Here is a 226285-nt window from a genome sequence, read left to right as displayed (position 1 = left end):
TAATTGCACATACTCTTAACCCTCCCTCCATGTGAAACGAGTCAAAGTGCCCCACTTCCAACCGTGCTTTTCCGGGAGCTCTCACCCACCTCACGGCAGACCTCTGCCATGCCTCCACCTCAACTAATCATCGAGTGGGAAAAAGCAGCTCAGGCTCTGCAGCCGCTGAACCTGGGAACCAGATAAGAGCGTCTGCGAGGAGCGCAGATAGGAGGGACCGTGCCGTGTCTCGCTTTCCCGCTGGCCTTTCCCAAAGCAAATGAGCAATACGCTGGCACCCAGTGCTGCTAATTGCAAAGGGAAATTCTGACACTCCGATGAGTTCTTTCCACAGCAGAGAAAGGAAAATACACACTTGGGTCTCTTGTTCCATCTTGGCCTTTCTCACCCCAAGCCAAGCTCTATAGAAACAGCTGAAAATGATTTGTTTGTTATTCTCCCGTGGATAAGTTCCTGCATTTTTGAATGCTAAGAGGATGTGGTGATCCGAGCACAATACTGAGGCAATTCTAAGGCAAAGAGAGGACGGCACTGAGCTGCCCGGCTCTGCACAACGCTGCAGGACTGGAGGGTTTTCTCCTCTTTCGCAGCCCCACGTTGGTGGGTACCTCCCGGGGAGCGAGTGGAGGGTAGGGGCAGGACACGGGATTCAGCTGAAGCCGGTCTCTGTCTCGAGGGGGTGGGCACATCCACAGTTCAGATGATCTCCCCAGCTGGGAGGATGTTAGGGAAGCTGATAACGTCTTTTAGAAACTGTGTGCTCTGTCTCCACGCCTGACTGTGGCTGAAAATAGACCCGAGGAGAAAGCCTATCCTGTCTGATACAGAAATTGGCCCGCAGAAGGGAAAGGCTGCAGCTCCTCACTCCTCTTCCTCTTCCACCCAAGAGCCTGTTCAGCTCTAAAATGTGAGAAATTTGTATTATTTTGCCTAGCCTTTGATCAGCAACCTAGCAAAAACATTGAAGACATTTCCTAAACAGGAAGGCTCAATGCTGCTTTGTTATTTCCCTCCTTCCCCAGCCCTTGCCTGGGACTCTGAAACAATAGGGCTCTTTGGGCGGCTGTTTCGGTCCAAAAATTGGAGGGACTTGCCATGCAATTCAGATCCTAAATTTAGCTTTCTTTAAATGCCATTTGCAAGAATTGCTAAAAATACCTTCATTTAATTTAATCTCATTAAGTTAAGAAACAAGAAATAAGCCTCTCCATTTTCTGGGTGTTGGTGTTGGGGCCCAAAGCAGTGGTGAAGTGGGAGGTGAAGGGCTGACACCCAGCCCAGCGCTGTTTGTCACTTGTTGTTGCTTCTGCTCAGCTTTGCACAGCCCGGATAAGCCACCAAAACACAAAGGGTGAACGTGCAACACTACCAGCAGTATCATCAGCATAGCTGAGATGGAGAATTAGTCAGTTTGGTTGGTTCAATGGCTGTTTGTTTGAAAATTTTGCAGAAACATTTTTTAGAGATGAAGGGATTGGACTTATGGAGTGCAATATGTAAAGAGAGTGCCCGCCACGTTCCCTCCCCCTGCCAGATTAAACTCGCTAAATCCGAGGTGGACCGTGACTGTATGCTCCTCATCCTCGTCGGTGAAAAAGGTCAGTTGAACTAATTCTTTTGGCTGTCGTTGATACCGCTGGATAATGACCTTGACGTGGGCAATGGAAGAGGGGACTGTTTGTGGGGAGAGGCTGTGGAACCAAACCCTCGGTTACATTCTGGAGGAGACTTCTCTCTGCAACTACTGCTCTTCCTTCTGGGGTCTTGCTAGATCCACGGAGGCACGGCACTCCAGAGCAGTGACAGGGCTCACGGCTCCGTGTTCAGCAATGGCCAGGCTATTCAATGCTGGCATTAGCTGCAGCACGAGCTTCTGTGTAATGTGCCTCTCCTGTTCTAAACCTTGCAGATCCTGCTACAGATATGCTCCAGGAATCTCACTGGGAAAAGGTAAATTCCTTAAGCAAATTCAGCTGGGAAAAATGGATGGTCTGAGTGGCTGGAGAAAGGAGATTTTTAGATGGTCAGCTGAGGCTGGGGCAGACGGCTGAGACCTGAACCCGCCTCTGCCTCGGAGGCATTTGTTGAGCATTGGCACGTGAGATGGTTGGAGCCAAGCACCAGACGTGCAGCGAGGCAGCATCGTAAGAGCGCTAATAAAACCACTGAAGGCAGAAACGCTTGAAATAGTTACTGTAAAATTCTGTAGTGTTTTCTTAAAAAAGGACTAGATCCCAGCAGTAACTCTTAGGATGTAATTGGCACTCTGCTTCTTCAAAGCACCACACTGACATTAATTAATTCCTCCTCTCAACACACCAGTGAGGCTGCCATTGGCTTGGAAAGCTGAGCTCCAGGTCCCTATATAAATGGCAGCCAAGAGAGCTGCAGCAGCAGTGCACAGCGATCTTTCAGCCGCGCAGATGCACGCTCTAAATCTCAGGGCCCAAGCACTCTTGTCCAAGGGCGAAAATTTCCCTGTGCCACAGAAGACGCTAGGATGGAAATGAGAGCATGAGGATGTGGGAGCTCACAGGGCAAGTGCAAAGCTCAGGCGCTTGGGTAGCAAAGCCCGGCTTTGTTTACGCAGCGTTTAACGAGGAGGTGAGGAGCAGCATTGTTTTAAGCCTGGTGCCTGTTCAGCAGATGCACATGTTTCCTGTTTGTCAGGCTCACGGCTCTCTTTGGTGTTTTTTTTTCCAGTTTGGAATAAAATCCCTTAAACGGGGGAGCGTGAGGAACCACCAGGACTTTTCTCAGAAGACCCTGATCGCCTTGGTCACATCTGGACTCATGCTGGCGTTCCTGGGCCTGGCTGGATATTTCCTGATGAAGCGGCGGAGCTGGAGCCCGGCGGGAGAGAGGCTGGTTAGTGCTTATAGATGGCAGAACAGCCGGTAGAGAGGAGCCCGGAGCGGCGGGGGGGTGCCTGGGTGGGAGAGGAGGGGGCTGCCCCGCACCCTGCGGCTCGGTACCCCCAGCCTGCGTGTGTGTCCCCAGGTCGACGGGATGGCTCGGCCGGCACGCGGGGCATTGTGACCCGGGGCTGGGTCAGCCTGGCCGAGGCGAAGGGCAGGAGCAGGGAGGCCAGACCGTACGGGGTGAAGGGAAACCTCTCTTGCCTTCTAAAATTAACTCTTAGCTGATTGCTCCCGTGGGAGAACCGCCCCTATCGTGCTCGTACTTCCAGGTCTAACACTTATCTTTGCTCAGCAGTAAGAACTCATCCAGCAAGACCCCTCCAGAGACACCGAAACCTTATGAATTTGTCATTAACAGTGACACACTTTAACTTCCCATTCGCTGCGTTTGAGTTATGTGTCTGTCTTGTACCAATGCTGTAATAAAGGCTGTTTCTCCCCTCGCTTAACAAGCGATGATAATAAAATATATAAAGAAAGAGAAAGACATTTCCTATTTCCATTTTCCCCTTTCCAGGCAGGCTGACCACTGAGGACTCTTCCCTACCAGTGACTTTCGGGGACGTGAGCCCTCTGTAAAGTGAGGACTGGCCATGCTATTCCCCCATCGCTGCTTGTGGGCAGGTGAACAGTTGTGTCCTGGCAAGCCGTTAGGTTATTTCATTGCCAGAAAGGATGCTCTCAAAACATGCAGATGGGAAGTCAAGTGCATGTGTCGGAGGCAGGGACATCGCCGCTTGGGCTCTCGAGCCCACTGCCTCTGGGTACCGTCTCCTGGATGCTGGTGGCAAGTGAAAGGCAATGTAACGCGTGGCTGGGAGCTGCCCATGTAAATGCACAGCAGTGTCAATCCAGTTTCTAGGGGAGGTGTGTCCAGCACACCCATCTCGCTGCCACGGACAAGGGGGTCAGCACAGGGGCCGAGCAAAATGATGGGGCGGGCGGGAAGCTTGGCAGCCTGCCGTGTATGCTGGATGCCGCCAAGCAAAGAAGGAGCGGGGCTACCTGCTCTCAGCTGGCAATCACCACCCGCAGCCCGGGACCACCAGCTCCCACTGCATCGCTATCCGACCTGCCACGGTCCAACACGTGGGGAGTTATTGTGGTGGGGGACGGAGGCAGCTCTGCTATTGCTCTGGGTCCTCCAGAGGCATCTGCTCCTCACAGCAATAGCCATGCAACGTCTCTTTGCGTTTCCAGCCCCATACAGCTCTCCAGGCTGATGTTGCTGGAGCGCAGTCCTGCACTTCTGCTCCCACCTTGCTGCGAGCTGTGTATCTATTTACAGGCTGAAAGAAAGAAGGGCGGGGAAGGAAAAAGAGGCAATTTCCATAGCTTCCATTCAGTGGTGCTTCTTACTTGGCCAAAATGGAAAGCAGAGGTGGTCCGTCACGGGGTAGCTTTGCAAACCCAAGGCAGGGTCAGCTCCAAAACCTGGTTATAAGAAAACAACAAAACCCGACAGCTTCTCTTTTCAGGTCCGGGAGAAAAGAATGCAGTTCTTGGCTGTTTTTTTTGCTTCGTCTTGCCACGGCATGGTTCAGGCCTTCTGTTCCCCTTCTCGTCAGCGAGGGCAGGTTCCCATGCCTGCAGTTGTTTGTACCTCCCGTCCGGGAAGCGCAGGCAGCCAGCCAAGCCGCTGCCTGCAATCAAAGCCGGTTGCTGTCAGCCCTTTCCCTTCCCTAACTCTGCCTTTGTTATTTATGTACCTGTTTAGGCTGAAGACCCATATTACACGGAAAACGGTAGCCAGGGAAACACGATGTTGATGATGTCCCCCCAAGAGCAACCCGAGCTGCAGGAGAAGCCAAACCTCAACGGCGGGACTCAGGAGAACGGGACTGGCCAAGCGTCCTCCAAAAACGGCCACTCAGCCAGGCAGCACAGCCCCGCCGACACCGAAATGTGAACCGGGCGGAGGAGTGCATCCTTACCGCGATCGAGGAGGGGAGCGGCGAGACAAGGAAGGGCAAGAGTTTTCTATGGACAGTTAGGGAATTGCAGACCTTTTTTTTTTTATTATTATTATTTCTGTGAAGAACTTCAAAATCAGCCTAAAGCACATTAAGCGTCAGAGCTGCCAAAGACCTGCTTCTCTGCCTCCTACTTCTCCCATTGACACACAAGACACTTTGTCGCAGCTGTTCTCTGCTTTTGTTGTTAGAAGAACATAATGAGAAATGCAAGTGCCCTTAGCCCTGAACAGCTTTTAAGCAGAAGCAGGCTGAAGCTACAGAAGCCTTGAGCCAGACTCCAAACAGCCAAAATTTTTGGTGGCAGTGTGTTAGGCTGATTAAAATAGTTAAATTGGGATTTCAGTGACAAAAACCTCTCAGGTTTCAGATAATTTTGGTTGACAGAGTTGGTTTTTATCTCATCTTTATGTTTAAGTGCAGGATTTCTTCCTCTTTTAAGAACATCAGGCATTTACTCCCCCTTCTTGTGCTTTAGGTCTTCTTTAGTATTTCCTACTCCAGCAGAATTTGCTGAAGCTCTGTGTAAAGCTTTCCACATGGAATTGAAGGCTGAAATGTGAATAGAACTCAGACTTGTTTCTTTTTCAATCCTACCAGTACGCAGGCAGTTGGTTTAGAGCAAAAATCTTCCCCAGTCTCTTCATGTCAGGGACTGGAGACGGCGTGTGACGGGGCAGAGCCGGCAATCAATCACTTGAGTGAGATGGAGAACATTCGATACGGCTGTAGACGGCTCTACAGACGCGTGGGGCCGGCAGTGCCACCACCCTCCCTCCCGACACACCAGGGCTGGTCCCGGGGGGTCTGGAGCACAAGTCTGATGAGGAGCGGCTGAGGGAGCTGGGGTTGTTCCGTCTGGAGAAGAGGAGGCTGAGGGGAGACCTCATCACTCCCTACAGTTACCTGAAAGGGGGTTGTGGGGAGGTGGGTGTTGGTCTCTTCTCCCAAGTGACGAGTGACAGGACAAGAGGAAATGACCTCAAGTTGCGCCAGGGGAGGTTCAGGCTGGATATTAGGAAAAATGTCTTTACTGAGAGAGTGGTGAAGCACTGGAATAAGCTGCCCAGGGAGGTGGTGGAGTCACCGTCACTGGAGGTGTTCAAGGAACATGTGGCCGTGGCATTGCGGGACATGGTTTAGTGGGCATGGTGGGGTTGGGTTGATGGTTGGACTTGATGATCTCACAGGTCTTTTCCAACCTTAATGTTTCTGTGATTCTGTGACTTTGGGAATAAAAGACGCCACAGGGCTCCCAATGGAACGAGTGCTAGAGAGAAGCCTGCCTCTGCTACGGGTGTTTCTCCCTCTGCATCAGTAGTGGGTACATGAACAAAAAGAAGTATTTTTGCTTTGGTAAGTGAAGGCCAACACCAAAATCCCAACAGCAGGAGCAGGTCCTACCTAGCTCTGCACTGATCCTGCTCTCGAGGCAAGCAGTGCTGCGAGCCACATCACCGAGGCTGAGCTATGTGCTCTCACCGAGAGCCAGGGACCAGGGGCAGGTTTGTGCTCAGTCCCGAGTCAGTGCAGCTCATTTTTAGGGAGCCAAAGCTGTTGTCGTGCAAGCCGGGTGTTGATGGTGCAAGACCACGAGAGGCTGCACTTCAGCAGACGTTGCTCATACCACAATCTCTGCTGGCACCAGCAGCAACCTCCACATCCGAAATAAGGACAAAAATGGCCCTTGAAGCTGATCTACCCTCTCTCTAGTGAATTTATTACAACCTTTTCTCAGTGCTGAACACCTGAGGGGAAGGCTTTTTTTTTTGGTACAGTGCTTAAAGGAATGACAGCAACGTCCATCATTATCTGGGGCTGTTTTCATCGGTGCAAGAGTCATTTAAACACAGTTTAAAATATTTCAGGTTTTGTTTGTTTTGGTGTGAATTGCTTCTCCCAAATCTCATTGTAAATAATCCCAGTTGAAAAAAAAATGAGTATTAAAAATCAGCTTCTCCATTGTGTCCTTGGAACAACAGTGTGTTTATCCCACCGGGACGCGTGGCTCTGGCTGCGCCGTGTGCCAGCGCGATGAGAGGACAACGCCTGCGGAGAGGTTGTTTCCCAGCAGAAATACTATGACTAAAGGCTGTGGCTTGTTCTGTGCACATTTTCCCTGTCTTTCAACAAACACGTTTGCAGGACAATTGACGTACAACGCATTATTAAACCTCGTTTGTTTGATTTGCTGATGTTGAAGATGCCCAGCTAATTCCTGGATAAATAAATGACTCCAGTCTCATGGAGTGATCTGCGGGGCTGGGGTCTGACCTGACATTGGGGGGGGGGTGTGGGGTGTGTGCATGTGTGTGTGTGTGCATGAAGATGAAGATGAAGATGGAGATGAAGGCTTCCTCACTCTGCACTGTGCAATAACCAGCAATGGTTCCTGCCTCAAAGAATTTGCAGGGCGATGCGTGGCAGTCCTTTAGTGCCTGTTCTTGCGGAGAAGCTCGAGCTCTACTGAAAGCGGGAGGTTTGGGGCTGGGTATCTTTACTGACCCGGCCCCCTCCTCTCTGGGATGCCCGGCCTTTCCTAGTGCTTGTTCCCTGGACAGAGGCACACTGGGTACTTCTTGGGGGGTACTGAATACTGGGGGGCTAGAGACTGCCGCTGCCAGTTTGGTTGTAGTTCGGGGTAATCTGACCTCCGAAAGACTGGCTGCAAGGGGAACAGATTCAGGAAAACGAAATTACTTTCTCTCCCAAGAGCTGCAGCTGCTGCGGAGTGCAGGGGAAGCTCTCCCGGAGGCTCGATTTGCACTGCGGGGCAGGATAGGGAACTGGGGTTGGCTTTTGTTTTTTCTTTGGCAATTGTTTATCTAATCAGCATCACTGGCTGTATCAAAAGTAGGAGATCTAATCAAATTTCAGGTGCATTTTTCACAGCTTAGGGTATGTCCTATAGCCAAGCAGAGACAATAAAGTTACAGTCAATTGCTTTGGCAAAACAAAAGCTTTCTCTACAACAACCAGATGGAGGGAAATGCCGAGAGCGGCGGTGGCCGAGCGGGGATGGTGCCGAGCCAGCGGAAAAGGCTGCGCTTCCAGCTCAGGAAGTTTTTTGCCTATGTGTAAACACAGGCAGGCTCAGCTCTGGCCCAGCCGAAAAGGTTGTTATTATTCTTTCCTTATCAAACCCCTTGCATTCCTTCCTTGCCGGCCCCACCGTCTGCCAGGCAGCCGCCTCCTCTCGCCGTCCCGTGCTGCCTGCGGGCTCACAGCTGCTTTTGGGCTACTTTGGGGGGCTTTTGGGGGAGGCTAAAGTCATCTCAGCTTCCAACAGTGACCTGCTTTCCCATAAACATGGTTCAAGGTTGATGCAAGTGCTCTTGCCTGGTTCATGATCTCGTGTCCTGCTCATATACAGCGCATATATAGTCTGTCTAGCTGGTGGGGATCCTTACATTGGCGTGAAATGCCCTGATGAAAATAATTGGCATGAAAGCATCCTCTGGGGAAGAATGGTGGCAAATACGTATACGAGGTGTTAAATATAAATGTAAATGTGACACAGCCATTAAATGACATGTCCATGTCCCAGACTGAAGCAGAAGCAGGAGCTCTGACACCCATCCAGGCGGCCCCCGAATCCTTTTGCAGACTGAAATCAAAGACTTTTTCTGAAATGAAGGAATACTTTTCCTATCTGAACTGCCATAAAATGCTACTGAGAGTTTAAGGTGGCTTGCTCTGTGTATTGGTGAAACCAATCAGATTTATCAGAGCAAACAAGTTTTAATTAAGTCTTATTAACTATGTCCCTCAGTGGATCTTCCATCCCTTTCACAATAAGATCAGCACAACCCTCCCAGCTGAGAGAACTCCTGCCCTGCAATATCACAAGCCCTTCACAGCAAACCAGCACGTCCCAGGTCAGCGAGGGGCAGCTCCTTTCTCTGTTTGCTGGTTGTTAATTTCTTTTTCCTTGATTCCTTGATTCAGCACTGGGAAGAGCTGCCCCGATGCCCGAGATCCCGCAGCAGCAGGATCAGTCTTGCACCACCAGCAAGACGCCCAATTCCTACTCGCAGCCCTTCGCAGTCGCCAGCGTTTTGCCTTGTCCTGTGCCTTGCAGCTCCCCAGAAAAAGATGAGCTCTCCTGGTGCTCCATGCTCCAGATCTGCCGGGATGGATTTACTTGAGCATTGTGCTAAAATTGCAGTTTAAGGGTAGATGCCTCGCATGCCTTGTCACTCTGTGAAATTCTCACCCCCCTGTAAAATTTTGTTCTATGCAATTTAGCTTAGAGGCTACAGAAATACTACTTCTTTTTCATTCCAACAGGTGATTTTTAGCTCTGCAGCACAGGCTGCAGCCCAGCTGAGCAGGAGCTCCGTGCCCGGCGTACCCACCGCCTCGCTGCACAGAAATGGGGGGGTCGTGGCCGCAGACTTAAATGCACCGAGGTTTCTGCATGACTTTGAAACCGCAGCAGAAATAGTCTAGGGTATATTCTATATAGCAATGCTGCTATCTGCTGGCTGTGCTTTGCTAAAACATTTAACACCTTGCTCCAGAGGGAAGCTGGTACTCGGGTAACGGTGCCCAGTGAGAAGCAGCACCCGAAGAAGAGTCCCGCTCCACCACAATCCCCGGCTGCGCCCCGGGGTGCCGGCGATACAGCCAAGAGGCTAACGTATTAATATTACCAAATTACGAAAGAAGTAATAGGTACAGTGGGCTTTGAAGCTCATATTCTAGGAACGGGGAACATCTAAAATGAAATTTATAAAATGAATTTCCCATCAATCCACTTCCCATCTGCTTGTTCGATGCCTGATCCTGCAAAACTCGTGTGGGAGTTCTACAATATTTGCTGCACCATCTGCTGCCAGGCCACGCAGGCTTTGCGAGCCAAGCACAGGGAACGCAGAAACACAGGCAGGCTTTGAGAGCGGCCGGTGTCACGCTTCCGGCGGCTGATGGAGAAGAAGCTGGCGAAGCAGCGTTGGCAGAGCCAGGGCACATCCCTGCGACCGGAGCCTGGGCGCTGGCAGTGCCCTCGGCTCCCTCCAGCCAGTCCCGCGGAATTCCTGTGTTGTACCAGTTTTGAGTCAGCCAAACGCTCGGTCGTCATCAGATGGCCGTAAAGACATCTCCCAGCGTTGGTAAAGGGTGATGTTCAAGCTCCTTTCCTTTTCTCTCCTTTTCTAACCGCAGAAAAGAAACCGGCGTCACGTAGTGCCCGTGTATATAATGTCTGCACCGATGTGGTATTTCTGCCTTTGCTTCCAAGGTAAAGGGAACAGCCTCTGTGTAGGGCTTCTCCATCCCCCAGAAGAAAAGGTATTTACAACTATTTGCATTACAGGCACTTCACAGGTGTTTTAATTCTAAGTCTTTAATCTTAGCCTTCAGATCCATTTAATTTGCTGGTGTTTTGATTTGTAGCAACAGACGTAAATGAGATTATCTATCCCCTGAGATAAACTGTCAAAGGCAAATGCTGAAGAATTGGGCTCTAAAAACATTTTAACATGCTCGTGTTGCAAACCCTGAGATGGAGCCAGAGACGAACGTAGATTAGAGTGAGCTGGGACTCAGGTCTCAAACATGACACGTCGTGTGAGAAGGACCTTTGGGCTGATGCACAGAGCTGCTCCCGTGCTCGCAGGCTCACCTCCGCTTTTCATTTCTTAAGGACCCACGAGGGCAGGAGGAAACACCTTCACAGCGTGCAAAGAAAGTGTGCTAAGTGCTGTGAGGCTTCCAGTTTTTCTTTTTTAACCTTAAAAGACCAGGCGAGAGAAGAACGGGTAAGCCTGGGATGCTGTTTCTGGGGACAAGGGCTGGTTCCGAGGGGACCGCTCTGGAGTCGGATGCGGGAATTGCATTGGGTTAAGATTGTCCTATTGAAAATGGTTCGCGTTTTTCTTCTGGAGAGAAAAAACCCCACCAGTTTTGAACAGTTTTTCTGTTAGTTGCAATGGAAAGTTATTTTGTAGGGGGAAAAGGAGACTCGTTCCAGTTTCTCACTCTAAGTGTAGAAAAAAAGGTCTGAAAAGAGTTATGTCTCTTTTTGTCTTGCATAAGACGCAGAAGATGTCCCAAGGGCCTCTACCTAGGAAATTTATTTTCAAGTTACGTATTTTTTTTATTCCTATAAATTAAACAATACATTACTCTACTGACCCTTGGTTATTTATTTGCTATTTCTGGTTCTTGTGGGGTTTTTTCCCTTCGTTTTTTTAATCTTCGTGTTTGCATCTTCCTCCTTTTCTTATCTTCTGCCTGCCCCAGAGGCTTACTGCTGCTTTGGCAACATGCTAACGTGTTTAGGAACGATAAGACCTCTAATTAATAGTTTAATCAGCAGTACAAGGTCTTAATAGCTTATTAAAGGAAATACATTCAGAAAATTCTTTTCCTTTTCTTGCGTTGGTACAATATAATTGACCAGCAAATGATAAAACAGTTTTGAACGGTGTTCAGACTTCTAGTAAGGGAAGTGGTGCCGGATTCGTGATTTCACGGGGGATTTTGCACCACTAATACTTTTTTTGTTGTTTAAAAACAATTTAACAGATTAACAAAAGCAATTGCGAAGGAACACTGTCACTGTGGTGTGGCAGGCAGGAGCCTGGAAGCGGAATTAAGTCAAACTGCTTCTGCGTATAAACAGATCCTGGGGGAAGGTAAACTCGCTCTTTAAGAGGCTCTGGCTGAAATGTCAGGTCGTGCTCCAAGCTGGGGCAGCTCAGCCGCTCGCAGGCTGCCATCCGCCCCTCCTTTTTCACCAGTATTTGTTAAAACTGATTATTTTTATGTAAAGGCATCCTTGGCTTATGAACTCCAGCAGAGTAAGGACCTATCAACCCTCTGGATCCCTCCTGCTTTTACCAGTAAGAAACTCGGCGTCAAGCCCTGCTTCGCAGGCAGGGAGCAGAGGGAAATCAAGCCGAGCCGCGCCGCTTCGCTGCAGCTCAGATTCCCCAGGCCGCCGTGTTTTTCCTCTGACCCACACAAAGATTTCTTTCTAAATTTATCACGGCGTTCATCGGCAGTCCCACTTAGTGGCAGATTACCAGGCTGGGCAGGGAGCGCCCATTCAAACAAGGGCAGGGGAGCCTGAAAAAACACGTGGGGGATGACGCAGGCGGCGAGGCGAGGGCATGGAGGGCGAAGGGGCAGGTGCACCCCAGCACGGCTCCCACCGGCCTCTCTGCTCCGGATTATCCCTCCCAGGAGCCCAGGAGGCTCGCTGCGGTGGGAATGCTGTGCCGAGATGGCAGCGGCCCAGCTCCTGGCTGGGCCCAGGGAGGTTTGCCGGTCCCCGGAGGCCCCGGCACTGGCGTCGCTGGGGAATTTCCACTGGGCTGCGGAAGGAGCTGCAGCCTCTGCACGGGGCGCAACAGCGAAGCAGCATGTGGCTGCAGTGGTGTGCGCTGGAGCGGGTGTCCACACAGCACCCTGGTGCCGCTGAGCATCCCTCTGGCTCCCGAGAGCTCTCGTGTCTCCCCGGTTCATACCTGCACGTCCTGGGCTCCTGCCCGCCGGGATCCGGCAGCCTTTGCCCCCCCGGCTGGTCCCTGTCTGTGGGACCAGAGCTGCTGCTCTGTGCCCTGCGGACCCCCACGCCGAGGACACGGACCGGTGTAACCCGTCCTGCCGTGAACGCGTGGTCACCGGTGGATGCTGGCTGCATGCTTTGCAGGGATGAAGCCCTGCACGGGGAGTGTGTGCCGTGTTTGGAATCACACAGGGAAATCGTGCAGTTGCAAGGATGGCATAATTGGGAGAATGCTCGACTAGCGCAATTTTCTTACGTGCCTGTCAGCAAATCACTTAATCTCTGCTGTGCCAAGTTTTCCATCCGTTAAATGGGGAATGATTATCCCCTTACTTCCAAAGAGGGAGTGAGAATAATACCCACTAAGGATTGTGGAGGTACCGGGAGGTGGCCACGGAGATGCGCAGTGACACTCGTAGTGGCTGCAGACCTGGAAGGACCACGTCGCCCTTTAAAACCAACCTTTAGAAATTAATTTCTCCTCCTGCTGCTTTTTTACTGAAGAAAATCCCGCAATAGATTTCTCTCTCCCGGGCAGGATTTTAAAAGATTCCTCTGCCGCTCCCTGGGCCGGGACCCCCCGGGTTGGGACACCCCGGGTTGGGACCCCCCGGGTTGGGACACCCCCGGTCGGGACACCCCGGGCTGGGACACCCCCGGTCGGGACACCCCGGGTTGGGACACCCCCGGTCGGGACACCCCGGCCGAGGGGAAGGGAGACGCGGATGCCGCGGCGTGCGGGGGAAGACACCCCGGGGGAGCTCGGCGCGCACCCCTCGCCCCGCAGCCGCCCTCCCGGCCCCCCCCTCGGGGGGACACGCTGTCGCCAGCGCGGGGTGACCTTGGCTCCGCGGGTGCGCGGCGCTGCGCCGGGCGGGGGGGGGCGGCCGCCCGCTGCCGGGCAGCCCCGGGGGGGCCCCGCCGCCTCCCCGCCCCCGCTGCCGCTCCGCCCCAGCCAATGGCAGCCCGGGCAGCCGCTGCGGCCCCCCCCGGGCCCGGGCCGCGCCGGGAGCCGCGGGGACGCTGCGCGCCGGGCAGGTACCGCGGCGGGGCCGGGGGGGGGGAGCGGGGCCGCGGGGCCAGCGGGGCCGGGGCCGCGCGCATCCCGGGCAGCATCCCCCGCGCAGCCCGTCTGCACCCCGGGCGCTTCCCCCGCGCTGCCCACGCACACCCCACACGTACCCCCGCGCCCCCCCCCCCGCACGCCCGGACCCCATCCCCGCCCGCCCCGCGGGGGGACGCGGCTGAGCCCCGCCGGGCGCCCCGCGCGCCCCCCCGCAGCCGGGCCCGGGCGCTGGCTGGGGCCTGCGGCCGCGGGGGGGGGGCAGCCGGGCGCCAGAGCCGCCCCTGGCAGAGGCAGCCGGGGCTGGGCCGGCCCGCGGGGGGCGGACGCGAACGGGGGGGGCTGGACGTGCCGGCACGGCCCCCCCGCGCCCGGGCCGGTCTGCTCCCCCGGCCTGCTGAGGGTGCCCTAAAATAATAACAATAATAGCAGCAATAGTAATAATAATAGCAATAGTAGTAATAATGATGATAATAATAATAATATTATAATAATGATAATGATAATGATGATGATAGTAATAATAATAACAACAACAATAATAATATACAATGATACACAATGATATACAATGATATACAATAATCATATTATGCAATAACAATAACAACAATAATAATAGTGATGATGATGACGATGATGACGATGATGACAATGAGAAGCAGCAGCAGCTAATTCTGTTACACTTCAGCAAAGGGATCCACAGGGATAAAACCTCGGGCAACTCTGCCCAGGCTCACTCCTTCACAGTGGGTGACGGGAACGACTGGCCTCGGCCAAACGGGCCCCGCGGGTGCAATTTAAGGCGTCCCTCACTTGGGTCTGTTTTCACGCAAGGCCGCGGGGGTTGAGAGTTGCCGCTTTACAGCTTCGAGTTTTCTCTGCTTTTCTCTTTGGGGATAATTGCTCCATGTAGCTTTGCAACTTCCATGCGATGGATTGTTATGTTCCTGCTCCTTTTTTTTTTCTCTCGCAGAATAGATGATGCGGTTTCTGTTTGTAGACTGTTTTAATAGCAAGGTGGCTGAGACAAAGTTCACTCAATAAACTTGCCTTTCCCCTTGAGTAGCTTTAGCTTAGATAAACGGGCTTTAAAGTCCCGCTTTAGCGTGGGACTAGGACTGTTTGCCATTCATCATTGTTAGTTAATTGCTCTTTGATTAAATAGTTAGTTTGGATTATTTTATGCCCTTTTCTTAAAAAACAATAAATAAAGGTGTGTTTAGTAATGTGGCAAAAGGCTTTCTAGAAGGCTTTTTAAAGATACTCTGCAGCAGGGAAGCTCCATAAAGTTACTGTCTATATTTTCTGTGAAAATTTTCTTACTTTTGTAGTTTGCTGTGGTGGTGCTTGTAATTAGCCAACCCAGTTAGGGTTGGCCATCCCAATTAGGGATAGGCAACTGTTTTCTGGGGTGACTGCAGACTTCTTGTCCTCATTACCAGTTTCATTTCTCGGTGCCCTCTCCAAAGGTCTGTGTTTCGTAGGGCCTTTTTTGGTACGATGCTGCAAACTCCCGTGTTCGGCGGCAGCAGTGACCCGGTCGTTATGTAACGAGGGTTTGATTTTGGAACTGTCATATTTAAGAGGCTGAAGTTTCTTTCACTCAGACACGTTCTCATACACTGCCCGTTTGACAAAATACTTCTTACCTCCATTCTCGGTGGCTAACCCCGTGTCCTGCGGCTGTGTTCATGGTCCGTTTGAGTGAATAGTTGTACTCAGGATGATTCCCTTTCGTAGTATCACGCTGTCAGACTGGAGCAGGCTTGTGTAAGACGGCATCGCCATGGCTGGCCCTTCTGAGTTCTCACCCTGGCTAGCCTCTGAGATGAACAGGGAAGACAAGCAACACAAAAGGGCGTGTGGATGCTAAGAGCAGCAAAGGCCAGCACGGGTAGTTACCTACAATAATACCACTGTTACAAACCAAGGCCCTTTGGAATCCAGACGCAGGGATCCATCCTGAGATGGGACCTCTGCTAGATGTGACTTGCATACCTCGTGTACCAGCTCCTGCACGGAGAGAGGCTGGAGCAGCGCCTCTCCTGCTGTCTTCTGCAGAGAGTTTGCCCTTAGCTTTTTTCTGCAGCCAGTCACCATTCCGCACATACTCGGTTCAGTGATGGTAACACGGGTATCTCCTTGGAGGGGACAGAAGCTCAACTCGCCACTGGCTGTCAAAGGCAGAGACGTGGTTTCTCATCGACTGTCCTGCTGTAGGTGTGCTACCAGCGCTGCAGCCTTGGCTGCTCTGTTCCAAAGCCGTCAAAGTTAGAGGAAGAGGAAACAAACTGCATTAAAAGTGCTTCGGAGGAAGGAGTTACCATGGAGATGGAAAGCTGGCTGGTTTTTTTTTTTTTTTTCCATGCTGTTAGAAGGCAGTAGGTCCTTCTCAAACAAACTTGCATGGTCTTGATAACGTGACTTCTGTCTCTCTCTTTGCAACGGTCCAAAGTTGTAAGGCATCTGCGTGTTGGTTTTAGTGGTTTCCATCACTGCCTTTCTTTCCAGTCACTGGATTACTAAATTTGCAGCATCGACGCTCACTGGTACATTAACCCTGGGCTGATCAGAGTGGGTCCCTTCCAACGCCAGTTACCCAAGCGTGGTGATTTCCCCAGCTCGTGGGCTCTGTGAAATGGATTTACAGAAGGAAGCTTCTGTTCTTTGTGCTGTAGGAATTACATTAGCACTCTGGAAAAGAAATGTCTGCCTTTAAAGTATGATATGGCATTTCTGTTACAGACCTATACTTTCCTACCCGGGTCCACTTCCATGCGGTGGCCCTTCCACAGCATACCAGTCAGCTGGGCATTTTCATAAAGCGCTGGTGGATGGAATAAGGCTTGGCACCCATTAAAAATGTTTTAATTAATTGTCCAGTTTTCAGTGCTGGCTATACTGGGCTGTGAAATGAGTAGGAACTGTGGTTAGATACAGTATAAAACTTCTCTCCAGTGTGTTGATCTGGCATCCTACAGTTTCACAGCACTCTGTGACTGTGGACCGTCACGCTGCCTGCTCCGTACAGTTTGTCACTTAAATGGAATGATGCAAATATAAGAATTAACCCTGCCCTGCTGGGACTGCACCGGAGGGAACACCCCGGGAAGGGGCATACGGGCAGGGCAGGCGGCTGCACTCCTCCCTGCATCCTGCAGCCAGCTCTCCGTGAACTTCTGCCTAACACCACATCCCTTACTTGAATATGTTCAGTTGCAGGTTTGGTTTGTTTTTTTTTTAACCTATCACTTGAACCTTCAAATTCTGAATTTAATCAGATAATTTTTTCCCCAGCCACTGCACATCATGACATCCTTCCTTTACGCCGCACTGTTTTACCATGGATGCGCCTCACTGATTTTGTATTGTCTCCAGACATTGCCAGCTCACTACGTACTCATTTTCCAGAACGTTTGCGAACACATTGAATGCTCGAGAAACTCCCAGTATCCTGGTCTGCGTGTTTATGTACATTTGAGCACCGACACTTCAGTTTTCACCTGTACTCAAAGTTTGGTGCAGGCAGTGAATCGTCCTCCCGAGGCAGCTCTCACCTTGGACAACCTCATTTTAACCTCAGTGTTTCGAGGCAGCAATGCCTTCACATGACCCAGGTTTCATCCCCGGGGGTGGCAGGTTTGGTGTCGAGGCTGTGTAGAACCAAATGCACGAGTAGGGGCACCGTGGACTCTCCTGCGGTGGCCTCGTCCACGTTTCGCCTTCAGCTGCAGTGGGGGGGTGAAGAAATGCTCCATCTCCAGCAAAGGAGCTGCAGATCTCCGGAACGACGTTACAGAGAGCGTCTGTCACATCTCGCAGAGGGAAACGCTAACGAGAGAGGCCAAAAAGCAAAACCCCTGGGATGCCGGAGCTCCCGGGAGGTAGCCCCGATGAAAGAGCATGTGTCAGCGGGAAGCCTGGGATGTAGGTCTCAGTCATTCTTGGGTCATTGATGCGCACATGACGGCCTTATTTTCACCTGTCATAGTCCTGTGCTCCCCTTGAGCACCTCTGTCCTCCCCCTGTCAATGACTGAAATGGGGTACCCTAAATGCCAGGAGACCCTTTCCTGCACAAGCTCCCGTTTCACAGACTCCTGAATTCTAATGTATGCCCTGGACCTTCTACCCTGCCATAGATGTACCTCTTCGAAAGCTGACCATCCTACAGGTGTGGGCAGAAACACCAGAGAGCATTTCCAAAAGGAGAAAAGCTCTCTTACTGGGTCATGGTTGGTTGGGGACTGTAGGAAAGCTGATCAACCCAGAGCAGCAAGGTTAATGCATGTGCTGCTGTTGGAGGCACAGCTTCCCTTCCCACCCCTGACCATGCAGCAATTCTTTGTGTCTTTGGCTGGGGAAGCAGAATTGCCGCCATCCGCCAAGATCTCGCTTTCTTGTTCCTCGCTCACACACACTCTTCCCCCGTGCTCTGCTTTGGCTGCTGGTCCCTGGCAGTTCACAGCCCGGCCCTGGGTGCCCATCGCAGCTCCTGGGCAACTCTGTTCACATGTGGATAGTCCCTGGTAGCTCATTTACACCAGCCTTTACTTTTCTATGCAATTCTTTGCCTCAGAGATGAAACTAAACCCTTTAGTACTATTGTGCAATACCAGAGTGAGCGTGGAAACCATGTTTGTATGTTTACAAGGGAATACAGATGTGTTTTCTGTCCTCCTTATGTGAGGAGAGACGCTCAGTGAAAAGATTAATTGGAATTAAAGTCTTGGTGCTGTCGTTTAACCAGGGTTCTCATAGCTACAGTGCAGGACTGCCAGCTCAGCAGTCACTGACTGCTTAGAAATTACTTTTTTTCTAATATTACTACTAAGTTAGAATCCATTCAATAATAATTTTAAAATCCATGTCTTTTTCATTATTTAAGTTATATGCATCTCTTCCCCTTATCTTGGTTTTAAAGACTTCGTAAGAATCTGTTGAATCTCTCTGGTTTTGATTTAACTCTTCAGCTTCTCAGTGCTGATAATTTAGCGTACAAGTGCAACGAAGGCTTGTAAAAAAGACAGTGAAATCTTGTAAAACCTTTCTAATGATTTAGGTTTCAGAAAATTTCAAAGCCTATTCCTCTTCTGAGAAATAATAGTTGTTCTGGTCAAGGAGAGGGACAGTGCCTCCTGAAGAGTGGCCACCAGTCTCAATGGGTGACGTGTTTAGAATCCTGGAATGGTTTGGGTTGGAGGGGACCTTTAAAGATCATCTAGTCCCCCCAAATTTGTTCTCTCCTTTCATGGCACCAGACATCTTCCCTCTCCGTATGAGAAGATTCCCACATAGGCAGAGGGTCAGTACAGGCAACTTTCTTTCTCTTGAACATGGTTAAACTGAATGCTGTTGTATGAAAAATATTTTACACAAATGGACAGCAAAGGACCTCATGCTGCTGTGTAACGCACTCAGAGGGAGGCTGTTTCCAGCTCTTATGTTATTCTCTCTTTTTAAGTGCTCCATGGCAGAATTAGATGAGCCGTGTTAGTGGTGACGCTCCTCTCTCCTGGAGCTGCTGCTGGAGCCGGCGTTTGTGTCCCATCCGCCCGGACACACCTTCCCCCTGTTGCCAAGGAGCTGATCCTATTGCTGAGAGCCAGGACTGTGCCTGACCGGCTCCGGCACTCCCGCTCTTCCCCGGCCTTCTCCCCACCTCCCACTCGGCCTCCGCCAGAGCTGCACGAGAAGCGGCGCTCCTGCAAACACCACCTCGCTTTTGGGGGGGGTTTGCAGTTTCAGGCACCTGGGAGGTGCACACGGGCAATCCCAGCGGTGGGACGGTAGGTTCGGCTGTGACAAGCAGGGTGTTACTACCGTGGGGTGACAGGCACCTCCGCAAGATAACTCAGGTTGCCATGGTTACAGATGGAAAATAGGGCTACGGGTTAACTCGGGCCAGTGTCGCATGAAGCACAACATCCCACGTCATCTTCTGCACACCTGAGACAGCGAAAGCCGGAGCGGCGGCCACCACAAATCCCCGGGTCCCCACCCAGCCCCGAGTTTGTAGGTTAAACTTCCCGAAACTTCCCGAAGAGAAATCACTGCGAGCGACAGCCTCCGGGGTGGAACTGGGGTCGGGGCAAAGCAGCCTCCTGCGAGACGCCGTGGAAGGAGCCCCTCTCCGCCCTGCGACCTGGTACTTGCTACATATTGGTGCGCCCCATGTTTTAAGGCCTTATGTAAGCTCTGATTTTTCACAGAATCACAGAATCACTAAGGTTGGAAAAGACCTGTAAGATCATCAAGTCCAACCATCAACCAAAAAAACACCCCCATGCCCACTAAACCATGTCCCACAATGCCTCGTCCACATGTTCCTTGAACACCTCCAGGGATGGTGACTCCACCACCTCCCTGGGCAGTTTATTCCAGTGTCTCACCACTCTCTCAGTAAAGACATTTTTCCTAATATCCAGCCTGAACCTCCCCTGGTGCAACTTGAGGCCATTTCCTCTTGTCCTGTCACTTGTCACTTGGGAGAAGAGACCAACACCCCCCTCACCACAACCCCCTTTCAGGTAACTGTAGGGAGTGATGAGGTCTCCCCTCAGCCTCCTCTTCTCCAGACTGAACGACCCCAGCTCCCTCAGCCACTCCTCATCAGACTTGTGCTCCAGAGCTTTCACACTCTGAGCTTTCACGCTTTGAATATGTAAGAGCAGCTCCCAGAGTCAGGCACGCACCGCACCTCTAGACTGTGGTTGCATCCTGGAGACAAAGCAGGGACCTTCAGCTGAACCCGAGGGATACAGGCTGATACAGGCTCTGATGGACCGGCCAGCGATGCAACATTTCTGAGTATCCCCAGAGCACGATCATCTTCAGGACTTGGTGAAATCCTCCTGGGCGAACAAAGGGACAAATGAAGCCTGGAGTGAAAAAAAAAAAGAAAAAAACAAAGTTTCTTCCGCGTGCAGAGCTGTTACTCACAGGTGGTTTTGGAAGTGCCATGATATCGCTTTGGGAGGCTGCTGTTTCTCTCTCACAGTAACCCGCGGCACCGGGCGGCCGTGCTAAACCAGAGGAGGACGGTCCCACCAGGATGATTTCCGCGTGTTCCCGTGCACAAGCTCTTACTGTCTCCCCAAGAGAGAAGCTGCACCTGCACAGGCAGCAGCAAAGAGGAGGTAAAGGGCCTCCTGGAAACGCCGCTCGTGGCTTTTGAAGTATCACATCCCCCGTTCTGGTGGTCCAGCCCTAAGGAACGAAAAGTGACCTTGTGGGAACGGATCTAAAGAGCAGAGGCTCATGTCCAGTGCAGTCAACGGGCAAATAAATTGCATTCACACTATTAAACCCTTCATAATACGGCTGATGTTTGGTGTGCTCTTCAAAATACGTATTTAGAGAAGTCTTAACAGTTTGCACCTTCATCACAATATATTCGTCTTGCCATTTTTTGGGGGGGAGGAATAGTATTAGAAGCGGCTTAGAGGCTTAAAACCAGTGCTTGCCATTTCTTAGGTGCTGGCCCTTCCCGCAGGCTGAGAGCTAATCCTCAGCTCTCCTTTCCCCTTTAAAGGAGGAAAACGATATAGTCAGGAACGGGCAGAGAAGGAGCTGGTTTGTGTGGTTTGGTTTTTTTTAAAAAAAGGAAAATAGTTGGCAGGAACATGAGCAAAGCTGAAAGTATTTTCATCTGTTTTGTTTTGTAATGTTTAATGTTTTGTTTTCTACTTTACGAATTATACAAAGGAATCACTTAAAACAAAGGTCTCCCATTCTGGAAAGAGAAAAAATAATCTACAGTGGGACTAATGTGACTAATCAGAATTGGCCGAGTAAGAAAAAAACCAAAATCTCTTGAAAAATTACAATACCTATTTTTTCTTAGGGGAAAAAAAATAAAAGCTCAACCTCTAATTGAGATTTGTTTGCAAAAGAATTCCACGCTGGGAAGAGTAATCCACTCGTGCATAAAAATGTTTTTTGAGATTAATTTTTATTTTGTTAATCGCTTGGGGTTTAGAACTGCCTAGTGGGTTTCAAATGATTATTGCTATGTAAGGAAGTGCAAAACGCCTGTCCTAACTTTTAAACTGCCGTGTACCCTTGGTTTATGAAAGGCTGCAGAAGAGAATTGACCAAAAAGACACAGTTTAAAAAAAAATAATCTTGGTAGTTTGAGGAGAAAACAGCTGGGAAAGGAGTCTCTTCTTGCTCCCTCTTTTTTACAAGTATTTTTAAAAGATAATAGCTTACAATTATTTATTTTTAGAAGCGTCTAGAAGCCTCAGCTGAGACCCAGAGGCCAGTGTGTCTCAGTGCTGTACAAGCAAAGACAGTTTAGCCCTGGCCAAAATAATTTATGATCCCAGTTTCAAGGCCGAGACAAGAGGCAGAGCCAAACCTCAGCCAGCACCAAACCCAGCACCGCCAGCACCAAACCCAGCACTGCCAGCAGAATGCCGCGGCTGGTGCTGGTTTCTTCAGCTGAGCTGATGAAACCGCTCTGAACGTGATAATTTTCAGTAATAAAAATAAAAATTTCAGGAATTTTTTCGGATAAGGACAAATAATTTGTGGTATCCAGTTTTAGGTGCTCTGGGAGTGTCTTGGCAGCCGATGCTTACCGAGGAGCCGCGGGCCGGCGCGGCGCTCACTCTGTGTGCGTCTGGCAGCTCCCGGGCACTCGTGGGTGCTGCGCTGGGGGTGGGAGCGGGGTCTGACGCGAGCCGTGTGAATCACAGCAGATTTCCCAATCTCTCGCTGTGCTTATAAAAGCAGTCACTCCAGGCAGGGGCTGGCAGACACGGGCACGCAGTGAGATGTGCCCTCGTATCCATAGGTGCTTCTAAGTCACGGACGAGCCTCTCTGCACGCGGCAGCATCACCTTTCTGTAGGTGCATCCCATAAAGCAGTGGGCAGAAGGAGGAGGTCTGCTCTCGGACGCGGTCTGCTGGTGGCACAGTGATGCTGAGCAAGCTGCTTAGGAATGGCTGATCCATTTTTTCCTGTTTACTCATTTCCCAATTGGAAGATACTGCTTTGTCATAATAAGGTTGGTGAAACTTTTAATGGGAGATTTTCTTGTACCCAGGGTGTAACTCCAGGGAGTCGGGAGGTGACGGCAGGACTGACAACCGGGACTGCGTGACAGCCACAAACTCTTCTACAAACTCAGCTGGGATACAGGAGGCTGGAGCCGCGAGACTGTCTTCAGTGGAGATCAAAGCAGGGATGTGCAGGGGAATTTCTGTCAGCCCAGGTGAGCACCCATCAGCCCAAATGGGGCCGTTCTGCCGTGCATCTTTCTCATTTAATTAACAATACAAAAAGCAAGCCCCAAATCCTGGATCGGTGTTTCAGTGCAGAGGGCAAATGAATCTCAAAAATGTAAAATGAAATCTTTTCTGATGAGCTGGAAGTAAAAATGACTATTTACTGAAGTGACGGTCCTGCTCAAAACCAACACGGTATTTTCCAGACAGACCCCCTCTTCCTAACCCTCCTTTCCTCCCAGAGCCGCACAGCCAGGCCGTACGCAGCCGTCTTCCCGGGGGGAGGCAGCCGACCAGCACCGTGCCTGTGCCACCCAGCGCCTCCCAAACCTTGCCAGCACGCAGTACAACCTGCCCGCTGACAGCCCTGGCGCTGTCAGCATTCCAGATCCTGCCCTTCGTGATGGCTGGGTCCTAAAATTCATCGGGACTTCACAGAATCACAGAATCCCTAAGGTTGGAAAAGACCTGTAAGATTATCAGGTCCAACCACCAACCCAACCCCACCATGCCCACTAAACCATGTCCCGCAGTGCCACGTCCATGCGTTCCTTGAACACCTCCACTTGTTTTATTTTTTTTCTAAAATATCCGAACAGGCTCAGTTGGACACTTTAAATGAAATTCATGCTGTTCCCCCTGTACTTGCAGGAGAGTTGTTCCTCAGTTAGGTAAATCCAAGATACTGAAGGACTGTTGGGTGAATTTCCCTTTGGTTTACCAGCTAGGCGGCCTTCCAGCTGTTTTTCACAGCAGCAGCGATGTGTGCAGACCGAGATCCATCTCGCGCTCACCTACTGATCACTGCTACAGAAACCGGAAGAAAAACCATAGCATTAACTCCTGGTTTCTGATAAAACAAAACGAAGTTATTGTAGCTGAAGCGATACATTTTCTGGCTAAATACTTAAATTGGTAATTAATATGCATCCTTTAGGGTGGGAAAACAGTTGTTTTCCATGGTTTGATAGGCTTTACAGGAGAAATAAACTACCGCAGGTTGGAAAGCCGAGGCTTAAATATGTTTATTTCATACTAAACATTTTGTAATTCTGCTTATGAGATCGTAAGTAAGTCAGCGCTCTGTGTGAATGTTGTCCAGGAGGAAATGAAACCAATCGGGATTTACGGCAGTTCCTATGGGATGTACTGGGCACGGCACCGCTCCGGGGGGTTTAACCAGGTTGGGCAGCTCTGGCGCAGGACCGAGCTCCACCGGGGCTGCCGGCGGTTCGGGGAGCTGGTAGGAAGGTGGAGATGTTCAAATCTTTAACCAGCAAAGCACACATTACCTGAAACCCTGTTTTCCCGTGGTTTAGCCTGGTTTTGCTAACTGGGGAGAGCCGATTTCCAGGGCCGGGCGCTGAGCTAAGCCTGTGCCGATCGGCTGGAGCCAGGCAGCTGAAGGCCGGCGAGGCGGGACGCTGCCGTCACTCCCGTCGCTCCCGTCGCTCCCATCGCTCCCGTCACTCCCGTCGCTCCCGCCGGAGGACGGCGTGTTCCTGGGGTTACGCAATAACGGGCGACGGGCGACCCCCCAGCCCCTCTGCTGCCGCGGTGGGCACCGATCCCCCTCTCCATTCACCGCCTCTGCGTCCCCGCGTGAAACGGGAAACCTTGAAAAAGCAGAAGTGTGGCTGTAATTAGGATTAATCTATTTTTAGCAAGCTGTCTGCTGCCCTGTCCGTGCTCCAGCTGAGGCATTTAATTCTACCGAGCTCGACTCTTTCTGCAGTTGCACCCAGGATTGATACAGAAATTTTCTTTTAAACCTTGAATTTGTTGGGGTTTTGTTTATGTTTTGGTTGGGTATGTTGGTTTTTACAAAAAACCATTTTCTTCCCCCATGTACAATAGCTGGAAAATCCAGCACTAAAGTAATACAAAGGTTGCTGTATAAAAAAGGTTGTACAACTTTTACTATCATTATTATTCATTTTACTGTGTAGTTTGGAAACGTAGTCATCCATCAGGAATGTGTTGTACCCTGGGCTGCACAAACAGCACGGAAGGAAAATCGCCTCTTCAAAGCTATACTGAATAAAACCATGTAGTGATACCAAGAGAATCTTTGCTAAATAGCATCAGAACGAGATGTTAAAGATGTCGATGAACAGCCAGCTGAGCACCTCCTCATTTACTGACCCCATAGTTAAGTATCTGCTGTTCATAATGTTTAACCTTCTATAATGTATTTGTAAAGGGAACTTCAAGTAAGATTAGCAGTTAGTTAGGGAAACCCCGTGAAACACAGTTGGCTCCACAGCAATAAATCCCCCCCCCCGCCCCCCCCAGTAATGTTTGGCTTTTGCAAATACTCATGCCCCATGTGAGCCTGGCTGGAGGGCCGGCCGCGGGCGGAGCGAGGAAGGACAGACGGACAGAGCCTCCCCAGGGCTGCCTCCCTCCCCAGGGATCAGTACCTTTAAGCAGCGTGCGGGCATCAGGTCTGTTTGAATTCTCCCTTGCAACAGCCGCGCTCTCGGATGGGTGGGAGGCGTGAGGGTGGTCCACTGCCTCGTGCCTGGGAAGATGCTCTCCTCAGGAAAAAACAGGATTCTCAGCAAAACGCTGTTCTCTCCCAGAAAATACAGCAACCAGCCCCAGGGCATGTTCTGCTTTACATGTAGGGGCAGGGTGTCTTTTCCTCTACACCCAACCTGTGCCCCCCCCGCCCCGTGTATTTTGGTGACTCATGAAGCTCCAAAGTGCTGAGCGTGGAGAACGGCTATTTCTGTGCTTCCGCTGCCATCCCTGCTACCTCCGACTGCGCTGTCAGTGCACCTCAGCCATGCACAGCACCCCCGCCGGCTCTATTCTTAGCAGCTAATAGCTGAAATAATTACTTTTGTCTCAGCGCTGTTGGCTCCTTAGATTTGGAACGGAGCAAAACCTGCAGCTCGGGGAGTCTGGCTGCCCCCGGTCCCTCTCCCACGGCGGGCAGAGCAGCCGGGGGTCCGGGGGACCCTCCATGCCGACCTCCGGGCAGCATTCCATCGTTGCGCTGGCCAGGAACGCTGTGAGACAGCAAACAAAGTGAGCAGAGCTGTCAGCTGAGGATGCTAAATACCTCGGACCCAGCTTCAACAGAGGGCATAAGGTCTGCTTTGAAGCAGCTTCTATGTCAATGTGGTGCCACCTCTTTGAAAAGGATCTCGGCAATTCCAGCTGGGATTTTCTTAGACTTCACAGGGTAAATTCCAGCTTTTCAAAGGGAGGGCCAGGTTTTCACCTGCAGGTTTCCATTTCGGTGCCTGCTGTACTGCGTGGGCTAGGTTTGCAGGGAGAACGCAAGCGTTTTATGCAAATGTGACTACCCAATGCCAACACATCCCCGACGGTCTTGGGAACGAGCCCACACCTCTGGCTTTGCAGTCTTTTGATCTCAACACCAGCTGTTGCATCCAATTCCCTTGAACCGCCCCCCCAAAGAGGACTATCAAAAAACCCCACCCCGATCTTTGTGCACAGACAGTTGTGCGCACCCAAGCAGGCACACGGAGTCAACTTCCAAACTGTTTCAGAAGGGGTTTTTAATGGTTATTTACACGCCTGCCTGCTCTTCCTCCTGTTGGTTGGGCCCCCAGCGTGTGTACGCAGTGGGCTGGCAAAGAATTGGACGTGCTGGCCACTTCTCTGGCATTCCCTAATGAAACTTGTCTGGAAGACAACAAACCTTTTGGAAAAAAATCTAAACCTAAATGTTTGTCGTGACTCTAATGTTTCTATTGTCACCGTGGAACAAAACCTGATGCGTGGTACACCCTGTAGAATATCCCTTCATGGACTTTGGTAGCTGTGTTAGCAAATATTCCTATTTTGGAGTTGCAAGTCTCCAGTTTCCTGGAAAACTGCACGTCCTGGTGACTGTTCGGACAGCACTGTAAAACCACGGATTGTCCGCTGCTGTCCATGTACATGTGAAAATAGAAGGAAGACTTCAAAGTCTTATTTCTGCTTAGCTTTGAAAACTGAAAGAAAGTACCTCCTCGAAATAATTTCCCATCAATTCCTCTAAAAGCTACACCGTTCCGGCAGCTTCTGGTTCAGATGACAGTTATGTCTCACTAATTGACTGGGGGCCTTCTGTGCAATAAGGACTATAATTAAGCAAGAGGCACAACTTGAGTAAAATCTGGGAGCAAGGAACTCCCGAATTTCCATATCAGCATTGACCCTGATTCCACATACAATGTGGGTCAAATTATTTAACCTTTATGTAACTCGTCTTTCCCATATGCAAAATTGTATTAATTTTAAATAAGCAAACATTAAAAACTTCACAGTTCCCATAGGCAACAACTAACATTACTTCTTTATTTGCAGTCCATGTAGACAATTGTTTTACTATAGCAAATAATTAAGTAGGATTTTTTAAAATTATCATTTCACTAGTACAACATCCAGATTAAGAGAAAATTTTAAACATCAATCACCCTCTGATTGGTGAGGGTTAGGGGAAACAGTCCTGGCAGATGGGCTGTGGTGTTACTCTTTCTGCTGATATTCCTTGAATGGAGCTGGCTGGGAATTCTGTGCTGAAATCAGTTTTTGTTGGGAAACATCATTTCGCTGAGGTTGTGAGCGTTTTGTGAGGAAGAGGCAGCACTGACAAATTTCACATTTTGAAAAAGAGCTATCCCACGTCAGCATTTGAAAAATGGGCTATTTTGCATTTTAAAGGAACTTTCAGGATTTTTGGGTGGTAAACTGAAGAACATTGTGCTAAGCATTATTATTGTTAACTTTTACATTCCCCTGGCCACCTCTGCCTGATTCTTTGCTCCTTCCGTTTATGACCAACTGCTCCCGGAGGTGATGTGCGCCAAGATGTCGTTTACATGGATATTGAGGTCGAGGGGTTATGGATTTACAGCTGCACAGACTTGCTACGTCTTGGGCAGGAATTTGTTCGGCAAAGTCGGGGCCTTTGGATTATTTGATCTCAGCCTTTTAGTTAAAGAGGAACATGCCCTGATTTTAACAATCGCAGTTTCCTGCTGTCGGAGGAAGGTGTGGCCGATGGCATTTAAACCGAAACCTGAGCCAAGGCTTCACCCGCAGGAAGCTGAAAGAGCGGGTGGTACCACGAGGGTTTCGTTCGTCATTAAAAAGACCAAGGACCTTCCTCAGTGGATGGCTGAGGTTATTTAATCACCCACAAATACCAATAATGACGTGCATGAGGGTTAGATTTTTGTAACGTCAGGCTTCATGTGTTACTGCTATTAAGGTCATTGTAGCATGAGCAGAAAATAGCATGGGAGATGCCAGAGAACCGAGGAGGCACCTTTACGTACAGTTTGGCATATGAGCAGCGGCAAGCCCACGCTTCCTCTGCTCACTGATGAATTGCTCCCCGATCCTTCCATGGTGCTGAGGGAAACCCAACTGACGGCAGACTTGGTAGTGACGGCTGGGGGTTCAATCCCTCCCACCCTCCTGAAGAAATTTGTTTTTTCCCCTAACATCCAGCCTGAACTGGTCCAGTTGTGAGTCGTGATATCTTGTTACATTGTCTAGCACTATAAAAACTTTTTTTTTTTTTTTTTTTTTAAAAATCAACACTGTAAACACCCATGGCACGGTTGTAGTCAGCCAATAGGTCACCCCTCGCTTTGGAATGGATACTTACACTACCATTTGCATGGTGAGACTGATCTCCCCTGCCTCCGACCACAGCCGCGCATTATTCCATTTACCAAGCTTGCTTTCTAGCCCGGGACTTTGCTTCCTCATAGTCAGTTCTTACAAAACCAAAGTTCTGCCTCCTGCTTTTGGACAGAGTTTGGAGAGAAAAAAAAGAGGCAAAAAAGCACCCCAAAACAGTAACAGAACATGTACATGGGCTCCACTTAAAACAGAAAAGCAGCCTAGATTTCTACCATGGAATCATGGCCTCTGTTTCCTTACTTCAGCTCACAGAAAAAGCCGAATCCTGACCAACAGTGTGAGAAGATGACTTTACTTTTTTGGGGCCTCATTATTCAGTTCTGAGTGCTGAAGCTTTCCATTACGCCATGTTTTCTTAGTTATGCACTTGAGTGTTTCCCTGTGCAGTGCGACTTTGAGTCTTCTTGGGAGCCTGAGTCCCACCATAAAGTAAATACTTACAGTCAGGTAAAGGTAGAAATGTTCCGTGGCTGGTGATTTTCAAATGAAAGCAAACCATAAAATAAATGCCACCTTTCCCCTGAAAGCAACCAAAAAGATATAATTTGAATAAATCAAAGCTCCCTTTTACTTTCTTAATACACCACAAGACTGACAAAATCACTGTGAGCTAAAGGCACCAGTCAACGATCCCATTTCTGAGCCTCTGAGTCTTTTATCTTTCTCCAGTGCCGTCCGCAATCATGTTCAGAGCTTTGCTGGGTCTCGCAGGTCCAGCAAGATGGCCTCTGCCTCATCTGCACATTACTGCTGTGCTGTAAATCAGCCGTACGCTGATGGGGAAAACGGGGAATGCAGAAAATCCGCCCTGAACCTCAGCGTTGGTGGAGCTTCTGCGATAACTCAGGGGTAACTGAAACCAGCACAGGCAGCTTAACATCATATAAAACACTGGCCTACTTTAGCGAGTATCACTGCTGGGTGACTCATTTAAGTAGCCGTAGCGCTCTTACAATTTTACCGTCATTAACTGAAGTAGTTAATGCTTGCAGCTTTGGCCACAAAGCTTATATGTAAGGCTTGAAGTCCCGTGGGTTTGATTGCATAAGAAACCATGTCTTGTGGCATTTAGTTGATCGAGCACTACTTCTCCTGGTCACATGGAGGTTTGATTTCCCCTTGCATCAGCTACAACAGACCTTTTACGTTTTTTGTACTGCTGTCTGACTGTTCAAGTGGCAAGGGTCATCCCCTTCACCCCACACTGAGAGCCTGCGCTGCTCTCCCAGTCCCTAGCTCAGAGGCTCGTTCTCTTTTTTCTGCAGAATCATATCTGAGAAACCGGGAGCTTGCAATTCTTCTCATTTGTGTCTATGCGTAACAGGTGTCATTTTCAGTGTAGTACAGACAAATCCCAAAATAGCTCAGGCTCTTCAGACGCTGCGAAGAGAAAAAATAGTGGTTACTTCAGCTTCGGTTGTAGTGAAAAACCCGAAGCTCGCAGCCAGCTCTGAAGTCCGGAATTAAAATGGCAGATGTAGCTTTGTAGTAGTGATCTCTCACTTGATTCCGTGTTTTTCAAATGGACTGCTGGCTCTCTCGCTCGCTCTTTTGTATATGCAGACTGACGCAAGGACTCCCTCATACAGTGCTGGCTCTCCATTAGCTTCTCTTTAATTCCCAGATGCTGTATCTACCACTGATCCTCCTCCACATTTTCCAGTTTTGAGGTTACAAGACGGGAGAGCACTGCTTCCCCTACCCGGTGCTGAAGTTGACTGAAGGCACCGGAGTTAATGCAAAGGGGTAGCGGCAAAGAGAGAGTGTCCGTTGGCAAAATTTTTCCTGCCTGGTGAAGCCTGCTGTGCTGAAATACACAGCTGTCTGTGGACTTTCTTTGACAGAGATTATTGGATTCTGGTGACTCTGGGAACGCAGTTATTAGTTCCCCTGCCTATGCTGAGCATTTTGAATCTCTGTGTGTGGTAACACTTATTAATACTTTTCAGATTAAGAAGAGCCGATAGCTTTCTAGCACTTTCAGTACCCTATCTTACACCACACATCTGTCCAGTGGCTGAACGACATTCAGATCAATGTCTTGCGGCCAGCATAGCAGGGTCTTGGGGGGCCAGCAGTAGCCTCATGCTTTTATGCCCAGAAGACCTGTGTTCGTTCACAGGAGCAGTTCCTTTTAAGTTGCCTTGTGCTTCAGGGTAACTGCCTGCTGAGTATTAGCAAGACGTAGGCCTAAAATATTTTATTTTAGGAAGTCAAGTAGGGGTTCCTGTCACCGAAACAGTTAATCAAAAAGCACTAACTCGCTACTGGAACGTGTGTGTGTGCGTGTGTGTGTGTGTGCGCGCGCGTGTGTTTTTGTTTTTTAGAGCCAAGAAGATTTGCTTTGGTTTTTTTAAAGCAGAAACCACCACAAAGTTGGCTGTGGTTTCAGCTGCGCTTGTTCAAGATTTGTATTGCTGACTACCAATCCTAAAAGAGTTAACCTAGTAAGTATGACTCAGAAGCAGAGAAGGAGATGCGAGGCTGAGAGCCTCGGAGGAAGCACAGAAACGGAGGTGAGGAACATAATAATTACCAAAAAAAGGTGCAGAGTCCAGGAGCGACGTTCCCCTCGGTTTGCCTGGCCCTGGCACCGCTGGCACGGGCTCCCTGGAAAACTGCAGTTCCGCTCTTATAACACAGGGAGCAGGCTGGAGAATTTAGAGCTGCGTCACAGAGCTCAGCGAGAGAGTGAGAGAGCAAGCTCCGTCGATAGGTCTACCAGCAACAGCCCTGCTGCAGCAAGAGGGGAGAGAGGCAGCAAGAGAGGCAGAGAGGGCTCCAGAAAGAGAAGTGACACCAACACCAGGGACTGGGCTCCTGCCACCATCCAGTGTCATTTAAAGATCGTATCTGGGCTCGGTTGGCGTAGGAGGCTTCGCCCGTTGACGATGCTGGAGACCTGGCGCGCTTAATCCCGCGGGGAGGGAGAGTGGGCAGACACCGAAAGGGTTAACGGAAAGGAAATTTCTGGAACCTTCTATTCTGCGGCGCTACACAGCGAGCGGAGGGCTGAGGACTGCGCAGATGGTGCACGGGCAGAGCTCTTCGGTCCAGTTCGTCTTTCCCACGTACGTACCCTTTGATCAGGATGGGGCTTGAGCTGCATCTACGTATTTTAATTATTGCAGGGCGTCCCTTTCCCCCAGCGTCCCTAAGTTCAGATCCCAAAGTGCCTTTATTATTTTGGCTGGGTATGATTGCTCTGTTCTGCGTCAGAGCTGTTTTCTCAATGGAACGACGGCACAGGTTGTACTAATGTCACTCTTGCCGGCATTGCTGTACTGCAGAGGAGGGTAGTAGTCGTGGGGGAGAGATGACAACTTTGCAAAGACTGCTGTTTTCATGTTTTGTTTGGGCTTTTTATTCCCCCCCGTCTCTCTGAAGGCTGGCACGTTGGCGAGGGTTTGGTGGAGGGGTTAACAGGCGCTCTGCGTTTCAGAGCTTGGAGGTTTGTCACTGCGTAGTTCGGAAAGTGGTAAACGGTGACGCAGTGATCATTGCAGGGCATGTCGTCCAGTTTTTAAAAGCACTGGGGACAGGTAGACGGTGCCTTCCAGACGCTTCCACACCAGCTGAAAGGGGTTAAGGATGAGTCGAGACGGGAAGCTAGCATTTAGGGATTAAATGTCATCATTTTGGCGTTGGAAAGTTGTTTACCTTGCTCTCTCCGTGTCTCCATGTTGGCAGCCTTCCAGCTCCCATGTGATAGTCTTCCCTGTACTGCTGCATCATTAACTAAGTGGCAGAGCTGGCTCCCCATTGGCCGGGGAGGGCTCTCAGCCCAAAGGCGCCGTCCGATTGGCGGAGGAGGTGATGGCAGGTGAAAAGCCCTCCCGGATTGGTCGAGGACTGGGTGTCAAATCTCAACGTTGATTTCACTTGCTTCAAAGTGCCGGCAGCTCCCTGCCCGCTCCCTGCCCGCTCCTGGGCTCCCGGGGCCGCGGGCTGCCCCTCGGGCAGGGGCAGCAGGCAGGAGAGCAGGCAGGAAAGGAGCAGTTAACTCCTCGGTGCGGCGGGCGCCAGACCCCGCACCCGTGGGCGCCCCGCACGGGCGCCGGGGAGGTTTCGTTTCGCCGTGCGGTTGTGACGATGACGTGTCAGAGCAGCAAACCACGGGGAAGGGGAAGGTACTGGGGTTTGGAGCTTTTCTCCTCGCTTGCTTTCCTCCTCCTCCCTTATAAGGTGGTTAAGCGTTAGCAGGACTGTAAACGGCTCGGGGCAGGGACTGCACCTGGAGATTATGTCGTGGGAATAATTAAAGAGGTGAAAAACACTCTTGCCCAAACTCCGCTTTTGTTTGCATAAGTGTGAGTTTGCCACAGGCTGGGTAACATCAGGGAGAGCTGAAGACAGCCCTAAGTGCCGGGCCTGTAAAGGTTTGCAAAAGAAATAACAGCGTCAGAAAGCAGGGACTGCAGGAGGATTGGGAAGGACTGGGTAAGGATGAATGGGAGTCTGAGGGCAGAGAGCAGCTCCAGAGAGAGGATAAGGACATAAAGGGGAGAACATTTTTCTCTCTTAACCATTTACTATACTATTTTTTCACCTCTCTTCTTAAAGCGACCAGCAATGAAGATGGCAGCTCTGCCTGGAAGTGCTGAGGACACAACCAGCTTTGAGCTTGGTCCTTCTGGCCGAGGAAGTCTCCCGATTATGCAGTGGAGTGGTAACTTTGCTTTCTCATATGACAGGGAACATTATTCCATAGCCTTTCATCATACCGAGGCTTAAACAAGTTTAAGGATATGGTAGCATAAGCATTTAATCTATATTACTCACTCGCTGACATCTCAAGCGTCAGGTCCGGTTGTTTAGCAACAACCACTGGGTTCAGAACCGGCTCCGCCGTCTCCAGTGCTTCAGCAGCAGCCTGTCCTCTGAACGGCAGTCTGAGAGAGAGGGAGAGAGAGAAAGGCTGTATTTACACACATACACCCACCCCGACCGAATTTTGGTTGTTTGGTTACAAAGGCCATACGCGCTGCGGTTTTATCCCCAACTCCATTCCTTTGCGCAGTACCGTAGAGGGGAGGATGCCATTTCCAACAGCAGTGCGGTGGTAGGAACGGGGAGGGAAGAAGAAAACAGACAGTAGGTGCCACTCCCCACTTTTTTTCCTCTTTCCCATCTCCACCTTTTTTGCCTCCCCTCCTTTTCTGCCAGATTCCATAGGGAATTTCAGACTCTTACTGCAGTCGTCACAACCCCTCCTGACTCACTGAGCCTTCGCTGGCTGTAGCTGGCTCCCTTGGAGCATCCTTGCCTCCTGCAGCGCCAGTTCCGCAGAGCAGGGGAACAACAGGAATAGCAGCAACAACGGTGGTCCCTGCAGCGAGACGGACAGGCATAAATACACACACATATAGGGACAGTACAAGGCAGCCGCGGAGATAATTCTGTAAAGCCAGGAGCTGGACTAAGAAATGGTGTTCAGTTGCGTGGAAGGCGGGTGGGTTGAGTCTGTTTTACTGAGTGCTGTCTGAACGGACAACCCTTTGCATTTTCCCCCATCACAGTTGTGGGGCAGAGGACCCCATTAATTCACAAAGCTAGTGCTTCTTCATGGCATTTCTTGGTCCTTTGGAAGGAGGTGCAAGTGGCAGCCAGTATACTTGCTCAGGCATATGCGTACTTTTTGAGGATCTGCGTTCAGTGTAGGGATGCATTTGTTTTTATTCCTTTCGCTACCATCTTTTTGCCACAGTGATAGTTTAATTGTGACTAAATGCAGGGAGGGTAAGGAGACAGAGATAAAAGAAGAGTTATTTCAATGTTAAACTTCGGCTGTAAATCTCATTACTTAGGAATTGAGGTTACTGTCAGCAGGTAAATCTGTGGGACTGGCAAGAAACAAGGCTAAGAAGGGGACACGGCATATTTCTGTAGGACGACAGCGATTTTGCGCATAGGGGTGGTATTGTTACTGTATATTAGCTGTACGTGGCTAACTGTTCCATAATGGTTTTCTGCGTATTGCCGCAAAAGGACTTAGGAAAGCTGTGATTTCTTCCTCCCTCTGACACTTGTGTGTGTGACATTGTGTAAGCTGATTCATTTTTCTGTATTTTGGTTTCTTTCCTTTGTAAAGTGGGGTTCATTATATCTCTCAGCCTTGGTGCAGCATTATTGACGCAGTGTTTGTTAGTGCGTTGGGTCTGTTGGTAAAATACATGCAATCTTCTTGGGCGTTTTGACTGTTCAAGGATCGCAAAATTTGGTAAAGGAAGTTAAGGATTGCAAATGCTCACAACATAAATTTAAAAGCATTACCATCTTATTCTTCTTTGATATCGAAGGAAGGCTCTCTGAATGATGAGACAGCCATGATCTCCTTCTGCACTTGTTTTGCCGATGGTCATGTTACATCTGTGACGCAGTCCGATTTTGCTCTTGGTTCCTGTCTGTGCCTTACGGAGTTGAGCTGATGAGGGCACAAGCTTGAAAACAGTTAGAAACATTAATTTAATACTGATGTTAAAGTTCACAACCATACCTGAAGTAGCAGAGATATCGGCATCCACCTATTCCACCACCCACAATCGGTGAAGGAATTCGAATGAACGCGACAGCACCCCTAGCCATTTTGTTGCTCGCAGAGTAGGCTCTGAGCCTGCAGCGCTGCTGCTGCTGCTGCTGTTAATTTCCATGTCATACAAATACAGCATTGGGCTCTGTGTCAGGAGCTTTCCTGATGCTGTGAGAAGCTTAAAGTCTACAAGAAAATGTTTTTCTTTTTTTATTTGGGAAAAATTCATTAAAAGGTCCAAATGCCAATTATTCTACCCTCACTCCCAGACCTATCCAGAAAATGTTGTGTATTTTTTCTAAAACTTGTTCACAATGTTTTCTTACAGTTTAATAGGGGTGTGGCTGGGGGGGAAGGGTAAGGTTTAAGTCGGTTAAGTATCTGTATCGCTGATGCTAAGGGACAGAGATGTAGGCAAGAGATATGAGTTGCCCATATCCTCTATATATCTGTATATAGATATAGATATAGATAGTCCCAAGCCTAGGTTGCAAAGATGCCCTTGTTACGGAACGAGAAGGGAGTACTCTCTTCTGTTCTCATCCACCCAAAAGTTTTGGTGCAAAGGCGGACGTAGAAATGGCCAACACGGGAATCTCACAAAATGGTTTCAACAGCATTCAGAGATGCCAGTGACGTTTATACTGGCATGGCTCCGAGAGAGGTACCGTGAGCTGCCTGCTGCAAGGTCATTCCCTGGACTCATTGTCAGCGACCAGTTGGTTCAGGAACTCCCAATCCACATTTCTTGCAAGACCGGCAGTGCTTGAGTCCTGAACCTGGAGGTGAGGCTTGAAGATTAATGCTACTGCAGTAGTGGGCCACTGAGTCCAAAAGTGTAGATCCAAAAAATTCTGCATCTCAGAAGCGTTTTAAAATCCCCATCTATAATTTGTTTCTCAAACTAACTACAAAAACTTTGCACTAGTTCCTGCATCGCCTTTGCCCCCAAGACTTCCTCTGGACTGCTGGGAATCAGGAGCGGCATGTATTTAATGACTAGGCATCAACTTACACTGTGTTCTAGGAAAAAAAAGGAACAAGTGTCTGCATATATTTGCATTTCTGTTCCTGTAGTCGTTATCAGGTGGACTCTGCAGGCTGCTCTAAGTTCACCAGTGTCTGTGGAGCTAGTGTTGTCTCTCATGAGCTTTCAGTTTCAGATACCTCAGAGCTCAATAGCTGCCTTGTCCCCTCCCAGGTTTCCACATTTTTCTCCAGTGTTCCTATTTGTCCATGTCACTTGTATTTTCAGTTGACTCAGGGCACCATCAATGATGGATACATTAGGGCTGGCTCTAGTCTTCTCAGCTTCATAGGCAGCAGTGGAATGGTTAATGCCTCAAGGATCTTGAGCAAAATAACTTATTTTGTCCCCATCATTGCAGTAACAAAGTTCTACTTGGGGGCATATTATCTGGCTCCGTTTGAACAGAGATGAACATGGGGACCAGTGCAGGCCAAGCACGGACGTGAGTGGATCCTTCCTGCTAGCCTACCTACCAGTTTTGCTAGCCGACCTCTCCAAGCCTCCAGCCCTGGGCAGCTTCCTGCCCTGACTGTGCTTAAAATCAGCCTTAGCCTTCAGTATCATTATTCTCTACTTTTCAAAGGGAAAGAACCTGGCTGCTAATCCTGATGCCAGTGACGACTCTTCGCCTACAGGGAGGCATATGTGATAGCTTGTCTGCTAAAAACTGAGCCAACACAGTGTGATTCAGACCTTAAGCTTTCCAAGGAAGAGAGCTATTTCTGAGTTAAGCACATCTCTTCAGCTCCCCACACAAACACTCTTTATCCAATGCAAACGGTGCATAGTAGGTGTCCATCAGCAGCCACTGGGTTTGTATTTGGATATACAGCTCAAATGCTTCTTAAACATTGACGATGGCTCTCAAACATATAGTGAAGTTTCAGTGATAGGCAGAATGATGGAAATCCTGGGAACAGGCACAAACCAAACAGCTCATGCGCTCAGGGGAGTCAGCCAGGAGTTCGGTCAATGCTTTTCTCCAGCTTTTTTGCCAGGTCCTTCTACTGCGGATAGTGTTGAGGTATGGCAGGGTATTGAAGGCATGTTTTCCAATGTCTGGTTTTAGGGCAGGTTATACTTCAGTGAACATCTGGCAATATTTGTCTCCTTATGCTTTTCACTGGCAGAGAACATTCTTTTGTCTCTTCAACAACACAAAGAAAAATATGACTTCCCTTGACATTACCTAAAGTAGCTGGAATGGTAGTGTTAGGGGAACACCACGTTCCTGAACTGACTACACAAATCACAACAATAATCTCCCTGTGACTGCTTTCAAAACCTGCAATCAATACTTTATATTTTAAGGTGATGCTTAGGTGCAGAAGTTATGAACAGAAAATTACTTTTCTGGTTTCAGCTACTTTGGTGGATAATTTTTTTTAGTGTAGTTAGTTTTTGTAATGTGCTGTTCAGTCACTGCGTATGGCTGAATTTGATGAGTTTTCACTGCTGCACCTTCCTACTGCTCTTCCATGACCTAGCTCATGTAAGCGAGATGCTTTTCTTCCCCTGTGTAAGTTTGCCTGGTTTCACCTCATTGTTCCTTGTGAAATCTGAAATCCTCCATAGGATTCAGTGGTTCAGTAGTTCCTGGGCCCTCCAAAGAGGCTGTGCTTTTGCTTAGGAACTCTCACGAAAGCAAAGGTGGAAGAAAACTGTATGAGTCCAGACAAGTCAAAGCTATTTCAGATGAGCAGACGGGAATCACGATATTAGAAACTGTAGCCCTACTATCCAGCACTCTTAGAATGGTCACCATGCTAAAACCGCTCCCTTCAGTTCAGAATAGCTTTGAGGCAAGCTATAGCAAACAGCAAGTGTTAAGATTTTACTTAGCAGTCTGAAACAAAATTCTGGGATTCAAAAAAACAGGTCCAGTGAATAAATCCTAATTATTTTAGTGATGTTGTGCTGTTACGAAGTATCTCCAAGTTTCTCCAAAAGATCTGTAATCTGCAAATTAAAGGTCTCTTGCACTTTTTTTTAGCCTCCTTTGTTAGACCCAAGCACCACAGAAAATGTGGATCAGTATGGCAGAACCATCAAATGAAGGCTGCTATGGCCCATCGCATCACCCGGTGTGCCTGGGGCAGTGCTAGTGTTGAGCTATTTTGCCCTCAAAATGAGGTTCGCTGCGTCCGAACCACCACCACCACCTGTTTGCCAACGCTGCCTGCCAGACCGTGGCTCAGTGCTGTTCAGGTTGGCATCAAACCCATGCTGGGAATGAGCTCTATCAAAACTCACTCAAAGCAGCAAGAGTTAACCACACGCTAGCATGCCTTCAGTGAGGCCACCATGCAAAGAGAAAAGGCCAAGATGCCTCTCTCTGACCTCGTCACCAGCCAAATTTCAGCCGTCACTGACACTGCCTATCACCTGGCCTGCCCTGAAGTATCTCAAAAAGAGCTGCTTCTCCCTACATTAAACAAACGAGCAAACAGAAACCTGGCCTTCCCCTCACCCCCAAATCCTTGAACAATTCGACCATTTAAAAAAATGGGTTAGAATGACAGGCAGCTTGGTGACAGTTCAGCGCAGTTAGACAAATGCTACTGAGTGCTCTGACAGATTACCCTGAATAGGAATTGAAATTAGTGACTCAAATGCCAAGCAGGCCTGACTGTCCCATTCCTCAAACAGAGCTAAATGGGACAAAAGGCTCTACAGGCTTTTACGCGCAGCGTGCCACAGGCCAGTGTTCAGGCTACCTTTGGGCTTTGGTGGGGGGCAGGCAGCACAAGGTTTGCAGACCCAGAGTGCCTGGCTTTTAACTTCACTATTTCTACTGCAATTGTAAGGCTACAATAGTAGGACTAATGGAATCGACTATGTTCACTCAGGAATGCGATCTGGAGTTTTTATTCTGGTCCTAATCAAGGAAAAAAAAAAAGTCTCCATTATGCTTTAAACTCATGAGGGAAGTATGTGTTCTTGCTGCCCGTAATAGCAGGAGCACCTCCAGAGCCATCTTCTAGTCACAATCATCAACTCCACTAAGCAATGCAGCATTTACCCTACCTTTACGGAGCCTAGGTCAGTGCTACTGCTGACACAGAAAGCGTTACACACTAACGACCAGCTCAGGATGCAAGTTAGGGCACATTTGTCCATTCCTGACCCACACAACACCACACAGTAACAGAACTGCACAACAAACAGATGCAGTTACACGCTCCCCCGGGCTGAGGAAGCTTTTTTTGAAACCTTAGAAGTTCACTCATTTCAATTCCCCTTACAGGTCACCACTTGTACTGTCACACCCCTCTGTCCTGCACCTGGCCCTGGTCTGACTCATTCCTTGACTGTGGGAATGATGCACCAAGCTCAGATTTTCTGCATGTAAAACGGGAATATTTTCTCCAGGGGAGACCAGAGTCTGAAGAACTATGAGTTTCACTCCATGATTTGAAAATGGAGGAAAAAAATTTATGATGCACACGGGGTCATGCAGAGATCTGTTCTGCTTACTGTGGAAGGCCCAGAAATGCCTTAATTTATAAGCTGTAGGTTGTGAAAAATCAAGTCTGTGACATCCAGGCTTGCCTTGTTCCTGAAGCCTAGATTAAAGCAAGGTCTTAGGCTAGGGAGGAAGTTCCCTTTCATGGGGGAGGCAGGGATTTCTTCCCTTTTTGCCTTTGTCTCATGTAGAAGTTGTAAAGCAGTGTGAAGTCCGTGAAAGGCTTTGAGATGTTCCTCTGAAAGAAGCTACAGAACAGTACTACTACTAAAACTTGTCTGAAAAAGGAGGAAAAAGCCAGAATGATAATACTGTACTTTTTCTGCTATTATTTATCAAAAACTCCAGAACACTTTGACAAAGCCAACTATAGCTGATAGTATTTGCTTGTCTCCACACATATGCGTGTGTGTCTCCAAATGTACACATTCAACGCACACCCAGCAAATGTTTGAGACAAGCACTGGTTCATTTTTCTGCATGTGTGCATATTAATAGTTGAGTGCTGTGTATCACAGCGTCTTGAACTGCTCTCTTCTTTTCTCCTCCCCTCTGCATGCTGCCTGCCCAAGCATGCTATCAGGTTTGGAAAGAACAGCATACGCTGTCACAGACGTATCCTTTATAAAAGGTGTACCTGCAGTTTGGCAGAAAGGGGTGGCACCTTCTGGCTGCCTGGAGGGCCGGGGAGCTTGTTAAGGCGTAGGACAATGCTCAGGTAGCCTGGAGGAGGGGCAGCAGCATCTTAATTATGCTGAAATGAAACCTGGTTTTATCAAACTATAAATAATGAATGAGCCCTTGGTCTTCAGCTGCTGCATGATATTTCTGGAAAGGTTAGTCTGCTCTGGAGAGGGGAGGGGAAGGTGTTCAGACCCAGTTCAGACCCTGGAAGTCTCATACCTCTACAGAAGCTCTCATTTTCAGCAGCACAAACATAAGCGACATTTCCACCAACTGTTTTTGAAAACCCTAACAAAGATTTCTTTTTACTGTTAAGGCACATGCTTACTACTGAGACAAGAAAACAAACAAAGCAACCCTCACTTTGAGCCTGTTTCTGGAAGATGCTGCTGTAGTACTTGATCTGTACTGCAGCTGACCTCTAGTCAGCGGGAACTCTTGGTCCAGCTTTTCAGTAGTGAATCTTCACGCTGATAATGCAGGGTGCCTCATAAGTAACTGTGCCAGCAAGACAGACACTGGGGAGGGAACCTGCTTTCCACTCGTCTTTCACCCTGTTGCCCCAGTTAATGGATTTAGAAACCAGTAAATATCCAGACACAGTAATCTAGTACAGTTCTTTCCCCTTCCTCCATCCCCCTTTCTTGGAAGGACATGCTCCTTTTCTCTGAGCTTTTCCTCTGCTGTCTGTGGGTGTGCATTAGGACGTAGGCACTGAAGCAGATTCTTGGATCTGGTTTCAAAACTAACGCAGAGTTGCCAAAAACCCAGGGCATCAATAAGCGAAACTCCCAACTCCACTTCTGCTGCACTTTATGCCATTTTACATTTCTGTAAAAATTTTACATTTTACCATTTCTGCATCAGCACAGGTTAGACACAGTGGCCAGGGTTTGATAGTTCCTGAATTACACATGTGTGTAGTCATTCACAGGCTGCAAGACACCCCATCTATTCCTGCTGTACTGAGACTCGTATGCTGCAGGTAACTACCACGGCTGTGCTGCACTACAGCACTGCTCAGACCTATTCCAGTTCCAATAACCGTCAGCCACTCATTTTCACACTCTCCTACTTCCTCGACAACTTTTGTCAAACCATTTACAGTTAGATTTGCAAACGCTCCCTTTTTAGGTTTCGTTCTGACCCACACTCAAAGTAGCTTCCTTGCAATTTATTTTCATTGTCCGTACAGAATTTAAAACTTGTCTCACAAAAATCTGCAACTCCTTGCTTATGAAAAGCATGCTATTTACAGGGCGTGCAATACAGCTGACAAAGGAAGTTCCATCATGACAGTCACATTTCCTTTCCCTGTCACAAAAAGCACCTATCTGTCCTCTCTGATGATGCTGAGATCAGTAAGCGATGGAAAGTCAGAACACTCTCTACCTTAGACAGAATGAGGTTTATAGCCTGGTTCTATCTGCAATGGCATGAAAAAAGTGTTCCTGTACAACACAAACTCCCCCCCCATCACTATCATACTCTGCACTACAGAGAAGTCAAACCTTTTTCATTACCTGCTGGTAACAGCTTCAGTATATTACACTTGGCTATGAAAGGAAATTCCAGTCATTGCTAGTGGTGGGTTTCTTCATCACATTATTTCATTTCTCCTACATCAGCCTCAACTACTCACCAAAAAAAAAAGTGTGTGTCAATAAAATAACTAACCCGAAGTTCACTGTCTTACTTTCTAATAAAATTAAATAAATGAATTTTTCTCTAGGTGTGGTGGAGATGAAGGATTTTCTCTCTCAGCCTGCAGCCATGCACGAGATGTGTCTTCCTCTGGAAGCTGGTTTCACATGGTGGCTTAGATTTTCCCACTTTGTATCTAGCACCATTTGAAATCAGTGTTCTAGGAGCAAGAATTACAGCGTGGGAGGAGATCAAGCAGCTGCTAACTTCACCGATGGCCTCTACTCCTTAAAACAGCACTTTTTCCAATGGTTTTTTTTTTTGCCAGCTATCCACTTTGTAACATCATCTGATTTCTAGACACTTATCCAACCACTGTATGCACCCTCTCAAGCTAGGGCCACAACAGGAACAGCTTCCTTCAAATGTATTTCTACTTAATAAACAATGGATATTGAGTTAAAGTTGTCCAGAGTAAAGTGATCCAGAAGTTGCATGAAAACCAACATAGTACTTCTTGCATCTTGACTGGCAGAGTACGTTTCCTTTATTATACGATCACTAGGACCCTAGCATTTAATTTACTAACTTAGAGCAAATGTATTTCCACTCTGTGCTTGGGGACTCTATCACCACAGAATTATCATTCCGTAGCTCCCAGAGACTTGCTCTGCAAACACAGAAATTCCCTCCAACAATTTGATCTCGGCAGCTAAACAGAGAAGTGCCTTCAGCAATCATGATGATGTCACACTGGTGCACACAGAATCCACTCCATTTTCTGTAATTATTTTTTAAAGTTTATTGCTGTTAATTTCTAGTAATGTTTCAGCAGACTTCTATACCCTTGCATCCAAACAACTAGAAGCTAAACTCTTTCTGCTTGACCTCACTATTGTCAAACACGTTATTATACACAGAAAAGGTGATCGCTGTGTGGATGAAGCATTTGATCAGACCACTGAATAGTCATCTTTAAAGAATGCGTAGCTGTCATCTACAAGAGGATTCTTCTCTGAGCCAGGAAAATGTCTCTTACACAGGCTGACCGATTTCTCTTGGTGTTCAGAGTCTCAGTTTTTGTCTAGCACCATTTGAAATCGGTTATGATGTAGGGGGAAAAGCAACAGTAATGGAAAACTTCATTCCCCCGCCCCCCAAAGTCCTTATAAACAAACACCATCAAAAGCATGATCTTGCTTCACAAACACGTACGGTATGCTCTTCTGTTCTCTGATCTGAAGTTACGCCTACAGGCCGAACATCCCGCACAAAAGGAGGACAGTCAGCATCACGTCCAGCTAGGAGGGATGCTTACAGAGAAAGCGAAGCATCTGTTCAAACACCTAACTGAGATTCTTCAACTCAAGCAAGCCAGGGCCCATGTGTGAGAGCACAGCCACCTAACGTTCTGACCAGTTAATATTCCATGTGCTATTTGTTTGCCTTAACCTGTTATTTACTCAGATTTTTTTTTTTCCTTTTAAATAAAATTGTGTGCTACTTGGTATTGGGCTCTGTCTCAGGTAGACAGATTACATGTTTCCCTGCTGGACAGTATCGAATTGCTGCAAGTCTCATCATTTCACTCCCCTGCTCCATTTTCACCACCCCATATGAACCACACTCAAAAGAGAGCATTTACCCTGATTTTAAGTGTACCACTGGGAAGCCTACCAACCACTGGCACTTCACGCTACTTAACATACCATTGAACTAGGTAATGCTGTACCTACGTTTTGTCACTCCCACTGGGAGAACATAGCTTCTTTTACCAGTAGATGGCAACAACACATTTTTATTACATCCAGCTTTTTTCTTAGCACAAAGTTCATATGTTCGTGACTCTTAATTATCAGTTCCAGATTCTAAAATGAAGTAATTCATGTGGGACTGAGTTTTAGAAAAATGGTGCAGAATTCATGACAATTAGGACACATGAATTTGTAGCGTTTAAGTCAAATTGCCTAGTAGCTGCCCAACCCATCAATGCTCACTGAAATCCCAAAACTTCATAGATTGTAAAGCCATGTAGTCTACATACTGTCATCGTTTGCGGTCCACACCAACTGATTTTGAGTATCGCAACCACAAATTAAAAAAAAAGGCATATTAGTTATTTTTCTATTCCACCCCCAGAAAGGCTTCATTCTATAAGGCAGCTGACTCCACACGTTTCTTCACAAAGAAAATTAAGTACATTTTGAGTGTGAACCTCATACAATTAAAAATAATCACATTCTACTTAACATTTTACTTAAAAACGCCTAAGCTATGTTCCCTAAGGATGATATCTGCCACACACTGGACAAAAGTGTCAGAACACTCTCTGGGCTTTGCTCTTGACTTGGTGTTACATCAGAACAGCCACATGATAATCTGCCTCTTCTCCATCAAGTTCTTACCAAGTTTTTCAGGAGTGAACACTGTAAAGTTTTGGAGGTTCTGGGAAATTCTCTGCACTTCCAAAAGAAAACCAAAAGGCTATGAGACTGCTCAGCAAATTAAAACACATTCTCTGCACTACCATGAAGTAATTCTGTGCACAAACTGCAAACTTCGATCTCAACAGTTACCGCCTAATGCAAGTTTGGTACATGAAAAATCACCTTAGGAAGAATGGGAAAATAGCTGCTTACCACATGACAAATGAAAGACAAACACTTACTGCTAAATAATGTAACATTTTTATTTGTAATATTACAAGTCATCACTAGTCTGTACATCTGGAAAAAAGTGTAAAAATAAGGCCATTTTTACAGTTATTTCACTTTAGCATTAAGTGCATTTCAGCATATTTTAAAACATTGAAGATGCTGTAAATAATCAAGCTAGCCAGTAACCAGCACACTCAATTCCCAGTATAATATCATAGTGTTTACAAACAATTATCAAACTAGGTATCAGCGAAGCAATGAACAGCAAGTCATTCTGTGTAGCCAAAACCCCTTTTTAAAAACCACAGACTATTATGAACCCTGACAATACAACTGCTGGGATTGTCCCAAAAAGCCCTATAAAGCCCTAAATAGTTCATGTTATTCAAGCAATCTGTTCACGACAGTGGAGAGCAGTGCCAATCTACCACAGACAAGCAAGAGTAGTTTAAATGCTGCCTCAGCCATCTGAAATGAGGCAATTTGGTTTTTCTGGGAAAACTGGTTCTTAGAAGCTGCCTGTATGTTGATAGCAAACTCAGAGATTCACAAAGCCAAAACCTGTCCTAATTAAGCTTTTGGTTTTAGGAAGGAATTCAAAGTAGCAAGTATGCATTTAAAGTAACAGCTATCAAGGCACATCCGAGTCTCAATTCGTGGCAAATGCTGTGATGGGAGCTCCTAGAGTCACAGTTCTTGACTAAAACACTTCATGAAGCAAGCAGCTATCTAAGGAGAGACCACATCTACCGCTACTGCCAGCATATCCGTTCCTTCACTCCCGCAACCAAGCTGGTTTGGTCTTCAACGTGAAAAGAGAAGGGAGTCAGACACGGAAAGGCTTCCGTTTCTCAAAAGATATCTGATGCTTAATCTAGCATTGCAGAGCTAGATTTAGCATCGTAGTCTGTATACAGAGATTTGAAATGCTCTATGTGGAATATAGGATTTCAAGTAAAAAAAGCGAGGAAGCTAGATCCATACAGCACCCTTTACTATCCTGAGAAGCAATAACATTATCTCTGAATCAAGGCTCAAGAAAAATCAAGCATCCTGAGAAACTTATTCTGTGCTCCTGATAGGAGATGGCCACCACTGATCTCTCAGCAGTTCCTTTAATTAGGTACCTTCTGTCAATAGGCCAACAAATTCAAAGACAGGGGATACCTTTGATGTAGAAACCTTTAGTTTCCCATTCCAACAAATCCACTGTAGTCTTTCTGGGACTGTATCAAAGAGCCAGAAACACGTATGGCTTTTTTTCCTTCTTAAAGGGAATGGAAAAAGCTATAAAACTCCAATTTAAAGGCACATTTTAATTAGTCAGATATACAGACACCAACTTTGGCAAACAAAGATGTGTATAAGATCTAAACTGTGATAGTTTCAAAAAGACATAGCCTTAAATGGCACCAATCTCTTAAGGAAATTAATAATAAAACATTTCAGAATACAAGAGACAACATAAGCATTTATACCGCCTCAACCGCAAAAATGAACGAGAAGCACATTCAGATTTTAGTAAGCAGAACTAATATTGGATAGTCTTCTGTAAGAAAAGAGGTAGCACTGAAGGCAGCAGGCAGCAGCAGCTGGTACTACGACAGTGATACATCCAGTACTCCCGCCGACACAGACAATCTTGCATGCTACATGTATCTGCCTTTAAGACTACTTCACATACACAGAAAAGACAGTAAGAGGGGCCCATAAGGAAAAGCAGAGAGATATATATATATATTCTTTTTGCCCTATTAATGAACTCCTACTATAGTTAATCAGTAGTATAAGACATAGTACAAGATATTCATCTACAGAAACTCAATGCAAGTGCAATCATTTTCCATTTCTGATAGGTATATTCAACTGCAGATTCCCTCCCACCCCCAAATAAGGTCATTCATGCTTTACAGATCTTATATTCGGCAGTACATGGAGTGCTGTCACGTTTCCTACAAACAAAAAAACAAGTCAAATCAGAGATTTTACATTTAAATAGTTTTTACATTTATTCTGAAAGCACATCCTTAGTTTTATCATTAAATCAACAGGTAAAGTCATGAAACTAAATCATTATTTGTCCTCCTCTTACTAAGCAACTGCTAGACTGAGGACATTTTTGCTTCATTTCATCCCCTAGACTGTTAAGAATGACCCACAGAATAGAAGAGCGTTTGATCCAAATGGATCATTTCAAGTGATGAACAGACCGGACTGTGCCTGAGTACTATCAGAAACTGAACACAGACAGAACAGTTACAGGATTCCTAACTAATTTGGAGACTACATTAGGGAGCATCCCTTATAGTTTATTTTAAATACAGTATATTGTTTAATACATATTTTATAACCAGAAGCTGAATATTAGTTTGTGAGAATTTTGATTTTGTAGTCCTCTAACAGCAAATTTACAATACAAACATATGAGGATTAAAATTCATAGTTACATCCATATGTATGTGTTTTCAAGTTCTTGAATAACTCCTGTTTTGCTTTACAGAAAAAAAAAAGCCATACCAAACCTCTGCACTGTTGCTCTAGGTCTCTAAGGAGTTCTAAGATACCATAAGAAAAATGTAGGGGTTAATACTGTGTACACATACGAGACCATAAATTTCTCTTATCATTGTCATATGCAAAAGGTAAGACTGGAAATAAGAAATCTTGATTCCTTTTTTTTTCCTCCTCTCTCCAAAAATAAGCCCAAGTAACCCAGAAAACTAATCCTATCTCAATCAGAAACATCTTACTTCAAAGCTAAAGATGATATACCTTAATCCATACATTATTTTGGAAGAAACGCCAAGCTTAATTTTCACATATGCCATCTCAAACTCATTAAAAAATACTGAGAAGCCACTTGTTCTTTAGAAGTAAATAAAATCAAGACTATGCATTTTAAAAGACCTTTGCATTAAGTTAGAGACATAACATTTCAACCATTACCTTCTCAGAAATTGTGCAATGGAGAAAAGTGACACAAATGAAGATACTAGTTTACAAAAGTATTTGTAGTGCAAATTCTGTCAAGGCAGTAATGACAAAATACTGACAAGGAACAGTCAAACTAAGCTGTCCTGACTTAAATCTGTTCTGCTGTAACAAGAGTCGTCAGGTTTTCAAAACAGCTAATTTGACCCTACACAAGTGCAGGAGCAATCGTAACTATCATCCAATGCATCCGACTACTAGACTAAGCACTAGTTTAAAATACAGCAGAGGAAATCTGTTCCAAAAAATCAACTACATTTTGACCCTTTTTAGGGCTACAGAACTCTGAATTTGAAAAAGAAATCACCTTTTTATGAAAAGGTTTAAAGAGAAGATCTTGTTTGCACCTTCGTTTATTTATTTTATTTTTCCTCTAGAAAGCTGAAAACGCAGATGAATCAGTAATTCTGAGACATGTAATCTGGATTTCTCTGAAGGGATGCATGTTACCTTTACAAATCTAGTGTCTGTGTAATGCAGCAAAGGTGGTTTCCAGCTCCAGTCTTCTAATTATAGGGCATTACACTATTAGCTAACAAAAGTAACACACCACTGGAATCCATTTCACACTACTGAAACAGGTGCAACATTCTACTGAGTATGTATGTAGTTTCTGTCTTACAGAAAAATATGTTACTCATTCTTTAAAGACAGCCCAAAACTAAGATATGTGATAGGCAATCTGGAAGCTATGATTTATGACACTGAGTGATCATTCTTTATGTAATATATCCTATTCTCCCAAAATGAATGAACTGTTATTATAGTCATTCCTATAGGAAACTGAGGTTCACAGCTAGCTAGATTCTACACTTCTCCTGAAATTCTAAGTAAACCATAATAAAAAAGACACTTAAGCTTCATTGCAAAAGTCCAAATTAAGTGGAAAGTGTATACCTTTTTAAGATTCAATTAATTCATTTGTGCAGTTTCTTCCATCTCAGCTGGTACATTAGTTTTTAAAATACATGTTTCCTTGCAACTCTCATCAACTGTATACGAGCTGAACAGCAGAAGGGGAAAAAGGTCTAATTGAATGTCCTATAAAACCGGCAGATTAAACACAAAAGAAAGAGAGGGCGAGACAAGATTTTTGCTGTAATTTGAAGACTACAACCCAGCAAGTATGAGGTACTGGAAGCACAACAATTCAGAAAGACTCAGCTACATCAGGAACCCAGAAAACTAAGTAGGTTGGTCTAGGCCTTAATAAAAGGAGATTAGATCAGTGTTTTCAGACAAGAAAGAGGTTTAATAGCCAGATGTTCACAGCGAGGAATCTTAAGGAAAGCATTGGGCACGATAAGACTTTTCCTGTAAAATTTTCAGCAATAAAACATTCTTTAATTTTTGGTGATGTTGCTTTAGATCCCTCCTCCTTTCTACATCCTGAGAAGTCTCTCCACAGTTGAGAGCAGGAAGTGCTGCCCTAATACTACTAACTCCCACGTACTCTTATTTGGACCATCCAGATTGCAGATTATCCAAGTCATGGATGAAAAGCAATTGCTCAAAAGCACTGAATTACTTAGCAGCACACAGGCACGCAGCCACTCTGCTCACAGGGCCACTCTGGCCCTTGTAAAGATACTGTACTGCCTATGTGGAAGACACTAAGGCGAAAACCTCACTGGATGTAAGCTAGCTTCAGGGTTCTCCCAAGCAGTACTGCATGTGTTTCATTACGAATATGAACTGCATGAATATTTCCTCTGGTTTGCTTTATTTATAGCATCCCTTCCTTTGCTTCACATACCCCAGATACCTTTTAAGAAAATCTGTTGGAATTTAAGTTAGTTTTGATAAGATGCTTATCATAACATTCTATGTGTACCACCTAACTTGCTCTGAATTTTCAGTATTTTGCATGTTACAAACTGTATCTCCAACAAAACAGGCTTTTTTCAAGAAGATAAAAGACATGACTGCAAGAAGCAATGCACAAAGAAGCATTTAAATCTCCTGCCACCCCTCCATGAAAAAGCATACATAACAATCAGTTATTTTGAAGATAAAGTTCAAAAGCCATTAAAAACAGAAGAACACTGCTACTCATGCATCTAGTATTTCACATTGATTGATTTTGCAAGTCTTTAACATAGGGACACCAATCATTGCTGCTGCAGGAGAAAAAAAATGAAGCGGATCCACACATTAAACGTTCTAGTAGCAAAACTGACTATTTGCTTTTTCAAACAGCATAGGAGCACTGGTTTAGGCCAAATTTTTTTTCACATTTTCCTTATAACTAAGCCCGTATTATTTTATTCAAGGTGCTTATGGTCCAAAACACAAAACACAGTGGTTCTCCAGTTACCCTCCACTACCATTGGTACATCCTATGTAGAAGAGAGGAAGCTCCTTAGTTCACAGAAATCACTCTGGCTCTTAAAGCCTGTGAGACCTAGTGATGCCAGAGGGTATTCCAAGCCATATAGTAACACAAGCCCACACAAGCCAATACTACCACTAGTTTTAAGATGCAAACTGGTATGTTTTAGAGCAGATGCGAACAGTACTTTCCTCTGCAAGTGTACCTATGCGAAATACAAGCTTAAGAACAGGGGTTTTCCTTCCTTGAAATTAGTGCAAGTGTTAATTAGCAGCTTATCTGAATAGCAGATACAAAAACAAAGTCAAATATATTGTTAGGCACTTTAGCTTCCCATCAGCTGCTGTGATAAGCTCACATACAATTATCAGGCATTTGAAAAGGAAAGGGCAGATAAAGCTCAAGAAACTTACACACGTTAGCACTGCTTTTGCTCAGTCATTTAGAAATTTGCAATAATAATAATAATAATAATAATAATAATAATAATAATAATGTAGGCTTACTCACCCATTTTGTGAGAAGAATTTCTTATAGACCCAGAAGGCTGCCAGGAACACCACAAGTGCCACAATCGCTTTAGGAAGAATTAAAAAAAGCCTTAGAATGATAAAGATAATCTCTAGCTCACAAAAAAGCCTCAAAAATTTTTAGCAGAACTAGCACTGCCTTCATCCACAGTCCTATACAACCCCGCACCGCCCCCCCACCACAAAAAAAAAAAAAAACACCCTTAAAATTTTCATGGCTTATTTCACAAATATGTATTATCTCTTCAAGATAGTTCAGCTCAAGAACAGTGACCGCCAAGATGGCAAAATCCCACCAGCCCAGTAAAACAGATCTGTCAACATCCTAACATTACTTTTTACAACAAGTTTCTAGGAAAGTGGCAGGATTACAAAAGTGGGTAACAAATGCAAGGACAGAAGATGGACTAAGCACTTTTGTTCTCTGGCACAGTTATTAACTCACATTTCCAGTAACCCCAAGCTCTGAAGAGTTTATGAAAGTGACTAAGTTGTGGAAGACTGCCTTTGAAATCTGATGCCTCACACGCATGAAAAAATACACCTCTTACACAAAATTACTCTATAATTGCTAAGTAATCTTAACTTTTCTTGAAGTATGCAGCTTTAGGAGTAGACAAGCATTTTTAAAATAACCAAAACTCCAAAATCATGTTATGTTACTGCAGTCACAGGTGATGACCAGAATAACAATTCCACATAAAAAATACAACCCACACCGTATCTTGTTCAGTTTTTGTAAGATACTTACCACAGATGATGGCCGTAATATACGCACCTAAAAACAGAGTGAATCAGTGTCACGAGGGGAACATGTATGCTTCTTATTCGAACATTATTATAAAAATATTCACAAAGTTATTTGAAATAGATCAAGCACTTCTGTCAACGCAATCCTTGCAGCAGGACAGTTTATATCGTAACAGTTATTTAACTTAAAATATTCCTATTTTTACATGGATTTTAGCAAAAACTATTTTCCTTATGTCAAAATAAAGAAGGAAGTTTGCATTAAATGATTTCTCCTGAATACAAAAGAATGTCCCCAAGAAGTAAAGCTTCTGTTATGCATATTGTCATTCTAGTGGAAATTCTTGCAGTTCATACTTACTTAACTGGCAAGTTGGCACTCCAGGAATCCATTGGTTTTCTCCAATATACTGAATACGAGCTTCACCATGTAACGTGTAGCCTGCATAGCATTCAATCGTAATAAAATCCCCAACAGAATATGAAGGTTTTTGTCCATCAATTACTCTACCATAATTTATGTTTGGAGTGAAACCAGAACTTTCAAGCACACCTGCAGAGAGAGGGGGAGGGGAAAAAAAACCCAAAAAAAGGAAAGGAAATGAACAGAGCTGGTACATGAAGCAGATTCAAGAAGCTGCAATCAAAAAGTCCCTACATTTGTGTAAGTATCAGAAGCTCAGTCAATCCTTCAGATACTTTATATGCAAAGGCTACCTGCTTCCTAGAGGCTGCAGATACTTCTGCTGATGGACATGCTTCAGACGCATTAACAGAAATACACATCCCAGCTTCATTAGGACAAACAGTTGCATCAAACTAATGACTACCTCTGTTTATATTGTAACAAGCGATCACATGATGCAAGGTGAGGTGAGAATGAAATCACGAGAACAAACACCACGGTGCTATTACGATGCAGAAGCATCGCAGTGTGTCCACACCACAACTTCTATACATGTGTCCGTAACTCAACTCACTCTCATCCGAACTCTTTGAAGTTAAGAGTCACTCAAACACCTAAAATGGTTGCCCACAGGGCATGTTAGCTGCATGTCAGCTTCCTTAGCTTCTGATTTCCAGCTACATTGTTGTGATCTTAAATTTTAGCTAAGATAGACTTACAACATTCTCAACACACAAGAGAAGTTGGCTTCTTATTTAAAGGCTTACTTTCACAAGTTGGTTTTGGAGGAGACCAGGTGTTATTTTCTCCACAGGTTATTACCTCCGATCCAATCATGAAATAGCCTGGATCACACTCAAACATGACTGAGTCCTTATACTTATAGGAAGGTCCAAATCCAGTTTTTTTTTTTCCATTTTCAACTTTCGGGTTATCACATTTGATCACTGAAATAGGCAAAAGAAAAACAGCTCTGAAACATTCGTTAACAATACATTTGCAACAGATACAGCACCCTTTTACTACTTTTAAGTTTCCTTATCTAATTCCTCAAAGCGTGTTGGAGGGTCTTTGTAAAAAAGTTATTCTCTTGAAGGTGGAGAAGGTCCTTGTTTTAAGCTATTGAGTTGTAACAGTACACGGTCAAATAAGAAATTGTAATAATTGATATAATCATGTTCCTCTTCCAAAAGACATACTCCTGCAAAGTCACAGAATTTCAGAAAACAAAGTGATATTGATTAGGGTTCAAACGACAGCATGCAAGCATCTGGTATTTCTCCCTGTGTCCACAAAGCAAGACTTTCTGCTTGCTAGGCTTTACATTTATTTCCGCACTTGCACAGTAGCTGTGTAGAAAAAGAGAGTTCTTCCTTACCTTTTCACTATTCATAATCTAGCTTCCACATTCTTGCTCTTTACACAATTTTTCTTCAGCTACCCAGGCTTTATAGTCTCTCAGTTCCTTCACTTCGTCCTTGTCACTTCTACCAACAGCATGCTCATACACGTATTTTTAAAGTTTTAACTTGAATTTTAGTCATATTCTGTGTTATAATCAATCAATATCCATAATGCAGTTGGATATGATCTCCACTGGAACTATATCATATTTAGTACCAGAGGATCTGTTTCTTCTTTTCTATAGGGAAATCCATTCCCCCCCGCCACCCCTTCCAAAACAGGGACAGATATTGACGTTTTGGAGTCACATAGGCTATAATAAAGAAGTATATTACAAATCCCAACAACCTCTACATTGCGGAGGTGGTTCACTCCAAACTCCATTTGAGTGTGCATCATACGTGCAGAAAATAGTAGCTGGGCCAATCAATGAGAAGGGATCAGCGCCTTTTGGTACATCATCACACGTATAGGTTACTGGTGTTTGATAAACATAGTTTGCAGCTTCAGTGTAGCGCCCGTTGGCTATGCTTGGAGGTGGTGCACAAGGAATTCCTAGAAATCAATCACACAAATTAGTCGACAGAATTTTGCTGTTACCTTGTTCATCTCAGAAACACCAAACCTTGATTTTCAAGTAACTTCACTTAAAATCCGACATCTAGCTATTTCTAAGACAAGCTACAGTTATAACTGAGAGTTACTAATGGTCATTTATTATAGAGGGTCTTAATTTCAAGAAGAGGTTGACTTTAACTAATATGAGCTAATTACCACAATAACTGATATTCTTCAGTGGTCATTCCTCATGCACTTCCCAAGTAGTGCCAAAAAAATAAAAATAAAATCAGTCCTATTTTACCATCATTCCTTATACTGGTAAGTTTATGGCACAGCTGTTTTTAAATGAACTACCACCATCTGAATATAAACTTAAACACGGTAGTAATTTACTTACTTTCACAGAAAGGAAGATCTCTATTCCAGTCAACACCTTTATTCTTAATTACACAGGAAATTTCATCAGTTCCACGTAATCTGAATCTAGACAGGTAAAAATTTTTGAAGAGGTAAAACTTAAGAAATCTCTCATTTCTCCAACAAGCACCTAGAAACTGTTTATATACATCTGTCTGTGATTATAGGGACATAACATACCAAGTTTTTGTTGTAATGAGAATGGTTTCTTAATATTTTATTTTTTATTTTGCTAACAGACTCAACTTGGAAAACAAAAGAGAAGCAATGAGACATCACTAAAGAAACTGGTGGAAGTCTCGCCATTTTAAGATGTGTACCCTCTAATACTAATGCCCTAAGTTACTAATACTAAAGAAATAAGCTGTTAAAAGGAAAGGGAGGAAGAAACCTTGCGAGAGGTTAGTGCTTTTGACTTAATTTGCTATACACAGACAAGTGGGCCATTATTCAATATAATAATGAAGGGTGATGAATATATATATTTATTCCCTCTGCCACAGGAGCATTAAAAGAAGTCATTAGAGGTAACACACTGATTTTCACTCTGCAGAATCACACTAAAAAGCTTAAGCCTTTGTTGATGCAAACAGCAAGTAAAAACAGGAAATCAAATAAAATTTAACTGTAATTTCATTTGGTCCAGATAGAATTCAGGAGACATTTAAAGTCAGAACTGGAATGGAAACTGCATAAGAAAATTTGGGTTTGGTTCAAATCTAGTCTGAACAGAAAAAAAGAAAAAGGATTCATTAACTTCACCAAAATACTTACCCTCCTTCACAAGAAAAAGTAGCTGTTGAACCAAACGTAAGATCTGTCACATTAATGAAACCATGTTCTAATTGTCCCGGATGGTTACATTTTCTCTCTAGGGGGAGTAGGAAAGAAAAGAAAAAAAAAAAAAATTTACGTCTTTGTAGTTACATACAAAGACTAAGTCTTTGGCATATACTGCTCTTACCATCATTAGCATTTTCCAAGCTGCATCTAAAATATTACAGAACACTAATTCGCACTTGAGAAGCGAATAAAATTGTTAAATATCAAGGGGAAAAAGCAAAAAAGCTCATGCACACATTACCTGTGCAGAACTGCTCTGTGGGTGACCACTGTAAGTCTTCACCACACGTACGAGTTAATGATTTTCCGGGGATTCCTATATACCCTGGCCGGCAGACGTACGACACCGTGGTTCCAACAGGAAAGCTCTTCATTGTGCTGAAACTTTCCTTGAGCTCTGCATTTTGCAGCCTATCTGGAGGCATGCACGTGTCTGTCAGAGTGTCTGTCAGAGTAAGAGGAAGGAAAAAGCAATACACAATCCTGTCAACAAGAAGAGATACAAGTTGAGGCACAACGGCATAGAAGCTAGGCTAATTCAGTAGGTTTTAAGGACTCATCGGTAAATCAAAGAGGTGACATTCTTAAGAGCCAGAGCCATCTGTATATTTAACTAGGTTTCAATTTTTTAATTTATATTTTAATTGCATTCAATGCCCAGCTCTACACTAGTACAGGTTACTTATTGTTTTCTCAAGTTTTTCTTCAGCAGTCTACCCAGACAATGCATTTCCTTCCAGTTCGTACTTTTTGTCTGTTCGCCTTATTCTTGTAGTTAAACACATGACCACTCACCCTATACCCCCCTGCAGTAAAAAGCCTACTGAGCTTGCTGCAGGAGAAACAGACCAACCAACCACACCCGCCCAGTTAACGTCCCTTCCTAAGACAAAAGGCCGGGTAGATCATGAAGGGGACTTTAAAACCAGCTACACGATCCAACCGAGACCTCCAGACCCAGGGGCATTTTGAGGTGCGGTTAATGCTGAAGACGTAAGACTCCTCCATACTAGAGGACCCAGAAAAACACATTCAAGACCTTGCAACCCACGTACAAACGTCAAATCCGCCCAGTCTTTGCAAGACTCACACACAACAGAGGCCATCACCTCTTTGACGATACCTATTCATTACCTTTCCAATGTATTTATATTATTTCCAATGTATATTATATATTCCGATATATATTATAATAAATATAATATATATTTATATATTTCCAATGTATATTATATTATGTTTAGAGATTTACCAAACCATAGTTTAAACCCCAGACTCGGGGTCAGAACCAGCGCCTACCAGCACCGCAGGCAGCGCGCCTGTTTGTGCACCACCACCTTTCTCTCACCTTTTCGCCCCAAACCCCGCGGAAGCCGCCCGGAAAGCTCGCCGTTTCCGCACCGCCTAAAGCCGTTTCCTTCTCCCTCCCCACCACCTCCCCCAGAGGCCCAGCAGGCCGCGGGAGCCCCCCCCCCAGCCCAGCAGCACGCTCGGGGCCAGGGGAGGGGAGGACGAGCTCTCTCCCGCCTCGCGGCTGCTCTCCGGGCCGGGAGGCCGCGGGGGCTCGGCGTCTTCGCCAGCCCCTCAGCTCGACACCCCCCCGGCCACTCCCCCGCCACGGCGGGCCGGGGGAGGAGCGAGCGCCCGTTCCTCACCCTTAGCCCGCGTTCCACTGAGCCACGACAGCAGCAGCAGCAGGCCCGGGCCGCGGGCGCGCGGGCGGCGCGGCGGCCCCATGACGGCGGCGGCCCCAGCGGAAGCGGCCGCTCCGCGCCCCTCACTAAGGCGACAGCGGAGACGCAGCCTGGGGCTGGGGCGCATGCGCGCTGCACGGCCCGCCCCTTCCCTCAGCGGCGGCCGCCGCCATGGCGGGGCCTTTGCGCCCCGCAGGAAGGGTGGGGCGGCGGCGAGCGCGGCCCGTTGCAAGGCGGCGGGGGGGGCCGCCGCCTGTGCCAGCAACCGCCGGCCTGAGCCGGGGCTTGCCTCTCCCCGGCCTGAGGAGACGGGGCGAGGGGAGAGGCCCCGGCCTGAGGAGACCGGGCCCTTTCCTGGGCAGGGTCCCCAGAGAGCCGCCCGCGTCTCCGGCGAAGGGGAGAAGCTTCAAAGCGAGTTTAGTTGCTGCGCTTTGAACGACAACAAAGGCTAATGAACAATAAAGGTGTCCGTGTGGCGGCCAGGACGAGCAGCCCGGTGCAGGGCTGCTTCTCTTTTTAAAGCCAAAGCGCCTGTGTTGCAGAGCAGTATTAAAAAAAAAGACATAAAACTCCAGGTGGTTGCAAAAGGAGAGACAAAACCTAAAGCAATTACTGCCCCACGTTCAGCTTTTATTAGGTTAAGCGTTTGTAGAGGAACACTATAAATCAGCGTTCCTGGAAGAAAATAGCAGCGTCTGGTGATGGTGCAGTCGAGAATACAGTTGCTGTTAAAACAATCTTTGGTTTAACAAATTGTGACTTCCACACATGCCGGGAATGCTTTTGTGGATCTTGCTTATCGCAGGGTTTGCAAACAGAGATGGGAAACGTTCTGCAGCAGCAGCAGCATACAGAAGTCCCTCTGAATCAGCACCTGTACTGTGCGTGGTTTGGACTGGGTCAGATCCTACAGTAATTTAATTAAGGGGAGCAGAAGGAGCTTTAGCTGATTCTACAGTAAAGTGCCTTTTTCGCCACAGAATTTCAGTCCCAACGTCAGCCACGCTTCCATGCGACCCACAGCCGCTCTCTGTGCGGAGAAGGAGCCCAGTGCCGGGTTAGCAGCAGCACGGGTGCCCAGCCTAGGAAAAAGATGACATACTGGTGTTAAAATTAGACTTTTCCTGTTTTAACACTGATGTCTAGAGATTACATCATAACTCAGGAGGGGAGGAAAGAATTTCTGGGAAATGTGTTGTTTCAAAGGGGGAATTATCTCAAACTAGCCTTTAAAAAATAATAAAAGAGCTAATGTCTACAGGTGCCATTTTGTAGTCAAAGCTGATTATGTTCAGAGTGCTGCTAATGGTGAAAATGAATCGTTACCTGCAATAGATTCAGCGTAGAAAGTAGATCCACCTGTAAGTAAAAGTGGCATTGCAGTAAGTGTAAAAGCAAGCAAAAACCCCAAAGGCCCAGTTCAGTGTCCTGTCCTTATGCTAGTGCTGATAAGGCAGTTTTTTAGAGAGCAAGCTGTCTGTAATTATGGGTAATCGTTACAAACAAAAGCAAGCTTATGTCAGAAGTAAGGCATAGCCTGAAAGTCTGACCTCTGAATGTCGTCTATTCAGATTATGGAAAGGGAAACACACTTGTCAAGGGTGGTGTCAGAAAGAAAAATAGGATGTTTAAAAAAAACAGTATGTTTAAAACAGTCTCTTTTATTCAGCAAAAGAAAGCATCTTACCAGAAGACTGAAGGGAAAGAGTTTTCTACTTGAATTACTATATTGGAACCACTCAAGTTTGCAGCTATAACTGATATTTTATGTTGAGGAATGGAAGTCCATACCTTCTATGGAAGACACGAACATTTCTGTTCAGTTACCCGGCTCAGAGGGGTTTGGTGGCTGTAGTTTTCATATGTACGATAATAGCTAATTGAAAAAGAAGACAACAGTGAACTGTATTGGTTCGTAAAAGAACACTCAGGTTGGTTTCCTCTAAGGAAGAGAGTCTTGAAATAAAACAACAGAACCACACCATTGATTCCAGGTTGCTGTGCCTTGTACAGTTTCGCAAGCGTGAGCTGAAGATACAAAATTACAAGATCCAGGCACACTCAGGCAAATATTTCAAGTGTATAAAGAGTATACAACTTGGGACTTGGCACCAAAAGACAGGAATGAACATCCAGAAGACCGCCTTACCCTTCCTTCTGCTTTGAAATAATTTTCCAGACAATGCCTGCCCCCAGGAGAAGCAGGACTCCTGCAGCTGCGACTCCTGAGAGAGAAGAGCACGTATTATTCTCACTGTATGTTTTAAAGCATATCAGCACAAAAGACATAACAAGGCACATCTTCAAAGTAAGCAGAGGGAAGCAGTGCCACCAAGGCCACGGCGTAAAGCTAAAGATCTGGCCACAAAAATGTTTCGAAGCGGCTTACCTAGGCCTACGGAACCAGACTTGTGTGATGCTGAAGGGAAGAGAAAAAGAAAAATCGGCAAACTAGTCTAACAAAATACAGTGTTTCTCTACTGTAGTTAGTCACTTTATCAATAAAGCTTTTACTGCTAAGGCCTACAGCACAGGATTTCTTAGAAAACACACCATTATATACTTGTTTTTTAATACAGAAAGACATTTGCATGTTTAAAATGCATTTGCATGTTTCTGTTTGATCTTTGCTTCATTTACATTTCACTCACTCAGTTTACAGGCTGGTACAGGAGGGTCCCAGCTGAAGTCCTCTCGGCACTGAATCTGACTGGTGCCTTCCAAAGTGTAACCATCATCACATTCAAGAGTGATGTTAGTCCCAGAGCGATAAGTATTTGCTTTGATGGCTTCCTTAACACCTTGAACTTCTGGGAGTACACATCTGATCTCTGAAATTCGAAGTAACAGAAAAAGGACATTTGATGAGAAGAAACATAAAATATGGGAAATACAGCTATGGGTTATGTAAGACATGGATGGTTCTTGAATTCTTTCTGAATGTAGCCAGGAATTAATTCTTATTCCACAGGGTAATTCCTTTCTTTGTGGCTGCAGAAAAGGGTAGGTGTCTCACTCCCACATGTGAATCTTTGTTCGGATCGGCTACTCTATGCTGATACGGCAGGTGGAAAGTCATGTGTAGTAGGGGTACCTTGGGAGAAGCCTGCCAGAGAAACAGATTTTTTCTGATACTGGGCTACTGAAACACTTGGAGAAGAAAGGTGTAGCAGGGAAGAATTCTGTGGGAGCTTTAGAGCCAACTGCCTATAACCCACTTCTAGTCTGTAGAAGTCCCTTGCCCTTAAAAGATGTCACCAGCCATGTTATTTATCAATAATTATTTTATTAATTAGGTCAGCCATCTAAGCTGTTTATACCACTGATTTCAATGAAGTGAGTTAGTTGCTTCAATTTAAGTGTCTAATTACCTTTGACAGTCCAAGCCCAAGAACTCTGGAGGAGAAGGTTCTCCGTGGAGACCCAAGGGGTAACATCAACATGTAATGTTTAACCTTTGTTTCACGTCTTTTTTTAATATATTTATTTTTACTTTCACACGTAATAGTTACGAAGGACACTTCAAAACCACAAGAATGTGGAATGGCAGGGAGAACTTTTCTGTGAGACTGCTTTCTTTAAAGAGCCTCTGACTTATTTACAAAAGCACTTGGTACGTTATTTCCTTTCATTGTTACCCAAGCACGTTTCAACTCTTGAGTCACTGGGGTGGGTGCAGCTCCACCAAGGAAGCACCCTGTGTGGGTAATGAATTTATTCCGGTGAATGTCCAATTTTCTGTGCAGGAACACCCACACTAGGGATCTTGTGACATTCATGAAATTGCCTTTAGCCAAGTTTGCCCAGTGACTGACCTTCACAGTGAGCTACACAGAAGTGCCAAGTCACAGATACAGAGGCATTTTCCGAGAAGGGAATAGTCAGGCTGACGTGTAATCTGCAGACTGTCCATCAGAGACAAATTCTCTGATATAATCACTTCCTTTTTTTCCTGTTAGTGATAACTGGGGAATGAGAGACACAGAAAGGGAAGGGAAAAAGTTTCTACTCTTTTACTAATAGTAAAAAGGTTTTAATGGAGGGAAGTAACCATACAAGTCATTCATAGCAACAACAGCAGAGATGGAAAACATGCAAGAATTAAAATTGCCTTCCAGAATTCGTGGTTCTGCCACCAGGAATTCCAAACAACATGAGCAAACTAAGCACTAACACACCTTTGCACTGGGGAGGAGGCTGGCTCCAGGTTCCTGACACCGTGCAGTTGATGAAAGCATTCCCAACGAGTGAATAACCAGGACTGCAGCTGTAGGATACAGATGCTCCATAGGAAAAAGTATCAGAGATGTTGCCTTTGAGCTTCCCGTTGGCGATGGTTGGAGGATGGAGACACTTCACAACTGGAAAGTCAGGGAGAGACAAATGACAGTGTTGACATGAGGATCCTGATAGACTGCCAGAGAGTAGCTAAGGCACTGTACCTTCGCAGCCTTGATTGTTCCCTTTTAATTTCCTCACCTAGGCTCAACAACTAATTTTGTAACCCTGTAACTCTGTCAGGCTTTGGAAATGGGTATAAACTTGATCTTGTTCTTATCACCCATTCTGTAGTAAAGGACTCAGATTTAGTCCTCATACAAACCTTTCCCTAAGGCAAGTCATGTTAAATATCCTTTCTTCTTAGCTCTCTGCAACAAAAACACACCTTGACAGACTGGAGGAGGATGGCTCCAGGCTCCAGATTGTGTGCAATAAATGGATGCTGTCCCAATGAGAGAGAAGCCAGGCTCACAGATGTAGCGTACAGATGTTCCAGGAGTGAAAAATGCTTTTGCTGGGTCACTGAGAGACCCGTGGGTGATATCTGCTGGCTTGGAACAGTGCAGCACTAAAAAGGGAGAAATGCAGATCAAAACAGAGCTCATACAGGCAAGAGGGGAAACTTTTGAGCACTTGTGGACGGCTGTACGCTCACTCCCATGCATTGAATCCAATGCATGGAGCCAGCCCTGCCCAGCTCTCTGCCCTCACTTCACCCCAAATCGTCTGTAAAGCATATGGCATCACACACATTTCTCCTCACACAAAGGAACACTGCCCAGCATTATCTTCCCTGGTATATCAGATAAGAAGAGTGATTAGTTCATATATATAATGGGAATTCCACACTTGTAAGACCCTCTTATTACAACATCCATACAGGTTCCTTATGGCTAGCAAAGCTGGCCTAAGCTCATATTTAAGGCGTTCATACTGAGAAACTGAGGCACCAGATACTGCAGTAATGAGAAGGGGAAAAATTAGGATGGATGGATCTTCAGATCTGAATACTAGACTCCGGATTCCTCTCGCCTCCTAAACATGTTACAACACGCTACCAAGAGTGAGAAAGTCAAAAAAGGATAGCCATCCAAGGACAGATAACATGTGCTTCCCTCTTTCACAGATGGGGAGTGCAGGATCCCCTGTGCCCCCCCAGGCTGGCACTGGGACTTGTGGAGGTCTTTTGGGACATTAGCAGTGTTGTATTAGATTGTAATGATGTCTCCAGGCCTCCAGGCACTCCAATAGGATTGCTTTTCCATTCCCAACTCACACAGCCAGCTGTGGACAGCGAAGGTATAGAGAACCCTTTAGACTGTGAAACTTGCACAGGTTAGAGACCACAGAGTCCACAGAGACCTCATTCTTGGTCCCAGAGGCCTCATTCTTTCTTTAGTGGTGGAGTTTGTTGAAGCAACAGCTCGTTTCAGGAGTCCTTAGGCAAATATCACTACATGTTTAACTCATTTAGGAAGTTGAGATGATTCAGTGAAAAGACCACAAACACACCTTCACACCGAGGAAGGGGAAGGCTCCAGACTCCGTATGTTGTACAACGAATGGACTTATTCCCAATGAGGGAGAAGCCATGTTTGCAGCGGTAGTGCACAAGTGCTCCTACATCAAAAGTGTCTGAGAAATTACTGCTGTGTTCCGCATTAGCAATGCTTGGAGGAGGCAGACACTTCACTGCTGAAGGAGGAGAGGGAGAGGGTGAGAAGGTGATGTTCAATTGTAAAAAAGGTGATAACAAGAGAGTAAAAAAATGCAATTACCCCTCTTCCCTGCAAAAAGCAGGACAGGTTGGGAGGAGGAGTTAGTGTTTAGTAAATCTTGCCTCTTCTTATAATAGACCTACCTGGCTTCGTTATGGTATCAGGATGGCGATAGTGTTCTGCAACTCCATCTAGATGCAGCATTAAGAGTTTAAAATACACATTTGGTTGAGCAAATACAATGCACAAATTTACCTTTATTTTCCATCATCCTGCCTTTATATTTCCAGCAAAAATTTCACTCCTCTCTGATAGTGAGTGTCCTGCCATGAAGCTACCAAATTTCTCGCTTTCAGGAAATGAATAGAATGTGGATTATGGATTGCAACAAGCAGGGTGAGAAAAGTGCAAATCACGCTTATACTTACAGCATTACCCAAAACCAGGCTCATCTCCTGTGTGTGAAGAGAGGCATAAATAAAAGGAACAATTTCTGGTTTCTCCTTAAAGTAGTTGGAGCAAATAGGAAAAATAAATAAAGCCAACTTTGGCTTCAGTGAGTGGGTAGGAACAGTCGGGGAGGAATCTGCAACGCTAACAAGCCAGAGTGCTGACACCCTCCTCACAGACTGGTACGGGTGGATCCCATGGTTTATCAGCTTGGCACTGGGCTGTGCGATGGCCTCGCAAGGTGAAACCTTTATAGCACTTAAAGCTAGCGGTGTCTTTGTATGTGTAGCGACATTTAACAACAGATACTCTCCTATTCAGGATCTGTGGGACTGGACATAGCACCTCTGAAAAATAAATTCATTATCTTAAAGAGGGAGCCATATGTATGCTGTAATTGATCCATATATAAAGTCCATCCTTAACATGCCATTGCTCAGAGGAGCTTCACAGGTAGTACTTGGAGACTCGGAGAAGAATAATTTCAAGAACTGAGGACTTTTTAGTTCCTTTAGGTACCCTAGGTTTACGCATTATTGTATATATAAACATAGTTTTGTGCCTATAAGCAGAATAATGCAAATACAGAATCACAGAATCACAGAATCACTAAGGTTGGAAAAGACCTGTAAGATCATCAAGTCCAACCTTAAAAAAAAAAAAAAAAGAAAAAGAAAAAAAAACACAAAAAACAAACCACAACACACCAAAAACCAACCCACCCAACACCACACAGCACCATGCCCATCAAGCCACATCCCACAATGCCACATCCACACGCACATATACATTCCAAGTAAATGTATTAAATGGTGTAGAAATTCATAAGCGCTGTTAGTCATTCTCATGACTGCTGTACTATACCAAGCTCATGCCTTCCAAAGCAATTCCATCTGAGGGAAAGACTAATTGCAATGATCAACCCCTGCAAAACAGCCTTGTGGTTTGGATAACAATACAGGATTTGGAAGATCCCAGTTCAATTTCACTCAATATCCCACTCTTCTACTGCAAGACACATTTATTCCTTAATTTATTATTTATGTTTGTGAAACAAAAGGGACAAATCCCTGCAGGCATCTCACAACTCTTCATTCTACGTAACTCTGAAAGGTCAAAAGCTAGCATCTGGAAGATTTTGAGAAGAAACCAAACTAGCAAGCAAAACAAAACAATCCTAGAGGAATATAATGCTTAAAAAGTCTTCTTCCTCAAGTTTCTATTTATTTTAAGGAAATGCCACTTTTTAATTTTAAGGACTTAATTTGGCAGTTCTTGGCCAGATCTCGTGATCTACTTACTCTGACAAATGGGAAGAACACCACTCCATGCAACATCTGCTCCAAAAATCTCACATCGCCTATGAGACTGTCCAACCAGTCGGTACCTGGAGTTACACAGAAAGAAATATCACTTGATACCAAGTCATTCAGCTTGGATTTTGCACTCCCACTCTGACACTACCCCCAGAGATTTTCTTCTGCAGCCTCCTGATTCTGGCTGGTCACCAAGATGTTTCTGTTGGTTTGACGCATGGGAATGACGGACACTGAGTTCCTCCTTCCCAGATCCAAGAGGAAGAGCAATGATCCCAAATTACTGTGGATCAGATTGGTCAGGTGCTAAACCAGGACTCAGACCCAAGTGGTTTCCAAACCGCTGGAACCTCCTTGCAGCAGGTGCTCGCTTGCCCTCTCAGCTCCTGCTGGGTGGCCGTCTGAGAAGGCAGACTGAAACTGAAGTTTGTGAAGTAATCTGTTGAGCACAGGCAGGGAAAAATAAGAGACGCCTCTCCCTTTCCTGTGCAGGCAACTGTGGCATAACTGGAAGCAAAATACACATTCTGGCTTGCTGTGGGAGAACGGCCTGCACAGAGGAGTGGGGTCTGAGCCTTACTGTAAGTTGCCCAAAATTGAGCTCAGAAACAGAGTCAGCAAAGGCAGTGTGGGACTCACCCTTCGTCACATGTGTGGCTCACGGTTGACCCAAAAAGGAGGTCTGTCAGAACAACAACTCTGCCATTCTTTGGTGTTTCTGGGTATTTACATTGCTTCCCTGGGAAAGAACAAGGCTGAGTTTAAACTCCTCTCTTGCACTTTTGTAATGCACTATGAGAAGGTATCTTAAGGATCTGTCCACATTCAGACACCAATAAAGACGTGATTTTTAACAGACCAATGGCTGCCCAAACTATGTGACTAGTGAAGCCATGTATGAATCATTTTTTAAAGAATTGCTTTAAGAAACCCACAAATGTAACTTAGACAATTTCCAACAACCAACACCAAATTGATTGAGCTATTCACTTTTACAGAACGCTAGCGCTTCAGACCACGTGTGGTTTTTGAGGCATGTCAGAGTTGGGGGTACTGTGGGGTGTCTCAAGTATCCCGGCTGGCAGCTGTATTGCACGGTGTCCCCAACAGGAAACTCCGTCAGATTTTTGTATTCCTCAGTTAGCTCGGCAAAGGTTAAGTTTGGAGGTGCTCCACAGCCACCTATCAGGAAGGAGAACACAGGGAGAAATAGAGTTATCAGCTACGCATGGTGGTTTTAAAATGTATATTGAGTACGCATAGATGAAAGTTTACAAGCCAAACTGAAAACAGAGGGGAAGGATGAAGGATTCAATTTTGTGGAAAGAGTGAGGGAAAGGATGAGTCCTGCAGGCTTTCAATGGCAGTTGAATGGATAGTTCCCAGACTATCCATAACTCCCATCTTGGAACCACAGTGTACCTGCACACTGAGGAAGAGGGAGGCTCCAGTTTCCAGAGTCGGTGCAGTAAATCGATGCCTCTCCCAGGAGGCTGTAGCCAGGATCACAGCTGTAATTTACCACCATCCCAGTAGTGAAAACGTCCAAGTCCTGGCTGTTGTGATTTCCTTTGTCAATATTTGGAGGTGAAGGACATTGTAGCACTAGAAAGAGGGGACAAAACAAAATGAAAAAAGGGCATGGACAGGTTAACATGCAGGAAAGATGCATGCACAAAGCTACCGAAGTGAACACAGCTCCTGCATGTGCTGGAAGCACGCTTAGACCCCTGGCTGTCACTGGACGTGCAGTTCCCCCGCTCCCCACGCCGATTCTGCAGGTTGGCAGGTTTGCCAGCTCCAGGATCAGCCGAGCACGGGACGGATGCTCAGCCAGCCACGGGCGCACGGGGAGCCGCGGCAGCAGCCGGCCCCACCTGTGCAGCGTGGGTACGGGAGGCTCCAGTTCCCCGAGGCTGTGCACAAGACGGAGGGGTCTCCGAGGAGGGAGAAGCCGGGCTGGCAGCTGTAGCTCACGGACATGCCGCTGGTGAAGTTTGCCCCGAGCTCCGCGCTGTGCGTGGCGTGGGCGATGACGGGAGGTGGAGGACAAGGCAGCGCTAACAGGGCAGGAGCAGAGAATGGTGTTTTAGAGGTTTTGCCCGATGTAGGAGCACATGTAACGCAACAAGAGACTGTCACACCTGAAGCGATCGAGTGAGGCAGAGAGCCGGAGCTCAGGGCCCCTCCAGCACAAGGATGGCCCTAAGCATCCTCCTCCTAAACCTCCACGTGCCCCACTCACCTGGCTCGCAGGCGGGGACAGCAGGCGCCCAGTGGCCATCGGGCTGGCACTTGGCTTCACGGGTGCCCCACAGCACATAGCCCGGGTGGCACTGGAAGGTGACATTGGCCCCGGGATGGTACACAGCGCTCTGTCCTTCAGCCACTTCTCCATTCTGGATGTTGGGGCTTGTGCAGGTGATGACTGGAAGTGAAAAGAAGCGGAGCGTGGGCTGGGGAAGCGGCTGCCGGAGCTGGGGGTTCCCCCATTGTTTTTGTGAGGTCAAAATTCAGGGAAGGCCGTGCGACCACAATGGTCTCCCTTTTCACTATGAATAACAGCGTTCACAGCTCACCTTCACACCGGGGATGAGGAATGCTCCAGGTTCCATTGACTGTACAGTATAGCCTTGTTTTTCCCATAAGAGAATAGCCAGGGTCACAGCTGTAATTTACAGAGTTTCCGGGGACGAACACTTTCATATCCTTGCCATCATGCTGGCCGTGGTCAATCGCTGACGGGGAGGGACACAGCCGCCCTACAAGGAAGGAGATCTTCACTGAGAACAGGGCGGGCCTTGGGTTTTTCTGTTCTGTTTTCCCGCTTAGCACTAGAGAACTGAGCCTAAGTACAAGTATGTGGATTTTCACTTTTCTCCCCTTCTTTCCTCCCATAATCCCTTTATATCACTGGCACATCCACAAGTGAAAAAGGCAAGTGAATCACCTTCACACCAAGGGGCAGGGACGCTCCAAGCTCCAGAAGAAGTACAATTAAGCTGTGCCTCTCCAACAAGAATGTAGCCAGGATCGCAGGCGTAGCTCACGGACATGCCGCTGATGAAGACTGCCGTGGCTTGGCCAGTGTGCTTTCCATTGGCAACGGCTGGAGGGGGAGAGCACTGCGACACTGGGGGAAGAGGGCAAAACCACGCTTATGTTAGTAGTGAGAAAAAGGAGGGGTATGGAAAAATGAGAGAGTTGGTGCACACGAACATTGCAGCTGAGCTGCCAGCCTGTAAGAGACAGGGGTGTCTCGGACAGGTATCTCTTGGCTGCTGCTCATTGCCGGGGTCCATCCAGATACTTCAGCCTTCTGGACTGCTTAGCACGTATTTGTTTGTGCTCATCCCCGGTGAGTGCCAAACGGCTCCTGCAGCAGAGGTGGTGCGGGCACTAACACATCCTGGCTCCCCATCCTCCCCAGACCCTCCTGTCTTGGGAACAGCCACTGCTCCACAGCTCATCCCTGTGTGTCCCCTGCCCTGCCCGCAGCCTCGCCGGCAGGGACAAACATCTGCACACCACAGAGCCCTACCTCCACATCGCGGCGGTGGTCCGCTCCACACGCCATGCTCGCCGTCCACCGTCGTGCAGAAGATGGAGGGCTCTCCAGCCAGTGGGTGGCCCAGGTCACAGGTATAGATGACCACGTCCGCATAGGAGAAGGTGTCCTTTAAGTGCCCGCTGTGTCTCCCGTGGGGGATGTCTGGAGGTGGATCGCAAACGATACCTGTGGGCATGTACAAGGTGGCTTTTAGCATCAGTGCTGCAGCAGCGCCTGGGGTCTGCAGGACACACGCTTTCCACGAAGGGAACCAATGGGGATGAACCCATCGCAGTGGTGATGCTCTCTGTCTTTGCCTTGGAAGATCTTTCCCAAGGAAAGCACTGATCTGAACCTCTTTGTGCTGTGTTTGGTTTCTCATCAGTCTCTGCTCAGCTCCTGCCGCAGCGTACTTACTCTGGCAGACGGGAACATCACCACTCCACTTCACTCGCATCCCAGAGCTCGAAATCACACAGTGCCGCTGGGACGCTCCAACCAGCCTGTGCCTGGGGTCAAACAAAGTTGCTCTTGTCACTACAGGACTGTCTTTGGAGGTCGCATCTCCCACAGCCACCACGTATTGCCTTAGGTGCCGTCTAATACTGCGATTTTAAAGCTATGAACCTTAGCTCATGTAGGGACCTCCCCCCAGGTCCCCTCAGTCAACACAGGCAGTACATCTCTGGGGGCTCAGGGAGCTGCCGTGCCCTCTCCTCTTCCTTCTGTCCTCTAGAAAAATCCACTTTAACAACTTCTGGTTTAAGCCAAAGCTTCCAAAATGAAACCCCCTTTTCCCCTCATCGGCGCCACACAACCAGACTCAGGCAGTCATGCCCTCTAATGGGCACTTAAAAATTTAAAAATAAATCCCCTTCTCCAATTTCTGTTGCCATTTGGACTACAAATTAGACTAGAAATAGGCCGTTGCAAAGACCAGAATTGCCTTAGTGCCAAAACTTTTAAACCACTCAAAGGATTCTGAGGTTTTCCCTGAACATTTGGATGGTTCTGTTTTCTCTCAGCACCTGAGCACTCCAGTTTCTCCTCCAGCATCGCCTTGTGCAGGCAACACTGGGGTGCCCTGCGCTCAGAGCCACAAGCACTGGTCTCTTGTGGGAAGACACGCGGTGCCTACGAGTTGCAGGGAGAGCAGGAGCGTTGCTGATTTTACCTCAGCGAGGCGAAGGAGCTTGGCTGGGACTCACCCTTCATTGCAGGTGTAATTCACTGTTGACCCGAAGAAGAGATCTGTTGTAACGATAATTCTGCCATTCTCTGGTTCTCCTGGGTGATCACACTTTCTCCCTGGGCAGAAGACGACCTGATTTTAAACTTCTTTAACTCAATGCCATAGGAAAAGGGACACTACTTCTAGGATTCTGCCCAAACCCCCCGGAGAAGGGAATGGGAAAGGAGAAATTAGAAGGCTTCACTTGTCACACTGCAATTTAAACAAACTAGAAGCATCTGCAAAACATACGTTTGCAAAACTCGTGGGCTTCAGACCACGTCTGGTTTTCAAGACACGTAATAGTTGGTGATATTTGTGGATATTTTGCGTATCCAGGCCGACAAGTGTACTTCACAGTCTTCCCAACAGGAAACTCAGTCTGATTTTTATACTCCTTGCTTAGCTCAGCAAACAATAACGTTGTTGGTGTCCCACAGCCAGCTGCCAAGAAAGAAAATGCACAGGAGAAATACGTCCTGGCTGTGAAATGCAGCTGAAGAGAAACAATTGCATTGGTAGGCACTGTTACAAACCCCAAGGTATTAGTATCTCTTCTATGTGTTCTGACATTTGTCTACATAAATTAGCACTTACTTAGCATGTAAGGACACATGCACCTAATGTATATGCTCTTAAAAAAACCCCCAAACTAAAAGAACCCCCCAAAAAAAAAAAGTTTAGGGAGTTTGTTGTTTCCACACTGTGCACATCCTACACTGCAGTGCTGCCACCATACAGCGTGTTGTCTTTGGGCTGTAAAGTGCAGGAATCTGCAATTTCAGAAATCAGAACACCCAAGACTGTCTCCTTGTGGGAAACCACAGGCTTTAGCAATGCCACCAGGTTATTCCCAGTGCCACCAAAGCGAACACAGCTCCTGCATGTGCTGGAAGCACACTTAGACCCCTGGCTGTCACTGGACGTGCAGTTCCCCCGCTCCCCACGCCGATTCTGCAGGTTGGCAGGTTTGCCAGCTCCAGGATCAGCCGAGCACGGGACGGATGCTCAGCCAGCCACGGGCGCACGGGGAGCCGCGGCAGCAGCCGGCCCCACCTGTGCAGCGTGGGTACGGGAGGCTCCAGTTCCCCGAGGCCGTGCACAAGACGGAGGGGTCTCCGAGGAGGGAGAAGCCGGGCTGGCAGCTGTAGCTCACGGACATGCCGCTGGTGAAGTTTGCCCCGAGCTCCGCGCTGTGCGTGGCGTGGGCGATGACGGGAGGTGGAGGACAAGGCAGCGCTAACAGGGCAGGAGCAGAGAATGGTGTTTTAGAGGTTTTGCCCGATGTAGGAGCGCATGTAACGCAACAAGAGACTGTCACACCTGAAGCGATCGAGTGAGGCAGAGAGCCGGAGCTCAGGGCCCCTCCAGCACAAGGATGGCCCTAAGCATCCTCCTCCTAAACCTCCACGTGCCCCACTCACCTGGCTCGCAGGCGGGGACAGCAGGCGCCCAGCGGCCATCGGGCTGGCACTTGGCTTCACGGGTGCCCCACAGCACATAGCCCGGGTGGCACTGGAAGGTGACATTGGCCCCGGGATGGTACACAGCACTCTGTCCTTCAGCCACTTCTCCATTCTGGATGTTGGGGCTTGTGCAGGTGATGACTGGAAGTGAAAAGAAGCGGAGCGTGGGCTGGGGAAGCGGCTGCCGGAGCTGGGGGTTCCCCCATTGTTTTTGCGAGGTCAAAATTCAGGGAAGGCCGTGCGACCACAATGGTCTCCCTTTTCACTATGAATAACAGCGTTCACAGCTCACCTTCACACAGGGGATAAGGAATGCTCCAGGTTCCAGATGTCAAACAAGAAACTGTTGTTTTCCCAGTGAGGACATACCCTGGGTCACAGTAGTACTTCACTGATATTCCAGGGATGAACACTTTCACACCCTTGCTCTCATGCTGGCCATTTTTGATATTTGGAGGGGAAGGACACTGTAGCACTACAAGGAGGGGAAAAAAGTCGTAACTGGTGAAGAACAGGTAACAGAAACAGCCACTGTAGGGTAAGGCAGCCGTTTCTCTTCTTTCTTTCCCATTAACTTTTCCCAAATAGCTAGGGATGTCAACATATGAATTATGTTTCCATCCTACCCTCACCTATCTTCCAGCCTTCCTGTTTTTTGAGCTTATTGACATCAAGAATGATCTTTTATCACTATTTAGGCATTTAGAGTGATTAGTTTCCATCTGTGGCCCTAACAGCTTGCTCTGGCCTTTCCATGGTTGTGAACAAGATCAGACACCAGCCTGGCTCCCTCTCTTTGTGGATTCATTTAAGGAGATGAAAGCCCTACGTAACAAGGGTCTGAATGGGGATTAGGAAGATGTGAGGACAAATATTTGCATGTTTTTCCTTTCCAGTCCTGGAGAGTGTCCCCTTTACCTCCAACGTGAGGCGGTTGCACCCTGCCAGGTGCACTCACACAATGGTTCAGAAGAAATCAGCTACCACCCACCACCTCACTGACACTCACTCTTTTCACAGATGGGGACAGGAGGGTCCCACGTGCCCCCAAACTGGCACTGAGACTCTTGAGAGCCCTTCAAGGCGTAACCAAAATTGCATTCGAAAATAACGATGTCCGCAAGTCTGTACATGGTCTCCAGCCCAGTCGTTCTTCCATTCTCGATCTCTGGTCTTCTGCAGCCGGTTGCTGGAAGTGAAGAGCACGAGGCTTCACTGGGGATGTGAAGCCCATCCTGGGTGCGGAGGGGCACTGACCGGGGCAGCACCTGCTGCCGGACCTTGCCAGCACTGTCATGGGCACGTCAACATTATTGACTCTTACACAAAATATCATTTTTCAACTGCACTTGTAGTCTGTCCTTAGTGGGGGACAGAAAGGGAAATCCACAGAGGCAGGTGGAGCTCCTCCTGCCTGTGGGACCTTTGGCCTCTGCCTCTCACTGGAGATGCGGTCTGCAGGAATTAGACCAAAAGCCAAGAAGGAAGAAAGGACCCGGGGAAATATAAAAGAAGCCAACACAAACACACCTTCGCATCGGGGCCGGGGCCGGGTCCACGTTCCCCCGGTGGTACAGCTAATGGAGGCGTTCCCGATGAGGGAGTAGCCGTCCCTGCAGGTGTACTGCACAGCCGAGCCTGGAAGGTGGGTGTCCGAGAGCTGGCCGCTGTGCTTCCCGTTGGCGATGCCTGGAGGCGGAGGACACTTCACCTCTGTGAAGGAGAAGGAAAGGCAGATAAGAAATACGAACAGGGCAAGAAAAAAAAAATTAAAAATCCAACCTTCAAAAACCAAAGGAGGAAGACAATTAATTCCATTAACTCCTTTGAATAAATATCTGTCATGTTAGCTGTCTTCCTGTCAGTGGATGCAGCCTTCACCGCAGCCACGGTCATTCCTTCTGCCGCTCACAACCAGCTCTCGCTGGAGGGGACGGACGCCCGTGCACCGCAGAGCCCTACCTCCACACCACAGTGGCACGTACAAGGCGGCTTTTAGCATCAGCGCTGCAGCAGCACCCGGGGTCTGCAGGATACACACACTTCCCAGGAAGGGAACTGATGGGGATGAACCCCTCTCAGCGGTGATGCTCTCTGGATACAATGACCCAAATTATCCAGAGACAAATCTTGTATGGAAAAAAAATCACATGTGGGAAGGAAAACCTGCACCCTCCTGTGAGTCACTTCCTTGCTGCCCATGTCTGGAGGTGCTGGAACAATTCTTACCTCCCTTTCCATAACCATTGGTGGCACGTGGAGAGAGAGACTGGCCACACCATTCCTACACATGACCAGTGAGAAATACTTACCCCGGTAACAGGGAGTTTAAAATATAAATGGTTTTCTCAGTTTGGACAAGGATAAATAAAAAGAGCTTTGGAAACACTTTCAGAAACATCCAAAACAAAACACAATGAGAAGAAAAATGAAAGATTTTACATATACAGTGACTTGAGAAATCTTTTGCAATAAAATCTTTGTCTTGAAAGATGCGCCACTGTCTCTTGCAGAGCCATCTCCAAGGGCCTTTTGTTGTGGCCTACTTACGCTGGCAGACAGGAGCGTCTCCACTCCACGAGACACGCGTGCCAGAGACCTCGCATGTTCTCTGAGAGCCTCCTACCAACTTGTACCTGGAGTCACACAGAAGGATTTATTAATTTACGTTAGGAGACTTGAGATTTCTTTACAACCCTTGTAAGTGGCAGCCAAGACTTCTGACCTGAGAACTGCGTTCCTTCATGTGAAGCTAAAAATCTGCTTTACTCTCACTTGGCAGCTGAATTCAGCTGGTGGCAAGACTCACCCTTCATCACAAGTGTAATTCACTTTGGACCCGAAGAGGAGGTCCGTCAGGACAACAGCTCTGCCATTCTCCGGATCCCCTGGGTTAGCACATTGTTTCCCTGGAAGGGAACACCAGCCACTATTAGCCCTCAGCTGCTCACTCACATCCCACCCAGGGATGCTGAGACAGAGAACAGACCACATAAAGTAAAGAAACCCATAAAGCCAGAAAAACATGGAAATCCAGCCAAGCCCGATGCTTTAGTTTTTTCAGCACTTGCAGGACATACTTCTACAGAACTCCAGCGCTGCAGACCACGTCCGATTCCTGAGGCATGTGATGGCTGGCGGCATCCCCAGGTGCTGGGCGTACCCAGGCCGGCAGACGTATTCCACTGTCCTCCCCACGGGAAAGACGGTCTGGTTGCTGTACGGCTCCTTCAGCTCAGCAAATGCCAGTCTGGTAGGTGCATTGCAGCCAGCTACCAAGAAAGATAAGCCAGCCCAGATGTTAAAGGAGTCAAGAAAGAGCAGATTTGGGAGAGCAGGGGGAAGGTTAACATTCAGAGCACTGTTTGAACACTTGCCCTGCTCGCAGACTGGCACGGGGGGCTCCCAGGTGTTATTTAGTTGGCATTGTACCACTCTGTGGCCGCGTAGAACATAGCCTGGGTCACACTCAAAGGCAATGGTGTCCTTATGTGTGTAGGCAGTCCTAGGAGACACTATTCTCCCATTCTGGACTTGCGGGACATGACATCTTGCCTCTGGAAAAGAAGTGCAGGTCCTCAAAACAGGCACTTACGCAGTGTGCAGAGCTGTGCAGCTGTAAAGCCACTTAAGAGTTGCAATCCTTTTTAAGACACAAGTCTGAAAATAATTTTTCCATAGATAATGTACTGCCTGCATCCAGCGATGTCAAACATTGAGGGAGAGACCCAAACCAAAAGGTGAGGCTGGCGATGCTGGAGGCAGCGGGGTGGTCCTCCAGCCTCCTCCCTCTGCCTGGCCTCAGCTGCAAATCAGCCCATGCAAATCCTGCCCTAGCAGGCACTTGGGCAAGAAGTGCAATTGTCTGGAGGCTTCCTAGGCTTTCTGAATACGAAGCAGTAGGGCCGGAAGGATTGCACCCGAGTATTAGGACATGCACACACAACCCTACCTCCGCACTGCGGGGGGGGCCCGCTCCACACGCCGTTTTTCCCGTCCTGGGTGGTGCAGTAGATGGAGGGCTCTCCGTGGAGCGGGTACCCAGGGTTGCAGGTGTATGTTACAGATGTGCCAAAGTGGAATTCATCCAGCAGCCTGCCCGTGTGCTTCCCATTGGGAATGTCCGGAGGCGGCTCACAAGGGATACCTGCAGAGGTGGAGAACAAGGCTTCTAAATTCAACAGCAGCACCAAAGTACTTTAAATCCCTCAGTCTTTGGGGTGTAAAGACTTCTAGAGATGGAGTAACTGCAATGAAGTGACCTTCTAATTGAGGCATTGTAGGCACCTGGATCCTATCTCCCTGATCAGCTATTTCTATGACGGTTAGAAAGCAGACCAGTAAGACAAACCTCTATAGAGGAAACACCTACAGGCTTTATCTTTTCTACTGTTTAAGAAATAAAAAAGCAAATATTTCTTTTGTATCACGTGTGTAAAATCCAGATTTTTCAGCTGCACACAGTGCAAAGGCACAGACAAGCAGAAATTTGTATGTCACTTTAGGTTAATATGTACCTGGAGAATCTGTAAAATGCTTTAAAATCCCAGAACGTGCCAGTAAGTGTTTCTTATATGAAGCTGTCGCCTAATCAGCAACAGTACTTAATCAGCAGAGAAACACCCAGGTGTAATTGCTGAGGTGCGGCACGGCAGCTCTTTGGGTACACATCAGTTATCCGTGCTCGTAGTGAGAGAGAGAGCCCACGGTTTGGGACTTTGGGATTCCACCTCTGGCCCTCCCACAGCGCTCTGCCTCTCCTTAGGGTTGTGCCTTGGTCTCTCTGTGTGTAACAATAACAACCCTTAAGCTGAAGATAATATTTTCCCTTCATTTCTTGTAATGGGCTTGTGATGTTAGTCAGAGAGAGGTTACCTAAGAACTGCTGAAAAAGCTCCAGCTGAGATGTTGCTTTCTATAATCCATTACGCTTTGAGATCTTGTACCTTTTCCTAGAATATTTTCTTATGACATTTAAACCTTCTGATATTTTTCATGCCCACAGAGCAGAGAAACTCCTTGTGAAAGCCTTGATTGGAAAGATTTGTCGGTCTCTGCTGGAAAATATTTACCGGATCCACGCAAACCCCGCGGCGCTGTAAGCTACTTACGCTGACAAGTGGGAATGTCGCCGCTCCATGCAACACGTCCACCAGAAACCTCACATCGTCTGCTGGATTGTCCAATTAACCTGTGCCTGGTGTTAAAAGGATTGAACATTCATCCCTGGTCAATTCAGTGTAAGTCACTACCTCCTCCTCGCCGCCCCGGAAGGCATGATCAGCCCTGCTGACAGCGAACCTGTGGCCCTGAAGGAGAAGATCCCTTCCTTGCTCAGCACCACCTTACCAATTTCACAGTATATACATATATACGTCAGATAGGGAACACCTTATGTTTCATATAGGTGCACAACTCTATAGAGTGGCTTCTGTATATAATCCATTTATTGGGAATGAATGACTAGGAGGAAAAAAGGGAGACTTACCAAAGGCATCTCTCCTTGCTGTTTTAAGCAGTAGCCAAAAGCAGGACTTACCCTTCTTCACAGCTGTAGCGCACTGTTGACCCAAACAGGAGATCTGTTAGGAAAATAATTTTCCCATTCACAGGTTCACCAGGATGATTGCATTGTTTCCCTGGGGGAGAAAAAAACCTCATTTTAGGCTTCTCTCTGTCTATACTACAGTACAACAGACGCAACTATTACTCCAGTAAACTGTCCACATTTCCAGTTACCCCCAAAATGGGTTTCGAATAGCATAAAGTTACATGGCTTTACTAGTCACATACTATTTGAACACCAAAATAAGGTTAAGGTTTTTGCAGCGTGGACAGAACCTAGCACCTATTCCTTCTTGAACAATGGACACCAAATCAAGGAGCTATTCACTTTTACAGAACTCTAGTGCTTCTGACCACACTCCGCTCTCAAGGCATGTAATAGTAGGTGACATTCCTGGGTGTTTAGCATATCCAGGTCGGCAAGTGTATTGCACAGTCTTCCCAACAGAAAAATCAATCTCATTTTTATGCTCCTCATTTAGCTCAGCAAAGCGTAACCTTGTAGGAGCACCACAACCACCTATTGAGAAAGAAAACAGACATGAGAATCAGGCAGGACAGGCATGCTGGGTGCAAGCACAGAAAGAACACTGTTACGAGGAAAGGTGTTTGGTTTGCATTGCGAAATTGTTTATTTTTATTAATATAGCCATTATTAAACAAACATAACATATTTTCCTAAAGGATTCCAGAGGATCAGGTTCTTATTGCCAGGATATACTTAAATCTTCCACTTACAGGGTTTAACCACATTTTTTAAATGGGGTTAGGGGACATAAAATAGTAGTGTACCCCAAGGCAGCTGTGTCATGATTTACCTGGAAGTTCAGGCCTGTATGAGAATTCCTGGTAATGGTAGAGTCCATCGCAAACGGGAGCGGGAGGGTGCCAGCTGCCATCCTCCTGGCAGAAGATTTTAGCACTGCCTTGCAGGCTGTAACCATCGTGACACTGAAATGTCACCATTTGCCCAGGTGCGGAGATAAACCCTTGACCATCAACTTGCCTTCCATTCTCTATATCTGGGTTTATGCAGACAGTCACTGGAAATGATGACGTACAGAAGCGATGTGCAAAAGGAGTCGGAACAAAAAACAAAAAACCCACAGGCTGTTAATAGTGCAGCAACAAAACCTGTATGACATCTACATAAACCTCCCCAGCCCCACCTTCACAATAGAAGGGCTTGAAATCAGTTTATACCGTGCAACACTTCACATGCGATTAACCTTCTCTGAGGATCTGGTTGCAATAGTCAGGGTCTCCCTGTGCTCAGAGCCACCCTATGAGCTTCTCCCCAGAGGAACAGAGCACAGACGCACCTTCACAGCGAGGGCCGGGCTGGCTCCAGTTCCCTGATGCTCTGCAAAACGCAATGGCATTTCCAACCAGGTAGTAGCCAGGATTGCAGGTGTACGTTACAGACATTCCCATGGTAAAAAATGCTTTGTCCTGGCCATTGTGATTTCCGTTGCGGACCCCTGAAGGCATGGGGCATGGTCGTACTGCAAGGGGGAGACAGAACGTCTTAAGTCAGCGAGAGAAGAGCATGCAAGGAGAAGGGAGTCAGCCTGTTGCTGTGTTGATGAGTTAAAGCCCATCGCAGGAACGGCTCAGCCTGCACACGCTGTTCACCTGCAAGGAGCACCCGCCGGGCCCGGCTGCCGTGGGGGAAGCAGCAGGCACCCGCACTCACCCCTCTCGCAGCTGAGCACCGGCGGGTCCCAGGTGCCCCCAGGCTGGCACTGAGTCTCGTAGGTGTCCTCTGCGGCATAACCGGCATCGCAGTCAAAGTGAAGAGTCTCTCCAGCTTTGTAGGTGCTCTGCGGGTCGTAGACCTTCCCGTTCTGCACCTCGGGTATCTCGCAGCCGATTGCTGTGGGGAACATGGACGGCATCCTTTAAACTTCAGTGCCTGGGCCAGATCCTGCACGCACAGCCCCCTCCCTTCTCGTCACTGCCCTAAGCCTGTCTGCACTGTTCCTACAACCAGGACATCCAGCAGCCTCTCTGCTGACCCCTCACACCTAGCAATGAAGCATCCACCCACCTTCGCAGCGGGGCAGGGGCCAGCTCCACAGCCTGGCCTCCGTGCAGTTGATGGACGCGTTCCCGACCAGCTCGTAGCCATCCTTGCAGCTGTAGTACACGGTCACTCCTCGGGAAAACTTGTCCAAGGACTGTCCGCTGTGCAGCCCATTGGCAATGTTTGGTGGCTGAGGACACGTCACCTCTGGAGAGGGAGGGGAAAAGCCCATGAGAGTGTCTGGGGGAAGCGATGCCTGAGAGACAGCTCAACTCAAACCTGCACATCAGACATGGGGGAAGGCGAAGGGGGAGAGCAGAGGGCTCCCACCCCAGGTACTGCCGGCTCTGTCCTGACAGCCAGCCCTTGGGTGCCCCGTCTCTCCTCTGACTTTTCTGGACAAAAAGATTGAATTGATTCATAAAAATCCATCTGTTCTTGCCCCGAAGGCTGTGTCATGCGCCATGCCCATGCCTGGTCCGCAGCACCGTCGCCAGCCGGCTCTCTGTGGGCATGCTGCAACCGGAGAACCGGGAGGAGGGTGCTGACTCTGGAGACCCCTTTGCACTTGGTGTCACATTAAGCGATGTGCCACTTCCTGGACATACACTGCGGGGTCACCAGCACCCAGCCCCAGCACGAGAGGCATGGCCCGTGTAGCCACAGTTATAGAAATACCCAGCTCCAGATTCATAGATGTAAGCTTATTCTTTACACAGTATAAAACTGTGTGCTTCATTAAAGGGGAATTGAATCCTTCACTGAAGGTCTCAGTGACAACAGTCAGGGTCTCCCCTATGCTCAGAGCCATGCTGTGAGTTTCTCTCCAGAGGGACAGAGCACAGACGCACCTTCACAGCGAGGGCCGGGCTGGCTCCAGTTCCCTGATGCTCTGCAAAACGCAATAGCATTTCCAACCAGGTAGTAGCCAGGATTGCAGGTGTACGTTACAGACATTCCCATGGTAAAAAATGCTTTGCCCTGGCCATTGTGATTTCCGTTGGTGATCTCTGGAGGCACAGGGCATGGTCGTACTGCAAGAGGGAGACAGAACGTCTTAAGTCAGTGAGAGAAGAGCATGCAAGCGGAAGGGAATCGGCGTGTTGCTGCGTTGATGAGTTAAAGCCCATCGCAGGAATGGCTCAGCCTGCACACGCTGTTCACCTGCAAGGAGCACCCGACGGGCCCGGCTGCCGTGGGGGAAGCAGCAGGCACCCGCACTCACCCCTCTCGCAGCTGAGCACCGGCGGGTCCCAGGTGCCCCCAGGCTGGCACTGAGTCTCGTAGGTGTCCTCTGCGGCATAACCGGCATCGCAGTCAAAGTGAAGAGTCTCTCCAGCTTTGTAGGTGCTCTGCGGGTCGTAGACCTTCCCGTTCTGCACCTCGGGTATCTCGCAGCCGATTGCTGTGGGGAACATGGACGGTATCCTTTAAACTTCAATGCCTGGGCCAGATCCTGCACGCACAGCCCCCTCCCTTCTCGTCACTGCCCTAAGCCTGTCTGCACTGTTCCTACAACCAGGACATCCAGCAGCCTCTCTGCTGACCCCTCACACCTAGCAATGAAGCATCCACCCACCTTCGCAGCGGGGCAGGGGCCAGCTCCACAGCCTGGCCTCCGTGCAGTTGATGGACGCGTTCCCGACCAGCTTGTAGCCATCCTTGCAGCTGTAGTATGTGGTCATTCCCAGGGGAAACTTGTCCAAGGACTGTCCACTGTGCAGCCCATTGGCAATATTTGGTGGCCGAGGACACATCACCCCTGGAGAGGGAAAAGAAATTGCCCTGTGGGTCAGCTGTTTGCCATTTTGTGTGCTACTAGGACTGTTTGGGTAATATCAGGGTAATATCCTGAATTCTGCTCAGTCTTTGTTCCATTTGCTGGACCAAAGTGTTAGTTAACAAAAGGTACAGCAGCACCAAGATTACAATCACATTTCAGCTGGAGGAAATTACTAATAATGAGGACAATCTCGACAGGAGAACTCACAGGCACATCATGGGATTTGGCAGAAGATGCACATGGACATGGAAGCAGCAAGAGCAGCGAGAAGTTGTGATTACTTCCCATTCCAGGAGGAAGATGAAAACATCCCACATCTGACCAGAAGCAGAGTCACAGAAATCCCCCTGGGACAGCAGATACTGCCATCCCCGCAGCTCGCCTGCGGCTCCTGGGCGTGCTGGGGAGGTTACAGCCTCCTGCTGCACAGCAGCTCAGCCCCAGGGTTAACTTCTCCCCATCCCTCCTGGAGCCCAAGACAGGGCAGGCTGCAGCCAGCCCCTCTCCCACCCCAGCTCCTTTCTTCTGAGCTGTTTCCGTCTCTCTGAGAGCCAAGCTGGCAGCACTTTGGTTTGAGAAGAGAAGCGAGGAGGACAGATGCATCCGGGCTTTGCTTTCCCACCAAATTTGAGAGGACACAAGAAGGAGCTTTCCCCCGCGGCTGTCACCGCTCGCAGCGCGCGCTGGGACACTTGCCTTTTTTGCACACTGGCAGAGGTGGGCTCCATCTGAAGTCAGGTTGGCACGTGCTTGTGCGGGAGCCCTGCAAGGTATACCCTGTGTTGCACGCAAAGCTTACGGTGTCCCCGGCCTTGTAGAAATAGCGAGCAACAGATACTCTCCTCCCATACTGGATGCGTGGGAACGGGCATCGGGTAGCTGGAAAAGGGAGAGAAATAGTATGTTGTTTACCTGCGCAGCTCTCAAGCTGTTCCTGCCTGTGATGGTTGCCGTGTTGATGGTGTCCATGCTGCCTGTTGATCCCTGAGTGATGGGACACAGCGGAGGCTGCAGCCGCGGTGAGTGCCCCCGGGGCTGCGGGGCTCCTCCCTGCGCTGCTGGGGGACCCCGCTGCTTCCTCAGCTGGCAAGAACTGGGTGTCCAGGATTTCACGTCAGTCACCTGGTGAGGTCAAAGCCTCTCATGGCCTTTCTGCATCCTTCTAACCCACGGGCTGGGAAGCACATCCCCTGGGTCCGATCCGACCCGGGAAGTGCTGGCAGGACCATCCAGGACTGACCGAACAGCACTCCGGCAGCTGTGCAAGAGAGCTGGGCAGGGGGTGCACAGCGTGGGCTAGGGGTGCTGTGCCATGCTGCCCACGTGGCAGCGGACTCGCAGCAGCGAGGGCAAAACCTCTCCTGCACCTTACAAGGGACCTGCCCGTGAACCTGCTGGTGTGCTTCCAGGGGTGCCTGGGGGTTGTTTGCATTGAACCCCTGGAGAGAGAAAGACGGAGCGGCAGACATGCAGAGAGGTGGGCAGGCAGGCAGACATTGAAAACCACAGGGCAGGAGCTTTTTGTTCACTAGGCAAATATTTGCACTAAATATGGGAATGTAGAAAGAAGGTAAAAGAAACGCCTCTCACTGGTAATATCCTTTAGGTTATGAGTAAAGAGCCACAGCTCCGTCCCTCTAAGCTGTCAGGCGCAGCCCATCTCCACTGCGCCTGTCGCACCCCTTCACGCTCCTCTGAGGTTGGCTTTGCTGGAGAACCACAGCTCTCCGGCATCAAGGAGCACATGTGAGCAAGGACAGTTACTTCCACAAGGCTGGCAAACCAAATGCACTTACATCCACTGAAAATACAGAAAACCAAGTGTAACAGAAGGAAATACGACTTAACCTTTTTACGAAGCGTTAATGTAGTGATAATTTTTTTTTTTTTTAAAAAAAACATAACCCAACCCTTTGCAGCCGCTGATGCTTGACTCCCAGCCTGCCACCGAGCCACCGCAGCCAGCTAAGGCAGGAGGGTCAGCCTTTCGTCTCTCAAGGTGCCAGTGAATAACTAACATGACTGAGGATATAGGTGGAAGTCTTCTCCTTACAGTACCAAAACACTTCTCAAACCTTGCTGGGGCAGCCAGGTCACAGCACCTACACTTACAAGACGGGAGAACCATACTGCAGTGAAGGAGCTGAGTTTCTATAGGTTTTGGCTATCCTGTCCCAAACAAGAGGGCACCTCGGTCTACCTGCCAGGCTTCCGCACCCTGCGGGCTTTCAGACTGAACGTGCCAAACAGCACAGTCTCGTTTGCCATTTTACTCTCCGGCCTCATCCCAATGCACTTCTGTTTATCACAGCAAGTTTCAACTTGACAGAGCTCAAACACAGTCTATTGTTGGAAGAAGCTCCTTGTCTCACTGCTGTAAGATGCTGTATCCATAACCAGCTTTACTTTGGCAGTTTAAACACGTAGGTCAAACACCTTGTTACGAGAATCTGGGCAGGTTGTGAAAGACTCTCCATAGCCTTCCGTAGTGAGGTTATAACTCTGCTTCCCCCAACCGCTGAAGGGCACAGGGTGGCCCCGGTGCTATCCCAGAGGGTCTCTCTCGTTAGTGGAGGAGCTCAGAGGCTCCCTGATGCTCGGGGTCTGGTGTGCCGAGGTCCACCTGGGATCAGCACAGGGCTCCTATCTGCCTCCGCAGGGAAAAGCGAAAGGATCAGCGGGGAGAGGAGCAGTGATGAGGAAGAGGAGGGCCATGGGAGGAAGGCCCCAGAGGCACAGACCTGCCAGTCTCCCTTACCTCGAGTCCCAGCCGCGGTGGCCAGGAGCAAAGCAGAGCTGCCCAAGAGACGGAGGGCGAAGGCGAGCACCATGCTCCGTTCCCCGGCGCAGACTGCGGCTCCCGGGGGGCTGCGGGAAGATATGGGCACCCCAGTTCCCCCCACCGCCCCCCACATGCGGAAGGAGCCGCAGCTGCGGGGCTTCCCAGGGCTGCGGGACAGGAACCCGTGGGCTCCCCAGCACAGGGCGGGCACAGCCACCACCCCCGGGGAGGCTGCAGGTCCCACACGCTGCTTCTGGTGCTAATTTTGGCAGGGCAGGATGGGCCCCTGGGACCTGCTCCGTGGCCCACAGGCATCTGTGAAAGAGGGGTGGGTGCAGGCACAGAGATGCTGTTAGCCAAACTGTGCCCTCGGTGGAGAGCATCCTCAGTTAGGGGAAGTGGCCCGGGCTCTGCCCCGAGTCCCCGGGCGGTGACAGCAGCCCTTCCCAGGAACCAGCTGAAGGGGCACGGCTCGCCTGCCCGGGTGCGGGAAGGGCAGAGCGGGACATTCCCTCCTCCCACGCACGCGGGACCAGGGGCAGCTGGGGACACGTCTGTCCCTCGGGGCAGTGGGTGCTCGGGCCAGGAGGTGCAGCATGCAGCCCAGCCCCACGCAGCACCCTGCAGCTGCGGACCCGAATCCTCCCGACCCGACCCTGGCTGCTCTAGGACTCATCCAAGCTGGTGCCATCCCTCGCCGCTGGCTGGAAGAATAAAAATCCACAGACAGGACTTTTTGATGTAGGAGCAGCCACAGCAACCTCCAGCTCCCCACCTCACATAGTGGAGGATGCTTTCTGAGCTTAAAACGAGCAGCAAGGCATGCACTACTCAAGTCTTTTTATCCCTTTTATTGACAGAGAGCTTCCAGTATTTATATATCCGACATGTATACTTCAGAATCGCACTTGATTTGTTATGTTCAGACTATAAAGTAAAACTATGTACAACTCGATTACAAAGAGAGTAGATAAGCCCTCTTCAATAGTAAATTTTGGTGATCACAGCCATAAGCTATGTCTCAGCATTCACAGTTCCTTCTATTTGGCTGCAGGGAGATCATTTCAAGCTGATCCAGAAATCAGGTATTAAGTCATTTGGAAAAACCACTCTGGACTATGCGGTAGGAACAATTGTGCTGGGATTGAAATAACAAAACAGAACACGACACTAAGCTACGAGGCTTTACGTTTGTGTTTTCTTCATCTAGTCACTCACATGGCTTATGGTAAGAGATACATAAAAATAACCAACAATCTGCAAGCGCTTGTTCTGCAAGACTGGCTTCCGAAAACAGTATCTCGTGGTGCCCCAGTGACAGCTGAGCAGGATAGTGCTCTGCTGGGAAGGGAGAACTTTGCGGGTCTATTTGGAACAAGAATAACGTGTTGATGGAAATGGCTATTTGTGGTTTTCCCTCTGATTAGATACATGTCCCTGTTATCAGGAAAGCACTGGCAAAAATGCAGAAACAAAAACTATGTAATAGGCACATTTTGAATACTTCCCGTTCCCAACTGCGCGTCATCAGCAGCTCACAGATGGGTCATTTACCTCTGCAGCAGACAAAACCCTGAACCTCAAAATCTTGCTTTACCAGCAGCCAGAAGTCCTACTGTCTCAAGCTGGATTCAGGCAATAGCTGAATACAAGTTTAAATCCCATCACAGTTTTGTTTCCCTTATAAATAGGATTCCCAGGAAGCCTTCAATTCTTTACTTCATTTTACGAGATGCTACATACCTCTTTAGCTTGTTAAATGATCATTTAGCGAGGCTGAATTAAAACCAGGAAAGGACACCAACACCCCAATGTGGGCTTTCTATCAGCCAAAAAAAAAATAAAAATCAAGGGGACTTTTGCCTGTGTCTTTGGTTTAGACAAGGTGAGTGAGGTCCCCTCATCTGAGCTGTCCTCGTGGCACCGCCAAAGCCCAACTCCAGTGGGGGACGGGACGCTGCCTCTATCCCCCCTCGCAAACCTCTCCTCAACACAACAATCAACTCGGTCAGGTTAGACAGGATGAAAACAAAGTGCACCAAAGATGTGTGGTTTGCGTCCTGTTCCCCACGGAGGAGTAAATTAACGCTTTGGCTTGATGCACATCTACTTTGGGTGCAGCGTCACAGCAACAGTCGCCCTGTGCGGCCGCCCACCAGCCCTGCTGCCAGCAGAGCAAGAGGCCAAAAACCTGCTTTTCCTCCCCAGCATCACAGCAGCCCCGAGGCGTCCTGGGGCTGAGCCGGGTTCGGGCTGCACAGCACCACCTGAAAAAGCCTTAAGTGCAAACTCAGACAGTGATTCGCTGCATGGGAGTCGCCCCAGGCAGGTGGCATCTGAGCAGAAAGTGAAAAGGTTCACACGCAGCAACTGTCTGAGGTTTGGTGGCATCTGCCAAGACACCTGCAAGTTCTGCATTCAGCCCGGACACCACCAGCCTGTGGATGAGCTCCGCTGCGCCCGAGTGCCCGCCCGGCTGGGTTCCTCCTGGGACTTTCAGCCCACAGAAAGCTTCACCGCTTCGAGAGAAGCCTGAGTCACTGCAGGGACAGGAAGGGTGTTTCCGCAAGGTACTCTGAGAAAAGTCTTGATGCGATACAAAGAGAGTGCCAGCGCAGAGACCTTCAGCTGAAGTTTAAAACTAATTTCAGTACATACAGGAAGAGTCAGAATAGTAGTTCTTTGTAATAAGGCATTTCATTTTTTTTCTCTCTGCTAAATTACTGATCTGTAAGGATTGCTATTTGCACAACGGTTCAGACTTGCCTTGAAGTAATGGCTACAACTGCGCTTTTATATGAACCCTTTCAATGCTTTCGGTACCCACAGATAATACTCGACTTATGCCTCCTATTTGTATCAAACCTAATTCTTTCAAGTGTACATTACTCACATGAAGACATTCACCATTAATCCTCTCAGCAGCGGCAGCGCTTTCCATCTCAAGATACTTAAGAAAATCCTGATCAGGAGCTGGCACAACATGACCTTAGTGGGGCTGAGAAACAAAACACGTGAGGAACCCAGAGTGCAGGGTTTTCTTGAGCCTACTCTATTGCAGCGCGACGGTCTTTGGCATCACTGCGACTTAACGTGGGGATAACCGCACTTGATTTCTGAACAGCATCCTCAGCTGGGTGGCAGAGAGCCTCCCACCCCATTCCAGCCCCGCACACGAGCTGCTGTGTCCGTCGCAACGCACAGCTGCCGCAGCCAAAAGCGCGACTGTTTCCCGGGTAGCGGCAGGGAGCCTCTGGGCTTTGTCATCCAAGGGCAGTTGGTTGTAGATTCAAGGCCAATTTCACAGGAGGGAAAAGTCGAGCATGGGGATCAGCGTGATCAAGTGCAACATGTCTACAGGTGCCTCCCCGCTGTGCCCGTTGCCTAATCTAGACGTTCATAACCAGCATTGCCAGGAGGAGGTGGAAGATTCCTACAAGAGAGACAAATAAGAAGCTTCAGTCTTCACTCCAAACGTATTCAACTATCTTTCCCCTGGTCCCCTTTACCTTCCCCCCACTTTTCACAGCATGATCTTAAAGCAACAATAATACAAATCTGACAACAGACTGTAGTGGAAGGCTTTTAAGCTTATTTAAAGCAGAACACACAGGAGACAATAACATAAAGATAGGCAAGAGTGCGGTACAGGGGTTCAGGAATATGTGTTACTTACTTACCAGCAATGATCATGTTTGCCCCACCTGGAAAGGAAGCGAGCCAAAATGTGAAACTCGGCACCCATTCAGCACGGTAATTCATCAAACTACCCAACACGCAGTATCTCAAATCAGAGCCAATGCACGTGGATGACAATTCAAGCAACACACAGAACAGGACCCCTGCACAGCCCAGCTCCACAGATGTTTATCTGTTAAAACCCAGATGTATTTACCAAGATACATTTCCACTAGCCTTTGAGCCCATGCCACAACCTAATCATGCTCTTTTGGCACTAGATTTTAACTGAAGCTGTTTCAGGAAGCATCGAAGGCTTACTCCTTAGCAGAATTATCTGATTTGAGGATTCACAGAGAAAGGAAAAATATAGGTATTTTGAAGACAGAACCAGGAGGTAGTTACCCCTGCATTCAGGAGCAGGCTTGTTCCAGACTCCCTGGTATTGATCTCCTGCCGTACAGCGAAGAAAGGCCGCTCCAGCAAGGGTGAAGCCATCCTTGCATTTATAAACCACAACGGAGCCATGGACAAAGTCTGTGCCCTTCGTGCCATTGTGCATCCCATGGTCAATCGTGGGGGGCTCTTCACAGAGAGCATCAGGGAGCTGTCCTACGGGAGCAACATCAAAAAGAGTGTCCGAGTGCTTCTCCTAACTGAAAAGGTGAAGAGGTGTAGGGGGAGAGAGAAGGAGGTACAGCCAAATGCCATGCTTCTAGCAGCAACTGAAAATACTTTGAGATTTCTAGCTTGGCACTGGACCTCAGTTACTGCCCATTAGCCACAGCTCCAGAATCTCAGCCCATGAAATAAGCCACTGAAGTCCCTAATGAGGCTAGAAGAAATGTTTCAGCCATTTCTAGCTTCACATAACACTATACACTGAGTTCACAACACCCGATTTCAGCATTATACCAAACTGAGTGCACAAAGCTCTAACATCCAATTCTCTTCATCTTTCCCTGGTAACTAGAGAAAGAAAACCTCCCTCCTGTGACTGTTTTTTTTTTTTTCTGCTCTCCCCTTGCTCCTTCCACTTTGTCAGCATAATTTCTGAATTGTACAAGAATATCGCACCCAAGGCCTCACAGCAGGAGTTAGTACTGAAGTCCTGAATTTTACAGGTGACTGAATTAAGAAGCACAAGTAAGGGCAGCCCAAGCCCACCAGCAAGGCAGCTACACCAGTGCAGTCCCAACTATTATCTTAATCACTCTGTGCAGGGTTTTTTCCCTCTTACTTTCACAGTATGGAGATGCTGTATCCCAATCAACTCCATTTCCTGATACCACACATTTGGCAGAAGTTGACTCCTTTAATTCATACCTAAAGAAAGAGAAGTTTAGTACGTTCCAGAAGACAACCCAGAAAGGGTCTTCCCCCGCCTCCCCACCACTGCATGCAGGAAAGTTATTAACCAGAATAATTCGGTTAAATTTTATAACATTATAATATAACGTTACCTCTGCTCTGAAATGGAATCTGGCCACATCAAAGCCACTAAAAGGCACTAACAAGAGCCGAACCGAAGCAGTTCACTGCCATTACCAAGCACATGCGTGTTGCCACATGCTCATCTCACTGAAGACGTAATACATGGTTTCACTGGAGATTTGCACTGGGAAACCCGGGGAGGGGGGGTGGTGGGTGTTACTGCCTGTGCTGCCTGTCTTCTGGCCCCTGAGTCGGTCCCTTTTAAGCAGTGATCCACTCACCCAGGATGACAGGTGAATGTCACAACCGTCCCAAACAGAAAATTGTCCGCGATCACATCCCCGTTCTCTATCGTGGGAGGGGTACACTGCTGTCCTAGAGGAAAAGAAAGCAGCGCAGGAATTACTTCAAACCCAGACATGGGCATGACCCAAATTCCAGAGTACGTAACATCTCCAGTGTGTACAGATCACTTGTACAGTCAGTCAAGACAGGAGAAGAACAGAGATACTCACGTATACAGAAGTCTGGGTCCGCAGACCAAGTTCTATCACTCAGACACGTGACAACAGAGGACTTTCCGCTTGCTGCAGTATAACCCGGTTTACACCGATACCTCAGCTTCGTTCCAGCAAGAGAGCTGTCACCCACAGCCCCTTCACCCTCAGCAAAAGGGAATTGTGGAGCAGGACCACAGTAGACTAAGATTTGGAGACAAAAGAAAGGTTAGCTACAGAAGAGTACCCAAAGGGTCCGCAATAACAATAGTGAACCGCGCGTTTTGGAGCACACAACATTTTAACCCGTCTGAATGTCAGTGTCTGGGATACAGTTTGGATCCAACCCATTTAGCAAACAGCAGCACATATCATGGTTCGCTTAAGCGGAGAAAGAGTGGAGACTGGGTAGCATCTCTGCCTCAGAGCTGCTCCCTCGCTGACCGCCAACCCAACCTGCAGGACCAGCTGGGCTCAGAAGGCAAACATCCCCCACAGGTCTGGAAGCTGGTGAAGCAAGCCTGTCAGGTGTAGAAGGCAGTTTTGTCTCTTCTTTCAGCGCACTTTTGGATCATTTGCAGCTCACAAATAGCTTCAGGTCTAAACATATAACTGGCCTGGGCTGCCACGCCGAGGACCCAAGCCAGCATGCTCTGCAAGGGTAGGGCTACAAGTGCATGAGGTTTGGAAGCCGATCTGCTCAACAGCTCTTAGACCTACTTCAGTGCCATTGCTCAAGGAAATAAATTTGGTTGGACTCACCTGGGTCACACGTTGGCAGAGGTGGCTTCCAGGTATTGTCTGCTTCACAAGTAACTACACTGCTACCATTCAATAAATGGCCAGGATTACACTCAAAGATCACTGTATTTTTATATGTGTGCTCAGTGCCAAAGCCAGATAACCTTCTCCCATTTTTCACTTGTGGATTTTCACATCTGACCACTGGAAGTGAAGACAATAAGGATATTTATTACAAGAAGGAAAAGCCCTGCAGCGATACCAGAGGCATTACAAGAGAAGCTTACTAAGAGAACTGCCGTCCTTTCACTTTGGGAGAGGCAGGTCCCCAGTGGGGTAGGAGTACTCCGTGAACAGAGATTTCATTAAGAGACTGCACACGCGAGAGCATCATTTTTCATTCGCAGGAAGCCCTGGGCATGGGCAGGAAGAGGGAGGCTTTCTGTGGGCTGAAGAATCCATTAAACCAAGCCCTGCCTCTGACCATGACTTGGGAGACCACTGCATTAAGCTTTCTGGGAATCCTTTCAGACTCAAATCAACCTTCTCATGTTTGGCAGCCCATCGGGAAAGTACAGATCGGGAGAGGGATGAGAAACAAAGTCCAAAGAATAAGGAGAGAAAGAAAGCATTTACCTTTGCATTCAGGGGCTGGACCACTCCATATTCCCTCGAGGTTATCATCCATCTTACAGTGAATCGTGGCATCTCCGATAAGAGCAAAACCTTTGTCACATCTGTAGGTGACAGCCATGCCAAAGGTGAAGTCTGTGTCCCCGCTCACGAGCTGCCCGTTCTCAATCGCAGGAGGTGATGAACAGGGAATACCTGCATGGGAAAGCAACAGCAAAAAAATGCTAGAACATTTCCATCGAATATGAAACTGAGGTCTAGCTACTAAAAGCCAAAACAACCACCCAAACAAAAAAGATAAGAAAAGCCAAAAGAAAAAACTGGGAAGCAGCCCCAAAGCAGTCATCGCAACCTAAAGCCTTGAATGCGCCTTTAAATTCTGAATGTTTTCCAGGGTTTTTAAAATGGATAAATGTTAAAATGGCAAAACAGCATCTATCGACCAAGAGGAGGCACTACAGAAGAGGCCTCTGGAGGCAATAAACACGGTCTCACCAAGCAGTTTGGGACCCTCCCCTCTGGTGATGGCATTCCCTGCCTCCGTGGTGTTAACGAGGGCAAGGCCAGAATATCTGTAACAGCAGCAAAGCATCTAATTTGTCAGCAGCTGCTGGTCAGGCCCATCCCACAGGATGCTAAAAAAGCCCAAATAGCACCAACAAAACTCTTAGCATTTATTTCCCCTTTGAAAGTTGAGATTTTGGATGTGCAATGATGTCTGAAGGCATCCCAGTCCCGGTCAAGCACAGCTCTTGATAAACAATTCAGCAGCGGTTGCCTGACGGAAAACACAACACGAGCGACGCAGTGTCCGCACCAGCCTGGCAGAAAGCTTCCTGCGTGCCCGGCTTGGGCAATACCAACAACCTGCCTCGGGAGCTGCTTTTCTCACAGAGCTGCTGCCAACATCCACAGATCCTCCTCAGTGTTTAATTTTCATTCCCAGCTCCACTGAGAGAGTTTGTCTGGGGGAGAGGTAAGGAGGCAGTCCCATTAAAGGCTAATGTAATTTGCATTAAGTGCCAAGAAGAGAGTATCCACCTGCCCTTCCCCAGACTACCAGATATATTGCAATAGCTTCGAGGATGAGATGTACACAAAACATTTAAGATCTGCTTACTGGCACAGTATGGAACGTTATCCCAAGAAACTTCATTGTCTTTAACAACACATTGCGCAGATGGCTTCCCAACTAATCGGTACCTAAGAAAAGGTTGAATGTCTTTGAAAAAAGTGAAAAAAATTCAGGAAGTTGTACAGTTTCTAATTGCATTCTCTGGAGGAGCTGAACCCTAGGGGAAAATCAGCTAGCCCTCCTATAAAATACAATTTTCTCAATACCTAAAGAAATGCAACATATCACGCAGCTAGAGGAGACAATACTTGCAGCGGGTGGGTGGATACAAGCTCACAGGAGCGCGAGCGAGACGGCATCCGCACCCTGAGTCTGTCCAGCCCCATGCTGTGCAGTGGTAGATCCAAATAGCGCCTTATTTTCTGGGCAGAGCTAGGTGCCACTGACGTACCTCGACCGCTCTCTTTCCCTCCCGCCCCGCTCCCGGCATCCCGGGGACAACGCAGCCCTCTTTGCCTGAGGCCCCTTCGCTAAGATGTGGACAGCCAGACCCACTGCACAACAGCAAATGCTGAATTACTAATGAGCACCAACAGGAAAGGAACAAAATTCTTGGCAAAGCAGCCGAAAACCAATCTGCAAAGACCGCGCTCCCATGCCCCAAAGGTAATCTGTTTTGACAGCACGAGCAGGAGAGAGCCTGACCCCATGGCTGCCCGCTCTGAACACCTCCCGCCGTGCCTGTGCTTGCCAAGGAAACAGCCCCCAGACATTAAAAACCTCCGAGTCTCCCACGGGCGATGCCTCGCAGCCTCGGCTCCGTCGACTCACCAGGAGCCTGGGCCAGCGCTTACCCGACGTTACAGCTGTAGGTTATTGTCACCCCGAACAGGAGGTTGCTCGTGTAGTTAAAGTTGCCATTCGGGATGTCCGGTGGATTGCACGGCTTTGCTGGAAAGGCAAGTGATCGGCATTAGCTTTGTTTTATAGCGTGATAGTGAAATGCAGGCGACAGTGCTGTTCAGCGTCGTTACAGACTAATCGAACGTTTGTTTATCAGGCACTTAACTTCCCTTATGAGCAAGTACCAGTGCTTTCAGAAAAGATACATGATCCACATTAACTTCTGAGGAACTCTAAGTTAAAACACAAATAAAAAGCAAATACAAGCACAAATAAAGCTAAGGAGAAATAAGAAAAGCCAAGGTTTATACGCTTACTGAGAAAGGAAACTGATAAAGACCCCAGCGGGCTCAGGCAGAGGTCTGGGTCCATAGGGAAAGGAAAGAGTGCGAAGGGGAAGGGGCCGGGGAGGGACCCGCTGACGGCCCGAGGGCCCGTACAGGGGCCTTACCACGGGAACAACAGACTCCCACAGCCTTTGCCCCACTGCACCTTGCTGCTGTGCAAATATATCATAGCATTTACACTATATCACCAGATGGTAAAGTAATTAAAGAGGGCAGAGACCATCTCCCAGAGAGTAACGATTCTAAGCAGAAAGGGCAACCCCAGGCAGGCACGCAGGGTGAGCACTCATTCCCAACCGGCCTAAAAACAGTCCCCCGGGGAGCACCCTTCCCAACCGTGCTGAGCCGAGCGGGGTCTGGGGTGCAGCAGGGGACACACGCCCCCCATCCCCGGAGCCCACGACGGGGGGAACCCACCGGTGCAGAAGTCGGGGTTCGACGACCAGAGGGAGCTGGAGAGGCAGGTGACCATGGGGGACTCGCCCCTGGCCAGCGTGTACCCCGGGCGGCACTTGTATCTCAGCACGGTCCCCACGGCGTAGGACTCCTGCAGGGGCGCGGGGGGCTCCGCAAAGGCAAACCTCGGCGGCTGCGGGCACTGACCTGCGGACGGGGGGGATGATGGCGGGGGGCTCGCCTCCGCCCTTCCCCACGCAGCCACAGCCCCATCCCCACGCTGCCCAGACCCCCTTTCCCATGCGGGTCTTGTCCCGCAGAGTCCCAGCCCCACGGAGCCCATCCCCAGCCCCATCCCCACACAGCCCCAGCCCCATCCCCAGCCCCGCGCAGCCCCATCCCCACACAGCCCCAGCCCCACGGAGCCCCATCCCCACAGAGCCCCAGCCCCAGCCCCATCCCCGCGCAGCCCCAGCCCCACACAGCCCCAGCCCCACGGAGCCCATCCCCTGCCCCATCCCCACACAGCCCCATCCCCACGGAGCCCCAGCCCCATCCTCATCCCCGCGCAGCTCCAGCCCCATCCCCATCCCCACGCAGCCCCATAGCCCCGCGCAGCCCCAGCCCCAGGGAGCCCCAGCCCCAGCCCCGTGCAGCCCCATCCCCACGGAGCCCATCCCCAGCCCCATCCCCACGGAGCCCCATCCCCACGGAGCCCCAGCCCGAGCCCCATCCTCATCCCCACGGAGCCCCAGCCCCATAGCCCCGCGCAGCCCCTCTCCCCCGCGGCCCGCTCACCCCAGGCGCCGGGCAGCGCCAGCAGCACAGCGCAGAACCAGCGCAGCGCCATGACCGCTTCCGGGCCGACCTGGCGGGGCAGCGCAGGCGCGCAGGGACGGCCCCCTGCGGGGCGGGCGGGCAGCGGGCGCTCCGCGGGCTCAGCCGCGGCGCGGCGCGGGGGGTTCTCCCGGCTGCTGAGGGGCTCCGGCTCCGCGGGGGCTCCCGCTTCCTCCTCTGTCGGGTGCGAGGTGACGCCGCGCAACACCCGAGCAGCGGCAGAGCGGCGGCGGGCGCGGGGCTCAGGGCTCGGTCCCCTCTCCTGCCTGGGCGGCGCGCGGGAGGGGGTCACCTAAGCGCTGCGTCACCCAGCGCGCAACCTGCGCGGTTCGCCCTAAGCCACGCTGTCAAAGCCCGGCAGTGTCGGCCTGGCGAGGGGCGCTGCTGCCGGGTCGCTCCAGCCCGTCGCCCGCCCCTCGGTCCTGCAGCCGAGGGCAGCCCCGGGCCAGCGCGGGCGCGGGCCGGTCTGGGAGAGCGGCTGTCCTGCTGCCGCGCCCGGGCCGCGCCATGGCCACGGCCTCTCTTCGCTGCACCCCTCCCTCTGCGTCAGCAAGGCGAGGCTTGGGGCGTGCCGGGGGCACCCCGGAACAGCCCCCGCGGCCTCCAGCCCCGCGGCCGAAGGGACGAGCGGAAGGGGACAGCGAGGGACGGCAGCGGGGGCGCGGGGCCGCTCAGGCGGCCGTTGGCTCTCCCTCCTCAAAGCAGGACCGGGAGGGCACCCGTCCCCGCGAGCCCACCCGTCCCCGCGAGCCCACCCGTCCCCGCGAGCCCACGGGCGTGCTGCGGCCCAGTTCGAGGGGAAACGCAATAGCAGAAGGGGATGACTGCGCGGCACCTTTCTGTCCTGCCTCTGGCACTGCCTCTCTTGCCACACCGCCGATAAACAATCTCTCGGCAAATACCAATAAAGCAGAAAGGCAATTTTTACAGCTTCTCTATTATCGCTGCTAATTTTGTCCCCATCTCAACACAAACCAAGGAGCCCCAGCCAGCGACCACCCAGCGGGTAGTTTAATCCTCTGAAGGCCGTGCTGGAGCTGCAGCCCGGGGCTTTTGGGTAGAGAGTATGACGGGTGCAGGAATACTCAGGGTCGGCGAGGGAGGGTCATACCTGGAGAGGAGCGCGCACCTTCCCCGCTCCCACCCTGGTACTGCCCGGGGTGGAAACGGGCTCCGCTCCAGCAGCGGTGCCTTGCCTCCGTCATCGCAGTTCCCAGGAAAGGCCGGGCATGTTGCTGCCAACAGCAGCGCAACACGTCAGCGGCAATTATTTGAGCAGCAGCAGCAATTATCTGAGCAGCGGCAATTATCTGAGCAGCTGATGACATCCGGCAAACAATGAGACTGCAAAACTGTTTAAAGTGTTCTACAAGGTTTGGTAAGTAAATAGATAAAAAAACCCACCCAAGCCAGGATACTAGCATTGCTTATTTTATATTCCTTTTATTTACAAAACAGTTTTACTATAAACACTGTCATTTTCGCACTCGTATCTGCACACTAGTAAATGAACCTCAGTAAAAAAGTAGTTTAAAAAACACGAGTTAATCTTGCAAGGATGTGCAAAGAGGGTGTCTACTACGCAATTATTTTCCTAGTAGAAAGAAACATTTAGTGAATTTTAAAAGCTTCACTCTAAGAGCTGCAAAAATAGCTTTTTCATACTAAAGCAAACAAAAAAGTAGGCATTAAACCGGAGCTGAATTTGAAGTATGTTCGATTTTCCTTCTTCTTTACAAAGGAATTCTTGAGCGTGAAGTCAGACACTTGACGTCAGGTTGCCTTATTGCACTTCGAACTTCACCCCTGACAATGTCAGGAGTTAGTGTAGCGACTCGCCCTCCTCCCCGACCAGCCTCGTGCCGCTAAGGATGCCACAGCCGGCAGCGTTTACCCTGCGACAGGCAAACGAGCAGTTAATGAGGGTTAGGGGCTTTGGGGGCAATGACCTTTGCAGCCTCTGGGTTGTGGCCCCTTGGCCCCCGTGACCCGAAGGGCGTTTCGGGTGCCCCCGCACAGGTCCCTACCGTCGGGTGTTTGGCGCCGGGGCTGGCACAGGTGTGCATGGGTGGGCGCCGAGCAGACGGGGCAGACGTGGCAGCCGGGCATGCGGAGGAGGACGAGGTGAGCCGGGGTCCCCTCCCCGGCCAGGGGACACACGGGCCTGCCTGCCGTGTCGCTGTGGACAAGGGAGAGGTGCAGCCGGTGGGCGCAGGAAGGGCAGACGGGACCCCGCGGGCTGTGGAGAGAGAGCCAAGGGTGAGCCCCGATGGGTCCGTGCCGGGAACTGCTCCTCGCCAAGCCACGCCGCACAGGCTCCCGTCCCCAGGAAAGCAGTTTCCTTAACTATTTCAAAGGTACTAACTTTTTTTTAACTCAAACAAGTAGCAATTCACGAGTGCAGAACTGAAATGGCTCTTCCAGGGTTAGGGCTAGTAGCAAGGAACAGCATGAAATAAATGACTGGTAAAAAGAAGATCATACTTACAAAGGTAAGGCAGGCGGATGCACACCTCAAACCATGTTTATTTTAACCAAGTATTTATTTGAACTTGCCTCTGTCAAAGACAACTCTGTTACGGAAGCTTTGTGGTCCTGAGAGAGTACAAGACTCGCACGGGCAGGTGTCAAAAAATAAACTGAGCACGCAACATCACCCGGTCGCTGCTCTGCCCCAAACAAACTAACCATGCCTAGAGCTGGAAAAAGCCCTCGGCAGCGACGTGAACAGAAGGCCCACGCTGCAGGGGCTCTTACAGCACTCAGGCTCTTCGCTGCTTAACGAAAACCAAAGCTCCATCACAGGCCAAAGAAGACACGAGGCCGAGCCAAGCTGAGGAGCGCACCCGATGCGGAGACGCCCAAGGAAACCACACAAGCGTTGTCCACATAAACCTCACACCGGTTTCACCTCTCTCTGCTTGCAGGCAGGCACCACGCTTTTACCCTGATACCGAGCTATAAGCAAGCAGAACCAACATTTACACACCCCCATCATTTTTTTACTTGAAGTTAAGCAGTTTAACTCTCAGTTTTGGGGATGCTCGGCACATACCGCGGTGCCCGCTGCTGAGAGGAGCCGCCTGCACCGGCCGCACCGCACTCACCCCTCGTCCAGCCGACGGGGCCCCCCCGGCCACTCCCCGGGCACCGCAGGACGGCTTTCGCACTGGCCGAGGTGGGCGCGCAGCCAGTTCTCGCAGACGGGGCAGACGTGATGGTTGCTGTGGAGAAGCACCGTTGAGGACATGCGTTGAGTCTCTCTAGGGAGACTCAAAAAGTCACCCGTGAAGTTGGGCACCTCCAGCCTCCCTGGTACTGAAGCACCGTCCCAAGCAGGATAAAAACCTGCCTCCGGCTGCAGACCCAACAGGGAATTAGCTCTATCACAAACCTCCCTCGCTTTGCTAAAACGTATGAGATGCTTCTGTGTCTCTTCTGAATCCATACTTCATAAATCCATACTCTCCTTATAGCCAGACCCTCCGTTCCCAACCTCACCTCATCAAACCTGCAAACCCAGTTACGCTTCAGTTCAGTGTTTCACGGAGCAGGGGGGAGCAGAGCGGGCAGCTCCATATCGGCCCCGCACGCCGAGCACTGCGGGAAGTGTCCGGGCGTTGCAGCGTACAGTGCAACTGCCAGAGAGCCACACAAGTAAGGAAATAGGAGAAACACGTGCACGTGCTGAATGCCTTTTAAAAGCACTGAAAGAACAAAGCGCAAAAATTGCCCAGAGCGCTTTTGTTTTAGGGGGAAAAAAGCAGAGAGATTAGTGTTTTAAAAGTAATTAAATGCTGTAATACTCAGCACGGTATCCAGGCAGGAAAGAGGTGAGAATAAACAAGGAGGTGCAGAATACCCTTATTTTCTACTCGCATACAGTTCTACTCGACTCTGAAGTGATTTTTATTCAAGCCCACCATAGCGCCTGTGTATTTTTACGTGGAAGACAGAAGACAGACCTTTCGTGGTCCGTGGGCTGCTCTCCCTCGCTCTGCTCCAGAACAGCTTCTCCTGCGCCCTCACCCCTCAGCCCATGTGCAGCTTTGGCAGGAGAGCTGAACACAAAGAAAAGAGAGAGAAGACAACCTGAATCCACCTGAGCGCATGGCTTTCCGAGAACGACTACCGCCCTACGGAACCACTTCTTTCGAAACAGCAAATACTTTCTACTGCTAAAACTGGATTTAGAGAAACCAAAGGAATTCACACTGCCAGACCCGCTCTATCCGTGTATAGACGCCTTCTTCCCCGCAAGAAATGCCCCTTTCCCCCTTTTGCTTTACGTGGACCCGTCCGTGCAAGGGGAGCCGGAGCAAGCGCCCGGTCAGCCGCGGTACCTTGTGTCTGCTGGGCTTTGGCTCTCCCCACTGCCGAAGCTGGGGACCGAGTAGGTGCGCGGTATGCCGGGCTGGGCGCTCAGCCAGCCCTCGCAGGCAGCACAGCTGCGGTGCGCGGGCTCGGTGCGGGGGGCCAGGGCAGCGTGCAGCCGCTCTTCGCAGGTGGGACACACGTGGCAGCTCGTCGTGTGGCTGTGGATGAGAGAGACGGGGGGAATCCCTCCTGCCGAGCCCCGAGAGCAGCCGGCGAACACCAAACCCTCCCGTGAAGCAGCCGGCGCCTCTTTGGCGACCAGCGTGTTCATCGCAGTTGGCATTTTAGAGTCAAAAAAACTGCATAAAGATGCGCCGTACGGGTGTGGTCAGGCACGGCAAGGTTTGTAGCCAGAAATAACACCGGTGAGATGCGCGGGTGTAGTCGGAAGAGTGGCACAAGCTTTTGGGAGACCAACAAACAAACCTACCAAAAATAGGAATGCCACGGCACGGGCTGCTTCTCGTCATCCGTTATCTTTGGGTGCACCAGTGAATCCCTTCCCTTCGTCTTGTGCTTTTGTAAACGCATATTATAAGAGCTGAAGAGACAGAAAGGAGAAAATTCATAGACTAAAAAGCAACTTAGCAACATGGAAAGTACTAACCATGCAAACATCACTCAGAGCTTGAAAGGAAATACCCTGTTATCCTTGGGGAAAGTTATGATTGACGAGGGGCAGCTTAGGCTCACTTACTGATTTTTATTGTCTTTCCATCTCATGATGATCCCAGCTAGAAATCCAAGGGCTACTGGGGGAACTAACAAACAAAGAAGCAAAAAAAATTTAAAAATAAACAACAAATTTGGTATGTAATTTAAGTGAAGTACTGCAGTTGGGAAGAAGACCGGCAGCAAAGCTCTCTGCGCTGGGGCTGCCTGCCACGACCCAGGGGCTCCCCCCAGCCGGAATAATGCAAACCCCTCGTGCGCCTCCAAACACAGCACGGAAAATGCTGCTAAGCGTGGTGCCATGCTGATCTCCTTACGGGTGGGACACTCCTTTAGTGCTTTTATAGACAGCCTCCTGTTCCTTTTGTATTTTAAACATACTCACCATCCCTTTCGCAACAAGGATGTTCCAAGCTTCACTAATCTCTTATCTTTCAATGTCTGCCAAGGCCTTTTAAAGCAACTTTATCAATTAAAGAGTGACAGGACGTACAGTTTTTGGTTGGCTTCTTACACTGGCTTCTTTCATTTCCTCCTCAGCTGATGCAATGCTTTATACTCAGACACAGTTGCTTGCAATGCTGCTGCGTTACCCAACAGCAGAGAAACTCCTGCATCCTGACCAGAGACACTCGCTACGAAGGGGGGTGAAACGAGTAAACCAAAACCACCGACTCCAGGTATTTCACAGCAAATAACAGCTTTGGGTTAGGAAAGTATATTTTTAATTTTAAACTACTTACCAATGCAACTAGGGATGAGGATACTTGCTGGAGGAGAGAAGAATGAGAATGGTGTTAAAAAAACGAAGCCAACAATGCTGATAACTAAACAGGGCAGTTCCTTAATCTATGCCCACAGAACTTTATTATTCAAACCCAGACAACCATAGCACTGCTGAGAAGACAAAACGCTGTAAACCAATCTGTCATTAACTGCTACACACATCGTTATGCTCTTCTTGAGTCCCTCACCCCACCTCCCTCCACTGACGGAGCTGAGGTCAGTAGCTCCAGGCCACCTCCACCCTCAGCAACGTCCAAATGCAGCCAAGATAACGTCAGTGGTTTCCACTGAGATGCTCGGCTGCACAGAGGGAGGTTCAAGCATCAAAAATCCTGCCCCGCATCATGTCAGCTAAGGAGTCACTCAGCTGGGAGCAGAGAGAAAAAGGGATTAGACCAGGGAATAAGCCTGTGTGAACCCCTTAGAAACTGGAAGACAGACCCACCAAAAGAAATGAGGAAGGCACAATGAGAGCAGAAATCCAACAGCCCGTGGAGTCACAGGCGCCCAACGTGGGAGCAATTATAGCAATTAAAATGACCCTGAGGCAGAAAGCCTCTCCTGAACTCTTACCCAGCCAGTAAGGATTCTCTGCTATCCTCTCTTCCAAGGGTTCAGTTTGGTTTGCTGCTGCTGCAGTGCTAACTATAGAGAGAAGAAAAGAAAGGAAACCCCCCCAAAATTATATTTTAGATAATTCTCCATTTATACATAATATATAAAATACTTCAGTGAGGGGTAAATGTAGCATGGGCAGGTGGCCTCCAACCTGTGCATCTGTGGCTACGATAGCGAGAGCTGTGGAAGAGTCACGCAGGGACCTCTCGGTGACACTACAAGCCTTATGGATAGAGGGGACTCTGCTCTCCCACCCGGCTTTATTGCCTGGGTGTTGCTGGACAGTAGATACAAGTCCATTTCGAGGTTTAGTCCATCAGCTTTGCAGTTACTGATACACTTCACACATTGTTTATTAAAATTCTGCCTGTCCCTCTTGAAGGGAAAGCCGTAAAACTGCGTACGACTGTGCTGCCGTTGTTCAGCAGAGCCTGGCACTGTGCAAAGCACAGACCTGCTATCTGTCTCTGCTCTACGCAGATGCTGCTCCCCTGGCAACAAGCCCTGCGGGAACGCCTGTCCATGCTGGGGTCCTCCCCTTTCTGAGAAGGGAATTAGGACTAACTGACTGCACAGCAAGAAAAACTGCTCGAGAACAGGACGATTATCCAGCAACGCTCACCCCTGCATTCGGGAGGAGACCCGCTCCAGACGCCATCAATGCTGTTCTCCGTTGTACAGCGAAGAGTTTCATTTCCTACGAGCTGGAGCCCAGGGTCACACGTGTACACCACGACTGAGTTGTACGCTAACTCCTCCATACTGTTGCCGTTGTGCTTCCCATTGGGAATAGCTGGAGGCGGAGGACAAGAAATAGCTGGGAGAGAAAAAGAAAAGCGTTCAGGAGGTGACCCCTGGGATGCTCTTCTCCACGACGTGAAGAGAGGAAAACCCCAGGGCCGCTTGCACGCAGGCTTGCGTTGCGCCAGTCGCAGGAACGGGGGCTGAAACGGGGGCACTGGCCACCCTCTCGGCAGGCAGTTCCTTTTAGGTGCCCCCCAGCCCGCCGCCCTGCGTACAGGGGCAGCGGCAGCCTGCAGAGACACCGAGGCCCCCGGGCTGCTCTTCACGTCAGCCTGGCACGCGCAGAAGGCGCTACCGGCTGGTGCCCACGTTCATCACGGCAGCTGTCACCCTCCCAGAGATACTCACCGGACATCATTTAGTAAAATCAACACACGATTCAGTATTTCGGAGTTGGAATACTCGGTATTTCCAGTCAAGCGCTGGACAACTTCACTTACCCTGACAAGCTGGAAGTTGACTCCAGGCAACTTCAGCTCCCCTTAGGGAACACCAGACGAGAGGTGACACTCCCTTTAACGTGTACCTGCAGGGGTAAAAGGCACACCAAGAAATCCCTTTGTGACACCAACCAAGAACGTGTCACCCCAGAGAGGTGCCGAGGGCTCGACAGGCAGAGCCCCTTGTCCCAGCTCGCACACCAGTGACTCTGGCCAGGTGACTGGGATGCAGTGGGCAGCTGGCTTCACACTCACCCGGGGTTACAAACTACATCTGCTTTTGCACCGAACAGATAATCATTTGTAATAACTTTGCCATGTTCTGGATTTGCTGGAATACCACAAGATTTCCCTAAAAAAGAGTAAGGTTATCCTTAGGATGCTACGAGGATGGGGAAAAAAACCCACAGACCTACTTTTCATGACAGTATGGCAGTGTCAAACCAGGCACCCGATGGTATTTCATGCCAAACCTCATTAAAAAAAGGCAATCCTAAAATACAAATCAGAGGCGGCACTCGGAACACAGCGCTGTGGATGCTGCTGTGGGAGGATGGAGAAAATGAAACGACGGGGAGACACTCACTCTGACACAGCTCGGGAACTCCGGACCACGTTAAATTGTCAAGACAAGTGCTGGTGGGGAGCTGGTCTGTGGTATTCTCATAGCCTGGGCGACAAACGTACTTCACCGTGATATTCACAGCATAAAAATTCTGCGTTTCATCTTCTTGTGATAGCCTAGCGAAACGCACACGTGGCGGGCTGGGACAGCTACCTAGGGACAAGGAAGACAGCCAAAGCGTACAGTTACAAAGCAAAAGCAACAATATTTTGCATTCAACTGTATAAACATTAATCCAAGAGGTAATACACAAGCCTCCCTAAGAATATGGATACCACAAATATTTTTAAGAAGGGGATTGGTAATTGTGTAATTCAAAAATATCCCTAGATGACTATTCAATGGAAAAAGATTTTAAATGTTGAAATTTGCTCTCTTTCAATCATTCACAAGTGCAGTTCTTACCTGCCTTGCCAATTCCACCGGTGAAGCGTTTGAGGTGGCGAAGTGCAGCCAGCTCTCACTGCGGAGGTTTGCAAATCCCCAATGCCAAACCTTCCCCCTTAGTTAACTCCTGCGTCAGCAGTGCCAGCGCTTCGCCGCTGCAGCTCTGCCCCTCTTCCCTGTGCTTCCCAAGCTATAGATCTATTTTGTTAATGCACAAGCGCCAGCACACGGCTCCCACGGACCAAGCAGAGGTGGGAAGAAGGGGCAGTAAGAGATTACCTGACAAGCAACTTCATCGCATGTTGCTTCAGCTGAGGAAACCCTTGAAACAGCGATTGCTAAAGCCGTAAACGTTTTCACAAGCAGCGCACGTCTCTAAGCAACTCGTTTCAGAGAAAGTGAAATACTTACGGCCACAAAACTCCAGGAGGTTGGACCACTGGGAGTTTGCAAGGCACTGTATCGTATCGGAGAGCAAGGGGCGTTTAACGTAACCTGTAAGGCACCTGTACCGTACTTTGGAGCCGACTGTGAAGCTTTCCCGATGTTTCATGTCGTCCGGGGGCTCCGCGTGGCTTAGATTTGGCAACGGCCCACAGTCACCTGGAGCAAAACACAGCCGGGTTTAGTGGGGCTTCTACTAAAGCCCCTCGAGTGGGGCACAGCACAAATGCACACGCGCGTACGAGTCCGCAGGAGAGCAGGGCACACGCACCCACCACACGTGCACACGCGACACCCCCCCGACACGCACAGACACGCAGAGCGGAGCACGCGTGGGGCACGGGGAGCGCAGGCCCCCCCCCCCCCCGCGGGCTCACCCCACGCCGCGGGCAGCAGCGGCAGCAGCAGCGGCAGCAGCGCGGGCAGGAGCGAGCGGCGGCGCCCGGAGCCCATCGCTGCCGCGGGGCGCCCGCAGCGGGAGCGGGGCCGGAGCGGGGCCGGAGCGGGGCCGGAGCGGGGGGGGCGGGCAGGCGAGCGCGGCCCGGCCCCGGCCCCGCCCGGGGGGTGCAGCCGGGGGCTCCCTGCCTCCGCCGCGGCCCCCGCAGGGCGGGGGGAGCGGGGCCACTCCCGGAGCCGCAGGGAGAGGGAGGGTTTGCTCAAGGGCACGCGTGGGAGCTGCTGCCACGCGCGGGCGGGGCGAGGCGGCGGCTGCAGGCAGCACCCGGGGCTATGGGCGCTTTTCCCATGGGAGCCTCACCTGCGGCTGGAAGCACACGGGTCTGCTCCCAGAGGCACGCCTGGCGCCCAGAGGAAGGCAGCGGGGCTCTCCAGGCACCCACTGCCTCAGCCGCCCCTTCACGGCGTTTCTCCGCACCTTCCAGTAAAGACACACCTCTCTCCAGAGCTATCGCGTCCCGAAGGAAAAGAAAACACCCAAAAAGGGCAACACGTGGGTCTTGCCGGCTCCAGCTGTGAACCCTGCAGATGCCCCGAAGCCGGGAGGGGTAGAGGAGGTCCCGTTCATCCCCCAGCATCGGCTCTGCTGCGTGCAGGGGGGAGAGCTGCATCCTCATCCGTGCCTCCGGCCCTCTCCCGCAGCGTCCGGCCCAAGGAGCCCAGCCCAGCGCGGGGGCACCAGCCCCCCAAACAGTCTCCAAACCTGCCCATCCCTAGGAAGAGACCTCCGTGAAGAGAGGTTTTTCTGCAAGAAGAGAGGTTTTGAGGGCTTTCCGCCAGCCCAAGGGGTGCACGGGAGACCGGAGAGCTGTAAAAGCCCCGCTTTGAAGCTGCTAATTGGGCTGCTTCTGTTAACACCTATGCACAAATCAACCCAGCGGAGATACCAGCATCTCCACTCTCACTCTCCCAGTTAGACACAAAACTCTTCGACCAAGGCGCTGCGCTGCCCGCAGAGGCTGAGGGACGTCCTCGGGCCCCGCCGGGCACCGGAGCGGTTTGCCTCCGCTCCGTGCCTGCGTGGGAAAGTGGAGCCGCTCTGGGATCCCGGCCCACAGTGTGGGCTTGCGGGAAGAGCCAAAGGAAAGGCGAGGGGCACATGTCACCTCACCCCGAGGAAAGGGCAGCCCGCAGCAGCCTGCCGGCCCCTTCCTGCCTCCCTCTGCTTTTGTTATCCAGGAAACAGTGATGTCTCCACTGGGAAGCTCAAAGTTATCTTTTTTACTTTTTCTTTGTTTTTTTTTCCCCACTTTATTTCTCTTTCCGACACAACTTAAGCTTCAAGCATATATAAAAGAAGCATTTGCAATGAGGCCAAGAGGTGTTTTCTTAAGGGAGGAGTCAAGCAGCCTGGATAACATATTCCTTTAAAATACTTGTGAACAGGTTGAAAAACTATGTGGAGATGTCTTGGCCACGTATTTTTACAGGTCACTGGTCAGCTGAGGTCTGAATTGGGATGGTGGCTGCACAGTGCAAAAGGAAGTTGCTAACAGGAAAAAAAATTGCTTTAAATGCTGGGGAATTCTCTTGTAATAGTTTACAGCAGTGACCTCAGTGTGGGATGGTGAGATGTTGAGAAGTATTTGGCAAAGGCATCTTGTAACGTCAAGTATCCTCAGGGAGTGGCGCGGTTCGTGTGTACATCAGAAGAACCAGCTGCTGTAGTTTCAACTCAGTGAAATCCCCTTGCGAACAGAGTCCAGATTAACCCCTTGAACCAGGCTGCTTTCCTACCTGGGGCCACGCAGGAGACATCTGTACCTGCCGAGACCTTCAGGCTCAGACCAGCCCCTCCCTCCACGCCTCTGCCACCCATATTTGCTGTCCCGTTTTGCCCCAGTATCCGACTGAGCACCCAAACCTCCCAGGCAGGAGCTGGCCCAGATAGCGGGTCTGCACCTGCTCAGCTGCAGCCGCCGAGGGCGACTTGCTTTATCTTGCTCCAACATCCCTTCCCCGTGCTGCAGAAATCAGGCCGAGCAGATGGCAACGGCAGAACTGAAAGCACGTACAGAGGGGAGCCTGAGCCGTGCTGCTCTACGCACCATCGCTGCCAGGCTTGGAGTGAAACTGCATGAGGTTTCCAGTAAAACCAGCCAGCAAAACCGGGGGTTGAGCTGCTGGAGTTGCTCTTGGCTTTCCACGGAAACCCGCCCATGGCTCCCTGCCTGCTCCCGCGTGCTCCTGGCATCCCCGCGCGGGGCGGCAGCCTGGGACATCGCCCACAGCTCCCACAGCCTTTCTGGGACTGACCCCTGGGCTCTGCCCGGGCGGAGCGGCGCAGCCGCAGCAGAGGGGCTGCAGAGCTCGGGACCGGGATGGCTAAATAGGAGTAAGGGCAGGTACGCATCGCTCCAGCTTTCTTTTTCAGACTGCGTACTAGAAACACTCACATTCTCAAACGTTACTGCATGGATTTTCTTTCTTTCTTTTCTTCTTTCCTTTTTTTTTTTTTATAAACCAAGTTAAACTTGCATAGGAGAGCATTTAGAAAGTAAGTAAGAGTGCTGATGAAGAACTGATTGAACAGCAAATCTGACCATTATCAAGATACCTCTAAAAGCTGATACCTCCTGAAAAGAGCATAAACCAAAAAGGGAACAGGAGGCAGTTGAATTCACAGGCTATCCTTTATAAACAATTACCATTTATTACTGAATGTAAATAAAAACCCAGAAAGGCACCTAAATATAAGGCAACGAGCGCTCTGTATAGGACAAAAACTGTAAGCAGCCAACAACATAAACGTGACATTTCCAGTTTCTCTGCTGCAGTATGACAACACCGGAGCGTATATTTAGCGGTTACTTCCCCCCTGCCTGCGCGCAGTCGATGTGCTCAGAGCCTGCAGCGATACGGAGCTGCCTTCTTCCATCTGGAAAGCAGAAGTAGCTCCTTTACAACACGAGATGAGTAGATACACAAGCCACTCGTGGCTGTTATCTTTCACGTAGTCTGAACAGGAATATAAACTGCAAAGAACTTCCGTCTTATACAAAAAAAAGCTTTTGGTAAAGAAAGTGCTTGAAGTACTGAAGTTACAAAGATCAACATTCAGTTTAGTGTGTGAAGTACTGTAATTTCCTAAAAGAAATGAGCTCATAACTTTGCAAGACGGGGAAGTCAGTATTTTGCTTTCAGCACAACCCTGCTGGCAGCTCGCACGGGTGTATCTGCAACCGTGCTGCAGCCAGAAATTCCTGGTAAGTTAAGGGAGCAGCTCAGCCCAGCAGAGAGGTTTGGGTCTTTCACAGCCTGTCCTGTGAGTCTGTATTTACGGTGATTGTTGTGGCAGCGGGCCGGCGTTGCTAGCGAGCAAGGAAACGCGCGGTTGTGGAACCACCGAGTCGAACGGGTTGTGACAAAACCGAGCTCCGTCAGAAATTCTGCAGAAGGCCTGAGGGATTCCTGAGACACTGCGGTTTCCCACCCCCAGCCTGAAAAAAGGCTGGTTAGATCAGGAGAGAATGATAACTGGATTCGGGATGTTAGGAGGAAATTGCTGAAAGAGAGAAGAACTCGGATGGGAGAAGCAACTATGCGAAACATCCAACTCTTGCGTAAGTAATTCTCAATCAATTTCTTGGAACGTTAAAACATGATCACAAGTAAAAACATACATTTTGCACATGTAGATGGGACAGACCTGGTCTAGCTTATTCTTTGTTTCAGAGCAAAGTGTAAGAGTCCTAACAGGTACGACCGTTGCATGGGGCACTTTAGAAACAGAGCACGGCGAAGGGTTTGCATGCTTTATGCTTACGGGGCTATTTTTGTTCAAAAAGATAACAATATATTTAGACAGGTGGGATCCCATTTAACTGCGTGTCTTGTCTACACCCGCAGTGAGATGGCAGGAAGAGCAGCACCTGCCAGTTGTCTTTGCAATCACGCAAGGAAAGTGCAAATGCGTCCTCGCAGGGTTTCTTCCACGGGGGTCCCTTTGTCACGGTGCCACCGGAGGAGAGCAGACCTGTCACAACTGAGTGGCTTCAAAGCTACAGGTAAGTCTTTCCGTGCACTTGCCATCGTGCTTCCAACGGGCCGTATTTGCAGCCTGGGGGAAGGAAATGTTCACATGAAGATTAGCCCGGCTGTAGTTTCAAGGAGAGTTAAGCTTTCTGCCCAGGTCTGTACAAACCCACCCGGTTTGGGGGTGAGTTTTAGCACTGCCCTTTAGAACGGCTCAAACCAATTCCTCCTACCAACACTAGAGGCTGTTTCCAGGCATTGTTCCATTTTCCCCCATCTTATCCTTGCTCCAGCCTTCTGGCTGATTTTACAGGCCCCGTGTTTTGGGGCAGGAGAGCCAAGCTCCTGGAGTGCAACGCAAAGCGCCGTTTCTCACACTCGAGAGCGTGCGTCAAGCTGCTGCTCTGACACGATCTCCTGAAGAAGTGTCAAGGATGACAAAAGAGCAAAAAAAGAAAAACCGACGGGAAGAGATTTTGAAAATTAGTCTTCATTCTAAGTTACATAAGAGAGCAAAGTAGAAACTTTTAGGCAAAAATAAAGGACCAAGTTTTCCCCTTTCCTTCCATGTTGTATGATCTAGGATGATCTAGCCTTCATTTGTTCCTACCGGGGGCCCAACATCACTGACCTTCATCGCCTTTAAGGCCTACAAAGCCCTTCTTGGAGCCCCTTTCATACGCTGACACCGCTGCAACGTCTTTCCCGCAGACACTTCCACAAGCGCCCAACCATGCAGCCCCGTTACCCTGCCTTTAACCCCGCAAGTGGGATTCTTTGATTCCTTGTTTAACAGTCCAGACAAATACCTTGGGGTTTTGGTCCCAGCCGTCAGCCTGGCGATGCTAGCAGGTTGGAACAAGCCCCACCTTTGAGAAACGATGCAGGAATGGGGAAAATCCCCCCTGGCCACGCTGCACCTGCACAGGGACATTTCTGGACCTGGACTTAACCACCAGCCTCATCACATTTGTGTAACAGCCCCGGGCTGTGCGGGTTCACACGCAAAATCCACCACAACAGGGGTGACAGATTTTCTGGTTTTGACCCAAGAGACACGGCTCAGGGATGGGCAAGTTCAGCTTGACCCTGACACCAGAGAAACGCTTTTCCTCCAGTCTCCAGTTGGACCCTCCGGTGGGTGTTTTCTCTTTATTACTTACGATTACATGCATATAGTTCCCACCCAGACACCGTTTCCAACACAGCTGACACTCACCTTTTTTATGGGTAAAATAATCCTTTGCAACGGATGGGGAACCTGTTGTAGCAGCACTTCTGCCACGTCCGGCTTCTCCTGGCTGCCCACGACCTCGCTGGTGTGGAACAAGGTTAGTGTTAGTGCATCACCTCTCGCTGCCGCAACAAGGACAGAAGCCCCAGCACTCTTAAGGCTACGTGGTACAAAGTTATCTCTTGCTTTTCAATATGGCAAAAAATGAGTTAAAATCTGTAATAATGCGAGGGCAAGGAAACAATTGGTAAATGAAAATATGTTTTATACAAAGCAAAGCTTCTTTAAGAGGAGGATGTCAGTGCAGCCAAACCTGAGCTTTGAACCAGATGCCCAACCAGCAAAAAATATAAATTATACAGAGAAAAATTATAGAAGAAAAGAACATGACAAAAAAATCACTCACTTCCACAAAATGATGCAACTTTAGACCATTTTAAATTTTCAAAGCAGCCGGCTTGGGGGAGGATGCCAGAGATGCCCATGTACTTTGGAAGACACGCGGATCCTTGGCTGGTGCCAGGAGAATAGTAGTTTGGGGTTTTGTACAAAGGAACAACAAATCTGAATGCTGAGGTAGCACAGCTCCTCGACACTGAAGAGAAACACGGGAAAAAATGAAAACTCCAGGTATAGGGCTGGGAGTAACCAGGGAGTCCCACTGATGAGTTCGTTGGAGTTCAGGGAGCCTCTGGGACTGACCTGGTGTCCTGGAGAAAGAGGAAGAACGGGAGAAGGAGATGGTGTTCTGGAGTGACTTTTTATAAAGGCTGAGCTTCATTTCCCGTGTGACAGCCTTCTTAGGCGGCTGGATGCCATTTCCACGGGAACCTGAAAGAACAGAAATCACGGTGTGAAATTTATCGGATAGCTTTTTCCTAGGAATGTGATAAAGGAGCAAATTAAGTTGGGAAACGTGGGGCCTGAGTGAAGGTAGAATCATTTCAACTCACGTTGGGGAGGAGGGCTCCTTTCCATTTCTTTTGCTCCAGGTTTGACAGATGTGCTTTTCTCTAGGGTACAAAGAGTAAGTATTGCTAGGAGCACTGCGCCTTTCTTGCACAGACCTTTCATTACTTACTCACTTTAGCAGCTCTGCATTTTTTCTCTTTAAAATTGACATGTCCTGTACTAAACAATCACAATATTTTAAGCTGGTGCATACTAAATACTGAACTCATAATAAATACTAAACTCTGATGAAACCACCTTTGCATTCAGGCACAGCTCCGCTCCAGACTCCGTTTGTTTTGTCCGTAGTCGTACAACGGATGCTGACGTTTCCAATGAGCTGGAAGCCAGAGTCACAGCTGTAAGTCACAGTTGAGTTATAAGCAAATTTTTCTACACCTTCGCCATCATGCTTTCCGTTGCTGATTTGGGGAGGTGAAGAGCAGGTGATTACTGCAGGAAAGAAGGTCAACGTGAGTATTGCGAAAAGCTTCAGTAATAATGAAAATGCAAAACATTTCTTGAGTCCACCTAAGATTCTTAAAGACAATAAACCAGCACTGCCTTCTGTCTCCATTATCTCTCTTTTGTTTCTGAAGTGTTTCTGTTGTCTCATCTTTCTCCCTCTCACTCCAAGGGTCAAAAAAATAAACAGGCAATTTGCCATGCCCTGGCTTGTGATTCCTCGAAATCTCATCCCACCACCTTCACCGCAACCTTAAGTCATGAGAAAATATGTTGAGCTTGTGGGAACAAAACTGCTGAGATACAGTGTCAGCAGGAAAATGGGTATTTCTCAGCTGCAGTGTTGGTGACAGGTCTGCCACGTAATATCAACAAAAACAAGGTACGAGGACAGGTTTAGACTAGACGTTAGTATGCAGGATCTACTGGAGTTAAGTCAAAAGTAAAGTTGGATTAATCTTACATTCGCAAGTTGGACGTTTACTCCATTCAACATCGCTTCCTTTAAGCTGACACTGGATGAAGTGACTCCCGTCTAATTTGTACCTAAGTGAAAATACACAGGAAAAGAAAAATTTGTGTAACTAACCAGAAACTGAGAACAACTTTTTTCCCCTGTACGGATGTGATCATGAGTGTAGAAAAGGCCGTTTTAAAGCAAGCAGACGTGCAGATACACACTGGTGAACAGGGAGCTCCTTCGCCTCGCTCTCTGCCAGGATCCTTGTTAATCTATTTTTAGGCGATTCTCTCCTTTGACTCACTGCAGAGCGCACCTTCCGTTGCAAGGATGGGAGAAGTCGTAACTGGCAGCTAGCACAGCACGCCGTGAATGCCAGACAGCGCTGAGGTTAGATGTGGATTCCCACACGGATGCATCAGGCTCAGATTTGCTGAATCGGGGACTATTTCTCCCTGCCTGTTTCCTGTCGGAGAACAGTGCTGGGATTCAGGCTGCTGGCATCCAGCGCCTTTCCCACGCCGCTGTCACCCACCAGGACGAGGTGAGGAGGTGAGGAGCTCCCTCCTGACCACGTGCAGCATCTCCAAAGGCTGCGGCTCAGCCCCGGGCTGCTGCTCCGCTTCGCGTGGCACTGCACTACCAAGGTCGGTTAGCTGGGTCTGCTGAAACCCTCAGCGCTGCGGCGGAGGGCAGGGCACCCAGCCTGCGTCAGTGTCACCTCCTCCCTAGGACGTTGCTTTTGGGTTGTGAGGGTGTAGCTGTTTTGCTAGAGTTTGGCCGGAAAAGCAAACCACAGCAGTCTGCTGGCATACCGGCTCAGCTGGTCTCTGCAAATACTCAAATGCGCCCACTACCTACAGCAGGGACCATGAGGGGCAAAAGGATCCACGTTTCATTAAAGTGGCTTTTGGGTTGGCTTGCTGGAAGCTAATACATCTTGTTCTGACAGCGCCGACACCTTCCCCAGTCTCTGAATTACATCTTCCTGTTCAAAAAAATTCATCATTTGGACATGATTGATACTATCTGATCTTGCCTAGATGGATAACGTTATCCCTCCACCCTGATGTGTATTCCCAAAGATTAGCTGAACCCCAGAAGGGTGGGACATGCTGTCATTTCCCCAAAGTCCATCCTAAGGGAATATATCTGGAGAAAAAAAAAAGCTCTGTTACATTCAAAGTAGCTGCAAAGACAGAACAAGCCAGGTGAAGCCAGCTAGCTCCTGCAAGGGAGGGAGCAATACTAGCTGGAGTTTTAAGAACTTAATTTTTCAAGTCAGTCTACTGCATATGGGCCCTGATTGAAAGCAGGCAGAAAGCGTGAGTCAGCCCACTGAGTGATGGAAAGTGTGCTTCACTGCAGTTTTCTAGCTGAACATCACTGAATTTTGAAAATTCAAACCTAACCCCTTTTTATTCAATATATCTCAAATATGTTAAATTGATGTATTTTAAGTAACCTGTTCTGAAGTCTGTAGTTATAAAGCGACGGTACAACCAGCTCTGTTGGGGTAGATATCCTGGGGCAGTTAAATTTCCTCTGGATAACACTTGAAGGAAAAGGCAGCCATAAATTCAGACCCCAGTCCCTTCCCTCCAGCTGTGTCTTATTCCTTCCCAGCCCAAAGCTGTAATTCAAGTGGGAAAAGCAGTCCCACGCTCTGCACTCAGAGCAGCACTGTGGGAGCGGTATCTTGTGAAACAGCAGCCCAGCCCGTGTCCACAAGTTCATTGCACTGGACCGGAGTTTGTATTCCGGCATCAGCATCGGTGTGCGGGAGCTCGGGGCACTGCCCCGCGACTCACCCGTCTTCGCAGAACACGTTCACTCTTGCACCGAACTGCACGTCCGTGAGGGCGACCATCCTGCCACCGGGCAGTGCTCCCGGGTCGCCGCAGGATCTCCCTGCCGGAGAACGAGGCCGGTGTTAGTGGTAACAGGCAGCGATGGAGAAATAAAAAAGGCTGAATAAGGGACAGACTGAGAGGGTTATACCCAAAGGTACCAAAACGTTCTACTTCGCACGCGTCACAGCCGAGCTGGCAGGAGCCAGAATCAGCTGCAGGTGAAGGTGTGGATCCCCGTAAGGGCTCCACGCTCACAGCGGTCAGCATCTCGTGGGAGGACAGAGGAGAGTATTTGCAGAGATATTTCCATCTCAGTAGATTGGCAGTAAGTTACTCAACTGTGAAAAATGTATTGCTGCCGCATCATCAGTCTTAATATTATATGGATTTCATCAGGAAATATGCTTTGTCTTCCTTTTGAAGTTCAGCGCTAGAATTGCAAATTGGCATTTGTCCTGTGCGTATGCCGTGTCCAGATGCGAACATATTTACTGACATGAAAATCAAAACAGATCTGTTCATGCCAGCAGAGAAAAAAGAAAGAACACCATTGATACTCCTACTGTTCAGTCCTAAATATTAATGTCAAGGAATATCCACCTAATTTTGTATTAAGCATGTAGCTGTTGGGATGATAACGACCCAGCTGCCTTTCAGCACGTGGGTTGGGAGCAGCTACCTGACCTGCTCCCAACTCCACGGCTGCTTTTCGGCAAGCAGAGCGGAGCAGAGATACTCACTCCTGCACAGCTCAGCAGCTTCCGACCACGTCAGGTTTTCAAGGCAAGTGCTGGTGGGGGAACTTTCCGAGGTGTTCTCGTAGCCGGGGCGGCAGACGTAGCTCACGTTGGTCCCAACAGGAAAGAAATTAATCCTCTCATCCACCTTGGACAGGGCAGCAAACCGCAACCGTGTCGGGGCAGCACAGCTCCCTGGCAGTCAAGGAAAGCGGGGCTGAAAGAGCTGCCCGCCGGGAGGCACACAAAATAAACCTTGGAACTACAGAAATGCTCTCGCTACGGGGCTTTGGGAAAGCTCCTCGCGTTCACAGCAGGTTACTTCTCTTTTCATACCAGACTGCTGCTCTGCTGAGTGCATCTTTTGCAAAGTGCAGGTGAAGATGGGTTAACTGCACGGGCAAAGCTGTTAGTGGGATATCGCAGCCACGTGCATGTGGCATGCCGCAGCCACCTGCACGGCCTCTGCCAGTCGGGGCTCGGGGGATGCACGAGCATCCTGGGCTCCAGCCACCGTCCAACTGGCCCCCGCGATGACAGGCATGGATCCTGTGCCCATCAGCAGCTCTGACGACCAGCAGCCAAGGGAAGCGGGTTTGTAGCTTGCCGGAACGGGTGGTGTCATTGCAGAGCAGCTGCTGGAAGGGGCAGAAATTTTAAGCCAAGCAAGAGATAGGGGAGGGAGCTGTGTTTCCGAGAAAGGAGGTATTTACGGCCGCAGGGCTCGGGCAGTTTTGACCAGCGCGCGCCGGGCAGGCACTCCATCATGTCCGACCTCCCGGGGATTTTGATGGCGCCTTCGATGCAGGTGTATGTCACCCTGGATCCAACGGGGAAGCTGCTGGCGTGCTCGTTGTCGGACGGTCTGGAGTAGGTCATGCGAGGCGGGGGCCCACAGTCACCTGCGGCAGGAGAAGACCTCCTCGGGTGACGACCGCATTCCCTGGTCCCTTCCCCAGCTCCAGCTAGCATCCCAGGCGGGTGGCTGGGCTGGCCCAGGCTTCCCCTCTGGGCAAAGGCACCGGGCAGGGCTGCATGCCTGACAGCATCAAGGAATGGGTCCCCAGGCTTAGGGGTGGTGGCATCAGCCCCCCAGCACCTGAGCAGCAAGATGGGCTCTGGGCAGGTCTCGCTGGTCCTCCCCCACACATCCCACATCCCCATACTCACCGTGAGCCACAGGCATGCCTAGGAACCCCAGCAAGGCCAGGAGCAGCACGGGGCGGCCAGACCCCCATGTCCCGGCGGGTGCCCCGCAGCTCAGGGTGCCGGGGTGCTTCCCCCGTCCTGGTTCTCCAGTCTTCATTGCAGCAATTTCTGTGCTCCTCTGTCGAGCACTGTTGGCTCCAAGGGGCTGTTTCTGAAGCTGGGAGGAGATGCAGCACAGTGGACTCAGCCAAGCCTCTGGAGCAGTGGAAGCCTTTCCAGAACACCCATGGAGCTAAACGCTCCGGCAGGGACATGGAGAGCAGCCATGGGTGGGGGACAACTGTCATCACAGGCTCGGGTAAAGCTTCCTGGTCCTCCTGCCTCACCATAAGGGATGGGGGAATAACTCAACCCTTTTATTTGACCTGAGACTGGCAGTGAGCATTGACTAGCACAGTTTTACCAAAACCAAATGCTACCAGAACAGAAAAGACCCCCACCCAGCCCCAAGCTGTACCCAGGGTAGGAAAATGCCTACTTAGTCATTTGCTGGCAGGTAACGCAGCACTGATCGTTCATAAGCAGACTTAGTGAAACAAAAAATAAAAGCATTATCCTTTTTGTTTGTTAATTTTTTTTCTTGATTGCCTGACTCATTTGTAATTAGGAGCAGGTGTGAGTGAATACATCTGCGCACTGACTAACACTCTGAAATATCCCGTCGGACATTAGTCAAGACTACTCAAACACACTCTTAGATACACGTGGGACGTAACACCCAGTTCTTATTCGTGCTTACAGGTTTCGAGCCTTGCACAGGGAGATAAGACCCTTTCTGTTTGCAGTCCCAGATGAGCTCAACGCGGAGGAGAGCGAGGTGTCACAGCAGGAGGGTGCAGCCCTGCTCTCCTCGTGGCACAGGGAGAACCGAAGTGGCTCTGGGAGTGCCTCTCATTGCAGATCTCCTCACCAGGACGTGGTGAAGCACAGGTTGCGTTATCAAAGCATCCTTCTGTGTAAAGATGGGAGACCCCATCTCTTCCCCGGGTGCTGTGCTCTAGGCTCTAGTAACATTCAAAGCAACTCTAATAACTCATAAAAGCATGCATCTGGCAATGATATACCACTGCAAATTGCTTGTGCAGCAGGTGAGTGCTCCCCCTTCTCCCACTGAGCCCAGGTAGCAGCACGCTGCTGTGCTGCATGCTGCCCTTGGCCCCGTGGCTGCCCGCTGCGGCTGCCCGCCGTGCCGTGCCCGCTGCAGCTCCCCAAGCACTCCAAGGACCACCCCTGCTGCCAGGGCTCGGCTCTCAATGAGAACAACCATTGGACCACACTGGAAATCTGCCTGTTACAGCCAGCGTGACAGATGACAAGACACCCATGGTTACACCTGCATCTTTATTATAATCCTGAAGGGAAGGAGTAATTGCTGCATCACAGAGCTACACAAACCGATCATCGTTTACTAAGTAATATGAACAATCTTCGCTGTCTGATTCTCTACACTTAAACTTACAACATCTTTTCTTAGCATTTGCTCAAGGGAAATAGGGACATGGAAGATGACACCACCACAGATACCTGTCGAGTACAGTGCTGGGCCAGGAACCTGTTGCCTGTTTTAAATCCAGTGATAAGGGAATAGAAGCCTTTACAAATGCACTTCTTATACATAACTGCCTTTAACTAGATGACTAGAAATCACGAGCTAGATTAAAGGAAATCACGTAGTTAAACGCTCACTTCACTACTGTTTCTAAATAGAAGTATGCTAATGCTGTGACAGGCTGAGCTCGGTACAGGCAGAGGGTGTGGCATTGCGCAAACCACCCGCTGGAAGATTACACCAGAAGCACCTTCACAGAGCCAGTCTCTCATCTCAGCTACATGTTTCCTTCTGTGGACTTCAGTCCCCCTTCTCTCAGCTTAGCACAGTTTATGCAGTGACTCAAAGAAGCTCAATTTAATTTCTTACTATGCTTCCTAAAATAAAATGTGAAGAAATGCTGTTTTTCAATAGCAAATCAAGCTTGCCAGACCTAAGGAAAAGAGCAAAAACCCCTCTATGCTCTAGCACCTAGCATGGCAAAAGCAGCTTCCCATACATTGGTTATTATTTCTCCGGGTATATGCATGCAAGCATGAACCATTAAGTCACCAAGAGCCTTCTTATAGATGCTGTGACTACATGAACTACATGTTCACCAAAGGTGATCGTTACAGGACTCACTCGTTCAAGTTTTCTACTTCCGCCTTTAGTTTTTTAATCTCCAGAAACAGTTTTTGTATTTCCAGCAGAGTTTTCAGTTCTGCTATAGGCACACCGCATTCAAAGACCATTTTAATAGAATTAATCTCTTCGCATACATCAGCATCACCTTCTTTCTTCTGTTAAAAAGTAAAACAAAACAAACAAAACCCAGAAAAAAGCATGTAAGATTGCACTGCAGCAGATGGATACCCACCCACTCCTCAGCTCTGAGCCTGAACTTCTGTCCCGTTTGCCACACGCTGCCCCAATGCAGTCTGCATCCCCCACTGGTACCATAAACCAAAAGCATTTAAGAAGTTCAAGCAGTTGTTTTTCATATTAGAAATCAGGCAGCATCCATCCAGGCGCTCAGCCAGACTATGGTACTTACACACTTGGGCAGCGGTGTCCAGTTGCCATCAGGCAAGCACGTGGCTGTCCAAGAGTCTTCTGAAGACATGTTTCCATCGTCTAAAAAGTGGTACCCATGAAGGCATTCAAAAGTAACAGTCGCATTTGTTTGGTACCACATTTTACCCTCCAAAGCGCTTTTCAGCCTTCCGTTGGCCACTTGTGGTTGTGGACAGAGAACTGAAAGGAAAACCCACAGCAGAAGGCAGCTCAGCAAGTGGGTCATTGTTACGGAGGTAGAAAAAAGACCTACGAAGTTTGTGAAGACTGAGCCAGTGCAGGTGTACTTGAATCTGTGGAGCCGTGAAACCAAACGTTAAAGCAATGTTACTTCCCCAGGCCCTTCAAGAGGGAAGGATGAAGGTCAGAACAGCCCCTGGGAGGTGTTATATATTTGCTGTTTTCTGACAGCGTCTCAATCCAGGCATCCCTATGCAAGAGTCTGCAGATCGACATTTGTCAGTAAGAACGCGCACTGAAGATAAAGTCAATAGCGGTGGCGTGTCCTGACCTGTCTTGGATCCTCCTTTATACAGGACTGTCAAGAAAAACTCAGCTATTGCCTGGTAAACATCGGCTGTTTCTTCCACAAAGAGGGGGAGGCACGAGGGGAGCCCCGAGGACAGACAGCTACGCAGTGCTGCACCCCGACCTCTCTGCACCGTCGCAGAGGCCGCTGGCTCGGCGCCCGGCTGGTACCCACCTGGCTGGCAGACGGGCAGGGGAGGGTGCCAGGCGCCGTCGGCCAGGCACCGGCTCTCGGCATCGCCGTGCAGCACGAAGCCGTCGTCACAGGAGAACTGCACGGTCGCCCCGTAGGGAAACGTGAACCTCTGCGGCGTCACCCTGCCCCTCTTGACTGAGGGCTTGGGGCACCGAACCACTGCGGGAAGAGAGCAGAGGTGGGAGCGGTGGGTTTGGCTGCTGCCCATTCCCAGGGACAACGGGGAACCAGGTCAGGTGGGGCAGAGCCGCTCTTCCTGACTGCCTGATGGCCATCAACATAGGAGCACCAGAGTCTCCTATTTCCATGTGGATCATCCCCAGTCCAGAGCTATTAAGCCTGTGACGCAGCCTGCAAAGGAAGCAGGATCTACCGGCAGCCGTGCTCACTTCTAATCCCGTTGTGCTGAGCACTAATATTGCACCCAGGTCCTGGCTTCAGTCCGATCCCATACAGGAGAGACGACTCACCCCTGCACTCCGGGGCAGGTCCGCTCCACATCAGGTTCACCCCATCGTCGGAGGTGCAGTAGACGGAGTCGTCCCCGATGAGGGACAGACCCTCCACACAGCTGTACTTTATTTCTAAGCCGTAGGGGAACTGCTCCGTTCTCAAGCCCGAGTGCTGCCCGTTGGTGATTTGTGGAGGGGGACCACAAACTACAAGACGATACATAAAGGAAAAGTTAAGATTTTCTTCGTTCGGTCAGGGAGACAGAATTGCAGGGAAGTAACAGAAGAAGCCAGTTCTCAGTGTTTATACTTCAGGTTGCTCTCCTCAAAGTCCTCCTCGCTTCTTGCCAGGTTTGGCCCTGGCTCTGCCAGCGTTCCCAGACCGACCCAGCTAACCACCCAACCCACCGGCACGGCACGGCCCTGGTACTGCAGCATGTGTCCCAATCCCCTCCCCTTCAGCCAGCCTTCCCTTATCCCCTCCTTTTTTCCATGAGAAATGATCCTGCTCATAAACAGGGTCAGGGAATTGTGAGTATCATAAATCCCTTGAACAGTCCTCTGAGAAATGGCTGCAGGTCCCATTGCTCAACACATTCAATCAATTACAGTTCTGATAGAAGATGAAAACATTGAAGCCATTTAGTGCTGTCACTTAGACCCCTTCTAACACCACCATCTCCGAGAAGAGATGCTCAGAATAGACAGTTTTCTCACTGCTGTTCCTACCCGCTGCAGAGGTGCAATTCCCAGCACCTGCCGTGCTCACGCCATTCACGCTCACCCTTGTCGCAGTATGGCATGGGGGGTCTCCACGTCCCGTCAGACCAGCACTGGATCTTCTGGCTGCCCCTCAGCACATAGCCAGGGTCACACTGAAATTCCACCTGGTGCCCAAAGGTGTATTCGGCTTTCCTGGGCCTGATCTCTCTCCCGTGGCGGATAGCCGGGCTGGGGCACTGCACCTCTGGGGAACACCAGCAGCAGAAAGAGCTTCCATGGTTTGGGTCAGGAGAGGAGAGCAGGAGACATTTGCATGGGGGGGGTTTCCCACAGCGGTGGTTTGGCTGACCCAGAGAACCTGCCAGGCAGCCTGTTAATGCTGACAGACGTCTCTAACCAGACCTGGCATGCTCAGGGATGGTAATTATGTGATAACAGCCATTTCTCTTGGAAGGCAGAATGATCTGAGCCCTGTGATTAGCTATAAATTGTGCTGAAGGGATGATACGTTACTAGCTGCATCCCTGCATCGTTGTATGAACAGCTAAATAATCAGCGTGAGTTGCAGCTATTTCTTTTCAGCCATGCTACCCTTGGAATGGGAAAATTATTATCAGTGAGTGCCAAAGCACGGCTCAATAAAGTCCGTATGGCACAGCACCATTAGCGGGTATTTTGAAAACTATGTTATTTCCACACCATTAAATCGATGCTTTGTTAGCAAAGTGAAGGAAGCGGTGTACTTACTCTGGCAAAGCTTTGGGATTACGGACCATGTGAAATTTTTAAGGCAAGTGGTTATTGGAGAGACCTCGGGGACCAAAGTATATCCAGATCTGCAGAAGTAGGTCACAGTTGTCCCGACTGGAAACTCGTGCTGAGGGTTTCGGTCAGCGTGGTCGACGGCAGGAGGGTAGGGACAGCGACCTGGTGCCAGAGTGGGGGACAGCACTGACCCTCAGAGCTGGGAGGTCTCCACCAGAGACCCACTGGGGACGAAGCTGAGCCCTGCCTTTGGGGGAACCCAGCCTGCCCCTTGGGCAAGGGTAGAAACCCCAGAAAGAAGCAAGGGACAGCAGCGACCCTGAGCATCGCTGTGGGGTATCGGGGGTGAGCTGAAATGGAAAAAATAACGGTGACAGATTCACCAAAGGACGCAGCAAATGTACCAAGAGTGTATTCTTGTACACTTTTGCATCTCGTCGGGCGTACTCTGCAGTAAGGTAGGACAGCCTAATCAGGACAGCCCTGCTGCGCTACCCGGGGGCGATGAAAGAGCAGAGGGGAATCCTGCCACCAAACGCCAGACAGGTCAGCTCGCCGTGGTGCCCACCCTCCAAGCCCTCTCCAGCAAACACTGCACCTGCTTCTAGCAAAACACAAGCAGGCAATTGCACGTGGGAGACAAAGTAAGGAGAAAAGAGATCTGTGCCTACCTAGGGTGCAGGTGGGCACCCGGGGGTGCCATCTGCCGCTGCCCAGGCACCGCACGGTGGTGGTGGTACCCACGGGGATGTAGCCGGCATCGCACTCGAGCGTGGCTGTGCTGCCGTAGGTGAAGTTCTGTGCAGGTTTCAGCTGTCCGTGTGCGATATCGGGGACGGGACATTGAACCCCTGTGGATCACCACACAAACAGGGCTTTTCAGGGGTATTCTTACTGAATACAGCTATGGTGACCGACTGCCACTGCACCTCCGTCTGGTAAGTAAGAGAAGATGAATCAGTTCCGCAAATGCAGCAGATGAAGCAGAGAGATTAGGGGTTAATAAACGCACTTGAGCAGCCACCATCAGTAGGACTCCAAACGTGTAGTGTTGCCATCACACACAATCAAACACTATTTCTGCCCTTTCCTGGTAGCACTTGCTCTAGCAGGTTGCAGTACGACTTACCTGCGCACTCAGGGGTGGGGTGACTCCAGGGTGCTGGCACCCCACCTCCAGCTCTACAGTAAAACAGAGGCTCTCCAACAACTGCATAACCTCTATCACACATGTACATCACTGACGCCCCAACAAAAAACTTCTTTGTCTGGCTACCGTATCTCCCATGGGATATATTTTGGGGCTGGTCACAAACTGTAATAGCAGAGAAAACTAAACTAAAGGCAGATGTAACTGGGATTTCCCTCACGCCTGCCAATAGGTGCTGGCAGATCACCAAGACACAGTGCGTCCCTGATAAAATCATACCCGCTCACACCCTGGTACAGCAGCATCCCAGACACCGTGTCAGGGCAGCGCTGGTGGTGCTGCCGTTGATACCAATACCCACGCAAAGAGCGTCTCTGTACTCGTACGCGTCTTCCCCAGGCCCCAGCTGAGGTGTTGGGACACCGGTGTTAGGTGTTATGGTGGGATTGGGTCAACGGACTTCTGAGAAACACCGTGAATTTAAAAAAAAAAAAAGAAGAAAAAGAAAAGAACAAGGGTGTAAAGGCGGTGCTGGCAGCCGGGGGGCAGCAGATGCCTCCGCAGGGAGGTGCTGGGGATGCTGCACACACTGGAGAAGTTTCTCAAAAGGCCTGTTTTTAAAGGAACTGTCAACTTCCAGGCAGAAATTGTGAGTTATTCCCCTTCCCAGAGGCATTAGTCAGCAAACCCCCACTTCTCCTGTACTGAAGCCAGCCTGCGGGATGCATGACAATTCACCAGCTACCTTCAAGCTGTCTACAGGCTGTCTCAATGCTTCAGCATCAACCTTGTTCCTGATGCCACTCAAATTGCTAACTATGACCCTTTTAAACGATGAAAACTATAAGTGGTAAAAACTATTACCCGTCTAATTGAGCCTCCCCATCTTACCACCATCCACATCTTGTAAGGACATCCAGAGTGTAAGGACATCCTCCGACCCTGGGAACAGCTTCTCGGTTACCGCACGGATGATCAAGTCAAGGGGTGATATGCTCCCTGCGACACAAGGTTGAGCTCCAGACCAGGAGGAGTTCTGCAGACGAGTCCCCTGGCCAGGGCTGTCCCAGGGACAAGCTCGTAGCCTCTGAGCCAGCCGTACTTAGCACCAGCCCCGGGGGGGATCCGTACCCCAACGCAAGACTTTCAAAAAGCACTGGGAATTTTGGGTGGCTCTAGAGGTGCAGCTAAAGAGGAGAAATGGGCAATTAGCAGCGCCACAGAGCTCAGATCACCTTTTACAAGAACATCAGGCACAGGAAGAGGATAGCAGCGACTTCAGCCAGAGGAAGCTCTCCAGATGAATTTTACTAACCTGGTTATTACGCATTTGTTCCGTAAGCAAAGCTGAGCCACAGAAGAAAAGAAAACAAGCGACACTCACCGAGACCCCCAGCCAGCTGCAGCACAAGAACCCCCACCGCCAGGAGCTGCCCCGGCCAGCGGAGACACACCGGCATGGCGTGGGAGCTGCCGCCCTGCGCCGCAGCACAGCGAGAGCCTCTCCCTGCCGAGAAGCCGCCGCGGCTCTCTGGGGAAGAAGAAGCAGCTGTGGGAAGCTGGGGACAGGCCAGATGAGCCACACTGACACTGCCACCCCCCAGCTCTTCTGACCTGCCCAAGGCGAGGGCTGCCCTCCCTGAGCTCTCCAGCGAGGATGTGCCGTGGGACGGAATGCTGCTCGGCCTTCTTCCGCAGTGGGGACAGCAGGAATAAAGCTATTTTACAGCTAGAACCGCCTCTGCAGCACCCTGACCTCATTTCTGAAGCGCGGGGAGGTGCTGATGGGTGCGCTGGGCAGTGCTGAGCATTCACTTTGCCTCTTTACCCCGGGGGCAGGTGGGGTGGGGGGACAGGCTGCCCTGCAAACACCCCTGCGCCGCGCTCGGGGAATAGCAGCCCTCCGTGCCTAATCAAGCAATGACTACTGAAGCACCTCTTTCCTGTGCTGGAGCTAGGACAGAACTATTAAAAGCCAGACACAGCTGTCATTACAATTGCAGCTTTATTATAATCTCGTGGTGAAGGAGTACTGGTCCGATCACAAGATGCGTGCTAACAGAGCCCTTCCCCTTTACTGGATATTGCAGAAAAAATTCAGCCATTTCTTTTATTTCCAACAACTGCTCTTGGTGCACACACAAAGACGCAGTGCGTAGCACTGCCGTGGCCTTCAGATACATCTGTCCTGCTTGGGAAGAAAAACTGGCATTTTTGTTTTGCTAGAAAACAGGCTTTGAAGCTTGCTTCATTGTGCCTGCTCTGAAGGTCACAGCTAATTGAGCAGTTAAGTTTGTTCACAATAATGAATGCAACATATGAACAGAGTAGCAACGGGCTATACTGGATTGTAGCTGAGGAGGTGCAGCAGTTGTGGGGCGAGCGTGGGTTGGCGGCTCTTACCACATTCCTGCCTGTCTGTACGGCCTCTGCTCGGCCCCGACAAAAATTTACTTTCCACTCAGTTCCTTTCTAACTGCGCACTTGTCAGTATAACAAACATATCTAAATGTAAAGCTTTAAAATGTATGAAGTGATGTGCAAACCTAACCCAGTGATCTCGAACAGAACGAGCCAGAAGAAGTCACTTTCTGACTCCCCGTATGACCCAATCTGTTCCTTGACTGATTGGTAAATTTTGTTCAGGCTATTTATGTATTAGCATGAATTACAAAGTCTCAAGAAATCCTCAGTCAGCATGATTATTCAACACGCAAAGAGGATGGTTCTTATGATACCAGTGACAACAGTCAGCCGTATGCTGTGGTTTTTAGCTCCTTTTCAAGTTTCTGAATCTCCAAGTATAGTTTCTGGACTTCCAGCAGAGTTTTCAGTTCTGTCAGAGGAACTCCACACTGGAAAGCTTCCCTGTTTCGAAGAATCTTTTCACAGGCGTCACGTGTTTTCTTTAAAAGAACCAAAACAAAGACAGAGGGCATGAGACTGTGCTGCAGGGACCTATGTGCTGAGCATCCCCCTCCTGCTGCAGCCCCTCAATCAGGCCAGCCCTGCTGTCACAAAGCAACCGCACTCGTGAAGTCGGACCAGTCCAGGCTATAAATGGGGTGAGATAAGTGGTGGTACTTACACACGTGGGCGGTGGTATCCAAGTGCCCTTAGCTGAGCAGGTACTTTCTGAATTTACTGATTGACGGCCATCAGGTTTGCAGCGGAAGAACATAGTTTCATTCACTTCATACCGTGATTTAAAAGAGTAAAGCACTAGGTCCTCCTGTCCCGAGGGTTTGAGACAATGAACTGAAAGGAAAATGCATGCCAAAAAATAAGGTAATGGGAGGAGATGGAGGAGAAAACACCCTGAAAATTCCACCTGTTGCTGGTGATTCAAAGGAGCAGCACCCCTGGCCTATGCCACCCAGCTGTGGGGCGTCTGCCCGGGTCTGGTACCCACCTGGCTGGCAGACGGGCAGGGGAGGGTGCCAGGCGCCGTCGGCCAGGCACCGGCTCTCGGCATCGCCGTGCAGCACGAAGCCGTCGTCACAGGAGAACTGCACGGTCGCCCCGTAGGGAAACGTGAACCTCTGCGGCGTCACCCTGCCCCTCTTGACTGAGGGCTTGGGGCACCGAACCACTGCGGGAAGAGAGCGGAGGTGGGAGCGGTGGGTTTGGCTGCTGCCCATCCCCAGGGACAACGGGGAACCAGGTCAGGTGGGGCAGAGCCGCTCTTCCTGACGTTCTCTGCATCAGTTTTATACTCAAACACAAGGACTGACCCTCAGCTGCCTGCAGCAGCCCCCAAGGAGGCCTGACCAGTCCCTGGTGTCACTGAGCAGCTCGTGGTGCCGAGACCTTCGCACGGGAGCCAGAGGAGCCACGTGGTCATTAAACCGCTCTGGGTTTGGAGCTCCCGGACCAGAGCAGGTAACAGGGCTGGGGCTTCCCCCCAGCATTGCACCCAGGTCCTGGCTTCAGTCCGATCCCGTACAGGAAAAACAACTCACCCCTGCACTCTGGGGCAGGTCCGCTCCACATCAGGTTCACCCCATCGTCGGAGGTGCAGTAGATGGAGGCGTCCCCAATGAGGGACAGACCCTCCACACAGCTGTACGTCACCTCTGTGCCATAGGGAAACTGCTGCCGTCCCAAGCCCGAGTGCTGCCCGTTAGCGATTTGTGGAGGGGGGTCACAGACTGTGGAATAGAGGGAATTGATAAGAAAAGAAACGCACGATTATCATATTCAGGTGAGAATCAAAATCACTTCTGGGAAATCAGTACAAGAGCTAACTTCATGTTTGTAGTGTGGCAAATTCACGTGAAGCTGCTGGCTGGCTTCTTGCCTCTTACACCAGCTCAGGGCTCCCACTTCTCGCTCGGCTCCCACCTGGGTCACATCTCCAGGGAGAAGACACCTCAACGCTTTCAGCCCATGAGCGACCATCGTCTGTTCCCCAGGAGCAGATGCTGAAGGCAGGTCGCCTACCCACCGCTGTTTCTGAATACCGAATGTACGAGATTTCTCAGCGCAGCATTACACATACCTTTATCACAAAACGGTAACGGGGGAGCCCAGCTCGCATCAGCCTGACACTCGGTCAAGTCCTGGCCCCTGAGGACATAGCCCGAATCACACGCCAGCCTCAGTCGGGTCCCAACTGTGTAGTCATTTTTAGTTTTATAAACCTCTCTTCCATGAGCAGTATCTGGCTTTGGGCAACGAGGTTCTAGAAACAACGGAAAATAAAGGATGTCATGTATTTTCAGAAAGAACTCCAGCGAAGCTGCTTTCTATGGGGAAGACAGTTAGCAAGAACATCTGAACCCTAAAAAAAAAGGTGACTATCGTCCAGATGCAGATATCGTCCATGCTCTAATGCTGGCTGCCCTGTGAGGTGGAGCAGGCTCTTTCCTCCTGGCAAGGTTTTCCTGAACTTTTGGGCTCAGGCCGCTTCCAGCAGCTCCCTGATATTGCTACGGTGCCCCATTGCTAGGTTATTAGTTTCAGCAGTGTCACTTATTTATGCTGCTACATTTTCTTCTGAGAGGGGAAATGCATTGAGAACATCCTCTGCTCCCAAGCCTCATGTCCGCAAACCAGCCCAGCTGTTGTCAAAGCACAAACCACATCCCCTTCCAGCTGGGTAAATGCCTCCCAGGCTTCTCAGGAACCTCCCAAGCCTCTAAAAGCTACCGACAGCCCCCTTCCCATCCCGCCTCCCCAGACACTAGCTCAGCCCCCTGCCAAAACCCCGTACTTTTTCCACAGCAGTCCCCAGGCGATACAATGATCCACCTGGATCTTTTGCTGCCTATTTCTCCCAAGTTATCACAGGAGGACTAGATTTGGGGATACGTGGCAGTGTATCCTGCTACTACCATCATCTAAGGCCACATGTAAATTTTTCCACGAATGTCAGCAGACAGCTATGCTGTCCAAAACCTTTGCGACCCAAACCTTTGCACTCAGAAATAAGTAGTCTCCAAGTCAACATGCTTCACCAGCTCTCGCCTACCTGGAATGCACTCCGGTACTGCTGGATCCCATCTACCAGCACTTGTACACCGAAGCACGATGTTATTGCTGTGACCTTTGAAAGCATAGCCATCATTACACGTGATTTCCAGTCTGTCTCCATACACATAATTGTCTTTATCTTCCCATACACGTAAGGGCTTTCCATTCCTGATGTCTGGATTTGGGCAACGAATTCCTGAGAAATGCCAAACATTAGCAAGCGTGAATCCGTGGCAAAGCCATCCGGATGGCAGCAGATTCATTGCAAACAGAAGGATGAATGCTTTGTAAGTCAAAGACACATCACAACACTAAATCTGCCCCAACACCGTCCCTGGGCACCCCTGGGGGACAGGGGGTTTGCAAGACTCCGCAACCGCAACCTCCCCTTGGATGGAGCAAGGGGCCCTCGACACCGCGATGACTTTTTCTGCAGGATGAAGGGACTAGAAAGCATAGCTGGTAAATAAAGTAGAGAAAACCCTGTGCTGGGGAACAAATCAAAGGAGATGAAGAGCGACAGCAAAGACCAGAGACACGCCCAGCCGGGCACCTGGAGCATCCCCGCTCTCTCCCCCACCCTGCGATCCGCACAACAGCAGACCACGTACCGTTTCTTCATTCGGTAATAATTTCGCCAAATCACAAGGGTAAGCAAGCCAAAGGAACATACACTTACTTTCACAAGGACGCGGAGTTTCGGTCCACGTAAAATCCGGCAGACACTTAATGTGCTGGGTGGTTTCTCCCGGGCTGAACTGGTGGCCCTCCCAGCACTCGTAGGTAATGACAGTCTCCACGGGAAACAAATTGCCAGCAAGTTTTGCTTTAACAGCATTACGCACATCTGGAGGGTCGTCACAGCTACCTAGGAATGAAATACCAATTTAAGGACATTGCCAGTGATAGATCAGTGAGGATCATAGTTGTATGAAACTTAACAGAGAGAGGATTTGGGGAAAAATCATGGGCCCACATTGCTTTTTCTGAGATGCACTCAATCCTCTGAGTTCAGCAATGCTAAAGAGCAAATGCAAAGGAGGCAAATGAAAATGTAGGAATAATTTCAGCCTGCGTGGTAATTTGCACTGTTATAACGAGATGTAATTTCTAATAAAGTTTATACTACCTGAGGCTCTACCAACAAACTTTAAAAATATTAAGTATAGAAAGGTTGATTTAGTCCCTTTGAATTCTACTGAGAAATGCTCGCTAGCTTGAATGGGACAAGGCTTTAGTCCCTATGGCCCCAAGTCGTAAATTCCTAAAGTCACCTTAGTGCTACAGCAAGATTAGCAACAACAACAACAACAAAAAAACCAACCAAACAAACAAAAAATTATATCTCGGAGCCATCGCGTTCAGGCCCTGGTGCTTTCTTAGATGGGGGGAACTTCACCGAAGCAAAGCTGCCGGGCCGGGCAGAGCAGCACTCGGTCCGCTGCACTTACTGAGCTGACAGAGCGGCAGCGGAGGGTCCCAGAGGCCGTTTTCTTTGCAGGTGGAAGTGTCGCTGCCGTGCATGGCGTAGCGGAAGTTGCAGTCGAACATGACGGTGTCTCTGTAGGTGTACTCAGCCCGGTACCCGCTCAGCAGCTTCCCGTTCTCCACGCTCGGTTGCTCACAGTTGACCACTGCGTCAGGGAAACGCCACCGCTTAGGAAATCAGCAGTTATGCTCAAGAGGGGAGACGAGGGTATTAAAAACATTCTCGTAGCATAAGATGCGTTCACCAACAAGGCTGAAAATGGACACGACAAGGTAGCAGGCTGACGTGGTATTTTTGAACCCCTTACTCCATATTACAGCATTTTTTTTATTAAGGTGAAGTGTAAAAAGAACATAGGAAAGGCAGCAGGTATCGCAGCAGGTTTCTGAATTCTTTGCAGGCATTATGCTTTACACAGGCCAGCAGGCAAGATGCATCGTCTGGTCTGCGACCGCTAATAAAATCCCCCTCCCACGTCCCCCATGTGAGCAGCCGTGGTCCCTGCGATGGGAGGTCCTAATTCCTGTTACTCAGAGGGTCTCATCTGCAAGAGACGATTCTGGCAATGTAAAGGAGAGAGGGGGCTCCAAGGAAGAAAGCCGCTATAGCAGACAGGGCAGCAGGCAGCGGAGAAGGGGCTGCGGCTGGTGCTGCCGCAGGGCTCCGGTGAGCGCGCGGCTCACCCCGCGCCTGGCAGCGGCTCACCTTTGCACTCTGGGGCTGGCTTGCTCCAGACACCGTTTATGTCATCTGTGGTCGTGCAGAAAATAGAGGCATCTCCCACCAGCGAGAAAGGTCTCTCTCCCCTTTTGACAGTGCGGCACCAGTAAGTGACGGATGCTCCGTATTCGAAGAGCTCTTTGTCAGCTCCGCTGTGCTCCCCGTTAGCTATTGCTGGAGGGGGTGAACACGGTATTGCTGGGGAGGGAGGGGGCAGAAATGGTAGAGGGAGGGAAGAACAAGAGAGAAAAAACTTAATTCGTTTTGCACCAGAAGTCTGGTAAGAAAAAGTTGAAACACGAGGTGCCAGAAGGTCAGAACTTAAGGGCAGGTCTCAAGGGAGCTGCACGCCAGCCCGCAGGCAGCAGAGCTCCGACCCGGGCGCCAGTGGCTTTGGGACATACCAGTCTTACATCCAGCTGCCTTACTCCCAGACAGTGAATACGTTTTTCTGCAGGATGATGCAGGAAGAAAAACGTAAAGAAAAAATGTCTTTCTAGACTCCACCATGTATCGAACTGCTGAAATCCTCAGCAGGGCAACGCGACTGCTTCTTTATCCATCCCCATTTAAGCAGTAGATCAGTTAAGGGACTCTACTTACGCTCACAGATGGGAATATCTCTGTCCCATGTAACAACCCCATTTTTAATCACACACTGAATTTGAGGATTTCCAACCAGTCTGTACCTGTGTGAAATAGGAGAGAAGGAATTACTCGACAAGCTCAGTTTTGATGTATTACCTATAACATCGCCATCACGATGGTTTTGGCTTCCTTATCATAATCACAGCTGATCAGAAATTTGCCACCAATGTCATTTTTTCAATGACACACTGGCTTTTGACAAAAGCATTTTTTAAATTAAAAAAAAAATTTACATGGTTTCTAAGGGAAACCATCTACTTTACCAGTCAGCTGTAGCTATCACTACAGCTCTGAGTTCAGTATTGATGTCTTTTCTTCAAAAAGATACTGCAACATTGGAAATGGTTTAGAGAAAGGGCCAGGAGAGTGGACTTGAGTTTGGGAAGAACTGCCTTAAAGTATGAGATTAAGAAAACTCAGTCAGTCTTAAAGCTCTCGGGGGAAAGCTTAAAAGACATTTCAATCACAGTCTGCAATTACCTACACTGGTAAGGCTACAGACAGCACAGGCTTTAATCCAGAGGGAAAAGGCTTTGGAAAAATCACTGGGGAAGAAGAGGACCCGTGCCCTGAGTCCTCCTGGCTTACCCAGTGTTGCAGGTGAAGTTCGCTGCTGAACCAAAGACGAACTTTTCTGCTAGGACGAGTCTGCCGTTGGCCGGCTCTCCAGGGTAGGCGCAGGGCTTTGCTGGGGGACAACAGGACTGGAGTTAGTCCTCGTTTCAGTTTCTTGAAGAATCAGGAAAATGCAGCAGGAAAGCAGAAGACTCCTCCAATACAGAGCGAGGGATTGGACCAGAGACCTCCAGATTTCCCCTCCAACCCTAAATTATCCCACGATTCATGATGCTGTTGAGACTTGCATCATGACCTGCAGCCAGTCTCTGCAGCCTAAGTGGGGTTTTGCAAGCGTGACAGCGTTTCTTCACAGCTAAAGGATTCTCCTACTGCAAGTTTGAAATACTTTTTTTGAACCAAGAGTTACAAAGTGCCTGAGCAGAAGAACATCCTTTGAGTCAGCAATCAAACACAACCAGCATCAAAACAGATTTCGGCCTTTGCCATCATTGCCAGGACTTAGCAGAACACAACTGGTACGTCACGTCAGGTCACTCATCTCCCACCATCCCATGAGGTCACTTTGGATAATGCTCCAACGAAATGAGCAGATCGCATCAGCAAATAAAAAACAAAACTAAAAGTCAACCCAAAATATACTCACGTATACAGATGTCATATGATCCGTGCCACTTAGTGTTCCTTCCACAAACAAGGATGTTTCGGACATGAACATTTCTCGTGTAACCCGGACGACAGACGTATTCCACCACAGAATTATAGGGAAAGGCAGTAATGCCGCGGTGCTGCTCTTTGAGTTCTGCAGATGGGAGATGCGGCGGAACATCGCATTCACCTACCAACAGAAACTCCATCAGAAAGACGCTGGGAGGAAAAGCAGTGGGAGTTCAGGCCTGATTTACTCTGCAGGTCCGGGCGAGGACACTTCGGTGGCCTTAGGACTCCTTAAAGCCAGAAGCAAAGAGGAGAAGCGCAGGCTGGGACTGGGGATGGCTGATGCCGGCAGGGACGGGGAGGAGCGTCGCCCCATGAGGTCCTGTTCCCTCCTCACAACTCATCCAGCAGTTTCAAAGGCTGGTCACAAAGTCCGGATTAACCGTTTATTATATATTATTAGTATTTATTATTATACTCCCCAATGAGTATAAATCATTGCACCTTTTTCAGCTGGAATAATTTTACAGCCATTTTACACACAAAGGAAAAAAGGCAAAAGGCGATGGATTCCGATCACAAAGATTTACAGTGTTCTCGAAATGCAAAGGCAACAAGGAAACAAGAAGGATCCAAGCCTTGTGAACCCCTGAAGAAGGTTTTCCTTTGAGGGATCTTAGTTTATCCCAACAGACTCACTCCCTCCTTGTGTTTACTTACTCTGGACAGTCACAACAAGAGCAGCGGCGAGGAATAACCCAAGGACAGCGGCGCAATCCCTCTGCCTCCCCGGCTCCAGGGCTGGCATCTTTCTTTATTCCTGGGCAGAGATCCCACAGAAGTTACTGCATTCTTTTTCTAGGCCAAGTATCTGTAAAAATATCAGGGGGTATTCACACTCGGGGTAACCATAGCTCATACAGACAGGTTTCATTTCTCCATCCCTAAGCAGTTCCTACAGTTGTGGCTGGGGACCAGAAGCTGCAGGAGCTATTGCAACACCCTGTGAGAGAGCGGAGCAGCTCCTCTCCGGCCGGCGGGACCGAGACCCAGCGCGGAAGAGCTGGGCTGCTGGGGCAGAGCTGGATTTGGGGGAGGAAGGCTGGCTCCAGCAGACCAGACCCAGAGACATGAAAATGCAACGCAAACAGGACAACCGATTGTAGATGTTAAGCAATTCCCATAGGCTTTATTCCACTAGTCTCATTTATTTGCGTTTTTGAGAACGCAGCTTTCAATTAAAATTTAAAAATAAAATAAAAAAGAAAAAAAAGAAAGACTAACAGCTCCACTCAAACCATAACACAAATACTTTGTAGCTTGTTAGATTTGAGTTAAAAACACTATATTGCCAATATAGTGTTCTTCCTGGCCAACCAGCCAAATTAATACCTGCAGGGCCATGAGTTTATCTATGCCTATGGAAAAAGTCCCCTGAAACGTATGTTATGGGTAAAATGTTTTGGTTTAGCAATAAATCTTTTGGAAGCAAATTCATAGTCAGATGAAATCCTGCTGGAGTCAATGCAGTCCCCCAACGATAAATTACACAGAGAGAGAAAAAAGCATCTAACCAGAAAGACACAACCATTTTGGGCAAATACATCAACTGGAGTAAAGCTGTAAGGCATACAAGTCATCCAGGAGACTGAATTGCTTTACAAAAGGGAATTTAAGTGCAATTTGGACTAATGTAGCACCCCCAGAGATCAGCAAGAGTCCCCTCTGACTTTGTTATCCAGGATCATCACCTATGAGCCTAAACCCTCCCAATCTTACGTACGCTCCAAGGGCATACCTACCTTCTGGAAACGAGAGTCTTTCTTGGTGCTTTCTGCCCTAAACCTAACACTTCTTGTGGCTGTTTCGTTCCTTGGGCTTTCCTTCAGTCTTTGTTACAGCTGTTGGTTTAATTTGAGTTAAGTTACTGATCTTTGTGCCTGCTAGAGGTGCAAGAAAGCTCCAATCCACTTCCCAAGAGCAACACCACCTAAAGCTGTATGGCTCGAGCCATCTTACCTGGAGGCCCGTCAGCAGGAGATGCAGAGACCCAGCGTGTTCGGCTCTTGCAAGGCAAAGCGATGACTGTCCTCGTCCAGCCCCCCGGCTCCAGGCACCGCAGGGCTAAAGGAGGAGTTACGATACGCCTACACGCTCAGATATGGCTCCATGCAGAAAAGTCTGAATTCTGCAGAGACCAGAGTTGTGCCAGTTGACCCATAAATCAATAACTCCTCCCCTGAGCAAGAAGGAAGTAGTTTATTCAACCCACAAAGTGAAACACTAGAAAACTGAATGCAACCCAAGCAGATGTTGAAATTGTTTATTTTCTGCATGGAGCTGCCAACTCTTTGTTGAAATGATCCTTGCGGAGCAGGACGCTGCCCGTTCCACCCTGCAGCAACAGCACCCGGGCAGCGCCGGTCCCCAGGCGATGCCCAGGGACCTCGGGCACACCATGGGAGCCTCCTCAAGGGGACTGCTTCACCATCAGCTCATCTCTTCTGACCTCAAAAGCCTATGGCCAGCGTTCAAAATACGGTTTCTTCAACCAGCTCCACCTAATCCCATTAAAGCAACACCAGCTGGAGCTCAGCAGCACGCGCGGTCACAGGGAGCATCGCTCAGAGCTGAACGCCCGGGTCCGCGATGGGAAAGCCAGCTGCCCTCCGTCTCGCTGAAAGCTGCTCCTGAACCCGGCTCTCGCTGGTGGGTCATTTTCCAGTAACAAGAGTTTTGACAGAAGTTGTAACCATTTGCTCCTGTTGCGCTTTGGCTGCACGGCTCCTCCAGGCTCGAGTCACCATCAAGAACTTGGCAATGGCCTTTTTACCCCGGGCTGCACTTCTCACAGGTATTGCTTTGTTCTGCCAAATCTGAGGGGTTTTGCCAGAAAAATTTACCACGTCCCTACGCTGAATGGGATGTATTACCATTCTGAAGTTCACCTGAGTTCATGCCAAAATGCAATGAAACAGATTTAGTTCTTGCTCTGTGAATCACGGCAAGAGGCTGCCTGCCCTCGCCCCACGAGCAGGGGCTTGCTCACAACAAGCCCCTCGTCACTCCCGAGCAGCCAATGACCTCCACTAAATATTTACAAGAATTCAGTTAATCGCAAGCACAAACATAGGCTTTCTAGATTTCTTTTTTTTTTTCCCCAGATAACTCAGAACAAGCCAATTTGCATGCCAAAAAAATCAGCAGCTTCCCTGGAGGCACCCAGGGGGTTATTTGGTGTCTGCACAGGGTGCTCACGGCCGCGAGCATCAGCCGGGGCACAGCCACACCGAGAGCCGTCTCCTGCACCGATGGCTGCTAAACACTCCTCAGACCTCCTCAACCCGCAGCTTGCGGCAGGATAAACAGGATAAAAGGGGTTTTCCTTGACCATATCCAAGGTCGCTTCTCTGCAGGCTGTGGCTGGCGAGTCCCTTCGGGACCAGCTGGTTTCCAGCTGCAGGTGCTGGAAATCACAGTTAAGAGTCACACCAGTTGCTCCTCTTTATCTTTTTCTAGGGGAAAAAAAAAAAAAGTCATGTGCTTTAAAAAAAGTGTTCCTTCCCCAAGAGCTCCACAGAAAGCCTGAAAATCCAAATTCCAATAGCTCCAATATTGGAGCAATGGAAAATTGATGAGGGAAGGGAATGGCAGCAGTAGCTCCGGGGTGCAGGATTCACCATTTCCAGCCCAACTCCCAAAAGCCAGGGATGCCTGCCCTCCCCTGCACACCCTCTTCCTCCAAACGCTTTCCAGAAACTCCCTGAATTCACCATTAGCTCACAAAACCAGCATGTATAATAATGGAAAGTAACAGAGGAAACTAGATCTATATTTTTTTAAATCTCTTTATTGTAAATAAATGCTGATAGGATATTTATGCTCAAGTGCACAGAGCATGCAACATACAGCACAAGTTTACATACATTGCATTTTTTTAATCCTGAAAAAAACACCATCAGAAAGCAGTAGTGTAGCGAAACAGCAAAACTGCAAGCAGACGTGTAACATCCATCGCGCTAAACACTGAATACAGAGATGCAGCCTGCAGCATTCAGAGACAGAGGAGCAGCAGGAGAGGTGGGGCAGCACCGGCAGCGCTCGCCCAGTGCCCTTCGGAGGAGCACGGGTGAGGGTTTGGGACGTCGCCCCGGGGCAGGCGGTTCCTGGAAGCGCTGGCGGCGATGCCTCTCCTCCCAAGGCTGCTCCTTGGCCCTGTGGCGGCTGGGCTGGGCTTCCTCGGCACCCACCGCCGAGCTGCCGGGAAGGGGACGCCTTGCAGAGGTGCCAGCTCTCACGTCACAGCCAGCGTACACAAACTCAAGCTATCCCAGCTGGTTTTAAGCCTTTTTCCTCACTTTCCAATTTCCCCCTATTGCTGGCTGCAGAGATGGAAGAGGTTTTGCCTGAGCGATCATTTTTCTCTAAAACGATCCGCAACGCTGGGGCCGGCCAGCCCCTGGACCGCAGCTCAGGGACAGCGATGCAGGTCCCACGGGTGGCCTTGCTGCTGCTCACTGAACGTGACAGCGGCCACCACCACCTCTGCTGCTAGAAACAGATGGACAAAAAGCCAGGGAAATACAGAAACCGCCCCGCTCATGGTGCAACGCTCGTGAATGCACCAAACCCACCTCCACACCTCCAAAGTCACCACCTCCACCTGCCCAGCCCAAGACACCGGCTCGGGTCGGACTGATAGCACGAGCCGCTGCCAATCCTCAGTTCAGGTACGTTGTGCAATCGGTGTTTATTCTGGGGTATTTGCACGCACGGTGCCAAGGGAATCAGGTGATTTCAAGGAAATACCTGGCACAGGGACCCACCAGCCTGTTTGGGGCTGGGGAGATGCGTGGGCTCGCTGGCATCGCCCCAGCCCTGCCGTCCCCGAGAGCTCGGGGCTCGGCAGGACCCCGGGACCCGTCACATCAGGTATGATTCACCCGCACGGCAGCGATGACGATCACAAACCCGCTGCTGCTCTGCTCTAGACACATGTATTTACACCTTTTGAAAGTCCAAATGCAGGAGGAAAAGGCTATAGTCAGGCTTTAATTAAAGCACCGCGGCACAAACGCTGCCGCCTGCAGAGAGGGCTGAGAGGCTCCATCCCACGACCCAGCAGACCACGGCCAAAGCGGGGACCCACTCGACAGGAATAAGGGACCCACAGACAATGACCCAAAACTGCAGACCTGATTTTTAGCAGTGATTAAAAAGTTATGACTGCCAACATATTAGCAGCAACATTCATGAATCCTGTCAGGTAAAAATATATATTTTGTCTCCTCGCAACCATTAACTACCCAATGATACAAACATAATTAACTCCTTAGCAAGTAGTTAAGCACACTGTGCGTAAACATCCTACAGTACATTTCTACTCCTTTTTCCCCGCAGAGCGGGTTTCTCGGCAGGAGCAGCCAGCCCGATGCAGCGCAAGTTTGTGCGTTTAGAGCATTACTGGAGAGTGAGAGCAAGTATTACCATGCAACAGGCTACAAAACTCTTCCTTCAACGTTTTTTTCCTCCCTCTTTTTTTCTAGCTTATTTCTAAGCACTGTAACATTTGAAACCGAAGAACGGACGGCGCTGCAGAAGGCTGCAGCAAACCTGCGCCCCGGTGGGAACAGCCCGAGGAACAAAACTAATAAAACTCAGTTTCTCACCCACTGAATTTCCTCCCTCCGTGACGCAATTGCTTTAGATCAACACACGCTTCTGCTCCGCATAAATCCTAAAGGCTTAGGATTACAGCCTGAGCCTTTGCCACGGACGTCTCCATCTCAGCTTTAGCAAATTAAAGCTCTGGGAGTGTTTAAACAACTGGGTTTGAGCTCAAAATCCCCAGGTAAACCTCAGGCTTTGGGGCTGCTGAGCTCCTCTGCCAGGGCCAGGGCCCCGACGTTTCTCAAGCACAAATCCCTACTGAGGGTATGGTCAACATTTATTTACGTATTTAAAAGAAGCAACCTGGCTCCCAGAAGTTGCTCGTATAAATCTGGAGTCACTGGAAACAGCAGATCCAGAACAGCCTCCTGCTTTGGACCCAAACGCTGCTTTTTCACCCATCCTGAGGATTTTGCCCTTAGTGCAAGAATAGGAGGGGTGGGGTAAAATGGAGTTTGGTAAAACACAAGTCAAAACTCGGGGGAGACGACTGTAAATTTGGGGTATTGCTTCCCCCGCACCTCGGCGGGGATCTAAGTCGCACGAGCTGCACCGCAGGGGAGTTTCACCCGCTATGCACTGAACACTAAAGCAGCTTAAACTCTATCAAAGGCAGCGTTATACATCGGTCACGTTCACAGCTTATTCATAGGCGTGTTTAAAAACTTGTTGTGGGACTAAAATTTGGTGCATTAAAAAGACAACTGATAAAAATCATCTGCTTCTTGCAAACCCTGCACACATGGCCCCGCCGTTCCCGGACAGCGAGCAAAGCGACGCTCTGATTTTTTGTTGTAGCAGATAAAAGCGTCCACAAAACCCAGGAAAAATGAGTGAGAGGATGAGGCTTAGATCAGGGTGCAAAGCTAAAGCAGGACTCGAGCTGCGATTCGACAGCGCGGGTAGCTACGCTGTTCCCAGCGGAGGAGCTTTTATTCCCTTTTGCCCCTCGCGGGAGACATCCCGCAGGATTTGCTGACCTGACGAGCGCCTCGTGTTATACCTTGTGCGAAAGCCTTCCCCGAGCAAAGGAACAGGCTGAGATCGGGGGATTTAAGTCGGCAGTCATGAAAGCAAAGTCAAATGGTATCTGGTTTGATGGTTAAACACCACCATAACTGCGTTTGAACTTGGAAATGGTAACAGGTAACAAAGATTGGGGGTTTCGTCTGGTAACGAGTCTTCCAAAAAAAGCTGCTTCAGCAAATATAGATATGACTATTTTGTCCTCACATACACTGCGGTTAATTTTGCCATCTTACCCGGAGGAAAGACGCGGGACACTAATGCCTCAGAAAGCTCAGGGACACGTTAGCTCACACATACTAAAAGCAGGTTGAAAGATCTCTGTAACAAATTTTCTCCAATCTCATTGACAGACATTTCAGCATTCAGAAAGAAAAGACACAGACAGACTCTAAAAACACATTTCAGAGGAGAGTACTGGCCGAAGCGGCGTGCAGCTCACTGTGCTCCGAGGATGCTCCGGTCCCATCCGCAGGGCTCTTCCCAGCCACGGAAATCCCAGCCGAATCCGGGATGAAAGCACAAACCTCTACACCGTTAAACCGGCCATCCTCTACAAATAAGAGAGAAATGGTACAGGTTATACCAAGGGCGAGTCAGGAGACGGTAAAGCAGGGGACAGCAGAGCTCAGCTCAGTGCCGGGGACGGACAGACAGACACTCTGCAGCAGCCAGCGGCAGGAGGATCCAACCAGCGCCACGTAATTGTTCTATGTGACAGTAACCATCTACGGATTTACTTATTTACTCCCCGCTGAGCGAATACCGAGCTGCTTCACACTTTGCATCGTCCTGTAACCTCATGCAAAGCTCCGCACAAAGGGTCTCCCAGTCTCAGCCTGAGACCACGCAAGCTCAGCGTTACTGGAGTACCTCGTAGGACGGCAGGCAGTAACGAAGCAGGCTGGTTACTCGGGGTTACTCGCTTTTATTTATCTCCTCCATAGGAAAGAACACTTCCAGGACAAACGTAAGAAACATTACAGTAATCACTCTGCATATAATCCACAGTAAATACTTATAGTTTTGATAAAACGCCTTCCACTAGCTCACCAAGGGTCCGACAGACGACAGGAACACACTCAGGTCAGTACAAGCAAATTATATATTTACAAATGCACAATCACACCAGTTAAAATCCGACAGCCAGGATTTCCTACAGCTGCTGCTCAGGCAACGTCTCGGAGCACAGAAAACGCTCCGAGTGGCGCGGTGTTCAGCGCCCGCTCTGCTCAGCCGCGGCACTTTTGGAGACTGCAAACCAATGTGTGAATCACTACGTGCAATTTGCCTTGTTCCCTAACCAGCACTGGTTTGCAATAAAAAAAAAAGCACAGCTATTGAGCCAATTTGCTGCTTAACAGTAGGCATCAACACCTAAAATCCAACAGTCAGGAAATCCAGACCCTACGTATTTACAATTTAAAAAAAAAATAAGTATTTGAACAGCTTTCCCAACAATGACACTTAAAAAGTAACCATCATCAGACAGAGGTAATCTGTAATAGCCGCTCACAGGCTACTTTGTCAAGTAAAACACCAGCACTAAGAAGGACGAAGGTCTATACTGGAATCAAAGAAGTTGGACCAAGTTCCCTTCATTTATCTGCAAACCCTCCCAGGAAGTCTACGTGATACGTTTCAACATAGGGGAAAAAACCCACTTGAAGCGCAGTGTTAGAAAAGTAATTTTGCAAAGCTGACACGTGCATTCACCTTCCAAACACGCAGCTCCTTTTGGCTCAGAGTAAAGGCAAATCCAAAGGGGCAAGGGTTTGATTTTTAGCCTGTGGATAATTTTCCTCTGATTTGATTCTAAATTAATATTACTCCGTATAGGAACAATGACCTATGAGATCTATCACAAACTCCCCCAGCTCGGGTTCTGTCTCTTTTTCCCCTCATCTTCAACGTTAAGGCCTCTGAAATCCAGGGAAACAGCCAACTTTAGGAGAAACGCACCCTTTTTGCATTGCTACTGGCTGGACCGCTCCCAAGCCGGCCGTCCCGGCGTGGGAGATGCGCTACAGCAACATCCCAGCTTGATGCTCTGTGCCCTTCCGCAGCTTTGGCAGGACAGTCACGCTGCTTTGTCAGCAAGAAAACTCTGCGGCATTATCAAAAATGCTATCGCAAACTAGAGAACAGAAGACAGAGGCGTGGAAGTTTAGGATCAACCCCGTACCTTTGTATCCTATGACATGTGCGTAAATACCGGTGATGGAGAAAGACAAAGCAGTCGCATTGAGAAAATTGTTGGAAGAACTTCACTTCAAGGACCAAGCGCAACTGAAGTAAAAAACTGCACACCCAAACGGCCAAACACATCCAAGCAGGAGTTTCTCAGGCCTGGAGGAAGGCGACCTGCACAGAGGTGGGAGCTGCGCCTTCCGCGCCTGGAAGAGATGAGCCGCATCCCACGGCAGTGAGAGCTGCACCCCACCGCTGCGGGGACCACCAGCCGCAGCGGAACGGGAGCTGGCTCCCCACCCAAACCTGAATCCTCTCCTAACACCCGGTATCCAGTCACCAAACCAGCTACCGCTTTACTTTCTTTGCGCTACACCCAGCTCTCCCTTCGACGCCAGAGCACCAGGAGCGAGAGGGTTTGCCCAAAGCCCCAGGGCAGAGGCAAGGGGGGAGCAGAGCTTTGCAGAGAGCGAGAGCAGGTCAGCAACGACCCCGGCAGCCCGAACACAGAGACCCAAAGCCTTCGAGGACACAGCTTGTGGTGCCGCCTCTGAGCCCACCTTTAGGCGCCGCCGCCCTTGGGGGCTTCCCGGCACCGCCTGCTGCTCCCGCAGAGGGAGACCACCGTGCTCCCAAAGGCGGGTGGGAGCAGCCGGGTGCCGGGGGTCACCCCGGCGCACGGGGACGAGCATGGCACCACGCAGAGGATGCGGCACGGGCGCTGCAGGAGCCACGTGCTGCCGAGAGCCGTCCCACAGCCCCACGCAGGGACCTACTGTGCAATACAGCTGAGCCCCCAGGCACAGCACCTAAAATGCAAAAAACTTTCAGGAGACAAAACACCAGCGTTGCGTGTACTGCATGAGGCGAAACACCCGACAAGCCAAGCGAGGGGTTGCAGCGGGGTCTGCCACAGCCACCAGCAGAGCAAGAGCGCGGGGACGGGCCTTGGGGCCGGTGGGAGCACGGGGAAGCGAGGGCACCTCCGGCCTCTCTGCACGGGGCGGCAGCCCAGGTCTCATCCAAGCCCCTTACCCTGAGGCCGAGAGGGAAGCCGAGGGCTCCCCGCTGGAGAGGGGGGACAGACAAGGACACGTTCTCCCCTTAGGGTGGGAGAAAGACAGTCCTGCTCTCTTCACCCCCATTCAAAGATGGCTCCAAGGGGACGTGACGGTGAGGACTTGGTGACAACCGCTACCCCCACAGGAAGGTTTATCCACCACCCAGCTGCTTTCCAAGCATGCGCTAAAGCCACCCAGCTCCCTCGAGTCACGGGGAGCTGGGGCCGAGCAACTCCGCTCCCGTCCAGGCTGCGATCCAATGACTCCTGCAAAATCCCTGCTATCAGTTAACGTCACCACACCTTGTCCCAGGCGGAGAGGAGACGTACGCGGGACCCAGCACCGCTCAGCACAGGCTACGTGGCTCAGCCTGGCAGCGCCAGTGCGGAGTCGTCCCAGGTCCTGGTCCAGGGACGGAGCAAGCCCGGGGCGAAACGCACTTTTGCAGGCAGCCAGCCTGCACGATGCACCAGTAAGTCCAGCTGCAGCCCTTGGATCAGTGGGCTCAGCCTGGTAACATATTCCTCCCCCATTGAGGTCCCCCTTAATGACAAGTTATTACACAGCAACAGGCTTCCTTCTGCTCCATGCATTTGTCTTTCCCCAAAGTAGTTTCCATGCAACGTTAATCAAGAGATGTCCTACTTACTAAACCGAAAGAGAGCACATACAAGCTGCTTTCAGTGGCACTCACAGGCAAGCATTTCCCCCTTGAGGCTGCAAAGGAAAAAGAAAGAGCACAGGATAGCTCATAGTGCATTTTAAAGGAGATTTAAAAATAACAGTAAAAGCAGCAAAGCAAAAGAGGAAAGAAGTGAAGCAACCCCAAAGATTTCCCCTTAGGGAGCTCAGGGCAGGCTTGTATCACGGCAGGGTACAAGGCACGGACATCGGGTGCTGCGCGCCCGGCCACCTCCTCCACCGCTGCTCGTCTCAAGGGCTCCCTTCAGGCAAGAGGTCCCAGGACAGCACCATGCCCTGCCGCCCGCGGGGCCCCAGAACCCCGCGTTTCCCAAACGCTCCTTCATCTGGGATGTCAGTGCTTCGACATCACAATTACAAAGGGTACAACTGCAAACGGGGAGCGGTCAGGGTGGGGATCCTGGGGCTGCCCAGCTGGAGACACCCACAAATTAAACCTCGGGCCGTCAGGGTCCTCTCCAGCTGAGACTTCATCCAGAACCGCTGTGGGCCAAACCCACCCCAATGCAAAGCCCTGTCCGGCTTGGTTCCCACCGGAGCCCGGGGATTTTGGGGATGCCTGAGCCTCATGCTCTTCACCGAGCATGAAAACACCAGTAACCTTCACCTCTGCTGCATCGCCCCTTCTTTTACTCTCTGGCCACTGACTCTAACAGGGAGAACAAGAAGCTGGGCTCACTGAATAGCTTGGAAAACACTAACCTCTAAAGTATCCAAGCTTTTTTTATTTTTAAACAGTTTTGGTAATGATGGCTGTCTCTGCACGAGGAGACAAGACCCCTCGAAGCCCCCCCGCACACCTCCTCTCTGCAGCAGTGTCCAGCCTGCTCCGCCTGCGCTTGCCCGGGCACAGAAAAACTCCTAATTTAGCAGAGAAACAATTTTAAACGAGCAAAGAAACAAACGGGGCTTTGCATCCAACACTGATGAGGACCTACATGCTCCTAAGCCAAAAGAAATGCCAAGCACCAAAACCCAGGCTGTTTTAATTTGGGAGCCCAAACTTTGCTCAACAAGCTGCTGACATCGGGATCTGCAGGGAAACGGGCACCGACAAAATCACGGATGCACAGATTCCCTACCCGGTCGCTCCGGGGCCAGAGCAACACTTGGCTGCAGTATCAAATTTGGACAAAGAGGCTATTTGTAACTCTTTCCAATCAGGTTTCTGCCAGAAAGCAAGGTATTACCCAGAATTAAGCACCCTGCCAAAACCTACTGCACTGATGGAAACTCGCCTGCATGGAGTCTGATTTTGAAAGCTTCTGGCACTAAAATTCTAGTTTAATGGGGCAAATTTTGGTTTTTGTGGGTTTTTTTGTGGTTTTGTTCGTTTGTTTGGCCTTTTTTTTTCTTTAAGGGAGTGTAATCCAGAATTATTTTCATGCGGGAACAGAGACCATGTTGAAGGCCCTGGGAAGGGTCTGTATTTCAGAGAGGACCACCGACAGCCGCGGGCGATGGCGGGGAGGGGGAGCGTAGGGAAGGTACCACCTGGACACCGACTTGCAGCTGCGGCCGGTCGGCCCCATCTCGAGCTTCCAGGGACGGGAAAGGCCCCAGCACGTCGGGAGGTTTGCTCCCAACGCTGTAATGTCGTGGGCGCGTTACCGAGTCCGCGCTGGCCCGCGGCGTAAAGCTGTTTCTTCTCATCCTTACAGGGGTTTGGCTGGCGGGAAGGTTGTTCTGATCCCAGACGGAGGGTATCGCAAGGAATGAAAAGGGGAATCACAGTTTAAAACCACATCACACACCTCCAGCATCCCCACCCGCAGGCACCCCCAAGCTCCCGGCAGCCGGGGCTGCGGCTCGGCGAACCCCGCGTCGGTCTGCACTGGCACGACCGCTCCGCGCCTTCCCTGGGTGAGCACCAGCGGTGGGAAACGACCCGCTCTGCCAGTTAATCTGTCTCAGAGTCCACTGAAAAGTCTGCTTTTTTAGCAGTTTTACTTCCCTTGGGGATTTTTGGCTTAGGGAGCTTTGTTGGGTTTGGTTTGTTTTTTTCTTTTCTTTCCTCCCCCCAATCAATTTAGGGGGAAAAAAATAATAAGCAAGTAGAAAAACTTTCCCTTATTTGTGTTTCTTCTCTCCCAAAGCAGCTGCATTGCCCAAGTAAAGCAAAGAACAACAGAAACAGCCTCTGACCCCAAGTGGGCAGCAACCAGTTCAACACAGGCATCGCATGGGCGTCGCAAAGCGATAGATGCTCCACTGGAAACCTCCAGCATCGGACCAGCCACAAAAATCTTGCCGAATAGCCTCAGTTTAGCATTTTGCAGTCAGCTGGATTTAGCTCTGCAAACCCTCCAGCCACAGACGTGGGTTCTGAGCTTCTCCACCCCGTGTTTATGGTCCCTGGGCACAGGGACTCCTTTATGCTGGGACACCAAAATAACCATCTCCCAGGCAATCAGCCAATAGCTCTTCATAAAATACAGTGACAAGCAGCAGCTAAAAGCCTAAATGGACCTAAAGACCTTAAAACGTGATGCACTTCGATTTGCCACGAGCTAGTGAAGCAGAGAGGTGGTTTGTGCTCTTTAATTGGGGGAGTTAATTGCAGGCAATCGCTACGCAGCGCTCCCTGGCAGACCAGTCCCTCTGCAAAACAGCGTTTGCAGCAGCGAGCACCTAAAACAGCAGCACCATCCGCAGATTTAGCACGTAGTTGTGTGCTTTGCTGAACAAGGTGGATGGCCAGTTACCTAAGCCACGGGAGAGACGGGTTTCATAAACAAAGCAGGGCAAAGCCTGACGCGTTTCCACTGCTGCTGTGAGAAGATGCTCAGTGCGAGGGAGGTAAATTGGACCCATCTCCTTCTGCTCTGATATATACAAAGTTTAGGAACACCACCGTCTTGCCCTGCACCGAATACTTGTAAAACGCACAAGAAATCTGCAGAGACAAGGGAAAAACCTCCCCTCCTCCCAGCCACCAGCCCGGCACCCCGAGAACCCGCCCCAGAGCCCAGCCTTACCCCCTCTGCAGCCTTACAAAGACAAAGCTCATCAAGACAGTGAGAAAAACTCACTTTAAACATTCTGGCAAGTCTTTTCGAAACAATCACAATTAATGCAAACAAGCATCAACCACAAATACTTCACTGAAACCTGAGGACGAGACCTGGAATTTAAAACATACGTCCTAAATTTGCCTGTTCTGCTTCCTAGAATAGCTCTGAAAAGTATCTCCCCCCAGCCTAGGAAGCACATTAATTCAGCCTACAATTAATTCTGCTTTTGGGGATTCTTTCTGCAGCAAGTCTTCCTGGTGGCTGAAAGCAATCGGCCATTTCTAGCAGATATTTAAGAGCGGTTCCGCTTAGGTGCTTCTTTTTGGAAAGGGAAAAAGCCAGCGCTGCGCAGCAAGACTTACTGAGTTCAGAGAGGGCTTGTCGCGGTGGGTGTTCACTGCTTCCACGTTCAGGGTAATCGTCTCCACTTTACAGCCTTTACCAAAAAGAAAGAAGTTTACATGAGGAGGGTAATTCATTAAACAACCAATTTTTTTTTCTTTTTTAATATTGAAAACAGCAGGGAAAGTGAGCAGGAATAAGTTTGGGGGTTTTTATTGTTTTAAAGTAAACCAGCTCATAAATAAACAGTTCACCCTATTAACAGAATTTTACACTTTAACTACTTTCAGGCTTTGACCTTCACTGCAGCGGAGCAGCCCTGTTACGGGGACTACAGCTCTACGCAGAAAAACCATTTTTAACTCGCTGCGCCCCAGAGCCAAATCCAAGTTTGGAGGCACAGGGGGGCTTCTTCAACAGGTGAAACCCACGATCATCGCTCGTTTGAGAGGCCACAGGAGAACAGCCCGGCACCCACACACCTCACCTCCCCTCCCACCATCCCCCCGAAACCTTCCCCCTCTCCAGCGCTGTATTTTAATATACATTAAAAATATTTACTTGCGTCAGATTTACACATGCTCACACAAACCGGGGTGGGGGGGATAAAAAAAGACAATTATTTACCATAGGCAACGGGCGTGAGCTTGAGGATGGTGTGGAGGGGACAGCGCAGGTAGGGCAGCTCGTCTAGGACAGAGGCAGGCGTCACGGGGGGGCTGACGGCCGCCCCGCTCTCCCCAGGCGTCGGGTGGGACCCTTCACACGGCAAATATCGGACGCCAACCGCACAAGCGCCTTGTGCCCGCGCAGGCGGTGCCGCAGCCCCCCCGCAGCCCTCGACCGCCCTCCCCAGCCCCGCTGCAGCGGGAGGGGACTGTCCCCCCCACTTCCAACGCACGGGGCCAGCCGGAGGAAACCTCTCCAGCAGCACGCAGGTGGGAAAGCACTGCAGCCGCAGCCGCCACAGCCCACGGGAGTTTTATTTCAGATTTTATTAGAAGTTTATCAACTTTATTAGAAGTTTTATTAAAATCCAGTACCACTGGAGTTTCATAAAGGAGCTTGCAGCAGACTGGAACTAGCTCCCAGGCCAGCACGCCACGCAAGGGATCAGCGTTTCGCTGAGATGTAGCGCTACCGCCAACCCTTCGCAGGCGACTGATGCATCGGGAAAACTTTTTCTTTGCATTAAAAAATAATCCCCTAGAGATTATGTAAATGCTACTGGTGGAAACAGCTCCAGAAACAACGGCTGAGCTGACAACCAGCAGCGCACGCGTCCGCGTTTCTCGCAAAGAGAGCCAAGCTCCGTGCACCGCTGAAATGCACCGGTTCAAGTGTTTCAGAAATGTTTTCTTTTTTTCCTTTTTTAAGCAAGCTCTTCCGTTGTGAAAAAATCAAAACAGTCATTACAAGCCACCCTCCCAAAAGCTCTGTAAAGGAAGCAGCGAGAGAAGCCAGCCCCTAACATCATGCATTTATTTTTGTACCTGCACTCTTGTCAAGAAAATAAGCCAACAGGCACCTCATAACCGCCTGGTGGGAGATAACGAGGACGTTGCCTTGCCGCTCTAGCTCCATAATTACCGGCTCCAGGCGCTGGACCAAGTCCTGGTAGGACTGAAAAACAAAACAGGAATTTTTCAAGGGGTTTTGTAAACAGAGGCTCGAAGCAGAAGTAGCAATTAACACAGCTTCACATTTAGGAAAATACCAGTTAAAATATCAAAATACAGAAGTTATGGATGACCCGGTAAATACAGGGGGAAAAAAAACAAACAGCAGAAGGTGAAATTTAATGTCAGCAGTCCTCAGATTACAGGAGGATTCAGATAACTGGTAACTCTTAGTGAGTGCAGGAAGAAAAACAAATAAAATAGTAAATTACACATTTCAGCACGGTTGTGAAGTAAAACCAGAAATGACTCTGTGCCCCACCCACAGTCATTTTCTTTCCAAGATGTTTTTTCGTAGGGACAGTTCAGGCCTCGGCCAAACGAGGGGGATGCAGAAGCCCCTCCGCCTCCGAGGGCAGCATCAAGGGGCTCGGCAAGCGGCGCAGTTAACGTGGCTGCAAGGCATCATCTGCACTCCGCAATAAAGGAAATCAATAAACCTTCCCTCTAAAAGAGAACCGGGGATCCTAACGTTTTCAGTTCTCATACAAATATTGGGAGAAAAAATTAAAATTAAGTCCTTCAATTCTACACATAGGTATTTGTTTTACATATACTGCATCTCAGTGCTCTCTCCTAAGGGTCTTCACCTCTCCTCCGGGATAGCGGTAAAGATATTTCTCTTGATCCCTCAAGGCAAACTCATCCGGATACTTGGCTTCAATTTCTGCATAGGTCATTTCTTCACATACCCCCTGAGGGAAGAAGAACTCGTTACACCCCCTTGGTTTCAGCAGAGGTACAACAATGCAAAACCAGCAAGCGGCCGAGAACAGCAATCCCTTCACGTGACAGAAATTTTAGGTATCGTAACGGACAGAGCCATACACTCAGCGTTCGCGCACCAGGCGCCCGGGGTGGCTTGAAGAGGGGGGGCTTCTGGTTTTATTCCAAACCCCTTGTTTGCCAGGAACGAAAATGAGCGCTCATTTCCACAGCAACAACCCTGCAATTTCTTTTGCCTGAAAGCATTAGAGCGGGAGCAGTAACCTGTGTCCACCCAGGACGGTGTGGGAAACGCCTGGGATGCTCGGTGGTGTTTTCTTTCTCCACACCAGCCGGCTACCTTCACAGCAAGGTCCAGGAGCTGCAGGCATCGGCAGCCCTGTACCAAACCGTCCTAAACCTCATGATGACGGCTGGAGTACATTATACACGGACATGGTTACGAAGGGACAGCAAATAGTCAAGTTTATCGTGATGGATTTGGTTTTAAACATTATTTTCCATCTAGAAAAGCTTCCATCAGCATTTCACTCACAGCATCGATCTCGTTGAGAATCTTCCACTGCTCGTACGTGACCCCCAGGGACTCGGCCGTCTGGATCGTCCTTTTCAGCTGGCTCGTCCACACCTTCAGATCAACAATCTCTTGCTCTTCGATGAACTTCTTCAGTGCCTGCGCAAACTGGAAAAAAAGCCAGGGGAGGTGAGGAGGGAGCAGGAGCCGCTGCCGCCGTTAAAAGCATCATTTCAAGGGCTGTGGCTGTCGCAGCAGGATCCAGCTGCGGGGCTGCCCCTCGCAGGAGTCGGATGCAGAGCCCGGCTCTGACCCTGGTCACACAACACGTTACAAATACAGCAACCCGGGTGCTGCCAAACACATACCTGCTTCCCGCGTGGTGACAGACCAGAATCCCCACCAATCTTGCCAACAAGATTATATTCACTCTCACCATGTCGGCAAAGGTAGATGGTACGCGGCTGGACATGAATGTTCATTAGGTAATAGACGATTTTACTCTGGATGTAATCTTGGACTCTGTTTACTAGGAACCGCTGTCCCACATTGATCACTTTAATGAAGGAAAGATCTCTGGAGTCAACATAAAATAAGAACACCCACACGACTGGTTTTAAAAATGAAGCATGTGCATCTGCGGGTGTAATCTAGCTAGTTATCCTCTAGTAAAGGCATCAGCGCTACCACTGGGTCGCTCCAGCAGACGGAAGAGACCCTGAACTGCCGTGCTTAAACAAGGAGCTGCATTACACTGCAGTACACTAGAGAAAAATCCTTTCAAATCACTTGGGACCCGAGGATATCACCTTCACATGAGCAACTGCGCTTTGGGGGAGCAGAGGCTGCAGCAGACGCGTTGCAGCATCCTGAGCCAGAGAACAGCAGCGACAAAGCGAAGCAGCTCACGTGCGCGAGGACAAAATGCACCCCAGGGCTTTGCTTACTTGTCGTACGCATCGGGATCAAGAGGCTGGTAAGTGACCTTGTAGCACTCAATCCTCTTCAGGAAATCATCCATCACGTTCTCCCTGTTTCTCTCCGGGTAGTCGGGGCTGGAAACTTTCACCTCCTGAGCAACAGACAGCACCGCTTTGTGAGAGTTAAGCAAACTCGACAGGGAGCAAAAGCGACGCTGAATAACATTATTCTTCCCTTTTGAAACAAATAAGCATTGTTTAACGCTGCCCTCTGGAAAAACCTGCTCCTAGAGAGGAAACAAAGGGCAACTCTGAAGGCGCTGTAGTTCTTGGCCCCACGACAGGCACAGCTGGCTCGCTTTTAGCCGTCCCTGCAAGCCACTCGCTGCCTGCCTCCCCTTGACAAGAAAACACGCTTCAAGGTCAAACATTTCTCAGCTTCATTTGATTTCCACATTCTCGCATAGCTAACTGCATCTCCAGCTTTTCCTGCAAACCTTAGCTGCTTATTTCCAAGGTGAAATGTAAGAGCAAGGCATTTGCAGACATTGCTGTGAGCTACCGTAGCCGGTGACCTTGCACCGAGCCCCCACGGTAAGCACTGTCAGCCGAGCCTGGAAAATGCGGCACGCACCAGGATATTGGCAGCAATGACTTCTGGATCGTCACAGACAGACTCCACAAAAAACACCTACGAAGAAGGCAAGGAAGCATGTTTCAGAGTCAAGATCTCTACCCTGAATCAAAACGCGAGAGCTCCTGCCCAAGGGAGCAGCAATGCCCCTCGGTGCAGCAACTCCAACTACAAATTAAATACAGAAGCACTACCTTGAAAGCATTTTCTTTAGCGAAATTTAAGATCAGGTCCCGTCTTTCTCGAGTTGTGTTGGTCGCATCAAACACCTACCGGAAAATGCATAAGTAGCAATGAGCGAGTTTATCTAAAACTTTTAAAACCAGTTCCAACTCATTTGGGATTACAATCGGGTCCCAAAATGCCCTGGGCAGCTTTGAACTACCCAGATGTAAAACCATGCTTAGTCCAGAAAAGTCTTACAGCTATTTGCCCGCACTCCTCCAGGAGATAAGCCTTCACGTCTTCCAGAGCCACTAAGGCACATCGTCTGTGGGAGAGAAACGGGTATCGTCAGAGCTGATGTCAAGCGTTCGGACGGCAAGGCTTCCGAACCACAGCGGAGAGGTTCAAAGACTTTCTTCTCTGCCCACGGAGCACCCACCCCTGCACCCTTCCCAGAGCCCTGGAGGCTCTGCAGAGATCATAAGGCACCTGTATCTATAACCTACTCCGTATTTCACTCAGGGCCGGGCATTCGCAGCCCCTGCTCTCTGTGCCAGCCCAAAGCCAACGACAAAACTCCCACGCGCAGCCCCTCGGCAGGATCCCTGCACGGGCTACGCTGCCTCCTCCCCTGGTTTCATGGGCATTAAATGCTATTTTCTGCTTCTCAAACACAGAGGCTGCCAAGACCCAAGACTAACCAGACCGCCGCGGTCGGCTGGGTCCCCTGACGCCGACTTACTTGCGGATTTCCATTGCTTCTTTGTTATCGTGCCTGAAGAAGTCATAGGACTTGTAAGACTTCACCGCTTCCCGGCGATACACTCCTAAATTAAACACTTCGCACACAAAAGACGAGCGCGTGAGACTGACGGCGTTTCGCAGACAGATCTCACAGCGCTTTCGGCGAAGGGCAGAGCCGGCCCCGCGCCGGGCCGGCCCCCGCACACACCTTTGGTGGGCACCCCGATCCAGTTGAGGTAGCGGGTGAGCTTCTTGGACACGTAGGTCTTGCCGCGCGCGGGGAGACCGATCATCACGATCAGGGTCGGGGAGTTGGTCATGTAGGAAGCCCATGCTGCAAAAAACAACCCCCAAACCCAGGAGCATCAGCAGTGTCGTAAAGCATCCGAGAGCAAAAAGCGAGCCCCAACCCAAGGCCGTGCCCCGTGCAGAGCTGCCTCGTCTCCTGGATGGACAGACGGCCACCGTGCATCTCATAACGGGCTCGCACCGTGTCCCTGTGGCTAATTAATCAATGCGAGCGGCGGCTGGACCTCTGCGGTCTCCCGGGCGTTAGCTAATGAGGCGGATTAGCAACGGCGCACCCGCTCTGCCTAATGGCACCAATATACGTCTTCCAGCGTTCGAATATTGACCGGTCGGGCAGAGGCGGTCAAGGGCGCCAGAAAGATGTTTTTAACAAAACGGTCACGTTCTCTCCGGAAACAGGGGGAGCAAGCCCCGGGAACGCCCGGGGAGAGGCAGGTTTGGGGATGCGGGTGGCGACAGCAGCCACACGTTCGGACACGAGGGGCTGGGGGGGGCGGCGCCGGGCACCCGCGGAGGGGCAAAGCCGCGCACCCACGCGCGAAGGGCCCCGCGCTCCCGCCGCGGCCACGGAGCGCGCGTGTCCCCGCAGCCCACGCGGGATGGAAACGCGCTTTAAGGAAGACGCGCGCTATTTTAGGCGGCGCGAGCGGCGCTGTCCCCCCGAATTACATCGTTCTTCCCTCGTACGCACGTTAAGTGCGCATTTTCCCGCCCGCCCGCGTCACTCACAGCACTTCTTCTCGCCGCCGCGCAGGGCCCCGGTCCTGCCCCGCGGGGGGCCGCCGTGCCGGGGCGCCGCCGACATGGCTCCGCGCCGCCGCGCCACATGCAAATGACATGCAAATCGCATGCAAATCGCGCGCCGGCGAACGGCGCTACGTCACGGGTGCGGGCGCGCTCCGCTGTGCAAAGGAGATCGGCGCCCGCCGCGGCGCGCTCCGGGCGCCCCCCCTACGGCCGCGGGCCGGCAGGGCTCCGATTGGCCGTCAGCCCGGCCAATGATGGGGCGCGGCGGGAGGTCTCGCGAGAGTGGGCGGGAGCGGCGGGGCGGAAGCGGAAGCGGCGGCCGGTCGGTGGGGCGGCGGCGGCGCGGGGCGGCCCCGCCGAGGATGCTGCGGCTGCGCTGCAAGGCCCGGAGCGGCACCCACCCGCTGCCCGGCCTCACGGCCCACTCCCGCCTCCGCGACATGCAGGCCACCCTGGCCGCCCTCACCGGCGTCCCCGCCCCGGCCCAGCGCCTCCTTCTCGGTTTCCCGCCGCGGAGCCTGGACCTCAGCGACGGCGAGCGGCGGCTCGGAGACCTCGGCATCCACTCGGGTGAGGGCCGGGCGGGCGCCCCGGGCCTGCGCGGTGGGGGGTGGTACCGGCGCCGGCGCTTTATGGCCTCTGCTGCCCCGCCGGCTGCAATTACCTTAATTAAAAGAGGCTGCGGCCCAGCACGCCCCTCATCAGCCGGCTGTCGGGCCGGTTCCTCCTCCCGGGGGTAGCTGTCAACATCCGGCTCGGGAGTGAGTCCTGCTCGCCGGTAGCGCCGGTGGTGGTTTTGCCCGCGTCCCGGGGGTGCGGAGGCCAAAGCGCGGGGCTCCCGCGGGGGACAGGGAGCCGGGACACGCCAGGTGAGTACGCCGGGCCCCACCGCCTGCGCTCGGTCGGCGGGTTGCGGTGCTACCGGCTGTTTTGGCTGAGGCTGTTTTCCATCAGGATGCCGCGCTGCTGGGCAAAAGGAGGGCGATCCTTAATAATTACAGTGCAGCCGTGTTGTTCTGGTTTAGGAGCGTCGTCTTTAACTCCCATCCGCACGTTGTCTCTCAATTCTTCCTCCTTCTGCGTTTGACAGGCGATACTCTAATAGTTGAAGAGGACACGTCCAAACCCAAGACTGACTCGCCTGTAGTCACAAAAAGAACGATGTCCAACTCGGTTCGGGAAGCCGTCCCCGTGCTTGCGAGGAGGGTTGTTCCGGCAGATAACTCTTGTCTCTTCACCAGCGTGTACTACGTGGTGGAGGGAGGTGTTTACGACCCAGCCTGCGCTCCAGAGATGCGCAGCCTTATAGCCCAGATAGTCGCAAGCGATCCTGAATCTTACTGTGAGGCAGTTCTAGGGAAAACTAACAGGGAGTATTGTGACTGGATCAGAAGAGAAGAGACTTGGGGAGGAGCCATCGAAGTGTCCATTTTATCCAAATTTTACCAGTGCGAAATCTGTGTGGTTGACACACAGACAGTCAGAATCGACCGTTTCGGGGAAGATGCCGGTTACACTAAGCGGGTCCTTTTAATTTATGATGGGATTCATTACGATCCACTTGAGCGTAAAATCCCCGACTCGGACGTTCCTCCCCAGACCATTTTCTCCACAACCGATGATGTTGTTCTTGCGCAAGCATTGGAGTTGGCAGACGAAGCCAGACGGAAGAGGCAGTTCACCGACGTGAATCGCTTTACGCTGAGGTGCATGGTGTGCCAGAAGGGACTAACTGGACAAGTGGAAGCCAGAGAACATGCCAAGGAGACCGGACACACCAACTTCGGAGAAGTGTGACATCTACATGAGGATGGTTACATCGACTACCTCACCGATCCAGAATAAAATTCTGGATTTCCAGATAAGCTGTATGTAATCATAAAATTCCGTTCACAAAGCTTGAAAAGCATATTAACTTAATGATGGCCGAGACGCACAGGTTTGTTATGGTTAGTGACTTTTCCGAGGGATTTGAAATAGATATCTTCTCGCATGCTGATTTATAGTACTTTGGCAGGTGGTATACACTGGCAGCTAAAACTTGATTTCTGAAATAATCTTCTCTTTGTGTATGTGATCTGAGCGGACATACAAAACCAGGCTAGTTCAACGCTAGCGTAAAATCTAGCCTCTAAATTACCGAATTAATCTCTCTGTATTGTTTTCAGGGTAATTAAATTAATCTAAGAGTTTGGGAAAGAGGTATCAGCACTACTTGTACTAAGAATTAGACTCTGCACATACAAGCAGTTCTTGCAGGGGAAACTGCTCATTTTGTGCACAATTTTTAATGGAAAGAGTTATCTCCAGAGCTGCCCTATACTATGTTACCATCAGAAGTAGAATGTATTGTTTGTGTGAAGTCATGGCATTTAGAGAAAGAAATGGCCGCTAAGCTTTAAGATAGCCTTCTTTAAATTAATGAGTAGATGGTTAAGTGTTGAATAAACTTATTAATCCTCCATAGGTAGTTTTTAGTTGCTTGAAAAATAACTATCAAACCCCTGGTGTTTACACTGCATCAGAACATAGGCATGTTTCTTGAAATACTTTGGATTCTTCTTCATAATAGTATCTGAAATGCTGGCAAGAGGGAAATATAGTAGTTAGGGAAGTGACTTAATTTGCATCTGTTAAATACATTTAAGCAGACTCTACTTGGGTATAGCCGATCTCACGGCCGCAGTGTTACTAAGCTGTACCAGTTCCAAATACTGTAAATTAGCACTTTAAGGTATAGTTCTCGCTCCTTGCTGGTAAAAGGTTTTGCCCTTTTTAGAAGGACAGAGTGCTAACCTAGAAGGGAGGCTTGAAGTTTCTTCATCTGCATTCTGCCTTAACATGTTTGATTTGTCACCGATGACTGCTCAGTGGCAAGACTTTAATTCTGATAATGAAGGGTGCAGTTTAATTTTCAGAACAAAATAAGCTGCGTAAACTGCCCTACTTCTCGTACTGTTCAGAATCAGGGAAGTTGAAATTGGTTTAATATACCTTACCTCACAGCGGGGTTGTGAGGCTTAACAGTAAGTGCTTTTGAGGTCTTTTAAAAGGTGCTGTAAAGGTGCATATTACTGAAAGGGATTTTTTTTTTTAATTGCCTGCAAACACATACTTGTTTTATCGAATTTTAGAATATTCTTAGCCTGCTATTCTTCTGTTACTCTGTTCCGAGTTACCTTCCTTGCACTTTTACAAATGGGGAGCAAGAATGTGCATCTTCGGACTGAGGCAGAAATAAACCCACTTTCCAAGTGGAATCTAAGATCTGGTTTTAAAGGCCTCCATTTGTTAAGGCATCTAGCTAAACCCCTGGTGCAGCAAAAACTTTTCTATAAAAAGCATGTTTCACTGAAGTTCTCAGCAGAGGCTCCCAGTTGGACCTTGAAATACAGGAGGGTCTTACTGAAAACGGCTCATAATTACATAAGTAAGTGCTGTGCTGAATTGAGGCATGAATAATTAAGTATAAAGAATAGAATCACCAAGAGCACTATGGACCAGGCTTCTTTTTAATTCAGTATTAAAATACACATTAGCACTGGTGGGAGTTTCGTATAGAAAGCCACTTAGCTTCCAGTGTTAAACCCCACTTTGCTTTTAGTCTATCAATCCTTAGGGGGAAAAAAAAAAAGGACAAAACCCAACATTAAAACCAGCCCTCTAGAAGCTTATAAACCTAAAAAATACCTGACAGTTCAAAGAAACTTGAAGATTACACTGTGTTATAACTACTTGAGATGAAATACTGTCTAGGAATGAGACCAAGAGACTGTCAGTCCTAAGTTGTATTTTCAGCTTTCACACTGAAGCGGTGAGACGCCTTGGACAAAGAGCTGATACTCACCATTTGCCATCTGTAAAATGGACATAATACCTACCTCAGCGAGGTGTACAAGGTGACTGTCTTTGGGTGTCTTTGAAACAGATGTAGAAGATAACATATTTATTGTCTGCCATGTTTGCAAATGCATTGACTTTGGGGAGCAACACTTAGATTTTTAGCTTTGTATCCTGGATGGATTTCTGAAAGTGTGTAAAAATATTTTTTTGGGTATTTCTCAGTTGCAGTATTTTTAAAATTAGCTTGTTTAATCCAGAGTGTTTAGCTTTGCTATATCATGTTTGCATTGGAAATTTGCTAACAAAGAATCGGTTCCATTTGAGGGAGATGTGTCACTATCACTGCTTGGATGTTTTCTTTCATTGCCTAGAAAATAAAATCTCTTTAGTTAAAAAATGTCAAGTGAACTGCTGTAATCCATCTTTGTAACACACTGACAAACTCTTTCAAAGAGCAAGTAACCTGTGGTACTGACCGCACATCAGAAAGCCCTATGTGATTCTCCTAAACCCTCCCAAACAGAAAGTATCTACATTATTTAAAATGTAAGAAAGATACGGATTCAGTTAGAGTACAACTCCCTTTCTTTTGTAAATGTTAGGGGTTTTTTAAATGTCTTTTTGTTGGCATGTGCCTGCCTGCCCTTGGTGATAGTTACGGAAGTTTCACAAAATGGCAGCCGGGTACTAGTAGGATGAACTTCTGAACATCACTAATACATTTGCACTGAACTGTTATTAATTCTACAGCAAGATGGTAGTTACAGATACTTTAGAGTAGAGGTGTTGTGGGACGTAGGCTCCGGTACTGGCGAGGAATAATGTCACCCGCCCAGACGAACCCAGAAAGCCTGCAAGATACGGGCTTCTGTCCTGCCCATTACTCAGATTCCCATACAGATTTAAAATGAGCACTAATTTCTTTGCTGCACACTTCAGTGCAGAGGTCAGTAACTAAATGGGCCCTAGAAACTGAAATTTTTGCCTCAAAGGTATGCTTACTAAAGGCTGAATTATTGGTACTGTTTTACCAATCTCTGCAGTTCTGGATCTTCAGTTCAATAAAGAATTCTTGGTTCCTGGTGTCAGTCTGGCCCTTTCGCCAGCACTAAATTCCTTCTTTAATTAAAGAAGAGCCTAACACATGCTCATCACGTGGCCTTTCACAAACATGTTATACTGTATGAAGAGATACACATCTCGTGGTTATAACAGCACGTTAAAAGCTTGTCCGAGTTCCCACGCTGAGCAAGGACTCACCGATGCAGGCAGCGCATGTTCCCATTGTGGTGAAACGAGGGGCGTTAGCGAGCGTTTCTAGAAGTCCTCGTTACCAATGTAGCCCAGTGGCACAGCATTCTGGTTTGTGTCTCATGAGTACGGAGCAGCTGCTATAACATATTTCCTTAAACACGTGCCCTGAATTGCAAAAATTGTGGATGCACCAATAAACGAGACTGATGCATGCGTACTCGTTCAGTGCAGCCTGTGCCTCAGTTCTTGAATTTCAGGTTTGTGCTCTATTTGCTGTTGGCCACCCCTGCGTTTGCCAGGTGTTCCCATCTATGCAATGCAGCCTCTGAGCAGTTTCCATCAGCTTTCCCTCTGTCTCATTCCCTTTTTTCTTTGACTCTAAGAGACGGTCATGGCGGGAGGGACACGGCCTCGCAACCTCTTCAGGATGAAGCTTTTTCACTTTCAACTTGTTCAGCAATAACTTTTTTTTTTAACAGTAAAATATCTCTGTGTAACTAGAGTCAGGTGTCAAGAGGAACAACTGTAAAGAGAGTTTACATACCTCCGGAATCTTTCATGCATTTAAATACATAAATCGTTAAGTAGACAGGCTTTAGGAAGAGCTGGGTTCGGTGGCACACGTATCTACTTCATGGATGCAACTGCCTGAAAGACCGGTCTCAGGAGCAAATCGGTAATATTCTGAAGTTTCGGAAGGACACACTTAATTCCTTAGTTCTGGATAAACTTACGTAAAAAGAACAATTCCTGGGGAGAGGACCGCCAAAAGGAACATCTTGTTACACGGTACAGAATCAGTATCTTAAATCTGCACCTTTCCGTGTGTGCGGTCACAGCAGAGGCCACTTGGGACAGTTTGGGAACAGCGGCCCCTGTACCCCTCCCGCTTTTTCTAGAGACCTGTTCGGCATATAACAGTGCTAGAATCGTGGTCCGCCCTGGGGCAAGAATGCCCCACACAGGGACACAGCGTTCATTTGGATAAACATTTCCAACCTAAGCGGTGTCATCTATTTGCCCTTCTCTGTTACTGAGGAAGCAGGAGGAGGGGGCAGGCACGAACAAAGAAAAGGTGGAATTTCTCCGCTGACCGCCTTAAACACAGAAATCCGCACGTCGATGGAGTTTTTGAGGCATCAGACTGACACGCAACTGCTGAAGCACCTGCGTTGGGCAGATTTCACCGCCCGCAGCGCAGGCAGCACCGGAGAGCGGCTCTGGCTCCTGCCCCCCCGAACCCGCCCCTGGGTAAACCTCTCCCTGGCAGGGAAACTCTTTAATAAGAGCAGCAAAAAATTTTCAGCTTGCTATTTGGAAAATTACAGCTCTTTGGCATACAAATTAAATGTCTGCCTGCATTTTAAATGAAGCTATGCATCCAGCTGTAAACTGCCATCAAGGTTTTGTTCTGGACCGGGCAGAATAAAATTACTTCAAATTGGCCGAAATCAATATTGTTTTTTCACTCCTCTGAGCCTGAGCACCCGAATGCTTTCTGTAACAAAAGAATGCAGTAGGGGAGTTACCAAAATTAGGTTGTCCAAGATTGCAGTGTCCTTGTCTATTATTTTTAATTAAAGCCTTGGGGAAAATGTGGGGGAATTGTATTACACCTTGAGAGCTGACTCCTCATTTCTGCTGCAGTGTTAATGCTAACTGAGCTATGGACACAGACCACCTCAGTTCTCTACCTCCTTTCTGTAAAATAGGGATAATAAATAGGGTTCCTTGCTTAGCTCCCAGCCATATTAAGATTTAATTATTTCACTAAACTGCTGTGTAATACCAAGTATTAACTACCCAGTATTTTTCATAATTGATTTGTCAGTATATGTACTGTGCATACGATTTGGTCTAAGGGAAGTGTCCAACAGTCCTACAGAGTCAAATAAACGTCGCTACGTTAACAGGTATCTTATCAGTGATGCCGTATGGATGCGTTTCCTTCAGGGCCAGGACTGAATCATTCCTGTTCTTTTGTTTATGAACAGGGTGAGGCGCAACGCGTCTGTTAACATGCCAAAGTCCTTTCACGTCATTGTGTAGTTTTCGCTGCATCATTTGACTACTTGCATGCCATATATATGAAATCACGCTTTATTTTGGGTTGTAGCTATTTATATTCGTTGGAAGAAGAGGAAGGTGGAAGGTGGAAAACGAACAGGTTCTTTCTGGGCATCTGATTCACAGAAGCTCAAGTCTTCTCTTAATGGATCATGACATTTTCCTGTCCTACGCAGAGCCCCGCAGGCAGCAAGCTCTGCCTGCTTTATTGCACAGATTTAAGTCCTTCTGCTATCAGCGCGGTGCTCTCAGGACTCGGTTGCCCTGTCCTGGAGCGCTTGCTCATACACACTGTGTTTGCATGCACAATAACAGAATCACAGAATTGTTAAGGTTGCAAAAAACCTGTAAGATCATCAAGTCCAACCACCACCCCAACCCCACCATGGCCACTAAACCACGTCCCGCAGTGCCATGTCCACACGTTCCTTGAACACCTCCAGCGATGGGGACTCCACCACCTCCCTGGGCACCTCTTCCAGTGCTTCACCGCTCTCTCAGTGAAGAAATTTTTCCTAATATCCAGCCTGAACCTCCCCTGGAACAACTTGAGGCCAATTCCTCTTGTCCTGTCACTTGTCACTTGGGAGAAGAGACCAACAAAATAGCTCTGGGTTGGATTTGCTCCCTCCTTTAAAGCAGGCTCAGAACTAAGTGTAACTTCACAAAACCAGCACAAATCTGACTGTTTAAATCACATCCAGCATGACACCAGTTAATGCTTCCAGAAGCACTTGCACTATGCCCTGCACTCGGCTCTGCAATCGCCGCCTGTTGCAATGCTCGGGGAGCAGCTGGGGCTGCTGCTCCGAATGTGCCGCGTTCGCATCTCTTACCTCTGCTGCAGGCCAGCGTGGGAGAGCGGGGCTGGCTGGGGCTCCCAGGAGCCTCTGGCTTGTTGATTTGCTCTCCAACACACGTGTTCCCTTTCGTAACAGCGCACAGCTGGGGCTCAGCGACGCTGGTCGGAACCTCTGCACTTCCTGGCTCATCCGCTTTCTCTCCATCCTACCATGGCTTTAAATAACTGATGTTTCCACTTCCCTGTCCTGTGCAGCAGGGAACACACATTGCAACACAGCCTTTTTCTAAAAAAAAAAAATTAAAAAAAAAATCATTGAAGCCTGACAACGTGAAGGAATCTGGTGGTTGTATCAGTTCTGAAAGTTTGCTGCAGGGTTTCTGCTTGGATATTATTATTCAGTGAGGAGCACCTTGCAGAGCAGATACAAGTCTATGCTGGGGGGAAGCAATGGCCTAAGCATTATTTATCAGAGAGAAAAGCTGTAATTTTACTAGGAGAGCCCGAAGTCGGGGTAATAACGAGACACTGCAGTTCTTTCAGCTGCTTCTGCAGCACCACCTGGGCAGAGCGGGTGCTGGGGGTTGGCATCACCCAGTGCTGCACAGGGTGCTGCAGGTGGAATAACGGGGCTCTTCTTTACCTTCCCCCCGGAGAGAGGCAGCAGAGGCGGTACCCTCGCCCTCGGAGGAGGGGATGCTGCTGAAGGAAATGCCCCGGCAGCAGCTTCTGAGATGGTGAGCGAGGAGGGCGGCTGAAGGGGAGTGTGATGGGTGTCTCAGGGGCTTTCGCTTTACCCAGCCTGTAGGACTCAACCTCAGCAAAGAAGAGTTTCCAGCATTAGAGAGGTGGGGAGGGAACCTGCAGAGGGGCTCAACGCCTGGAGGGAACGATGCCGGGAGGGGCGAAGGAGGGGCTGCAGCTGGGCAGTACGTGCAGAACAAGCCGCAGAGCCGCGCACGACCTGGGCACCCCCTCCTCTAGCACACAAATACAGCTTAGCAGTGAAGCGTCCCTCCTAAAATGGCTTTTTACCCGTCTTTACAAGAATCTCCTTACAGCCTACAGCAGCAGGCAGCAAACTTTCGGTCTCTGGGAAAGCTCTGGCAATATGCAAGTATATACCTGTTCTCGCAACAATCTGTGTTTTTTAGAGCCGAGAAGGAACCAGGTCCTACCCTGAGCTGAGGGACCTCATGCACAAAACCACCTAAGAGAATAAACCTGTTGTGGGGTAATGCCTTCAGCAGCACAAGGTGCAAACACCCAGCAAAGGACTTAATTACTACGTACAAAGGCGCTTTGGTCAGGGCTGCGCGTTCGGCTCCTCGCATGTCAGCGAGCAGCTATGCGGCAGAACAGGCTGTTGGATTAGGGAGTCTCTGGCGAAACCCGTGCCGAGGACATCAGAGGACACCAGCCAAGCCGGGAAGTGAGTGAGCTGGGTGGTACCGAGCAGAGCTGCCCGCAGCCTCCCGGGCACGGGGTGCCGGTGCTGCCGCCCGCCTCTGCAGCTGCGCCTCTGCCTGCGCCGCGCTGGCTCGCAGCAAAGCTGCTCGGGCAGGGCTGCGAGAAAGCACGGCACGCAGGGACCCGGCCGCTTCGGGTCAGAACATGAAGCTGGTTTAGGGGCTCGGCTGTGCGGTGAGCCCAGCCCGGAGCGGTAACGAACCTGCCGTGCATGGGCGCGAGATGAGTTTCTCTCGCCCCAGTGCAGCAGGCTGCAGGTGAGGGGCCACGAGCGTGTACCTGCTGAGCACCCACCTGCCAAGCACCCGCGCAGCCTTATCTCCACCGGGGAGGCGAGTTAATGTGTAACCCAGCTCTGTTTGGTTAGCCCAGAAAAGCAAAGAAGTCCTGGGACAGGCACGGCCGGGACAAGGATTTGGGCAGCGTGGAACGACGGACGTCCTGGTAAAAAAAGAAAAAGAATACAATAATCTCTGTTGCTTCTTGTCCTTTGCTTTCTGTCCTTTTCCTGCTGAATGGGCTGCGGGCGAGGGGCTGAGCGCCTCTGCCCGGGTGGGACGTGGGGCTCGGGCACCCGCGGGGTTACGGACGTGCTTTGCTTTGGAAGGGGAGAGTGGTGGAGGTGGTACGGGAAGCGGCACCAGCGAAGGTGGACGAGGTGGTTTGAAGGTGGTGGCGGGAGGAAAGCTGGGGAGATCCAACCGGTGCTGATGGAGAGGCCGGGAAAACTCGTGCTTGGGACAGCAAACAGCTCGGGCAACTGCTATGTGCACTTGATTTACTGGTTTAAATAGGAGGAACTATAGATCTGCCACCATCGTCTCTTTCACCCTGAGGTGGGATCTGTCCCGCTGTGCCACTGCAGAGCTGGAGCAGCTGGGACGGTACCTGCAAACGGAGTTTTGCGTTGTTCTGTGTTTCGAGCCGGCCAGGACGAAGCCCTTTGCTGGTAGCTGTAAGGCTTAGACAGCAAAAATACCGAGGTTCTTTAACATTGCTGGAGAGCTGTGATAAGAGCAATTGTAGTAGCACTGGGCTTAAAAGAAAGTAGCCTCTTCATATAACGCAATTAGCATTAATTGCTACCCAGCACCTCTTTGATGTTTGAGGGCTCAGCGAGCTTTGGGAAGGACAGTTATGGCAGCTGCCACAAAAGCTGCGTGAACTGGCCTTGCATTTTAGATAAAAAATAGCTGCTTCTAAAAGCATTTTTAGTGGGGAAAGAGACGTATGCCATTGAAACACAGCTTTTCAAGTACCGTGTCTTTTAATTTAAATGCTCAGTCATATTTTTAGTTTGTGGCTGAACTGCTGTGTTATTCAGCAAAAGGAAGGAACTGTAAAATCCTTCTGAATCATAAAAATCAGGATTTTTCAGCACTGATTTTTCCCCTTTCCTGAGTCGGACAAATGCGTTAGAGCCATAATCGCATCAGAGAACTAGTGGGCAGGAAAACGAACTTCTTGTTTCTGTGTAGATTCTCTCCAGCATCCGACGAGCTCCGGGCTGAACTTTGCCTCCCTGCGAGCCGTGGCTCGGCGGGTGCCAAAGCCTTGGCAGCTGCTTTAGGTTTCTGCAAACGCTGTTTGAACCAGAGCAAATTATTTCTCCCAACGGGCTGACAATGGTGGGCATCCTCACGGAGAAATTAGCTCTGTCGAGCCCCCTGATCGAGTAGGGCCACGCTGCTGCTCTCCCGCCGTGGGGCTGCCTTGCACAGCGGACGCCGGCTCCGACCGGCGGCTCCAGCGGCAGGCGTCAAGTTCAAGCAAGACTTTCGCTTCCCCAGGAGGGTTTTGCTGTCTCGAATTTGTGCGGCAGGGCGGGAGGCAACAAGGAGCATTGCAGCAATCCTGACCAAGCAGGCGGTAGCTGCTTGCTGCTTAGAAGTAAATTCGTATCTCACGTCGCAAATGTTTGGGCACACAGCAAAACCGTGCGGCTTGCAGAAGCCTAAAAACCCCCAAACTCAGCTGGTGTCTCTGCTTCCTGACAGCTAAAAGCTCTGGCTATAAAGTTATCTGAATTCAAAGAATCAAGGGTATTGCTGTTCCAAAACTGCCGCTTACTGAAATATAATTTAAGCAGTAAATAACACAAAGCTGAGACTGAAATATTAAAATCCTCCTGTGCGGAAGGATTGGATCTGTCAGGGCGTGGGTGTTGAAATCTGTTTTTTGCGGCATATTCCAATTACAAAGGAATTCTTTCAGGGTCTAACACTCTGAACAAGCAGCCAGTTCTGCTCACTTATCGCTAGATCTAATTCCCTGATCCTGCTACAAGAAAAAAAAGCAGCAGTGTGTTCCTGCGTGCCACGGCCAGGTTACGGCACAAAGAGCTCCTCTGTCTTCTGACGAGGAAATCCTCTTGCGTGGGTCCGTGTGTGTTGGAGGGGGTGTTGGTTTTGCCGCTCTCATTAGCCTCCACAGCCCAGTTCTCCTCTCCCGAAGGATGGGCGGCGCACATGAAAAAAAACACATAATTGGTGGTGTCAGTAAATTTTGGAAGGTTAATGCTTTACATCCATAAGTAATTACGCCTTTTGTAGGCTGCCCAGCCTCTCCCCGCAGGCAGCAGAGCTCTCTTGGCCACGCACCCTGTGAGCGTACCGGCCCCTCCGCCGCCCGGGACCCTGCCCTGGGAAGGTCTCGCTGTTGGGAACCCCGACGGCAGGTTGTTCCTCAGCCAGCCGCCACCGCGTCGGGGTCCCACCCATGTCGGGCGTTCGGGCTGCATCCAGAAGAGCAGCAGGGGTGCATTGCCGTGAGTGGAGGGGGACGTTGGGGTGCTGCTTGCAACACCTGCGGGGTGGCTGGAGACACGGCGCATCGCTGCAGCCCGGGCACTGCCCCGCTCCGTGCAAGCTATGCCAGGCATGTGCCCAAACACGCCCAGGCGTGCCCCGAAGGTACGGGGGCACCTCCCCTCCGCCACAACACCTCCATGGCCCCTGAGGAAGCGTGGCAGAGGAAGCTCTTTGCCAGGAGGAAGCCCACAGCAGAGCAAGGCTGTGACTGAACGGCAGCATTCCGGGTCAGCGTGTTCAGAAGTTGAAGAGCACTTCAGCTGCATAGCTGGCAGCGGCGGGCGTGGTGGAGCAAAGAGGTCCCGCAAGTCAGAGCTGGGCTGGGGCTCGCATTGGGATGGGATCGCTGCTGCCGAGCTCCGAGGCTGAGCTGGGCTTACAGCCTCGTCCTTCACTCAGGAACCACCTTATCCACGCCTCCGAGATTATTAGATAACCACCATCATGAGATGGCTGTGGATGGACGGTTCAGAGCTTACCCTATTTCCTATTTGTCTTTTGGGGAAAAAATGCAGTTCTAAGGATGCTTTAAAAAAGCCCAGCTGCACCTTCTCCTGGGGAGAGCAGCCTAAGATCAACACGTTTGCATCCACCCAGCAGCTTCACAGCCCGCCTGCCCTTGCTCCGGCTGAGCCAGCATGCTTGCATCGCCCTGGGGGGGGAGTCTCGCAGCTTAACGCCTGTCCTTTCTTCCACTTCAGCCGGGATATCGTCCCCCGCGCCGGACGCCGCAGCAGCCTGTGATATGCCTAGGAAGGAGCTGGGGCTGGGGATGGCTGGCTGCAACTCTGGCAGCTGCGACAGCATGGTCAGCACGGCCTCCAACCACTCGCAGCATGTAAGTAACCCTGTTGCGCCCAGCTCGGGCATGGCAGGGGCTCAACTCGCCCTTCTCAGCAGCTGAGGAAGGCTTTTGGCCAGATCTCTGCTCAAAACCGCTCTCCGTCGGTGCTTTGGAAGCACCTGGGGGCCCTGATACAGCACCACACTAAGCGCAGCGCGAGGACCAAATTAATTACTGCCCCAAAGCACTCCCAGACTTTCCATCCTGCCACGTGTGTGGCAGCGATCAGGAGCCTTCGCTCCTGTGAGGTCTCCTTGGGGAAACAATACCAAGAGCCCAGCGGCTCCTGCATTGCCCGAAGATGCGGAGGCAGATAGTGCAGGCACCGGGCAGGAGGAGCCTGGCAAGCTCCCCAGTGAGGGATTAGACCAGTTGGATAACTGGGTCAGACTGGCTCCAACAAGGGTGACTTCACCTGGAAAAGACAGCAAGTCCTACTCCTCCCGGCTGACAAGAGATTAATTTCCTAGTTAAGGCAGCGATGAGTTTGGACCATGGGTGTAGATGTGTAATTTTTCACTATCTGTCCATTAAAGCTTGTTTGTCTCCAAACACTGATTCCAAGATTGATGGACTAATTACATCCTGTCTGACTTGGAGCATAATTGATATGTGTAAGTGCAGCGCTCAGTCCTGAACAAGTTTTCCATTTGATGTATTGCAAACCAGAACCAAACCCTCTGAAATTTATTAGGGATGGAAAAACTGGTTGCAATATTGCATGGTAAAAGATTTGGATAGGTGCCTCCCTGCAAAACAGCTCGACCTGGGACAATTTCTCCTCTGTGCTTGTTGATCTGACAGATGCTCCATCCTTTCCTGCACTTCAGTTTTTTCATGATATATTGCATGTATCACCTTCTAACTTGGCACTTCCACAGCAATTGTAGCTCATGATACTTGAAATATGACAAAAATTAAACAGGATCTTGCTGGGGTATGAATGGGAGAAGAAGGAGAGGGACCACCACCTGCAGATAAGCCTTCAGTATTTATGGTATTCAGACAAGCTTCTAAGAGTCAGCATTGCTGATCAGTACAGACATCTGTACCTATAGACCACCCATGTTACCCACCTGCAGATATTTCAAACTAAAGAACTAAACTTGGAAACTTGCCCTCCATCTTTAAGAATAACCCATTTCTGATGCTTATAGTCGGGTAATATAAAAATGGCCTTAAGTATATATTTTTTTATAGGAAGTTGTTTAGTTTTCTGTAGCTGTAAGTACTAATTTTTGGATAGTCACTGGCAAGTCTCCTGGCCAGGAGCTGTCGCAGGTCTCCTCTTAACTGTCAGGGCTGTGAATAATACTACACCTGTCTCTCCTACCTGTACTGATTTTTTTCTTTTTTCAGAGCGATAACAGTTATGACTACTTATCTGTGGAAGAGAAAGAGTGTTTGATGTTCTTAGAAGAAACCATTGGCTCACTGGATGCAGACAGCAGGGTCCCTACCGATGAGACTGACTACGTGGAGCCCTCCAAGCTGCCCGGGACGTGCCCAAAGAGAGACTCCGTTCCCTGGGGTAAGCTGGAAACCCGTGCTCCAGCCTTGGGCTGCTCCCAATGCCGGGGTGCGTTCCCTTGGCAGGCAGGGAAGGAGCATTGCCCTGGTTTTATTCATGTCATGAGCTGAAGCCAGCTTGTTTTCGTGGCTCCGTGGTGAGCGGTGGCTGTAGGCAGCGAGATAGGTAGGGCACCGACTGCAGGAGCTGCTAGCAGCTGCCTAGCAAGGTCAGCAGAACCGCAGGGCAGAGCATCTTTGCTTGTGCTCTGAATGGGCTTACACTGATTACCGAAGTTCCTCATTCACCCTGTGCTTTGTCAAATCCAAAGTATCTGACTTAGCTGTGACAGCGCATTAGCAGGGTAAATTCTCTGGGTGTAACTACCCTGCCATGGCTGCAGGGATTCAGCAGGCGTGAAGAAATGAGTCTTGTGAAGAGGAAGGTGTCCTGTGTCCATGTGCAGAATGGTGCATGACTTCACATCTCTCTCTTTGCCTAGATTTGGAAAATGGGGCTCCCCCTCTGAGTGTAGGCCAGCAGCGTGCAGCTGAACAGAAGAATGGTAAGAGCATCTCCACCTTCTCAAGCTCGGCTTCAGCACCAGTTCCAAGCCCAGGCTATTACAGCCTTCCAAGGAGCATCACTGTAGGAAACGCACAAAGAGCAAATGGAGCTTCTGACAGCAAAGCCACTGTCCGCACGGTGGAGGACCCAGTGCCAGTAGGTAAATCTTCACAGGAGGTGGCCGAGGAGGACAGGCTTGACCAAGCCAACACGAGAAGCCACATAAAGCCCCTAGGGTCTTTGATTATCCAACCTCCAGATCCCTTCCAGGATGACCTGGTGAGCCATGAGTGGTCACGTAGCAATTGCTTAGATGCCAAGAAGGAAACAGCCAAGGAGACCAAGGCTTGGACTTCATGGGGCCAGCCAGAGAAATCCACATTGGAAGAGGCCCCTCAGGACCCAGATGCCAAGCGCGGGCCTCCAACTGCCCCCAAACCGCGAAAATTGCCACCAAATATTATCCTGAAAACCAGCAAAACCAGCCCAGTGCCGCCCACCACGGAACCTGGCCAGAAGGTAAAAGCACCGCTTCTGTCCTCAGCCGGCTCTCAGCCCGGCTCTGCCAGTGACACCGCTGCCGAAAAGGCAAATTTGGGGCACCTCGACCCCAAGGAGAGGGAGAAAGCCCGGCGGGAGGCATTGGAAAAGCTTGGACTGCCGCAGGACAGGAGGGAGCCCAGCACCCACTTTCAACCTACCATGCATCCCCAACCAAGGGAGATGGCATTCCCCGTCCCTGGAGAGCCTGAGGCACGCTGCCGGGCAGCAGAGAAGTCGGTGCCAGGTATCTGGCAGATGAACTTCAAATCCAACACCCTGGAGCGCTCCGGCGTGGGGCTGAGCAGCTACATGGCCAGCGCCAAGGAGCAGAGCATCAAGACCAGCAGCTCCCTGGGCAAGATGTCCTTCATCGAGCGGCTCGCCCCGAGCTTCCTCAGGAGCAGCCGCCCCCGGCCGGCATCCCTTGGAGCAGGGAAGGACTTTGCTGGTCTGAAGGAGCCCGGGCAGGTGGAGCAGGAGAAGAGCAGCAAGCGGCGATCCCACCCGCTGCAGAGCTTCCCCAAGCCACCCCGCTCCTGCGTCAGCGTGAAGATTTCCCCCAAGGGTGCGACTGATGAGAACCGGCGAGAGGCACTGAAGAAGCTCGGTCTGCTGAAGGAATAGCTCTGCGGGTAGCAGGGCTGCTGGAAAAGGGGCTTTTCATCCTGGATCCAGGTGCCTTCACTGCCTCTCCTTGGGCAGCACAACCATAAGCATCTTATGCTGTGATCTCCTGCCCCAGCATCTTGGGAGGGGTTCCAGAGAGGTATTCGGAGCTTCACACGAAATAAAGTAATGCCACGTGTACATAGTATTTTGTATATAGCAAGTGTATATGAGCTATTTATATAAAGCATCACTCAGCATATGGATGGGGCATATTCTCCTACAAGGTCTTTAATGCATTTGTGGATTCATTGCAGCGGGGAAGCCATGGAATTGGGGGTTTGGCTTTTTTTAAAAGGGGTTGCCTGTGGATAAAGCCTCTCTGGGAAGAACTGCAGGACTCTGCTGCTCCTTTAGGATTTTATGGGTTTTTCTTAACTTTATCCAAAGCCTGCGAGGCCCGAGCCCTCGCCTGCCCTGTGCGAGCACCTCCCAAAAACCACAACTGCCCCATACAAAACTGCCGGACGAAGGGGCCCCGAGGGGGCTCAGCAACACTCCCCCACGCAGGAGGGCTCCTCGCACAGCGCCTGCAGGCGAGAGGTCGGATGGCTGCACAGACATCCCACTGCCTCTCCGCTAGACTGCTCTCGCATCCAGCCCTGACCACCTGGATATAGCACTTAAGACACACACACCTCCGTGTTCATCGTGGAGTGACAGTTAAGAAGCGACAGACTGTGTCTTGGTGGCAGAACCAGAAGTGATGCCCAAAACGAGAGAGATGCAAATGTGGGACAACGCCTTTTCATTCCCTTTCAAACTCTCCTTCCATCTTTCAGACCCAGCTGATGCTCTCAATGTTTAGGCTGCACACCTTTCACAACAAAGGTGGTTTATTTCCGTAATAAACTTGTATATGATGAGAAAATGACTGTGCAATACAGATTTACTCTTGTGTTACAGTCAAAGCTCTGTTAAAGCTAAATAATGAGTTTTAACCTTCAATACATCTTGACTTGAGGAGTGTGAGTGACCCAAACAGCACTGGGCATTGCAAACGATGAGGTCTGCACCGGAGACTGGGGCCTGTTGCAACCCAGGAGCTGAATGAGACGGGATTTGGTGTAAGCGCTTCCAGTACAATAAGCAGATGCAAAGTCTGCCATGGCACTGCCAGGGTGGGACTGGTGACACAGGACCTGCCACAGCTCCAGTCGATCCCTTCCAACCTGCACCGTCTCCTGGGTCTATGGGGACATCTCCCACAGCAGCTGTGTTAGTTGCAAAGCCACACTAACAGCTGAGCTTGAAAGGACCGTTTTATTTTCTTCACCATAAAAATCTTGCCTGCAATCCTGGCTTTCAGTGTTGGACATCTAGAGAGAGTCTCTGCTAATAAAGCAAGTGCCTCTGTTCCTAACAGGCAATTTAATTTCAAATCTAACGTAGGTTTCCTTTAGAGAGAGGGGCTGACCCATGGAGGCAATTGCACTAAACAATTTACTGATGTTAATTAACTGCTTGCAGCATTAAGATAAAGCTGCACTCAATCGTTTTCATTGCTGACCTTGCGGTACAATCCGCTTTTAAAGACCGTGTTGTGAATACCAAATAGGCTCATACTGACAAAACTGAGTGAGCTTTCTAAGTCCTCTCCAAACAGGCATCAGCGGAGCTTTGGTTTTGCATGGGAAGAAGGGGAGGGCATCCTTCTGCAAAAGCTGCATCATTTCTCAAACCCCACATAATAAAGTGTGCGCAAGTGGAGGGAATAGTACTGACCCATGTATAGAATTCAGGGAACACAAGAAAGTGATGCCTGATTAGCAACACTTCATGAAAGCAGGGAAATGCTTGTTTGTAGTTAAGCTATTAACTAAATTAGTTTTGGGCTGGCCAGCAGTAATGCAAACCTGTACATCAGGGAGGAAATTAGGGGAAGCTGCATGGGCTAAAGTCTGACCAAAAACTCAGCAGGTTGCTCAGCAAACACTGTGTTGCAGGTACATCGGCTCCAAAAGGGAGAAGGAGCCTGGAAAGTTATTAACACCCCCGGCCTGAGCCCAGAACCTCATTTCAAGCCTGGAGCCGGGTCAGCGGTGGCTGGGCAGGACTGGCAAGCCGCTGCATGGCTGTGCGCGGTGGGCGATGACCGCAGCCCGGAGCCCCTTGGCCAGGCACGGGGATGGCTCTAACCCCAGCGTGGCTGAGGAGGCAGCTCTGCCACACGCCTGGGGCATCGCCAGCAGTTTCAGGGGTTTGGCGGGGGGGTTAGGCAGGATTAAGGCTGTTTGCACTGTGAAAGCTGAGCGGGTGCAGATACTGCCTACACGCAGTGCTCTGGGTGCCTACGAGTGTGCCAGTACAAGTGGGTCCTGTTAAAATACGGCCAGAGCTGAGGTTGCCCCTGTGCAACCTGGTCCATGCGGCCTTGGGAAGGTGCCTCCGGGCTAACATGTGGCCAAATTGCAAGGGGGCTGTTCTGCCCTTACAAACTGGGTGCTCACATCCCCGCAACCTGCTCCCCTCCTCCTCAGCTACCGGCTTGTGCCCGCGGCAGGGGCCACCCTGGCCAAAGCAAGAGGCAGAAAGCAGCGGGGTTTTAGGAAACCACTCCCAGATGCCACAAAAAGCTCCGTGGAGCTTTTAAGTGGCCATGCTCCCCTGCGAGAGCGGGATCCGTCCATCAGCAGCAGGGCTTGACTCTGGGTGGCACCAAGCAGTCATGTGTCTGCTCTTGTGTAAGGTTCCAGCCCAGGAGTCACACAGCCCGCAGGGATAAACACCTTCATTTCTAATGGTGCAAACGTATCTAGCCTGTAAAATGTCGTATTTTGCTTGCAGGATTAAACAGCAACGCCTGCTTTTGGAACAGGGCTTGCCTGTGGTGAGTGATTCAACCCAAAGGACCCAGTAGCAGCAGAAGCACTTCACCCCATGGAAAGTCAGAGATCTGGAGTTCATTCCCAGAGGAATGACCCTGATCTCCTATGGTTGTTTCCATTTATTCTTTGGTTTTCATTCCATGTCAGCTGGGCCATGTGTACAACTCCTGTTAATGAGCATCACTCCGCCCCATCATAGCTTAGTAAGCAACCTTTGGAAGCAGTATTTCTGCTAGGAAGTCTAATCAAAACTTAGCTTTCATGCTTGATGTGTATGCTACACTGTAGGACTCTCTGGTTTTGACTAAATAAGCCAAGGATTGGAAGAGAATCCCTTGTTTCCAAAACAATCTATTTGAGAGAAGTTAAGGTTCTGTTTCAGGCCAAAAATGCTTTGAGAGAGACCTTAATGCTCTCCTCCTTTCTCATTAGATAAACAAGGTGAGATTACCTTTGAGACTGCCATAGTCATGTATCTCCATTATGCAAGTGATGTGCAGTAAGACAGAGCATTAAGTAGCATAATGCTGGAATCAGCAGTAGGTAAAAAGGAGTGGTCAGAGGAGCATGCGGATGAAAATGCACCGTAAAACCACCCTCATTTTCATTATACAAGGAAGAGTGCGGCATAAAAGGCAAATAAACTGCCAGATATTACTATTCCTGCTAAAAGCGCAAAGTCCACACAGGTTTGGGAGAGAATAGAAAGCTTAGTCCTGACAAACTTATCCATGGGTGCCAGCTAAGTTTTCTGTCTCTATGATATTTCTACACGGTGCTAGTGGATGGGACAGGGAAGACAGAGCTCTGCTCGCACAGGAGGAGCTGGCAGCCCTGAAGGAGACAGCTTCTGTCTCAGAACAGACACTTGTTCTAGAAAGACAATGGGCCACAAAAGGTGGAGCTACCAGCTATCTTGCAAGAGCTGGCTTCAGAGGGCTGACCCCTGCGCTCAGAGCTTCATCTTGCTTCTTCCTCTCCTCTTCCATTTGTACTGTGCTCTCCCCGCCTTTAAAGTCAGTCATTTGCACTTGAAAGTCCACAGCCGGAGGAGCGGGCGCTGGGTGGGAACCTCTCCTGCTGCCTGTCTGCACACCAGGCTGGTTGAAGCCTGCCAGTGCATGCTGGCAGCTCCAGGTATTCCCCCTTTTTGTTTGCGGAGCGAGCCGGGAAGCAGCATCAGTCACAGCAGCCCTACATTTACAGTCACCCAGATAACGGCTCCCCAACGCTGGCCCGCTCCCTCCGTGCCAGGCAGCAAGGACCACAGGGAGCAAAGCTCTCCTGCTCTGATGTAGCCCATAATCCACAGACTCAAAGGAAGAGATTTACCTTTGCTCTAGCCCAGCCCGCATCTCTCATCAGCAGAGTCTCCAGCAACAAGCCGCTCCTCAGCCAAGTGCCCGTGGGATCCCCAGCATCACCCGATACAAGAGCAGCCAAAACAGCCCCAGTTTGCAGACTGGCAGGAGCCTGAGCAGGGTGACGAGCCTCTCTTTTATAAGGGGAAAAGCTGGTGGGCAGTCGGATGAGGTGCCGGCTGCCGCAGCTGTGCTCCTCCAGCCCACCGACACAGCTGATGCGAGGAGCTGCAGCGATGCTGCTCTTCTCACAGAGAGGCAAGGGAGAATGCTCCTGCCTATTAATGCCTATTAATGGCATTGGGGGGGCCCTGGGAGGTGGAGGGGAGAAAAGCAAGAACAGAACCAAAATCTACCTGCAGGTTCAGCCAAACTTGAGCCGAGTTCCCGGGCTCTTGTCTGGGTACCTCTGAAAGCAGACTTTGTGCTACTTAATTCTGGGCATAATTTGCTTGATTTGTGCCTGGAAGGCAAAATCACAGCAGACCCCAGCCAAGAAAACAGCCATGAAGAGAGATAATAATGTTTTAGAAGTAACCTGAAGAGTTGGTAAATGTACCCTCAGTGCCTTAATGCAGATTATACAGACTGTGTTTACGCAGTGCAACGATGTTAGAAAAGACCCAAAGAAAACACTCAGCTTTGGATTTTGCATGGAGTATTCACCTCATTCTTAACTATCAGTCCCATAGTGGCTCAGACGTGTCATTTCCATGTCTACATGAGCCCGTCAAGACCTACTATCCCAATTAAAAGCATTCTTGCGCACATCTTTCATTACAAAGATCAAATTCAGGAGAACTGGTTTGTTAAATTCTGGCAGTATCAAAGAATGTCAGCTGTACTGGGCCACAGTCTCCAGGAGAAATTGGTCATCTTAATAACAGACTTTGTCACTGTGCAGCAGCTTTGGTGCGGGCATCAGCAGGGAGCCGTGGGGCTGGTGTCCCGCAGGAGGTCGGGGAGGTGGGGGGGCTGCTGCTGACCCGACACGTCTCCAGCTGGAGAACATCGAACCTGGGCTGTGAGACCCAGGGTCCCGCTGGAGTTGCTCCGGCTCTGTGGGAGAGGACTGTCAATGTCCAAGGGTTTTTAACCATGTCCCAGTGGGGTTTGGGCAATACCTGATAGCTGAGGCTCTGCCCTTTCCCTGCTCATGTGCACATGGGGAGAAGGACCCTCTCCAACTCCAACTACTCCGATATGAAGGAGGGATAAATTACCCCTATTTCAAGGAATATTGCATCTCTCTGCTTCATCAAAAAGGCACCAAGATAATCCCCATGCTTTGCCTGATCTACCCAGGGCCCGTTTCTCTCCCATTCAGTGCTTTGTGTTGGTGTTTACAGTAATGTATGGCAAATGGAGGAGGCGTGGGGAGTGTTCCTGTGCTGGTGCAACGGCACTTCGTATTGCTGTTGCCCCAACCAGCACAAATGACCACACAAGGAAGAAGGCAGTGGGACTCAGCCCCTGGCTCTGTGTGGGACCTCGGGGTGGGGACTCATCCAGCTGCATGCTGTGTTTAACGCAACAAGCTGCTGCTTCAGCTGAACTTCTGGGCGATGCCATAATCCCTGTAGGCATGCTGAAAACCTGCGAGGCTCTTGACGGTCATGATAAACTAAGGCTTTGTGGAGTCAGGCATGGTACAAGTGCTGCTGGGGTTCAGCTTGTGTCACCCTGCCCCAGATCCCCACGCCCCAAGGCCAGGCACGGAGCTGAGCCCAGCCTGCCCATCAGCCCCGAGCATCACAGGGGCATCTCTCCAGTCACACCAACCAACCAAGGCAAGTCCTGCATCGTTACAGCGCAGTAGACTCTCAAGCATAGAAGCAACATTCCCTGAATATTGGTGTCCTCTTAAGTCTCCTCGGCCAAGGGTTAGCTGATGTGTAGAGCTGTCCCATCATGTTAAAATGTGACCGTGCAGTGGGTGTCCTCAGGTGCATCTGAGTTCTGCTAAGGTCAACAGCAGGGGTGGCCTGGGTGACGCCTGTCCATGCCCAGGACAACCTGGTGCAGGATTTGGCACAATATACTCTGCGTTTCTCTCCCCATTACCTTTTTTCTCGGTTCTTTGTTTCTGACGGAACTTTAAAAGAAAAAAGGCAGCCGTACCCCCAAACCTTGTCACTGCCGCTCCCATGTGAGCGGTGCTTAGCACTGGCGAACTAACAACCTGCAGGTACAGAAAAGCCAGACAGCAAAGACGAGCTCCACCAAACGCATTCAAGACACTTACTGCCGGCTCCTGCTGTGTTCAAACAACCAGGGTTTTCCTGGTTTGGGTTTGTTTTGCTTTACTTGCCAGCGATGCAAGTTTACCCGGTATCTTAAAACCAAACTAGATCCAGTGTTCCTCATTCCTGCTCTTGAAACCTGTGCTCTAGCTCTGCCACAGCAACCACCTTGGCAGGGCAGGGGAGTGAGTACACTCTTGCTTCCCGGAGAACTCAGCTGTTCTTTGTTTCCAATGTCCTTTAACGTTGAAGTCGAGCAAGAGGCAGAAAGGGTCACTGGTGTTCCTTGCAGAGGGGTTTATGCGCAGTGATAACATGCCTGGCTTGTTCCAAGAACGCTGTCCTAGCTAGAGTTTAATCATTAACTCCTACGGGCACTGCAGAGCAAGCAGGAGTTGTTATGATTTATTAATAACAACTCTGACTGCAGACAAACTGTGCTGAGACGCTGACAGCAACCTCGACAAGTGCGCATTGGTAAAACACGTGGGCCCAGAGCCCCGGCGCGATGCCCGGTGCTGCACGGTGCCCACTGCGCTGCTCGCTTGGGCTGCTCGCAGGGAAGAGATTCACCGGCCAGCACGTGCTTGTTAGAGGAAGGAAGAGAAATTTCCTTAACAAGCATAGCCCAGAAGAACAAATTCTGTAACTTTTCTGAAAGTTAACTCTCCATTAGCAGTAGGAGAAGGTGCAAGGCAGTGGTACCCCCGCAGGAGCGGTCCTTTCCATGTGCTACCATCACTGTTTCCCTGCCGGAGCCATCCTCCTCGCTGCTAGCTGCCTGCTGCTCCCAGCTGTTTGTAAATGATGCTGAGAAAATGGCCCTTGTTGCTTCCAGTGCTGCTGCCCCTGCTGAATTTATTTGCTTTTTTTCTTTAAAGGAGGTGGGGTCCCCATGTGCCCCTGTTCCAAAAGCCGGGCTCGGCTTGGGACACCCGGGGACCTTCTGCGGAGACCAAGATGAGTGCTCCCGCCCCGGATGGGCGAGGAAGTAGTGCACGGTGATGCCGCAGGTAAGTTTGCTCATTACTACCCCCTCAAATCAGCTCTGTCAAAGACCATCTGCCTCCACCCAAAATATCTTGCCACCTCATTGCTCTTCAGAGCAACTCGGGACGTAGTACCTGGCCCGACTGGCTCCGCTCAGGAGATCTCGTTTGACGGCAATCCCGCTGCGCCTGTCACTGCTTTTGATCTCTCCCTGCTGAGGCAGAAGGTCCCCTCCGAAAACACGGCACTGCCTGGCGCGGGTCGCCTGTTTCTCCCAGTTCTCCGGCGATTCCGCTCCTTTCTGTCTGCACATGGGGGAAGTAGTGAGGAGCCCAGGGGATGCCAGACCGCAGAGGTTCGCTGCCCGGGGGCAGCGGGTTTTGTGCCTTTTGTGTCCTTTGGACATCACGCGGGTGCACAAAACCCGCTGCCCCCGGGCAGCGAGCTGCCAGGGTCTGGCATCCCCCCCCAGCACTGGCACAAGTGGAACGGTGATGGGGAAGGGGACAGCCAGCCCCAGCAGTGACATGCCACAAGACCGTACACTCCTCGTGCCTGTGCTTAGCCAGCCGGCAGCGGGATGCTGCTCTTCTGCCTTCAACCCCTCCTGCCTGGCTGGGCTTCCCCGGCCTGCTTCCCTCCCTTCAGCTGTGCTCATGATTTTCCCCTTTTCTGGCTGCGCGGTGGCTTGTGCCCCTTTCAGTGACGTGAAGGAAACGCGGAGCCGGAGACGGGTCCCACTCCGTACCCAGGGAGGTCTGGAAACTGCATCCAAGTAAATAACGAATGCATCCAAATAAATACCAATGAAAGAACTCTCTAGAAGAGCCATTTTCCAGCTGTGGCCTGGGGACTGCTGGGTGTCCCCTGCTAAGGAAGCCACCAGACGACGCACAGAAGGGAGCTCAGCCTGGCTACTTGCATGCTCCGGGGCAGAGGGTCCAGTCCGCTCCGGGGGCACACCCCGCAGCCCTGGAGAGGAGCCCACCCTCTTTGCCGGGGTTTGAGGCGCAGATGCCAGAGCTGATCCCTGTCACCGGGTGACCGTCCGCGACACGGCCGCGGGGTGGCAGCGCGCGCCCGCCGCCGCTGCTCGCCCGGGTGCCTTTGCCGGGGGGGGGACGGGACCCGGCGGGTGGGGCGGGGAGGAGGGCTGCGGGGGGGTGCGGGGGGGGGGACACCCGGCGGGTGGGGCGGGGAGGAGGGCTGCGGGGGGGTGCGGGGGGGGGGACACCCGGCGGGTGGGGCGGGGAGGAGGGCTGCGGGGGGGTGCGGGGGGGGGACGGGACCCGGCGGGTGGGGCGGGGAGGAGGGCTGCGGGGGGGGGACACCCGGCGGGTGGGGCGGGGAGGAGGGCTGCGGGGGGTGCGGGGGGGGCTCTGCTGCTGGCGGGGCGCGGCACCCCCCGAGCCACACGGTCGGCCCTCAGTGGGGGGGGGACCGTCCTGCCCCCGCCCCGGCGCTGGGACCGGAGGGGACTTCGCCTTTCCCGGTGCTAAGGTCATAAAAATAGTTTAGGGAAAGAGAAGAGAAAGCGGGCTATGTGGCGATTAACCCAGCACCACGGTTACCATGAATTATTAACGTTACAGCGGAGGTAGAGAGGCTTTGCCTTATCGGAAGCAATAAAACAATTATGAGAACAACCTTTGAGCACCCAGAACACTTCCCAAACCCGGGGCACAAATTTGCCCCCAGACCCTTTGGTGCGTCTCCAGAGGCGAGGTCTCCCCGGGGCGGCCGCAGGTCCCCGCAGCGCTTGGTCTGTCTGTCCTCTTGGTCTGTCTGTCCTCACCACCCCGCCGCGGGCCTCAGCTTTACCCCACGGCAGCACGTGGGTCCTGCGGTGACACTGCTGCTGGGCTGGCCTTCACCAGTTGTCACCAGGGCGAGGACAGCTGGGGTGACCGCGCTGTTGGAGACCCCTCTTGCCCCAGGATGAGGTTTTCCTGCAGGGCAAGGACCAGCTCTGGTCCTCGGCTCAGCCTTGCAAACCCCTCTTTGCCCCACAGAAGCGGCATCAGCTCTGCTTCTCCTCTGGGCCCTCAAATGCAAATGTGCAGAGGCATCTCTGAGCCCCGAAGGAAGGAGCTGCATCCCAAACCGTCAGCTTACCCTTTGGCATCGCTCGGCAGGGTCTCACGGGAGCGGGGGGCTCGTCAGGGGTTTCAGACGGCACATTTCAGCCACGTTTGCAGCATGGAGAAGTGACACTGAGTAGTCTTAGGGGTTTCCCACCGTCAGTTTGTGTATCACATTTTATGGCTGATACAAGGGCAATTTGCTACTGATGTGGTAATAAACGTCCTTAGACAGACCAATTCTGCTGAAGCCTAATCAATATTGGGAAGTTTATTGTACAGGTTTGGTACAAAACAACAACAATTACTGCAATATAAGTAATCATATCACGATAAAGAAAGCAAAACTGCTTAATAGAGATTTATCTTCATCCAAAGTGCTTCAATGATTGACTTAGACAAAACAAAATCTGTCTTCAAAGCATGCCTGTGCACGAGGAGGGGAAGAGCTGGACCTTCGGACCCCACCAGCGCACCGCCGGGGCAGAACAAAGTCATTCCTATCAATGCTCCCGTGAACGGTCTGACCCGCATGCCACTTCTCACACGGCAAGTGTTATCCTGCAAACCCTGGAGATATGCGGAGCGCTGGGACCAGCCCAGGGCATTTCTCAGAAGCGCCACAGGTAGATTTTTTTCAATCAATCATTTTTATTTGAAGGAAAAGCAGACCAAGTCCCTCACAATAACACAACTCCTACTATGCCTACGTAGTTTTGAAATAACTATCACCACGTCTACACTTCTCTCAATTCTTTGGTTAGCGCAGAAGAGGAATTGTGTGTGTGTGCACGAACAAACTGCCCTTAGTTACATCTTCAGATCCCGTCAAGCAACAACCATGGCCATTATCACCGAACAAACCCTAGTTGCTCACAATGAGTATGCCTCAAACGTGCCTGGGTTTTGGCTGTGCCTGTGCAGAGCTCCGGGTTTGGCAGTGGATGATGGTGCCTTTCCTGTGACAACGCACCCCATCAGCTGACAAATTTTAAGTACGCAATGGTTAAAATGCAGCAAGCTTAAATTTAGAGATAAATTAATCATCACAAAATGACAACTTACTGAGTGAGCTTAAAGATATTCTCAGGTAAAAACCCTGTGCCTTAGTGCTACACTGGCTTGATTTCTCAACTTTGATCTATTTAGCTGCTTGGCGACCCAGCTGAGGCTGTGCTGCAATGATCCGATACAGTCATGCTAATGCGAGAAAATGATAACAGAAACTGCCTTCCTGGGAATTGCCCCAGGAATGCGTGCAAGTGTTTATCCCTGCGGAGCTGAGCTGGTTTGTGCTTCTCGGTTAATGCACAAGCTGCGGGGGACCACCACTGCCCGGAGCTTCCCAGTGCCGGCTCCTGTCCACGTCAGACCTCCCAGGGGGACGGTCACACTGGGGGGGAAAATCGCAGCGAGAGTCACCCACTCCGTGGGTAAAGCCCTACGAGCAGGGGCTGGCAGTGCGAGAAAACAGAGAGACAAACAAGCCAACCGTTAAGCAGGAGCCTAAAAATTCGTTGTCTAGAACCGTGAAGGGTTACTAGAGCTTTGCTGGTTATGAAGGCGATGTCCTTGTGGAAGAGGCACCCGAGCATGCTCTGCAATGCAAAGCAGCTATTACAGGGAAGTGAAAGACCAGACAAAAAAAAAAAAAAAGTATTTCTTGGCTAAGCAGCACGTGTACCAGCATGGCATTATGACTTGCTTCGTTCTCATCGCAGGGATTGTGGTATCACAGAATCATTTAGGTTGGAAAAGACCTTTAAGACCATCGAGTCCAACCGTAGGCCTAACCCTGCCAAGTCCACCACTAAACCATGTCCCTAAGCGCCTCATCCACACGGCTTTTAAATACATCCAGGGATGAGGACTCCACCACCTCCCTGGGCAGCCTGTTCCAGTGTCTGGCAACCCTTTCAGTGAAGAAGTTTTTCCTAATATCCAATCTAAACCTCCCCTGGAACAACTTGAGGCCATTTCCTCTTGTCCCTTGGGAGAAGAGACCAGCACCCACCTCTCTACAACCCCCTTGCAAGTAGCTGTATATAACAAGTCTGTTGTAACAGACTTGGAAGGAGAAACCATCTTCTTGTCCTGTATTCATAAAAGGTGTGGGACCGAAAGACAGGCATGAGCTAGGCGAAGCGTTCAGGTTCATTCAAACCGCAGAAGTCTGAGGAAATATGCACAAAGTTCTTACTTTATGTCAAGTTCCGCCTGGAAGCAGTTCAGAGCAAATAGCATTTTACTACTATTGTTTAGAAACAATTGCTTTGTGCTAAAACTTTGCAAGTTGTCTGTAGAGCAGGGGAATTCCTCTCAAACTCTTGCAATTTCTGCTCCTCACCTCTTCGCCTTTTTTTTTCCCCTTCCATGATGTCACCCGCATCATTAGTGGCTAAAAATGACCATTTTGGGGTTCCATAGTCAGTAGGTTGGTGGCACCTCTACTATTCCTCTAAGTATTTTGGCCACCTCCAATTCGCTCAGCAATGCACATCTGGACTTAAGAGAGTTTTTAGCGCATCCAGTTTTAAACTCTGGACATCAATATATTAAAAAAAAAAAAAAGAATTAAACTTTGAGAGTTGAGCAAAGACCAACTGAACTGCAAGCTGCAAAAAACCACTTTATTAGACTAAATCCAAACTGGAGGCAGAGCAGGAGAAAGTTTCCAGCAGCAGAAGCATCACAGTCTAAGGTAGGTGATCTTCAATTTGCCCTTAAGATACTATTGTTTGGAGTACAATGCTATTGCACAGCAATTATATGAGCCACTTTGATGTATTTCACCTACAATATGTAACAGATCAGGAATTTAAAGTCATTATGTCTATAGCAATAGATGTATTATAACTCATTTATGCTGATTTTTTTTTTAAAGGTAGTATGATTTTTTTTTTCTTTTTAAAGCTATAAAATAGATTGCTGACTTTTTTTTGCAAAGAACACACACACAAAAATGTTGTGGACAAGGTAAGTTCTTATGCAGACCCACACAGAGAGATTCTACCCAGTTATGTAGCAGCGGCTAGCTCACTTTGGATGGTGGCAGGATAATGGTTTAATCAGACAGGTGCAGAAAATCGATCATATAAACATTTTCACAATACAAAACTGAAATGAAGACAGGAAAAAAACACCCAACCATACATGGTTTACTTCTCAGTAAAACCTGCATTTGTGGGATTTATAATTCTAGCTCTTTCTTTTCACTTTGTGATGTATTTATTTTTTTAATGCCTATTTGCTGGTTAAAAAAAAACAAAACACCTCCTCGCCTAAAGCTTGAGATTAAATGAGATTAAAATTTAGCTGACAGCTCTGTCCTGCAGAGAGGAAACCAATTCTCTATATGGGAATTTTTACATAGACCCACCCAAGAGCTCAGAGAAAGCAGCTCAATAACCCAACAACGCTGCAAGAGCAGACACGTAGTCAGGAAGACTGAGCTGAACGTGCTTTACTTTAGCTTCCATCTAATCCATAAATCGTTGACAACATGGGTCAGCTACCTGCTCACGGAGCTCCCTGCACATCAGCCAGCATCCCGTACCTGCGCATCCCGCACCTGCGAATCCCGCGTCGCCCAACGCCAGCGGCTGCCACGTGTGACCCGGGAGAGGCAGCTTTAGTGCTGCAGGCTGGATGAGCGTGGCTAGGGCTCAGCTGAAGTTACCCAAGATAACTGGACTCATTTTTCTCCTGGAAAAAGTGAGAGCTCCGTATTAGCAGCTTGAAAGCCCTTCGTGGTGGTCAGTTCGTGCCCCCCAAGGCTCTTTGCTAACACGCTGCCTGGTGCTGCAGGGTGGGAAAAGGAGGAATGAGTAAGTGGGGCTGTGAGGTGATTGTAAGTGATCTTAAAAGACTGCAGCTGGGTGCTTGTGTCAGCCTGGCACCCACCTCCTAACGAGGCAAGTCGGCACCCACCTCCTAACGAGGCACGGAGCTTGTAGACACTTCACATCTCTGTTGTTAACGGACTGATGCTGGGGAGAACTTAGCATGTTAGTGCCAGCCCAGAATACATCTGCCGAGGAAAAAAGCCTCGTTCGGACACTAACCTGGACATCGGGATCACATCAGTTGGGCCAGCACATGGTGAAGTTTGGTCTCCAGCTGGCAAACTGCCAACTCCATTACTTTCAGGGTGCCAGGACTTCTCCCCATGTCCCTAGCCCAAAAATGAGGAAAAGAGGGAGGGCACTGGCTCAGCTGTAGCGGTGTACATCAGAAAAGATGAAGTGAGCACAGGGATAATATTTTTCCTGATTTCTGGATGTAAATAAGGACTTTCAGCTCTTCCAGGGCATTCTTGTTAGCTTGCTTCAAGTCCTCCAGATTGGTGGGCATTATGGCATTGAATAAAAATCACCTTTTTTTAACTGGCCGCCCCCCAAACAAAGAGATTTTGCACAATTTCAAGTCACCCGTCCAGTCTCTGTCCAGCTGCAGTGAGGAAACTGCTGAGGCTCTGGTGAAGCCACCGCCCAGCATCAAGCTGCGCGGAGCTGGGGTGACTCGAACATTTTTCTTGCTCTTTGCTGAGGACACAGAAAGCTGTTTTGCGCAGGGAGATGTGGTCAGCCAGCCGTGCGCAGATACACGCACGTCTCCACACCAGAGCTGCCTCCGCTGCCTCATACACAGGGGGAAAAAAAGGAGGGGGACCTGCCCCAAGAGGATGCTGTGCCAGCTGCACCTCCGCAGCGCTTCAGCCTGCGCCGCAAAGGGAAGAGAGCGTTTCTGCAGTCCCATCCCCGCTTCCTATCAGCGGAGCAACAGCGAAGGGGAGAGCTGGGTGGGAGCTGGGTTTGCAGGCTGGGAGTTTGCAGCTGGGGGAGATGCACATCGTCCCCAACACGGGGCATGCAAGGCACAGCAAGCGACTGGTGTGTGGGCTGAGCCCACCTCCCACTCCTCTACCGCACGAAGGGGTGGAGAGTGGGCAAGCAGCGGGTCCCTGTGGGCAACCAGCCCAGGACTCAGCTCTGCGCCATGGCGGGCGGGAGGAAGGCTCACTGTGGCTTTGAGCTTCTGTCGTTTCCTTGTTCGTATTTCCCGAATGCTTTGAAGTGATTTCGATGCACTAACAAGAATGAAATAAAGCACGTGATTTGCGCCTACCGAGGTTTTAACTGCAGTGGGGGTTAGGCAAATCTCAGACAAAGAATTTCTGTAGACACTATTTAGGATAAAACACTGCAGTAATCAACAGTCATTTTTTAACCCAAACAAGGAAGTAATTCCTACCCGAAATAGAGACACCCAAACACCGTTTCTGTTCAGATCTGAGAATGGATAACAACAATCTGTACAAAGATAAATTGCAAGGAAGAAAAATAAAAAAGGGAGAAAGAGAATTGGGGCGTGGCAGGAGACGTTTAAGGATGTTGGCATTCCTGAGACCTGCAGCATTTCCTATTCTTTCTTGAGCTGGAAAAAAAAAAAAGAAAAGCCAAGAACTGGCTTGATGCCTCAGGGCTGCGGACGGCTGGCCGGGTGGCGGGGCAGGACCAAGCGCCACGTCTCATGGCTGCTCCTGGCTGCCCGGTGCCAGGGTTGGCAACCACCGAAGCAGTCCTCGAATGCCTCTGTACAAGCACGCACTCGTGCATGTCGCAGCCCAACCCAGCAGACCGCCGCAGTGCCGGCGGGGGCTGCGGTGCCGTGGCTCAGCTGCAGCACCGCGACATGTCCCTCGCCAGCCCGAGAGAGCCCCGGCTTTCAGCTGCCAGTGACCTCTCGTTACCAGCGATGCCTTTAGCACCCAGAGGATTTAATGCAGGAGTGTGAGAGCTGCAGAGCACTATTAGCACTTTTTTTTTCTTTTTAGAATTCCCTTATCTTTGGGCTAGGCCATGTCCCGGGCTGGGAGCCACCAGGGACACAGGCGCTCTGCTCCGAACGGCCATCAGAGCGAGGCGGGTGGTTTACCTTGGCAGATCCCAGCCACAATCTCTCTCTTCTGTTTGATAACACAGACATCAGCAAAATCCCGTATCCAAAGCAAGATTTTTGAAGTTTGCCGAGCGAACATTCGTGAAGGCTGGACATGGCGCTTCTCTTTCTCTTAGCAGCTTTGCTGCAAGGTGAGTCGCCAAGAAACCAGCTCTCCAGCCACTTACACTGACGAGAACAGGCAAAGCTGGAACTGGGGACACAGGCACATCCCTGGCTAAATCCTCACTTGGCCACCTCCACCTGCAAAATGGAAACCAGTCAAAGCTCCCTGCCCACTAAGGCATGGCAAGAGCTGGGAAGGAGAATCCCAGCTCTCCATTGCTCGGCACTGCGGACAAGCCGCTTGTGCCTCTGCAATGCCACTGCAGGCAGAAGAAAGTTGCCAGATCAGTCAGAGTTTGCAAATGCCAAAGGTTATTCTTAGATGTTTGCTGTTAACTGCTGCCCTTGACACTGGACTTTCTGAGCCAGATGTCCCACTGGTCCCCTTGACTCGAAGGAGCTATGCCGATTTTTGCCAGGCGAGGATCTGGCTGTCTCTAACCAACTACTTCTGGTTCTTTCTTTCCCACAAAGAGCCAGTCTCAAGTACCTTGTACGGATCCAGGTTTCTGACAGGTGAGGTTGGAGGATCGGTCACCCATCAGTGCTTCTACTCCATCACGCCAGCCAACAAACACGACCGAAAATATTGGTGCAAAATAGCAGGAAGCGGAATTTGCTACACCATCATTTCTACAACCGGCTACACCTCAAAAGACCACGCGGGGCGAGTGTTTCTTGAGGACATCCCCCAGAACGGCACCTTCATGGTGACGATGTCGGAGCTGAAGAAGAGCGACACGGCGACCTACCGATGTGGCATCGGCACCACCAACAGAGACCTGTATGTCAGCCTGAACCTGACGGTTTTGGCAGGTAGGATGCTGGCAGGGGAGAGGGGAGGCTCCGCTCCGCCGGCAGCCCGGCTTGCAGGGAGCGGTTTGGGGTCGGATGCTGGAGCATCCATGCACAGCAGGTGTATCACCTTTTTCTGCCCCATGCTATTAACCAGATATTTACAACGATGGAGTATAAAAGTACCCAGATTTGGCCAAATCAGCTGTTCATAAATGTAGAAGGAAACTCTCTCCAGCCTGGCTGGGGGCTGCATGCTGGACAGTGCCTGCCGTGCTCTCTCCCTACAGATGCTGCTGCAGTGGGACCGACTGAGCTGATCCGGGGGGAGCTCCGTGGCTCTGTCACGGTCCTGTGCCCACCTGGAGACACTCAACGCGGTGAGAAGAGGTGGTGGTGCAAACTGGGGAGAACGGGCTGCGCTCTCATCGCCGACACTGACGGCTACGTGGGAAGGAGTTACCAAGGACGAATCTTTATCACCCCTCAGGAGAGCTCTGGACCTTTCAAAATCTTGATAAATGACTTAAAAGAGGAAGACTCGGGGCTCTACAGGTGCGGGACGGGAAGGCTTAGTGGTCGGGACAGCCCGCGGGTGGTGGCTCTGCAGGTGACCGCAGGTAGGACAGGGTGCTGGGGGCCGCAGGTGCTGCATGGGTTTCTTGCAGCCCTGGATGAGTAGCACAAAATGCTAACGCAGTCCTCTCCAACCTGCAGCCTCCGCCCTTCCCAAGAGACCAAAATTTCTGAGTGGCACAGTCGGAGGCTCGCTGTCTTTGAAGTGCCACTATGATCCCAAGGGGAACTACGAGAAGAAGTATTTGTGCAGGTGGAAGGAAGCTAGCTGCTCACTGCTCGTGGACGCGGACGGGTTTGTGCACGAGTCCTATGAAGGGCGAATACAAATAGCCAGCAGCGACCAGGAAAATGGGACTTACACGGTGGTGATGAGCCACCTGAGAGAGGAGGATGCAGGATGGTACTGGTGCGGGGCTAAAACCGGGCACACAGAGCACACGACCTCTGTGAAGCTGCGCATCCAGAAGGGTAGGCGGTGGCATGGCTTGGAACACAATAAATCCCTTTTCTTTTTTTAAATCACTCTTTCCCCTACCTCTTCCTGGGCATGAGGGGAATAGACTCTCGTTTGTACTATGCATGAATATAACAACGTTATGAGAAACATCAGCTATTCATTTTGCCTTACAGTTATTGGCAAGTAACTGAGGTGATGGTAAATGTTTTCAGAGGCAGGGATGTAAGCTGAGCTTTCAGAGGAAATTTAGTTTAAGTCAAATTATTGATTATTGATGATGCAAACTCCTAGCATATGACATCCTGATCCTAGCAAGTGCAGCGCAGAGATGTGTGCTGTGCTCTGAAGATAAGCTGAAGGTTATTTTGCAGTTTTAGAAACTGCACGTGTAAATACACAGGTCCATGTAACTGTTCAGCTGGCAAAGACAGAAATAGCGGGGTTAAAGTATGAATGTTTGTCAAGTATTAATGGGTTTTCATTAGTACTCCCAAGCTGCTTTCTATAAGACTCAAAGGAAAAGAGAAATGCTTGTGTTTGGTCATATCGTGCTGCATGTTTTTTTACGCCGAGATGCAAGGTGAAATGCGTGAATCTTTGGTAAATCTAATGTGTTGTCTCTGCAAAAAGATGGATATCCGAACCACAAAATAATTTTCTCCGTAGAAACCTCTTCACGAGACCCAGAAACATCCACTCTTGTGAAACCCACTTTATCATCCAGTCCAGCCGCCTACAGCACACCCACGCAGAGGAGCATCACGGGCCTGACGTACACCACGGGCACCGTCACCGAGAGCACCAGCACCCCGCTGCCCGCCGCTCCCCCCAGCACCTTTGTAACCTCCCCAGGCGAAATCTATCACGAGACGTAAGTTCACGGCCACGTTTCTCTTTGGCACCAAGTTGGTGGTTTACAACCTGTCTGCCCCATTTCCTGGGGCCCTACATCGGTTGTGCATGGGTCGCAAGTTGAAAACGCCAATAGGAGACAGTAGCAATTAGAAAAGCAGAAGGCAAGGTTATCTCATGTCCATCTGTGGCACGTATCTTTGAACTTGTCTCTAAATCTTCCAGTGCTGGTCGCACCTGTAGATCAGATGCCAGAGTCAATAGATGTGCTCCTGTCTGTTTTCCTTTGCTCAGTGTGGAGACAGGACATTAGGAAACTTCAGGCTTGAGCAATAACGCTGGTGAATAAGTAGCTGCCACACACTTCACTGCACGCATTATCCAAGTCCTTATGGGCAGCCAGCAACCAGGGTGGTGTTTGGGTGCTCTGTGTTGCATCAGGAGCTATCTCTGGACAAGGTTAATCAAAAGGCTGTGAGCTATTTTGGCCGGTAATTATTCCATGGTACTGCTCCACAGCAAGCCCTGCGGCTCACCCCAGCGCAAGTGGTTTCCCTGGCGAATTTACCTTCTGTGCTTCCTGTTGCACAGGGTGGCTGCGAGCAGCTCTTACACCTTTCACCCCAGCTGCGGCCACCATCCAGCGCCGGGCGAAGCGATTTGCATAGCTGGTGCAGATGCCTCAGATATTGCAGTATCAGCCATAACTGAAGATAAACCACAAAGTCCACAAATCCAGTTCAATATCCTGACCTGTCCCTCCCTGCACCTCGGAGCTTGCATCTGCCCCAGTGACCCCCAGCATGGGAAGCACCATCCTCTCCATCCCCAGCCTCCCTCAAGCCGTATCTCCCTGCCATCCAGCCAGAAAGAGGAGGGGTGAGCATGCTACCAATCACAAAATATGCTCTTGTATAAAGGGTCAGATTTTGCACCGTTCCTGGCAAAGCTCTGGCTGCTTGGGGAGCTCTCATAGCATTTGTATCTTTTTTGCAAGGACATGACACGTAGACACCCTCCAACAGCATGAGGGTCTACAGCAACTCACAAGGAAAGAGCCTGAACCTCGCTTGTGAATTTGTGTGATGAAAATAGCTTGTTTTCCTTTTGGAGGGACTAATTCAGCTGGCAGCATAAACCCCACACAGTAGAGCAGAGGCAGCTGTAGAAATTACTTCCTCATAAGCCAAACTCCAGATCAAATGATTTCATCTCTACTTGACTTTGTTGACTGTTCTCCTTTGATTCAGTCAGAGTTTACAACTCCTTTATACTCTTTGGTGTAAAAACAGTAGCCTGCATTAAGGTGCTTCAGCCACCCTGTAGCTGAATCAAAATCCAATTTAATTCTGATGGTTCATCTTTCCAGCTCATCACGTGAATCACGTCTGCTCCCAGTCGTGTTACCAGCTCTCATTTTACTGATTTTCATCACTATCACTATTCTTGCCCTGACCAAAATAAAGCTTCAAAAGGAGACGGGTAAGTTGGCCAGGCAACACCTTTCGGGTTGCGGTTGTTGTTTTGCAATGGCTTTGCTTGTGATTCCCAAGAGCTGGAGCCTGACCCATGGAAGATTTCCATTTCTGGAGACACGCACCCGTTTTGCAGCCAGCGCAGCCTGAAAGCGCAACTGTGCTTGCAAGCAAGCAACGTCCTAGAGACGTTGAAACAAAAAGCAAATGAAGGAAATGGAAATTCTGAAGTCCTGCTGAAAACCCGGTTGAGGTTTTGTGTATAGAAGATTTATGGCTCCCTGAGTGCTCGGAAATCCTGAAGTATAAAGGGCAGGGACCTGCGCGGCACAAGCGGCTATGTGCCGGGCACCTTCTCGGGGCCGAATCCAGCCCACTCGGTGCAAAGCCGACAAAGACTTGCTCCAAAAATCCTTGCTAACAACCGATTCTCAGCAATACGTGGGTGTATCTTATTCTATAACATATTGTGTCCCTAGAGATAAATTTAGGGACAAAAACCTTCAGCGAGGACAGCGGTGAGTGGAAATAGATTTTTCACAAGAGTGAAACTGGGAAACAATGGGCCTAATCCGGTGTCTGTTATGACATGCTGGTACATTTAAACAGGCATTAGAGGTGGTGTTCCTTCCATTGCATTCATATTTTTTAAGGAGAAGAAAGAGGCGCCGTGGGAAACCTGGAAGCGGCACCGGTTCGGTCTGATCTGAACCCTGTAAAAGAGCAAACAATGGAGGAAACCCCGAGTCCAGAAAAAGCACGTGAATGCAGGACAGACTCCGGCAAACATAGGTGGGTGTTTCTGGAACTGGCACTGCAAGTGTCATCTCCCTTGGTAGAAGAGAGCAAAACCAAATTTTAAGCCAAGGGTTTGTGGCTTAGTATGTAAAAACACTTCTGCAGGGTAGACACCAGGCTTGCAGTCCAGGAATTATGATCCTGCAGTCCAGGATTTGTGTTCTGATGCCAAACTATTGCCTCTATTCCTTACCAAGAGACATTGAGCCATAGATTTCAAAAGACTTGGATTAAATCCTATATGAGGCTTATAAATTTATTATAGGGTTGATTATAATTTTTGCTTACACACAGTAAACATGTTATCGCTCTTCCTGCTTGCTTGTTTCAGTAAAGACTGATTGCTTATGACCTTTTGCAATATTACACAAAAGCAATTCTTGTTCACTGTGTTGCAATCATATCATTCTTTTTTGTCCTACTTGTGCAGGATATGCTATCCTTGGAAGATTCAGCATGACCAACTTATGTGTAAGAGTCTATGTCTTCTGGCAAAATATAAAAATAGTGGGCCTGTCTTGGAGTATTAGTACTTTAGAGAGAAGCTCTTGTAGAAAACATCTGAGCAAATATTTTAAAGTATATCCAATTTGTGGAAATTCCTATTAGTGAAATGTACTCTTCGTTAAAAAAAAAATCAAACTTAGTGGAATAGTGGGTCAAAAAATTTTGGTGATGGCATTTCATATTCTCATTGCACTTAGATCCAAACTCTCTGGTCGTATAAACAGGTGATAATATTTTAAAGTCGGTAGTTGCAGAGGGGTATAAGCGACTGGGACAATTTGCACCCTCTGGAATGAATGCCCACCTGCGTGCACACTACAGCATGTACACTTGTATTTCTTTTCCTATTTGAAACATCCACTGGCTTGATCAGAAGCAGAAAGCAGATCTACAGACATCGCATTTCCAAAGCTCTGTAGAGAATACAGACATATAAAGAAGCCTTAGAGTGGCTTTAAAACCACGGTCATTAAGGTTGAAATCCAGAATATTTTGTAGAGAGTGAGACAACTTGCTAAAATTATACAAGTTTTCTTGCTGTGTGAGATTTTACTTTACAAAAAAAAAAAAGGAAGCTGTGTGAAGGGTTCTTGCAGTCCTAAATGTAAAGAATAGAAAGAAAAAAATACACCTCCCTTTAAAACCTTGAAAATAAACAATCAATGTTCTGTGAAAAACTTCCAAAAATGAGAACACAAACCAGAAGTTGTTAATAGTGCCTTTTGTTTCTACATGTCTGTTTTGGGGTAAAGCCCAGGATAACTCTCTGAAGCTCAACAGGAGGCTGACTCCCAAAGTCCCCCCGACCCAGGTTTTTCTAGCTTTTTGTTCTCAGGACTCCCTGAAATATCAGACCTATTTAAAATATCAAGTTTGGCATAAAAACAGAAACACCCACAGAATCACCTGTAAAAATATTGTAGAGAGGCAATGCCAGATCACAGCTTTTCTTCTGTTTTTCGTTTGTTTGGTTGGTTTTTTTACAGCGACCCTATGGGGAAAAAAATACTTTTCAAGGTGACTGATGAAGACTTGAGGCAGAACCCCCTTCCATCAAAGCCCCCGGGTACATGAGCTCCGAAGTTTCCCTACGGAAAGTCAAGGCATTTCTATAAACTGCAAAGCGCCCGGCACTGCTTGTCGCTCGCTGCCCTGCTCAGAAGCCGAGCGTCCTGTGTCAAGAGCCGAATCCCCGCAGACTGCCCCAATGCCACTTGCTACGTGGGTGGTAGAAGAGCAAATAAAATAATGCAGCTGTAATCAAGCTATTTGTGTGCAAACCTGACTGTCTCTTGCAGAGGCAGAGCACCCCGAGGGAGAGGTAAAGCTGGGGAGGGGGGTGGGATGGAAGGACCCTCGTAGCTGTGGGTTTGCTGAGTGCCAGGCAAAAAATGAGGATTTTCTGATTTTTTTTTTTAAAAAAAATCTTTATCCCTTAGGTCATTTTGCAACCTGTAAACCATACCTGACATCAGCCTATCAAAGACACCCAAATTCTCAAGTGCTATTTTCCCTCCATCTCTTCTGCAGAACTATGCACAGCTTCAAAATCAAATCGTTTTAGCCCAGACCCCAACAGTAGCTTTGGTCTGTATGCTCAGATTGCATGCCATGCTGCAAACTGTGCTCTGGCCCAAAAAAAAGCAAGCCCAGGGTTGTTTGTTTTCTGGAGATGCCAAAGTGCTTTGGAACCTGTGACTTGGCAGGAGGACGCTTCCTCCTCTGTTAAGACAAGTAAATATATTTGCATGAGACAACGGATCGGTTTTACCAGAAACCTTAAGGGTGAAGACAGTGGCTTGGTTAAAGAAACTGTTCATCCGCCCTGGACTAACTTCTCTTCCCTGAGACGCACAAGCGGTGGCGGGTCCCCAGGGCTGGTTTCTGCCGGGACTTCCTCCGGCCGCAGCCACACTGTCTTCCTCCTCCGCACCCTCCGCAAGCCCAGGCTCTCCAAAACGCATTTCCATGCAAGCTGCAGGATCGGGACAAGGCGGGTGGGGAAGCCGACATGCTGGCACCCAAGGGAGAGGTGCCTGTGAGAGCAGGAGGTATAGGAAAGCACACACACCCGTGCCTACTGCGGCCAAGCAAGTGCAAAAAAAAAAGTCCAAGAATAAAAAGTAATGCCAACAGCAGCCAGAAAAGCAGCACTGGTGGGAAGGACACGGCTTGCAAGGGGATCAGTGTTTGTTCCCATCGAGGAGAGGACGTGGCTGTTCTCTCAGTCAAGGTCCCCAGCAGATCACCCTGTGCAAGCACAGCAACAGCCTTCCTCACCTCAAAAAGCTCCTTCCTCATCACAGCAGCCACACATTCATGGAAAGAAAGAGGCTTGACACTTAGCTGGAGGAAAGGCACTTCCAAGGCTGGCTTTAAGATCTGACAAATTGGTAAAGCGTCCCAACTCCAGGCCAGGCTCTCGCTGCTCTCAGGCATGGCAGGGATGCCTGGAGCTGCGATCCTGTTTGAGCTCGGCAGCTTTCACTGACAGCGGAGGAGAAAAGTTTCATGTGACCCCCTAGTTCGAAGAAATTACTGCTTTTTCATCATTAGTACAAGATAAAGCAAGCTAATGATTCATCCCACATAATACAAACACTTTTATCTTCATTAATTTTGCTTTCTCATAGGGTTCCATTCCTGACAACCCCACACTTCACAGGGAATTTTAATTTGGGGCCCTGACATGCCTACAGCAGCAGAGCAAAGAAGAGAGGCTGAAGATGGCAGCAACGCTCCTGTTAAATATTTTTCATTTTAAAGAGCTTACAGTGTTCTTGGTCCCCACAGAGAAGGCCAACCCTTGCCCACTCAGACTCCTGCTCTTCCCACGAGGTAGAGGGGCTGGAAAGGCAGGGAAGGGAGACAGACCTGCTCTCCCAGGACGGCCAACCAGCCTGGGTCTGCCTAGGGACACTGGTTTCCAAAAAACGTGCAACAGCTGAAAAAACAAACCCTGGTTTTGTCCGGCTTTGCCCTACAAAGCAATTCCACCACTGGTTGGGGGTGTCCTAAGACCAGAAGCCAGGTCAGTCCTTGCAGCGAGGGTTCTCCTGCCTGGGCCGATGGCAAAGGTGGTCATGGCTCAAGGCTGACGTTGCAATGCCAGCAAAGAGGAGGGGGCTGGCCAGAGTGGGGAAAGGACCCTTGTGTGCTCAGACTCAGACCCCAGAAGGCTCCCTAATGTCTTTGTGCCAGGCGTAGGAACCCATCTTCAAACCAAGGAACCACAGCTGCCCTGGCTATCTGGGTCCTGCCCAAGCAACAGGTACCCTGCTCCCCGCAGAGCAGAAGACTTTCCATGGACCTGACCCCAAGCAGCCACCAGCCTCCCTCCTAAAGGAGGCAGCGGTGCCCGGGACCGTGTCCGGGAGCCCACCCTTGGGTGGCTGTTGTGCAATGGCAATGTGCAATCAGGAGGTAAATAACTGTGTGCACCCGCAAAGTGCCAGCAGAGCTGGGATGGGCATTGGCTTCCCTGCTCTCAGGCGGGGTGGTGCTCACCTGCCAGAGTTTTTGGATGCTATTCCTTTAAGGCACAACAGGTGGAAATGCAGGGCTAGAGGTACCAGGAGTATTTAAAACAGCCTGGCACTGCCAGAGCCCAGTGTCCGGCTGCAGCAGGGAGGCAGGACACTCGCAGGAGGTCCTGGGGGTCGGCCACCGAGACACCAGCAAATCTAGGAGCGGTCAGTCCAAAAGAAAAAGCAAGAAGTACAAAATAGTCTGCAGAAGTAACTTGGAGTGTAAGTAATGCTTCTTCGTTGTCTTTCCAAAATGCGAAATCTTTTGTACTACCGCTTGGAGGTGGGGAAGGAGAAGAATACAAGTGTTGAGACTCTTTGAAGGGCTCTTCCTCACATGTGCGAAGGGAAGCAGCAGTTCTCAAACAGCAATGAATAAGTGTGCAGGGCTTGCTGGTGGGGAGGCTGATTTCTTTCGAAAGAAGGTCAGAAGCATAGGAGCAGGCTTATGTTTATGTTTTCTTTCCTGCAGTAGATTTTTAATCTTTCCTCTCTGGAAAAAAGGTTAACTATCATTACAATATTCACAGTAAGTTTAACACAGAAAATAACAAATGTTAGTAAACACTGCTGTAGTTATCTGAACTGTTGCAAATCAGTTTATGGTCATTACAGTCTTTTGAATCATAAGATGATAGTCATAGGGATGTGAATTTTGAAATTTAAGAAGGGAATTGTTATGGTTATGTCCTAAATGAGCTCTGAAGAGCTATCAAGTTTGTACAGTTGAAAGGAAGATAAATAGATATTGACGCATAAGTGAATGGACTGTATGTGGTGTCCTAAAGCTGAAAAGAGAAAGCTGGCAGACTCCTTTCACATTTATAGCAACAGCAAAGGGGTGGGTTTCTGCACACCTGAATTCTTACTCTGCAAAGGAAACATTCTGATAGCACTGCTAATATATTTCATCCGAAGTACAGAGACATACCACCTCCTAATAGCAATTGTGCTGCTGCTAACAATAGGTGCACCAGTGCTATCCGTCCATCCATCCAGCAACTGCCACGGTACAGGCTGTGGCAGCACACTAAGTGCCTTTGATTATAGCAAGTTCCTGCTCCCTGCAGTATGAGGAGTATTAAGCTACAAGAATAGTTTAATAGTGTTGAAGTTGGTTTCACTTTCTAGCCCAAGAGACAACAAAAAGTAAGAAATGAACCGTGACACACTTATCTGAAAAGCAACAAGTCGGTCTATGGGATATCTAAACAGCTTAAAGGAACATAAAATGAGGTCAGCAGCACAATCCCAGCAGGAATTTCAGCCACTGCCATGAGGGCTGTCTGGTTATTCTTTCTCATTTGTTTTCCAGAATGTATTGCTCATCTGGGACAGTGTTTAACCGGCACTTACAAACATTCTTAGCTAGGAGGGTCACAAGTACCACAGAAATTCCTAAAAACTGCTGAGTTCTTAGTAAATCCTGATAATCTTCAATAAGATCTGCCCACCTGTTTCTGCTCACTGCATGACAAAATTAGCACCTCCTATTTATTCTTTCCATATTGCAAAGGCGGCAGCGGTTTGGAACGAGACATATTTCTTTTCTGTATGTGTTTAAGATGAAAGATCAAGCTGACCTAAAGTTGATTGCTCATTCATAACTCCATGAAAACAGAGTGGATTGGTGGCTTTTCCCCACAGCAAATAAATCTCACAGTAAGGCCATCTACACAGTGATACAGACAGGCACTGTAAAGACACAGATAGCCCCAGCCCTGTGCAGCAAGAAGTCCGTTGCCGTGCCCTTCTTCTAGGCACACAAGTCTTCAGCACCTCCATGAATCACCCCTAGCACACGTGCCAGTGCTCCTCCTCACATTATAACCCTGACACTGTTGCTCAGCACTGCCTGTGCAGCTTACTCATGGTGTTAGTGGGTCTTGCTTTAAAAGGGTTTGAGAGGGGGAAAAATACTAACCCATTCTATGTTATTATTTCTCAAACAGTTGAATAACAGTAAGCATTCCATAAAACAGAAGAACTCCTAGGCTAGAATTACAAATGTGACAACTAACTCCATGTTTCATTGATCCCATAGCACGTCCTTGACACTGGTCATTGTTAAGAGCAACAGTTAATAGCTAATGGATTAGACTGTGCTGATCCCTGGCAAGCTGCATTATATTAGCATAACAGTTTCTCCAAGCTCAACCTTGCAGCTGAGTCAGCAGAATTTGGGAATTGAACTGTGATATTTCATACCCAGCAAGAGCAGCTGCTTGCTTGGGTTTGCATAATTCAGGGGTCAGGTCCTGATCTCTTTCAAATCATTATAAATCTGAAGATATTTCTCCCAAGGACTGACAGTGTCACAGAAACACCACAGAAACCCACAGGAGGTCTTGTAATGAGTGCTATTTAGAAGAGCTCACCTGGTCTGAGAGCACTTTCTGCTGGAAACCTGAAAGCACTATTTCAAAATCTAGGCATACGATAGCGCTGGAGAAGGTGATGTTCCCAACCCAGGCCAATCCCGCAGTGCTTTTGGCACTGGGGGATCCAGGGAAGCGTCCACACACAGTAGACAGGGAAACCCAACCCAGGGAGGTCTCACACCATAGCTACTCCAGACCAACCTCCCACCACCCTGCGAAAGCGCCATGACCACTTTCTATGGATAGAGACACTTCAAGACATGCCCATTTAAGCAAGGGAGACTGACTGTGGGGTTTGAGGGGGTCTAACCTCCCCAGCGCTTTATACACAGCATTAAAATTTCTTTGTCACTCAGTGGAGGCATAACGCAGTGAGGGTTAAGAGCACAGCAACGTACTGAACCAAAATAAATAGTGTTACTCATTCTCAAGATGATACTAAGATGACAAAAGCATTTGGCTGTCCTGAGTTGGAAAGCAAGAAGAGGTCATTATGTTGTAAAGGACCTTGTAATTTTTCCATTCGCATGGCTTTCCACACTGAACCCGCACTGCAGCATGTCTGTGTCTCACTCGGCACCAACCAGTGAAGCCCCTTTGGTGCGGCGCACATGCGGACCGAGCTCTAATGCACTTAGGTGGTAGGAAGAAACACAACAAAATCCAAATTATGGAAACACGTTACAAGGTGTAATGAGTTTTTACCTGTCGTTATGGTATAGGTATATTTGGGTTTTATTAATGCTCAAACACTTTCTGGGTTTCTCATGCACTCACACACCTGCGGTCGCCCTCGGTGGGGGTTTCAGCAGCCCTTCCCAAGCTCATGGTCACGAACACAGCAACTCAAGGCGAGCGTGGAAATGGGTGGCTAGGAGAAAGTTAATGCCATTTACCTGGTAATGACTATATCTTCTGTTTTAGAGCATATCACAACTAAATGTTTTGATTTGTTAGTATTAATCTTGCTAATGATTAGCCTATCCTGTTCTGGTTTTGTACAATATAATTCTTTGAAATCCCTGTTGCATTATACACACAAACACACCAGCACACTGCAAACAGCTGGACAGCACGGGGCCACCCCCCGCCTGGCAGAGTGTCCCAGACAAGCCAACGCCGTCACCCTGATCTTGGTGACATTGGTGTCCAGAGGCCTGGGCTGAGAGGGGAAAGCTCATGCACCAACATGCAAACTCCCATCCGCTGAGTTCAGTTGTAATACCGGGTTTGTGCTCTAAACCTTCAAAAGCTGTTACACTGGGTCAGGAAGAGAAGGAAGACAGAAGTTTTTATGATGCAAAATGAAAGTAAATTCACAAAACCAAGATTTGAGTTGTGTCTAAAAAAACCAAAGAAAAAAGCTGTACCAAAGTACAGCTCCAGTCCGCAGCTGGTAATAATCCAGAGAGGACCACTGTTGCAACAGGGAATTAGGGATTTATGCCAGGAGGGGACACAGCCCTTTGGCTGCAGGAGGGACTTTGCAAATACCAGACACACATTTGCACAGCCAAAAGCTTTCCCCACGGCTGCGTCTCTGCCAGTCCTGCGCCAAGAGGGGAGTGGGGCAGAACCAGCACAGGCTTTTAATTCCCCCCCAGACCCTTTACCTATCAAAATGTTTTAAACTAACCACGGAGACAGCCTGGCAGTCTGCAGAGACCGGCCCAACAGCACTGTGAGCTGAAGCCCAAAATGCCAACGGAGGCGGCTGCCCCAGCGCGCTGCCAGCCCGGCACTTCCCACCCGCAGCTTCTTTGCCCTGCGCTGCAGGGCAGCTTTCCTAGTGGGAATAGCCAGGTTTCCTCCCTGCTTTCCGTTCTCACCAGTCCATCGCCCTGCCTTGCAGACAGCTTCTCACTAGGTTTTTAATGCATCAGGTTTAAGACAGCAGCTTCTTTGCCCGCATGGACATAAGCGGCACAAATTGTGTGTCCAGGTTTCCGTCAGCCTCTGCGATCCCTCCTGCCTGGCAGCTCTGGTGCAGGCAGGAGCTCTGATGGCCACGCAAAGTGGGCTGCAGGCACCAACCTGCACAGTGCCATGCACATTGGCTACCAAACAGGGTCCTGGCGACCCGTCCTGCTGCAGTGTGGTAGGACCAGGTTTTCCCTGCGGGAGAGGTTTCCAGTGTCCAGCAGTCCGTGGGGATGCTGTGGTCTCACGTGCTCAGTCCTTCCTGCTCCAAGAGCAATCAGAAATGCAGCGCAGGCACCTGGGCACAGGTCAGTGCCTGCAAGAGGAGGAAGCAGGAGATGTGGACACGAGTGGAGGGGAGCCTAATGTGGCAACTGCATCCAAACCAGCCACGTCACACAGCCCCCAGGCAAAACTGGTGGAGAATCATCGGCCACCTGTACGGGGTGACCAAATTCAGCTTCTGCTGTAAAGTTTTGGGAGCACTGCACGAGCCTCATGCTTCGTGCCAACCGCCAAGACCCCCACCAGGGCTTAGGGAAAGCCCTCAGGGCCAGTCACAGCAGCTTTGCCTAGGGCAGATTTTTGCACCTTTCTCTGAAGCAGCTGATGCTGCCAGATACAGAGGGCACATACGATAGGGTTGTGCGTCTGTATGTGGAGCCCAAAACGAAGCCTTACCTCCACTGCCAGCTCCAGGAAAGATTTCACCAATCCATAACAAAGGAGCACTATTTTTCCCCTTCCTCTACTCCTGAAAAGTTAGGATAGACCGGTGAGAAGCTGCAGCTGGGCAGCTGGAGGAGTACAGGCTGGGCTCAGGCACTTCACCCTTTGCAGCACTGGGGCTTCAGCAGGCACCGTCCCTGGGCACACGGCAGGGTAAGAGCCCTGCAGATCCACCAGCACACTTGTCATAAGGTTGCTTCCCAACTGGTCTGGAGATAGCATACATGGCATTCCCCTCTGGTTTGGAGCCTCTTGGCTCTTCTATAGCCCCCTACAAACCTCTCCTGTCCCATCTCCTCTCTCCTTTCAGCTCCCCCTCCATCTGCAGAAGCATTATTACGAATCACTCGCACAGCCACTTACTTGCGCTCCCTTTCATATGAGCTCAGCAGCCTTTTCTCTTCCCTGGAGCTCTGAGGTTTAAACCTTGCGCTCTGACTAGAGAGAGCAAATCCAGCAGCAAATGTTCTTTGAAAGCAAGAAGAAACTAGAGCTCTTTTACCAACAGCTTGACAAAATTCTCCTCCAGCATCTCAAACAGCACTTGCTCATTGCAGAGTGATCAGCAAAGCTCGTTGGCACCATTTCTCTGGGCTAGGAAGTGTCACTCTCGGAGTGCGACACGGCACCGGCAGCAGAGAGGGGGTTTCCAGCCATTGGGCTCAGTGGATTAGCATAGAAGTACATCACTGATTTTTACGTAACCAGTGACTGTGCTTGCTCAGACTTGCTATACATGGGAGTTTTCGCCGTTCATTCAGCGGGTGGGGGAAAGTTTTAACAGCATCTGAGAAAACAGGACTAGAGGCAACTCAGAGCTGCAGAAGTTGCAGATGTTGGTCACGCAAGCACACAGGGACTGTTCTTGTGAGGCACAAGTGCACACATGTGTCCTTGGTGATAGAGATGCAAAAATTCTTTCCGGCTCTAACATGCATATGAAGACCCTGATGCCACCACTCTTGCACACATCTTTCCGACCACAGCTATATCTTTCTTTCAATAAAGAGGTCTTCATAATCCTTCCCTACCTGGCAAAACAGTGTTGGTAACCCTGAAGTAGCTGATTGCTTTGGGAAGGAATCAGACTAACAGATTACTCAAATTTTGCCAAGAAGGGGAAAGCTGAACTGGGATCCTGCTTGCACTGCAGCAAGAGAGGTGGGAGGGCAGCAAGGTGACCATCAGTCAGAGGAACTGCTGTTAGCAAGGGGCAAATATCAAGGCCCTTTTTGTGCCATATTGTTTGCTTTCTGCAGAATGTTGTGTTTGTCTTGTTGGCTAGTTCTGGGATATGTATGAAAGAGCATTTTTCATGCTCAGTGAGTTAATTATTAGCCATGGACAAGTGGCCACTGAGCAATGAGAAATCACAATACAAGGAAGAAAGCACAACAGAACTCCTTTCATCTTATCACGGAAATAAAAGCCTTTTTCTTCTACCGGGAATTACCCTTAATAAAATTGTGTCACTTGACGCCCTGAAATCAAATTCCTCTGAATGTTTAAAAGACTTTCCTTGGCACCTACCGTCTTCTCTAGAACTTGGAGTACACAGGTAGATCAACAGGCATGCTCAGGAAATGCACATTCCCATCACTGCACCATGCAGTGTCCAACAGCACACTCAGTTGAGGCCAAAGAAAACAGTTTAGTGAATTAAGAGCCTTGGCTTCCTCTGAGCCACTCAGTCTAAAATAAGGGGGAGGTCAGAAATATTCATACTGAAGACTACGGACACATTTCAAGAGACACAGTTTGGTTTGACATTCCCCAGTAGCCATAATCTTGAGTCCTGGCCAACGGTTAATTTTGGTGCAGTAGGTTTGTTGGATATACAGGTGGGACAGTCCTTTATTGGTTTAAGTCTGATTCTTGGAGGGGTGGGGGCAAGGGGTAAGTCCCTGCATCTCACTAACTTTATCAGCAGCTGAGGAAAGAAAAAAGTAGAGGGGAAAATATTGCCCTTTTTCTCTTTTGTGTGTCCTTGAAGAGATCAGGGAAACACAGAGCAGTAATTAAATACAGGCTTCAGACAGCAACTCTGATCTATGGCATAAGTAAGAAAATTTGGACATAAGGAAGAAATGTTTACAATGAGGGCGGCAAGACACTGGCACAGGTTGCCCAGAGAAGTTGTAGATGCCCCATCAGTGGAAGCTGGATCACAGAATGGTTGGATCACAGAATCACTAAGGTTGGAAAAGACATGTAAGATCATCAAGTCCAACCATCACCCCAACCCCACCATGGCCACTAAACCATGTCCCGCAATGCCACGTCCACACATTCCTTGAACACCTCCAGTGATGGTGACTCCACCACCTCCCTGGGCAGCCTCTGCCAGTGCTTCACCACTCTCTCAGTGAAGAAATTTTTCCTAATATCCAGCCTGAACCTCCCCTGGTGCAACTTGAGGCCATTCCCTCTTGTCCTGTCGCTAGTGACTTGGGAAAAGTGACCAACACCCACCTCTCTGCAACCTCCTTTCAGGTAATTGTAGTGCTCAAGGTCAGGTTGGAGGGTGCTTTGAGCAACTCAACCTAGTGAAAGATGTCCCTGCCCATGGCAGGGGGGTTGGACTAGATGATCTTCAAAGGTCCTTTCCAAACCAAACCGTTCTGTGATTCTGTGAGAGCCGGTTTTCCTAAGGAGTGGTTTTGGCACTCAGGCTCACAGGTGAACAAGCCTTCCTTTCACTGCATGGACAACATTGAAAGAAAATACGATCCCAGCGATTAAACTATTAGAAGCAGCATTTCTCCTGGCAAGGGTCAAGCGAGCAGCTGAGCTCCGGGTTGCCACCCAACTCTCATGCCTGCCAAGGCTCAGCAGCTTTTGGACCATTTTTGGACTTCAGCCTTGCGACAGTCTGTTCTGATTTACAACTGTAAAACCAGATACCATTTCTGATTTTGAATCAAGTCTCTTCTGGATTGGCCAGAATCGCTTTTTATGCTGTGCACACCACCACTGTGCCTGTCTGTGGGACACTGTCCCTGGGGCACTCCGCTCTGATGGACACATCGGTGGCTTGCAGGCATTTCATTAACTGAGTTTGTCGTAAGAACAACTCCCCTCATTTTACAGAAGGGAAGACTGGGGTGTTGGGATGAGACCCACAGGCAGTCATGATGCCATGCAGCAACACAGGCAAGAACAGAGTTAGTTATCAGCTCCCTCTTTCCCATTCAATTGCTTGGGAGAAGCAATTAAATGCTGTATTTCTCTACCTGAGCTCAAGTAGCCACTACCCTCATATCCTCCAGGCATGAGGATTAATAGGTGACTTGATCAGTTAACTTAATCATTTTGCAAGTGTGATTATTCACCAACTTCTCTGCCTTTTCCAGGGAATGCAAGAAAAATGACTTTACCAGCATTCATCTTCCTGCTCACCTTCCTCTCAGCTGAATCTGCGAGCAGCAGATACCCCCCCAAGGCAGCTAGTAAGTGTAACCTGTCTGGGGCACGGGTCTTGTGGGTGGCCTAAGACCAGAGGTGGCATTACTAAGGGGGGAGCAGGCTTCAGGGCATGTGTCTACCCCACCAGTGCCCATGACTGCCATGGGACCTTTCAGACCGCATGATGCTGCCCAGCCCTGGGTCCGCGCTTGCCCCGGTACACCCACCCTGCTCTGCAGTCCCGTCGGTTTGTGTAGCACAGCTGACATTTACAGCCAACGTGTTTTCTTCTTGCAGTTTCAAGCCCTGTGTTTGGACCACGGCAGGTATATGGTCTGCTCGATGGGTCAGTTACCATCAAATGCTTCTACCCTCCCACCAGCGTGAACAGACACGACAGAAAGTATTGGTGCAGGGAATCGGCCACAGGCTGCATGACCGTGGTCTCCACCAACGGCTACACTGCTCCAGGCTACCAAGGCAGAGCCTCCATCACTGACTACCCAGGGACAGAGAACTTCCAAATTAACATCTCTGAGCTTACAATGGCAGATGCAGGCACCTACCAGTGCGGTGTCGGTATCAATGGCAGAGGGCTCTCCCACAAAGTCAGTCTGGATGTTTCTAAAGGTAATTGCAGTCTTGGGGCTCCTTAAAGTATTATTTTCTTTCACTCTTTTCCCCCTTTTTTTAATGAGGCTCCACAGATAGTCTGTCCAGTGTTTAAGAGCTCAAGATGCTCCATGCTTTCAGGAAACAGCAGTTTTCATTTTCCCCTGTGCTCTTACAGAATTAATGTTTTTGACCAAAAATCTGACATAAAAATCAGATTAAGTGAACCTCATCTTAAGGTCACAAACATTGCTTAGAAACTGCTGGCCTCTCTCAGCCACTAAAATTTAGGGAGATGCAGGCAGAGGGCAGAACTGCCCGTCACTCCAACGTACCCTCCAACTCCCAGCCGAGGCTGTGCGAGCCAAACCTGCGCACAAGTCCATGAGAGTACAGTGTGCAGGATGGCACCGCACTGCTGGGCAAGGCCCAGGGTGCAGAGCACGGTGCAAACTCATGGCACGGCCCCTGGCAAGAAGGCTCTGGGAGAAACCCTGCTACAGAGCAGGCAGTGATACAGCATAGAGACCTCAGTCCTGAGATGTGTGACAGACATGGGACACAGCTGGGTAGATCATGCTCTGGCCAGGAGTGGCACGTGATCATATAATATAGCAAAGTAGAGAAACCCTAGGCTAAAAAACCTTCAGATGTATAGGGGAGTCGCACACAATTAGCGACAGAGCAGGCAGTAGACGCTGACTGGTGTCTCCGTATGCGCAGGTCCACATGTACCCGAGGGGGCTGAGCTCTTCTACGTGAAGCTGCACAGCACTTTGACCATGTCCTGCAGCTTTGGGGAGGAGTATGTGAGCATAAGGAAATACTTGTGCAAGATGGAGAAAAACAGCTGCCGTAACATCGTCGATAGTCATGGCAAGATTGACAAGGATTACACAGGGCGAGTTCTGCTGAGCAATGAGGAGCCTCCAGGCACATTCAGCATCGTGATAACTCAGATGGGCTGGGAAGACTCCGGCTTGTACCTGTGTGGGGTTGGCCTCTATGGGGAGAATGGAGAAACGAAGGAACTGGACGTGCATGTCTATGAGGGTAAGCTATTCCCAGTGTTTTTTCCCTTTATCTTTGCTTCTCTTTAGAACCATCACTAGCAGTCTCACTTTACTTAACAAGAATTTAGATTCCATTTGCAGAGTGCTATTAGACTATCCTCTCATCTAAATACTTCTTTCTAGTCATTTAACTATCTGTAATGTACTAAACCATTACTAATAAAGCTTGTATCAAGACTTAAGTTTCCCAGCAGTGGCTGCCTATCTTCCCCAGTCTGGCTAGCCCAAAACTCCAGAAGGCAAATTCTGCCTACCAGTTTGAGACAAGCAAACTGTCTCTTCAAGTCTTAGTTCCTTAAATCTCAAGATGACTGATGTAGAAAGGAGAAGACCTGCTCTTCCCTAGGAAAGGGAACAAAACTTTGAGATGTCAGTACACAAAAACTACCACCCAGCGAAGTTAGGAAAAAGAAAGGCCTGACAGATCCTTTAGGGTCAATTGTAGCAGTGCCAGGACAGTCTCCTACCGTCTGCACCCCTGGGCTTCGCCTAGCCTTGCTGTAGCCAAAACAGCTTTGTTTGATCTGATAATATTTATTCTCTTGGGAGAGTGCCACACAGGCAAAAGTTAAACGTGTATAACTGCTCATTTCATTTTTATCTCCAGAGGCAAGTGTTCCTCAAAGAAAGCCCACAATAATTGGAGTAAAAGACAGTTCAGTAACTTTTGAATGCCGCTATGAGCCTCTAAAAAGGTCCTCAGAGAAGTACTGGTGCAAGTGGAGACAAAACGGGTGTGCTCGGATCATAGACAACATAGGCTATGTGTCAGCCTTGTATGAAGGAAGAGTGGCCATGTATGACAGCCCAGATAACAAGACGATCACCATCATCCTGAACCAGCTTAAGGACAGTGACAAAGGCTATTACTGGTGCATGACAGACGAGGAGAAGGAGCAGCAATCCTCAACTGAGCTGAAGATCATAGATGGTACGAGCTTGCGCGTTGGCAGTTCTCTGCCTGCTCAGTAGGTACAGAACAACCTCCTAAGCACCACAAAGGAGCAGACCTGGCTTTTGGGGAGGAGATACGAGGTCCAGCTCTGAATTTTTGTCTCATAAGGTGAAACATTGTGCCAATCCCCCCACACCCCAGTAGCTTTAAAAAGGAAACACAAGGTTTCAGTTTTATGGGAAAAGTGTTCACAAAAGTTTCTCATGCAAGTATTTCTTAAGCCTTGCAAAAAACCCCACAGCTTTCACCCCAAGATGCATGTACAGCATCCTTAACATTAATTCAGCAATGTAAGGAGCACTTTCCCTCAAAGATACATCTCCTGGTTCACCATCTCTAGCAGCACCACTAGCTGTTGACTACCATTCCCACCACTGAAACTGCTAACATCAGCCTTGATGTTCTCTTTGCCCTTGCAGGAGAACCTGGACTGAAGGGAAAGAAGGAAGTGAAGGCGCAAGTGGGTTCACGGGTCGATTTAACTTGCTCTTATCCATGCAAGTACTACTCCTACCAGAAGTACTGGTGCAAGTGGAACAGCACCAGCTGTACCCCCATGCCTGCTTCTGACCAAAGGAACCCAGGGCCAGACGTCACCTGTGACACTGACAACAAGACAGTCACCCTGAGCTTTGACTCGGTGGCAAAGACAGACCAAGGGTGGTACTGGTGTGGAGTAAAGCGCGATGGCCTCTTCGGGGAAACCATGGCAGTCTACCTGTGGGTGACGGAAGGTGAGCTCCAAGGTGAAGGCAGGCAGGGGCTCTCCTGCTCCTCAGGGCGGTGAATCGTGCTGCCTTCTGCCCCAAGCAGAGTCCTCTCCATAGCCACTAGGTTGCAGCACCTCAAAGCAGAAGGGCTCTCACCCGGCAGCCTCCCAGACGAGCTGCCACCATCACCCTCATTTTGCACACCTTGTCGTAGACCTTTTCATCCACTCACTGGTTTCTGCTTCCTGGTCATAAAACCCCACCAGTCTAGAAATCACTCCCTTCCACACCATTTTTACTTTTAACCCTGTCCGTACTAATTATTGCTATTACAATCCGAAGCATCATTTAGTTTGAGCAACATCTGACACCTGTCAGGTGAAGGACTGCATGTAGTTCCAAGACACATCTTGCTCCAGGGAGCTTATTACCTTAATAAACAGGAACACAGTAGGGAGCAGGAAAGGTAGGGCTATCGCCAACCCCCCTTGGACTGCAAGGGCCTTAGTCGCAGCTTTGGTGCAGTATCTTATTTTTCTTGGGAAGGAATATTGTTAGAAGCAGAGCAGAGAAGGTATAGCACTAGATATCCCATACGCAGCCGTCCTAAGTGGACGATGGTCAAAGTGAAAACAGAGAGAAACAGCCTCATTTCACTGCCTTTGGCAGGCAAAGAGCAAGAAATAAAAGCAACCCAAGTATTCAAAATTTGTTCAGGAAATACTAGAGGCAGAACTAAGAAATGCAAGAGTTCTCAAAAGTGTATAGGCAGAGAGAGCCTACTTGAGATTTTTGCAATAAATTATTTGGAATGAGATTATTTCTGCTCTCTAATTCCCATTTTAAAGACCCTCTCACGTACAGCCAAAACCCACTGCGGTTCCACGTGTGCCAAATACACCCAACTAGTTTTTGTGTCACCATCCCTGTGCTGCTGCTCACGTGACTAACCGCCCTTCTTCCCTGGGAAACGTAGGAAGCAGTGCTGACCGCAGCCTAGAGCTCCTGGACGTTGATGCCCCCAGCCATGCCGAGCCCCCCAACCACGCCGAGGGTGGCTTTATTCCCCAAGGAAGAGCCTACAGTGATGCTGGGGTGCGAAGCGCAGCAGCCTCAGAAAGGTTAGTTCTCTCCAAGCCTCTGTCATTTGTAATTTTTGTGAAGTTTATATTCACCCGTTGTTGGTATTGCATTTGCACGCTGTGCGTGCAGTTTCGCAACAAAAAAAATCTGGTCCCTAAAGAACTTAGCTCAAAGCATCAGAGGAAAAGAAGCAAGAAAGTTACAGCAAGACACAAGATGTCTTGAAATTAACCTCTAGCTCAAGAACATACAGTCCCCAAAGGGAACAATTAGAAATTTCAGGTACAGAAAAACTAATTGAAAATACTTCTGTCAAGACCAGAGAGCTTTCCTTCACACATTTATAACCAAGCTGCTGATGTAGCTGTTTTGGCACAACCTCTGTCCCACGTTTTTATTTACCCTCTGTGATGTGCTGGGATACAGTTCATAAACTGAATTGCATCATGCTCACTCAGATTTACCATCCTATGTAGATTTTAGACTGCTGGACATTCATATGTATTATTTAGTCTTGAACAATTAAAAAAAGCATTTCACAGCTTGATGATATTTCTTTCCCTCTATTCCAGCTCTGACCAAAGCCACGGCCCCAATACACTTGCTTTAGTCCTGGGCCCTGTTGGTGCCGTGCTCCTGATCCTCGTGACAGCTTTTGCCATTTTTAAATACAGGCAGCTGAAGAGATCTGGTGAGTCTTGTGCACACTGCCATCTCAGCTGGGCTGAGCTGCTCCCCTGGTACCCCGTCATGCCATGGACAGACAAGGGACCCTACTTCTCCCACTGACCCCACCCATACAGCTCCAACACCAGCGTACAGCGTGCCCGGGCTGAGACAGAGACCACCCCTCCGCAGGCTTTGCATGTGGCATTGCATGGTGTCTCCTTGCACAGAGGTGGTTGGGATGCCAGTGGGCTTGCACCAATTCTGAGCAAGCATGCAGGGTATTTATCACAGAATCACTAAGGTTGGAAAAGACCTGTAAGATCATCAAGTCCAACCATCAACTAACCCCACCATGCCCATTAAACCATGTCCCACAATGCCTCGTCCACACATTCCTTGAACACCTCCAGAGATGGTGACTCCACCACTTCCCTGGGCACTTATTCCACAGAATCAATCCCTCCCTCTTAACAGATCTGGTGTCCATTGGGAGCTACAGGACAAACATCAGCATGTCGGACTTCGAAAGCGTGAAGGAGTACAGCGCAAGCAATAACGCCTGTGTGAAAGAGAGCCAGGAGACTCAGATAGGAGGGGACGGTAGGTCGCTGACCCATGGGCTTGCTCTCCATCCCCAGCCCCAGGGCAAGGGGGTTGCAGAAGGACCCTACAAAAGCCACAGAAATACCTGCCCACCGATGACCCCCACGCCCTAACACCTCTCTTTCTCTCCCCACAGAGTTCATCACCACCGTGGCCACCCCGGAAAGCGCTCCCGAGACAAAGAAGGCAAAAAGGGTAAGAGGAGGCAGGAGAGACCCCACTGACCTGGGAGACACCACCGCAGCCCTCCAGCCTCTGCCAAAGGAGCTGCCTTCTCCCAGGGGCCTTATTTATACCCAGGTGCTCTCCAGCTTACCTGGATCCGGCCACCTGCTGCAGATCAGCCCCCATGGGGGGACCTTAACCCTTTCCCGACCTCACATTTTAGCAGTGGTGATAACAGCAGTCGCCTCCTTCAAACAGTACACCAAGTCAGCCTCAGGTAGCGTCAGGAAGGTTGGGGTTGGGTTGGTACCGTAAATATAAAACACTGGGATAAGCAGATGGCCAGAAGGCAGAGTGCATCCCACCTCCCAGCCTTCCCCCAACGCTGTGCTCCCATGCCGGCAGCGGTTCAGGGGTAGAGGTAGGGAGGTCTCTGCAAGGGCTGTGACTTGCTCCCGTGGCCCTGGCAAGCCCCTGCCTCCCCCCTGCCTCCCCTCCCCTTGGGTAAGGTCACGGTCGAGGGGCACCGCTCAGCAGTAACTGAAGGTGCCAGATGCAAACCCTTCTTTTTAAAAGTCCCTAACCAAAGGCGATATGTAGGTGTTGGAAGTGCCAAGAGCTGAAGCGGAGCAATAAAGAGGCCCTTCGTAGAGCCAGGAACTCCATGTTTTATTTAAACAGCATTTGCAGCTATCAACAAGGTCAGGCAATTTTGCATGAAGGAAATTAGGGTGGGGAACAAGCCGGAGAGATACTTCTCCAGCACAGTTCTGCGCAGGTATGTCCACTCACCCCTTCCAGGCTGTGATACGGAAGGCACGACAGTCACTCCAAGCGGTGTCAGGACACCGGTAAAACCCAGCAGCGTTAGGACAGGCGAGCAGGGTGCCGACACGCGGGGACGGGCATGCCGCAGAGCCCCAAACCCGCAAACGTTTGGGGTCTTCCCCACAGCAAAGGTGTGATGCTCTCGCCTCGGCACTGGCATGAGCCACTGGGTTGTCCCACTCGTCCAATCTGCCCATATCATCCCGAGGAGTGCACAGCCCATGTAACGCTGCCCTTTCCCCTGCCGTGTGCTGCTGTCTGTCCCCAACCACCTAACAGTGTCCTCCCGTCCTTCCCCAGAGCTCCAAGGAGGATGCTGACCTCGCCTACTCCACCTTCCTTCTCACCTCCAGCAGCATCGTGCAGGGCGGCTCCGGGGGCGACAGCGCTGCCCCGGACGTGTCCCCCCCGAACTGGGAGGGCCAGATCTGAAGGCGAGGGACCGAGAGGCGGCAGCGGCTGGGACCGGCTCTACCTCGAGGATCAGAGCAAGACATCAGCAAGCAGCACTGTTTATTGCTACCGCAATTTGCTATAGCTTGACATTTTTTTGCTTAAATTCAGCTTCGAGCGGTGATTTAGGAGGAATTGTTTGATGCCAAACGGGGCGGCTGGGCTGGAGGCACAGGTCTGAGTGAGCAGGTTGGACTGGGAAATGGCAGGAGCTCGAGTGGCTTAGCCCACAACAGCCCCAGCCCCACCAGTGCCCTCCAACACGGTGGGCTCTCAAAGGTCAGAAGGCACATCTAAAAAAAAAAATCTCATTTTCTTTTAAAGGCAGCTGGAAAACCCTCTAGAACAACGACTCGCGCTTTTGATTCCTCTTAGCTTTCTCACCCAGAGGGCAATACCTGCAGACCAGACATGGTCTGAAGTGTTTTTATGCATAAGCAATAAAGAATACCACTGGCTTTCAGCAGACCGGGGCTCGCAGTCCGTGGGAGGGCACGGGGAGAGCACACCCAAAGAGGCGCAGTAAGGGTGCCTTGGGGGGGCGGTTCTCCTCTCACTGCGGCATTACAGCAGCGTATCTGGTGTTGCAGATGACACAGGCCGGTAGAAGAAACTCACAATTGATGGAGATAAACAGAAAATGTTTTGAGTAATCTCATGTGCATTTACATCAACAGCAGGAATTGATCACTGCATGACATTAATTGGTATGACAACGTATTAACAGCCTATATAGCTGATTAGGCAATAGGCACCGGTGTTTGCCGGCACTGTATTTGCATAGTACAGACCAAATTCCTCAGAGCAGCTGAACCAACAGTCTCCCATTTCTGACCTGGAGTCAGAACAACTGAGCCCAATCCATGCTCCTCTGCCACAGAGCCACCCCGCTGCGGGTGGCCTTGAAAACCCACCCTTTGCTTAATAAACCTGAGCCGCACATCACCCACACATTTTCCCTGGCCGACTTAATGTTTATCCAGGCGGAAACGAGGATGACTGTAATTAAATGTTGTCTCTTGGTCTTATTTTCGAGAGAGGATCCTAAACAGAGAAAAGCAATTTATTGATGCATGGATTTCCAAACAGCAGCACAACACTGCTGTCTGTCAGTGAGATGCAGGTACAGAAAGCTGAATACCCCACAGATGAAGTGATTTAGGAAGCAGCAATGGTGATGAAGTTGTGACAAAGCAGAGAAGCAATTCTCCCTGAACACCAGGAATGGGATGGGCTGGTGCGTGCGGGGCAAAGAGAGGGGCTGTGGAGGTGTCTGACAGGGACAGAGCTGTTCGGGACAGAAGGGGCAGAAACTGCACAGATAAATTCAAATTCCTGAGCCTGTGTTGGTTACGTGCAGCGCTGATGATAGCAAGCCATAAAATACAAAGAATAAGGAGCATCACCTCAGCTAGAGCCTGAGCTGATGGTCTTAGAGTAACACTGCCAGTATATTTCTGTTTTAGTAAAATATTAGCTACCCTTTAAAATGAAAACAGTATGGTAGCTCAGCAAGGGCTCAGGCAGCGACTGTTTGCGTTAGCCTACAGACACAGGGTTTTCATCAAGGATAAAACCTAAATTATTCCTGAATCACGGACCTCCCCACAACGAGCGCTGAGAGGAGCTTGGCTCACCGTGGGTAGGAGGGCAGCAGCTCCAGGGGTATTTGTGTTTCCCCTCCCAGCCCTGCACTTGTGTTTTCAGGGCTGCTCTCACATCCACGTTGCAATAGTTGTCCCCTTAGCAATGATATCAAGGCTAGGACCTCAAATGTTCGGTTATAGCTCATCTGCTTCATCTCCCAGGCTACATCTCCTCGGCAGCACGGTGGGAAGGGGCTCAGATAGTGGAAAAGGTGCAGAATGGCCAGGACAGGTCTGTGCCCGCCCAGAGTTGCTGGAAGTGAATGAATTATTCTGGTGCAATAGGAAAGGCGTGCGCTTGGAAAGTGTCCCTGGAGGTGAGCAGTCATAAAACCGCAGGAGAATGCTAAGGTTTGGAAATTTCTGAGAGGAGAAAACCCCTTTCGCTCTCCCTTCGCAAATCCACTTCCTCTTCAGCCTACCCACCGGCATCCCTTTCTCAGCTCCGCTCCTCCTGCTCCGCGCTGGGAGCAGTGAGAATGAGCTAAACCCCCGGGAGAGGTGCAGGGGCCAAGAAACACGGGTGGGCTGAGCGTCCTGCCAGCCGGCTCTGCCTGCACCCCTCAGCCTGGCAGCTGCCTGCCCACAGCTCCTGCTCCTTCCCACCGCTGACACTTCCATCTGGCACCTCATTTCCAAAGGCGCATGTCCCTGGGCTGCTGAAGTGGGTGAGGAAGTGTAAACTTAGTTTGACATGAAAGCAATAAAACATGCATGGATTAAAGCATGAGAAGCATGAAATGCATGAAATTATATGCATGAAAGCAATAAAACAAGCATGCAATCCTCCGCACAGGGTACAAAATCAATGAAATCTGATAAATAATAATAATTTTGTAAGCTGAGGATAAATAATAATAATTGAGACAGTGTAAGCTGAGAACGTGGAATAAAACCTACACTTCTCACTCAAGCTGTTATCCAGAGCCCACCACGATCAATGGAAAGGTCCGCAGGGACCTCACCAAGCAGCCCCATCTCCTTCACCGGGGTGTTCGCCAGATGTGCTGACTGATTTCCTTTGGTCAGTGACGAGCTGTGGTGTCTCATTGCATCACCACTTCATTCCTAATGGTTTTTCTTTACAGAAAATCATGGTATGTGCAAGATACCTGTCATTCTTAAATGGTTGATTGCAAGGGTGGTGTTGAAAGATCGGCTTTTGTGAACACTGCCAGTGCGTGGAGGGATGTATTCACCCTTTCATGCCCTGGCACCAGGACAAATGAAAGTCACACTGCAAAAACTCGTGAGAAGGCAAATTAGAAGAATCAAAGCCCCAAGAGTCATTCCTTTGGCATAAGCAAATATTTGAGGAAGGATAGAGAGCAATCAAGAAGATCTTTCCCTTAAAAGTGAATCACCAAATCCCGCTCAGCGTGAAGCACATGCATATGCGCTATAGGCAAATGCTGGTGAGCTCACCCAGCCAGGTCACCAGCCGGGCCTTTTTGGGAAGGGACAAGGAGTCTCCTCCTCCTCAGCAGCTCTTCATTCCGCTGGCACCCGATGAAAGGCGCGGCACCCACCGGACTGATGCAAGGCTCCAGCAATGCCGGTTTGCTGCCTGCGGTCTTTACCAGGGTCCTCCTGTGATGGGGATGAAACCAGTAACTAGGTTCTCCTTGAGGACACAACGACCTTACTCCAAAATAACGAAATCCTGTTAAAGAGCCCCTTCTGCAGCTAAAGCCTTCCCTGTGTCACCTCTGAAGCATCATTAGAAATTGCCCAAGGTGGGAACAGCCAGCCCTCCGTCCATCCCAGCTGCTGAAGCTTGCCTGTGCCCATGGCAGGAAAGGGGGAGCTGGGGAGCATTGGGCTGTCCCATGGGAACAGAGGTGCTGAGGTTTGTGCAAGCCTGAAGGATTCAAACCTAGAAGCAACAACTCGACCCTAACAGCAATAAGAGGTGCTGAGAGCCAGGGGAGAGCATGCAGCGCCCTGGTTGTGCTCATGCCACGACACGCGGCAGGAGTTTTGGTACACCTTGCTCAGCTTAGTTGTTCCCTAGAGCAAAATGCACCAAGTCAGAGATCTACCTTCCAGTCTTACTCAAACCTTATGTCTAACGAATGCAGCAGTAAGACTCTATCACTTGAAATACTAGGACTAGAGTGCTACCAGGGACATAAACATCCAACTGCTCTCCAAGCAGCTTGTGCTAATAAGCAGCATTTACCTGGCCCTGACACCAGGACTATATAACACCTCCTGGCTGCTTGGAGAGATGATCTGAGTGATCTTGGCTCATTTACTAAGATATTAGTCCTCTGCCATTGTCTGATACTGCAGCGGTATGCGTATTAACACCTTGTGGGAAAACACAGTGGGAAAGGGATTTAGAGCATGCAGAACCAGTGGGTACCAGCAATGTGTGAGCAGCCGCTGGTGGCTAAAAGAGCCCAGAAGGGGTGAAAACAGGCCAGAGCTATACATCATGCACAATAAAAATGGCCTCGTGGACAAGCTGGGGTGATTTACTATCATTCGGGTCTAAACTCTGGTCTCTCTGGCATGCCAGGAACGATGCATCACTTCTGGGATGTTAGCATTACCAGGAGTGACAGTATCTGCTATGAAAGGGCACCACGGTGAATTCAGAAAGTTTCGCCAACAAGAAACATGTAATTCCTCAGAATTTTGACAAAAAGACTCAGCACAGTTTCAGGTGGGGTTTATTTACAGTAATTGCAAAAGATTTCCACAAAACTTAACTGCTGTCAGTAAATTACACAACACATACAAGAACCTTTTTCTATTTAGCAACCACACATCTTGCAGAGAAGTTTTTCTTTTACTGATAAGGCAGAAAATATCATCTCAAAAGGAAACACAGATTTCTAAGGCCTGACATACCTGCTAGGACCTATTCTTGGAAGCGTTTCTCACCCTGTGCACCTCGTTTCAGCCAGAGCAATCAGCAGCAGCAGTAACTTAAGACTGAGCCCAGATTTATGTGCGCTGCTCTGCAGCATTGGCTACACCAGAGAGGTTCCAGCAGGCACTCAGCACTCCTGAATATACATTCCCTATACAAAACTTTTATAATTTAAACAATACTTTTATTAAATGATCACAGCTTATGTCTGCTAGCAAGAGAAACCCTTTTAGATCTTTCCCTTGGAGAGCATCCTTTGGTAGAAGTCAGCTAAGCGAGTGCTCGGCTGGTTTGATCAAACTTGGTGTTTCCATCTTAATGCAAGGCTCTGCTGATGCTTTGGCCTATGTACCTGGCAGGCAAAACACTCAGTGTTTGATTGAACACAGCTGCAGTCAGTGAGAAACTGCACCGATACAGCACATTATTTTCCCGAACGCCGCCGGTGTGTGCAATGTCCCAGCAGCTTCGTTGGCCCCGGCCGCTGGTGGGTTGTTAATGCCTTCTGCTCTCTAATGAGATTTCTCCATCCAGTCTAGTAGGATGTCCAGCTCACCCAGGGATTTAATTGCTGCAGATGTGACATTCAGCTGAAATGACATAAAGGAACAAGTTATAAGCAAAGATAGTGAGTACAACCCAATGTAAAGAGAATCTGAATATCTGCATTAGTTACTAGACTTCGCCATCAACTTACCCCTTCGTAGTTCGCAAGTATTTGCTTAAATTTCTCAGCAGATTCCTGTCCACACATGCACTTATTTTGCTCATGCTAGAAAAATAAGATAGAATTCATTAGTTTGGGGGGTTGATTTTTAAAAATACGAGATCAGCTTCTAATTATGTTGGAAATTACTGTGTGGACTGAGACCTTGTTAAACTGTGGAAAAGGCTGCAGGTCCTTAAATCAGACTTCAGCTAAGAACAGAGTTTACTTTGATAGACAGAGGGACAGGATAAATATTGTTCTTGAGAACTAATGTGGGAGTTGGCTGATGAGTGGGCAAGTATAAAAATTTCCCAGCGGACATACACACTCTTCTTTTCACATCATGTTTCTTTGCATTCTTGCTAATACCATTTTTATAAATAAAGACTTTGTAACTTTATAAAACGCTTAGGTTTATTTATATACCAAATACTAACAGATGAGTCTAAACTGTAGCAAGACCCAAGACTTACACACTGCTCGAGTTTCCTCTTCACGCTGAGGAAGGAGTTGGCTATGCTGCTGATTTTTCGGTTGACGTATGAATCCTCGGTCTTGCAGTGTTTGAAAACTTTGTCCACATAGAAGTTGAAGAGGTGATGTGTGATGCAGCATCTATCTGAAGACTTAAGGAACAAATTTCATTTTTAAAAGGTCTTCCAAAGTGCTATAAACCTGTAGTTGCCAGCCTTTCTGTCCCCCTCGAGAATAAACCATCTCTAACAGCAATAACGGTAGCGAAGCACAGTGGGATGTTTTGACTCCTATAAAGCTTTTTCAGTGATACTTGATGTAAATTGATAATATATATAGGAAATTATTTTAGACTGATTTTCCAGGAGATCCATCCTCAGCAAGTCTCACTGAGTCACCAAAATAATTAGCTGATTTTGTAGCTGGGTATTGGAGGCTGAGACGTGAAGCAGTGGTCCATGTCTAGTGCCTTAGAGCGTAGGAGAGCTACAAATACTTATTTATATTTCACCTCCCAAGATGCCATTCACCTGCTTTTGGATTCTTTGTGTTCCACCCAAATCCTGATTCACCTCGCTACGCCTCCACTGACCGAGGTGGTGGGGAGCCACAGCTAAAGCTCCTGTAACTGTTCAAAAAACGTGTGGACGTGGCACTGCGGGACATGGTTTAGTGGGCATGGTGGTGTTGGGTTGATGGTTAGACTTGGTGATCTTACAGGTCTTTTCCAACCTTAGTGATTCTGTGATTCTGTGAACTGGAGCATCACATGCAACAACAACAACAAAATCTCTGCCCACCATGTCTGGAAAGACAGTCAGGGTGAAAGCCCGGTGCAGGAACCGGGAGTGGGACACCCACCTCTTTTCGCATACGTAATCCACATCACTTTATCCTCCCTGACCCGCACTGTCTGCCAGTGTCTGTGTTTCGCCGGAACTTAGAAGTCATGGTATTGAACAGCATCCCCAAACGCCCTGAGCTGGTACACCTCATGACTGGTGTTAGGATGCTAGCTGGTCAAAATGATTCCGAGGAAAACTGCAGACCCGGTAAGGACACTTACCTTAACCTTGTGCAGAGAGTGGGGGTACGACAAGATGCTGAGGGTCCTGATGGGGTCTCTGGCTTGCTGCACGGGAGAAGACAGAGATGGTGATACACGCGCTGGCTCCAGAGGGCCTTCGGGAGCAGCCGAATAAAGAGCTTCCCCAGCTCCATAAAAGCCCGGAGCAATACTTACGATGTTGGCTTTGATTGCAGTGAAACCAGACCTAATCTCAGTCACGCTCATTGGAACCCTGCAGGGTCTGAAGTGGAAGATGTTGTTCCCAGCTGTCGGCATCAGATTCACCCAGCACGACACGGAGAAGAGGCAGAGGAACAAGCGGGATCCCTTCATGCTGCTGCAGGGTGCAAACACGGCCGGCAGCCTGGGAGACCTCTCCAAGGAAGACAATATTGCCTTGCTATCTTTCCTAAATAACACAGTCGTGATACTTACGAAAATATACATACATAGTACTTGTACATGTACACGTGCATTAAAAAACCCACACTGACTAGGATCTCTTACCCATTCTTTTTTACTCCCCATATGCGAGAGAAAAAAATGAAATAAAACCAAATATTTAACAGAAGATCCCGAAAGACACAGACAAAAAAAGAAAAAATAAATAAAATACCAGTAAAAGATTGCATGTAAACAGACAAAGTTCTTCTGAAAAAATTTCATCAGAAAAATAAAGACAGATAAATTAAATTTTTAACAGTCTACTGACGCAGAAGCAGCAGGACGTAACTGCCACTGAAAGCAGCAGATCCCAAAGTCAGATCACAAAAGAAAATGTTTTCCCTCAGCAATAGCATACTTCAAATGCAAGTTTTGTTAGCACTGAAAATTAAGGTTATTAATGAAAAAGAATCACTTTTCAGAGACATATTATAGGAATACAAGGACATATGCACAAGCACATAAAGCAAAAGGATAAAATCAGTATTTTACCTTGTTCTTTGATGTGGGTTCACCTCTCTCGCTGACGTCTGACCTGAAGAGCTCCGAAGAACACGTTTTTATCCAGGTATCGGGAGGAAATAACTCTTGGATTAACTTTTGGGATTTTTCTTGCTTTTCCCAGCATGTATTTCCCTTTGTAATTTGCTGAATTAATGAGCTAGTGAAAGGGACCAACTCTTTCACCCACAGGTGTTTCCCTAACCTACGGAGGCGGGAAATCTTGGCATTGCCCTATCGTTTTTCTTTTGGGAAGAAGGACGCGACCAAAAGGAGGGACCATCATGGGGGTTACATCCCCGAAATGCCAAGCTCGGGGGCTCCCCCCGGCGCAGAGCTGCGCTGCCGAGCCCCCCCTGGAGAGGGGCCGTTCCTGGCTCCCGCGGAGGCGCTGGGGTGTGGGAAGCCGAGCGGCATCACCCCCCCGGGACGCCAGTGGTCCAAACCCCCCAAGGTAGGAGGATTTCTGGCAATAGGATATGGCGTGCTATTGAAATAGCGTGACTCAGAAAGTTGGCAAGACCTTTCTCCATCACTGTCCTGGCACACAGGGCCTTCACCCGCCGGGTGCGGGGGACCCTGCTCTCAGGCTTGCTCCTCAGGTGGGTGGACACCCATCTCCATCGGCACGTCCCTGGTATCTGGAGGCTAGAGATGCTCAGCTACGAGAGGGCCGGGCTTTGGGATGGCACGGCTCCCACCGCGGCGCCAGGAGAAGTCACTCAGTTTTCAGGAGTACAGGTGACGTAGGTGCACAGTCCAAAGCTATCACCCTGCAGAAGGATAGAAATTTCACTCAGACCTTTAAAAGTCCACCAGCCCAGTGGCAGCAGGGAATTTTTACCCACAAGCAAAGACTTTGACTGCAAAATCGATAATTACCCTGCTGCAAGCATAAGCTGCTGAGCAAACTGATGCAGCCAAGGTCCTCCGGCAGACCAGGGACATTCTCATACCAACGTTTCAGATTCAGACTGTCCCCAGGGAACCCAGGTTTGCCAGCTGGGGCATGCCATCACGTGAACATGGCAGTACTGGTGCAAAAGCCAGGCTGGTTCACCATGCTCTTGGCTCCGAGGCTAGTTTGGCTATTTCTGTAACCCCTCTGGAGATAGCTAAGGTCAGTCTACAAACAAAAACGAGCAGTTAAAAAGACTTCTTGGACTACCTGTACTCAGTAGGGAAGGTCAGATGGACTTAGAGGGCATGGAGGTGGCAAAGACACCCCTCTGATGCCGTAGCCAACCTCTGGAGCAGCCACGATGCTCTGGGTGGGAGCAGCAGCCTGAACGTGCGCCTGTTGCAATGCGGGTATATCTTGTGTGCCACTGCCTGTGGGCCAGGGCTGTTCTGTAAAGTTTTGCTGGGTGAGTAATTTATTGATAACCAAGCTCAATCTTGACCGTACATTCGTCATCAGGAGAAGACTAGGCAAATAGATTTTATGCCCAGGCTAGTCATAGTATTGCAGACAGTATTGCTGAAACTAGCCCAAATGCACCAAACATACCTTCCTCATCCCTGTGCCTTCGCACGGTAAAACAGCCAAAAGGCAGGTCCAAATCTGCAGCAGGTTGCATTTGCCCTTGCTGAGGCGTTGGAGGGATCCTCAGCAGCACAAGGCCGGTAATCTCTGCCTTCCTCCTCCGATTCCCAGCTGCTGCCTGTAATTGCAGCAAAAGTTTTGCTCGGAGCAGAGGAAGCGGCACCAGCAGCGTTCCCAGGCAGCCCGGTGCACACCCAGCCTCGGTGAGGAAACGAGGGAAGAGGCAACGAGTTCTTACTTAATTATGTAAATTGCAGATGAGAAGAAATTTCTTTTTTTTTTTTTTTCCTTTTGGTAACTGAACTGATGCTCAAGACAGGTCAGCCAAATGCCAGCAGGCAAGAAACAGTCATGGGTTAAAAACGGCCAGCCAGGCTGGTGGAGGAAAGACTCTGGGTGGCAGGGGACCAGGAGTGAAACGTCGTGTTACCGGGGGCCAGGGCCTTGCTCCATTACGGACCTCTGCATCCTCCTGGGCGGGCGTCCCTTGGCCCTGCCGTCCCGTCACCAACCATCTGCAAGGCAGCGGCACTAGCACGACCCTCACCGCGTGGGCAAGGAAGAGAATAACCATGTCGGGGGGGGAGACAATCCAGGGACTTAAAACTCAAAAATGAAAACCTATGTGTGCAATGATGGCAATTGATTACCCCACGTGCTGGACTTGGGGGAGGTCCGAAACCCTCGCTTTTCGGAGCCGGTGGGATGGCATCAGCAGGGATCTCGGTGTGCGTTGGACCGAGTCCTGATGGAAGCAAATCACCCAGGCTCGGCTTTCCGCAGGCAGGCTGTCTAAGGGAGGCTCTCATCTACCTGCCAGCTGCAGCAAGATGACAATATCCTCAACAAAACAGCAAGCCATCTCTCATCTGCTCTGGGAAGGAAGAGGAAAAGGAGAAACAGGGATTTCTGAAACACAGCAGCGTGACGATGCAGATGAGCTCAGATAGTAAAATGGGAACCGACTCCCCCAGGCGCTCTCAGAATAATTAAGCCTTTCGCGTACTGCAGTGCTGGGGAGCGCACTGGGAGCAGGGAAGTGGTCCTCTTCCCGGGAACCCTTTCGGGCAACTCCCAGCTGACAGGGGAGGGCTCCTCCCCCGGGATTTTATGGTAGGCACGTTGTGACAGGGCACACTAAAAGTAGTTACAACCCAAATAACAAGCAAAGGCAGCGTAGAGGGTTGTTAGCCAGCTGCCACCATGCTAGGGAATTAAAAACTAAGCCCTGCGTATCATTAGGTTGTCTGAGATATCATTCATACAAAGTCCATGGTGAGCAGCACAACTCCTGCACGTCTCACATCTGCAGCGATGCAACTCAAAAAGGCACAAAAGGGACCGGCAGCCCGGCAGGGCCGAAAGGAACGTCCCCAGTGCAGCCTGGAAAACCACCCTCGGAGCAGCCTCTCGGACCGCTCCGGCTCTCGGCAGCTCCGACCACTGCCAGGACCGATGCTCAGCCTCACCCTGCCAAGCAGGCGGCCGCATTCGCATCACCGCCAGCGTGCAGAGCTGGCATCACTGCTGTGGGAGCGGAAACATCTCAATAACAGCAGAAAGCACCAGACTGCTGCAGACAAATGGCTTGGTGCAATGACTGACGAAGCAGACGTCCCTGGAGAGCCCGGGAGCATGACGGGAGACGAGACACCTACTCACCAGCGGCCGGTTATGTCGGGGAAACTCAGCAGCAGCTCCCAGCTCTGCTCCAGCATTGGGGCTGGAGAGCCATGCCCTGCGCATGCCACTGACCGGGAGTTACTGCAGTCCTGCTTGGCATGATCCAGCGCTGACCCAACTTTATTAATTTCAAATATCCAAAAGCTTTTGGTTTTATCCTAAAAAAAAATCCTTTAAAAAAATAATCAAGCTGTTCTGATCCGAGGGAGCCGTGCTGTCAAGAGCTGACCACAGGCACACATTAACACTAGATTTCCAGTAAAGTGTTTCAGAGTGACAAGGTACCAGTTTCAATAGTGCATTTCAATGTAGTTTCATGCTATAAGAAGATCTGATAATATTTTACAGACCATCCTTGGTTTGCCATTCTTTGTCATCACTCATATTTCACAGCAGCCTTAGGTACACCAGCATTTCAGATGTGAGGCTGATAGTGGTTTGTACACGGATCCCCAGAGCTAGACAATGTGACTGGTAGAAATGCCTCCAGTAATTTTAATAAAAGAAAATTTGAGACTTAATAACAAAGTCCAGCAACAATATCTGACCTCAGGATCCACAAAAACCAACTCGGCCACCTGGAACAAGAATGCTTGTAGGATTTTACACCTCTCCTGGTAATACTGTAGCTCACCAAAACCCTTGCCAAAGAAACATAATTCTGTTTCCACAGGTAGAAGAAAATGTTTCCACTTGGTTCTTATGCACTAGAGCAATTTCTTACATATTTGCAGTGGTGTAAATTGCCCGATCACCCTACCCTCATCCCAGCTGGAAGCTAATGGGAAGATTAGTGCTGTGCTGCAGCTCTCAGTAGTTCTCAGCACCTTAAGAATCAGAGGTTTAATTGTCAAGCAATCACCTGGCCCTCCAATCCAGAGCCCGTTTCAAATCTCATTTGAACAAGTGCTAATCTGGCACGGCCCGCTTGAAACCCAGGGGTTCACACCAGCACCCAGATGGGTGTCACCGGTCCCGTCGTCACTCTTTCCATTAGCTTCTGCACCGACGCGCTTTGCTCTTCACGATGGAAACGTGCTCTGTGGCTGCCAGCTCCCTGTCCCAGCCGCCGAAAATCTGGCTGCTCTGCTCCCCCTTAATTAGCGCAGTTCATTATCGACAGAAACCAGGGGCTGGTTACCTTGCAGGCTCGCCAGCCCCGGCGCTCGCCCAGCCCCAGCTCTGCAATGCTGCTGACAAAAGTAAAAAATTGTTTTTCTCGGTAAACTCATCAAATGACTCAGAAAAACTGCAAGGAGTTATCGGCTGATAGGTGTGGTACATTGTGTGCCCTCTTCTCGGTCACGTTTCTAACTATAACCACTCGAATAATTCTGAAAATCAAACACTGAGTACTGCCTTTTAGGTAGCGACAGGCTAAGCGCTGCTCAGCTTAATGAAATGCAACTTTTATTCAGCCAAGCTCGAGAGATGTCCAAAGCCGAAGGAGCAACACTTCAGGCTGTTTTCCAGGATTTCTTCCCAAGCAGCTCGTGGTGCACGGGGCACTCGGCAGCTTTAGGGCCGCCCCTCGCGGGCAGAGCAGCTCCTTTCCCAGCGCTGAGGGGCTTCCGGAGAGCCTGGGAGAGTGTCCCCAACCCTGAGACCATGTCTTAATCATCCTGATTTAGGGCATCGCCCAAAACTGTCCCTCTGGGGCTGTTTCTGCTGTTTGCTGTTACCTACAGCCTGGTCCAGGATGTCCGCAGGTGCACGTCCCATCAGAAAGGAGACAGAGCCACCTCCCCCGGGAGCATCCCCCCGTTGCTGCGGGTGGCCCTGGGCTCACCCTGTCCTGGCTGGATGTCCTCAGCCAGGTCACGGTCGGCTCCTGGCTGCGCAGGGCTGCACGTCACAGAAAATGACGCTGCCTCAGCCACCGCCTTCACGGAGCAGATGTGACACTCGTCTGCGTGACTCACCAATGGCAGTGCTGCCGCCAAGCCAGGATTTCACCCAAAGAGGGTAAAAAGAATTGCAAAAAAGACTGCTTTTCCCCGCCCCCTCCCCCCCGAGATTCACCTTTGTGGAAGGGGAAAAGCGTGGTGGAGGATCTTGTACACCGACATATCTGTTCTGCAGAAAATCATTAATTTAGTCACCAGGGTGGGGGGTGTTGAAGGTTAGATACTTGCTTCCCCTGTTTTGATAAGACATGAACTCATATTTTGGTTATCACAAATGGCATCTTCCCCAAAGGGAAATGCATATTTCAGGTCTTTACAGTCTAATAATGCAGCTATAGAGCAGCTCCTGCTAGTTTTTTTCCAACTGTCCATCACTTGGGTTTCAGCAGCCACCTCTGTGCCCAGGGATTCCTCCGCCACACAGCCCGAGTGTGAAAGGCGTGTGTTCAGAAAGTCACAAGTCCAGCCAAAGTGCCGCTGTGCTCAAAATCAGGCACGTGCACGAGCTGTGTGTGATGCTAGGGACCAGCCCAGGGGGGTTCAACACGTTCCTGCTAAAGTCAGGAACCAGCTGGAAAATCTAAATCCTCTTGGGAAATTTTCACCCCAAAACTGTAACAGCTCAGGAGTTACCCGAAAGGTTTGCCGGTCCCCCTGCTTGGGGACATGTCACTCTTTTGTGATCATTTCAGCAAGATTTCCCACTCAGAGAGTGAATTTTTATGGTTTAGGTTTTGATTTTTCTTTTTTTCCCCACCATGTTAAGGAAATTGGCTGTGTCAGCAAAAAATCGAGGTAAAGGTGCCCTGGCATTGAAGATGAACAGCAGCATCCACGAGAGAACGATGTAAAGCCCAACGTCCAAGCCAAGATTTGCACCGGCCTCCAAACATGTGTAAGTTTCAAAGACTCAAATGTGCCAGTGAAATTAAACGCAGGTTTAATGAATGAGGCTTTTTCAGTTCCTAGGAGGTTTCAGAAGCTTTTTGATGTGGGCATCTGACATATTAGCAATTGGGCTTCTCTAAGTAAATGGCAACGCCAACATACAGAAAAAGAAAATGCTGAAGTACAGGCAAGATTTCGAGCTGCCTGAGAAGTGCTCTTGCTGGCCTGCAAGGCTGCATGCTGCTAGGAGGACCAATATTTCGCAGAGAAACGAAACTTTCTTGAGAGGTCTTTCTGGGGGAGAGAGCTGTGAACAGTGAATATGAAAAATTATCTAAGCAAATCAAGCTTCCACTTTCAAAACCCACATGGGGGCTACCCCATGCGCATCTTCCCTGCAGAATTTATATTTGTTTACTACGCTTGCTTCTAATTTTAAACTTTTTTCTCTCTTGCCATTAGCGCTACAATCGTAATTTGCATTGCCAGCCATCGTGATGCTTCCCTTGCTCGTGCAGCCCTGGGGGGCTCCCGTGGAGACGGGGTTATGCTGTTGACAGAGCAAGTTTGCACCTTGGAAAGTGGGCAATCCAAGAGAGACATGAGACAGAGAACCAAAGAGGAGGCAAAAGTAAAATTGGCCAAAATTGAAGAAAATAGCTCATTCCAAGGATGGGGATTTTCTACAGTGAGCCTGGGGATCCAGCTGAAGCCTGTGGATGCTCCCATGACTCACAGAAGAGCTTGTGCAGGCAGTTCTGGGGTGCTGTTTCCCCACCAATGGGCTCTTCTTTGGAAAAGGCTCGTTAATGTCTAGAAAACCAAAGCTCAAGTTCGTTACTTCGAAAATTCAAATGAACAGTCACAGAAAACACCTTCAGTTATCAGGCGCTGCCTGCAGCACGTAGAGATGTAAAAAGAAGAAGAAGAATCACACAAAATAGAACAAGAGTATGTGCGCAGAGTAATCAAGGCTAATCCCCTGCGCTCCCGGAGAAGCAATAGCCGCCCAAAGACTTGAAGATACATCGAGCACAGCAAGGTCACTGCTAGGCAGAGGGGCTGTTTCTTGTTGAAATATCACCACCCTCGCTTCCTCCCCCAGAGCATCAGGCAGCGCTTTGAATGGCGTGGCTTCTCAAATAATCACAGCGATGCCCAGGCGAGGCGAGAAACATCCGTCGCATACGCTGCTGCTGTCGCTGTCACCCAGACTGTCGCTGCCGGCAGCGCCGGCACCGGGCTCCAGGCAGCGGCACGGCGGATGCCAGGCCATGGTCTGCTGAAATGCACGTACCTATCAACCAGCCCTCGTGTTCCTCCTGTCCCTGTTTTGGAAGAACTAAAACCTGATGTGATAGCAAAAGTCACGCAGGGCATTTTTTACAAAACTGAGCTTGGCCTGGGATTTGAGCAAGCGATCGAGCCGGCTGTCCCACACAGCACCTGGGTTTGCCCGGGAGGGTGAAATGTGCTGATGATGCAGGCTATAAATGATGCTTAATCGAGGAGAAACTGAGTGCTCACTGCTATCAGCTCAATTTTTGAATTATCTGGGGAGCAAATGAATCACTCCAATAGCCAGTCAGAGCTCTCAGATTTAGCTTTCACCAAAACTGAAACTTATGTTTCAGTAAATTCGCTGTGGATTCTGTACATAACCCAGCTCTTAAACACAGGTTTCGGTTTTGGCTGGGTTAATATTGCCTTGAGTACATATGAACTTGGGACTTGAATCAGTCTCAATTTCACAACCCTGAGGGGCCAAAGCTGGTTTCGGTGGTGCTGGATGCATGTGAACCCGCCCGGAGGCACCGCGACGGCGGGCAGGGACGGGAGCGCTGCCTGCTCCAGCCCCAGCTGGAGGGCAGAGAGAGACCAGAGGGTATGGACAACAAACAGAGCTCTTGCTGGCAGGTCACAGCCGCTCGGCTTCCACACTGCCCACCTTATTTTATAATACATGTCCCTGTGGAAATGAGAAAACACAGGTAAATCAGCACCGAATGCAGCATGGGTGAGGACAAGCCCGGTTGGAAAGTCTCCTGTGCTGTTTTCCCACCTCCTCTCAGAATCACGGAATTGTTAAGGTTGGAAAAGACCTATAAGATCATCAAGTCCAACCATCAACCCAACACCACCTCTGTTTGCATAAATCATTTAATCCCGGCTGGCAGAATTGTATCCCTCCCCACACCGGCACCGCGCAGCCGTCCTCCCCTGCCCGTGCAGAAAGGCGGGCTAACGAACGACGCTCAGCTCAGCTAACGAGGAGCAGCACAGAGCTCCTCAGCTTGGCCGCGGGACGTCAGCCCTCCCACCGCAGCCCAGGCAGACCCAGGCAGGCGGGCTCAGCCCTCCGCTAACCACTCCGCTCCCATCTCGGTGGAAAACTAAAGACTCGGTCGCTTACAGCACATCTCCCCACTGCACAAAGCAACCGGCAAAACCCCTTTTAGCCATAAATATAAATCAGAGGCATTGCAAGGATTGCAGCTCCTACATTTGACTTTATATTTTCAGCAAACATGCTGCCAGCCTCTTCCGAAGAGCAGGCGATGAACTGCTGATCTCTCCTTCCCCAACAGGCAGGAGACAGCTAGCAGAAGTTCACTTCAGATCTTTTTTCTTCTTTTTTTTTTTTTCTTCTTTTTTTTAAACACCATTTTCAGTGAGAGGGGCTTTCCCCCATTCGGATTCATCTTCCACTTCCTAGTTCCAGCCCTCAAAAGCTACATGGAAAGCAATAACCAAAAAGGGACATTAAATGCCTGATGCCATTACTGAAGTAAACCTTCCTCAGACTGCCACAAATTGCAGCAAATTGGGCAAATTGACCAAGAAGCGCAACGAGACCCGTGCTGAGCAGAAGCAGAGCAGACACCCCAGCTCCCGCGGAGGGAAGCAGGTCGTACCCCTGGGAGCAATGCGATTTCAGTAATAGCTTTTCAATTGCTGAACTCTACTGCTTTCATAAGTCAAGTTCACTTTTTCTTTGGGTCTCTGTAATTAAGACACCTCGCAGGAGAAACAGACACGTTACATCACCTGCTCTCTCTGTAAAAAAATAAAATAAAAATTAAAAAATATAAAAAAGAGACAACAGAAGGGGGATCAGAACACACGGAGGTAGAAAGTTATAAACAAAATATTTAAGACCCTCTAAAACCTCTGAAAAGCATATCTGATGGATCATTTTTTTAACCAAAAAATCTCTGCTTACATAGGTGAGGTCCAGCTAAGATTATTCTTCCTCCCACTACCCGTGGCACAGCCGGACGTGTACCCCGCACTGGGGCTGTTCGCTAGAAATCCCTCAACTTGAAATAAACAAATTCAACAGAATAAAAAACTTCTAGCGATTCTGTTTTATTGCATTTTTCTCTGAAAGGGCAGCAGTGTCAGCAGCAGCCTTTGGGCTGCTTATGCTGGGAATCCACATCACGAAACTCGTTCCCTTGGCCCTGGTTTCTCAGAGGGGCCTCCGAAAAGTCAGATTCGAATGCATCCTTGCATGGCCATCACCATTTCTTTTCTGGTTGAGTAACGCACCGGCTCAGAGCCCGGGCTTCAGCCCGTACAGAACAACTCGCAGGGGGGTCCCAGGGGCCACGGCATTATCACACTAGCAGTTTTGGAGGGGAAAGCTGCAGTGGGGACGCGCAGGAAATCCCCCGGCAGCACCAGGGATGCTGCAGCATCCCTCGCGGCGCCGGGGACGACCCCCCGTCATGTGCGGCATCGCCGGCCAGCGCACGTGTTTATCTGCGTGTTGGGGGGTGGAAAAGAAAGCCCGGGATTTCTCAACCTGCGGCGTGAGCTGCTCTGCACCGTGCAAAAAACCACCCCAAAAGTCCACTGCATGAGCAACCCAGCCTGATGTTTGGCTTCAGGCTGAGGGCCTGGCGCTGCTGTGGAAAGTGAGTGAAGTTGCCTCCGTAATTCACCCAACGGTCACGTTACGCTTCCGAGCAGCTGGTTTGCGTTATCTGATTTCTCAAACCATGATAATTGCTTTCTGTCTTATGAACATTCATAACTATAAATAGTTTGTATTTCTACGATTGGTCAGGGTGTTGATGCTACATCATGACAAAGACAATATTCTCCAGAAGATCCACACACCCCAGTAATACCAAAACTAGAAAAAAGAAACTCATCAAAAAAGCACTTGAGAAATTACCTGTTCAAGACAGGAGTTGCTCAAAATTGCCTCTGTAGGATGCTCAAAAAAAAAAAAAAAAAAGGCAGCGCAAGAGATATTTGAGTAAGTCAAGATGGACCATATATTTGACCAATTTTGCATACTTTTACCTTCCTGGCTTACCTGCAAACATACTGTGTTCTGAGAAAACCTCATTCGTCCTCCCTGCTCGTTTGGAGCAGACGCTCCCCACTCCCTGAAACACCAATGCCAAGATCTCACCGGTTTCTATAAGGGCAGAAACAGGACAGGGCTGCGAGCATCGGCAAATCCCCGCCACCAACTTATTTCAGGAGAAAAGAAAAGGTAGTAACACCTCCCAAGTGACAAGGGATAGGACAAGAAGAAATGGCCTCAAGTTGTTCAGGAGAGGTTCAGGCTGGATATTAGGAACAATTTCTTTACTGGGAAGAGTGGTGAAGCACTGGCAGAGGCTGCCCAGGGAGGTGGTGGAGTCACCATCCCTGGAGGTGTTCAAGGAACGTGTGGACGTGGCACTGCGGGACATGGTTTAGTGGACATGGTGGGGTTGGGGTGGTGGTTGGACCTGATGGTCTTACAGGTCTTTTCCAGCCTTAGTGATCCTGTTTGTAACTGCTCCCCTGCAGAGCGGGAAATAGCCTCTCATGGACGAGGGCGGCATCGTTCGCCTGGCAGATGGCCTGACGCTGCGTCAATGGGCTCGTTAGAAGACCCAGCAAGAGGCGGGTATTGCAGCAGCACCGACCTCACCCACAGCTCCCCACGCTCCTCACAGAACGATGTAAAATGGCCAAGTACACGCAACCTGGGGAAAAAAGCACAGCTCACTCTTCTAGGCTGGCAGAGGGCACCCTGAAATCCCAGGGCAGGATATTAAGTAGGGATGTTATTCTCCATCACCTCTGGCTTACAGGCTGCAGCAGACTTCCAACTATCGGAAGTTTTATGTGTGCAATTAAAAAAGTGCAAATATTTCTCAGCTAAGTTAGTTATCGAAACACTGAATCTACAACTGGGAGGAAGTCTCTATTACTTGATGTTTTTAGGTCAAGATTCCAGCTTGATTTAGATCAAATGGAAGTTCTGGACCTGCTAAGAAATTCTTATGTAAGGCTCTCTCTATGTCATATTAGAAGTCACATTAGAGGTCACAATAATGTCTTTTATTCATTATTAATAACCTATTTCTGGACACTTAGATGTTACAAGACAAAACAATGACATTGGTTAAATTTCCAGAGAGTAATTTGGGATTTACCTGTTGAGGTCAACATGAGTCACATTGCAAATTCTGACAAGAGTGCTAGAAAGCAGGTTTCCAGAAGTGAAAAATCCAACGTCATGCCTTGCCAGCAAAAAAAATTCTTGAAAAAAAAAGCAGTCCACTTTATGTTTCACCCATCAGGAACTGTTAGTCATCAGCGATGGGGCTGCGGAGAGAGCAAATGCCATTGCTTCAAAACTGCAGAACTGCTCTTCACGCAAGGTGAATAAAAGGCCACCAGTCTCTGCTTCCCCCAGAGCGTCACTGACAGCAGAGCTCCTGAACCTGAAGGGATGAGAAACGGGGAATTTTCAAAAAGGAAAGAACAAAACACACCATTATGATAGCCTGGAAATCTAGGGGATGCTCCAAGCTATATCTAGAATAGATAGTGCATAAAATACACAATGTTCCTTTGCCAGAAAGCAATGACAGAGACCAAGAAGGCAAAAACCCATGAAAACTTGCCCACGTAAAAGCTTGCCAGCATAAGAAAAGCTACGCACATAGGCAGCCCCTTTAATAAGAAGGGTGAGGTGCCACCCTGCTCCGGAGGACGGGAGCTCTGAAGACCGCGGGGCCCAAGCCCTGCCTGTGCAGGGGCAGCCAGCGCAGGT

The 226285-nt window shown here is 49.5% G+C and overlaps 8 protein-coding genes across 12 annotated transcripts in view; 4 read left to right on the top strand and 4 right to left on the bottom strand.

Annotated features, from left to right (window-relative positions):
* The window catches only part of CD34 (CD34 molecule), a 13839-nt gene extending 8013 nt beyond the window's left edge, over positions 1 to 5826 (top strand). Inside the window, exons 5-8 of one of the 2 annotated variants that reach the window (XM_059831193.1) lie at positions 1451 to 1598; positions 1910 to 1950; positions 2704 to 2868; positions 4639 to 5826. In XM_059831193.1, the coding sequence (XP_059687176.1) occupies positions 1451 to 1598; positions 1910 to 1950; positions 2704 to 2868; positions 4639 to 4830 (546 nt within the window). In that variant the 3' untranslated portion in view covers positions 4831 to 5826. Of the gene's footprint in view, positions 1 to 1450; positions 1599 to 1909; positions 1951 to 2703; positions 2869 to 3213; positions 3557 to 4638 lie in introns of those variants that run through there. The other variant, XM_059831194.1, reaches the window with a different exon arrangement.
* A 38583-nt stretch (positions 5827 to 44409) lies between these two features.
* On the bottom strand, positions 44410 to 56339 carry LOC104260849 (membrane cofactor protein). Its single transcript, XM_059831167.1, has 10 exons — positions 56282 to 56339; positions 54868 to 55071; positions 54558 to 54654; positions 53764 to 53849; positions 53154 to 53360; positions 52169 to 52348; positions 51357 to 51548; positions 50997 to 51023; positions 50226 to 50292; positions 44410 to 46344 (listed from the first exon to the last, which is right to left on the bottom strand). The coding sequence occupies exons 2-10, from the start codon at positions 55049 to 55051 to the stop codon at positions 46293 to 46295; spliced, it is 1092 nt and encodes a 363-aa protein (XP_059687150.1). The 5' UTR covers positions 55052 to 55071; positions 56282 to 56339; the 3' UTR covers positions 44410 to 46292.
* A 1775-nt stretch (positions 56340 to 58114) lies between these two features.
* Positions 58115 to 131302, bottom strand: CR1 (complement C3b/C4b receptor 1 (Knops blood group)). Its single transcript, XM_059831040.1, has 81 exons — positions 131286 to 131302; positions 129496 to 129716; positions 128862 to 128961; positions 128229 to 128314; positions 127611 to 127823; positions 126868 to 127050; positions 126096 to 126284; positions 125415 to 125612; positions 124443 to 124625; positions 123904 to 124092; positions 123354 to 123533; positions 121326 to 121472; positions 119463 to 119642; positions 118088 to 118270; positions 117322 to 117510; positions 116831 to 117010; positions 113027 to 113215; positions 112317 to 112508; positions 111535 to 111634; positions 109727 to 109809; positions 109114 to 109251; positions 108550 to 108678; positions 102150 to 102341; positions 101313 to 101504; positions 100982 to 101057; positions 100727 to 100812; positions 100105 to 100299; positions 99438 to 99509; positions 98822 to 98848; positions 98104 to 98167; positions 97837 to 97947; positions 97373 to 97564; positions 96995 to 97090; positions 96137 to 96253; positions 95057 to 95268; positions 92991 to 93206; positions 92214 to 92399; positions 91401 to 91497; positions 90592 to 90674; positions 89475 to 89666; positions 88860 to 89042; positions 88116 to 88301; positions 87882 to 87975; positions 87407 to 87492; positions 86572 to 86778; positions 86169 to 86192; positions 85880 to 85921; positions 79503 to 79685; positions 79149 to 79328; positions 78775 to 78957; positions 77948 to 78130; positions 77594 to 77773; positions 77220 to 77402; positions 76716 to 76940; positions 76226 to 76417; positions 75872 to 75971; positions 75444 to 75529; positions 74285 to 74479; positions 73710 to 73889; positions 73413 to 73604; positions 73142 to 73241; positions 72883 to 72968; positions 71863 to 72045; positions 71342 to 71521; positions 70625 to 70807; positions 70291 to 70473; positions 69923 to 70105; positions 69119 to 69310; positions 68844 to 68943; positions 68053 to 68240; positions 67627 to 67821; positions 67081 to 67218; positions 66331 to 66513; positions 65963 to 66145; positions 65508 to 65690; positions 60987 to 61169; positions 60499 to 60681; positions 58972 to 59151; positions 58710 to 58739; positions 58470 to 58545; positions 58115 to 58196 (listed from the first exon to the last, which is right to left on the bottom strand). The coding sequence occupies exons 1-81, from the start codon at positions 131300 to 131302 to the stop codon at positions 58115 to 58117; spliced, it is 12153 nt and encodes a 4050-aa protein (XP_059687023.1).
* A 5164-nt stretch (positions 131303 to 136466) lies between these two features.
* PFKFB2 (6-phosphofructo-2-kinase/fructose-2,6-biphosphatase 2) lies at positions 136467 to 150016 on the bottom strand. Of its 4 annotated transcripts, XM_059831319.1 has the most exons (17): positions 149932 to 150007; positions 149102 to 149227; positions 148892 to 148988; positions 148408 to 148474; positions 148179 to 148253; positions 147985 to 148041; positions 147378 to 147502; positions 146799 to 147006; positions 146452 to 146598; positions 145781 to 145885; positions 145005 to 145134; positions 144139 to 144201; positions 143532 to 143605; positions 141722 to 141841; positions 140750 to 140762; positions 140103 to 140170; positions 136467 to 136755 (listed from the first exon to the last, which is right to left on the bottom strand). In XM_059831319.1, the coding sequence occupies exons 1-17, from the start codon at positions 150005 to 150007 to the stop codon at positions 136732 to 136734; spliced, it is 1575 nt and encodes a 524-aa protein (XP_059687302.1). In that variant the 3' UTR covers positions 136467 to 136731. The 4 variants fall into 4 exon arrangements, with proteins under 4 accessions (XP_059687302.1, XP_059687303.1, XP_059687305.1 ...); XM_059831322.1 differs by lacking the exons at positions 136467 to 136755; positions 140750 to 140762; positions 149932 to 150007 and having other exon boundaries at positions 140109 to 140170; positions 141650 to 141841; positions 149102 to 149228; XM_059831321.1 differs by lacking the exons at positions 136467 to 136755; positions 140103 to 140170; positions 140750 to 140762 and having other exon boundaries at positions 141522 to 141841; positions 149932 to 150016.
* Positions 150017 to 150311: 295 nt separating this feature from the next.
* Positions 150312 to 154181, top strand: YOD1 (YOD1 deubiquitinase). The gene is made up of 2 exons (XM_059831212.1): positions 150312 to 150519; positions 151040 to 154181. The coding sequence occupies exons 1-2, from the start codon at positions 150312 to 150314 to the stop codon at positions 151744 to 151746; spliced, it is 915 nt and encodes a 304-aa protein (XP_059687195.1). The 3' UTR covers positions 151747 to 154181.
* An 8759-nt stretch (positions 154182 to 162940) lies between these two features.
* On the top strand, positions 162941 to 166283 carry C30H1orf116 (chromosome 30 C1orf116 homolog). The gene is made up of 3 exons (XM_059831315.1): positions 162941 to 163033; positions 164399 to 164570; positions 165052 to 166283. The coding sequence occupies exons 1-3, from the start codon at positions 162941 to 162943 to the stop codon at positions 166281 to 166283; spliced, it is 1497 nt and encodes a 498-aa protein (XP_059687298.1).
* A 32998-nt stretch (positions 166284 to 199281) lies between these two features.
* Positions 199282 to 206463, top strand: PIGR (polymeric immunoglobulin receptor). The gene is made up of 10 exons (XM_009806923.2): positions 199282 to 199367; positions 199624 to 199949; positions 200655 to 200984; positions 201612 to 201935; positions 202379 to 202693; positions 203646 to 203790; positions 204325 to 204443; positions 204896 to 205021; positions 205161 to 205219; positions 206318 to 206463. Exons 1-10 carry the CDS (start codon positions 199282 to 199284, stop codon positions 206447 to 206449), a joined length of 1962 nt encoding a protein of 653 aa, XP_009805225.2. The 3' UTR covers positions 206450 to 206463.
* Positions 206464 to 211509: 5046 nt separating this feature from the next.
* On the bottom strand, positions 211510 to 213582 carry LOC104253455 (interleukin-20-like). The gene is made up of 5 exons (XM_009806922.2): positions 213424 to 213582; positions 213247 to 213312; positions 212180 to 212332; positions 211695 to 211769; positions 211510 to 211587 (listed from the first exon to the last, which is right to left on the bottom strand). The coding sequence occupies exons 1-5, from the start codon at positions 213580 to 213582 to the stop codon at positions 211510 to 211512; spliced, it is 531 nt and encodes a 176-aa protein (XP_009805224.1).
* Positions 213583 to 226285: the final 12703 nt, after the last annotated feature.

Source organism: Gavia stellata, chromosome 30, assembly GCF_030936135.1.
Source record: "Gavia stellata isolate bGavSte3 chromosome 30, bGavSte3.hap2, whole genome shotgun sequence".
NCBI classification, from domain to species: domain Eukaryota; kingdom Metazoa; phylum Chordata; class Aves; order Gaviiformes; family Gaviidae; genus Gavia; species Gavia stellata.
The sequence above is the reverse complement of the archived record's forward strand: the minus strand, read 5'-3'. Positions and strand labels throughout refer to the sequence as shown.

Coding starts and splice junctions, on each gene's coding strand:
- C30H1orf116 (XM_059831315.1), top strand. CDS start 162,941: ATGCCTAGGAAGGAGCTGGGGCTGGGGATGGCTGGCTGCAACTCTGGC. Junction 163,034..164,398: donor CCTCCAACCACTCGCAGCAT/GTAAGTAACCCT, acceptor TTCTTTTTTCAG/AGCGATAACAGTTATGACTA. Junction 164,571..165,051: donor GAGAGACTCCGTTCCCTGGG/GTAAGCTGGAAA, acceptor CTCTTTGCCTAG/ATTTGGAAAATGGGGCTCCC.
- PFKFB2 (XM_059831321.1), bottom strand. CDS start 150,007: ATGTCGGCGGCGCCCCGGCACGGCGGCCCCCCGCGGGGCAGGACCGGG. Junction 148,989..149,101: donor GATCGGGGTGCCCACCAAAG/GTGTGTGCGGGG, acceptor TTGTGTGCGAAG/TGTTTAATTTAGGAGTGTAT. Junction 148,042..148,178: donor CTAAAGAAAATGCTTTCAAG/GTAGTGCTTCTG, acceptor CCTTCTTCGTAG/GTGTTTTTTGTGGAGTCTGT.
- YOD1 (XM_059831212.1), top strand. CDS start 150,312: ATGCTGCGGCTGCGCTGCAAGGCCCGGAGCGGCACCCACCCGCTGCCC. Junction 150,520..151,039: donor AGACCTCGGCATCCACTCGG/GTGAGGGCCGGG, acceptor TGCGTTTGACAG/GCGATACTCTAATAGTTGAA.
- CR1 (XM_059831040.1), bottom strand. Junction 77,774..77,947: donor GCCCCTGCCCCGCTGCGAAG/GTGGGTGGATGC, acceptor TGTTCCCCACAG/CAATCGGCTGCGAGATACCC. Junction 75,972..76,225: donor AGCACTAGAGTTCTGTAAAA/GTGAATAGCTCC, acceptor TTTCTCCCCCAG/GGAAACAATGCAATCATCCT.
- PIGR (XM_009806923.2), top strand. CDS start 199,282: ATGACTTTACCAGCATTCATCTTCCTGCTCACCTTCCTCTCAGCTGAA. Junction 199,368..199,623: donor CCCCCCAAGGCAGCTAGTAA/GTGTAACCTGTC, acceptor TGCAGTTTCAAG/CCCTGTGTTTGGACCACGGC. Junction 200,985..201,611: donor GGACGTGCATGTCTATGAGG/GTAAGCTATTCC, acceptor TTTTATCTCCAG/AGGCAAGTGTTCCTCAAAGA.
- LOC104260849 (XM_059831167.1), bottom strand. CDS start 55,051: ATGCCTCCAGATAGGCTGCAAAATGCAGAGCTCAAGGAAAGTTTCAGC. Junction 53,361..53,763: donor AGATCTTCCTTTCTGTGAAA/GTAAGTAAATTA, acceptor ATTGATTTCTAG/GAATTCCTTGTGCACCACCT. Junction 51,024..51,356: donor AGTGCCAACTTGCCAGTTAA/GTAAGTATGAAC, acceptor CTCTGTTTTTAG/GTGCGTATATTACGGCCATC.
- LOC104253455 (XM_009806922.2), bottom strand. CDS start 213,582: ATGAAGGGATCCCGCTTGTTCCTCTGCCTCTTCTCCGTGTCGTGCTGG. Junction 213,313..213,423: donor CTGCAATCAAAGCCAACATC/GTAAGTATTGCT, acceptor TCTCCCGTGCAG/CAAGCCAGAGACCCCATCAG. Junction 212,333..213,246: donor ACTCTCTGCACAAGGTTAAG/GTAAGTGTCCTT, acceptor TTGTTCCTTAAG/TCTTCAGATAGATGCTGCAT.